Consider the following 203,365-nt stretch of genomic DNA (forward strand, 5'->3'; position numbering starts at 1 on the left):
AAATGATACAATACAGATGAATCTGAGGATATCACACTAAGTGAAATAATCCAGTCATAAAAAAATAAATACTGGGCACCTGGGTGGCTCAATGGGTGAAAGCCTCTGCCTTCAGCTCAGGTCATGGTCTCAAGGTCCTGGGATCGAGTCCCGCATGAGGCTCTCTGCCCGGCAGGGAGCCTACTCCCCCCTCTCCCTCTGCCTGCCTCTCTGCCTACTTGTGATCTCTGTCTGTCAAATAAATAAATAAAATCTTCAAAATAAATAATAATAAATAAATAAATACTATATGATCCCACTTATTCCCACTTATATAAGTTATCCAGAGTAGTCAAATTCATAAAAACAAAAAGTAGAATGTGGTTGTCAGAGGTTAGGGGGATGGGAGACGGGGAGTTGTTTAATGGGCACAATTTTGCAAGATTAAAGTTTTGGAGATTATTTACACAATGTGAATACACTTAACACCAATGAACTGTACCCTTAAAAGTTAATAAAGTGGTAAATCCTGTGTTATGCATATTTTACAACAAAAATTATTTAGAAAAATTCAAAAAAGCAGACAAAAAAGAGATTAAATACAAAGCAAAAGCAATGAAAAAATGCAGCTGACTTCTTATTAGAACAAGTAGAGGGCAGAAAACAAAGCAAGGGCTACTTTACTTTTTAACTGAAGTATAGTTGACACACAAGGTTATATTAGCTTCAAATATACGTGGTGATTTGACAACTCTAGACATGATGTTGTGCTCACCACAAATGCAGCTCCCATCTGTCACCATCCAATGCTGTTACAACACTATCAATTTTATTCACTATGTCGTGATTTTTATCCCCGTGACTTACTCATTCCATAAATGGAAGCTTGTGCCATCTACTACCCTTCACCTATCTTGTACATTCCCCTGCCTCCTTCCCCTTTGGCAACCACTAGTCCTATGTATTTGTGGGTTTATTTCTGCTTTTTTTGTTTGTTTGACTTTGTTTTTTAGATTCCCCATATGCGTGAAATCATTTGGTATTTGTCTTGATCTGTCTGCTATTTTTTCATTCAGCATAACATCCTTTCAGTTCACCTACATTATCACCAATGGCAAGATCCCATTCTTTGTTACGGCTGCGTGATATTCCATTGTACCTCTGTGCCACAACTTTTTTGTCCATTGACTGATCAATGGACACTTAAAGTTGTTGCCATCCTTGGCTATTGTAAATCACACTGCAATAAACACAGGGGTGCATATATGTTTAAAAAAATCGGGGTGCCTGGATGGCTCAGTGGGTTGACCCTCTGACTTCGGCTCGGGTCAAGCCCCATGTAGGGCTCTCTGCTCAGCAGGGAGCCTGCTTCCCCCTCTCTCTCTGCCTGCCTCTCTGCCTGCTTGTGATCTCTCTCTGTGTTCAGTAAGTAAATAAAATATTTTTAAAATAATAATAAAGTAAAATAAAAATTTAAAAAAAAAACAAAGCAAGAGCATCTTTCAAGCCAAAACAAAATTAAAACTATCAACTATCAACCTAAAATTCTACATTGAGTGAAAATATCCTTCAAAAATGAATGCAAAATAGAGACATGGTCACATAAATGAAAATTTAAATAATTTGTTGCCTACAAATCTATGCTACAAGACATACAAAAGAAAATTCTTTAGGTTGCAGGAAAATGATACCATGACAAATGGCAATTCAGTTTCATAAGAAGGGGGGGAAGGAAGCACTAGAAATGCTAAAGATATTGGTAAAAATAAAAGCGATTTTTAGTTTCTTACATTTTTAAAAGGTCAAATATTTAAAGAAAAATAATTTAAACAGAACAGTCTGTGAAGGATGCCTGGGTGGCTCAGTTGGTTGGACGACTGCCTTCGGCTCAGGTCGTGATCCCGCAGTCCTGGGATCGAGTCCCGCATCGGGCTCCCAGCTCCATGGGGAGTCTGCTTCTCCCTCTGACCTTATCCTTGCTCATGTTCTCTCTCACTGTCTCTCTCTCAAATAAATAAATAAAATCTTTAAAAAAAAAAAAAAAGAACAATCTGTGAGAGAGAATCATATTATTAATTAATAAGAATTAACAATATATTATACCATTTATAACATACACAGAGGTAATATATGTGACAATAACAGTAAAAGGGTAGGAGACAGGGTAAGTGGATTTGCTGTTTTGTTTTTCTTCAAGAACTGGTATGACAGAAAAAAACGCAATGAAATGTTGGAAGCATTATTAGAACAGACTTGCAGGCAGCAGGAGCAAAACGAAGGGCAACAGTAAGTTCTTCACACCACATAGTAAAAGGCTGAGTGCTGCTATTCCATATTCTTTTTTTACCCTCTAGTCTCCAAAGGGCTGAAACCTAGAGACCGAGAGCCAAGTTCCATCTAGGTTCTTCTCAGGTTCATCCAATGGGAAGTACCATGGGATCTTGGAGGACAAAAAGAAAGAGAAGTAAAGTATTTCTTGTCCACTCTCTTCCTGTATCAGCACAAGAGTTTTGGCAGTGGCTCTATCCCCCTGTAACAGCAGTTTCTTGCTAAGATTCCCTTCCTCCACGACCCCAGCATTTAACCTTCAGATAAAAAAAGCTCTAATCCTGCTGTCACTCATTCCTGGTCACTCAATATCCCCTGTTGGTTCTCTTAACTGTGTGCACACTGCTGTAAATGGCTCCTTCATCACATACACAGAAGGAAATGGAACACTGGGGAAAAAATTTACACCATGGCATCGGGCTTACTCAAATTATGGTGTCTTGGGCATGGGACGGAGTACAGTGAGGAGAAAAGACTTGGAAAGTCACTGGATTGCTGTGGCAATGATAGATGGGTTGGCAGCTCTGAAAAAGAGAAGCTCGGGGTCTTAAACTCCCAACTCAAGGCACGGGTTGAAGTGAGACGGCCTCCACGGAGTCTGTTATCCCCATGCGGCAGGGCAGCAATGACGGAGGACAGGGCACCTATTCTGTAAGAGTCATGCCATTATCCCTCATGGTCTCCAGGCACAGAGAAAGAGTTAAACTCCAAAATGGCAGAGTATTTACATGACCTCGAAGTGACTCTCTACAGTTTGCTCATTGTTGCAAGGAGGAAAAATAATAACAATGGAGAAGTCAGACAACACCTTGAATGAGTGATCACAATAAACATCCCCAGCGAGGGGCGCATGGTCATCATATGCTTCCAGATGGGATCCTTGAGAGGATATACCATGTACGTAGTATTCGTTCCACCTGGGGATCTAAAGAAGGATCCAGGGAAGAATCAGACACAGCCAGAATGAGGAGCTTTCTATTTAAAAGAAAATGGATGGCAGCTATAATTCTTCAAAAATGTCATAAAAGACATGACATAAGAGACAAAGAAAGACTATGGAAATATTCTAGATTGAAGAACACTAAGTGAAAAAAGTAAATGCAATATCTGATCCAAGACTGGATTCTTCACTCAAGGGGGGAAATGCTACAAAAGAAAACATTAAACATTGGCGTAGAGATGGTAGCTTGGATAAAACAATTTTATTAAGCTTAAACCTGCTGAACTTGATAACTATACTATGGTTAATGGGAGAGAATATCCACAGTCTCAGAAAATACATACTGAAATATTTAGGAGTAAAGGGTCATGACATGCAATGTAGTCTCAAGTTGTTTGGTAAAAGCATATATTACGTATACATACATATATATGCATATATATGTGGGGTGTGTGTGTGTGTGTGTGTCTTTGTGTGTGTGTATAGGCGGGGGGGGGAGGAAATCTATGCATATGACCTAGCAAATGAAGTTAACAGTAAGTGAAATTGGGTAAAGGGTACATATTAATTTGCTAGAACTGCTGTAAGCAAAGTGCTACAGACTAGGTAGTAGTAGTATCGCTGACTTAAACGACAGAATGCACTGTCTCCCGGTTTGGAGGCTAGAAGTCCTAGACCAAGGTGTCAGCAGGGGTTGGTTCCTTCTAAGCGCTGTGACAAAGAATCTGCTCCAGGTCTGTCTCCTGGCTTCTGAAAGTTTGCTCAAAGTCTCTGGCATTCCTTGGCTTGTAGTTACAGCACCCTGATCTCTGCCTTCATGGTCACGTGGCATTCTCCCCATGTACCCATATGTCTCTGTGTCCCTTTTCCCCCTTTTGTATAAGGCACCAGTCCTCTTGGATCAGGGCCTAAGCTCATGCAATAACCTCCAGTTTAAAGCTTGATTACCTCTATAAAGACCTTTTTTCCAAGAAACTTACCTTCTACAGTACAAGGGGTTAGGACTTCCACAGATCCATTTTTGGTGGACACAATTCAACCAATAACAGATATACAAATAATTTCCATAGTATTTTTTTTAAGATTTTATTTATTTATCTGATGGAGAGACAGTGAGAGAGAGCATGAGAGGGGAGAAGGTCAGAGGGAGAAGCAGACTCCTGAGGAGCTGGGATCCTGATGCAGGACTTGATCCTGGGACTCAGGGATCATGACCTGAGACAAAGGCAGTCACTCAACCAACTGAGCCACCCAGGTGCCCTTTCTATAGTATTTTTATTCTTGTAACTTTTCTCTTTAGTTTGAAATTATTTCCACGTAAAACATTTTTCTAAAAGGAAAAGAAATTCCTGAGGCGCCTGGGCGGCTCAGTCAGTTAAACAGCTGCCTTCGGCTCAGGTCACGATTTTGGAGTTCAGGGATCGAGCCTTGTGTCAGGCTCCCTGCTCAATGGGGAGTTTGTTTCTCCTTCTCCCTCTGTTTCTCCCCCACTTGTGCTCTCTAATAAATAAGTAAAATTTAAAAAAAAGAAAAATTCCTGTACAACCCAGAGAGTTACAAAACCTATTCCAGGAATAGACAAAGGAATATATCTCAAAGGAATCATAAGATTCTACCAATTCACATCCTCAAGAACCTTGGAATGGAAAATAAAGGCATTGATCAGAAAGGACAAATTATAAAATTAGGTAGGACCAAATTTATCAACATGAGTGCACTTACCAAGAATTCTAGATTCAGCTTCTTCTCCAAGAGAACACCAAATGGCAGATGACATGGGTGCTACAGGAGCGCCATGAGGGCCTGGGAGCCCTGGAAAGGGAGGCAGGGTGGTTACCATGGAGGCTCAGGGAGTGGCAGTAGCTTCGGGGCCCCACTGGAGGGAGGCCACCGAGCTCAGAGAGCGAAGGCCGACAACGAGGAGTGGATTCCCATCCCCAAGCTGGGCTGCCTGGTCACAGACACAAAGTCCCTAGAGGAGATCTATCTCTTCTCCCTGCCCATCAAGGAATCTGAGATCATGGACTTCTTCCTGGGGGTATCCCTTAAGGATGAGGATTTGAAGATTATGCCTGTACAAAAGCAGACCCATGTTGGCCAGTGGACCAAGGGTCAAGGCATTTGTTGCCATCAGAGATTACAATGGACACTTGGGTCTGGGTGTCAGTGGATAGCCACTGCCATCCATGGGGCCATTATCCTGGCCAAGCCTTCCATCCTCCCTATGCAGTGAAGCTACTGGGGGGAACAAGATCGGCAAGCCCCACACTGTCCCATGCAAGGTAACTGGCCGCTGTGGCTCTGTGCTGCCCCCAGAGGCACTGATGTTGTCTCAGCCCTGTGCCCAAAAAGCTCCTGACGACGGCCAGTATTGAGGACCTCAGCCAGGGACACTGCCACCCTGGGCAACTTTGCCAAGGCTACTTTGGATGCCATCTCCAAGACCAACACCCTTGACCTCTGGAAAGAGTATGAGGAATTCACTGACCATCTTGTAAAGATCCACACCAGAGTCCCCATGCAGAGGACTCAGGCCCCAGCTGTGACCACTACATAGTTTTATACAGGAAAAATGAAGTGAAATAAAGCTTGTTAAAAAGAAAGGAGGTGGAGGAGATGGAGAAAAAGAAGGAGGAAGAGGAGAATTATTCTAGATGAGGAGGAGGAGGAGGGGAAGGGGATGGAGAAGAAGGAAAAGGAGAAGGAGAAGAACAAGAAGAAGAAGAAGAATTAGAATTCTAGATTCAATATGTCCAGCAGCAAAAATCTAGGAACTATTCAAATATGCATGTTTTTGTTCCAACAGGCCTTGCTAGAGGTTCCATACATCATTACTATCTATCATATTTGAATTCTACTGGATCTGTAGATAGTTTCAGATATGTCTTCCTTCCACTTTGGTCCTTAAGTAGCTGTGAGAGCACCAAATGGCTCTAAGAGATTGTTTGCACAGCCTGATTCAGAGATGACCTAGACTGAGATGCTAAATTTTCCTAGCATACTTTGGAGAATGGGTATGATATCTTAACGAGATGGGAATGTTAGAGTTGATTTATTATGTGCAGCCTGCTTAGCCAACCCTTACCCTACAAACCAGGATGGCTCAGAAATGCATTAGTGGAGGGAGTGCCAGAAGCCAGAAAAATCTCTAGATTAACTGTTCTCTGTAGGCCAGAGATACTGATGGGAGATGCTGCCATAGAATTGGGTTCCCTGAACAGCAAAGGAAATTACCAACAAAATGAAAGGGCAGCCTACTGAATGGGAGAAAATATTTGCAATCACATGTCTGACAAAGGGTTAATATCCAGGGGCACCTGGGTGGCTCAGTGGGTTAAGCCTCTGCCTTCGGCTCAGGTCATGATCCCGGGGTGCTGGGATCGAGCCCCGCATCAGACTCTCTGCTCAGTGGGGAGCCTGCTTCCTCCTCTCTCTCTGACTGCCTCTCTGCCTCCTTGTGATCTCTCTCTGTCCAATAACAAATAAAATATTTTTTTAAAAAAAGGGTTAATATCCAAAATATACAAAGAACACTTATAACTTAACAGCAAACAAACAAATAATCTGACTTAAAAAGGAACAGAGTATCTGAATAGATATTTTTCCAAAGAAGAGATATGGAAGACCAACAGGCACATGAGAAAGATACTTAACATCACTAATCATCAGAGAAATACAAATCAAAACCACAATGAGATATCACCTTATCCCTGTTAAAATGGCTAACATCAAAAAGTTAAGAAATAATAAGTGTTGGTGAGTATGTGGGGAAAAGGGCACTGTTGATGGGAATATATATTGGTACAGCAACTATAAGAAACGGTGTGGAGGTTCCTCAAAAAATCCTATGTAGAACTACCGTGTGCTCCAGCAATTCCACTCCTGGGTTTTTATCTGAAGAAAATGAAAACACTAATTCTAAAATTATATCTGTACCCCCATGTTCATTGCAGCATTATTTATAATAGCCAAGATATGGAAACAACCTAATCCTTGATAGATGAATGGATAAAAATGTGGTTTGTTTATACACACACACACACACACACACACACACACAGGAATACTATTCAGCCATAAAAAAAATTTTGCCATTTGTGACAACACAGATGGACCTTGAGAAAATTATGCTAAATGAACTAAGTCAAAGAGAATTATGGACATTGGGGAGGGTATGTGCTATGGTGAGTGCTGTGAGGTGTGTAAACCTGGTGATTCACAGACCTGTACCCCTGGGGATAAAAATATATTATATGTTTATAAAAAATAAAAAATTAAAAAATAAAATAAAATAAAAGAGAAATACCACATGATCTCACTTATATATGGAATCTAAAAACCAAACCAAACAAACACACTAACTAAAATCACAAAAACCAAGCTCATAGATACATAGAACAGACTAGTGGTTGCCGGAGGGGAGCACGCTGAGGGGCTTGCCAAATGGGAAAGGGGGTGAAAAGTTCCAAAATTTCCGTTATAAGATGAATAAGTCATAGGGGTGGAATGCAGAGAATGGTGACTATAGTTAATAAAACTGTTTTGCATGTGTGAAAGTTGCCGAAACAGTAATTTTAAAAGGCTTCCTCACAAGAAAAAAAGTTTCTTTGTAACAGTCAATGGTAACTATATATATGAGTGGAGGGATGTTAACCAGACTTATTGTGGTGATCATTTCACAATACATACAAATGTTGAAACACTATGTTGTATACCTAAAACTAACATAAGGTTATATGTCAGTTATACCTCAAAAATAAATAAATAAATAAAAGCATCAGGCTTCCTGATTTCAAGAGAGCTAACAGGATCCCTGTATCCTAGAGGTCAACTTGACCATTAGAGGCAAAGTGGAGACAATGACCATAATAAGCCTCGGGCACAGAGTGGCAATCAGAGCACTTTGGCCCCCAGGCATCTGTGGCAGTGGTAAATCCATCACGTGGTTCCCAGGAATAAGGTAGATGGAGAGCCTACTCACTCATAAAATCACAGAAAGTCTAAGCCAAGTGAGCAGAAATCTGACTTTAGTGACTGTAAGTGGAAAGTAGCCAATTCCCAGACTTTAGTCAGTTCACAGATCCAGGGTCCCATAACTGAGGTAGAGGCTACATCCCTTTGAAAAAGGACTTTTCAAGGGGTACCTGGGCGGTACAGTCAATTAAGCATCCAACTCTTGATTTTTGGCTCAGATGGTGATCTCCGGGTCGTGGTCTCAGGGTCAGGGGATTGAGCCCAAAGTCAGGCTCCAAGCTCAGCATGGAGTCTGCTTAGGACTCTCTCTCCCTCTGCCCCTCCCCCACCACGTGTGCATGTGCATGCATGCTCGCTCTCTCTCTCTCTCTCTCTCTCAAATAAATAAATCTTTAAAACACACACACACACACACACACACACACACACACACACACACAGAGAAAAAGGACTTTGCCACTTAGCCACAGTTTCATATCTCCCTTAAAAGGCTTCCACAGAGGACATGCAGTCATTTATCAGGATGATAGACACTGGGAAAGAGAAAACCTAGTTTCCTCAGGGTTGTTAGATAATGAATTAAGGTTGAATTAACTAATTCTGAGTTAGTTCATGACCCCTGAATAACATTAACTGCTGAAGGCCCAGAGCACCACAGCGGCCTACCAGTCAAGTCGTAAGTGGTGTCTTGGTCCAAGGCTATCTCAAAGCATGTCCAACAAACCTCACAGGAAATGATCCTGTAATTATTTCCCCACCGATGTGCTTAGAAACTAACAGAAAGAACCTTCTAATTCGTTTCCTCATGGAGTAAGAGCCATTTTGTAGGAAAGGCAGAGTGAAAGTCTCTATTACTGAAAGATGCATGGTAGGTGATTCCCGTTACATCACATTTAATTCAACTGATGGTTCATCTTTGAAAAAGCAAGATGGATCTTGGAGAATGACTATGAGATGCCATGAACTTAATCAGATATTAGTGTTAACTTCAGCTACTGTTCCAGATATATCTTTATTCTGTAGTAAAAATAAATTAGCACAGATTCTGATACTTGGTAAACAAATACCAAGTCAAGTGGGGCCCAAAGGAGCAGAGATTCTAATAGAATTCTATGCTGTGACATAGAGATATTGTGTGGAGCCTCTGACATGGGCTAACGGAAGAATCACAGTCTGAGCTCAAAGTAGTCTCATTTGAAAAGCAGTTCCTAGGGGCTCCTGGGTGGCTCAGTGGGTTAAAGCCTCGGCCTTCAGTTCAGGTCATGATCCCAGGGTCCTAGGATCAAGACCCGCATCAGGCTCTCTGCTCAGCAGGGAGCCTGCTTCCTCCTCTTCTCTCTCTGCCTGCCTCTCTGCCTACTTGTCATCTCTGTCTGTCAAATAAATTAAAAAATAATAAAATCTTTAAAAAAAAAAAAGCAGTTCCTAGGGGCACTTGAGTGGTGCCTTCAGCTCAAGTTATGATCCCAGGGTCCTGGGATTGAGCCCCACATTGGGCTCAGCAGGGATCCTGCTTCTCCCTCTCCTCCCTGCCACTCCCCCTGCTTGTTCTCTCTCTCTCTCTCTCTCAAATAAGTAAAATAAAATCTTCAGAAAAAAAAAAGAATGTCTAGAGTGCTATGGGAGCCTGGTGGACATTGACCTCTGACCTGTGGGATATCCACTGACCTGTGATCTGAGGTGCCCATCATGAACTTTCTATTATTTAGAACATCATTCATGATCCCATCATAAAATTAGGAGTGTAAAGAATCATTCTTCTATTTAGTGGAAATGCAATAGATAAGAGAGAGCCTGAGCAGGTCTGAAAAGCACAAGAAATTTTCATGAGCATGGCTCAGAGTCCCATGTAGATATGTCTACTGCCCTACCACCTCTCTCTGAGCTCACATCTGTGGCCTCATGAGAATACCTGGTGACACAAAGGTGTGTACAGTATGCTGGCATCTGGCAGTGGGTGACCACCAAAAGACAGCTACACTCAGGGTTAGCCCTAAAACATAATAAAAGGAAATATCTCCAGCAGGTAGAACTTTGGGCAGTTCTTCCAGTGGTCCACTCTGGACCTGAGGTAGGAATCTCTGCTGACATGGGAAGTCAATGACAGATTATCTGACAGATCAGGGGCTTGGAAAGAGCATTATTGGAAGATTAGTGACAAACAGATCTGGGAAAGTAGGAATGTGGACTCTCAGAATGGGTACAAAATGTAAAGGCAGTTGTATTTTGCATAAGTGCTTCCCAGAGGACATCCACGGAAAAGAAGAATCTCACTAAATCAGTGGAAACAAGAAGGCTCAGCCTATGGATGTTGGTCAATCTCTTTCCCCAGCCACTCAGCATTTGCTCAGTGAATCCTGGAAAAAGTGGTCATGGAAGCAGGGATGTGATGTGTGAGCTCAACAGGAACTTACCCTCACCAAGGATGATATGACTGGAGTTACCACTAAGTGCCCAAATGGCCAATGGCAGAAGCCAAAACAAGACCCCCAGTACAGCGCCATTTCCCTGGGGGTGGAGGCTGAGGGGAGCAGTCAGCTACCTAAGCTGATTACTTAACACTGAACCCACTCTTCATGGAGAAGGGAGTGATTTGTCCTCATGGGAATTCACATTATTCGGATTTGCCCCCATAACATTCTGCCCGTTCCACCATTCACGCACTTACAGAACACCTTATTCATCACCACGGTATGCCATACAATATCATTTCAGGCCCAATAACTCATTCAACGGCAAAAGAAATGTGGCAGAGTGCATTCACTGGTCTTACTCTGTTCCCATCACCCAGAAGTAGGTGGCCTGACAGAATGGTGGAATATGGACTCCTGGAGGTTTAATGAGGGTGTCAACTAAACCACATCCTATGAGGTTGGGAAGTGTGCTATTGACATAAGATATGCTCTAAACCAAGAAAGGGTGGGACAAGAGAAAGGCACCTCAAAATATACCCAATAATCCACTGGTGGAATTTTTTCAAACAGTTCCCCTCAAATCTTGTGCCCTGAGAACTTGGAAGTCCTATTCCAAAGAGAGGAGGGTAACCACCAGGGAACACAGTCAGGGCTCCACTGAATCAGAAATAAGACCATTTGGTGCTCCTTGCCCCACTGAACCAACAGGCACAAAGGAAAGGGACTACTGTATTAGATACTGATCCTAATTCCCAAGGGAAAATGGTTGCTGCTGCACAAATGATGCAAAGGGACTACATCTAGAACCCAGAGGATTTATCAGGTACCTCATAGTGCTCCCATGTCCAGTAGTAATTATTGCCTGACCTGGGTTACCTAGAAATGCCTGAGACAGGGATTTGGGAATGCTCTATTTATTGAAGGAGTGTCCTTCAAGAAAAGCCCCTAAGGAAAGGAAACAGGATAGGGAAGAAGAAAGAGCTGAACATAGATGTGGCCTCAGACAAACTTGCCCTGAACATAAACTATGCGATAGATTTCCTCTCTTTGAGTCAAGGGCACTACCTTGCATACCTTGTATCACTCCTTGGGAATGGCCAACTTTTGAAGGAAGCTGAAGGCATCCTCTACAGAAGGGCAGAGCTGTGGGCAGTTAGCAGCCCTTTACAGCAGTAGGGGACAGGTGTGCAGACTGAGAGAGGGGAACAGTGCAGGGCGTACAGCATCTACTAGGAACAAGGGGAAGCTGCAGCAGCAGCCCCCACCCAAAACCTGTGCTCTGCTGGTAGGAATCCATAGAAACAGATGTACACTATAGATGTGAGAATAACTGATTAGGCAGATTTGTCTGAGGAAGCCAAGCCTATAGGATTTGGAGCACAGGTGAAGATTTTGGCCTTGAACAAAAGGGACCCTCTATCCTCTGAAACCAGAGAGAATGAAATCTCAGGTTTAGGCAAACTGATAAGCAAAGGGTGAAAAAAATTCAAAACTCACCTAAATTTTATTAAAAGTCTACTATTAATAAATGTCTGGCATATCTTAGGGGCCAAGACAGTGATAGCATGAGACTGGCCTCTGATCTAATGGAGCATCATATGTGGTAAACCATTAGTTATAAAAGAGTGTAAAGGCAATGACCAAGGAGGGGTGGGTCAGGGAAGTGTTATCTGAGACACAAAGAATTAATTCCCACCATGATAGCAGTAGGGAGTATTCTGAGTAGAGCAAAAATGACAGCCTACGAGAATGCCTGGAGATGAGGGAGAACACAACACAGGGAAGATCTGAAAGAAGTTTTGGTGGCGGAGAGGGGGGTGGTGGCAGAACCACCATAAGATAAGGCAGAGCCATGCCTACCATTCAGGTATCAGCACCGTTGGAAACCATCAAAGGGTTTTAAAAATATGTACCTTGTGATCTGTTTGGTCTTGAACCACAAATAGGGCCATGGTTCCAAAACTGAAGGAGGTTGAGTAAGGCCTGGTGGCCTCAATCTACTCCGTTAAAGGCAAAATCAATCTGCTCAAGGTGAAGAGTATGAGTGTTTGAGAAAAATGACAAAGCCTTCAAACAGCTGGTGAAAGAATGGGAAGTAGGAGTAGTTGAGGGCCCAAACTGATACTAAGCCCTGGAATTTGGTGCAGCATCAATCTGCGCCTGTGTGTGCAAGTCACCGGCAGAACTCGGCATCCTCTCCATTCGCCAAACATACATTAATTGCACCTATTTCAAGCCAGCTGTATCATCTAGGAAGATGCACGTGGGCTGGATCCAGGGTCGGTAACTTGAACAGTGGATACACGTGTGATAAGGATGCACAGACCTTGAACGTGCTGCATATCAGAGCACAGGCTCTAACAGCAGGAGAAGGAGGAGGTCCAGGAGGAGTCAAATATACTAGAAGAATGTAGGTGTCAAGGAAATAGGAATTTGTGGAGCTAAAGTCCAGAAGAGAAATGAGGAAATTGCTGAAAAGAACCAAGTGCAGGCAAATTACCAGGTTGCATTTGTGAGTCTCAAGTTTTCGAGATGGAAATTTAAAAAGCAACATAGAGTTTAATACAAGTCACTGACCTGAGTATAGGGAGCTTCAGGCTGGATGCTGGGCATTTTGCATGGTTAGTAGTTGTGGCAGAGCGGGGAGCCTGGGTGGCTCAGTGGGTTAAGCGTCTGCCATCGGCTGAGGTCATGATCCCAGGATCCTGGGATCGAGTCCCATGTCAGGCTCTCTGTTCGGCAGGAGTCTGCTTCTCCCTCTCATTCTCCTGTGCTCGTTCTCTAAAAAAAAAAAAAAAGAAAGAAAGAAAAGAAAAGAAGAAGAAGTTGTGGCGGAGAACATGGGTCAGGAGCTCAGATTCTTAGGCTTTAGGATCACAGTAAAGAGGCCAGAAGATGGTAATTCCCTTTGTATGGTACCACCTCCTTTCTGTACTTCCAGAAAGGAAGCATGACAGCCAGCATGACATCCTAGGAGAAATGTTTAGCTGAACACCTTTCAAAATTAAGAAGCTGGCAAGAAAATAGCTACAAATCTTACATGGTATTCTAGCAAAAAGCAAGAAGCAATTTCAACTGGTTGGCACCTAACCAGAGTTCCTTTATTTAGCCCCTAGATTGAAAATATTAATTTACAACTGTTACCTAAAAGAACACTAGAGAACTAAATACTTAGGGACAAGTGTACAATTTCGCTTTGGATTTTGTTTTGGTAATTCCAGACCCAAAACATAAAGTTTAAAAACCAAATCAGTCACCCAAAAACCCTTACATAACACTTTATTAAAATTAAATAATGAAAAAAATTTAAGCCAGCTATCTGTTTTTATGACCTATATAAAATAAAAATTATCCTAAGCTGTTAAAGTTCAATTTCCTTCTACAAAGCCAAAAGAATTCTGTCACTGGGCAATACTGGCCTACAAAGTGATGGCACGATTAGGCTATTGCTGTGCATAATCAATCAGGAGACATTAAACAGCCTCTTTGAAACAAGAATGTTTCCTTAAGTACACAACAGATAGATCGCAGAATGACTGATACTAATACAGTGAATCTAGCTAAATATCTTCTGGGTGACTAATGAAACAAAATCAAATTTTTTAAAAATTTTTGAGTAGGAGCGCCTGGGTGGCTCAGTGGGTTAAGCCACTGCCTTCGGCTCAGGTCATGATCTCAGGGTCCCGGGATCCAGCCCCGCATCGGGCTCTCTGCTCAGCAGGGAGCCTGCTTCCTTCTCTCTCTCTGCCTGCCTCTCTGCCTGCTTGTCATCTCTCTCTGTCAAATAAATAAATAAAATCTTTAAAAAAAAAATAAAAAAAATAAAAATAAAAATTTTTGAGTAAAAGGGGTGCCTGGGTGACTCAGACAGTTAAGCATCTTCCTTTGGCCCAGGTCATGATTGCCCAGAGTCCCAGGACAGAGCCCCACATCCGGCTCCTTGCTTAGCTGGGGGTCTGCTTCTCCCTCTGATCCTCCCCCATATCATGCTTGCTTGCTCTCTTTCTCTCTCTCTCTCACTTTCTCCCAAATAAATAAATAAAACCCTTAAAATTTTTGAGTAAAGGGGAAGATAATTAAAAGTGCTATCTTTAGAATGGTATCATAAACTAAACAGCAAAATAAAAGAGCTTGGATTTGATAGCAGTGGTGCTTTATACTGCTTCTTTGTGCCTGCCCTTCTTGGCTCTTAATGTCTAAAGTTAGCATACTAATTCACCATTAACTTGAAGATCATGTATTTATAAATTATCACGATTAGTAAGAATATATTAAACCTTACATATACCCATGAATAGTAATGTATATATTCATACTTATTTAACATACAGTTTTTCGCATATGTAAGTACCTAGTAATTTCTATTTTTAAAACATACCAGCTTTGAATCCTTAATCTCTTGGCTTTAAATCAAATAAATCGAAAATACCCGTGGTAAACAGAACTTGCTAAAACTTTCTGTATATAGAACTTGGCTTGAAAACTAATGAATCCACATTTTGGTACGTTCTTCTTAGTAGGCAGGTATCCCCTCACCAAAGCAGGGGGGACTCTTTTGTTCTCCTTCTCTCAAATGGAAAACAAATCTGGAGTGTCGGTGAAAATGACACTGATTGATGGGATTGTTGGTAAGAGATCCTGCAGGCCACATGTCCATATCATTGTAAAACCCCTGCTGGGACAGGAACAACCTTTGTCGCTCCCACTGCAAGCAGCGAAGCACTTTGCACGTGCTAATTACTGCAAGAGCTCAATGTCTGTTGCAGAAATCAGCAAATAAAGAAACAACAAGATAATATGGACATACTTAGAAAAGATGAAATGCACCAGAACGAACGGTAGGCATCTACCATGGCCCTCTGAGCCTTGGCCCCTAATCTGGACTCAAGACTTTTTCCCACAAACCCAATCCTGGGCAACGACCCAGGGACAGGTTCCTCAACTCCGGCGGGCCGAGGGAGCTCTGCCTGCTCCTTCCCACAGCCTCCGAAGCCGCCCTCTTCTTTTTCCTCTCAAACTTCTTCCCAGCCTAGTCCGGGGTACCAGACCTCGAGGTCACCCACGGACCGTAAACCCGCACATCTCCAGGAGGATGGAAACACCCGCCGAGGCAGCGCGGAGAGTACCGGCACCGCGCATGCTCCCTGACTGGACGACGCTCACGCTGAAGCCCGCAAGAGTGGGAATCCACTTCTCCACATTTTGGAGGTAACCTGGAAAAGTCCTTACCGAAACACTACGTCCTCCAAGGAGGAAGGGGCCGGACGGTTACAGGGGGAGGACTGGAGGAGGCTGCTCGCAAAACACGGAACACTTTCCCGGATCGGCCAACCTCGACATGCGCAGAAGCCTCCCCCGCGGCAGCGGCGGCGGCGTCTCCAGAGCCGGAAGGTAAACGACCTCGGCTGCCCGCGGCCGGACGCCTCCCGGGTCATGTCGGCCCAGGGTGACTGCGAGTTCCTGGTGCAGCGAGCCCGGGAGCTGGTGCAGCAGGACCTGTGGGCAGCCAAGGCTTGGCTGATCACAGCCCGCAGCCTCTACCCCACCGACTTTAACATCCAGGTGAGGTCCGGCCCGCGCGCGCGGCTGCCTCCGTGGAGGTGTGAGCGCTTCGCCGCCCCGGGGCCGCCCTGGCCGCCAGCCCTTCCCGCCTTGGGGGCGGCCGCCTCCAGTTCGGCCCACCCCGACCCCTGCCTTCCCACGTCTCCCCACCTCCCGCGCCCCGCTCTCCGCCACCCCTCGCACGCCTTCTCCCCCGCGGGGCGGGCACCGGAGCCCCAGCGGACCTCGCCTGAGGTCCGGGCGGCTGGAGACCGGGGTGTCTGCTGCTCGGTGGCCGGGCGGCGCCGCGTCGCCCCGCGGAAAGGCCGTTCTCCGCTCGTTCGTCAGCGTGGCAGCCATTCGTTGAGTGCCTGCTGCTGCGGAGACGTTATTCGCCCCGTCTTGGGGACCGAAGGATCGTCAGTGAGCCCGAGGGTCGCACTCCTGAGTCCCGCGGCTCTGGGCCGCCGGGTGACGCTAGGCTGTCCCGCCCTCCCGGGTTAGGGGCGCTGGGCCGAGGCCGGCTGGCGTGGCGGGCGGTGAGCTAGGCTGCGCCCTGGGCGGGGGTCGTGACCCTCGCGGCCATGTGTGTTGCAGTACGAGATGTACACGATCGAGCGGAACGCCGAGAGGACCGCCACCGCGGGGAGACTGCTGTACGACATGTGAGTGCGGCCCCGGGCCCTGGGTCTCGCGCGACGCTCTGTCTGTGCGTGCAAGCGGGGCGGGGAGGACCTCCCCGTGCATCTGCGGCTCGGGTACCCGCGGCTCACTTTGTTGCTATTGCGTCCGGGCCCTCCGTTAACGGCTGGCTGCCTTGTGCAGAGAAGGCTCCCGGTGTTTGATGCCTGCCGAAACTTTTCTTTCCGATCATTTATTTTACTTTAGAAACAGTCGGTACCCTTGCAGTTCAGGCAGTACTGACGCATAGAGAATAACAAGTCCGAGTCCCTCCGACTCTACCGCCGTTGAGTTTCGTGCGTCCGTGTGTGCATGTGTGCAGAGTACAATACGTATAAGTGGGGAAGGGTACAAAAGTGAAGTCATACTACATACGTCACACTGCAGCTTGCTTGCTTCGCCCTCTGTCATGGAGCGATGCCTTTGTTTTTCAGTATGTGGAGCTCTTCTTTTTCATATTTGCGTAGCATTTCGTAATACTGGCGGACATTGAGGTAATTCCAATTATTTGAGATTATATTCAGAGTATCAGTAAGCAAATGTGTACCCGTATTTTAGTATTTTTCTGTAGAGTAGATTCTTAAACATTGATTTTCACAGTCAAGGATATTATACAATACACTATCAAATTACTCTAAAAAATAACTGTTCCAATTTACATGTTCACTTGTAATAAAGAAAAGTGTGTATTTCTCCATATGCTAATGCTCTTTTCTTTGTGTAATACTATATAGAATCTGACATTTTAATTTATTGCATTCATTTTAAAATAGGTTTGTGAATTTCCCAGATCAGCCGGTGGTGTGGAGAGAAATCAGCATTATTACTTCAGCATTAAGGAACGACTCACAGGATAAACAAACCCAATTTTTAAGAAGTAAGAATAGAATGATAAAGGTGTATAAATTACCGTTTCTGGAACACTAATTTATGTATAGCCGTTTCATAGAAACTCAACATCTGTGGTATTGGTACCCAAAGTCTGTACAAATGGTGTCACTTGGTCCCTTGAGCATTTGCTTAGAAACCTCTAAGCTCCCTTAAAGAGTGTAGATTTATCAGTTAGCCCAGGGAATCTAATATATTTTTAACAGATTTTATAGTTATCAGACGAGATCGGGCGCGTTCAGGGTGGTATGGCCGTAGACTAGATTTTATAGTTATCAGAAAGCATCTGTAGATTAAGCAGATCTCCACAAAACAGGAGAGGAACTTTTAGTGATTTATGACCTTTTCCATTAACCTTCAGTCTGTGTTGGTTGTGATAGCCAAAGATTTCAAATTCTGGATGAAAGAGTGGGTGATTTAGGTCATTTCAACTTAAACAAATGCATCCTCTTTATCTCAGCCAACAGCAAGCACTGTTATGACCCTTCACCTACGCCATTCTTACCTTCTGAACCCAAATAAGGCCTCCAAATGATCCTGAAAGGATCATTCAGCAAACATCTGTGTCCAGTACCATCTGAGCCAAAAGCCTCTTCTAGGTTGTAGGTAAAACTCAAACAGTGATTCTAAATGTAGACTTACTGTTCTATATATGAAAATGTCTTATTTCCACTGTAGCTTCAGGATTTTCTTTCCAAAAGAAATTTTTTTAAATAAAATGTGTTATGTACAGGTTTGTTTGAAACTCTCCCTGGTCGGGTCCAGTGCGAAATGTTACTAAAGGTTACGGAACAATGCTTCAACACATTGGAACGATCGGAAATGTTGCTTCTACTTTTGAGACGCTTCCCTGAGACAGTGGTACAGCATGGGGTATGACTTGACCCTTTCCTTTTTCTCAAGAGAAAATAAAATCGATTGACACATTCATCAGTTCGGTTAGAAGCTCTAGTGTGTATTATTCTAAAGCAGAAATTCTCAATTTCTAAATATTAAGAATATCTAAATATTCTAAAGCTGAAGAACGCTAGGTAAGATTGAACTTGAATAAGGAATCTTCATCAGTAAAGCTAAAAGGATTTCACTATCATCAGACTTCATAAATTTCCAGAAGTTGTCCCGTCAGTGTAAGGAAACAGTGACCGAGTTTGAGCGTGCTATTTATTTGCAATCTGTAAAGTACAGTAGGGTTTTTTTTAAAATCCTATTTCAGAAGTGGCTGGGTGGCACAGTCAGTTGAGCGTTCAACTCTTGGTTTTGGCTTAGGTTGTGACCTCAGGATGGTGAGATGGAGCCCCACATCAGGCTGGCAGCTCAGCATGGAGTCCTCTTGAGATTCTTTGTTTCTCCCTCCTCTGTCTGCGCCCACCCCCATCCCCCGTGCATGCTTTCTTCTCAAATAAATAAATCTTTTTTTAAAATCCTCTTACATTATGGTCAGCAATGTTTGAATTTAACTGAGCGCCATAGTCTGTAGTGTTCACAGGCATGCTTTTCATGTGCTTTTCCCCCATTCCTTCTATCTGTAATAACTATTGAGTGCTATTGGCAGGCATTGGCAGGTATCTTCTTCCATACTCCCTGGACCCCTTGAGGTAGACAGTATTCCACTTCATAGGTGAGGAAACTGAGTCTTAAATATGTTTCATTAACTCTGTTAATTCAAACTCTACTGTTTATTCTTATCCATACTATCTTTCAAGCTTCTGTCCCTAGTTGACATGTTCTGTACCTCCCTCGATTAGTTTCATAGTGGTTCCTGTAAAAAAGTACCAGAAAACTGAGTGGCTTAAAACAACCAAAATTTATTCCCTCACAGTTCTGGAAGCTGAAATTCCAAAAGCAAGGTGTGCGTAGAGCCATGCTCCCTCTAAAGGCTCTAGGGGAAAATCCTTCCTACCTCTCCCTGGCTGCTGGTGGTCACCAGCAATCTTTGTCATTCTTCAGCTTAACAGCTACGTCATTCCAGTTTCCTCCTCTGCTGTGACATGGCTTTCTTCCCTGGGTGTCTGTGTTCCTGTGTCTTTACATGATCGTGTAAGGATTGTTGTAGTCACTGGATTTAGGGTTTGCCCTAACCCATTGTGCCCTCTTTTTAACTCATTGCATCTAAAAAGACCTTACTTTTTTTTAATAAGATAAAATATATGTAGAGTCACATTCTGAGACTCTTGAGTGGACATGAATTTTGGGAGGATGCTCTTCAACCCAATATAAGCAACCCAATACAAGCAACCCAACCCAATACATTCCTTGATCGTTACTCAACTCTTCGCTTTTTGTGTTATATCATCTTTTCCATTGTTTTACCCCTGCCCTGTGCATGGCCAAGTGATCCCAAGGAAGATAATGCGGATGTCTGGGTGGATTTTGATAAGCCTACTTTCTACTCTGCTAGGGAATCCATGGTAGAAAGGAAGGAAAGGTGGCCTTAAAAGTCACAGTTGTGTCCAGCCTAGCCTAGGCTGAATGACTGGCTAGTGAAAGTGGTAAGGTTTGTCAACATAGTACATCTCGATGTAGAGAGTACAGTTAGTTTCAACATTTTGTAGAAAATCTGTACATCTCCTTTTTCATTCTAATTCCAGTGGTTCCTTTAAGTTTCTATAGACATTTTGATAGCATTTTAATTTTGCTAGTTCAGAGGAGAATAACCAAGACAAAGTAGTCAGTGGTCAGGTTAAATTGGGGTTTTCTTCTGGGCTGTGTTGCTGATGTATTTTGTTTTCTAGTCCTTAAAATGAGAATATTTGTTTCTTGGGGAAGTTTGCATATACAAAGTGGTAAATACAAAAAGCCATTGTTAATGTAATTCTGACATCTTAAACTGTAACACATTTAAATGATTTACTCTATTTTGAAACAGGTTGGCCTTGGGGAAGCATTATTAGAGGCTGAAACTATTGAAGAGCAAGAATCTCCAGTTAACTGCTTTAGAAAATTATTTGGTAAGAAAAATTGTATTTTGTATTAATTCCTTATGTAGGAATATGCTGAGTAAGTATCATTTCAGGGATAAGGTCATTTGTGGAAAGCAAAGGAATTTTTCATATTATGAAATTTAAATCCTTCTTTATTTTTTTAGTCCAAAAAGCATTTAAACAACTTCTAGGGATGCCTGGGTGACTCAGTCAGTTAAGCGTTTACCTTTGGCTCAGGTCATGATCCCAGATTCCTGGGATCAAGTCCCACATCAGGCTCCTTGCTCAGCAGGAAGACTGCCACCTCTGCACCTCCCTGGTGCTTGTGGGCTCTCTCTCTCGCTCTCTGGCAAATAAATAACATTTGATACCTCTGAAAGAATATATTCAAGTATGAGGCATAATAATAAACATCTGAATTGTCACCCAGTGTAAGAACTAGACCCTCAACCATAATGTAAAATCTGCTTGTGTCGTTCCTTACTCACTCCATCCACTAGTGTCCCTGTGCACTGCAATTTTTCAATAAATGTGCCATAAATGTGTTTTTTTCCCCTATATATTTTAGATACTACATTAAATGAACTCTAAAATAAATTTCATTTCTATCAGAATTGTAAGGTAGCCAACAACTGAATTGGTTTTTTTTATTTTTCCTCTTCGACAGTTTGCGATGTCCTTCCTCTAATAATTAACAACCATGATGTCCGATTGCCTGCCAATTTATTATATAAGTACTTGAACAAAGCAGCTGAATTTTATATCAATTATGTCACTAGATCTACTCAAATAGAGAGTCAGCATCAAGGTGAGTGAGAAGATCCTGCAGTTTTATTTACACAGATTTTAGGAAGTCGCAAACTCAAAAATCCCTCATCGTTGTGATTATTCTCTGGATGCGTACCAGTGTGATAGTGTTCTAAAAGATGGTTCCTGGAAAAAAATACCACAGGTAAGAAATGAGACTTTTCTGAACTCAGTTTTGCGCTTTGACCGGAACAGTCAACTTGCTGAATCGTAATGTTAATGAACTGAGCTTCGTACACGTTCCAAAGCTCAAAGGGCATTTTTTGCTGTTCCGGTGGCCAGCTGTGGGTCCTTCAACAAAACACACGATGTGTTGGGATTCTGTGCTCTTGCCTCTTGAATAGGGATTCGGACTTTGTCTTTCTCTCTTAAGTACTACATACATAATAAATAGTAAGATTAATTGTAGGCCTCTTTTTTCTCATTTCCCAGGTGCCCAAGAAGCAGCCGATTTAATGTCACCCAGCAAACGGAGCTCTCAGAAGTACATAATAGAAGGGCTGACTGAAAAATCATCCCAGATTGTGGACCCTTGGGAGAGGTTGTTTAAGATTTTAAATGTTGTTGGAATGAGATGTGAATGGCAGATGGATAAAGGAAGACGGTAAAAAATTGTTCATTTCTAGAATTACTTAGCAAGTCTTCTGATACCGTAATCTTAGGGTTTTTAAAAACAAAAACACTTTCTTAAAAAGCATATAGTGTATAGATACATTCTTTTCTTTGGGCAACTCTTGTAACCTTGGTATCTATGCAAAAGAGGGTGGTTTTCACTTTATTTAAGGATTCCCAACAGAAGTATAGCTTATAAGATGCTGTTGAGCTTGAAGCATTCTTTGGCATTCAGAGAAAAGAGTAGCTACTTTGTCATGTCTGTGTCCTGAGTGAGTATTCTGATCACTGCTCTAATTCATGCCTCTAGCTACATTTGGTAAATGTCACGCTTCTGTTGCAGCTTTTCTCTAGACCTTTTGCTGACAAGCCCAGAGTAATTAAATAATTTTTATCATCCTTCATCTTTCAGAAGCTATGGTGATATTTTGCACAGAATGAAAGATCTCTGCAGATACATGAACAACTTTGATAATGAAGCTCATGCAAAATATAAAAACCAAGTGGTTTATTCCACTATGCTGGTCTTCTTCAAGAATGCGTTCCAGTATGTCAACAGCATACAACCGTCTCTATTCCAAGGTTGGTTGAAGAATTCTAGAGTCTCCCAAAACTGGCTTCAGTTGGGGTGATGAAGATGATGAAAATGTTTACTTTAACATTGTTCTTGGATCAAAATCATTGTGGGGTGACACGAGTGCTTTTTTTTAAGTTGTTGGTACTTTTTATGTAAGTACATTTTACTTTAAAATTTCTATATCGGGGCACCTGGGTAACTCCATCGGTCAAGTGTCTGACTCTTGATCTCCACTTAGGTCTTAATCTCACATTTGTGAGACTGAGCCCCGTGTTTGGGCTCCACACTGGACATGGAGCCCATTTGATTAATCAATTAAATTTCTACATTAAAGGGTATAGTGGTACTGTGAAACTAAATACGGATATTTAGTGCCTCTATTTTGAAAAAGGAGATGTAGCAAAGTACTGAAGTAGATTTCACAAAGGCTTTGCTATAGACAGATTTTTTTTTTTTTTTTTTTATAAACATAAAATGTATTTTTATCCCCAGGGGTACAGGTCTGTGAATCACCAGGTTTACACTCTTCACAGCACTCATAGCACATATCCTCCCCAATGTAGACAGAGATATTTTAAATAACATTTTTGCATTTTGCATATAAATTCTAAAAAAAATGAAAAATAGAAAGGTAAGAGAATGAAATCACCTGCCCATCCAATAGAATACAGCTCTCATTTTTGTGTATTACCTTATAGTCTCATATTTAGATTTTGTTTGGAATTTGTAGCTATCAGGTATTACACATATAACTTCATATTCTTGAGTTTTTGGCTGATTTTATAATTCATGATTACTATGAAAAATTTGTAGATACATAAGAAGCACTTGTAATCTGTTATTGAGAGAGAACCTTTATTAATAATCTGTTGTATATCTGTATAGTCTTTTTTCCTATTCATGTATACTTGTTTGTCTACCTAACTGGGATCACTCCAAACATACTTTTTACACCTGTATTTTCAAACAGCAGCTGAGTAAACTTCCACCTGATACTAAGTTTTCTTTTCCTTGCTGCATTTCTAAGTGTTGGTGTTTTCCCCCCATCCATAGGTCCTAATGCCCCAAGCCAAGTTCCACTGGTTCTTCTTGAGGATGTATCAAATGTGTATGGTGATGTAGAAATTGATCGTAACAAACATATACATAAAAAGAGGAAACTAGCTGAGGGAAGAGAAAAAACCATGGTAATCCTTTCAGATATGATTATTAACAGATGATATGTTTGTGGTTTGCTGGAAATGAATGTAAAATACAGCTTTGGAGCTAAATTGATAAAGCTTAGGTCTTTTAATTCAATTACTGTGTAAATCAGCGGTTCTCAACTGGAGGTGATTTTTGCCCCCTCACCCCTCAACCCAGGGACATGTGGCAATGTCTGAGGACACTTTTTGATTTCCATGGCTTGGTGGGGAGGAGTTGCTGTGAGCACCTCCCCTGTAGAGGTGGGGAGGCTGCGAATAGTGCTACAAGGCACAGGACAGCCCCACCACAAACTGCTGCCTGGCTCAAAAGGCCAATGTTGAGAAGCCCTGGTATAAATTAGTCCTACCTGTTGTGACTGAATGGCATCAATTAAAGGTAAAAAGCAAAGCCAGATGAACTACACTGAACATCTAGACCCAGTGCTGTGCTGAGTCCTGGCCCCAGAATGGAAAGGGTGAGGTGGTCCGGCTGGGAAGTTGTTAACCAGCCAAGGGGAGACGTTGCAGAGGTTTCATGAAGGACATCAGCATTTGAAATCAGCTTTGAAGTATCTCGATAGAGGAGAGGGTTTTGTCATTTGGTGTTGGAGGGTGGATTTTGTGAAGAGAAGACCATGTGCACAATGATGTGTGAGGCCAGAGAATGTAAAGACCCATTGGTCTTCTGAAGGGGCCAGGCAGCGGGTCTGGGCAGAACAGTGATTTCTAAACTTATTTTAAAGCAGAACCTTTCAGTGAATGCTTTCATGGAGGCCCGGTGTGTAACAGTATGACAGCGGAGGTGCTCTAGGTCAGGAATCAGCAAACTTTTTCTGTGAAGGGCCAGGAAATAAACAGTGTAGGCTCTACAGGCCCAACAGTCTGTTGCAGCTACTCAGCTCTGCTGTTACAATACAAAACAAACAAACCAACAAACCATAGACAATAGTAAACAAATGAGGTGGCCATGTTCCAATAAAACTTTATTTATGAAAACAGGATCTGGTCTGCCGATGGTAGTTTGCTAACCTGTGCTGCAGGTGAAATAGTGCGGGGGTGTCTAGAGTCTCGCCCTCCTTCTTTTTTTTTTTTTTTTTTTTTTTTTTTTTAAGATTTTATTTATTGGGGCGCCTGGGTAGCTCAGTGGGTTAAGCCGCTGCCTTCAGCTCAGGTCATGATCCCAGGGTCCTGGGATCGAGCCCCGCATCGGGCTCTCTGCTCAGCAGGGAGCCTGCTTCCTCCTCTCTCTCTGCCTGCCTCTCTGCCTGCTTGTCATCTCTCTCTGTCAAATAAATAAATAAAATCTTTAAAAAAAAAAAAAAAGATTTTATTAGAGAGAGAGAGAGGGAAGCAGGCTTCCTGTGGAGCAGAGAGCCCGATGCGGGGCTCGATCCCAGGACCCTGAGATCATGACCCGAGCCAAAGGCAGCAGCCCAAACCACTGAGCCACCCAGGCGCCCCTCTCACCCTCCTTCTGTCCCTTCTCCTCTCCTACCACTTCTTCAGACCCTGAGTTAACACTCACTAGCCCCAGGCATGAGGAGAGATGTGCCCTAAAATCAGTTTAATCTGTTGCCTCTGTAAACTGGACTATATGATAAAGAATGGAGCAGGGACGACTGCCTTTCTGAAGGCTTTTAAGGTTATTAAACCTTCTGATAAACTCATTTGTTTCCTCCCAAAGAAAAACCCACACATGCACGATTTCAGAAATTATTTCAAGGTTGAAAGATGCTTTGAAATCCAGCCATGATTCCTAGGTTCAGAACTCTGCTAACCAGGCTTTCCCAGATGCCCTCTGATGCATTTTTTAAAAAGATCACGAAGGCTGCTAGGTAGCTACTCTCTCCTTCTCTCCTGACTGTCCTGGTGGGGTCACTCATTAGCTCTCCCTTCTGGTTTCTGGGAGTGTGTGGTTTAACTGGGCACTTCACACTAAGACCACAGTCATCCTTCCTGCTATGTGGATAATGAGTCCTCTGATACTAGTTTTAACTAAAAACAGTGCCATGTCCCATGTAAGTCAGTATAAATAACATGGCTTCCTCGGTCTGTTTCTCTCCGTCCCCGCCACCTGCTCCCTGGTCCAAGCCACGCCAGTCTTGCATATGTCATCGGGGGTGTCCTCTTGTCCCCCTTCTTGCACTCTTGCTCCCTACCGTCTCTTCTCTACCCAGCAGCTATAGTGATGTTTTTAAGACCTGAGTCAGACTCACTCCGCTGCTTTACCACCTCTAGTGGCTTTCCATCATGCTCAGAATGAAATCCAAGCTCTTCACCATGGCTTCAAACCTGTTACTGAGCAAACCTTTGTGCGCCGCAGACGTGCTGGCCTCTCTCTGCACCTCCAGTGCTCTGAGGCCCTTTCTGCCCCTGGATCTCTACCCCCAAGCTGTGCCCTAAGGTTGGAGTATATCTCTCTGCCAGGCTGTGTCCTTGTCACGGCTCTCAGCCCGGCATTTCTCCCTCTGAGGCCTCCTCGAAATACCCATCCAGTTTTCTTTTCTCTTCCTGTTACTCTAATTCTGCATCGCCCTTATTGTTGTCTGTTTTCTTGTTTCTTCGTTGGCTGGTTTACTGTCTGTGTCTCCTGATGAGCTCTGTACAAGCTCTGTGGGGCCAAGGACACTGTCCGTCTTGTACCCTGGACAGTGCCTGAGCTGCAGCTGGTGAATGAGTGAATTCCCACTCTTCCCTCTCAGCCTCGGCAACCAGGCCATGGCATAGCTGTTTAAACCCTCTGGCTCCCCAGTTCCTCCCGTGTCTCATCTCTCATGGGTCATCTAGCAGGCCCTGTTCTCAAACTCTGGCCCAACATGGGTTTCCATCCATTTTAGTTTTTACTCTATTAACAGATTTTTTCCTGGTTTTCATTCTGTCCCACAGTCTGCCCCCAAACCTGCTGCAAGTCCCACCCTGTCTGAGCCATCGCAGCAGAGAACATAAAGCTCCGCTTAGAGATACATCTTGTTTTACCCATGGTGTTCTGCTGCTTTTAATAACTGAACATCTGGAGATTGGGAGATTTCTCATAACAGTTGAGATGTCTGACTTCCTTAATAATTGGAATATTTGATACACTGGCCCCGATGCTGGCTCACAGCTGGGGCCAGGTGGAGGCTGCCCACTTCAGACGGGCATACGTTCTCCACCCAGCCTCATTGTCTGGCTCACGTGACGTGCCAGGTGGCTGGAGCTGGGGGACTGTCCTTTCCTGTGGGCCATGCATTTTCCACCCGCCCAAACTTGGTGTATGTTCCCTGTAGTCAGGGTTCTCACTTACAGCATCCGCCCAGAACTCCAGAGTGTACTTCTGCTTTTCAAAATCAATTTCTCTAAATTTTAGAAACTCTTTGGAAACGAGTCTCACATCTGAGGTTCCTTCTGTAAACTCCAACCTTGTTTTGAGGCAGGAATGTTTTCTATAAAATTGGAACAGAGAATACCCCATTCATATCAGTATATCCTATTAGATTGGCAACATGTGGCAAGGAACTGGACCCTGATGAAGTAGGACACCTAATAGGTTTTGATGGTGAAAGGGATCTGGGTATCTGTCATTACTGTGGGAGGGTAAGAATAGGGTAGCTAAGTAGAGTGGGTCCCCAGGCATCAAGGACTAGCAGGAGAATACCAGGCTCTGAAAGTGGGGGGAGAAATTCTGGTGGGTGGGGGGAGGGAGGTGCTTATTTTTTCTGAGGTCAGCTTGAGGAATGGAGCTTTTAGCTGAAATATTTGTACATATTTTCAAATGAGCGTAGTTGGGTGAAAATCTTCAGGGAGAATTTAATTGGGGTCATTAAGTTAGTCAAATAGCCTAGGTAGAATGAAAGGGTCAAGAAATTCTCAGCAAAGTAAAATTAAATGGAGCTGTTTTACCTTGACTGTTTTTTGGCAAAACGTCTGACTGTGCTCACTGGCACTTACATTGTTGCAGTTCTCTGAGACCTCTCTTTGGCTTTATATTTCTTGAGATGAAGAGCAAGAAAAGTAGGGCTCTTTATCGTAAATACAGAAGGCATTGCTAGGTAAATGCAGGCAAACGTAGTTCCTGGCCACCACCGTGCAGTGGGGAGCGCAGCTAGAGAGGTGGCCGTGGGAGGAGGGATGTATAGGGAACAAAAGATTAGTAAGAGTCATTTCTCCGATTCTTAGGGCATTTGGGCTTTAATTTTATTCCTCTACATGATAAACTTATTTGGAAGCAAATTAAATTATTTCACACATTGAAAAAAAGAACTATAAAACATATGCCACGTAAGCTGTATCTCTGAATGTAAAACTCTAACTTGGAGTTTTTAATAACACTTATATTTTTTAAACTGTTGGAAGTTTTAACTCCATAGCTTTCCTTAGAAACCAACATAAGCTTAGAATTTATCATCAGAAAAACATAAGCTTAGTTTTTAAGGTAAAATTGAATGTGTGAGAGTGAAAAGATAGAAAATTTATGCATTAATTTTTAAAGCCAAATTGTTAAGTTTAAGAAATTATCCTTATGATAGTATCCTTTCATATAAAGTCCATACAATAATCAGAATTGGTGATAATAAACATAATTTCCGAGTAGTTTATCCTTGAACAACATGGGGGTAGGGTGCCAACCCCCATCCTGCACAGTCATAAATCTCTGTATAACTTTGATTCCCCTAAAACTTAACTACTAGTAGCCTCCTTTTGACCAAAAGCCTTACCAAAAACGTTAGTAGTTGATGAGCCTATATTTGGTATGTTCTGTGTATTATATGCTGTATTCTTATAACACAGTAAGGTGGAGAAAAGAAAATGTTATTAAGAAAATCTTAAGGAAGAGAAATACATTTACAGTGCTGGACTGTAAAAAATCCATGTGTCAACAGATCTGTGTAGTTCTAACCTGTGTTGTTGAAGTGTCACTTGTATATGACTTTAAGTTAATCACCTTGTTCACCTTCTCTAAGCAGAGTTCAGACGATGAAGATTGTTCTGCAAAAGGGAGAAATCGTCACATCGTAGTCAATAAAGCGGAGCTTGCTAACTCTATTGAAGTGCTCGAGAGCTTTAAGCTAGCCAGGGAGAGCTGGGAGTTGCTCTACTCCCTAGAATTCCTTGACAAGGGTAAGAACATGCTTTCACATTAGTGCTATTTCATGTGTTATATAAAATGATTGTGCTTAAGAAAGCATTGTTCTTGAAACATCAAGACACTGAAAGCTAAATTGCTTATAGTAGTTCACACAGTTAACAGAAATCTTTCTTGAGTAGACTTTTTTGACTTTTTTAAAAAAATGAGTAAAACTCTTGGCATTATTAATATTAAAATGATAAAAAAAAATATTCAAATGATCATTTACGTCTTAGCTTCTACCCTTGAGTGTTTATTATAATTAGACTTGGGGTGAGTTTGAGGGAGAGATTTTTGGTCTTTTAACATTCGTACTGCTGGCCTCCTTTCTTTTTCTTGCTGGGTTTGTTTTGTGCTGTTAGTTGTTCTGTCCTGCCTTGTATCTTTCTTAGGTCCTGTGTAGCTGATCTTACAAAAGGTAATGCTATTTTTATCTACACCAACTCCATTGCCTGAAAAACTCACCCTACCCAAAGCCTGTTTTCCTTTTAGAATACAACTATTAAGTATTTCTTCATTACTTAGAAATCACTAGTACATTGCTAAGGTATGGATTTTTACTCTACTTTGAATCAACAGTGTATTTTTACTGTACTTCTGGCCAGTGGGCCTTGATCCCTTGGCCTGCCATCACGTACCTATGCAGCACCCTCGGTCTGGTGTGTCATGTCATTTTTTCTATGTAGAGAGCATCACTCCCTCTGTCCTGGTCACATCTAGAATTATAAACATGTATGTGACCTTTCGGGGTGAGGAGTAGTTTTCTTTTAGTTATAATTTGGCTTTTTAAAAAAACGATTAAAACTCTTAGCTTTTTATCTTTGTTTTCTGAGCTGGCTGAAAATAAAACTATCTTTTTCTGAGGAGAGTAAAGTAATTTACAAGGAGGTAATATGTGAAAAATATTTTGAACAGCTCTCGGGATACGATATGTGCTTCGTAAATGTTGAGGCCTAATAAAAATGCTACTTGTGGGTTACTGAAAAGTATTATATTCTAATTTTACTATCTAATTGAAATTCTAGATCATTATTTTAGAAATCAAGGTCGATAATTACTGTCCATTTTTTGGAAGTTTCTCTCCGTTGTTTTGCTGGGTTGGTTTTTTTCCTGCCTCTGTTAACATGTAAATTTACTTTTGAATTCTCAGAATTTACAAGAATTTGTTTGGCATGGAAGACAGATACTTGGCTTTGGTTAAGAATCTTCCTCACTGACATGATCATCTATCAGGTAGGGTAATGTATATTTTAAGTTCCTGTGTCTGTATAGGATGATGATTTTCATGAACCGACCATAGCGTGCAAGATGTGTATGTTCCTTCTGTAGACTAGTCATACCATGAAGACGTGTTCTGTCTTCAGTGGCAGAGGGATGATGGTCCCCTTTCATCTCAAAAAAAGAAAGAAAATGACAAGGCCGCATCTTCTTGTTACTTTCACTATGTCCAGCCATACCCCTCTGTAAAAGTAAGATTTTTACTTTCCAATAAGAGATGTATACATCTCACCCGTCGTTCTGTCCACTCTGGTGAAGTCCTTCTGCTCTGCTCTCCTGTTCTCGAGCCACTTAGGCCTGGGAGGAATGGAGAGAGCTAATAATTCCCTAAGAAATTGGAGAGCTTCTAACCTCTGTAGTCGGAACAGATAGGTTGCTGCTTCCATCCTACATAAAGGAGAAAGGGTATTATTAGTAAAATATCTGTAAGAAATGGTATATCCAAAATGTATTTTATCCAAAAGCTTGTTATTTTATTTAATCTTAGGACTTAAGACCCAGGGTGTCTGGCTATCCCTGTCGGTAGAAGGGTCACTCTTCATCTCAGGGTCATGAGTTCAAGCCCCATATTGGGTGTAGAGATGACTAAAAAATAAATAAACTTAAAAAAAAAAAAGAATTAAGACCAGAAAGAAAAATCTTTGTACATATAAAGTACCTGTATAGAGAACACTCTACCTAGCTTTAAATAAGTGGGTTTGATTATTGCTAAGTCTCCTTTTTCCTCCTGAGAACATCAAGCAGAGCTACCTTATCTGTATGCTTCATTAACTCTGGTGATTTTTATTTATTTACTAATTTGAGAGAGAGCGGTGGAAAGGGGGAGAGGGAGAGAGAGTCTTAAGCAGACTCTGTGCTGAACACAGTCCCAGTGCAGAGCTTGACCTCACAACCCGGAGATCAGGACCTGAGCTGAAACCAAGACTGTGGCACCCCAACTCTGGAGACACTTTTTTTTGTAAAGATTTTAATTACTTATTTGATAGAGCACGAAAGAGGGAATATAAGCAGGGGGAGTGGGAGAGGGTAAGGCAAGCTTCCCACTGAGCAGGGAGCCTGATCTGGGGCTCAATCCCAGGACCCCAGGATCATGACCTGAGCTGAAGGCAGACACTTAATGACTGAGCCACCCAGGCACCCCCTGGAAACTTTTTTTTAACGGCAATGTTTTTCACTTCCTTGCTGTTACGTCTTTCTTAGGGTCAGTATAAAAAAGCAATAGCGAGCCTGCACCATCTCGCAGCTCTCCAGGGATCGCTTCCGCAGCCGCAGATCACGGGACAGGGGACCCTGGAACATCAGAGGGCGCTCATCCAGCTCGCAACCTGCCACTTTGCTCTGGGGGAGTACAGAGTGAGTAGTGTGCACAGGGCTTCCTCTTTTCCTAGAGTGGCCTTTTAATTTGGTGCATGTCTATTTGAGATAGGATTTTTTTCTGCCTAGATTTTGTCACCTAATCTGCTAGTAAAAATCTTGATAATTTTATTTTACTTGGTTTTCTCTTTAGTTACAGCTTCCTTGAAGTTAGGCTGTGCTACTTTTCAGATTTCCTGTTCCTTTTTCCATTTTGTTGGAGGATGGCTTCTATTTTTCTTCACTTTCTTACCTGGAATCCCTTCAGAGCAGAATCAGTGCTATTGTACTTGGACAGAAGAGGCATTTATTAAGTGGGAAATGGAGGAGTGCCATTAGCTTCTCTGAGCATCAGATGCCCTGAGTCTCCAGAGTTGGCGTGTCAGTTAAGTGTCTGACTCTTGGTTTCAGCTCAGGTCGTGATCTCCGGGTTGTGAGGTCAAGCTCTGCACCGGGATTGTGTTCAGCACGGAGTCTGGGTAAGACCCTCTCTCCCTCTGTGCCTTCCCGCTGCTCTCGAAGCATACAGAGACATATGACTCTGCAGTCCACCTCATGGTGCTGCAGAGCAGCTACGAACTCAAGTCTGTTTCCCTGTGATTGTGAGCCCCTCCTACGACAAGGCGCAGACCATGTGCTTTACCTTTGACTCTCTCATAGCACTGACCATAGAAGTCGGCACAGCTTTGAATTCAGTTATTAATAATTGTTTGAATTCAATTAAAATATAAGCACATTCTTTATTCTTTTTACTGTATAAGTTCAAGGCCACAACTGAACACACAGACTCTGATTTCTTTCTCATCATTCTATGTGTTAAGTGGATTACTTTGTGATTAGTAACCCTGAGTAAAGTTTTTAAACTTGAACTTTGAAATATGATTTATAATTTGCCATGATGATAATTAGGAAGAAACAGAGAGCATGTTAAGTATGTGCACTGAAAATTGAAAATATTTTTCTTCCATCATTATGTAATTATCAAGTACTAATTCTAAGTTACAGTGAATTCCCTGAGAACTTGAAAGAGAGCACATATTTACCCACTCAGATGTCCATATATCATGTAGAATTAGACAGTTACACAAGGCACTGCTGTTCAGCATCACACTAGGGAATATAAAATAAACAGATTTAATTAAGCGGGGCAAACGCATTCTTTTTGAGGGCTTCAGACAAAGCTGATCACCGTTAGGCCTTTATCCTTGGTTTCTAACTTAACCTGCCTCCTGGATCTCAGCTGCCTTCAGCTGTCTGTCTTCAGCTCAGACCCAGCGAGTCCAGATGTGCGTTTCCTTCGTTCTCTTGTCATTAGGTATGAAACTCTCAGGTCATGGTTGGCTCTTAACTCTGCCTAATCATTTTGATTCTTCTAGCATAAAGCTAATATCTTTGGTGTAGTACCTTTTGTTTCCTTGGCCACCACTCTAATCCATTGCTCTGAATGGAGTTTTTTGCCCCAGTTCTTCTTCCATCTTTGAGTTAAGGTCATTGCTTTTAAGAGATTGCTGTCATTGTTCCCCTTAACAGAAGTACTGACTTCCTCAGTGTCCAGAGTTGAACTGTGTGCTGGGGGTGGACATATAAGCAGGGTATGGGAAATGGGGGGATCCCTGATTCAGGACATACAATTTGAGTTACAGAGAAAAGTGCAAGTATCTATTGAAGACAGTGAAAAATCAAATACTAAGTGGTATGCCCTGACATATGCACAGTAGGCATTCAGGAAAGGGTGTTTTCACTGGGGTCCATGTAGTCAAGAAAGGATTTACAGTAGATATTGGCTGGAGGTGGACATATGACTCTGCAGCCCACATCATGGCCCCACCACCTCTTAGCTCTATGACCTCACCAAAGGTCAAGTTACCTCACCAAACTGTTTAACTCCAGCATTCAAGTTCTGAACTACCAAGCTGTTGAGCTCTTCAAGCTGGAGATTCACAACCCTGTGGCCCTGGATGTGCCAAGATACCAACCCTCTCAGTTAGCAGCCAGAGCCCCCAGTTAATTCTGCCAGCTCTGAGCAGCCTTACAAATATTTCTGGATCCGTCAAGACATGGAAAAGGGTGGGAAGCATGGGTTTAACACTCTACTTCCTCATCGGTAAAATGGGGATAATAAGAAGGTTGTGCTAAATGCATAGAACATGTTCCCCACTTGGAATCCAGCTGTTATTAGAATTTGAACAGGTAGACCATAGATGATGGCTCACTCACTATAGATCGAGAGCAATCCCCCTCCCCCCAACACCAGTGTGGCACTTGAGGCCTCCCTCAGCCACCAGCACTACATCAGGCTGGTTCTGTCTGTGTTACTGCCTAAAGCCCGCCCTCCTTCCCTCACCTAATCACCTAAACCATACTCAGCCCTTCCCCACAGCTTTCTCTCCTCCACTAAAACCCTTTTTTCTCTTTTTCACATTCTAAATTCTTCCGTCCCTTTAAGGCTGAGATAAGGAAAATCTTCCTACCTTGTTTCTCCTTCATTTTACATTATGCTCTATATCATACCGTGTGTTTCAGTACTCTGTGTCCCATTTTGATTTTTCTATTCAGTGAGTTAGTGAATGCCTTTAAGATGGGCCTACTTCTTTTGGATGCCGCTGTGCTGTTAAACGCATTGGGGGTTTAGTTAATACTTGACTGATTTTTCATTTTTGTTTTTTCGTTTTAACAGCAAAGAAGGAGTTATTATTCCCCCAAAAGTCTAGTACCTCGATTCAATCTCAGTTACCTTTTCTACATTTTTGCTGTTGAGCAAACGGTAATGGTCTCACAGAGTCTTGAGATAGTGCTACAGACCTCCATGTGCATACGTTGCCCAGTCGTCCGCTACACATATATTAGTATTCTGTTGATTTGCTTTCAATGAGAAAATTTCAGATTGGTACCTTTTCATCTGATCTTCTTTAGATGACATGTGAAAAAGTCCTTGATTTGATGTGCTACATGGTACTCCCCATTCAAGATGGAGGCAAATCACAGGAAGAACCCTCAAAAATAAAGCCCAAATTTAGAAAAGGTACAGTGCAAGTTTTATTCTTATTTTGTAATATGGCTCTAGGACCCAAGGCTGGGAAATTCTTTACAATTCCTGATGAAATAATACTATGTGATCTGAGGGATTTGACAAACTATATAAAAAGTTAATCTCTTGCCAAGCTTGTCCTTGGCACCGATTTCATAAGCAGCTATAAATCTTTCTTTCAAAGTTCTCTTCATTTCCTAAGTTTGTTATCTCTGAGGAATATCCTGAACTCCTTTTCTTATCTCTACCAATTCTCAGAAAACTTGGGAATGATTAGTTAAGAAGTATCTCCTGTCAATTCCCTCTCAGGCTATTTTGAGCTTCACCTCAAGGAACACATTGCTTGAAAACCTACATAAATTTAGTTGCAATGCTTATATAAGAAAGGAAAAGAGATTCACTGTCAGGGTTCTAAGTTTCTACATTAGAAGTTAGAAAAAGGTAAGCAAATGAAACCTAAAGAACGTAGAAGACAGGAAATAATAAGTGCAGAAATCAATGCAATAGAAAATAAAATCAAGGAAATTAATAAAGCTAAAAGTTGTTTTTTTGAAAGGAAAAAAAAAAGATAAATTCCTAACAAGATTAATCGGGAAGAAAGTGAGCACAAGTTACCAATAGCAGGAATGAAAGAAGAATTGTCACTGCAGATCCTACTGCAATCAAAAGGACGCTAAGAGAATAAATTACTAATAACTCTATACCAATAAATTCAACAATTTAGAGGAAATGGAAAAATTCCTTGAGAAACACAACTTGCCAAAACTGAAACAGAATGAAATAGAATATATGAATGTTCTATATCTATCAAAGAAATTAAATTATTATCAGAAACTTTCCCACAGAACTCCAGATTGAAATGGCTTCATTGGGGAATTCTCTATAGCACTTAGGAAGAAATAACACCTATCCTACACATACTCTTGGAGAAAATAGAGAAAGAGGGAATGCTTCCCAATTCAGTTTTTAAGGCAAACATAACCCTAAGAGCAAAACCAAATAAGAGCATTGCCAGAAAAGGACATTAAAGGCCAATATCCATCGGGGCGCCTGGGTGGCTCAGTGGGTTAAGCCGCTGCCTTCGGCTCGGGTCATGATCTCAGGGTCCTGGGATCGAGTCCCACATCGGGCTCTCTGCTCGGCGGGGAGCCTGCTTCCCTCTCTCTCTCTCCCTCTCTGCCTGCCTCTCCGTCTACTTGTGATTTCTCTCTGTCAAATAAATAAATAAAAAATCTTTAAAAAAGAAAAAAAAAGGCCAATATCCATCATAAACATAGATTCCCAAAGTCCTCAAAAAATGTTAGCAAATTAAATACAGCAGCATATAGGAAGGATAACACATATGATCAGGTAGAGTGGGAATGCAAAGTTGGTTTAACGTAGAAAATCAGTCCCTGTAATATCACCACTTTAGCACAGTAAAGGCGAAAAATCGTCATTCTCTTAATAGATGCAGATAGGTTCCATTATGTTTGCATTTATCATTCACGGTTTTAAAAAAAAAAATCTTAGCAAGCTAGAAATAGTTGTTCTCAGCTATGAAATAGCAAATACTATGAAATAGTATGAAATAACTATGAAATAGCAAATACTTTCCCCAAAATCAGCAACGATACAAGAGTGTTTGCTTTTACCACTTGAATTCAGCATGCTGGACCTTGTAGCTAGCACAAGGAAGGAAGGGAAGAAAAAGGAGGCATAAAGGTTGAAGACTGCTGTCTTCGTTCACAGGTATGACTGTAGCTACATATGTGGCTATATTAGAAAAGCCTACAGAATCTCCAAATAGAATAACCTAAAAAACCATGAAATCCTTTGGGAAAAAATTTATTGAAAAGTGTGCAATATCATGTTCATAGTTTGGAAGACTGATATTAGGATACTCATGTTAGGGTTCCAGTTCTCCCCAAAAGTACCTATAGACTCAGTGCAATCCCAGTCAAAATCCCAGCAGACTTTTTTTTTTTTGTAGAAATTGACAAATTCGATTCTAAAATCTATAGGGAAGTGCAATCTAGTTAAAACGGTTTTGAAAAAGATAACAGAACTGGACAACTTACCCACCTGATAGCAAGACTTCTAATAGAAAGCCACAGTTATCCAGACAGTATTGGTATAAGAGTGGAAAATCCAGAAAGAGACCCGTACAGATATGGTCAAATGATTTTCAGTGAAGGCACCAGACCAATTCTTTGGAGAAAGGAAGGCCTTTTCAGCCAATTGGTGCTGGAACAAAGGACCTCTGGTGTAGAAAGAAAAAGGATCCTCAAGCTTTGTGTCACATTATTCACTAAAACCAATTTGAAATGGAGCTGAGACTAAATGGAAAGCTAAAATGATAACATTTTTTAGGAAAAAAAAGTATTGCTGCCCATGTGGGGTACGCAGCAGGCTTAGCGCAACTTTCCTCCCTCCCCTGGGAAAATTGATGGGTATGCAAGCCACAGGAGCCTGCAGAGTTTGGTACACACAAAAATGTAGACTGCTCTTACCTTAGGGTTTCCTTAAAGGGAGAGGGACCGCAGTCTTTCAGCTCCAGTGCTGGAGATCGACCCATTTTTATTCTCATCTAGCGTGGCACAGAAAGCCTTTTGGGAACAAAAACCACATAAAGCAACCGGAAACCACTTACTCAGAGCCCACACCCTAGCAAGGGGCAGTGCTACTCTCCCCAGGCAAAGACACCTGAGAATCAGGGTGGCAGGCCCTTCCCCCGAAAGATCAACTGGAACATCAGGCAGATGCCAAGTTTACAGAGCACACAGAACTGCCAAACTCCAGGGATAGGGAAAATAGTATATAGAATTCAAGGGTTTCTTTCCTCATGATTCGTTTATTTTTCAGTTTAAATTTTCCTTTTCTTTTTTTTTTTTTTCCTTCTCAACTAGTTTCTTATTGGAGCAACTCTTGAAGTCTTTTCTTTTTTTTTAATTTTTATAATTATATTTTATAAATATAGTCTTCCTTTTTGGCTTCCTTTTCCTGTATTAATTTTTATTTTTGTATATATATGTTTTGTGTTCTTTACAATTTTGGGATTTAGTGTCTTCTAACAAACAGACCAAAATACACCCAGGACCAAGTGGATTGCTCTGTTTTGTCCACCTGGGAGATTATATTCTCTCCTTTTTCTCTTTTTTTCTCTTTTTTTCCTTTTTCTTTTCTTTTTTGGTTTCTGACCTTTTCAGACTTTTCTAGTGTGTATTTGTCTTGGGTTGTGGTTGATATTTTTGATTTTGTTCTCTCACTCATTAATTCTTCTCTGGGCAAAATGACTAGAAGGAGGAATAAACAACAAAAGAAAGAACCAGAGGTAATACTCTGCTACAGATCTAAGCAGTATTGATACAAGTAAGATATCAGAGGTGAAATTCAGGATATCAATTACAGAGTTAATAGCTAGGCTTGAAAAAAGCATAAAAAGCTCTAGAGAATCTCTTAGTGCAGAACTGAAATCTAATCAGGTTGAAATTAAAAACACTTTAACTGAGGGGCACCTGGGTGACTCAGTCGTTAAGCATCTACCCTCAGCTCAGGTCGTGATCCCAGCATCCTGGGATCAAGCCCCACCTCAGGCTACCTGCTCAGCAGGAAGCCTGCTTCTCCCTCTCCTGCTTCCCCTGCTTGTATCCCCTCTCTCACTGTCTCTCTTTCTGTCAAATAAATAAATAAAATCTTTTTTTAAAAATGCTTTAACTGAGATGCAGTATAAAAATGGATGCTCTAACAGTTTGGGTAGATGAGGCAGAAGAGAGAGTTAGTGATATAGAAAACAAGATGATGGAAAGGAAGGAAGCTGAGCAGAAGAGAAAAACAACTAGGGACCATGAGGGGAGGCTTTGAGAAATCAGCAAAACCATAAAGCAAAACAATATTTGGATTATTGTGGTCCCAGAGGAAGAATAGAGAGGGACAGAAAGTATATTTGAGTAAATTGTAGCTGAGAACTTAGCTAATATGGGGAAGGAAACCCCTCCAAAATCAATAAAAGTAGATCGTCATCCCAACATGCATTAGTGAAGCTTGCAAACTTCAGCGATAAAGAGAAAATCTTGAAAGCAGCTCCAGACAAGAGGTTCTTAACCTACAGGAGTAGGAATATTAAACTGGCAGCAGACCTATCCACAGAGACCTGGCAGGCCAGAAGGGGTTGGCATGATACATTGAGGGTACTAAATGAGAAAAACATGCAGCCAGGAATACTTTATCCAGCAAGGTTGTCATTCAGAATGGAAGGAGAGATAAAGAGCTTCTAGGACAAACAAACTAAAAGAATTTGTGATTACTAAAGCAGCCCTGCAAGAAATATTAAAAGGGATTCTGTAAGCAAAGAGAGAGCCCAAAAGTAACATGAACCAGAAAGAAACAGAGACAATCTACAGAAACAGGGACTTTGTAGGTAATACAATGGCACTAAATTCATTATCTTTTGATAGTTACTAAATGTAATTGGGCTAAATGCTGTGAACAGAAGACACATTGTGTCAGATTGAATTTTAAAAAGCAAGAGCCATCCATATGCTATCTACAAGAGACTCATTTTAGACCTAAAGACACCTCCCAATTGATAGTGAGAGGATGGAGAACCATTTATCATACTAATGGACATTGAAAGAAAGCTGGGGTAGCAGTCCTCATATCAGACAAATTAGATTTTAAACCAAAGAGATGAAGAAGGACTCTAAATCACACTTAAACTGTCTATCCAACAAGAAGATATAACAATCATAAATATTCTCCTACCTTGGGAGCAGACAATTATATAAACCAATTAATAACCAAATTAAACACATTGATAATACAGTAATAGTAGGGGAGTTCAACTCCCCACTCATAGCAGTGGACAGATCATCTAAGCAGAATATCAAGAAGAAAACAAGGGCTTTGAATGACACATTGGACCAGATGGACTTCACAGATATATACAGAGCATTTCTTCCTAAAGCAAGAGAATGCACATTCTTCTCAAGTACACATGGAGCATACTCCAGAATGGTTCACATACTGGGTCACAAATCAGGTCTCAACTGGTAGCAGAAGATTGGGATTATTCCCTACAAATTTTCAGACCACAGTTCTTTGAAAATTGAACTCCGTCACAACAGGAAATTTGGAAATAATTCAAACACTTGGAGGTTAAAGAACATCCTACTAAAGAATGGATGGGTCAACCAAAAAATACAAGAAGAATTTTTAAAACTCATGGAAGCAAATGAAAATGAAAACACAACTGTTGAAAACCTTTGGGATACAGCAAAGGTGGTCCCAAGAGGGAAATACATAACAATACAAACCTTTCTCAGAAAATTGGGAAATTTTCTGGGGCGCGTGGGTGACTCTGGGTTAAAGCCTCTGCCTTCAGCTCACGTCATGATCCCAGGGTCCTGGGGTCAAGCCCCGCATTGGGCTCTCTGCTCAGTGGGGTGCCTGCTTCTACCCTCTCTCTCTGCCTGCCTCTCTGCCTACTTGTGATCTCTGTCAAATAAATAAATAAAATCTTTTAAAAAAAGAAAACTAGGAAAGTCTCAAATAAACACACTAACCTTACACTGAAAAGACCTGGAGGAAGAACAACAAATAAAGTCTAAACTGAGTAGAAGAGAAATAATAAAGATTAGAGCAGAAATCAGTGAGATAGAAACCAAAAAATTGTAGAATAGATCAATGAAATTAAAAGCTAGTTTTTGGAAGAATTAAAAAGATCTAAATTTAAAAATGACTTTTAAAAAAATGTCTGAAAAAAAATCTTTAAGACTTACCCCCCAGAAAAGAGAAAGGACTCAAATTAATCATGAATGAGAGAGGAGAGATCACAACCAACACCAAGGAAATAAAAATAATTTTAAGAACATATTATGAGCGGGCACCTGGGTGGTTCATTGGGTTAAAGCCTCTGCCTTCAGTTCAGGTCATGATCCCAGGTCCTGGGATAGAACCCTGCATCAGACTATCTGCTCGACAGGGAGCCTACTTCCCCTCCCCCGCCCCCACCTGCCTCTTCTGCCTACTTGTGATCTCTGTCAAATAAATAAAATCTTTAACCAAAAAAAGAAAGAAAAAAGAGCATATTATGAGCAACTATATGCCAGCAGTTTAGGCAATCTGGAAGAAATGGATGCATTCCTGGAAACTTATAAACTATCAAGACAGGAAGAAATAGGAAACCTGAACAGACCCATAGCCAACAAGGAAATTGAAGCAGTAATCAAAAATCTCCCAAAAACAAGAGTCAAGGGCTGGATGGCTTCCCAGGGGAATTCTACTAGACATTAAAGGAAGAACTAATACCTATTCTTCTGAAGCTGTTTAAAAAAAAAAAAAAAAAGTAAGGAAAACTTCCAAACTCTTTCTATGGGAGGCCAGCATTGCCTTGATCCCAAAGCCAGACAAAGACCCCATCAAAAAGGAGAATTACAGAACAATTTCCCTGATGAACATGGATGCCAAAATTCTCACCAAGATCCTAGCCAGTAAGATCCAGCAGTACATTAAAAGGATTATTCACCATGACCAAGTGGGATTTATTCCTAGGCTGCAAGCCTGGTTCAACATTTGCAATCAACAGCATGATACATCACATTCATAAAAGAAAGGACAAGAACTGTATGATCCTTTCAATTGATGCAGAAACAGCATTTGACAAAATACAGCATACTTTCTTGATTAAAATTCTCCACAGTGTAGGGATAAAGGGAACATACCTCAATATCATAAAAGCCATTTACAAAAAGGCCATAGTGAACATCATTCTCAATGGAGAGAAACTGAGAGCTTTTCCTCTAAAGTCAGGAATATGACAGGGATGCCCATTCTCTTCACTGCTGTTTAACATAGTACTAGAGGTCCCAGCCTCCGCAGTCAGACAAGAAGAAGAAATAAAAGGCATTCAGATTTTCAAAGAAGTCAAATTCTCTCTTTTTGCAGATGACATGATAGTTCATGTGAAAAACCCAAAAGACTTCATCCCAATATTGCTAGAACTCATACAGGAATTCAGCAACATGGCAGGATATAAAATCAATGCACAGAAGTCAGTTGCATTTCTGTACACTAACAAGAGAGAATTTAAGGAATTGACCCCATTTACCATTGTGCCAAAAACCATAAGATACCTAGGGATAAACTTAACCAAAGAGGTAAAGGATGTGTATTCTAAAAACTACAGGACATTTATGAAAGAAATTGAGGAAGACACAAAGATACGGAAAAACATTCTAGCCTCATGGACTGGAAGAATAAATACCGTTAAAATGTCTATGCTACCCAGAGCAATCTATACATTCAGTGCAGTCCCTGTCAAAATACATTAACATTTTTCACAAAGCTGGAACAAACAATCCTAAAATTCGTATGGAAGCAGAAAAGACCCCAAATAGCCAGAGGAATATTGCAAAAGAAAACTAAAGCTGATGGCTTCACAATTTCAGACTTCCAAGATCTATTACAAAGCTGTCATCATCAAGACAGTATGGTACTGGCACAAAAACAGACACATGGGTCAATGAACCAGAATAGAGAACCCAGAAATTGACCCTCAACTCTCTGGTCAACTAATCTTTGACAAAGCAGGAAAGAATATCCAATGGAAAAAGGACAGTCTCTTCAACAAATGGTGTTGGGAATATTGGACAGCCACATGCAGAAGAATGAAACTGCACCATATTCTTACACCACACAAAAAAATATTAGACTCAAAATGGATGAAAGACCTCAGTGTGAGACAGGAATCCATCAAAATCCTAGAGGAGAACGTAGGCAGTAACCTCTTTGACACTGGCCACAGCAACTTCTTGCTTGACATGTCTTCAAAAGCAAGTGAAACAAAAGCAAAAATGAACTATTGGGACTTCATCGAAATTAAAAATCTTCTGCACAGCAAAGGAAACAGGAAAATCAAAAGACAGCTACAGAATGGGAGAAGATACTTGCAAATGACATATCAGATAAAGGGCCAGTATCCAAGATCTATAAAGAACTTACCAAGCTCAACACCCAAAAAACAATCCAGTTAAGATATGGGCAGAAGATGTGAACAGACATTTCTCCAAAGAAGACATACAAACGGGCGACAGACATGAAAAAATGCTCCACATCCCTGGGCATCAGGGAAATACAAATCAAAACCACAAGGAGATACCACTTTACACCAGTCAGGATGGCTAAAATTAACAACTCAGGAAACAACAGGTATTGGCGAGGATGCGGAGAAAGGGGAACCCTCCTATACTGTTGGTTGGAACGCAAGCTGATGTAGCCACTCTGGAAAAAGGTACAGAGGTTCCTTAAGTTAAAAATAGAGCTACTCTATGACCAGCAATTGCAGTACTGGGTATTTAACCCAAAGATACAAACATAGTGATCAAAGGGGCTCCTGTACCTCAGTGTTTATAGCAGCAATGTCCACAATAGCCAAACTACGGAAAGAGCCATGATGTCCATCAGCAGATGAACAGATAAAGAAAACAGTATGTATATATATAATCATATATAGATATGATTATATATGTGATGAATTATTACTCAGCCATCAGAAAGGATGAATACTTACCATTTACATAGACCTGGAACTGGAGGGTATTATACTAGGCAAAAGAAAAGAAAGACAATTAACATATGGTTTCACTCTTAAGTGGAATATAAGAAACAGTACAGAGGATCATGGGGGAAGGGAGGGAAAACTGAATGGGAATTCATCAGAGAGGAAGAAAAACCATGAGACCATGAGAAACTCTTAAGTATAGGAAACACATTGAGGGTTGCTGGAGTGGAGGTGAGTGGGGGGATGGGGTAATTGGGTGATGGGCATTAAGGAGGGCACGTGATGTGATGAGCCCTGGGTATGCAACTGATGAATTATTGAACACTACATCTGAAACTAATGTACATGTTGGCTAGTTGAACTTAAGTAATATGTAACAGAAAAGCAAACAGTATGGTATAATAGATAATTTTAAGTAAACATTTATTTTCATTTTTGAAAAAAGAAGAAAAGGTCTTTGTGACTGGTAGGTAGATTTATTAGGACACTAAAATTTTCCTAAAAGACAAAAGCACCCCACCCAGTTCGCCATAATTAAAAACTTGGGCTACCTTTTTTCTGTTTTTACAATAAGGGCTCCATGTCCCCTCCCCATGCCCCCACCCAGTTCGCCATAACTAAAAGACAAAAGCATGACAGTCTTGATTATTACTGAAAGTGTTTAAGGTACATGGAGGACTTTTAAAAAAGAAGAAGAAGAAGAAGATACAGCCCAGACCCCTTCAGAAATAGTGTCTCTGAAACAGAAGCAGATCAGGTAGCTTAAGACCGGACCTAGCTGACTTCAAGACTTATTTTAATAGAGGTAGTATAGTATTGGCATAGAGACTGACTAATGGAACGCAACAGAGAACTAAGAAACAGGTGGTATTGTAATTCAGTGGGCCAAGAATGAGTTTATCCAATAAGTGGTAGTAAGGCAATTGATCCAAGTATAAAAATAATAAAAATGTGATCTTGCCTTCCCACTACACAAAAATTATTTAAATTTTAAGATTTAAAAATGAAAAGTAAAACTTTCAAGCTTTTAGAAGAAAGGATTCTTTGGGCCTTCCAGGTAGAGAATGATTAGGCTACAAAAACCACACAACAGAAAGGAAAAGGTAAGTAAATTTAGTCCCATTAAATTAAAATAGCAACAGTGGGGTGCCTGGGTGGCTCAGAGGGTTAAGCCTCTGCCTTCAGCTCAGGTCATCATCTCAGGGTCCTGGGATGGAGCCCTGCGTCAGGTGCTCTGCTCAGCGGGGAGCCTGTTTCTCCCTCTCTCTCTGCCTGCCTGCCTGCTTGTGATTTCTCTCTGTGTGTCAAATAAATAAATAAGATCTTTTAAAAAAAAATGATAAAATATCAACAACTGTGACAGATACTGTGACAAAGTGACAGGATAAGCCATAGCCTGCAAGAAATTTACACAGCATGGAGAATCAACAAGAACTTTGTATCCAGGATTTTGAAAGAGCTCCTTCAAACCAGTAAGAAACAACCAACCAACCAGACAACCTGTCATAGAAAAACAGGCAAAGAATACAAACAACAGATTCATACAAGGAGAAATCCAAATGACCAGAAACCATTGGAAGGGACACATTAACAATGTGAGAAATTCGGGTTAAAAAGCAGTAAGCTACCATATCAGACAGGTCAGAATGCAGGGTGGCAGTACTGACTATCGGATGTGAAGACACAAATTGTCCATCTCTTTCTGGAAGGTATATAAACTCATACCATCACTATGGAGACAAATTTAATCATTCCAGGTCAAACATCTCATTACCTAGTTACATAGGTCTTCTAGTTAAATCCCTTAGATCAGTGCTTTTCAAAGTTGGGTCCTCACCTCCCAGGTCATGAATTTCAACCATTCTCTTTTTTTAATGAGATAGAATATAATATTAAAATGAGATCTCCTGTGAAAGGGGCAAATTGTATTTCTTGAACCTTCTGTTTTAGACACATGAACGTGTAATTATGCGTGTACAGGATCTCCATGATTTCTTGCTACTTTGATCCTTAGGGTAGAGAAGGATTTAGGATCTAAAGAACACATGCCAGAAAGGAAAAGATTAAGGTCTCGGTTTGAAAACTGTTGCCTAAGGGTTTTTTTTTTTCCCCCACAAGTGCACAAGAAAATATATATAAGAATGTTTATTTTAACATTGTTTGTAATAGTGAAAAAATGGAAATCCCCCTGTCTACCATAAAAGAATGGGTAAATGTATTGCGTCATGTAAATAGAATACTGTATAAACATTGAAAATCAATGAACTGGAGCTATTGGTATTCATATCAAAAACGGTTTGCAGAAGGATGCATACAGTATGACACCATTTATATAGTAGACTAAAAACTTGCACAACTTTCCTCTGTTGCTGAGGAATGAAAAACAGTGCAGTCAGAATAATACTTCAGGGAGAAGGGAAGAGGATGGCTGAAAAGGTACACAAGAGGCTTCAACTAAATTTGTGATACTTTATGTTAATGTTAATGGGGCGCCTGGGTGGGCTTAGTTGTTAAGCATCTGCCTTTGGCTCAGGTTATGATCCTGGGATCCTGGGATCTGCTCCCACTGCTCAGCAGGAAGCCTGCTTCTCCCTTTCCCACTCCCCCTGCTTTTGTTTGTTATCCCTCTCACTGTGTCTCTCTGTCAAATAAATAAATAAAACCTTTTAAATTTTTTTTTAAAATAAAGGAAAACATTAACATTTTATAAGCTGAGTGTTGAGCACAGTATTACAAACACCTGTGTTTGTTTCTCTACATTTGAAATGTTTTATAATAAAAAGTATTTAAGCAAGATTAAGAAAGAAGATTGATAAATCCGGAGATCATTCAAAAACCATGAAAAACGTGACAGTTTCACTGTCACGAAATACAGTCATGGTTTAACTATATTTGAAATCCTATGACTGTTGCTTATTATTTTTTTCTGGGAAACGTCTTAAGTATATACTTTCCAAAGCCCTTTTCTTCACTAATAACAGACCTGTTGTGCCCTTTTGTGCACAGGCTCCGATCTGAAGTTGCTGCCTTGTACCAGCAAGGCCCTCATGCCCTACTGCCTGCATCTGATGCTGGCTTGCTTTAAGGTAAGCTGGAGACTGATTAGCATCAGCAAAATTTAATTTGGAACACTTCTGATGATCTGGAGTGACTTGGTGGCATCAAGAGAGCGCAGGAGCTAGCAATGAATAAATAGTAACTGTAGGAGGCATTAGGCACAGATGAGTAGGAAATGATCCCCATCCTAGAGCAGTTTTCAAATAGGCTTGGGACAGTTACCCGAATAACCTGCCTCTAGTGATGATCAGTAAATATTTTATGAATTTATGTATGTCAGAATATATGAGCTAGAAGAAAAATTGCAAATACCATTGGGTTCATAGAGGGATGGCAAGTTTGTTATCCTAAAGACGTAGCAGGTGGAAGCGTTTCAGGCCTTAGGATGAACCCCACAGAGCCAGGAAGGTTTCCAGGCTGTCGGAAGAACCCCAGGCCCTTGGCTGCAGGTAGAGCCGAGCCTTAGTGTGCATTTCACCAAGGTGTGTGAGCAAGAGAACAGCAGCATCCGGTCTCTGCTTTAGGGCTGTAATTCTCAGACTTCACTCATGGTCAGAATCCCTTGGGGCAACAGAAACTATTAGATTAAAGTGTGATTTGGGGCTTAGCTGCTCGCTGAGTCCTTGGGCCGGTTCTGCATTTCACTGCCACTCCCTTCCCTATTGCTCACTGCTTTCTGCTCCCCAGTCCGTGTTCTCCCAAACCTTTCTCTCTCCCCAGCCTTCTGGCCCACCCTTGACCCGCCCTCCCCCTTCAAAGAAATCCCCAGATTCTTGTCTTTGCCACACACAGCCACTCAGCTTCTATCGCCCTTTTCCCAAAGCCGGAGCTTCAGGCCTGCCTGTCACGGCCAGCTCCCGTCAGGATGCTCAGTGAACACACTGCTAGTGACCTTGTTCCCAGCAGGGGAACCCAGGCTTCTGGGTTAGGACTCACCGCCCTTCAGAAGCCCTTATGTTGTTTGCACGGCGGGTATGTGTTCTCCTCTGTTCCCTAGATCACATATTTCCACATAGCAGCATTTTTTCAGGAAGTGATATTTGGTATATTTACGATCACCCATGATTTCCTTTCCGTTCCGTGTCTGCACAAATCCTTGTCTTGCAGCTCCGGGCTTTCACGGACAGCAGGGACGACATGGCGCTAGGCCACGTGATCGTCTTGCTTCAGCAAGAGTGGCCGCGGGGAGAGAATCTTTTCTTGAAAGCTGTCAATAAGATTTGCCAACAAGGAAACTTCCAATACGAGAACTTTTTCAACTATGTTACAAGTATCCTTTTTCCTGTGTAAGCATAAGAAATTCTTACTTTTTTTTTTTTTTTTTTTTTTTAAGAATAAATGCATGTTACAGAAGTGAATGAATCATTCCAGGTAGAAATACTGATTTTCACTCTACTTTGGGGGAAGAGAGAGAGAATGACGAGTAAAAATGGGCCTGTGGCAGTCGGTTTCTCATGAGAGTCCTGAAAGGCTTCACAGAGGTGGTGCGCCGAATCAGGAACATGAGTAGCTCAGTCACACTTTCCACCTCAGGTGACTTCTAGGCAGGTACCCAGGATGCCTACATGAAGGGCCTTCCAGTTCCTGAGAGGCCCAGAGTGGCTGGTGAGGGCACAGACTAGAATGTTCATTGGCCTTCATCTGTCAGCACAGGGCCTCCTGGGGCCTCTCCCAAGTCACAGGCGTCATAGCTGCCACTGAGAACTCGCCACACGGGCTCCCAGCCCAGCAGCGGCTTCCGGCCGTAGGGAGTGTTGGGTTTCATACTGTTGGTACGGAAAGACCACCTTCGAGTTGTGAGGAATGTGCTGTCTTGTCCAAGGGCCTAGGAAGATACGTAACTGTTTCTGGGGATTCAACACCCCCACTGCCCCTTTCATTTTTTATAAAGAAAACAAAAGAGTTTTCTGTTAGGGCCGTACAGAATCTGTTCAGTTAGCATCTGTAGGAGGAACCTATTTATTGTTAAGAGGTAGTCTGGTTGGTACAAGAATTGTTCGTTTGGGAATCAGATCGCCCTGGGTTCCAGTACTAACTCTGGTTGGCTGGGTGGCTGTGGGCAATTTACTTGGTCACTGCCCGCCCGGTCCTCCTCTGAGAGATAGGGCACCTTGTTTCTGAACGTGGTTAACCTGAACCTGGCCTGCAGATATCGATATGCTGGAGGAATTCGCCTACTTAAGAACTCAGGAAGGTGGGAAAATTCATCTGGAATTACTGCCTAATCAAGGGATGCTGATCAAGTAAGCATGCTGTCTCGCTCTTCCGCGCTACATGCTCACCTTTCGTGTGCTTGTAGGAAATATTTGTAAGTTTCTATAGCTTTGGGAAATCTCAAAAAAAAAAAGGAATCCAAACCTGGTCTCCATTTTTGAGAGAGTAGATTTGATTCTGGGTACCTTTTGCAATTTGGTGTTTCCTTAACTACATTTCTGATAAAACATTGTTTAAACGGATATTTCTGTCACTTTGGAAACCTTCCCTCTAAACGAAAGCCTCATTCCTGTTATCTTTTCCTTTCCAAAATGTACAGGCTAATCCTATAAATTTCTGGTTAGATAGAGAACGCTTTTAATTAAGAAAGAGCCATGCTTAATTAAAGTTGTAGTGGGTTAGGAAAAGCTACAGACTTTATCTAGAAATTGGATTTCAGTATTTATCTGAAGCCTTCCCAAGCAGTTGTCTTTGCTTGCATAGCGCAAGGGAAACTAGCAGAGACTAGTGTCTCTAAGAACACAGCTGCCCGAGAAATAGTGGTGAGGTGCCTGGTCTCAAGCATGCCCTCCCACATCTAGGTGAAGTTGTGACCATTTATGATTTTTAAATAGCTCATAAACCTTGCTTCTATCCTTCAGTACTCATGTAGTTTGGATAATAGATCCTCTGTGCTGTAAATGCCACGTATAGCTTTATTTTCCTACTTCCTCCTTTGCGTCCTGCAGACTCAGCATGGCCAGGAGTCCAAGTCCGAGTCACTGCAAGAGACTGAGTCCCGAGTGAGAAGGGAGCATTGCTAAGGCTGAAAAGCTTGTCCTTTTTCTCTCAGTTGCAAAATGAATGAGTTTTCAGTTGTTGAGAGCAAAAATCCACATCTTTTTCTATCTTTGTAGAGCCTTAGAAATGCTGAGGGGGAAGCTCGAAATGTGCATTGGGGATATGTATGACCGCAAATACTACTCCTATTGAGAAGAGGGTCTTACGGAATCCGTTCTGAAGAATGGGAAGATTAAATGGGGTTTTTGTCCTTCACCTTGTAAATACGATTAATAGATATTTTAAACATCTAAAATAAAAGAACAAACGCTCTTTTTTGAAAACACGAGACCTTTCTGCATGAGGTTGCTTAGGCAAGATGCGCTGGACATGCTCATCTTCCCATCTCCATTCCCTTCCCTAAGACTGCAAATAAGAACTAGGGGGGAAATAATTGCATGGTAAAAATATTCTTAACAGTGTTCGAGAACAAAGATGACTTGTTGCTATGGGAGCTTAGGTAGCCCCTTCTGTGGGCTTAAAAATGAAAGATTTCTAGGTTTTGAGGCTGGATATATAAAACATGCCTGATATTAATAGCCTTTTAGTTAACCCACATTAACACTCACGGTACAAATTATCATGATATAGGAACAGCCTTCAAATCACCTGCATTTACTAAGGGTTAAATGTATAGATGATCTCTCACTTCAGATAGTGCTTAACTGTGGAAGTGTGAGTGAATAGACTTTTACTAAATCAGCAGTTGGATCTCCTACTGAACCCTTTCTTCTGTAGCCAGTTTGTATCAAGCTGAACAGTGTCATGGTTCTGTGCAGACAACCCCTAGGACAAGGAATGGAAGCAGGCGCTCTTGGACACCCAGATAATATTACTGTAAAGAGTCATTTAGGGCAAGGCAGGGAGACACAGCCTGCATTTCCAGGCTTTGAGAGAGAACTGCAGGCTCCCCCACCTTGGTCAATATAAACTTTAATGCCTTCTAACACCCTGGAGAAGACCACTAAGCCTCTTAGGAATCCTGTTGTTCTGTTTGGAAGCAAGAATAGGGATTGTTACTTAGTGAGCTGACATTCTAGAAACTTGCTTAGTCTTCACTGTGCGAGTCTCAAAGTTCATCGGAAGCCTGCATTTCAGATTACGTCTGCCAAACCAGCGGGAAAAGCAAGCTGCATAAAGCCAGAGAGCTCTTACTAAGAAGGGAAGAATTAGAATCTTGAGCAAAACTATCTATATTCCTTCCCCTTTGGGTTCCAAACAAATTCTCTGAAACCACTGCAGACCTTTGGGTGGCACCCCCAGCTGAGGGGCAGAGGTGTTGTGAGAAGTGTACAGCACCCCCTCCCTTGGGTAAGGTTGTGAGTCTGTCCCGCTCTGCTCGGACGCTAGCGGGTACAGTACCAATGCTGAGCGCACCCGGAGCCTGACCAACAGAACAAAGACACTTTGTCCTTAACATATTTTCAAATAGAGAACATTTCTTTGCCAATATTTGCAGTATCTTAGTTGTATTAGATTGGGTGAAAATGGAAAAAACCGTGTCCTGTGCACTAATTCTTTGTTTCGAATTCAGCAAGGCCATGGGTCCCAGACATTTTATTCCCCGTGTCTGTTCCTTTACTCGATACTTTTTGAAATTAAGGCTCAGCCTTTCTTGGTCAAAAACATGGCCAGGCCCTCTAGTCATCCCAGAAGGGCCTCTTCAGTCTGGGGCTTCAAACCTGGCAAAGATGGTTACCAGAAGCCCCCCAGTCCATCTCTGGTGGGGGCTTGAGCAGAGTGGAGAGTGAAGGAGGCTGGATTCAAAAACGTGTCTTCTCCAGTGTGACCCCTCTCCGCACCGCCGTTCCATTGCGTCTCGTCATCCTCTTTCTCGGTGGCTGCTTTTACACCAGACCTCGAGTGGGCTGAGCTCGGGGCCCAGGCACAAGATGCTCTGGACATGCCCCAGCAGCAGGTGCAGGGAGAGGACTGCTAGTTTCTCCCGTCCTCCCGAAAGACACCACTGTGTCCCGGGGGGGCCGTGGAGGTTCAAGGGTTTCCGCATAGTCTGTTCCAGTCTTGTGCATTTTCTCTGGCGTGTTGTTTTTGCAGTGCAGGGCGAGTCGGTGTGGGTGTTTGAATGCTGCTGTTTGCTGTTTTTTAAAGGCCTTCTAGTCCTCCCATGGGGTTACTGCAGCAGGAATTCTTACCTGTGCTTCAGCCCAGCATACAGACTGCTGACAGGTACCACGTGGAAAACACTGCTCATAGTGTGCCGTCTGTCAACATGTTGTACTGCCCATGGTTTCCAGCTCTCTGTTCCTCAGTGCTCTTTTTCATGCTTTATTTATTTTTTTAATTTGTTCTGCATTCCTTGGCAAACCATCTGGTTGTAATATTGTAACATTTCTTATTTTTTTTCCATAAGTTGCCAATGTTTTTGTGTTCGATTTAAAAATCATTATGGATCTGGAGGAAGAAAAAAAAAAACAAAAGTTATATAAAACTGTGTTAGATTAAGCACACGTTAGGTTAGGAGGCATTAGGTTGTGATTGATTCTCTTTTGATAAAACATAAGGCATTCAGTCATAAATATTTAAGGATGCCAAAGCTCATTTTAAGAAAATTTTTATTCATGGATTTCCATATTAGTGACCAGTGTCGATGTTCTGGTGTAACCGGGCCTTAGCACAGCATTCACTGATTTTCCAGACCTTCCCTTTCTAAACTGAAAATCCTTGGTATGCTGCATTTATTAGCTGATTTCTCCTGTCCTTAAACCACAAAAGCTGACTAATTCTCTTCTTCAGCCACACTCACCAGAGGGATAGAGACTGATAGAAATAGAATGGAGTTGGATTGCTTTATCTGTAGAAACAGTATCATTGAACCATGATTAGCAGGACACAACATTTTATTGTATTTTTACTAGCATGAAGGGAAGAGTTTGCTTTGAGCTTTCAAAGCGCTTTAGCTTGTTGTCTGCAAATACCAGTATCTCTCGGTCGCTCAAGGGTTGGCTCCCATCAGGGGTTGCAGTCTGAGACCCAGAAGAACAGTATCTCAGGACAGCCTACATGGGTCTACGCCCATTCTCAGTGGACCTCACAGCCTCAGCCTCACTGACACCATGTCCTAGTTACGGAATTAACCAACAGACTTCACTAGAAACGTCCACAAAGAACTGTGTTTTCTCCCTGGCACTGCTGCTGTTGGCATAGTTCTCTCAAATGCCCGTGGGCATTGCAGACTGTCCTGTAGTAGCTTTACTAGTTGGCAGAGCCTAGTTTTGTTTTTCCTCCTGTTGCATGGCAACTTTTTGACTTCTGTTGTACTTATTTTATACAACAGTACAAAGTTTAAAAAAAAAAAAAAAAAAAAACAGGAACATTTTAAAGTGGTTTCAACAATTTTGTTTTGGCCCATACATAAAAATCTCATTTGAAATCCCTGTCATTGTGTCTGAGGGAAGTTAGGCAGTCGAGGTGGGGAATGGAGGTGCCTTCTAATGGTCTAAACCTACTGAAGTACTGACCCTGTAGTTAAAACTCCTTTCAACAACACAGCAAATTTTGCTAGATTTTTCCTTTCTTCAATTTGACATCTTAAGTTTTCTGGGATTTCCTTTGTGAGCTCCTTCTCCACAGCACAGCTTCTGGGTATAGCTAGAACTTTTCTTGTGCTCCCACTGACCCTTCTCCTGAGCACGGGGACCAGCTCTGGGCCCAGCAGGCTTTTGCAGGACACTGGCTATTCTTCAGTGAGTCTGCTTCTCTCTCCCCACCTCTGCCAGACTTGTCTTGGGACCTGCAACTCCTCCAGCTTCTCAAACAGATGTGAGTCTGGATGAGCTCAGCAGAGTTGTCCTGTTCTGGCATCACCGGGAGAGAGACGCACTTGGAAGGAACCCCAGTGGCTGAGCACAAGCCCCGGGCCTTTCTGAGCCTTCCCGCAGAGCCCCAGGCCCCACCTCGGTGTGGTGACGGGCTCGTTCTGGCTTCCCTCCTCCCTGCTGCTGCCTCTGTGCTCACGCTCGGCTGGCTTGTCCAGACATGAACTGTGTGGCCATGTGGACTGGGCCCAGTTGGCCCAAAGGGACAGAGCCGTGCACAAGTCAGCACAGGGATGCATAGTGTCAGAGCTGCAAGAGTTCAGTAGCAAAGCAAGTGGCATTTGACCAGACGTTTAGATGCTTAAAATAGCCTTTTATTGAGTGGGAAACACGTCTCTCTAGTTTTATGTCTTTCTGAGATGGAATGGGCAGGGGGATTGTTTGGTTAGGGTCTTTCTTCCTTTCTGAATTTTTTTACTCATACTTAGATTTCAGTCAGGTTTTACACCTGCCCCAGAAACACTGACCGGGGATGCCGGCACTAACTGTGGTGTCCCCTCTGTTTCCCTGTCGCTGCCCTCAGGCACCACACAGTCACTCGGGGCATCACCAAGGGTGTGAAGGAGGACTTCCGCCTGGCCATGGAGCGCCAGGTGTCACGCTGTGGCGAGAACTTGATGGTCGTGCTGCACAGGTTCTGCATCAACGAGAAGATCTTGCTCCTCCAGACTCTAGCCTGACCGGGGAACCCTTTCCGCCAGAGGAAGGGCAGCTCAGAGCCGTGGGATTTTTTGTGAAGACATAAAGCATTCGTGAATGTTGCCGTTACAACTCTTAGAAAGAAGAAAACCTGAGTTCAACTCCTTGGTTGCTTAAAAATAGTTCCCAAGAGTCTGAAAAGCTATCTCTATTTTTCAGAGTCATTTTTTGTAATTTTTGTAAAACAAAAGAACCTGTTTTGTAAATAAAAATCATCCTAAATTTGGGGCTTTTAAGAATGTATTTCAATTCTTACAAGTTTCTGAACAAGACTTCGCTTTATGTAAATGAATATTTTTCATAATCTCAAGGTCTTATTTTCCATAGTTAGGCTTCGGTAGGTATTACGTATCAACATACTTTCACACCTTTCCATGCAGGAAGTTTTAATACCGAAAACCTTCATGCCAGAATGAACTTGAGTGAACTTCCATGAGGGAGCTGTGGGTGTGGGGTGGGGGGGGGGGTCTGTGCACCAGCCCAGGGAAGGCGCCTCCTCCCTCCCGCCAAGCCCCAGGTGCCTGGTGGCCTGCCTCCCGGGCCTGGCTCTGCCCAGCATCCTACTGTCCTGTGGGGGAACAGGTTAACTCCTTGTGCCTCAGGCTCAGCCTTGAAACCCAAGAGATGATGGTACTTCCCTCACAGGCTGTGAAGACTGAGTGCCCTCACATGACATCTGTGGAAGATTGCCTCGTGTGTCCAACTAGGCCAATGTTAGCTCTCAGGTTTGTTTTCTTCTTTTCCTGTCCTGAAATATATCAGATAAACGTCAAATAAATACTTGTTTCTAGGGGCTACTTGAAAAAGAGAGGGCTAAGACGTTAGTTACTTTGCATTAAAAGTTTTAGATCTTGGGGTGCCTGGGTGACTCAGTGGGTTAAAGCCTCTGCCTTCGGCTCAGGTCATGATCCCAGGGTCTTTGGATCAAGCCCCACATCGGGCTCTCTGCTCAGCGAGGAGCCTGCTTCCTCCTCTCTCTCTGCCTGCCTCTGCCTACTTGTGGTCTCCGTCTGTCAAATTTAAAAAAATAATAAAACTTTTAAAATTTTTAAATAAAAGTTTTAGATCTACAGTTGAACCTTGAACAGTGTGGGGGGCTTTTGAGGGCGCCAGCATGCCCCCCACCACTGCATGGTTGAAAATCCACCTATAATGATTCCCCAAAAATGTGTTTACTAATAGCCTACTGTTGACTGGAAACCTTACTGATAAACTGTTGATTGGCATGTATTTTGTATATTATATGATTTATATACTGTATTCTTAAAGTAAGATAGAAAAAATGTTAAAATCATAAGAAAAATACATTTATAGTACTGTACTATAAAAAAATCTATGTATAAATGGACCCATTCTTTTCAAACCTGTGTTGTCCAAGGGCCAACTGTATTAAAATCAGTAGTTTAAGTAGTAGACAGCTGATCTCAGGAAATATTCCACCTAGCTCATTTTAAAATTATCAACTTAATATGAGTTGATTACAATATATAAACCATTCCATTATTTTGATCGAGGAGTGTGTTGGCCCCGTAACAGCTTTCAAACTAAACACATTTTTGGTTTTATGCCTTTCTCAGATCAGTATTTGGGGGCAGCATACATCAAAACAGGACTTTCTGACACTAAAATGTGTAGGCACCAGATAAAAAAGAACCAATCACTTTTTTTTTTTTTTTTTTAATTCAGTAGTGCCACTCCTGTGTGAAGAATTGCAGGGGCAATGCCATAGAGTAAAATCGGAAGTCAGACAAAGTTTGCAGACAAGGCAGGGGCAGGGCGGGACTGCTGATCACTGGCCCCTGAGGACCCATCCATGCCCTTTGCACTGAAACGTGACCCAACTCAGCGCAGCTTCTGGCAGCGTCAGGCCAGGTACCCAGGATGACCCTAGACCCCCTTAAAGTGCCTGCCTGAGAAAGCTGCATGCTCACAGAATTCTGATCCGGCCAAAGCATGGCAATGAGCAGATAGGTCCCTGAACCCCCTCTTAGAGCAGTTACTTTTAGAAAGCCAGCAATCATAAATCCTTCCGCTGCCCTTTGAGATATGAAACTACTGCCAGAAAATATTGGAGCAACCCAAGCTGTCTCTGAAGAGCCTCGTTCAGGTGGGCACCTTGCCTCAATGTACCCCACCACCTGCCACCATAAAGATGGGGGAGAAGTGCCAACTCACAAATCCAATGGCCAAGCCCATCACATCCCTCCCTGCCTTTCCCTTAGCGCACCCAGCCTTTTTTAAAAGTCTGCAGCCTTTTTTTTCCAGGAAACTGGCTCAGTTCACACCAGACCCCAGTGCAGTCAAGTCTGCCCTCACCCCTTCATCAAAATGGCTGTTTCTCTTTGACACGGGGACAGGCATCACCTGACACAAACGGTCTCCTGGGCAAAGCTGTGCTACAGGCAGGATTTGGCCAGATGGAGGTACCAGTCTACAAGCGAAACGACCTTTGGAGTTTAGTATCAGCAGAAAAACTATTCTGTGTTGAAGTAAATGTGCATGACTACAAACCATCAAAGACAAGAATGAACTGTCATAAAAGGTGGGACAAGCAAAGACCTGATTTTTTAAGATTTTATTTATTTATTTGACACAGAAGCAGGAAGAGAGAGAGGAGGAAGCAGGCTCCCCGCTGAGCAGAGAGCCTGATGCGGGGCTCTATCCCAGGACCCGGGGACCACGACCTGAGCTGAAGGCAGAGGCTTTAACGAGCCACCCAGGCGCCCCAAGACCTCATTTTCTGTCCAGCTCCAGGAGTCCAGACAATTCCACCAGAACCCAAAATGGTAATGGACACTGTGGGAAGCCCCGCGCTCCACACTGCAGGGAGCAAGGCCGGCTGTCTGCTAGGCTAGCACTTGGGATGGAATTCTACAGAGGAAAGCCAGTGAAATAATGGCATCTTTTGTCAGTGGCAGCGTTCTGACATACAAAATTAGGTAAGGGGTTTATGAGGTCTGAGGCAAGTTATGACATAGGGCAAACTAGGACTTCCATCCACTTTAGATTTGGAGATGCATTTAGCCTAAAAACAAACAAACAAACAAAAAAAACCACCGTGTTTTTAAACTAATGCCCAACAGATACTGATCACCAAGAGAAAAATGTTGGCTCACTACACTCTGATGAAAACAGATGACACAGATATGCAACTAAAGACGAACACTAGCAATGTGTTCTCCCACCTCATTTCAAAGTTCAAACAAAAGGAGTGTTAAAAATCTCAAAAGCTGAAACTATACCAAAAGATGCACTATTAATAGGGTCATGGATCCCACTGTGTACTGTTTAGTGTTTTCAAAAGCCTACCCCGAATTTTTTACAATTGATAGAGATCTCTACCCAAAAAGGAGTTTGATATGTGGAGGAACTTTCTCAAAAGTCCATTTGTCTCCCCCATTTATTAGGAAAACAATTACATTAAAAGGACAAATAAAAACTATTATGCTGGAATTTCATTTAAGCTGACGCCCTTTAATACATCCTGGATTACTGCACATTTATAAAAGATGCCCTTTATTGACTAGAGTGAAAAGACAAGAAGTGTAAGGACAACAATTTATTCACTTGATTATGAATAGGAATGAGTAATGGAGTACCAAAAAATGAATAAACAACATTCAGTTACTACATCCCTACTCTAGAACAGTGTTTTGGCCTTAATCACTTTAAGAACCCAACTCCTAACTTCCATGTCAGACACTCTCCCAACTGTGCCACTTGGACACACTCGTTCCCTCCCAAAGCAGGTCATCAATGTAGCCATGCCATGGGCTCGTCAGTCCATGGTCCCTTGTCACTGCTGGGTCTCATAAGTCAGACAGGAGACTTGTAGCCAGTGAGACACAAGGGGAGGACTGCTGAGAGGCTTCTGGGGAGGGTTTTCTAACAATGTCATGAGATGCACAGATGGGAAGCCCTCTCCTTTGGGTGGGTGTCGCAGTCAAATGTCTGTAGCTGTCCGAGTGCGCTGGCCTCACAGGCAAGTGAGCTGGAGCCAGCCCACCTCGGGCCTTCCTATGTGAGCCAAGTTTTCCTTAAAACCCAGCTGAATCAGGATTTCCTGGTGCCTACAGCTCAAAACACCCTGTTATATTACTCCCTAATTCAAGAAATGCTTCTGGATAACTCATCTGGAGAGGCCCACGTCAGGCTGACTTGCCAGGACTTGGGATCAATGTGACCATCCACGATGACTTGCTGCAAGAGAAGCACAGCAGCAGGTTTCCTCACCGACTGTCCCCTTACACATTAGCAAAAGCAACATTTTCATGGGGCACTCCGGGCATAGTAATTTTATCAACACTTAAATATTAAAAACAAAAACCACCATTGCTTTGCTTTGTTACATGTTTATTTAGCGCCTGCTAAGTACCAGGCACTGTGTGTGCACCATGAGGAATATATAGATGAACAAGACATAATTCTTGCCCTTAACAAGCTCAGGGACTGGTGCGGGAAATGAGACATGTACACAAGTAACTACATCATACCAGGCAGAAAGCAGTAAATGCCATGAGACTGATCCCAGGAGGTATTAGGAGGGAAAAAATATCACCTTCGTCTGAGAATACAAGATTAGAGAAGGTGTTTCAGAAGTAGAGGGTCTAGAGAAAATTAAGGGGAAAATTAAAGCAGGAAAACCCATTAAAGACAGAAGCAGGAAGGGCTAAGAGCTGCGGAAGGACGAGCCCAGCTGGCTGGCAAACGCGGGGCGGGCGGGGCCCAGGCCTCTTGGGCAGGGCCCGAGCAGGGGGCGGGGCTCGGGCGGATGGGCGGGGCAAGCAACTGGGAGAAGCGGCGGGCTCCGCAACACCACACACGCCAGACAAAGCGGTTCCAACTTTGAGGGGAGCTTCTGAAGAGCGATCTTCCCTGAACCGAGCTCTGCTGCATAAAGCTTCACGTGGAGGCATCGGATAGTGACTTCACAGAGAAAGGACTGAGGGAAGCCCGGGCCGGAGTGACGCGGCGCGCGCAGCGAGAAAGCGGGTGTCGGGCGGAAGACAGGAATGACGAAGTACGGCCAAGCGGGCATGGAGGAGGTAAGGTGACAGGTGACGGAGTGTCGCAGCTGGAGACAGAGAAGGAGCCATTCAGGGAGCTGGGAATATCCCGAGGGAAAGTCTGGATTTGGGGAGAGAAGCGGGAAGATGGGGTGCCGGCGTGCTGGCGGGTGTCCAGGGCGGAGCGACCCGCGGGCAGTGACGAGGGGGGCTACGGGTTCGGGGTGGAGGTCCGCGGCGGAACGCAGGCCGGGGTCGTCCTACTGTGGTAACGGCGGAGAGACGTGGAGGTGGTCCGTCGCACCGCGGAAGAGCGGGCCCAAGCACAACCTGTTCCACCTTTTCCTCCATACGGAATTCTCCCAGAAAAGTCGTTAAGCATGATGATGCATCATAGAAAAGTGCTGTTTTCAAAATGTCTCCTGTCTTCACTCCTGAAACACTATTTCTTCAGTTTCGTGATTCCACACAGGAAAGTGCCTCCACTGTGGAGGGTCGTTCTGAAAAGATTTACTCCAATGAGAGTCTTGTTTTGTTTAACTTTTCATTATCACTTATTTTGAAGAGTTCTCTGTAATAAAATTATTTTCCTAAGGATTTCAGAAAAGCTACTGATGTATCCCACCTCAGTGAGCCTAAGAGCTGGAAGGAGCCAGAGAGGTCATCCCTGTCTCCCTCATTTCACAGATGAGGGAACACGCGCCCAGAGAGGCCATGGGACTTGCTGGCATCTCACACGGCAAGGATGGCAAAGCTGGCGCCACAAGCAAGGCAGTGTGCTTTTCTCTGCCACACTAGACCCTGGGTGCCAGCCACCATCTAGACGCACAGTGAGAGACAGACAAATAGGCAGACAGACAGCCAAATAGGTATGTAAGTATTAAAACTATAAGCAAGAGTGGCTGGAATAACACATCTATATTTTAACATCCTTTTCCAAGTAGGGAAAAGGAGAGAATCCCTTAAGACAGAAAGGCATTTTTTGGACCCACCAATGCCTTGCAAATCTGAAAAGGAAATTACTGACTTTCTTAAAATACTAAACTGCACTTAACCACAAAAAATATCGGGCCACATCACTACCCATCCCATTCGATAAGACTTCTAGTCAGCCACAGTAGAAATGAAGGCATTCTTGGCTGGCATGTGTGTACCTGGAAAGGCAGTCTACAGGAACACAAGATAATAAAAATTAGACTTTCGATTGTTTTATCTGTCACAGACACAAAATGCCCATGGCAATTTCCTTTTGAAGAGTTAAATGACAAATCCTTAAAATGAAATTCTAAATTCATCCATTTACATAGAAGATGGAGAAAAAAGACAATTATATTCCAAACATATAAGTCTCAAATATACAGAGTTCTGATAAACAGCCGCATCATAGTAAACCAGCCAGAGCACATGAGCACCTTTCCCAATCACTGGGAAATACACATCCTACTGATTCTATAATTCATGGTTCCCTTTAATAAAGGCTGCTTCAACACTCCCGCAGGCCCACTAGAGTCTGCTAGCAATGCATTTCAGCTGGAGCTGTCAGATTTTCCAAAAAACCTTCTTTTTATAAAGAATGTAGGCAATGAGCACCCAAAGTGCAGTGGCGACTATGTTCTGAGTTAGGTGCTCTCTGTGTGACTGATTATCCTGTAGCTTCCACTGAAAGGGGAAGTAGTTCTCAAACACCTCATGGCCAACGTACACCAGAATAGAGTTCATTCCTGGAGAAGAAATACAGAAAATAATATTTTCCTGAGTCACATCTGATCATCTGTTTAATTCCTGAAATTTGACTTTAGTGAAAAAAACAAAATGCACACACTTAATAAATAATGTACTTCTTAAATACTTAAGTATAAGCTAAATCAAATATTAGAAAATATTTATAATGATATAATTCCTGAATACTAAATCTATAAGGAGAGCCAAAATCATTAACTTATCTTTTCTAGGACGGAAACTTGAGGTCAGAAAAATCTGTCAGTGAGTCACTGAAAATGAGTGGGTCTAGGGCACCTAGGTGGCTCAGTCAGTTAAGCATCTGACTCTTGGTTTCAGGTCATGATCACAGGGTCCTGGGATCAGGCCCCAACGTGGGATCTGCACTCATGGCAGAGACTGCTGGAGATTTTCTCTCTCTCTCTCTCCTTCTGCCGCTCTCCACCCTGCATGCATATGCTCTCTCTCTCAAATAAATAATCTTTAAAAAAAGTGATTGCGTCTCTCAGTCTTCAGGCAGATTTGCATCAAAACCATTCCATTTATCTCTTGATACCATTTATCTCCAGTATCTCTTGATATTTCTTATGCATCATCTATAAGGCAGAACATTTATATTCGGAAAGAAGGCATGGTCTCATTGCTGAAGCATTAGAAACTGAATGATATCCCCTGGATTGTTTTTGATGCTCCACAACTCAGTACTGCCTGAAGAAACAAGTGGTACTTGGTTGTGACCCTACAATCTTAACCGATAAAATGGGTGGACTCCTTTGGAACAGGCCAGGCATGTCCTGCATGTGGCCCCAGCGGCTTTCTCCCTCAGTCTGCATCTTGGAAACCTGCCATGAGGGGCCATGGCCTCAGGTCACAGCACTGGGCATGCTCAGCTGTCTCTGGGCCTGCCCACTAGGTCACCATCATCAACTCTGAATTAGAGGTTTACCTGGGTAGAAGAACGGGGTTCCCGTCCACAGTCCTTTCACATCCACAATGGGGTACAGGATAAGCAGGATGAAGAAGGCAAAGGAGCTCAGTGTGGTGACATACGAAACGGACCTACAAGGTGAATGAGGTGTTTCAGGGCTCCTGAGGAGCACATCCAGTATCGGCAAGATCAACCCAACATTATTTTCTATACCTACCACAGATTTTTGTTTATTGGAATAAAGCCTTCATTTTCAGAAAATTTCGTCAAAGCAACAGAAATAAGCCCCTATAAAAGGGGGAGAAGGATGTTAGTTTTTTAAAATATTATCTCAAAAAACAATTATGCTTCCAAACTGGAAAATATGTTATTTAATTACTTAGGGAGGCCTGAAAATTGTGTCTAACATTTTATTCTTTTAACTGGAAAACTATTTTCAAGATGCATAATTAAAAATATTCTCCAAAACAAAAAATCTCCAAAGCATTCTCCTGAGTCAAAGGTAAACAAATAAATAAATTAGAGAGGAAATGTGAAGGATAAAATGAACAGCCCAACTTTCAACTCTCCGTCACTGGGAGATCTGGAAGCAGACCTCTGATAGCTATTACCCTGCTCTTCCTGGTGTGGGTTCCAATGGGGAGCCAGGAAGAGCAGGGTAATAGCTCCCCACTGGAACCCACACCATTTCTTCACGACTCCAGCTGGCCTGTTTGACAGCAAACACTCTTAATTATAAAGACATTTGCCTAAGAAAATAAACCTGAGAGTTCAGGTGTAAAGACATGTTCCTCTCAGCTGTTCTGGTGAAGAATGTAACGCTATGCTGTCCAGTGCTGCTCAACATTCTCTTTCTTCGAAACATGTATAGATAGGATTTTAGTGAGGAATGCCAGTTACTTACTAGAAAACATGACCAGGCAGTAAATCTGATCAGAATGTCTTTGGTCTGATCCTTGTAATACAAGAGTATTTTTCCTGCCTGGAGAAGAAAACACAGATGACCAAGAGAACTGCTTAAGGTATATTTGTGTTTTGTGTTCATCTACATCCTAATCACTCAACAGATAGACTCGTGCTGCTAGATGCGGGGATTACCGAGAGGAATGGAACGTCACCCCTGCCCTTGACGACTGGCCATAGAGGCACGGGGTACTCCTCGGGAAGATGGGAGGAGATGCCAGGGAGGAAGTGCCGTCCGGTTGAGGCTACGAGTGCAAAGCAGGAAGGGCATCTGGGCAGAATGGAACAGCATGCACAGAAACAGGTCAGATGGCTGAAAGAGCACGTGTCCCTGAGCTGCAGGTCACTGAGAAAGGCTAGAGGGTTGGGAAGGTGGGGGGAAGGTGGGTTTGTGGGTCTCATTGGTGAGGCACAGGCTTTCTCCCATGCATAAGAGGGAGCTGAGGAAAGTCACTTCTCCCCCACCCCCCCAAAAAAACAGTAACACGGGACCAGCTCAGACTGGCCTGCTAGACAGCCCAGTTTAGTGGCAGTAAAGAAGAGGCTGGTACTAGAGGCAGAAACAGAAGCAGTACAATCTGGACTTTGCCTCAAATCCCCTGAAATTAGGAATTAATTTCTGAAAAACATCAAAGGATAAGAAAATGTTCGTAATAACTTGTGACTAAAACTAAAATTTATGAATGTTTTCTATGTGCCAGTTCTTAGAATTTCACAGGAATTACTCAGTCCTCTCCACCCATTCCTGAAGTAGATGCTATCAAAGCACAGAGGGATGAACATGCCCGAGGCTACCCAGTTAGAAAGTGGCAGAGCAGAGGCGCCTGGGTGGCTCGGTGGGTTGAGCCGCTGCCTTCGGCTCGGGTCATGATCTCAGGGTCCTGGGATCGAGTCCCACCTCGGGCTCTCTGCTCAGCAGGGAGCCTGCTTCCTCCTCTTTCTCTCTGCTTGCCTCTTTGCCTACTTGTGATCTCTCTCTCTGTCAAATAAATAAATAAATAAAATCTTAAAAAAAAAAAAAAAAAAAGAAAGTGGTAGAGCAGGTTCAAGCCCAGACAGTGTGGCCCCAGGTCTCACTCCTAACCCTACCCCAGGCTGCTCTCGGTGGCCTGGATTCATCCCTGCAGATCTGCAGATACCGGAATGAAATGAATATATGTGAAAGTACCCACTGTGAACCGTAGTGTGCTACAGAGGTGAGTATAGAGCAGTATTTCTAAATATGAATCACCAAAATGTATACGTTTTAGATCCACACTATCCAATATGGTAGCTACTAGCCATATTGGAGACTATCTGAAGTTAAATTTAAATTAATTGAAAAGAAATTTAAAATTTTGTTCCTTGGTCATACTAGCCACATTTCAAGTACTCAAAAGCCACATGGACATGAATATTTTCATCAGAGCCTTCCATCTGCTGCTTTACAGACTTTTCCCTCCCCTGAGATAGCTCTGCTCAAAAAAGAGTTTCAAACACCAATAAGGAGAACTTTAGGGGGGGAAAAAATGTAGACTGCTCAGAATTTTTAAAAAATCGCATGTCAGATAAACCAAGAACAACCTGTATTTGACTCTGGTATACAATATGCATAACCTAAAAGCATACAGAGTGGGTACAAAAGAAAGAAATGTGACAGGAGGGAACACAGGGACTTCCCAACACCACCAGCACCCAAACATTTTGCACCCTCCAACAGGGAGACCTTTTACCCAGAAACTGCTATGCCTTCATTCCTAAGATAAGCCATATAAACAATGAGAATTTGGGGGTGAGGTAATATAGGAATTATACCTAATTATTTCCATGTGCTGAATTTTAGCAACTTCTGATTTTGACAATCTGTCACATATAACAGAATTTATTAGACCATAGAAGGTATGCTTCCAATTACTTGTTTTAATTAAACAGTTTTTGAATTAGTGATGAATAATCATGAACTGTCAGAAAAATGTACACCCTAATGAAATGAACAAATACCTGAACGCCTAAAAATGCCATCACAATGGAGTTGATGCTCCCTAAAATTCCCTCTGGATCGTAGGCCACCTGGGTATGATAAAGCACCTTAACAAAACAGAAAAAGAAGGCAGGACTCAGACCACAAAATGCACGCAAACAATTCAGAGATCAAATACAAACTTAAAAACACTCCAGAATTCAATGGTTTTCATTTTTGCTGCAGAAATTCATGGCCAGCTTGTGGGGATTATAGGCAGAATACTTCTGATCATTAAAGTGTGGGGTGTGTGATACCAGAAGGGACCGTAGAGCCCAGGGATGAGCCATGACCCAGAACAGCCACTTCAACTTCAGGGGCCAGTGATCTGATGCATCCCTAACTGGTTCCAAAACTGTCCATAATACCTTCGTCACTGTCAGGTTTATTCCCTTTAGTCAACCCTACTGTAACATCAAAAAGCTGTTTCTGAGACACCTGGAACTGGCTCAGTTGGTTCAGTGGCTGCCTTCGGCTCAGGTCGTAATCTGAGGGTCCTGGGATCAAGCCCTATGTCAGGCTTCCTGCTCAGTGGGGAGCCTGCTTCTCCCTCTCCCTCTGCCCCACCCCACCCCACTCCCTTTGTGCTCTCTCTCAAATAAATAAAATCTTTAAAAAAAAAAAAAAAAAGTCTGTTCCTTCCTAACTTCCTTTATGGCAAATAACATTTTCTGGGGGCACCTGGGTGGTTCAGTCGGTTAAGCATCTGCCTTTGCCTCAGGGTCCTTGGATCGTGACCCCCATCCAGCTCCCTGCTCAGCAGAGCCTGCTTCTCCCTCTCCCTCTGCCTGCTGCTCTGCCTACTTGTGCTCTCTTTCTCTCAAGTAAATAAATAAAATCTTTTTTAAAAAAATTTTAAAATATATATCTGTATTATTTTATTATAAAACAAGCATCCATGTAGAAACTGCAGAAATTTGGAAACAGTGCAATGGATGGCACAGTGCATCCCTCAGATATCCCCCTGCCCATGCCTCTTAGGACTGAAGTATTCATTCCCTAAGCTGGTAGAAATATCACTGGTCAAAAGCTCTCAGCCAAGTCCCTTTTCTGGATCTGTCCTTGACTGAAGAGAGCTGTCTCTCCAAGAGCCAAACTCCCTTGCTGAGGGTGGTCCATATCCAATGGCCCGATCCCTGACTCCCAATTCAGAACCACTCTAAAGCACCAGTCTAGGCCCCCAGGAGATTAGCTAAGGTTTTGTGTAACTACCAGCCAGTCCAACGTCCCCTTCTGCCCGTTCCTGCTTCCTCTGATCCTGAGCAGGGGCTGATTCCAAAAGGATGACCTGAAAGCTTCCTACACACCAATCTGGGCCTCAGAGTCTGCTGCCAGGAAGTCTGAGCTGAGCCACCACATGCCTGATCCACTGCATCTGCACTTTCTTTTTTTTTTTTGAAGATTTTAGTTATTTATTTGACAGAAATCACAAGGAGGCAGAGAAGCAGGCAGAGAGAGAGAGGAGAAAGCAGGCTCCCTGCTGAGCAGAGAGCCTGATGTGGGGCTTGATCGCAGGACCCTGGCATGATGACCTGAGCCGAAGGCAGAGGCTTAACCCACTGAGCCACCCAGGCACCCCACATCTGCACTTTCAAATCCAAAGTTACTGAGATACACAGCCCCATAATAAACATTCCATTTCCTAAATCAGTGAACTTTTCAAATAAAAATTAGTTCTCATGATAGTTTGTTAAATGGACAGAGTCTCCAGTTGGCCAGCCCTTTCTGTTTTCCTTCACTTCAGAGCTCCCAAGGGTCTCGCTAAAAGTGCAAGGTCGTCTCACTCACGGCGGAAGAAGGATGCTGGTAAATGTGGTCATCTCCCAAAAGCAGGCGGTCAATGTAGCCAGCAGCTCCTCCAGTGCAATTTGGATACTTCCCCAAATCTCCAATACCACCAGGACCGAGATAACCACTGGGAAAGTGAAAACATGTACTTAATGAACAAGACTTCAGTGGGAATTAAGGCTTATCCTGGCAACAGTCAGAGCCCAACAAGAAGCTTCAAACACAGAGACCTCTTGGCACCACGCACTCCTCACAGATGCTCTTCTGACTTGACTACTCCCCACAAGCTAAGGCGGGCAGCCCAACTTCCCTTCAAACAGACCCCAAAAAAGCCTCATGGAGACAGTCCTCTGGACATACACCAAACTCCTCTCCCAATACACATGATGCCTCAAAAAAGAAGAAAGAGAGAAAGCAAGTTCCTCTTCCTCCGGAAATCTGCAAGTTCTCACCCCAGAAGCTCTGACTTGGCAGAAAAGGACATGCAAAAAGGGATTACCTACATGGGCTCACTTACGTAGGACATCCAGGAACAGGCAAGAAGAATGTCAAAGCCAGCCAAATGCTTTCCAGCATTAGAATGAAGAGCCACTGGGGCCAGCTGAAGATGATGTCTCGAAGGGAAAAGCAGCTTCTCTCCTGAGTGAGGAGTTATTAAAAAAACAAAAATGAACTACATGTAAGTAGAAGAGGAAAAAATAAGCAGTAAACATATTTGGGAAATTCCTGGTGATTCTTCTGTTGGCCTGTATGGTAGTAATACAAAAACAGATGCATGTTTATTTCATATACGTTATGTGGTCTACCTGCCCCTCTCCATGAATATAGTAAAACATTAGTTAAGAAGAAATCACTGGATGGGACACCAGGATGGCTCAGTCAGTTAAGTGCCCAACTCTTGATTTCGGCTCAGGTAAGATCAAGCCCTGCATCCAGCTCTGCACTCAGCATGGAGTCTGTTTGGGATTCGCTTTCTCCCTCTCCCTCCACCCCTCCCCTACTCATGCTCACTCTCTAAATAAATAAATAAAATCTTAAAAAAAAATTAACTGGACAATTCTACTCTTACATCCAAGAGAACTGAAAACAGATGTTCACACAAAAACTTATATACAAATATACATAGAATCTTTATTCATACTTGCCAAAGAATGGAAATAAGTCAAATGCCTATCAATTGATGAATGTATCAAGAAAGTAGTACATTCATAAAATGAAGTATTATTCAGTAATAAAAAGGAATAAAGCACCAATACACAGTCCTTGAAAAATATGGTAAGTGAAAGAAACCAAACCACAAGGCACATGGTATATAATTCCATTTCTATGAAATGTCCAAAACAGGTAAATCTACAGAGACAGAAAGTGGAGGAGGGGTTGCCTGGGGCTGGGAGAGTCACGAGGAACAGCGAGTGGCTGGTAGTGAGTACAGGGTTTCTTGTGAGGTAAAGAAAACGTTCTAGAATTGGGTAATGGTGATTACTGCACAACTCTGTGAATATACTAAGTATCACTGAATTATACACTTCAAACTGGTGAGTTTTATGGTATGTGAAATATATCTCAATAAAGCTGCCATTTAAAAATCTATTTTAAAAACCACATTTTAAGAAAGGAAAATGAAATTTAAACTTTTGGAGCTGTCCTGACTGAAGGAAAGAGTACAGCCTACCTATCCCTGGTATCTCACCCAAACCCTCGCTCCATTGTCGGGGTGGCAGATGAACCTCCACAGACCTTGGGTCCCACATGACTAACCAAGCCCACATTCATGTCTCATCTCACTTCGTCTCAAGAAAATCCACAGCAGAGGGTACACAAACAATGACCTAGCAGGGAGAGCAGGTAAATGAATAATGATCCAATACACTCCAAGGATATATGACCAAGCAATCATTACAGGAAGAGCCAAGAAAATCAGTTTAGTAATGAATTTGCTAGTCACATATACAGAAAGGAGCCAGAAAACACATACGGCTTTATTAATTTATTAAGAAGGACCCCAAGTAGAAGAATTTAAGCATTTCTTCCTGAATATTTGTCTCTACTATGGGAAAAAAGCTCCACCTACGGTATCTCAACAGAGTAATTTATAGTAAGATAGAAAGCAATCGTGAAAGAAGTGAGGCTCTCATACTTCCCACAAAAAAGAAATATGAAGTAGTCAAGACTGCCAAGGATAATACTGTCATTCTCCTCTATCCTACTCTGGCATTTTTCCTCTAAGATGAATCTTCACAGCATCCATATAGACACTGAAATGTTTTGTGAGTTTTCTAAATATCCTGTACTACGACGAAATGGAAAAACTGGCAGTAATGCCCCCAAAGACTGAACTAGTAAACTAGCTGATGGTGATATTATTTAATGCCATCAAAATGCATTTGATTACTGGGAACTTAAAAATGTATTAAGAGGGTAGATCTCATGGTATGTGTTTTTTTTTCCCCACAACAGAGAAAAAGGATTGATGTAAAGACTAAAGGAAAATAACTAATTGAAGAAAAAAAGATGCACTTGACTAATAGAGTTAAGGAGTCTACTGAGATACATTACTCTGCCCAGAACTAAAGAAGATTCTGAAAATCATACAGTGATTCCCACCATCCCCCCCGACCCTATGTTTAAAAGTAGGATTTCTTACCGAGGCACAACTTTCAGGCACAGGTTTAGCAAAGATGAGCTCTAACACAGCAACTACAAAGTAGGTCACCCCAAGCCTCTGGAGCACACCAGGAATTCGTACCTTATCCCAAGACACTGCAAAAGGCACAAATTTGGTGAACTGTTAGCCAGCATTCCTCTTCCTGCCCTAGACAACATTACTGTTCTCTAGAGGGGGAAGCATATCTCTATTGCACTTAAGTTGTTGTCTAGGCCTTTGGAGATAGGAATGCATAGGGGACTTGGCTCAAACTCATAGCAGGAAGTGGCCAGCTGAGACACAGGGAAAAGAACACGAGTTCAGGTGCCTAGGTGGCTGAGTTGGTTGGGCAACTGCCTTCGGCTCAGGTCATGATCCAGGAGTCCCCGGATCGAGTCCCACATAGGGCTCCCAGCTCCATGGGGAGTCTGCTTCTCCCTCTGACCTTCTCCCCTCTCATGCTCTCTCTCACTCTCTCTCTCAAATAAATAAATAAAATCTTAAAAAAAAAACAAAAACAAAAAACACATGTTCATTCAGTATGAGATAAAGCAAGGACTACCTGAAGTTCCTCTCCTGGCCCTTTATCATTCTGGGTATGGATTCAGTCGACTCCCACATCCACCAGCAACTTGCAGAGCCAGCACAGGCCACCAACAGACTCTCCCTGTCTTATAGGCTACATGGCTATATCACTGGAAGAATGGGACCATGTAATGAATCCTACAATATATTCTCCTGGGAGCAGTGGCTCATTTTTTTGAGATGCATCAAGTCAACTATTCAATGATACCTTCCCTTCTGACCCCAACTGGAAGTGACCTCTATCTCCCCCTAATGGCTACTCTTAGTGCTTCTTGTCCATGGGGACAATCTGGCTACTGTCCAGATAACTGTGTCCCGTTTTGGTAATGCCACTGTACGCCCCTTGGGCACAGCTAACTATTGCCTTCCCTGACCCTGATGCACGTCCCAAGCACGGGGTATGCGTCCTTCCCTCGGCCTTCCCATCTCACTCACTGCTAAAGCAATAACAGAGATATTCCTTTCCAGCAACCCAGCGGGCATACATGTGATGACAAAGGTGGATTCTTGAACTACCAATCTCCTTATTATGGAAGTCGATGAATCCAAAGTGGCAGGAAGGCAGGGTCCAGAACAAGGTGACCTGATCTGGCCCTACTACTCTGTTCCTGCCTCAGAAGACCCACAGAAAGCACTTCAATCTCTCTAGGACTCAGAGTCTTCCTTTGTACAGCAGAAGGGTCTGAGTGGTCTTAGAAGCTCTTCCCAGGTCTGAAGTCCAAAGACAGTAACAATAATGCCCGAAGTTATACAAGCAGGTATATACTTTTCCAACAACTGTTCTTTTTGCGGGAATCTGAGATGGAAGAACTATATTTCTTTTAAATTATGACATGTAGCTTCCACATTTCAACCACAATATATACTAACAAGAGGTGAAAAAATACTTACATGGACCAAGGCAATAATTGGGGTTCACAATGACCACTCCTATACAGATTAACAGGAAACTCCTCCATGCAATTTTCCCTAGCAATCTGAATTTTGAACATCCTCGCTGCAGTATCGAAGTCATTGATAGAAAAACTGAAGATCCCATAATAAATACAAACCTAGAAAAAAAGACAGCTATAAAGAGGTGATCATTTCTAGGGTGGCTTTTTTTTTTGGTCTATATATCATTAATATTTTGTAATCTACTACATAAAAGAAGTGATAGATTATTTTTCTAAAGTAGCCAATTACGAAAGTAACACTGGAGGAAGAATCAGAACAAAACCATTTTGGACTATAAGGTTTGTGCACCATCAAGTCATATCCTATAAGGAAAATTCTTCAGGGCTGAGTACAATCCAAGGACAAAGTCTCCCATTTATTATTAAAGAGAAACAATAAGAGACTCTTAATCTCACAAAACAAACTGAGGGTTGCAGGGCGGGGGTGCAGAGAGAGGGTGGCTGGGGAGGGTATGTGCTATGGTGAATGCTGTGAAGTGTATAAACCTGGCGATTCACAGATCTTTACCCCTGGGGCTAATAACACATTATATGTTAATTAAAAATTTTTTAAATTAAATTAAATTTTAAAAAGAGAGAGAGAAACAATGATGAAGATGCTAGAATTGAAACAACTAGACATTCACGACCACACCCTCAAAGTCCCTGAGAAACAAACAACATACATCCATCATTCCTATATTCACTCTTTCTCCTGAAAGAAAAATGAAAGCTATTTCTTTTTCTAATTTTGTCTGAGCCACATACCTCTTTTCTTGCCTTTTACTAAATTAATTCTTTTTAAAAAAAAAAAGTCAGAATAGCAATCTTTCCAATGATTGAGCATGAGGGCTAACAGAGGTGAGAATTTGCCCTTGCCACATTTCTTGATATCCCCTGGCTTCCCTTCTTGGGGTCACCTAATTGGATAAAAAGTGTCGAGTAACAGAAATAAGAACGCATTTCCTACAGGGAATCTCATAAAGAATGTACATAAATGGGGTGCCTGGGTGGCTCAGTGGGTTAAGCCATTGCCTTCGGCTCAGGTCATGATCTCAGGGTCCTGGGATCAAGTCCCACATCAGGCTCTCTGCTCGGCAGGGGGCCTGCTTCCTTCCCTCCCTCTCTCTCTCTCTCTGCCTGCCTCTCTGTCTACTTGTGATCTCTCTCTGTCAAATAAATAAATAAAATCTTTAAAAAAAAAAAAAAAAGAATGTACATAAATGGGAACTCTGGGTGGTTCAGTCCATTAAGCATCTGCCTTCAGCTCAATTCATGATCCCAGTTTCCTGGGATCAAACCAAGCATTGGGCTCCCTGTTCAGCAGGAGTCTGTGTCTCCCTCTGCCTTTGCACCTTGTTCATGTACGCGCTCTCTAATAAATAAAATCTTTAAAAAAAAAAAGTACATAAATAATTACCAAGTCTTCAGGCATGTAAAACTTCCTCAAACCCAAAACCACCTCAAGCAAGAATCGCAGCTCCTCCTCAAGAAACCCTGAATTCATATTGTGATGAAACACATGGGACCAAAAACATAAACCAATAGCTAGTACTACTTCCTACAAATGGGACAAAGTCACTCAAAGCGTCAGAGGCAATGACACAAATCCCACACTATACAGGAAGTCAGGGTCCCTTAACAAGGTGAACAAGTCACAGATGATCAGAGACAGAGTGGGTCATTCCTGTATTACTTTAAATTTTAATTTAATACTATCATTGCCCTGTTACATACTTATCAGAATTTCCTGATGCCAATATACTATAATTTCTTTTAGGAAATATGATTTTTATACTTATTTTCAGGATTAGTGGGATTTAACCACATATTCAGAATTTATGATTTCCTATAAGATCCCAAGATGTATATACCATATCTATAAGAACAAAATGTTCCCTGTGAAATCATTCATCTTTTATATGCAGGTTTTAGATACACCCTCTTACCAAGCATATGAACTATCCAGTAACATAACTTTTGGAAGGACCTGTGAGTAACACAGGCCTGTGGCCCAAAACTCAAGGATGGTCTCAGAGAAAGGCTCCAGCATGAGCTGGACACTTGGATGACCTAGGGAAGACCTGGTGGTAGACTGCAACTCACCATGGGAATACGAGGTCAGCCACCGTCAGTCCTAGAGAATAACACAAGCACAAGAGTAAGGAAAAAGACTCTAGAATGTAATACTTCCTAAAACGAATGGCTCCATTATATACTGATATATATGGAAAGTAAACTCACACTGAGAGTTTACAGGAAAACACTGTGAAGTAACATACAGACACTCCTTGGGGACCCGGACCCAGTCACCAGGCCTGGTACATTTCCTAAGAACATGACTGAGCAGGGGAAAACCAGAGTAGAAGTCTGTGGACAAGTCTGTTATCTTTAAGCTGTGTTATTCAAAATCCATTCTTAAACCAACTACTGAGCCAGATTCACAACCATTACTCAACACCACTCAGACCAATCTGAGTTCAATGGCACCCTGAGGAGGACCATGAGTCTTAGAAGGTAGAACTCCCGTGTGGCTGTAATAAAAAGTGTATCTAGATGACAAGAATCATTTACAACTAAATTCTTAACAGCTTCTGCAGAGTCCCATAGCCCTGCAGCAGAGTCTTGGCCATCCACTGTTATCACAGTGAAGCATTACAAAGCCACAGCACACAAAAGCAAGAACAAAACAAAAGGGTTAACAGCATCATCTAAAGGTTTGGGGGCAGGAAATCAGCATTCAGAGGAGGCTGGTGGGGCCTTGCCTCTGAGCTCCTGAGGGGATATGAGAGGTTCTCTTGTCCACACTTCTCTGAAGGGGTCCTACACAAACAATACCACTTTTAGGAAATATCTTACCATTCCAACTTGAGTGTTTGAAGTACCAGTATTTTCCTCCTCCATAATTGACGAAGACCATGAGGATGAGAGCTATCCTGTAAAGCAGCAAAGAGCACAGTTTCGGGGCTTGCCCATGTGACAGGGAATGGCCCAACTGCAAGAGACACACTTACACTCACAGGGGCAGTCACAACACAGATACACTTAAAGAGCAGGAAACTATTATTTCTAATTACTACAATTTGGGCCCTACACAAAGCCCTTCTGTTGCCAACATTTCCAACCTGATTTTTTTTTTTTAACTAGGCTCCATGTGGGGCTCGAACTCATGACCCTGATCAAGACCTGAGCTGAGATCAAGAGTCAGACACTCAAGTGATTAAGCCACGGAGACACCCCTCCAACATGATTTCTTAAGAGAAAATTACACTGACACTGAACTGTGTAACTTGAAAACAAAGCAGAACATTTCCCATCACTCCGCTCTGTGCTAATTACTTAGATGTTGCAGGTTTAAAGAACTGTAGTAGAAGGCATAGTCATTAGAGCTGAAGGCTCGAATCATGGGCCCTCAACTCTTATTAGGGCAAAACTCTCATCAGTTACCTCAGTGTGCTCCTCTGTAAGACAGGGAACATACCCACAGGGACCCCTGGAACCACCGAGGAAAATGATGTGTATCATGGCGCCTAACCAGCGCTTGGCACATTTTAGGCACTTAACAAATGTTAGTTCCTATCTACCAGCTAACATCTCATCTCCAAAAGTGGCAATGAGAATCGAAAAAAAGAGGAATAGGGGCTCTTGGTTGGCTGTTGGTTAAGCTTCTGACTCTTGCAGAGAGTCATGATCTCAGGGTTTGAGATCGAACCCCACATTGGGCTTCATGGAGGGCGTGGAATCTGTTTAAGATTCTCTCTCTCCCTCTACCCCTCTCCCTGCCTTTCTCCTAAAAAAAAAAGAGAGAGGAATATGATAAAACAGACTCTAAATATGCTACTGTTTAATGCTGATTCTGTAAGATACTGAAGAATGAAGACTTGAGTGTGTCACTGAGGTTATCCGTGGGCACTCTGGAGCCAAACTCCTGGAGTCGGATCCCAGCCATCCCACATCATCCCAAGTGACCTCAGACATGTTACTTAACTCTGTGGCCCAGTCTCTTCACCTGTACGTGTTCACATTTTAAAAGGACATGCCTCACGGGATTGTGAAGAGATTGAATAAACTACATGACAAGTAAGAACAGTACCTGGCAGAGGGTGAGAATTCAAGAATCCTTTGCAGTGGTTTTAATTCTTTTACTGCCTGGCTTCCAACATGCACCCCAGAGCACTCAGTGTCTGAGGAGGCTGGGACAGAATTGTAATTATCACCAGAGTTTCAAAGCCCTCCATAAGGGGCACATGGTGGCTCAGTCAGTTAAGTGTCTGCCTTTGGCTCAAGTCATGATCCCAGGGTCCTGGAATCAAGCCCCACAGGGTCTGTTTCCTCAATCAGTGAGGAGTCTGCTTCTCCTACTCTTTCTCCTCTATCTCCTACTCTCTCTCTATCAAATAAATAATCTTAATAAAAAAAAAAAAGAAAAGAAAAGAAAGCCCTCCATGGGTAGAAATGGAAGACCTAACACCTACATGTTTATTTTCAGCTATATGGTTTTAAACTTTATTTCCAGAGTTGGGTCCTGGCCCTCACACTTCTACCCAAACTCTAAAATAACAAGTTGCTGCAGGGCGCTGGATTTGCCTCCCAGAAGGCTTGATATTCAAGCTGTTTTGCTAGCAGTGGGGAAGGGCCGGGGCTGGCGCACGCTGGTGTTTCATTTGTCTGATGGGACAGGGGGGTGCAGATGGACATGCCACGGCCTGCCCACATGACCTTAACTCAGCAGAATCTCCATACTAGCGCAAACTCGCTCTGGCCTCATCCCTTGATTCTTCTCCAGCAACTTTATACTTGCTACCATGACAGTTTTTGAGTAAAGAGAGGCCACTGATTTTATTCTCACAGCAAGAAGTCCTGCCTATCCTACGAAGTAAAAGATATGTAAAATAGTTAAAAGCGTGTTTATGTGTAAACATGTAATTCTAGACTGCCTGTGCCCACCATGCCCCATGGAAGCCCCACATACCCCCTGAATGTGTCTACACAGCGGAGGCGTGGTGTTGCGGCGGGCGGACGCCATGCTTCCGGTTGAGCATCGCCACCGATGGAGGCTGCCCTGCTTGGAGACCCCAGCTCCTTCAGAAAAACGGGGAGAGAAACATGCCAGTTGATAATACTAGTGAGTTAATTTCAGTTTTCTGGTTTTTTAGGAAAGAAATTAACAGATGGGAGAGCTAAAAACCATTGTCTGGAACAATCCTTTAATTTGCTTTTGTAAAGGTCCCACCCAGAGGTTTAGTTTTTCACAGTTGATTTCTGTGCTGTCTGCCGAGCCATGCTGATGAACCACCACAAAGACCAGGTCCATAAGTGCATTTGGTACAAGAGGACAAGCAAATATGCCCATTTATGGACATATCTATGTCCATAATGAATTTATTAAAATAAGTAATATATTTAATTACCACAGGAAGCCATCTATTTTTAATTTCATATTGATGGCTCTATTGTTTTTATCTTAATATTCTCTATTTAACTGGATCGATTCAACAGTGCAGCCTGCAGAGAGAAAAATGTCTCCACATCATGCACATAATGCAACCCAAAGTTCCAGCTTCACTAGGAAAGAAAAGGGGATGGTGCTCTTCACCAGAGCTGCAGATAAGGCTGCCTGCTCTTTATGAAGGCTACAGAACACATGACCGACCTGGCCTTCCACAATATAAATAAGATTAATTAAGCCAGATAATAAAGATTATTAAATAGGGAATTATAAATTCCAAATTGAGAAAACCACCACACGTGTTGCATTCTAATAACTCACAGAATTGATGAGGCGATCAGTTTCCCGGGAATTTATTGCTTTAGAAATCCAATTATGAAAGTCGTCTAAACTGTAAATAAATAAAAAGTTCAGTTAATTTATTTTATTTGGCAGAATTTTCAAAATGATTAGGTACTGTACTGAAAAAAATTCATTAAGTTCATACTCTATACAAGTCAAAGAATTAAACATTTTAAGGTGTCTTTAAGTGTGGTGGGTCTTACTTCATCCACACTGCCACCCCTCACCCCCTTGCCTGCCTTAGATGGACTATTTTAAAGAATCCCAAACATGGTATCACTTAATCCATAAATACTGCAGTTTGTAGATCTAAAAAATAAACAACCCCTCTTTTTTTTTAAGAGAACTGCAATTCCATTATTCAGTCTTAAAATATTATCAATAATTCCTTAGTTTTATTATCAATAATTTTATTATCAGTAATTCTTATCACAAAAGAGCCCGTTCAATTTCAGTCTCATAAGTTTTTTTCTCCAGCTTAATTATTCAAATCAGCCTCTAAATATGACCCACTTATCTAAGGCATATATTCTTATTTTTTCTCTTTATTCCCCACAACTCACTCCTATTTCTACTTTATTCAGCACTGGTAACATCACCATCACATGAAAACTATTAAAATCAAGACATAAGAAGGGCGAAAGGAGAAGGTAAGATATTTAAAAATTAAGGGCGCCTGGGTGGCTCAGTGGGTTAAGCCGCTGCCTTCGGCTCAGGTCATGATCTCAGGATCCTAGGATCGAGTCCCGCATAGGACTCTCTGCTCAGCAGGGAGCCTGCTTCCTCCTCTCTCTCTCTGCCTGCCTCTCTGCCTACTTGTAATCTCTCTCTGTCAAATAAATAAATAAATCTTTAAAAAATAATAAATAAAAAAAATTAAAATTAAAATTTTAGAAACGCGCTTGATTTCCTTTTCCATGCTTGTCCTCCCAATGAAAGGAGAGAGAGAACCGGTATTCTTACTACCAACTCAGATTTTGCTCTGTTTCCTCTGACACACCCGAACATTCCTGGACTTCCAGGGGCCCGCTGGAAAGTGCTGGGGCAAGGAACAAGAGACTCCTGCTTTGCCATCAGGAGACTGATGGCTGAAGAGGTGAACCACAAGCTACGAGGAGTTTCAATTCCACAGTGGAATGAGGTGGGGTTTGTTCCCTTTCCAAGAGCTCAAGATCAGCTACCAATTACTTTAAAAAGTGATGCCAAAGATCCATTCATATTAAAGGGACCAAATGAAAACATTAATAAACTGGAGGAGTATCTGCATCTTACCAAAAGATTGACAAGATAATATCTTAATTCAAACAAACAATTCTGCCCCTAAAAAGCAGTCAGGTTAAAAATCTGCTTCTGAGCAAGAAGTAGTCCTTTTACCCTTACAGACCCTTGTATTTCTAGGATGCACAAAGGAAGAGAGTCAAGAGTATCTGAACTACCCCAAGCTGCTAGCTTTCCTCAAGGCAGCAGATTTGAAATACTAGGTTTTCTCTCTTCCAGTCTGAATATGGTCTGAACACCCATACAGTCAGAATACAGTCTGAACACCCATAAATAAAATCTTGTGATCCTTCCTGACCCTAACAGGCTGAGCATGTGAAAATTCCATCAATCTTACTTCTTTAAAAATATGAAAAAACTTTCCTTTCAAAGGTGACCTGCCAGCCTGTATCTATGTGACTTTCCTTTTCTTTCCCAGTCTATGCACTCACTTTCACTCTCTTATCTCGTGTGGACTCGCTGTTAGCCAGGCAGACAGAGAAGGAACCCCTCGCCAAGCTGCCAGTCTCAAGCAGGGAAAAGCGAGTCCACGCCAAGGTCTGGAGATCCAGCACCCCTGCCTCCATCTCTGCGGCCTGATGCCCGGAGGGCAGGAGCTGGAAAGCTGGACCACAGGGGTGGCCTCAGGGCTCAGGGTAGGACAGGAGAAGTGTAAGGCAGCATCTGCCTCCTGAGATCAGCCCAGGCCACCTCCCACTCACTACCAAAGCAGGCTGTGAGATCCTTTGGGGAATAATGACTCGAGCATTTTCTTCTCTCTTTTCAGACATCTGGGAGGACTGAAGGCAAAGATCCATTCGAACTAGGTTATCATGACCCTGAAGTCAGGGACCACCTCTTATTCTACATTGATCCCTCATACCCCAGGCTGGACTGTGCATGGTGGACCCAGTTAAGTATTCATTTAATCAAAGGTCACTGAAAGGACCAAACTAGCCTTCCTGAATTTATTTTTTTCTATATTCTACCTCCCCCAACTGTGCCCTCCCCTAACATTTGCTCACCTCAACAAAAACCTCAGAAAGGATACTGCAATGATGAGTGCCACACCAATAAGGAACGCGATACACACAGCTATAAAAAAAATCAAAGAAAACACCATATCACCAAAGTGTCATCCTAAGCATGGAAGCTGTCAGGTCATTAAGTTTAATCTACAAATTAAAAAATACAAACAAAACAAGGGAAAAGCCTATATTCTTCTGCTAACTTTCCTAAAAACAATTGAGAACATTCATCATTAGAGGAGCGCTCATTTTCATTATGAAAAATATCAAACATAAACAAAAGAACATATTATTGAGACAAAAGAACTTATTATTATTGCATAATAAACCCACAAACACCCATTACCCAGATTCTAGAATTATCAAGATACTGTCACTCTTGCTTCATCTGTTGCTACTTTGCCTCTGGTTTTTTGCTGGAAGTATTTTTAAGCAAATCACAGACATGACATCATTTCCTCCGTCCACCTTCAGTACGTAGCTCTAAAGCACAGGCCTCACAGAAGGCGTGTTGGCATCATGCAACCCCTGACGTGGCCCACTGAGGAGGCTTCTGGAGACATCTATGGAAAATGCATGCCTTCTACCTAGCTGAGAGAAAACAGCACGCAAGTGCAAATAACAAAATTACTTTGGCCAGTCCTCTTTATATGGCCAGTCCTCTTCCAAAGTGTCAAGGTCAAAAAAGACAAAGAAAGGCTGCAGAAACCTAACAACTAAAAGGACTGTGGGATCCTGGACTGCATTCTGGACCAAAAAATGGGCCTTGAAGGAACAGCGGGAGAAATCTGAAAAGTCTTCATCAGTTAACAGCACTATATTAATGTTAGTGTCTGATTTCAAGCATTATATATGGGTAACTATACTATGTACTGTACTATGATTATATAGTTTAGGGCTTTAGGGTTACAGTTAGGGTTAGGGTTAGGGCTGGGAAAAGGGTTTATGGGAATGCTTTTTTCCCATGTTTCTTGTAAGTCTAAAATCATTTCAAAATTAAAAGATTCTTATGGCACCTGGGTGGCTCAGTCGTTAAGCATCTGCCTTCGGCTCAAGTCATGGTCCCAAGGTCCTGGGATCAAGCCCCACATCAGGCTCCCTGCTCAACAGGAGAGTCTGCTTCTCCCTCTCCCATTCCCCCTGCTTGTGTTCCCTCTCTCACTATGTCTCTCTCTGTCAAATAAATAAATGAAATCTTAAAAAAAAAAAATTTAAAGATTCTTAAAAATGGAACTTTTGTTATATATGTATTTACATCCACCATATCATTAACAACTCCTCTCTAACAGAGTCCATATTTCAATTTTTCTAATTATTTCAAAAATGCTATTTGTGGGGCACCTGGGTGGCTCAGTGGGTTAAAGGCTCTGCCTTCGGCTCAGGTCATGATCCCAGGGTCCTGGGATCGAGCCCTGCGTCGGGCTCTCTGCTCAGCAGGGAGCCTGCTTCCTCCTCTCTCTGCCTGCCTCTCTGCCTACTTGTGTTCTCTGCCTGTCAAATAAATAAATAAAATCTTTTTTAAAAAATGCTATTTGTAGTTAGTGTGTTCAGGTCAGGATACAAACAAGGTTCACATTTTCTATTTGCTCATTATGTCTCTTTAGTTGTGTTTAGACAAAAGCAGACATTGACTTGCTCGAAACAAGTTATCTATGAGGATGTCTCATGTTCTAGATCTGTCGGTCTTCCTCATGGTGTCACTGAACTTGTTCCATCCTAATCCAATGTTCTGCATATGGGCAATTAGCTGTAGAGGCTTGACTAACAAAGTTCAACTTTTTGGGGGAAGAATGCTTCACAGATGGTGCTGTGTCTTTCCCACTCCCCACATCAGGCGCACCTGGGGTGGTTGACCACATGCCCAATACCCATGTTCAGATGGGGAAAGCCTGGCCCTCCTTTCCCAGTTCCTCTTTCAAACAATGGTTTCATCCACTCACAATTTTCGTCTACATCAATTCCTTCATTAAGGGTTACAAAATAGTGTGCCATTCTGCCACATGTAGTAGCTAGAATTATTCCTTGAAGAATTCACCCTCAACATCTCAGACTACTTAGCTATCCTAAAATACAATTAAAATAGGAAACGCAGGGACGCCTGGGTGGCTCAGTTGGTTAAGCAGCTGCCTTCGGCTCAGGTCATGATCCCCGCGTCCTGGGATCGAGTCCCGAATCAGGCTTCTTGCTCGGCAGGGAGCCTGCTTCTCCCTCTGCCTCTGCCTGCCATTCTGTCTGCCTGTGCTCACTCTCTTCCCCTCTCTCTCTCTGATAAATAAATAAAATCTTAAAAAAAAAAAAAAAAAAAAAAGAGGAAACGCAGGATAAATGCTTAGATCCTCCCTTTCAATTAATGATTTTAAGTCACTCTGGTTATCCGGTGTCCTTGTTACCTCCAAAGCCACTTGCCTTTGTTTAGGCAAGTGGCTCTGCTCTTTTAAGTTTCAGAAGGGACTCACTGGTTTTTGTAGATTCAATGTGTTTCCATCCATTACATTCATTAGTCTTTCAAATGCTTGAGCTGGCTCATATTGGCCCTTTCATGTTGGTTCTTCCATTCTTTTGACATGACCCTATGGTCTTCAAAAGCTTCGCTGTGCACAGTATTTATTAATGCCACAGGGATTGTCTAATGGGGGACTCAGATCAACAGATCTTCTTTTTCTTTTTTAAGATTTTACTTATCTATTTGAAAGCAAGAGGAAGCACAAGCAGCAAGGGACGGGTAGAGGGAGAAGGAGAAGCAGATGCCCCACTGACCAGGAAGCCTGATGTGGGGCTTGATTCCAGGACACCAGGATCATGACCTGAGCTGAAAAACTGACAGATTTTCTTCTGTGGAGTTATGAGAGAATAAATAGTCCCTCCTTAATCTCAGGGACTTCTGAACTGTCCCTATGAGACCCATACAGGAAATACTGTGCCCTCTATCCTAAAATGAGGAAAGATACTTGACAGTCATTTGCCCTATTTCTAGTTTCTTTCTATTGCACTAACTTTTTTTGGCTTATTTATGCTTCATCATTACACTAGAGAACATCTATGAGAAGATGTTGATCATATAATTTTCTTATATATCACATAATTTTTTTGGTATACACCCATGACAAAATCAATACATTTAAATATACCACAACTAAATAAGATAGATAACCTTTAATCCAAATTTTAAAGTACACAGAGTGTTGCAAAAAGTATTCAAAAACTAAAACCTGTAAAACACAAATTAAAAAAAAAAAATCAACAAAGAGCCTATACGTACGAAGGTTACTGTCGACTGGCTTCTTGGTGACAACTATGTCACAAGCAATTTCACCAACTCCATTATGGGCATGCTTTACCACGAGTGAATAATTTCCAAATTCTCCAAATTTATATTCCAGCCTATGAAGTTGTGGTAAAATTAAGAAAAATGGTTAGAGCAGGACATAAGGAGTTGGATTATGGTAATGTCATGAAGGCAGAGTGACAGGCATTCCTGAGTGCAGACTGGGAAAGATATAAAAAAATATTTCAATGGAAGTAAAAGCTAAAATCCAAATAGGGGACAAAAACTAGACAGAAACTGCAGGCATCATGTCAGTAGGGTCAAATCAAAGCAGGTACAAACCTACAAACTTCTTTCTCTTCCAAGGTGTCATTGATCTGCAGGAGAGATCCGTGCTGGGTGCTCACCGCCACCGCGGCAATGCTAGGCTTCCCGGGTTTCCCACTCCAGGAAACATTGACCAGAACCTGAAACAAGCACTGTACAACAGAAACACAACCTGTTAGAGGTATCTGAAAGGCCACCGGTTGTTGGCACACATGAGTATCTACCTGAAGTCCTTATAAATTCCAATAACTTAAGATAAAATTAGTCTGTATCACTATGTGTAAATTCTTCACCTAATTAACAAATACATCATATACTGTCTTGTATTCCACTGTTTTACATATTACATACACGTAAATTTCCATGGTTCTGCCTAATTTGCATATTCAAACTTTTTATGGTTGCATTATAATCCATTAAATGCTAAAATTTTGAGTGTTTAGGCTGCTTTCAAAGCTTTTGTTTTATCTTTTTGTGTAACATTTATATAAATTATGTTTTTAAAGATATACCATACATATTATAATTTATATTAAATATAATTTATATAAATTAGCTTGTTTTCAAAGATCTAAACATGCTTTGTTTGTTTGTTTGAAGGTTTCATTTATTTGACAGAGAGACAGCAGGAGCAGGAATACAAGCAGGGGGAGTGGGAGAAGAAGAAGCAGGTTTCCCACCAAGCAGAGAGCCAGATGCAAGGCTCGATCCCACAACCCTAGGATCATGACCTGAGTCAAAGGCAGACACTTAATGACTGAGCCACCCAGGCACCCCAATAATGTTTTATTCTTTTAAATTCTTGCCCGGAAATAAATTTCCAAAAATGAGGTTATTGAATAAAAAATAATTGTTTTGGGGCACCTGGGTAATGCAGTCAGTTAAGTGCCTCTTGTTTTCAGCTCAGGTCATGATCTCAGGATACTGGGATTGAGACCATTGGGTTTCTCTCTCCCTCTCCCTCAGTCTCTCCCCTCCAAATAAATAAATATATCTTTAAGAAAAATCATTTAGGGTGCCTGTGTGGCTGATTTGGTTCAGCTCAGGTCATGATCCCAGAGTCCTGGGATCAAGTCCCACATCAGGCTCCCAGTGCCATGGGGAGTCTGCTTCTCTCTCTGACCTTTACCCTTCTTATGCTCTCTCTCTCTCAAATAAATAAATAAAATCTTTAAAAAAAAAATCATTTTAATGGTTCTTGTTTTATGTGGCCAAACAGTCCTCAAATAAGAAAAATTACAGTATATTTGTTTCTCATTAGCCTTAAAAGGATTTAAAGATCATCTTTTTTGTTCATGTACTAAATACTTATGATATCACAGCATTTAAGATTACATTTTAAATTATCAGTAAATTAAGTAATTCGATATTCTTTTGTTATTTTATATTTCTTATGGTATGAACCATTCTTAGACACAAATCCCCTTGAACATAATCTTAGAAATATATCTTCATACTGCAACACTAAACTTTTTTTTTTAAAGATATTTTATTTATTTGACAGACAAAGATCACAAGTAGGCAGAGAAGCATGCAGATAGAGAGGAAGGGAAGCAGGACCCTGCTGAGCAGAGAGCCTGATGTGGGACTCAATCCCAGGACCGCGAGATCATGACCAGAGCCGAAGGCAGCAGCTCAACACCACTGAGCCACCAAGGCGCCCGCAACATTAAACTTTTAACTGTCTCAAATATTTCCCCATTCTACTGCTTTCCTTTTCATCCTGGTATATTTTCTTATTTTTAATCATGTTTTTAATATTTTATACAGTCATACTAATCTGGCTTGCTGTTTCTTCTTTCATTAGTTTAAAAATGTATTTTGGGGCGCCTGGGTGGCTCAGTGGGTTAAGCCGCTGCCTTCGGCTCGGGTCATGATCTCAGGGTCCTGGGATCGAGTCCCACATCGGGCTCTCTGCTCAGCAGGGGGCCTGCTTCCCTTCCTCTCTCTCTCTGCCTGCCTCTCTGCTTACTTGTGATCTCTCTCTGTCAAATAAATAAATAAAATCTTTAAATAAATAAATAAATAAATAAAATAAAAATGTATTTTGTCTCTTTCAGTTATTTTTTACATTTATGGAGATTATTTTAACTTGAATCCACTTGGAGTATTTGACAGATGGTGGTATATAATAATTCTAGATACCTTCCCCATGGTTTCAGTTTTAACATGTTATGTTAAATTCTCAGAGTAAATTAGATTCCACTTCTTGTATTTACGTTGGTCCACTGGTCTTCCTTTCTCTTTTGTGGCTACATAAGTGGTTGTGACTTGGTAATCCATCTTATCTGGTATAGCAAGTCTCCACACTGCCTGTTCTTTTGGGCCATCTTTTGATCCTCTTGCTCATTTACTTTTTCCTATCCATGTGGGAATGACTTACATAGACTCTATAAAGTAGCCATTGCTATGTTAACGGCAACAGTGTTAAAGGTATGAATTACCACCATTTTTTCTATGCTTAGTCTTCATATCATATTGGCTATCTCTCCATTTAACCTATATTTTTGCCCTAAAATTTCCTTATAATCTTTATGTATGAACTCTGTGCATGAACTTTATCCTCAGGGATAAAAATATAAGTCATCATGGGGCACCTGGGCGGTTCAGTGGGTTAAGCCTCTGCCTTCGGCTCGGGTCATGATCTTAGGGTCCTGGGATCGAGCCCCACATAAGGCTCTCTGCTCAGCCGAGAGCCTGCTTCCCCCTCTTTGCCTGCCTCTCTGCCTACTTGTGATCTCTCTCTCTCTCTCTGTCAAATAAATAAATAAAATCTTAAAAAAAAAATAAGTCATCATAAATAAATCTTTCAATATGCTAACTTATTCTACTTGACAGAATTTTATTTAAGACTGTTGTACCCACACTGATTAAAATGTCTAACCTGCATTTCTTTTCCTGTCTTTGCCAGACTTTTAACATCCTATCTATACTGCAGAATAAATCAGATATTGAGCCATCATTACAAGGGGGAGGGAGCTTATATTTAGGTTGGTTTATATAAAAACTGATAATTCTTTATTATTTGAAAATGTAGAAAAAATACTGTATTTCTAGGTGAAGAAATTCATTATAACTTTCCAGATTTCTTTTTTTTTTAAAGATTTTATTTATTTGACAGAGAGAGATCACAAGTAGACAGAGAGGCAGGCAGAGAGAGAGAGGGAAGCAGGCTCCCCGTTGAGCAGAGAGCCCGACACGGGACTCGATCCCAGGACCTTGAGATCATAACCTGAGCCGAAGGCAGTGGCTTAACCCACTGAGCCACCCAGGCGCCCCTAACTTTCCAGATTTCTTAATCAGTGACTGATCTACTTATGTTCTCAATTTCTTGAGCCAATCTTCATCATATTTTTGAAGGAAATCAATTCTTGAATTTCGAATGTATCAGCTTATAAACTGTTCATTTGACCATAATTATTTTAATTATAGTGCTTATCTATATCCTAATTTCTAATTTTATTAATTTCTATTTACCAATAATTTGCCAATTATACAACTTTTATTTTTAAAAAATCATCTCTTGGGGTGCCTGAGTGGCTCAGTCAGTTAAGCATCAGACTTTTGATTTGGCTCAGGTCATGATCTCAGGGTTGGGAGACTGAGCTCCCACACTGGGCTCTGTGATGGTGTGGAGCCTGCTAAAGATTTTCCCTCTTCCTCCGTCCCTCTACCCCCTACTCCACTCACACTCTCTCCCACCCTCAAAAGAAAAGTTGGGGGGGGGACATCTGAGTTGCTTATTTTAGTTAAGCATCTGCTTAACCCCAAGGGTCCTGGGATTGAGTCCTGCATCAGGCTCCCTGGGAGCCTGCTTCTCCCTCTTCCTCTGTCCCCGGCTCCCCCTGCTTGTGTGCGTGCGCGCACACTCTCTCTCTCTCTCTGATAAATAAATAAATACATACATACATCTTTTAAAAAAATCTCTTGGGGCCCCTGGCCTCAGTTGTTTACATATCTGACTCTTAATCTCAGCTCAGGTCTTGAGCTCAGGGTTGTGAGTTCAAGCCCCACACTGGGCTCCACACTGGCCATGGAGCCTACTTAAAACAAAACAAAACAAAATCATCTCTTGACTCATGTTAATTTTTCTCTCATTTTCACAGGCAGGAAGCACCAGAGGCAGGATTCAAACCAGGCACTCTGGCTGGCAGAATCCATGCTCTAAACCACTCCATTCTATCACTTTCTGGTCTGGTTCCATTCACCAGTTTAATCCCTAAACCCCACTGAGTCTGATAATAGTGAATACTTATTTCTCACCACAGTTTTGTTCTGTAGTTTCTACCATCACTTTTTTTTAAAGATTTATTTATTTTAAAGATTGATTGATTGATTTTTGAGACAGAATGAGTACAGGGAGAGACAGAGGGAGAGGAGTGAGAGAATCCACAAGCAAACTCCCAGCTGAGCAGGGAGCCTGATATGGGACTCAATCCCAGGATCCTGAGATCATGATCTGAGCCAAAATCAAGAGTCAGCCACTTAACCAAATGAGCATCCAGACACTCTACTTATTTAGAGAGAGAGAGAGAGAGCATGAGCAGGAGGGACAGAGGAAGAGACCGAGAGAATCTCAAGCAGACTCCACACTGAGTGCAAAGCACAATGTAGGGCTTGATCTCAACCACCCTGAGATCCTGACCTCAAGAGTCAGATGCTTAACTGACTGAGCCACCCAGGCGCCCCCTACCATGACTTTCCATGTGTTGCAGGGGCCCATCTCAATTCCGAGCCTTTTCATTTGGTGTGCTTCTATTTTAATATTAACATTTCATTTATCATTTATGCAAATACTAAAGCCTGACCGGCCCACTTTATTCCCACATCTACCTCATGAAAGTAACGATGCATATGTCTTTTGTTCTTAATGTTTCTTTTTAGGCATAATATGTTATGTACAATATGTTATATTTTAAGTACAATATGTCTTTAATGTTATTAGTCAATGTATTTATGTATAACTTTCCTTTTTCCAAAAGGAATTTGAAATTACTCCCAATATTTTAATACAAATGAATCTTATTTTTATGCAAGTTAATCCAACTGTATTTGTTGAAATTAGCCTAGACTGCTCACTCTGAATTCCTTCCTCTACTTTTATTGTCTTCTTTTGTCATTTATATATTTCCCATATTGCATATTCTTTTCTGATAATATTTTAAAGATGTAGTAACATTAACTATTATATTATCATACTTACATGTCTACTTATATTACATACATACATGTCTACTTTAAAAAATGAAATGGCCTTGTTTATTCTAATTTATGTTTGAAAATAATTAACAGTCAAAATTAACAGATCACCTTCACTACAGTGAAAGTCCAGATTTCTGTCTCCCACTCACTGCTTCTTTATGCCACCTCCAGATCCCCCAAGGAATACTGTTTAGGATGCTAAAAAGCAATTTTCTTTTTCTTTTCTTTTTTTCTCATTTACATCTTGGATTTATTTAGGCAGTTATAGTGATTACTCATACTTAACATTACAATACAAACCTTCCTCCAATTTTGGTTCTCTTTTGAAAAGCACTTGCTGACACATTCAGGTACCTTTAGCTTCTTGAAGCTATGAAATCTACACATTTTTTTCAATATGTTTATGTGTTTTTCAACGTGTTTGTATCTTAAGTGTTTCTACTTTAAGAGAAGAGAGATAAAGAAGAAAGAAAATTCTCAATTTAACCAGATAGCTGATTTCCTTCACCTGTAAGTCCATAGTTCCCAAATATTTATTATTTGGTTTACAAAATACAAATTATTATCATTTGCATTCCTTTGAATGCAAAGGAGTTTATATTTGCTTAAAGATTTGTAAATTATCATTAATGTTCATAGTTTTTTTTAAAGATTTTATTTATTTATTTGAGAGAGAGACAGTGAGAGAGAGCATGAGCGAGGAGAAGGTCAGAGAGAGAAGCAGACTCCCCATGGAGCTGGGAGCCCAATGCGGGACTCGATCCCGTGACTCCGGGATCATGACCTGAGCCGAAGGCAGTCGTCCAACCAACTGAGCCACCCAGGCGTCCCAATGTTCATAATCTTTAAAAGGTTATGTCTCAATAGCATTTTCTGGTTGTTCAACCTTTACAGGCTCATAAGTGTCTTTCCATATGTCCTTTATCAACAACCAAGCAGCGAGGGAAAAAGCAAAAAAGGAGAGAGAAGCAAAAACCAGGAAACAGACTCTTAACTAGAGAGAACAAACCGATGGTTACCAGAGGGCAGATGAGTGAGGGGACAGGGCCCTGAGTAATGTACAGAACAGCTGAACCACCACATTGTAAACCTGAAACCAACAGTAACACTGCAGGTTAATTGTACTGGAATTAAAATTAAAAACTTAATATGGGGCGCCTGGGTGGCTCAGTGGTTAAAGCCTCTGCCTTTGGCTCAGGTCATGATCCCAGGGTCTTGGGATCGAGCCTCGCATCGGGCTCTCTGCTCCGCAGGGAGCCTGCTTCCTCCTCTCTCTCTGCCTGCCTCTCTGCCTACTTGTGGTCTGTCTGTCAAATAAATAAAAATCTTTAAAAAAAAAATTTAAAACTTAATAAAAACAAATAAAGCCTTTATCATCAGGAGGGCAGATCCCTGGAATAAGTGTCATTCTTCAACCTAAGCCTCCCAGTTATCGTCACTACCTCTGCCCTTGGAGAATACCAAGGTTCTCACTTCTTCCTTCTCTGGTTCAGCAACAGAGTTATGCATCAGGCAGAGGAAAAAAGTAAAACATGGTCTGTCTATCACTTTCACTCATCACCAAGAACTGAGTTTTTAAAAGATGGGGAGGGGGAAAGGTAAGAGACTGACATTGTTCACTGCTAGGCATTCCCCCTGATTATCTGTCTCCTGATTCTATTTGTGCCCTTACCTATAAAACCGAAGGAACACGTAAAGGGCTTCAGGCAGGAGAGCCCTGGGGATCATTTCAAACAGCCCCAAAGCAAACAACACTGTGAGCATGAACATAATACCTACGTGGTAACAGCGTTCGGAATTCCAGAACACAGTCAGGTTTGTTCCGCGCAGTTCATTGTGGATGAGCAGCAAAGCCTGATCCATCTTCAGCTCTACATGCTTTTTTTTATCTAAGTCTGGTAAGAATTAGGAAAAGAAAGTTTAGGAAAAAAAATGAAAAAGCATCTGAAAGACACATTAGAGACAAAGTGCACCTGTGTGAACAGTGTGGGTTCATAGACGTGCTTCTCAAAGGCTTGCACTTGGGAGCTTTGGGGTCTCTAGTCCCTTACTTTGTGGACACACAACTGAATGACTCTGCACATGGGCACGTATGCACACACACACACACACACACTTTTGCACACATGCCACCACTAAAGACGAGGATTCGGTTAACACCATTCACATCCTGTGTGTAAACGGACCATGTGGGACCAAGTTCATCAAGTGCTAAATTGTGAGGGGCACTGAATTTACTAGTTTCACAGATCTTCTATCTGACAATATGCCAATCTCATAAGCTGGTATTTTCTCCATTTTGCAGATGAAGAAATTAAGATTTGATCATTGCATATGGCCAGAGTTCTGCAAAATCACTGTGTAGTTCCAGAGCCCAGATTTTCCTGGACCTTGTTACTCCACTCTGAATGCAGCTCAGGAGACGTCAGGATGCCCAGTCAACAGGGCTCTACAGGGATGTGCATAAACTTTAAAGTTGCGAAACTCTGGGGCGCCTGGGTGGCTCAGTGGGTTAAGCCGCTGCCTTCGGCTCGGGTCATGATCTCAGGGTCCTAGCATCGACCCCTGCATCAGGCTCTCTGCTCAGCAGGGAGCCTGCTTCCTCCTCTCTCTCTGCCTGCCTCTCTGCCTGCTTGTCATCTCTGTCAAATAAATAAATAAAATCTTTAAAAAAAAAAAAAGTTGCGAAACTCTGCCTTATATCACTTGGGTTTGACTTCTGAATCTCTTTCCGGTTTCCACAGCAGATTTGAAGTAAGAACAGAGGATGAGTCTCAGTCTGAAGGAAGAAAGACCCACTGCTCTGTATTCCTTATGCTTAGAGCTCAGCAATCTACTAGATGCTCGTAGGATGACCTAAAGACCACCATCATGAACAGTCTAAATTTCACCTGCCAACTTGGTAGGCAAAGGAAGAAAACTACTATAGGCTAAAGTGAAAGCAAAATGTTTCATTTAGACCTACCCATTTATACTATTATATGAAAGAGAAATTAACTTGACCTCTAGCTTCTAGGCCAAAAAACTATTTAATAACACAATGAGAAAGGTAAAATCTAGGCTCTTAAAAAAAAAAAAAAAAAGCCTAGATTTTACCTAAGATTTTATTTATTTACTTGTGAGAGAGAGCACAGGTGGGGTAGGAAGAGGAACAAGCAGACGCTCCCTGACCAAGGAGTCCAATGTGGAGCTCGGTCCCAGGACCCTGGGATCATGACCTGAGCCGAAGACAGACATTCAACCAACTGAGCCACCCAGGTGCCCCCTAGCCTCTTTTTTTTTTTTTTTTTTTTTTTTTTAAGAGGGAGAAGCAGATTTACCACTGAACAGAGAACCTGATGCAGCAGGGCTCAATTCCAGAACCCTGGGATCATGACCTGAGTTGAAGATGCTTAACTGACTGAGCCACCGAGGTGCTCCTAATCTAGCCTCTTTTATTTTGCAATATGGGATCTTCCTTCAGGGCTCCCCGGAAACTCATGTGAACAGTTAATTGGTTAATTCAGGAAATTTTTCTAAATTGCTCTTTTTAAAGTTTACCTGAATTTACCCTTATTTAGCTCTCCGTAAAGACAAAACCCACAATATATCATTTTCTTTTTTCTTTTTTTTATTTATCTGAGAGAAAGAGAGCATAAGCAGAAGGGGCAGAGGGAAAGAGAATCTCAAGCAGACCCCACACTAAGCACAGGGAGCCAGACGTGGGGCTCAAACCCAGGACTCTGCAATCATGACCTGAGCCAAAACCAAGAGTTGGACACTTAACCAACTGTACCACCCAAGCACCCCAACAATATATAACTCTTAATAATCTATTGAAAATCTTTTCCCTCTCTAAACTAAATAAAGTTATACCATCACTTTCTTTCCTTTGTTAACCTTCTGAAGAGCTTCTTCTAGTAGGAGCAGTGGTTAGGACCAGGGATAAAACATGGTGACATGGTGGGTTAAGTGTCTGGACTCCAAGTTACACCAACATGAATTTGAATCCCACCCTGTCTCAGCTTCCTCACCAATAAATTAAGAGTCTAGAGGTTCTGCACTCGATTTCTATTGTGGGGCGAAGCTTCCCACACCACAAGCAATTCTCAGACACCAACTGGGCGTCCTACAATTCAACTCAACTTTGACACTCTTTACCTGGAGACAGTGTCAGGTCCCATAGACAGGGGCTCAGTCCCACAAGACCCGCCAGCACCTTTGGACATGGGTGGTGCAGGTTACCACCCATGCCTCTGACCATTGAGTGAGAGACACCTCAGTTTTGATTAATTTGCTAGAGTGCCTCACGGAACTCAGGGAAACATTATACTAGTACATTACTGGTATATTATAAAACTACATCATAGGACTGCTGAGAAGGCTACGAATGACAAGATAGGTAATGTGGTCGGTGCAGAATCTGAAACAAAGTAACTGGTCAACACAGGATAACGGTAACATCCAGGCCACAGCCAACCAATGCAGAATCAGCGTTAGGAATATATGGTTAAATATTCTCCACAGCTGTTTCTGCTCTTTCCATGTAACTTCATTTCCAACTCCTTCCCATTTCCTCTTTCTTCCTAATGTAAGAAATGATGTCATAGACAGCTGAAAATTAACATGGGCTCCTGTTGACATAGTTCCTTAACTTCCAGGAGGGAAATTTTATAGCCTTTTAAATAGTGTTTGCTATGCCACTGCCAAACCCCCCTCTAATTTAGCTGCAATTTATGACAATTGTGTCACTTGCACTCCCAGGTGATACAAATTACACACCCAAATGTGCACCGGGCCCCAACAGCCCTATGAAATAGCTACTGATGTCTCCATTTTCCGGATGAGGGATGTGAAGCCTGGAGAGGTCAAACAACTTGCCTCAAGTCACCCACCAGCCATAAGGACTTAGGCTGTGGGCAGTATGACCAGCACCTGACCTCTGTGACCTGAGTCTCCTGAGTCAGGTAAACAGATCTGTTGCCTAGAAGCTGTGCCAGTGATTTTTAGCCTTTTAATTTTTTCCTCATTTTTGAGCCTGATGTATAGAAAATATAATTTCCTTATTGTTTTAGTTTTGAAATAATGCTTGACAAGTTTGAAAATGTTTTCTAAATGTTTCCCATCAATATTTTCCTTTCATGGGAATTGTTGGAATGTTCTTTTATTTAACTACTTAACTCCCATTAAAAAGGAGCCTGCAGGCCCAGAATGGAGTCACATATGCTAACCCCCACCCAGATTTAAGACCTACCCCAACTGCAGCTTCAGCTTCTGCCAGAAATGGGGCCTTCAACCAGGCAATCTGGAACTTCCTGGTCAGCATCAGGAGGTAATCTATAGGAAGACCTTTTTCTGTTCCCCCCCAGAAAGGTCACCTTGCCCAAAACAATGCAAATTTTTGTGAATAATTTCCTTTTTCCTCTCCCTCTCTGCCTTTAAAAACCTTTCCTTTTCCGCAGCTCAATGAAGTTCCTTTCTGCAGTACTTGCTAGATGGGATGCTGCCCGATTCATGAGTTGTTAAATAAAGCCAATTTGATCTTTAAATTTACTCAGCTGTCTGTTATTTAACACATTTGGTGGCAGTGGTGGGATTGAAGGAGCCTTCCGACGACTCTGGGGAAAATGGGAAACACAGGCATGGTACCCCACAATCACTCTGAGCTCATGGTCTTACTCATCATGTCCGAGTGCCACGGTAAGTTCTCTCTTGTTTCAGTGCTCCACTCTCTGCATCAAGCCCTCAAAGTAACTGCCTCTGCAGTCCACAATCCCAGGCTTTTTGAGTGAAAAACCCCATCCCTTAATCCTGTCCCAAGTTCTGTGTGGGAACTATTGGTGGGGGTATGTAGTTCCCCACCATGGGGAGCCTCCAGGCTGCAGTTCCCATCTGCTGGGCTCTGCTGGTTCAACCCTTTCCCCGGGACAAGGCTCCACAGGGACTGCTGTTGGTGCACACAGGGCCTTCTACTGGCCACTCCACAGAAACTGCCAAACCCAGGATTTCAGTTAGTTCTCAGATTCCACTCCAGCAAGTGCTGACATTTCAGTCTGCTGTTCTCTGTTGGGAATCCTTCTCCAGATTCCATGCCTGTCGGGAGCAGCTGCAGTTCCCATTTGTTTGGAATCAGTCTATAGGCCCCATTCTTTGAGGTTTGCTGGTTCAACACTTTCCCCAGCCCCCAGTTCTTTGGTTACAGCTCAGGTCCAGTTTCAGTTCCTCAGATACTACTACTGGTTTCTGTAAATGTGCACATGATGGAAAGGTTAACTGCTCATGGGAATTGGGGAAGCCAAAAAAGCCACAGAAATTGGTAAGCAGGAGTCAAGCATTTAAGAATTGTTGGAGTGCCCACCACTTAGACCAAAGACACCTGTGTTAGGACTAGCGGGTCACAGAACCAGATGGGTTGACACTAGATCACTTGTCAACCTCAAGAAAAATTCTGTGCAATGAGGTACACCGTGAAACACCACACAACCCCAACCCCACAGCACATCCCTCTGAGGTATTAATCTGGCTCTGAGCAACTCAAAGGCTAAGCTAAAAATTAATAATAAATAACAATAAAGATAAACATAGGATCCTTAATTTCTAAAGAGTGAAGTGTGCCACCATCTGGCATACTTATTTCATGTCTAAGAACTGTGGTCCCAAAAGCTATAAATATCTACAAAAATGGCAAAATCTCACTAACGACAATCTAGAATTACAGTGGCCATTTTGAGTAATGTTCCAATTAGATCAGCTCATTTAAGAAGTGTCCTTAAAAGCAATGATTCACAGAAGCACCTGGGCGGCACAGTGAGTTAAGCCTCTACCTTTGGCTCAGGTCATGATCTCAGGGTCCTGGAATAAAGCCCTGCACTGGGCTCTCTTCTGTGCTGGGAGCTTGCTTCCTCGTCTCTCTCTGGCTGCCTCTCTGCCTCCTTGTGATATCTTTCTCTCTCTCTGTCAGCCAAATAAATAAATAAATAAATATTAAAAAAAAAAAAAAAAAGGATTCCCAAATTAAACAAAGAGAATGTGATACACAATTTTAACTGGTATACAGAGGCCTCCAAAAGGTTCCAAATGGCAAAAGAGCTCCACTGAAATATTTATTGTAAAATACTGAAAATTATTTAAAAAGAGGTACCTGAAGCAAAAGGCTACAGTACTGATGTAATCCCTGCTGCTCCACCAGCCTCCTTTATCTGAGTGCTCATTCCTCAGTATCCTCTCTCTGAAGTAACTTTACTTGACCGTGAACAAAGTCACCCAAATCAAGGACCTTACAGGCATCCCCGTATCTACCTTCAAAATAGGGATCCCCTTATGAGTTCCTCTCAGAGTTGACAAGACTCAGGAACTTCCTGATAAACTGCTACATTATTCCCTTAAAAAGTCAAGGGAAAACTAAAATTGAGAAACAAAACAAGAGGGGCACCTGGGTGGCTCAGCTGGTTGAGCATCTGCTTTCAGCTCAGGTCATGATCCCCAAGTCCTGGGACTGAGCCCCACATCGGGCATGGAGGCTGCTTAAGATTTTCTCCCTTCTTCTCCCACTGCTTCATCCCCTTGTGTGCACTCTCTCTCTCTCTCTCTCAAAAAAAAAAAAAAAAAAAAAAAAAAAGAAGAAGGGGGAAAAAAAAAGATAAGACAAAAGAAAAAACAGAAAAGCTCCCAAATTCTAGTAAATTTCAGAGCTAGGAACTCTTTGCTTTAAACCCCATTCACAGCCTACAGATGGGATCCTGGAAAAACAGATGGAAGCTGGCTAAGTCCTTCTCGAAGCTAAACGTGGGAAAGAGAAACATTCCCGCATAGGTGGATGGATAGGTCAGTCCTTTCACATCCAGACTATAACCTGAATCTCTGAGGAATTAAAAGCAATTCTCCTGATCTTAAAAATCTTTACAAAACTAGAAATGTACATGGAGAGGCAATTCAAAGTTAACCTGTTTATTTCATTGATCTCCAAGCTTCCCCGTTTATCTCAGAAGACATAAATTATTGTCATTAGAAAACCAGAGTCCTTATTGGAGGGACTTACATTCTCTTCCTGTGATTTTGAGTTGAAAATACCAAAAGTACAAACCTCAGTGAGATAATTCTTAACAGAAGTAGAATGGAAGGAGTAAAAGTCATCCGAAATTTGGATAAACGAAAAATCATGTATCTTCTCCACAAATATTAATAGAAAAAACTTTAGTCCATCTGCCAGAATAAGTTAGGAACCAACTATTCTTTTGTAAACTAGTGAGTTCTGCATTATCCTATCTGTCTTATGGTAAAAATTTTAAAATAGTAACTCCCAGGTTTCTGCTTATATGTTAATGTCTGTCTGTCTGTCTACCTATCTATGTGTAGGTGTAGATGGGTGGCATTTTCTACCTCTGAAAAATGCTAAATTGCTAAAATTAATTTGTAAAGAGGTCTATAATTGGCTTATAAATTAAGTATTTCTAAATTTCAGAAATAGAATAGAAACTAACTCAAGTGCTTTTTCAGGTTCATACAATCTGGGAAGACATTCATTATTAAACATGGTTTATGTTTGTTGGTTTAATGAAAACAGATATGCCTTTACAGAGTTTTCAACATTAAATAGGACACGTTTATCATAGCAAGTTTTACTCATCAAGTATGTTCATATTATCTGTTACTAAATTTGTCAACAAGAAACAGTGGCTATCTAATATCATATCTGAGTTGTGCTGTTTTGTGGGTATTCTAACCATTGTTAAGAACAAGTAAACTGAGGGGCACCTGGGTGGCTCAGTGGGTTAAGCCTCTGCCTTCAGCTCAGGTCATGATCCCAGGGTCCTGGGATCGAGCCCTAGCTCTCTGCTCGGCAGGGAGCCTGCTTCCTCCTCTCTCTCTGCCTGCCTCTCTGCCTACTTGTGATCTCTCTCCCTCTGTCAAATAAATAAATAAAATATTTAAAAAAAAAAAAAAAGAATAGGTAGGTAAAAAGTTTTTATGTGAACTTTTTAAGTAGATTTCCCAAATCTTTTTGGTAACACTGAAACCTTAAAGTTTTGCTAAATCAAGTTTAATTCACTGGGTATCCAGATCATTTCCAACTAAGATAAAATACTGGAACATTAAGTACTGAATATAGGCTTGACCACTTTTTGCTTCCTTTTACAGAGGAACTGAAGATCTTTGAGTCTATTAGTAAACATGCCTCATGCCACCCCGAGAAATTTTCTATGAAAAAAGCACCTGTTTCTAGAAGTCATAACATTTATAAGTCTGCCTGAAAGAGGATTCAGCTGCCTCCATTTTGACCTCAGACTTTCTTTCCAGCTTGTCTCTTGGGTCAGGGGGAAGACCCTGAGGGCAAAGCATCCTCTGCAACATCCCCCTCAAGCAATAACGACTGCCCAGAGCCAGCAACATACCACCTTTGATTGACTCTAAGACAGTGGTGGACAAAATCTGATGGTAAAAAAGAAAGATGTAGAAGACTTGTGAAAAAGGAATCTCTGAAAGAAGTTTAATGAGTGGTCAGGCTGGCTACAATTAAAATGAATCTATTTAAAAGTAAGCAGTTTTTTTTTAATTCAATTAGCTAACATACAGTACATCATTAGTATCAGATGTAGTGAGGTTTTTTGTTTTTTTAACATAATCTCTATGCCAACACGGGGATCCAACTCAGGACCCCAAGATCAAAAGTCATATGCTCCACCGACTACACCAGTCATGAGTCCCTAAAAATGTCAGGAGTACCCTAGTGCAAAGTTAGAATTTGGTTTTTCTCTCCATTAAAAGGACAAAGTTGTTTTAGGTTATTGGTCTGCTCTTAATAAATTATAAGCAAAATTTCTTCTTCATCTTTAATGTAATCTGCCTAGAAAGACAAAAATTCTGTTTTGTCTTTATCAGGTCTTTAATTAGTTAGGGAAAAAAGCAGGGTCTTTTCAATATTAAAATAGCCACAGCTATAAATAAATAAATAAATAAATAAATAAATAAATAAAATAAATAAAATAAAATAGCCACAGCTTTGTACAACTATTTGACTCTCTGTATTTGCCTGTGAAGTCTTTGTAACTTGGTGAAATGGAAACTAAATATTGTTTCACAGTGACCTATGATCCCAAACCTTACCTTAACAAAGGTCCCCAAAATCAAACTCTAAATGAAGTCTTCTTGACCTTTAACTAGCTTTGGGTTTTCCAGACAGTCCCTTGGAATATCTCAAAGGATCTGTTCTCTTTATAAAAGAGAAGATGTTAACAGGCATATCTGGTATGTTACATTACATGGGAAGCACTGTCAAGCAAATGATGCTAAACCTTCTTGGATTATATCTGCCTGATATATGTTATTAATATAAGTGTTTCAGAAACTGTATGAAATTCCTGAAGACAGAATAGGCACTGATATGTTAACACTTGTAATTACAGTTACTGTCTGAACATGCAATCACAAAAATAACCAAATTTCCTTGTTAATTCTATTGTAATGAACTTTTCAGATCTGTAATGGGCATTTTTAAGTCTTTTGTCATATACAGAGAGTTGTTTTACTCAGATGCTTTTACAAAAGCTTCCTGCAAATGTGTTTTATCTTAGAGGAAATTCATGGAAAGAGTCTGACAAGTACTCTAGAATACAGGTTTCTGATCACTTTCAGATCATGCAACTGAACTGGGTAAAAATTTCCAGAACTATGAACCTGGGTGGCTCAGTTAAGCATCAGACTTAGTGTCAGCTCACTTCAGGTCATGACCTCATTGGTCATGGGACTGAGCCCCTCACTGGGCTCTGTGAGTCTGCTTGAGAAGACTCCCTTCCCCCAACTCACAAGCACATGCATGCACTCTTCTCTAAAACAAATAAATCTTTTAAACAAAAGGGGGGGCACCTGGGGCGCCCAGCTGGTTGAGTTCCAACTCTTAGTTTTGGCTCAAGTCATGATCTCAGGGTCATGAGACTAAGCCCACATCAGGCTCTGTGCTTGGTGGGGAGTCTGCTTGGAACTCTCTCCCTTTCCCTGCCCCTCCCCCTACTCACACACTCTCTAATAATAAAAAAATCTTAAAAAAAAAAAATTCCAGAACTAGTGGGAAAACAGTATTCAAGTAGGACAAAACTTAATAACATGGGATTGAATGAACCAAGCAGGAGGACTATAAAATTTTTGTGACTTCTTGTTTAAAATGCTGCTAATGGGTGCCTGGGTGGCCCAGTTGGTTAAGCAACTACCTTCAGCTTATGTCATGGCCCGGGAGTCCCCACATGGAGTCCTGCTCGGGCTCCTAGCTCCATGGGGAGTCTGCTTCTCCCTCTCACCTCCTCCCCTCTCATATTCTCGCTCACACTCTCTCTCTCAAATATATAAATAAAATCTTAAAACACACATACACGCGCGCGCACACCCATGGTTCTCTAATATTTTGCTTTTCCAGATTTTAAGAAACCACCTTCTCTTTTCTCTAAAGGTATCAACAAATTGATAAGGTATGCCTTTGGGAACAAAGATGAAACATTTACTTTTTCTCCCTAATTCCTCCAGAATTGGAAACCTCTTGGGTATACCTTTCATGGCCATATTTACAGATTCAATGAGTCTGACTGTTGTAACCAGACACCACTGGAAACCTTGGCTAGACTACTAAAGCTTTGACCAGCACATCATATGTGAGAGAGATATGCCTACACTCAGATATGACCAAACAGCTTTAAAGAACTAAGATTGATGTGAACTGCTGCGATCTGAGAGCAGTCAAGATAGAATTCTTGAAACATCTTTGGTGCAAAAAGAATGGTTTTATTCAAGCATGGGGACAGGACACACAGAAAGAGCTACACTGGGGTTGTGGGGAGTAACTAATTATATCCTTTCAAGTTGGGAGTTGGTTAGGGATAGCCTAAGTTTACTGTCTAGTAAAACCTTAGTCATGAGACCCTTCAGATGGTATCAGTGGGCCATATGTTTAGAGGATGATTGTTAACACATAACTTGGGAGGGTGGGTGGAGCTAAAGTAAGCTTCTAAAGGGATTTACATATGTTAAAGATTTATAGGATCTCATGAGGTTGTCTAATGTCAAGCTAAGGTTGTCTTTTGCTTCTAGCAAAGTATTAACATTTAGGCAGTTGAGTTCCTGGAGGAAAGTCACTCTGCCTGTCCCAAGTATTTATCTATGGACTCTAAGTTATAAGAAAGTTTAATTTTCCTCCCCTATATTTCTTTTGATTTTGTTCTCTACATCAAGGTTGACTTTGTGGAGCCAATAAAAAGCCTCTTTGCAAACACCTTGCTTACAAGATTCCAGCAAAGTAATATTAAAAAGAGCTTATATTGGGGCACCTGAGTGGTTCAGTCAGTTAAGCATGGGACTCTTGAACTCAGCCCAGGTCTTGATCTCAGGGTTATGAGTTCAAGCCCTGCATTGGGCTCCACACTGGGGGCGAAGCCTACTTAAAATAAAAAATAATTTTATTTTTTTTTTAAAAAGAGTTTATATAATCCAAAAACTATATATATATATGTATATACATACATATACATTTATTTTTTATTTATTTATTTTTTTAAAGGGAGGGGATGCCTGGGTAGTGCAGTCAGTTCAGCATCTGATTCCTGATTCTAGCTTGGGTTGCGATCTTGGGGTCATGGGATTAGGCCCCATACTGGCCTCCACACTCAGTGCAGCATCTACTTGGGACTCTCTCTGCCTCTCCTCCCCCCCATAAATAAATAAATATTTTTTAAAAATTAAAAAATAAAAGAGGGGAGGATACCTGGCTGGCTCAGTTGGTAGAATGTATGGACTGTTGATCTTGGGGTCATGAGCTCAAGCCCAATACTGGGCACAGAGCTTGTTTAAAAATAAATTTTAAAAAAAGAGAGAAAAAATCTATAACCAATTTCTAAAAGAAAGAGCTTATATGGTCAATCACTATTGTTGGCAAAGCTTAAAGCAAAGAAATTAGTTTTACTCTTCAAAATGAGGGTATAACTGTAGAGGGAAGAAATGTTTACCCTTTTGTCTGTTTTGATTCTAATCCTCTTAACTGTCTTTGAGGTTCTGCTCTAAGTTGGACTGGCTCCTGAATTATTCTAGTTTCTTCAAAAATTTGGCTCCGACTCTCCAAACTAATGTTTCCACTTTTCTCCCAGCCTTCTGATTTGGAATCACCAAGAACAAAGACTGACCTTGGATCTCCTTGGGAGGCACTCCAGGTCCTTGTCACCACCCAGATGGCAGCCAGACTTCAGGGACTTAAAGCCTGGAAATGCATCTCACTGCTGAAGAAGGCTCTACCTGACATGGGGTCCTTTACAAGCCCTGGAGACCTCCAGATTCAACTGAACAGGACAGGAAGGAGCTGACAGCAAAGCAGAGTGCTTCCTCCCAAGATGCCACGTCAACACTTCATACTTCAAAAGTGAAACTCTTTCTTCCTCCTTTTCTGTCCTTTACTCTGGCACTGGCCTGGAAAGATAACGCCATCATCTGTATCACCCAGGCCACTGCTAAAATGGGTAACTTCTGGAATTTACAACAACTTTTTATGTTAGGCTAAGAGGAAACCTAGCTGACCCTTTGGCTTGAACGGGAAAATACAAACAATCCCTGTGAATGAATCCATTCATCACGCCCATGTAGCAGGAAGTGCCTTGTGCCCCCAAAAGAGTTTATCTTTATCTGTGGTGGTTATCACTATGAATGCTGCTTAGTCTAACTGTGGGCCTAAGAACTAAGGTCAAATGAACTAAGACAGCTCACCGATTCACCCTCCAGGACTGACACTGTCCAGTTAGAAAGGAATTACCAGAAGGCATTCACGTCTCCAATTCACGTCCTTTGGCAGGACCACACCTCATTGGTTAGGAGTACATGTCAACGAGAATATGTTCAGAAACCTCTCCTAAACTCTTAAGGATAGTGCAAAATCCAGTGCTAATGACAACAGCTGCCCAATAAAGATCCTATAGAAAGTTGTTCTTAATAACGGGATAGCCCTTGGTTATATTTTAGCCAAAAAAAAGAGATGTCTGAACTATGGCTAAAACCACCGGCTGCATCTGCATTCATGCATTCACACTTCTGGAGAAGTTGAAAAGTGGACATATGATCATGGAGCAAGCCACCTGGCTTACAGTGGTGACTCCTTCACCAGGGTCTGTCTTTGACTCAACTGACCTTGATTTTGATTAGTTTGGGACTTGGGGACCCATATGGCTCTGAAATGCACTCCAGACACTGGGAATTATCCTGCTTGTAATAATCACAGAAGTTCTAGCCTCTCAAAAGCTCTCAATACATGTTTACAGCCACTAACCACCACGCAAATGATCTGCTTAATACACGAACATCAGAAAGAAACGAAGAAAAAGACCAACTTAAAAGACCGTAAACCTTGAAATTGTGGCCTATGAATCTCACAAAGCTTAAAACAAGGGCGCCTGGGTGACTCAGCTGGTTAGGTGTCTGCCGGGTCATAATACTGGGGTCCTGGGATGGAACCCTGCATCATCCGCTCCCTGCTCAGTGGTGAGCCTTCTCCCTCTCCTTCTGCCACTCCCCGGCTTGCTCTCTCTGCCAAGTAAATAAATTTTTAAAAATCTAAAAAACAAAACAAAACAAAAAACAACATGACCTATGCATACCACACAAAGGATCGACAAAATTTCAGATTTTGTTCAGATTTGGAGCTGAGAGTGCCATTAGAGCCTTATACTTAAATCACACCTCTCGGTTATGCCGAGAATCTGATCGAAAGGTGGAAATTGTTGGGCGTCTGGGTGGCTCAGTGGGTTAAGCCTCTGCCTTTGGCTTGGGTCATGATCTCAGGGTCCTGGGATGGAGCCCCGAATCAGGCTCTCTGCTGAGCAGGGAGCCTGCTTCCTCCTCTCTCTCTGCCTGCCTCTCTGCCTCCTTGTGATTTCTCTGTCAAATAAATAAACAAAATCTTTAAAAAAAAAAAAAAGAAAAGAAAAGAAAGGTGGAAATTGTTAACAAGGAGACAGCAGGCCCCAAATGCAGTCACTTATGGTACACCCCACCAAGACTTAATACCTAACTGCACCTTCACCTCTCAGAAAAGTGACCTTTAGGCAGCCAACCTGAAACTTCCTGGTCAGCACTGGACCCCTTTCATTACCCTTAGAAGAACATCCTGGCCTAAAATGCATTCTTTGCTAATGATTTCCTTTTTTCCTTTCCCTCTCTGCCTCTTAAAACATTTCCTTCTCTGCTGCTTGAGGGAGCTTCCTTCCGTTTGCTAGATGGGATACTGGCCAATTCATGAATTACTGAATAAAGCCAATTCGATCTTTACATTTACCCAGCTGAGTTTTGTTATTTAACACCCCTTCCGTCTTCAGGCTCTGGGGATTGATCATTTCTTTACATAGCACAGATGTCAAATCTTTTGTCAAACCTGTCAAAGACATGTGTCATACCATGTTTTCAAATAGTTATTTTTAGTTTCCTTGCTCAGTTTTGATAGTTTTCATTTTCAAATTTATAGTCACTATCCATTTTTCATAGTTGGAATAACTAATCCTTTTATCCATATTCTTGATTCTTTGGTAGTAGGTGGAGTAAGTTGCTTGATTTATGCTTCATTTTCCATAGGAATTTCAGACTTTAACAGTTTTTTTTTTTTAAGATTTTATTTATTAATTTGACACAGAGAGAGAGAGACAGCACGAGAGGGAACACAAGCAAGGGGAGTGGGAGAGGGAGAAACAGGCTTCCTGCAGAGCAGAGAGCCCAATGTGGGGCTCAATCCTAGAGCCCTGGGATCATAACCCAAGCTGAAGGCAGATGCTTAACAACTGAGCCACACAGGTATCCCTAGACTATAAAAGGTCTTAGTAGTCATCATAAGGATGCAACTCCCAAGCCATCCACTATGACATCTAAATTGAACTTGATGCTCAGTTTCAAGAAAAAGCTGCCAACTTCTGATACTGATGACCTTAGAAATACCAGGGTAACACTCAATGACTATTATATCCAAAACAATTCTTTCCTCCTCTCCTGTCTACAGTGTCCTGTGCCTGAGTAACCGTGCCATTGATATATTAGAATTTTGTTTCCAAATATTTAATTTCTGGTTCTAGCTCTCTGCTCATGAGTTTCTTTGAGGAACAAATTTTTAAAGACATTGTCTATTTACTATTATTTTTTTCTTTCTACATAACTGGAGTCCTCAAATCAAGCAGAGACTGAGTTCTTAGGAGGAAGTTGTCCAGCCCTAACCTGAACTCCAGGTGGCACTAAAAGCTTAGCTGTCCTCTCAACACAGCTTCATGAAGGTTCTGGAGTGGATCACTTAAAAATATTAATATGTTCTCCCTCACTCCACTGAATTACTATATACAAACCACCTTTTTCCTAAAATAATTCCTGCTATTAACTGGTGCTAAAGTATAAAGAAAAAGAATTGCCCCCTGACAACTTAGGACTGGCGTGATTACATAACCTCTTAGGGTCCATTTCCTCCAATATAAAGGGGGGGTAGAGGAGACAGAGTCAGGGGTGGGGGAGGCAGTTAATACAAAATGTTATCCGCTAAGATGGTTTCCCAAAACTCACTTTGTCTTTGCCCTACAAGATTCTGTTTGGGGAGGTGGGGCCGTCTGAAGTACACGCACCGACGCCAAACCCCCCCATTCTGATACAGAAAGGGGGATGGGAGGAGGGGGCAGGGGACAGGCAGACCTTTCCCCAAACCCTGACCAAGTAGGGTTTGCTGCATTTGACGGATCCCACAATCGCTGAACAAAGCATCCCCCGGGGAGGAACTGGGGGCTATCATCGGGGCCATCAGGTCCCAACGGAGCCCTGGGATGCCCGTTTCGGGGGCTCTAGGGGAGTACTTTTCACCATCCCCTCCCCCGAGAAAGGGGAGACCAGGCAGATCATGAAAACACGAGCGGAGCTGAGTGCGGACACTCCCAGCCGCGCAGGAGACTCACCCCCCGGCAAAACACCCCGCGCGGCCCCTCCCAGGCCAAGAACCTCGTTCCGTGGCTTCCCAGCGAACCCAGGCCGCGACTGTCCCTCGCATCACCTCAGAGGGAAAATGTGGCTGCGGGCGCTCGCTACGGGCGTTCGAGTTTCGCCAGCGCCTGGGACCGACGCCCCCCCTGCGCCGCCGGCGGAGTTTTTAACTCCAGGTCGGACGTGCGCTCTGGTGCCCGCGCGGGGAGTTTGGTGCCCGCGCGGCGGAGGCTCTTCCCCGCCCAGGGCAGGCCCGGGCTGCCGCGCGGCGTGCCCCGTTGGCGGCCCCGGACGGCGGCTCCCGGCTCCAGCCGCCCGCCGCGCTGCTGCCACGCGCCACGTCCTCTGTCCCTTCGCGGAGCGGACTTGGCCGGCGCAGCGGCCCCGCACACAGAAGCTGGCGGAGGGCGGGCCGTCGCGCACACCCCTTTCCGGGCCGGTCCGCCTCTCACTTAGCCGTACGTTTGGGGAGTAACAGGTCTCCCCATCAGATGCTAAGACAAAAGTCGCCTGGAGACCTGGGTGCCCGGCAGCCTCAGGGCGCGCGCGCGGGCGAAGGGGCGCGGGGTTGCACCGCTCCGCGGCTCTCCCGGCTCCCCGCGGCCCTCCCGCGTGTTTCCCGGCCGGGTGGCGCTCTGGGGACGCTGCGGTCGGGCCCCTCCGCGGGACCAGCCCCCGAGCCCGCGAGGCTGACCCGCGCCGTATCTGCGACAGCGGCCAAATGTGCCGAGACCCCCGGCCCGGGGGACGCGTACTACGGCGCACAGCGAACAGAAACTAGTTCCGGAGACCGGCTTTCTCCAGAGCGCTCGGCCGCGGCGCTGCCCAGCCGGGAGGGCGCGGCGCGTAGTCCCGGAGGAGGGGACAGTCGCGCGGACCCAGCGGAACAGGCGGCGGAAGGGGGCGCAGCGGCTCGGGGTCCGCTGAGCAGCCCGGGCGGGAGCCGCGGCGCGCACTCACCTCGCGGTGGGGCGGCCTCGGCATCGCGCTCCGGGGAGCCACCGGGGGCCAGCACTGCGGCGCTCAACACCGACGCGGCCAGCAGCAGCGCGGCCAGCGCCGGGCCCGCGCCCCGCGCCCCGCTCATGCCGCCCGCCGCCGCCTCGGACACCGCTCCGCCGCCGCCGCCGCCGCCGCGCTCCCGGGTCCTGCGCTTCTCCACGGCGCACGGCCGCGCGCCCGTCATCGCCTCCCTCCCGGCCGCCGTCACCGCCGCCGCCGGACTCACCCTCGGGGGCGGGGCGAAGCGGGAGCCGGGGGCGGGGCGAAGCGGGAGCCGGGGGCGGGGCGCGCGGGTCGCTCCGGCGTCCAGGCCCGGCGTCGGAAGGATCCGCGAGCGCAGTGAGTAGCCGAGAGTCTCTCCCAGCGCGTCGGGCACTTTGTCCCGCGGACACAGGCCGCCTGCAGGCCACGAGCCTCGGCTCTCCAGTCTCTGGCCACTCCCCTGAGCAACTTTCTGCCCCAGCGCCGGGTACAAACGGGCGTTAGTGTCCTCTGCCCCCGGTTCTGGAAATGCCTTGGTAAGCAAGACAGCCAGAGCCCCAGCTCCCAGGGAGTTCACCCTCCAGAGGCAGAGATGCGCCTCCAAAGCCACCGTGAGGTGCCCCCACCCTGAAGCTCTGTGTCGGTCTCCGGTGCAGTTAGAGGCGCGCGGGCACGCTGACGCCGCAGGTGCGCTCCTGTGCACCCGCGAAACTGTCACACGTTTGAGACACGTCCGGTAATGCTTGTAGCACAGTGCGTGGGAATTTCAGAAACCTGCGAACACTCTAAACGTCTGTCAGTGGAGAAAACGGGTAAACTGCGGTATAATATATACAGCTGTAGAAATGATCTCGAGTTATGGCTCTCAACATGGATGAGGCACAAAAATAAAGCTGAGGGCAAAATGCAAGTTGCACAAATATCTTTGGAATAACTTATATGTAAAGTGTAGAGCCAAGAAAAACAATACTATATGTTGTTTAGATATATATGCACATGTAATAAAAGTACAGAGACCTGTGGAAAGATAAACACTCAATTCAAGGAATGGTTGGGAGTAGGGAGGGAGCAAAATGTCATTACCCTGGGCTTGGTCTGGCAATGTTTCGTAGCTTAACTACGGTGATAGGCATATGAGGGATCCCTATATTACTTTATTTTAAAGATTTTGTTTGTCAGAGATCACAGGCAGGGGGAGCAGGAGGGAGAGGGAGCAAGGAGCCCCATGCGGTGATTCATCCCACGACCCTGGGATCATGACCTGAGCCAAAGGCAGACGCTTAACTGACTGAGGCACCCAGGTGCTTCCCCCGTATTATTTTTCATACTTCTCTGTATGTTTGAATTACCTGACGATTTTTTAAAGCGATAGCACAGTATGATGAGTGCTGAGTTGGTAGAAGAACAAGATGCTAAGACAGTATTTGACAGAAGCACGCAAGCTAGTCTGGGAAGACTCCCAGAAAGACTGACATTTAAACCAAGTTTGAGGGATCTTGGCCAGGGCAAAGGAGGAAGTGTTCCTAACAGAAAGAACAGCCCTTGCACAGGCTCCGAAAGCAGGAACCCAGTGTCAACTGAAGCAGAATTCTGCGACAGAGCTAGTCAACAGAATGAGGTTTGTGCAGGTGCTTGGGTGGATTAGTGGGTTAAGCACCTGCTTTTGGCTCAGGTTGTGATCCCAGAATCTGGGGATTGAGTCCCACATCAGGCTCCGTGCTCAGCAGGAAGCCCGCTTTTCCCTCTGCCCCTGCCCCTTTTCCTTCCCCAGTTGTTCCATCTCTTTCCGTCTCTCTCTTGCAAAAATAAATAAAATTTTTTTAAAAGTAACTGAGTTTGGGCTTCTTCCTAAGGGCCATAGCAAGCTGTTGATGAGTTGTAAGGTGAAGAATAACTTTCAGGAAAATGATGGTCATGGATTGTCTCACAGTGGTGGTCACATTATTTTTCTCAGAGAAAACAAGCCTCTATGCCTGAATGTCAGAAAAAGTTCAGTTACTCCCTCTTTCTTCTTTGCCCCACGGTTCAGAATCTTAAGACTCAAGGAACAATGGTGTCTAGGCCATCTGGCAAGTCCACTGCCACCACGTTGTCTACTGTCCAGCAGCTGCTTCTGGTCCCCACAAAACCAGAATGGGCTACAGGGACCATTGGGTAGATGTATCCCTTTCCCTTCTCTCCTTGAGGACAGCTCTTTTAGCTTTGTTCCCATGGCCAGGAGAGCCTGGAGTTCCTGTTTTAGAGCAGTGCTTGACTGTCCACCTAGAGTGCCCTTCCAACAGATACCTGCTGGCTCTCTCCCTCACTTCACCCAGGTCTCAGCTCAACTATTAGCTTTTCAAGGAGGCTATCCCCATTACCCTTATCTAAAGCTAAAACATCCTCCACCCCTGTGCCTCACTGTATCTGCTTTGCTTTCTTCCTTGTATTCATCTCCACCTGACATTATAGTATGTATTTGTTTATTGTTTCTCTGGCACTAGAGTGTAAGCTCCATGAAGGCAAATAGTTTGTCCTGAGGACAAGAACCTCCTCTGTTAGGCTATGCTGCACTAATGAGCAACCTCCAAATCTCTTAGCTTATCTCAACAGTTTACTTCTTACTCACACTTATACCCAAAGCTTCATTGCAACAGGAGCTTCTACCACTCTTGCAGCAGTGGGGAGATAATGTAGCAAACCCCACACTGGCTTTTAAAGCTCCTTCCCTAAAGAGATGCCTGTGACTTGAATTCACATATTAGCATCCAAATCAAGTCACATGGCTGCATGCAATGAACATGTGCGGGGTGGGGTGGGGACCACTGAAGGAAATTCAATACCCATTCAACCCTCAGCTAATAGAAGGGAATAGAATAGAAGGGAATTTCTTCAATGTGATAAAGAGCATTTACCTTAGTGCTAACATGACATTTGGAGGACTGAATGCTTTCCTCCTAGGACCAGGAACAAGGCAAGATTATCTGCCCTCACCATTTCTACTAAACATTGTTCTGGAGGTCCTGGTCAGTGCAAAAAGGCAAGAAAAAGAAATTAAAAGCTTACACATTGTATTTATTCAGAGATGGTATGATTGAATATGTAGAAAATCTCAAGGAATCTACCCAAAAAAAGCTACTAGAAATCCAAAGTGAATTTAGCAAGGTCACAGAACTCAAAGTCAATATATAGAACTCTACTTTTATATTATAGACGTAAACAACTGGAACTTGACATTTTTAAATAGCATTTACAAAAGAGTTTTTAGAATGAATATATAGCAGCAAATTTAATAAAACTTAAGATTTGAACATAGAAAACTATAAAACATTGATGAGGAAAGTTAAAGAAGATCTAACTAGTTGGAGAGAAATACCATCTTCATACATTAAAAGAATCATTGCTGTTAAGATGCCAATTGCTTCCAAATCAATCAATCCCAATCAAAATTCCAGCAGGTTATTTTGGTTTGTTTTTTGGGGTTTTTTTTGCACATGTGAAGAAATTGAGAAATGATTCCAAGATGTATATGGAAATGCTAAGGGCCTAGAATAGCCAAAATCATTCTGAAAAAGAAAAGTTACAAGAATTGCATTATCTGGTTTCAAGATTAATTATAAAGCTATAGTAATCAAGATAGTGTTTTGGGGACACCTGGGTGGCTCAGCTGGTTAAGCATCTGCCTTCAGCTCAGGTCATGATCCCAAGGTCCTGGGATCAAGCCCCACATTAGGCTCCTTGCTCAGCTGGAGGCCTGCTTCTCCCTCTCCCTCTGTCATGCCCCTGCTTGTGACAAATAAATAAAATCTTAAAAAAAAAAAAAAGATATTGTGTCTTTGGTGTAAAGATAATACAGATCAGTGGAATAGCATAGAAAGCCTAGATATAAACACACACTACTGGGTTTTCACCACATTTCCAAAAGAATTCAATAGGGGAAAGGATATTCTTTTCAACAAATGATGCCACAATTAAATGATTCACTGTGACCCTTACCTCATACCACACACCAAAACAAAACAAAACAAGAAAACAACCCACAAACCAAACAAATTAAAAAATAGCTTAAAGACCTAAAAGCTTAAACTATAAAATTTCTGGAAGAAAATATAGGAGAAAATACTTATGACCGGGTGCTTGGGTGGCTCAGTGGGTTGGGCCTCTGCCTTTGGATCAGGTCATGATCTCAGGGTCCCGAAATCGAGTCCCGCATCGGGCTCTCTGCTTGGCAGGGAGCCTGCTTCCTCCTCTCTCTCTCTCTGCCTGCCTCTCTGCCTACTTATGATCTCACTCTGTCAAATAAATAAATAAAATCTTTAAAAAAAATTTATGACCATGGATTAGGCAAAGATTTCTTTTTTCCTTTCTTTTTTTCCTCCTCTGTATAGCATTTATTAAAAGAAGAACCAGTTAGGTACTGGGTGAAAGATTTCTTAAATAGTATATAAACCTTTTTTCTTTTTAAATTAAATACCCTAAAAAATAAAAAGCTAAAGACACTGTTAAGAAAAAGAAAAGAAGGAGCACCTGGGTGGTTCAGTTGGTTAAGCCTCTGCCTTCAGCTCAGGTCATGATCCCAGGGTCCTGGGATTGAGTCCTGCATCTGGCTCCCTGCTCAGCAAGGAGTCTGCATCTCCTTCTCCCTCAGCTCCTCAACCCCTCCCCACTTGTGCACATGCTCTCTCTCTCTTTCTCTCTCTCTCTGTCTCAAATAAATAAATAAAATCTTTTTAAAAAAGGAAAGGAGGGGCTCCTGGGTGGCTCAGTGGATTAAAGCTTCCGCCTTCGGCTCAGGTCATGATCCCAGTGTCCTGGGATCGAGCCCCACATCGGCTCTCCACTTCGCAGGGAGCCTCTTTCCTCCTCTCTCTGCCTGCCTCTCTGCCTACTTGTGATCTCTGTCTGTCAAATAAATAAATAAATATTGGGGGGGGGGGGAAGAAAAGGAAACCCACTGACTGTGTGAGAAAAGATTTGGAAAACATATTTAATAAGAGGATCTTAATTCCAGAATATGAAATGAACATTTACAATTCAGTAATAAGCAAATGACTCTTTAAAAATGCACAAAGGGGCACCTGAGTAGTTTCATCAATTTAGCGTCTGCTTTCGGCTCAGGTCATGATCTTAGGGTCCAGGGATCCAGTCCCACATCAGGCCTCAGGTCCAGCTCCCTGCTCAGTAGGAGCCCGCTTCTCCCTCTGTACCCCTTTCCCAACTCCTGCTTTCTCTCTCTCAAGTAAATAAATAAAATTTTGAAAGAAAAATCCTTAAAAAAGAAAGATATATACTATATTGCCTGTTTCCATTTATATGAAGCTCTGGAAAAGAAATTCTAATCTTTCTAGGAAGAAAGCAGGGTTCTATCCTGGAGCCAGCAGTGGGGAAGGACTGAACATGATGGGACACATAGGAAATTCCAAGAGACAGAAATGTTTTGTGTTTCATCTATAGGGGACGTGACATGAGTACATAAATATATCCAAACTCATTAAGGGACGTTTGGGTGGCTCAGTCAGGGTTATTACTCTGCCTTTGGCTCAGGTCATGTTCCCAGAATCCTGGGATTGAGTCCTGAGTTGGGAGCCCTGCTCAGTAGGGTGTCTGCTTCTCCCAGTAGATGGTTTCACATTTCTGGGTTCCAAAACTACAAAGCTGTGTAATCAGGGGCATCTGGGTGGCTCAGTAGGTTAAAGCCTCTGCCTTCAGCTCAGGTCCTGATCCCAGGGTCCTGGGATGGAGGAGGGAGCCTGCTTCCTCCTCTCTCTCTGCCTGCTTTTCTGCCTACTCGTGATCTCGGTCTGTCAAATAAATAAATAAAATCTTAAAAAAAAAAAAAAAAAGGCTGTGTAATCAAAACAGCGTGGTATTGGCATAAAGACAGAGATATAGACCAATCCAAAGGAATAGAAAGCCCAGAATCAACTTACATATATACTCAAATAATTTTCAACATGGGAAAAAACAATGTTATCAGCAAATGATGTTGGGGAAATTGGATATCTACATTAAAAAAAAAACAAAAAACAAAAAACCAGAAGTTGGACCCTTTCTTTTTTTTTTTTTAAGATTTTATTTATTTATTTGACAGACAGAGATTACAAGTAGACAGAGAAGCAGGCAGAGAGAGAGGAAGGGAAGCAGGCCCCCGGCTGAGCAGAGAGCCTGATGTGGGACTTGATCCCAGGACCTTGAGATCATGACCTGAGCCAAAGGCAGCGGCTTAACCCACTGAGCCACCCAGGCGCCCCAAAGTTGGACCCTTTCTTACACTGTGTACAAAAGTTAACTCAAAATGGATCCAAGACCTAAACATAAGAGCTAAAACTATAAAATTCTTAGAAGAAAGTATATGGGAATAGCTTTATGACACTACGTTTAGCAGTCAGTTCCAAGGTATGACACCAAGAACAAAGGCAACAAAAGAAAAGATAAATTGGACTTCATCAAAATTAAAAACCTTTTTGCATCAAGGGACATGATCAGTAGTGAAAAGGCAACCACAGAACGGGAGAAAATATTTGCACATCATATGTCTGATAAGGGATTGATGTCCAGTATATATAAAGAACTCCTACAACTCAACAGCAACAAAACAAGCAATCAATTTTAAAATGGGCTAAAAACTTGAATAGGCATTTCTCCAAAGAAGATATACAAATGGCCAATAAGTACATGAAAAGATGTTCACCATCACTAATCATGAGGGAAATGCAAATGCAAACCAGGAGATACCACTTCACACGCATTACGGTAGCTAACTAAACAAACAACGAAAGGCCCATGAGGGGTGCCTGGGTGGCTCAGTGGCTAAGCCTCTGCCTTTGGCTTGGGTCATGATCTCAGGGTCCTAGGATCGAGCCCCACATCTGGTTCTATGCTCTGTGGGGAACCTGCTTTCGCCTCTCTCTCTGCCTACTGCTCTGCCTACTTGTGATCTCTCTCTGTCAAATAAATAAATAAAATTGTTAAAAGAAAAAAGGGGGGGCAGGAAATAACAAGTATCGATGTAGATGTGGAGAAATTGAAATCCTTGTGCATATTGCTGGTGGGAATATAAGATGGAATCACTCTATGGAATATGTTCCTAAACATAGAATTACCATATGACCCAGAATTCCACTTTTGGGTAAATAACCCTCCAAAATTAAAGCAGGGAATCAAAACAAATATCTGTACACTTGTGTTTTTAATAACGTTATGTTGGTGCAGGGACTCAAGGGGGTGGAGAGGGGGTTGATGAGTTGATGTTTGTCGAGTACAGAGTTTCAGTTGAGGAAGATGAAATCAGGTTCTGAAGATGGATGGTGGTGATGCCTGAACAACAGTGTGAGTATATTTAATGCTACAAAACTATACATTTACAATGGTTAAAATGATACATTTTTTGTACATTTTACTACAAAAAGGAAGGGGTGAACCATCCTGGAAGAAAACTATTTCTATTTTACATTTAAGAAATGATGGGACGCCTGGGTGGCTCAGTTGGTTAAGCAGCTGCCTTTGTTCTGGTCATGATCCCAGCGTCTTGGGATCGAGTCCCACATCTGGCTCCTTGCCTCACAAAGAGCCTGCTTCTCCCTCTGACTCTGCCTGCCACTCTGCCTGTGCTCGCTCTCACTCGCTCTCTCTCTGACAAATAAATAAATAAAATCTTTTTTAAAAAAAATGAAGATCTGAAGCAGCTGGGTGGATCAATGGGTTACAGCCTCTGCCTTCGGCTCAGGTCATAATCCCTGAGTCCTGGGATGGAGGCCCGCATCAGGCTCTCTGCTCCGCGGGGAGCCTGCTTCCTCCTCTCTCTGCCTGCCTCTCTGCCTACTTGTGATCTCTGTCTGTCAAATAAATAAATAAAATCTTAAAAAAAAAAAAGAAAGAAAGAAAGAAAGAAAGAAAGAAAGAAAGAAAGAAAGAAAGAAAGAAAGAAAAGAAATGAGGATCTGGAGACACGTGTGTGGTTCAGTCAGTGAAGCGTCTGCCTCCTGCTCAGGTCATGATCCTGGGGTCCTGGGACCAAGTGCGCATCTGGCTCCCTGTTCAACAGGGAGTCTAATTTTTCCTCTCCCCCCCACATGTGCTTGCGTTCACGCACTCTCTCTTTCTCTCTTCCCCTCTCTGAAGTAAATAAATAAACTCTTAAAAAAGAAAAAAGTGAAGAAAGAACTGAGAGGATCCGTGAGACAATTTCCACAGTTAAGGACATTCAAATTGCAAGTTTCAGAAACCAAATCTAAAAATATATTAAATAAAGCCCAAATATAAAAAATATATTAAATTTATATTAAATAAATTAAATATATTAAAAATATATTTAAACATATATTACATAAAAATACATTAAATAATAAAAATATATTAAATATATTAAATAAATATAAATAAATAAAAATATATTTAAAATAATATATTAAATAAATTGTATTAAATAATTTAATTAAATAAATTAAATTTTAAAAATATATTAAATAAAACTCCAAAAAGACTGCAGTAAGATGCCCACACCATACCCATTAGGTTGGCTATAATAAAAAAGTCAGCTAATGTAGAGAAATCTGAACTTCCACATGTTGCTGAAGGGAATGTAAAATGGTATAGCTTCTTTGGAAAATGGTCTGTTTAATGGCAGTTCCTCAGATGATTAAACGTAGAATTATCATATGACCTAGTAATTCCACTCCTGGGCGTATAGCAAGAGAAATAAAAAGGGGGCACCTGGATGACTCAGTTGGTTAAGTGGCTGCCTTTGGCTCAGTTCATGATTCCAGGGTCTTGGAATTGAGCCCCATGTCGGGCTCCCTGCTCAGAAAGCCTGCTTCTCCCTCTCCCTCTGCCTGGCTCTCTGCTTACTTGTGCTCTATCTATCGAATAAATAAACAAAATATTTTTTAAAAAAAGAAATAAAAACAAGATTTGAACACAAATGCTTTACCACCATTATTTATAATAGCCCAAAGTGGAAACAACCCAAATGTCTATCAGTGGATTAAGGATAAACAAAATGGGTTCTATCCATGCAATACACTATCACTTGACCATAGAAAAGAATGAAATAATGATACATACAACAACTTGGATAAACCTTGAAAACGCTGAGTGAAAAAAAAAACCATGCTGAGTAAAACAAGCCAGACACACAAATCCACATAGTATATGATTCCAGTTGTATAAAGTCCAGAATAAAGAAACTCATAGACATGGAAAATCAATTAGTGGTCGCTAAAGGGTAGAGGTTGGGAGGAATGGGAGGATAGGGGACTACAGGTAATGAGTGCGAGGCTTCTTTTTGAGGTGATGAAAATGTTCCTATTCTTTTTCAGCTTTGAGGGAAACTGACAAATAATTGAAAATAAAAGTGTATATGTTTGAATTGCACAACATGATGACTGGACATAAGTATACTTTGTGAAGTGATATAAACAGGTTAATTAATACATTCATCACCTTACATATGTACCCTTTATTCCCCCTTCGTAGTGCCAACATTTAAGGTCTACTCCCTTATAAAGCTTCAAATATGGGGTGCCTGGGTGGCTCAGTCAGTTAAGTGTCTGACTTAGGCTCAGGTCGCGATCCCAGGGTTCTGGGATCGAGTCCCACATTGGGCTCCCTGCTCAGTGGGGAGCCTGCTTCTCCCTCTACCCCTCCCCACTGCTCGTGCTCTCTCTCTCACTTTCAAATAAATAAACAAATTTTTTTAAAAGCTTCAAGTACACCACGTAGTATTAATTATAGTCATCATGCCATATACCCCATCCCCATGGCTTACTCATCTTGGACCTGAAGTCTTGTACCCTTTCACTAACATCTTCCATCTCCTCCCACGTCAACCCCAACCACATACAAATGAGATCATGCAGTATTCGTTGTTGTCTGCTGGCTGATTTCACTTGGCATAATGTCCTCTAGTTTCATCCCTGTTGTTGCTGATGGTAGGATTTCCTTCTTCGCACAGGTTGAATAATGTTACATTAAATATAATATACATATATTACATATAATTTGTTACAGTTATACTTATATATAGTCCTGTATGGTCATACATATGTAAATATACACACATACACATATCTTTTTTTTTTTTAAGATTTTTTAATTTGTTTATTTGACAGAGAGAAATCACAAGTAGATGGAGAGGCAGGCAGAGAGAGAGAGAGGGAAGCAGGCTCTCCGCCGAGCAGAGAGCCCGATGCGGGACTCGATCCCAGGACTCCGAGATCATGACCTGAGCGGAAGGCAGCGGCTTAACCCACTGAGCCACCCAGGCGCCCCTCATACACATATCTTTTTAACCATTAATCTGTCCATAGATGGGCAGCTAGATTGTTTCCATATCTTGGCTATTGTGAGTAACATTGCAGTAAAGATGGGAGTACAGGTATCTCTTTGAGATACTGTTTTTGTTTCCTTCAGCTATAAACCCAGAAGTGGGATCCCTGGGTCATACAGTAGTTCTGTTTTGCTTTTATGTATTTATTTGTTTGTTTGTTTAATTGAGAGAGAGAGAGTGCAGGGGTGGGGAGGGGCAGAAGGAAAGAATCTTTAGCAGGCTCTATGCTCAGGGCAGGAACAAACACGGGGCTCGATCCCATGACCCTGAGCTCCGCACCTGAGCAGAAATCAAGAGTCTGACACTTAACTGAGCCACCCAGGCGCCCCTCTATTTTTAATTTTCTGAAGAATCCATGTACTGTTTTCCATAGTGGCTGCACCAATTTACATTCCCACCAACAGATTCCACATCCTCGCCAACACATTTTATTTATTTCTACTGTCTCTTTTATAAAAAACCATCCTAACAGTATAAAGTGATAATCTCATTGTGGTCTTGATTTGCATTTTCCTGATGATAAGTGAATGTTAAGCACCTTTTTATGTAGCTCTTGGTTGTTTTTTAAGTCTTCTTTGGAGAAATGTCTATTCAAGTCCTATGCCCATTTAAAAATCTGATTATTTAATTTTTTTGTTCATATATTTTGGATATTAACCCTTTATTAAATATATGGTTTGAAAATATTTTTGCCCATTCTGTAGGTTGCCTTTACATCTTGTTTCCTTTGCTGCACAGAAACTTTTCAGTCTGATGTAGTTCCACTCATTTTTGTTTTTCTTGCCTGTGCTTTTGACATAATATTTAAAAAATCACTGCCAAGACCAATGTCAAGGAGCTTTGCCCCTGTCTTCCCCTCAGAGTCTTATGATTTCAAGTCTTACATTTAAATCTTAAATTCGCTTTGAGCTCATTTTCAAGAGTGATGTAAGACAGGGGGCAATTTCCATTCTTTAGCATGTGCCTGTCCAGTTTTCCCAACACTATTTATTGAAGAGACTATTTATTGAAGAGACTCTCCTTTCCCCACTGTGTATTCTTGGTGCCCTTGTCAAAGATTAGTTGACCATATATGCTTTGGTTTCTACCTGGGCTTTCTATTTTGCTCCATTGATCTACATGTCTATTTTTATGCCAGTACCGTACTGTTTTAAACAAGTTTTACAACAAAGTTTGAAATCAGGAGTTGTGATGCCTCCTCCTTTATTTCTCAAGATTGCTTTAGCTATTTGGGGTCCTTTGTGATTGCATATGAGTTTTAGAATTTTTTTTTTCTATTTCTGTGAAGACTGCCATTGGACTTTTTATAAGAATTGCACTGAATCTCTGGATTACTTTGGACATTTTAACAATCTTCATTCTTTCACTCCATGAACACAGGGTATCTTTCAGTTGTGTTTTCCTCAATTTCTTTCATCAGCCTTATTATTTTCACCTCCTGGGTTAAATTTGTTTCTAAGTATCTCTTTGGTTTTGATGCTATCGTAAAAGGGATTATTTTCTTAATTTTCCCTTCTGAATTTGTTAGTGTGTAGAAGTGCAACTGAGAGTGACAGAAGCATCAACTCTGTGAAGGACAGTTGCTGGCATCTTGGTCTTCCCTGCATGTTTCTTGCCCTCCCATGAGGTTACTGCGGTTTCTGTGATGAGCTCCCATGAAAGAGCATAGTCTGTTTCAGGCCTCAGGTCCCAGGGTAATTTTAGCTTCAAAAATGATAAGTTGGATAGGAGTGTCCAGACCAAGAAAATTAAGGCGAACCTTCATAATGGAGTATGTCAGCACTGTAAATAAGTTCTTGAATGATGTGCAAAACACAGCAAATACAAGCCATTTTTAAGCCTTAAAAATGTGTTAAATATTTACAAAAGACAGTGAAGTACTGTTATAACATGTAGACCATGTGCCTGTGAACGTGAAGGTTGTGTAAAGGGTGTAAAAAAGAAGACACTGTTATTCTGTTTCATAAAGAAACAGAAAGGGGGCACCTGGCTGGCTCAGTTGGCAGAGCATGGGACTCGATCTCAGGTTCATGAGTTCAAGGCCAATGTGGAGTGTAGAGCTTACAGAAAAGGAAGAAAGGAGAAAGAAAAGAAGGGAGGGAGGGAGGGAGGCAGGCAGACAAAACGTGTTGAAAATAATGTACATTCCAACCACAGAAGAAACTGCCGAAGAAACGAAAATGACTTACATTTTGATATGGGTTTATACAACACAGATGACAATAAACTGATTAGTATATTAAAATCAGTTTGAAAAATGGAATTCTGACCAAATTTTGACTTTAAGCCTTTTACAAAAAACAAAAACAAAACAAATAGGGCGCCTGGGTGGCTCAGTGGGTTAAGCTGCTGCCTTCGGCTCAGGTCATGATCCCAGGGTCCTGGGATCGAGGCCCACATCGGGCTCTCTGCTCAGCAGGGAGCCTGCTTCCTCCTCTCTCTCCGCCTGCCTCTCTGCCTGCTTGTCATCTCTCTCTGTCAAATAAATAAATAAAATCTTTAAAAAACAAACAAACAAACAAACAAAACAAATAAAACCCAACTCAACACTGCTAAATCCTAATGATGAACTTGGAATAGCCTATAGAAAATATGCAAAATTTATACAGGGACAGTATAAATTGTGTATGATATTTGAATGACTATAAAACTTTCATCCAGGATTTACTTATAATAAAGTTCAAAGTAGCATATGTTTAAATAAATGAACCTTGAATGCCTAAATGAACATGAAGCCTCATATTGCAGTTAGTGGGAATTATTTAGAATAGACTACCTAATAGCAAACTGAGCCAGAAAAGCTCATGGAAAATGTGGGTGTGCTTGCAAGAAGGTGTGCTGTTGACTCGTGGAGTTTTGGGTGCAAAGCCAGAAATTTCAGTGGGAGGTAAGCCTCTTCTTTGGGGTATAGTTTCCCTAGAAAGAAATCTTCCAGTCTCCTGACTGGTGTCACAGTAATAGGCCTGGCTGTGAGCATGGCAGGGGAGGACTTTGTGGGGTGGAGTGGAAAATGCGGGTTGAGGCCTCTTACCATTCTTTCTGTAGAATCTCAGGTAATCCCTCCATTTTCATGATTGAATCTTGCCCCCAACATATGTTACATCTGGGGTTCCCATTTAGCTCTTTAGTTCCTTCTACAAATTGTCTTTTTTTCCTGTGGAACATAGAGAGGTAGTATCCTGACTATACATCAGTTTTGTGAAGGCAATCGGGAGTCTAACTCTTTCGTATAGGAACTTTCAACAAAACCTTGTGGCTTTCAGCCCACTCCTTACTCTCACCTTCCAAGGAGCTTGGCCTCTCCAATTTTAGAGCTTTCCAGAATTCTGAGTAACAAATGGTCTTGCTTCATGTTTGGCTTTATGCAGTTTATACCTTTTTATTTCTTTACTGCCATTCTAACTTGGTTTCAGAAGGAAGCAGAGATAAATGTGTGCAATCCATCGATGGTTAAACACATGATAAACATGATAAAAACCAATGGTCTACTTTGGTGTTTTTTGTTTTGTTTTGTTTTTTAAATTTTAAGTAATCTCTACACCCAATGTGGGGCTTAACCTCACAGCCCCAAGATCAAGAGTTGCATACTCTAACAACTGAGCCAGCCAGGCACCCACAACGGTCTTTATTTTTTTTTTTAAGATTTTATTTATTTAGGGGCCCCTCGGTGGCTCAGTGAGTTAAGCCTCTGCCTTCGGGTCAGGTCACAGTCTCAGGGTCCTGGGATCAAGCCCTGCATCGGGCTCTCTGCTCAGCAGAAGCCTGCTTCCCCCCCCTCTCTCTGCCTACTTGTGATCTCTGTCTCTCTCTGTCAAATAAAAAAAAAAGATTTCATTTATTTGAGGAGGGGGGAGAAAACAAGCAGGGCGGGGTGGGAGCAGAGGCACAAGCAGACTCCCGGCTGAGCATGGAGCCCAATGTGGGGCTTAATCTCATGACCCTGAGATCATGACCTGAACCCAAATCAAGAACCACCTAGATGTCAGAACAGAGCTGTGCCCCACCTGGAAGTTTTTTTTTAATGATAATCTGCAAGGAAAAAGTCAATTTATTTGCTTTTATGGGAATATACCACACACATACTATATGCCTATGTTTTATGATCCATATATATGGTCCCTTTACATAATTGAACTGTATTAACCAAGTAGTGATGGAGTGAATCCTGACATAATTCTGCAAATACTAGTCCTTAAATAATCCAAATAGTCCTGGAAAAAAAAATTATGAAATCCCTATTGGAGGGACCTGATGAAAGCCTGATAAAAGCCTATTTTGACAACAAAATCAGTAAAAATTAAGCCTCAAAAATTTACTCATAAGAAAATTCTAGCACCTGAAACAGTTGGAATTGATTTTTGGCAATTTATGATGACTTTCTTCAGTCTCTAAGAACCCATTTAAAAGGTTAATAACAATTGTCAGACTAAAGGGGAAAAAAAAGGAAAGAACACAGTCTAGCATAGGCTACAGTTTACATATTACACATATGGTTTTTACGCTTTAAGGGAAAAAAAATAAACCCAAGGTAACGGGTTTATTGTTGAGCTTCACAGTTGAGGTCCAGAGTTCCTGTTCTCTTCAGCTGCCTATTTCCAAATTTCTGAATCCAACCTTGGCAATGACCCTGCAGGTATACAAACTTCTGGTCGCTGGCACTGCCTTGAAGAATCTCGAGGGTCAGAGATGATCTTGGAGCCCAAGAACACTCTCAGGGGATCTCCACAGTCACAGGCTAGTCCTGTCCACTCATGATAGAAGAGAACAGCAACAACAACAAACTGAAAACACAGTGCTGTGCTCATAGGCACAAAGTCACTTTCAGAAGTGAGTACTGTGCCTTACCCATGTGAGATACTCCGTAATCGATCACATGGACTTGGGAGTGAATGAATCAAATTTTCTCTGCAGAGGAGTTAATTCCAGGTAGTAAAACTCTGACTCATGCTTAAGGTATAAATAAAAACACTGCACTTGGAGGTGTCTGGGTGGCTCTGTTGGTTAAGCAACTGCCTTTGGCTCAGGTCATGATCCTGGAGTCCTGGGATCGAGTCCCACATCCAGCCCCCAGATCCAAGAGGCGTCTGCTTCTCCCTCAGACCTTCTCCCCTCTCATGCTCTCTCTCACTGTCTCTCTTTCAAGTAAATAAATAAAATCTTAAAAAAACAAAACACTACACTTGGACGCAGTGCTCTTGCTGACGTCCTCAGAGTTCTGATTCCAAACTACGTTGTCGTGCTCAAAAAATCTGTTATTCCCTTCATTTTGTTGACCCTTCCAGAAGATTGCAAAGGGGTAGGAAAGCATGGTTTCACATTTTAAATTACCCTTAAATGACCAAAACTCAGGCGAGAACAGTGATTACTGAAATTGAGTGATGTTTATTTTTAAAATAAAGGTGGAGTGGAGACCACCAGGACCTTTCTGCAGAGAGCTGCAGAGCTCTCCACCTCGCTCCCAAACAAACAGCCCCGTGTTCTGTCTCCGCATTGCTGCATTGCCACCAGACGTTTGGAGTGTTCCTAGCATCACCTGACATGAGAAAGCCCATTATGAACCATAGGGTGGCAATGATTTTTTTTAACATTTGGAACAGGTAAGCAGGGAGAGAGCACTGAATCCTTGGCTGTGCTTTGAGAATGGCTCACTTCAGCAACCTCCTCTCCTGGTCACACACTTCTGTGGAGCGCCAGGCAGCAAGTTGACTGGGCCAGGAACTCCCATCCAGGCTTTAGCTAGGCTTGCTTTTAGGATTTTGCAGTTCTTTGAGTACTGAATTATGTCTGAGCACAAGCTAATGACTGAACCCGGACAGACCAGGTTCTGGTTGGCATCTGGCATGATGAAGCATCCGAGAGAATTTAAGAGAAGCACGGTGGAGGAAATGGCGCCCACCGACTCTCATTTTAGAGATCAGGTAGTCTGAGGGCAGGACTGGGATTAGAACCCTGGTCTTCTGGCCCTAACACTGTCCCTTCCCCACACTGTGCTGTTTATTTTAGCTCTACCATCAATATTTCAAAACAAATTTCTTTAAACCGATGGTTTTGCTACAATTCAAAGTCCTAAAGCTAAGAAAAACCCTCAAATAAGAATTACATCCTGAAGAGGGTAATACAACGAGTAACTACACAATAACCACCTACATCAAGTGAAGAGTAATAAGGGATTCACAGCCTTGGCACAGACATGGGTTTTTTCCCCTCGGCTTTATTGAGATATAAATTCACATACCATAAAATTTGTCCTTTTATACAATTCGATTACTTAATATATTCAGAGTTCTACAACCATCACTATATAATTTCAAAACATTTTCATCGCCCCCCAGAAGAAACTCTGTACTCATTAGCAAGTACTCCCCATTCGTCCCCCCTGACCACCTGCCAGCCCCTGGCAACCACTAATCTACTTTCTATTTGTATGCATTTGTTTGTTCTGGACATTTCCTAGAAATGGAAGCATACAACATGTGGTCCTCTGTGACTGGCTTCCTTCAATTAGAATGTTCCCAAACTTCATCCATGTGGGAGCAAGCATGTATCAGTACCTCATTCTGCTTTACGGCTGAGTAATACCTTATTGTATGGATATACCACATTTTCTTTATGCATTCACTGGATGATGAACATTTGGGTTATTTCCATCTTTTGTCTATTATGAATGTTGCTACAAATGTTCATGTACAAGATTTTTTATAGACATGTTTTCAGCTGTCTTGGGTGGATACTTGGGAGTGAATTCCTGGGGTCATGGCAATTCTATTTTTAACTTTTATTTTTTAATTTTTATTTATTTTTTAAATTTCTTTTCAGTGTTCCAGAATTCATTATTTATGCACCATACCCAGTGCTCCATGCAATACATGCCCTCCATAATATCCACCACCAGGCTATATTTTTTAACTTTTGGAGAAAGTGCCAGACTGTTTCCTGAAGCAACTGCACCAGAAGACATTTCTACCAGAGTATTCCAATTCTCCACATCCTCGACAACCCTCATTATTGTCCATCCTCTTTTATTTTTTTTTTTAGATTTTATTTATTTATTTGACAGAGAGAGATCACAAGTAGGCAGAGAGGCAGGCAGAGAGAGAGGAAGGGAAGCAGGCTCTCTGCTGAGCAGAGAGCCCGATGCGGGACTCGATCCCAGGACCCTGGGATCATGACCTGAGCCGAAGGCAGCGGCTTAACCCACTGAGCCACCCAGGCGCCCATTGTCCATCCTCTTGATTCCAGCATCCTGACTGCTGTGGGAGAGTTTTTAATAGCAAAAACTAACAGTTAAAATACTCTAGGGAATTATATTCTCTGCTCAGCCATATGACCCAATCAGCCCCAAAAGTGGTAGACTAGGACATAATACTAATTTGGCTGCCCTATCCTACTGCTCGTGGTACCCTCCCTAACAGTTAAGGAGAGTGGCTCTCAAAATGTAGTCCCAAGACCAGCAGCACCAGTCAGAAATGCAAAGTCTCAGATTCTGTCCCAGACCTACTGAGTCAGAGCCTCTGGGGTGGGACCCAGCTCCTGCTTCTGGTGATTCCGACACCTGCTCAAGTTCAAGGGAAGGCAGCATCTATTGCTGGGCATCTCTGCCCCTCAATGTCAGCTTTAACCACCTTATTGGTGGTAATTAATACACACCAAATCCATCATCCTCTGCAAATAAGGATGATAGTGACCAAGAAAGAACGTTCTAAAGGATTCTGTCATGCAACTTAAGTGGAAGGGTTTGACACTTTCCAATAATGAGTGATATTTTTGATATAAATTGTTCCAATAATTAAGTTTGGACACAGAAAACTGAGCTGGAAGGTAAACAGGAATTTCATAAGCACCATTCAAGGCAGGAACACGGATATAATTTCCCTTGTACTTGCTTTCCTAAATATTCCTTGTCCATTCAAAACTTCAAGGAGCCTGCTATCACAGTTCTCCTTTAGGTTTTTGGAAAGAGGATGGCATAAGAATTTCACATTCATTAAAATAAACATTTAAACAATCCTTTAAAATACTAAAAACGCTGGGGCACCTGGGTGGCTCAGCAGGTCAAAGCCTCTGCCTTTGGCTCAGGTCATGATCCCAGGGTCCTGGGATTGAGCCCCACATCGGGCTCTCTGCTCAGCAGGAAGCCTGCTTCCTCCTCTCTCTCTGCCTGCCTCTCTGCCTACTTGTGATCTCTCTCTGTCAAATAAATAAATAAAATCTTAAAAAAAAAATACTAAAGACGGCCTCATCAACACGTGAAACATTACAAATACTCCTGTGACTCTGAATTTGGGAACTGAATTATGTCTGGTCATGTCGACCATCACCTAAAAACACGAAGAAAACAATTCTTTGGAAAACCACTGCATGTTTCTTTCATATCTTTCCATTTAAAAACCTTTTCTATATACATTTCTTACACTCCTCCAGATTCAGTAATTAGGGCAAGGGAAGCCTCTTTGTGGCTAATTTGTTACTTTCTTCTGCTGTGGCTAGACTCCTGCTTCTCTCGTCTTCCACTGGGAGTGATCAGCATGAGAGAGGGAGGCCGGACTTCAGTCAAACCCAGTGTGCCTGCAGCAACTTCTGCCCTGGTCCCCGGGGGGTGAACGCCACTCACGGGTGCACATGGATGCAGAGGAAGGACCACACAGCTGAACAGCAAAACCCTCACCATCAGAGCAAGATTTGCTGCATCTCTTCCATTTGTTCCCATCCTTCACTGACAGGACGGGTTTCTAGAGCATTTCTCTTGTCTGGGACACCATGGTATCTCTGAGTAAATTCAAAACCTTCTTGTAAGTGTCTAGAATATCCTGAGCTGTCGGTCGTTCTGCAGGCGTCTGGCTCTTACAGGCTTTATGAATATCAAACAAATGAAACCGGACCATATCGCTCCCTTCAACATGCCCCAAAAGGAAGCTAGAGACATCTGGAATCTTCCAGATGTCGATCTTCTCGTCATAGGAGGGCATGAGGTCATCGTCAAAAGGCGTGTCTTCCCCATAGGGCCACAGCTGTTCTGGAGCCACGAAGTCCCCATGCAGCTCCCGGTGGCCACACTTCACCAACGTCCCGGAGCTGTGGTTCACCAGGGGCAAGGCGTCCAGGTCATTCACCACGAGGCTGAAGTTACTGGTCAGCAGATACTGTGACAGCGTCTTGGGCAGGTCATTGGAGTCGCACATGACGCGTGTGCCCAGGGGGCTGTGGTGCAAGTAGTTGATGATGCTGACGTAGTCCACAGCCAGTTGTAGCCTGCGCTGCCACGTGTTCACGTTCTGGTACTTGGAAAGGTTCAGCGTTGCTTCCAGATTGCTCAAGGAGCCCAAGGGGTGATATTCAGTAAGGATAGTGTTGTCGTCCTCACAGAAGCCGAGCAGGGTGACCACGTGTTTACTCTGTAGACCTTTCAGCATCTCCAGCCCGTGCAGGAAATCCTCTTTCATCTCCAGCTGGGAGAGCCGTGAGAGCGCCACTTTGCGCTCCTTCCACTCAGACAGGAAGACCTGAAACAAAGTCACAGAGATCATCAACCCCGAAAACCGTCACCTGTGTCAGAGAGCCGGAAACCCCCCACGGAGCGCCAGAGGTGGTACAGAGAATGCAGAAACGAGGAGGGACAGACCCAGTCCCGGAGAAGAGCTCAGTCCGGTTACAAAGGCTCCCTGACGAGCAAACACGGGCCCCCAGTGCAGAAGGCAGGGTAGACCCGGGATGGAAATGGGTGGGGGTGCCGGAGGCTCCTGGGAGTTGGTCTAGAGGATAACCGGGGCTGGCCTGGCGAATGTGGAGAATGGGAAGTGCATCCCTAGGAAAGGGGCCTGTCGGATAAAGGCATGGAGTGGAAAACTGACCGGAAGCTCCAAACACCTGCAGCACAAATGGATGGGGGGGGAGGGGAGACCACTAGAAAAGGAGTGAGTCGAGCCCAGCCAGACCATCACACATCACACCACCACCTGCTTAGCTTCAGGGTAGCACAGTAAATCACAAACAGGAATCGTTCTCGGTCAGGACAACAGTTTTTGTTTTTGTTTATTTTAAGATTTTATTTATTTGGGGCGCCTGGGTGGCTCAGTGGGTTAAAGCCTCTGCCTTCGGCTCAGGACATGATCCCAGGGTCCTGGGATCAAGCCCCACATAGGACTCTCTGCTCAGCAGAGAGTCTGCTTACTCCTCTCTCTCTGCCTGCCTCTCTGCCTACTTGTGATCTCCATCTGTCAAATAAATAAATAAAAACCTTAAAAAAAAAAAGATTTTATTTATTTATTTGACAGAAAGCACAAGTAAGCAGAGCAGCAGGCAGAGGGAGAGAGAGAAGCAGGCTCTCTGCTGAGCAAGGAGCCCCATGCAGGGCTCGATCCCATAACCCTGGAATCATGACCTGAGCCGAAGGCAGCCGCGCTTAAGGTACTGAGCTGCCAAGGCGCCCCAGGACACAGTTTTAAGTTGGGTGTGGTTCTGTATTCCTTCAGCTGTAAGAGCAGAAGCAAAAGTGCCCTGCAGACTCTAGACCAGACCCACCCCCCCCGCCCCGCACCAAGTGCCTGAACAGGCCTCCTTAGACTCCCCATTTCTACTAGCTAGGAAAGGCCTGCAGGAAGGATTGTAATGAAGAACTTTTGACCTCCTGCTTAAATCTCCCAGAAGAGAAGACAGGCTCAGAAGTGAGGGTAGGGAGGTCTGGCTGCCCCCAGGCTGCGTCTGCTGCTTGTGGGCTGTTTCTCTGTGTTGCTACTTACTCACTGCTACAACACAGCTTAGGGTTTTTGAAACCAATGTGGAGTATTTATCAAGTGCCTGTAACATCAAATCCAAGATCTATTAAGGCAATAATCTGAAAGAGATAAAAAGCTCCAGGAATAAAAATCTGGCGCTACTTACAAAAGCAGGAACTGGAACTTTCCCACCCATCAGAAAATGGAGGGCAAGAACGGCAAGATCACTCAGAAGAGTGCGACGTGGTCAGCAAAAGTGCATGTATTGACAGAGTTCTCACAGTCTTCACAGAGAACAGTAATGTCACAAATGAATAAGTATATAAAATTTCCTTTATGTTATTGTTCTAACTGATAAAACAAGACAAAATTACATGGAAAGCAAAGGAAACAGGCTAATGTTTCTTCTCTTCATATATTCTCTTCATATGGTAAGATTCTAGGTGATTTTTTTCTTTATGCCTTTCAGTATTTCCCAACTTTTCCAGAATGAATATATATGATTTTACATTTAAAAACACTTTTTAGGGACTCCTGGGTGGCTCAGTTGGTTAAGCGTTTGCCTTCGGCTCAGGTCATGATCCCAGCGTCCTGGGATCTAGTCCCACATCGGGCGCCTTGCTCAGCAGGAAGCCTGCTTCTGCCTCCGCCAGCCACTCTGCCTGCCTGTGCTCACTCTCTCTGACAAAAGAAAAAAAAAAAAAAAACTTAATAGGGGGGCCTGGGTGGCTCAGTCGTTAAGCGTCTGTTTTTGGCTCAGGTCATGACCCCAGCGTCCTAGGATCCAGCCCTGCGTCCGGGCTCGATCCCATCAATTCTGCACCAACTGATTTGCATCAATTCCCTGCTCTGCAAGAAGGCTGCTTCTTCCTCTCTCACTCTCCCTGCTTCTGTTTCCTCTCTCGCTGGGTCTCTGTCAAAAAAATAAATAAAATCTTAAAAAAAAAAATTTAAAACTTAATAAACCTTGAAGACAGGCATTGTGATGCCTCCAGCTTTGGTTTTCTTTTTCAACATTCCCCTGGCAATGTGGGGTCTTATCTGGTTCCATACAAATTTTAGGATTGTTTGTTCCAGCTCCGTGAAAAATACCAATAGCATTTATTTATTTATTTATTTATTTATTTATTTATTTATTTATTTGACAGAGAGAGAGAGATCACAAGTAGGCAGAGAGGCAGGCGGGGAGAGAGAGAGAGAGAGAGGGAGAGAGAAGGAAGCAGGCTCCCTGCTGAGCAGAGAGCCCGACGCGGGACTCGATCCCAGGACCCTGAGATCATGACCTGAGCCGAAGGCAGCGGCTTAACCCACTGAGCCACCCAGGCGCCCCAATAGCATTTTCTTTTTTAAATTCATTTGACAGAGATCACAAGTAGGCAGGGAGAGAGGAAAGGAAGCAGGCTCCCTGCTGAGCAGGGACCTGATGCTGAGCAGAGAGCCTGATGCGGGGCTCAATCCCAGGACCCTGAGATCATGACCTGAGCCAAAGGCAGAGGCTTTAACCCACTGAGCCACCCAGGTGCCCGCCAATAGTATTTTGACAGGGACTGCACTGAAAGTGTAAATTGCTCTGGGCAGCACAGACATTTTAATGATGTTTATTCTTCCAATCCATGAGCATGGAATATTTTTCCACCTCTTTGTGTCTTTCTCAGTATCTCTCCTAAGTGTTCAACAGTTTCTAGAGTACAGATCCTTTATCTCTTTCATTACGTTTATTCCTAGGTATCTTATAGATTTTGGAGCTATTGTAAATGGAATAGACTCCTTAATTTCTCTTTCTTCAGTTACATGGTTAGTGTATAGAAATGCATCTTACTTCTCTGCATTGATTTTGTATCTTGTCATGTTGCTGAGTTGCTGTATGAGTTCTAATAACTCAGGGGTAGAGTCTTTTGGGTTTTCCACATAAAGCATCATGTCATCTGTGAAGAAAGAGTTTGACTTCTTCTTTGCCAATCTGAATGCCTTTTATTTATTTTTGTTGTCTGAATGCTGAGGCTAGGACTTCTAGTACTATGTTGAGCAGTGATGGTGAGAGTGTGCCTCCTTGTGTTCCTGACCTTAAGGGAAAAGCCCTCAGTTTTTCCCCATCGAGAATGATACTCGCTGTGTGCTTTTCATAGATGGCTTTTATGATATTGAGGTATGGTCCCTCTATCTTTGTACTTTGAAGAGTTTTAATCAAGAGAGAATGCTGTATTTTGTCAAATGTTTTCTCTGCATCAACTGAGAGAATCATATGTTTTTGTTTTTTCTTTTACTAATGTGCCCTATCACCTTGATTGATTTATGAATGTTCAAGCTATATTACAAAGCCAGAGTCATCAAGACAATATGGTATTGGCACAAAAACAGACACATAAATCAGTGAAACAGAGCAGAGACCCCAGAATAGACCCTCAGCTCTATGGTCAACGAATCTTCAGCAAAGCAGGAAAGAACATCCAATGGAAAAAAGACAGTCTTTACAATAAACGGTGCTGGGAAAACTCGACAGCCACATGCAGAAGAATGAAACTAGACCATTCTCTTATAGCATACACAAAGATAAACTCAAAATGGATGAAAGACCGCAATGTGAGACAGGAATCCGTCAAAATCCTAGCGGAGAACATAGGCAGTAACCTCTTTAACATCAGCCACAGAAACTTCTTTCAAAACACGTCTCTAAAGGCAGGGGAAACAAAAGCAAAAATGAACTTTTGGGACTTCATCAAGACAAAAAGCTTCTGCACAGCAAAGGAAGCAGCCAACAAAACTAAGAGGCAACCTATTGAATGGGAGAAGATATTTGCAAATGACATTTTGGATAAAGAGCTGATATCCAACATCTGTAAAGAACTTCTCAAACTCAACACTCAAAAACCAAATAACCCAGTCAAGAAATGGGCAGAAGACATGGACAGACACTTCTCCAAAGAAGACATACAAATGGCTAATAGACACATGAAAAAATGTTCATCATCATTAGCCATCAGGGAGATTCAAATCAAAACCACATTGAGATACCACCTTACACCAGTTAGAATGGCCAGAATTAATAAGACAGGAAACAACAAGTGATGGAAAGGTGGTGGAGAAAGGGGAACCCTCTTACACTGTCAGTGGGAATGCAAGCTGGTACAGCATTTCTGGAAAATGGTATGGAGGTTCCTTAAGAAGTTTAAAATAGAGCCACCCTAATGACCCAGCAATTGCACTACTAGGCATTTACCCCAAAAATACAGATGTAGGAAAAAGAAGGGGCACATGCACCCCAATGTTCATAGCAGCAATGTCCACAATACCCAAACTGTGGAAGGAGTCGAGACACCCTTCAACAGATGGACAAAGAAGATGTGGTTCATATATACAATGAAATATTACTCATTGTGCATTGATATGAATGGAACTGGAAGGAATTATGCTAAGTGAAAAAAGTCAAGCAGAGAAAAACAATTATCATATGGCTTCACTCATATGTGGAGCATAAGAAATAGTGCAGAGGACCACAGAGGAAGGGAGGGAAAACCGAATGGGAAGAAATCAGAGAGGGAGACAAACCATGAGAGACTCTGGACTCCTGGAAACAAACTGAGTGTTACAGAAGGGAGGGCAGTGGGGGGATGAGGTAACTGGGTGATGGGTATTAGGAGAGCACGTGTTAGGATGAGCACTGAGTATTATAGGCAACTAATGAATCACTGAACACTACAACAAAAACTTATAATGTACTATATGCTGGCTAACTGAACATAATTTTTTAATACTTTATTATTTTTATTAATATACAACGTATTGTTTGCCCCAGGGGTACAGGTCTGTGACTCGTCAGCTTACACATTTCACAGCACTCACCATAGCATATACCCTCCCCAATGTCCATAATGAACATAATTTTTTTTAAAAAGTAACTGATAAAAAATATTTTGACAATCAAAAATAAATAAATAAATAAAACTTAATAAAAAGATACACACGACATGGACATTGGGGAGGGTATGTGCTATGGTGAATGCCGTGAGATGTGTAAGTCTGACAATTCACATACCTGTACCCCTGGGGCAAATAATACATTATATGTTAATTTTAAAAATGTAAAAAAAAAAATACACATGAGTAAAATTCACTGGAAAAAAAATTCTAAAAGGGATAAATCTCCCACTGTTATCCTCAGAGAATAAGATCAGAGATGGGGAGGACAAGAGGTAGAAGGGAACAGTTTACTCTGTACTTCACCTCCTTCGGTAAATTTTGTTTTGTTTTTGTTTTTGTTTTTTTAAAGATTTTATTTATTTATCAGAGAGAGAGAGCGAGCACAGGCAGACAGAGGCAGAGGGAGAAGCAGGCTCCCTGCCGAGCAAGGAGCCCGATGCGGGACTCGATCCCAGGATGCTGGGATCATGACCTGAGCTGAAGGCAGCTGCTTAACCAACTGAGCCACCCAGGTGTCCCTCGGTAAATTTTGAATGTACTGCTTTTACAATTAAAGAAAATTAAAGAAAAAAAAAAAGAAAAAGAATGGGTCAATCTGCCTTTCAGTCAAACTGGGATTGCTCCAGGCAATCACAAACATAAACCATAAATAGAGTCTGGGGAAAGAAGGCATTGGCCACAGGCTCCCCGTAGGAGCAAAATCACTTCTGGTGGAGAACTGCTGACTTAGGGGCAAGATAGGGGACAGAAGGCAGCAAGAGGGATAATTAGGAATGGCCTGTGAGGGAGTAGGAAAAGTATAAAGAGGCGACGGCACAGAGAGCCAGAGTCACAAGGACAGAGGAGCCAACTGTATCAAAGGCTGCAGAAAAGATCAAGTGAGAGGAAGACAGAGAAATGACCAACCTAGGGTTTGCAGGTCTCTGGATAAGGGCAGTTTCTCTGCAGGAGGGTGTTTGGAAGCCATCCTGGCAGAAGACAAGAAGTGAATGGGAGGAGAGAAGTAGGGACAGAGCTCTGGCAATTTCATTACAGAGGAAAGAGAACGAGCACAGAGCTTCCGAGGAAGAGGGAATCGGGAAAAGGGATTTCTGTGTGAAAGGGTGTGTGTCTGCGTGCCAGTCAGAATGACCCTCGGAGTGGGGAAGACTGAGGGTGCAGGAGAGAGTGGACAGCTTCCAGGAGAGACATCATGAGAAGTCATGACACCTGAGCTGGAGGGCTTACAGGTCAGGTGACTGAAGATGAAGAAATTTTGTTTGGGAAGCTCCTGTTTCCATAACAACTTATGCAACAAGACCATGAACTAAGGCAAGGGGGAAGGAAAAGTCGCAGAAGGAACAGGATAAGACCGCTGGGCTGTGGTGAGAGCAGAGCTGAGGTTTGTGGTCACGCATGAAACCACAGGGCTGTGGGACCTCTCTACCTCCAAGGCAACTGCTCGAATGCAGATGCACAGCTGGGGTCAACCAGGTTCGGGGCTCCCCAGTCAGGCACGATGTGTTTGCGCAAGACTGACTTTGAGGCTAACAGTCACGGAGTCCCTGCTGCTGGGTCAGTGTAGGACCCAATGCAACCACCATGGGATCAACACACAGGTCCCGATAACTCAGGAATTACTAAAGCAAGGGCGCTGGGAGAGGAGGTGGTCAGAGAGCAGGATGCCAAGAACTCTGGTTACAGAAATTCCTACTGAGGAAGCTTATGCCTTCCAGCTTAGGATGCGGAGTGTTGCCCGCGTGGAGGAGCTGGTCCCAGTGATGGGAATCACGTTACATGCAGCGAGTTGTTCCAATAAGTGACTATGCAAAGGAATAAGAGGCTGCCCTGTGCTGGGACCCCCATGTGTCCCAGGCCCCAGGGCTCAAGGTGGGGGGACGGACGAGACTCATCACTGATGGTGCAAATATCCTGTGCACAAAATACTGTTGCCCTGAGGGCAAATTTCAACCAAAGACAAAAGAAAATCAATGTAATGGCCTTACAGTCCTATTTCATTTTAATAAACAAAACTACGTTACTCAGTTATTATCCACATTTTTAAACCTCATATTTGCATGGACATGATTTGTAGGGCATCCCCCAAATCCAATCTGTCCTCAAACAACAATTCGCCACCATCAAAGCTACCTACTGAAGGGGTGCCTGGATAGAGCAGTAGGTTAACTCAGATCATGATCTCAGAGTCATGGGACTGAGCCCTGTTTTGGGCTCCACACTCAATACGGAGTCTGCTTAAAAGACTCTCTCTCTCTCCCCCTCTCTGCTCCTTCCCCTGCTATTCCTCTCTCAAGTAAATAAGCAGTTTTAAAAAAACAAAACAAAACAAACTACCCACCCAAAAATATATCCTTCAAGGTAAAGAGCAATTCTGAAAAAGAAGTCCAAAAATGACCTGAGCAGTAACCTGGAACCAAGTGGGCAACCAGCCCCTCCAGGTCATGAAGACAGAAATCAACGGGGCCTAAGTCCTCTTCTCTACCCATTTCCCCCCTGTGTGTTCTTCACATCCTAAAGCTTTCAGCATCATCCCAGGTATCTATTCCCACTCACTGCCCCAGATCCGAATGCTAGGCCTGTATGTCCAACTTCACATTCACTCACAGCCTTAACATGTTCACCGCATGCACACAAAATTGTTCTTCATTCTTCCCCACTCAGGCAACGACAGCACTACTCTTGTTGTTGCCTGGACCTAGAACTTTGTGATCACCCTCTCCCTTGCTTACACCCCAGAAATGATCTATTAGGAAAACCTACTGGGGGCACCTGGGTGGCTCAGTGGGTTAAGCCTCTGCCTCTGGCTCAGGTCATGATCGTAGCGTCCTGGGATCGAGCCCCGCATCGGGCTCTCTGTTCAGTGGGGAGCCTGCTTCCCGCCCCACTGCCTGCTGCTCTGCCTACTTGTGATCTGTCAAATAAATAAAATCTTAAAAAAAAAAAGGAAATCCTACTGGCTCTGCCTTTAAGACATGACCAGAATCTACTGATTTCTTACTAGGTTCACTGCTAACACCCTTGTCCAGCTGTGACTATCTCTCCCCTGCAAGGCCCAGCCAGTCAGTCTTCCACCCCCCACCAACACTTCAGCCTCCTTTCAACACATACAACACATTCTACCTCTACTCAAATTGCTCCAATGGCTCTCCTGGTCCCACCAAGCCTCATGTGCCCTGGCCACCACTTGGCTTTCCTCTGACTTTATGTGCTACCTCCCTTCTCATCCTGCCCTCTGGTGTCACTGGCTCATTCCAGGTCCCTGAACAACCAGGCATGTTCCATCTTTGGACTCTGCTGGTACCCATCTTTCTTATTAGAACATATTTTCTCCAGATATCCACAGGGCTCACTCTCAGATCATTCTGACCACCTAGAGTAGTGAGCCGTGGCTCTTTCCTCACCCTGCTGTCTTCCCAGCACACGTCATTAACATATTTTATTGAGCATCTATTTCTTATTCATTGACTCATCCCCCAACTAGAAAGCTTCAAGAGGCTCTGTTTTATTCATTGCCACAGCTCCAGCACCTACAATGAATGGATAAATCTTTTTTTTTTTTAAATAAATATTTTTTAAAAAGTTACCTTGTTCTATGGTTTTACTTTGCATAAATTCCATTCCCTTTTCCCTGACTTCTTCCTTCAAGATGTCTCCTTTCTGGGGCGCCAGGGAGGCTCAGTTGCTTAAGGGTCTACCCATGATCCCAGGGCCTGGGATGGAGCCCAGCCCTTCATTGGGCTCTCGGCTCAGTGGGGAGCCTGCTTCTCCCTCTCCTCCCGACTTGTGATCTCTCTTGCTGTCACTATTCTCTCAGGTTAAGTAAATAAAATCTTAAAAAAAAAAAGTCTCCTTTCCACATTCATGGTGCACTGGTCTCCCCAAACAAAAGCCAGCTGTCCATGTGGATGCATTTTCTGTTCCCTCTCTCCCTCCTGCCAGTCACTCAATACATCCTCACAAAGGAACTCTGTGCAACAATCCTTCTCTGGCCTCTAGAGGCATCAGCGGGCCTTAGCTCCCACAGAACCAATAAGTCCGGGACCAGGTGCAGCCAGCACACACTGGTTGCCTACAGACAACAGCTTTTGAGGCATCTGAATGCACCCCTTTGGTTTCTCTTTTTAAAATAAAAAACTTTTTTTTTTAAATAAAAAAACTTTTAAAATGTCAAAATAATCCCATGCCAGGGCTTGAAAAATAAGAATTAAAAAAATTGCCCATAATCTTTTTACCATAGCATAGTTTCTATCATTTCTGTATTTTTCTACGAAAGCACATTAATTTTGCAGTTGAAAATCATGTATTATGCAGTTTTGCATTTTGCTTTTTTCATTTATCCTCATAAGATTTTTTTTTTCCTGCTGCTACACAGAGTTCCTAAACACACTAAATGGCTGCAGAATATTCTATCAAGTGGCTAGCCCATAATGAACTATATCCAATAGTTTTTATTACTGGTTTTCTATTGCTATAAATAACAAAGCAAAATACTCCTTGATGCATTTAGTTTTTCCTTCCATTGGATTAGGATAAAGTCCCAGATGTTAGATCACTGGGCTCAAAGGCAGAAATATTTTGAGGACCCTTCACACATAATGCCAATTTGCCATCCTGAAAGGCCACCCCATTAACACTCAGAGGTAACCCAGCACTCACTCTCTTCACGGCTCCTTCCCCAACACGCTTCAGCTGCCTCACTTCTGTCCTCAGCTCCTCGCAGGACAGCCACGGTGAACAGTTTTTCATCTGTCCCATTCTGAAATGTCCGTGGGGACAGTGGGTGGAGCCCGGAGTGGAGTGGGGAGGGGCGATGAAAAACCAGTCAAGGCAGAGGTAGAGGAGAGCATTCATGAGAGCCATAGAGAGCAGCAGCCCCGCGGCTGGGGGCACTGCTCTGCGGGGAAGGCTTCTGCTGCTGTCCTGGGCTTTCCCGTCCATGCTGCTATCCTCTGCAGGTTCCTGCGATGTGACACCAAACAAGAAGTAATCATGAAGGTGTCTGGGTGACAAGGGGTTAAAAGAAGGCACAGCCTCTCAGTCCTCTTATGCCTAAGGATCCTGCATACCTTCGGGTCCTTGGGAGGATTAAAGAAGGTATCGAGTACTAGGTTCATTCTAAATGCTCAGTGTCAGCTGTTCGCACAATCCGTGTCTTGTTATCGCTTGTCTGGATTCCACCAGAAGGAAGGTGTTTGTGTGTGTCTGACTTTGTGTCCCTCCCACAGGATTGAGCAAAATGAAAGCAAGCCGCACTTGTTAGTCCAGTGGGGCCAGGATAGATGGACAGAAGAGAGCAGCCAAGATCAGATATGGTGGGGGTGAGGGCAAGAATGCTGACAGCCTCCTGAACCAGCTAAGGAATTGGGATAATCCCTGGAAGGTACCAGAAAGCTCCCTAACATTTTTAAGAAGCAAGGCTCCTCTTCAGCAGGTGTGACAGATGTGTCGGGGTGGAAGAGATGGTGGTGGGGAGACTGGGTCAAGGGCTCCATCAGTCGTGTGGGGTTTGAGCTGAGAAGCACGCGGGCTGGAGTAACAGTCGTGAGAACAGAGAGAGGGTGACACGCAGGTGACCCTCGCACCAGGCACCGCCGAGAAGGCTGGACACTCAGCGGCTCAGCTCTAGTGCTGGCGCCGGCGGGAGGCTCACGGTGGAGGTGGGCATTCCTGCCGAGTTGTTGGAGAGGGCTGGAAGGACCCTGGAGGTCAGGTACTTGACGCTCAGGGTGCCTGAGGCAGAAGCTACGTGTGCACGAGAGTGGAAGCGTGTCGATATTTTGACTAGAATGATGGGCGTAACGGTGTGTTCTCTTAGTGTCAGTACTGGGATGTGTTGGGGACACTAGTGACAGAACTGACCCTGTGCTTCCGGTGTCTGAAACGACTGTGACATGAAGGGTTACCTTCCAGGAGCGCCTTCGTTCTCCCTGCTCAGGCCTCCACCCAGACACCTGGGTCACTCAGTGTCCTGGTTGGTCCCAGGCATGGGTTTGAAAACATTCTGCCACGAAGTACCAAAAAGGAGGTTTGCTGAAGGAAAACTGCAACTCTGCACAGAGACAAACGGCAACAGTTCAGATGGTCTTCCCCAGGGGCCCTCCTAGGGTCTGGGCGTCCCCCTCCAGCCCCAGGATGGAGCAGCAGCTGCAGGAAGTCCTCCGACAGCCTGGTGGCCATCGTGGCACCCTGCCAGCTGGTCTGAGTTCAGAGTCCGCATCTCCCCTGACGCTCCCTTAACCTCCATCGCCAAACGCTACGTTCATGAAGCCCTTTCCCCATGCTCAACCCCACCTAGGCCTTGGGGATCTGGGAGTAAATACACAGATATGGTTCCTGTCCTCTTGGACCTTAGGGAGAAACCAGTGGAGGAGAGAGACAATAAATAAGAAACAAAAAATCTTCTCCTTGTATATTGTGATGAGCTTTTAAGGATAGAGACTAACAGAGAGGAAATCCCTGGATGAAGCAGTCCTAGAACACCTCTCCAAGGACCAGAGGCCCGAGAGGTGACAGCCGTGAAGAAAATCTGAAGACATGGGGTACCTGGGTGGCTCAGTGGGTTAAAGCCTCTGCCTTCGGCTCGGGTCATGATCCCAGGGTCCTGGGATCTAGCCCCATGTCAGGCTCTCTGCTCAGCGGGGAGCCTGCTTCCCCCCTCCCTCTCTGCCTGCCTCTCTGCCTACTTGTGATCTCTGTCTGCCATATAAATAAAAACTTAAAAAAAAAAAAAGAAAAAGAAAAAAGAAAATCTGAAGACAGTTCTTTCATACCTTCTCCTGGAGATAGTCAGCCCACCCACCATTCACAGCGCTGGGACAGCCAGGTGTAAAGTTCACAGAAAAACAGCATTTCTCCTAAGTTCACCCTGCAGCTATAAAGACTTTAAAGCTTTAAGGACTATCTATACTTTCTATCTCCAATACTCCCCCTCTTCCTCTAGAACCCGAGGCTACTCCACCCACAGTGACCAAATCGCCAGGACCTCACTATTGCTGAATACAGGAGTCAGTTCAGTCACAGGCTTGACCACTAGGTGGCATCTGGCATGGCTGATCCCTCCCTTCTCCCTGAAAGGCCTTTGTTACCTGGTTCCCAGGAAGGTGTACTCTGGTGGCTCTTCTTGCCTTTGTCTGTAGACTGCTGGAGTGTCGGAGCAAATCCATTGCTCAGTATATGCCCAAGGGAACTGACAACGTACATTCACATGAACCCTAGTCACTAGTACATGAATGTTCACAGCAGCACTTCTCCTAACAGCCAAATAGTAGAAATAACCCGAAGTCCATACATGGACAAATAAAATTTGCTATAAGACATGGAATATTAATCACCCACAAAAAGAAATAAAGCACTAATACATGCTGTAACATGGATGAAACTCGAAAACTTGATGCTAAGTGAGATAAGGCAGACACAAGAGGTCCTGTATCGTAGGACTGTATTATATGAAATGTCCATACAGGCACATCCATACAGACAGAAAGCAGGTTAGTGACTGCTAGGGGCTGAGTGAAAGGGGAAACGGGGAGTGGTTGCTAATAGGCACAGGATTTCTTTTTGGATGAAAATGTTCTGGAATTAGTGGAGATGATTGCACAACCTTGTGAATATACTAGAAATCAATGAACGGTACACTTTAAAGAGCAAACTTAATGGTACGTGAATTATATCTCAATGTGAACAGATAACAAAAATGCTTCCCAAACACAATGTCTGCCCCCTCCCTACAAATCTGCTGTTTTCAGCGTTCAGACCCTCAGCGCTCAACAGCTCTGTTCTTCCAGTGACCCAACCTCAGTGACCCCCCAAGGGTCAGCAGAGCAACACTGCTTTCTCTGAGCAAGACATTTTAGAAGTAATGGATTCTTCCACAATCCCATGTAGTTCTTCCTAATTAATTTTTTAAAAATGCTGCCGTGCAAATTGCCACTGTGATTATGAGGTGTCCAGCAAACCCTGGCTCTACCGCACTGTTCCAGCCTCACTTGAGTCTCCGCCTTTCCTTGACATAATGCCACCTGCTCATCTGCCCCTCAGTCTTCCCCGCTGTGCCTGCTGGGATTGCGCTGGCTGTTTGCTCACCTTTTCCACAAAGACTCCGGGCCCGTGTCTTTCTCTCTGGCCCATTCCCTCCTGTCTTTAGGGACTTTGACTAAAACTATGATGAATTTTCCCATTCAGCCCTCACGGTCTCCTCTCTTGGTACCTGATTCTTAGAAGGTGCTCTTATAGAAATGAATAAAACAACCGCCATCTCTCTTCTACAACATTCGAAATGACCAAGTGTGTCTCAACTCAGACCTCAGGTCAAGAAACAGCACTTTTTTCTATAAAGGGCCAGATGGTAAATATTAGGTTTAGGGGCAAAAGGTGAAATTCAGTGACAACTGCATCACGTGACTTGTGGGGCACCAAGAGGCAGTGTAAAGCCATGACAGGCCACAAACTCTCTGTCACTGTCATTCAGCTCTGTTCCTGGGTGTGAAAGCAGCCCCCTACATTACAGAAACAATGAGCGTGGCTGTGTTTGAATAAAACTTTTCATACGGAAAATGAAATTTAAATTTCATAAAGTTTTCATGTGTCACATAAGATTATTTCTCTTCTGACGTCCCCCCCAGAGTTTCAAAAGGTACAAAGCATTCTTAGCTCACAGTCATACAAACGCAGGTGGCAGGCAGAGGCTGGCTGAGTCCCGCACTGGGTGGTGCTATTCTTTTTTTTTTTTTTTTTTAAGATTTTTTATTTATTTATTTGAAAGAGAGAGTGAGAGAGAGCATGAGAGGGGAGAAGGTCAGAGGGAGAAGCAGACTCCCCATGGAGCTGGGAGCCCGATGTGGGACTCGATCCCAGGACTCCGGGATCATGACCTGAGCCGAAGGCAGTCGCTGCAGATCAGCCTTCCATCCTGAGGCTTCCCTCTGTGTAATCTCGCTCACGCGCATGGCGATGGCACTGGTCTCCAAGTCTCTACGGTGGCCTGGGTATTTCTCCTACACTTCACTCAGCTGGTTTGTCAAGGCCTGGGATGTCCAGAACTTAACTCTGTCCTGTCTCCAGCATGCCCCTCCTCCAGGGTTCCCTCACTGTCACAAGCATACAATGCCCACTTGCTCAAGTCACAAAACAGGCGACTTGGTTCCACCCTCCCCCAACCTCCAAACCGACCAATCACCACGCACGGTCAATTCTTTCACCCAAACCTCTCCCAGCTCTGCTCACTTTTCCCCTCCCCACTGCCACCCCTGGTCTAAGTCTCCAGCATCTCTTACCTGGGCTTCTGCAACAGCTTCCTGCACGAACTCCCACTTCCTTCTCTTTTCCAGTCCATTCTCCACACAGCAAATAGAAAATTTATTCTTTCCTGAAATGTTTCAAGCACAGAAACAACTAAAAAGTAAGATCATGAACACCCGTCCAGCTTCATCAAGTAACGGTGCATCACAAAGATCTTTTTTAAAGAAATAAAATAAATAAAGAAATAAAATATTATATATATAGTTGAAGCCCCTTTGGACTCCTCCAGGTCCTATTCTGCTCCCTCCCAAGAAGGAACCACCATCCACAAGCTGATGTTCCAGGACCTGCAGCAGCAGCAGCATCTAAGAACTTGTGGGAAATCTGAGTTCTGGAATCCTCTCTCCAAAACTCCTGAACCAGAAACTCTCAGGTGAGGCCCAGAAATCTCTGTTTTAACAAGTCTTCCAGTGGATTCGGATGCACGCTCAAGCCCAAGAACCACTGGTGTATAGAATTTCCACACATACTTTTTATTTTCACCACCAGTATGTGCCTATAAATAACAACGCATAACACATCGATGTTTACACACCGTATATAAGTAGCTGTACTGTATCCATCCTTTGTAACTTGCTTTTTTAAAAGCCTAACATTAGGGGTGCCTGGGTGGCTCAGTGGGTTAAAGCCTCTGCCTTCGGCTCAGGTCATGATCCCAGGGTCCTGGGATCGAGTCCCACATGGGGCTCTTTGCTCGGCAGGGAGCCTGCTTCCTCCTCTCTCTCTGCCTGCCTCTCTGCCTACTTGTGACCTCTGTCCGTCAAATAAATAAATAAAATCTAAAAAAAAAAAAGCCCAACATTAGGTTTACGAGGTTTATCCATGCAGGTACATCCAACTCGAGTTTGCCATTTTCACTTGTTTAACTATACCATCAGCAAAGCGAGTTTTGTACACACCTCCTTCAGCACGTGTGGGAAGTTTCTCGCTGGCGTACACAGGGTGATCTTTCTAAAGCATAAATCCAATCACTCCTTGCTTAAAATCAACTAACCGTCCTTCTCTGTCCTCAGGGCAATGCCCAAACTCCTATAAGGCCCCCTGAGCTCCAGCCTCTGTCCACCTCTCCAGACGCCTCCTTGCACCCCGCACTCTAGGCCCTGAGCTTCCCTCTGTTCTTGAAGTCACCCGCGTTGAGACGCCCAGGCTCTGGCATGTGCATCCTTTCTTCCTCAACTGTGAGCAACCAGGGTACTGCCTGCCTGCTTGGTGCACCCCTGGGTCCTCAGCAGCTGGTGTGCAACAGGCACTCAGTAAAAATGCACTGCCCGCCGGATCACTCAGGACTCCTCTCTGCCACCTTCACAATCCCACCAAATTTGTTCTTTCTCTGTTCACGTGCCTGTCCTCTGATGCTCCCTTCCAGCACCTCCTCCAGTCTGAGTTCACCATCTTTTTACTTCTCCAACCCCCTTGCTGTGACCTTCCTCGATCCTATCTTGCCACAGGTAGGATAGTCAGTTGGTTGTATAGTGCCTAAAACCTATCGTTTTTGTTTTTTTTCTTTTGGAGGGATACTACTTCCTTCATTTCCACACAAAGGCTGCCAGCATCAGGTAGGAAATTCTGCAGAACTCTAGAAATTCATTTTTTCTAATCTACATTAGATCAGTACCCAATTACTTTTTTTTTTTTTTTTTTTTAAGATTTTATTTGACAGGACGCCTGGGTGGCTCAGTGGGTTAAGCCGCTGCCTTCGGCTCAGGTCATGATCTCAGGGTCCTGGGATCGAGTTCCGCATCGGGCTCTCTGCTCAGCAGGGAGCCTGCTTCCTTCTCTCTCTGCCTGCCTCTCAGTGTACTTGTAATTTCTCTCTCTGTCAAATAAATAAATAAAATCTTTAAAAAAAAAAAAGATTTTATTTGACAGAGAGAGACCACAGGCAGGGGGAGAGAGGACAGGCTCCCCACTGAGCAGGGAGCCCAACACGGGGCTCGATCCCAGGACCCCGGAATCAAGACCTGAGCCAAAGGCAGGTGCTTAACCAACTGAGGCACCCACGCACCCCACACAGTACCCATTTAATGCATTTCTTGTGGACCCGGAAGTTATATGCCTCAATAATCTTTCAATTATCCCACTTCTGAATCCTCAGAAAAAAACTCACCCAAAAATTCAACTAACTTTCACACAGTGTCAACCTCACACCAATTCTGTGAGACACATATAATTATTATTCCCATTTAACAGAGAACTGAGGAGAAGCGACGTAGCCAAGGTCACTAAACTGTAGTTGGAGGCCTCCAAGTTTTCTGGCCTTAAACTCACCTTATTTCTCTAAATCCTGCAACGGGGGAGGGGGCTGGGTGGGGCGTGCCTGGGTGGCTCAGTCGGTTAAGCGGCTGCCTTCCACTCAGGTCACGATGCCAGAGTCCCGGGATCAAGTCCCACATCGGGCTCCCAGCTCAGTGGAAAGCCTGCTTCTCCCTCTCCCATTGTCCTGCTTGTGTTTCCTCTCTGTCAAATAAATAAATAAGATCTTCTTATGAATAACTAAATAACTAAATAAATCCTGCAGCACGTTCACTGTGTGGGGGTGGGGGGTAGCCGTGAGGCTGCCCACTCTGGCCCACCCCAACACCTGACGGGCCTCTCTCCCTTAAAGGCGTATTTCTGGAGCAGCCCGTGTGGCTGAAGGAACTCTGGTACAAAAAGAAGCAAAATGGCAATGACCGTTGCTGGTTCACAAGGAATGAAGACTGTGGGGCCAGGTGGGTCAGGAGAAATGCAGGCACTGTTGAGACAAAGAACTTCTGACGTTGGTAGCTACAAGCTGGCAGTGGAAAAAACTGGCAACCACTGCTCTACACTCACAGCTCGTTTACAAGAAAGAAAAGGAATAGCACAAAACCAGTTTTTACCGATTTACGGAGTATTCGATTCAAGCAGAGAAGGAACGGACGGGTGCCACCCAGTGCAATTTAGAACAGAATCCCATCTTGCCACCAGGACACACGGCGCTTCACAGTAATTGTTTCAAACAACTCGGACGCTTACTTAGCCTTAAGCTGCTACGGCCACAGCAAAAAGGACGGAGACAAGGCCGCTCCGCCCCGCTGAGCCGTCACGAACCGAGGCCCAGGACGACCCGCACCACGGAGGCCCGCGCCGGGAGGCGGCGCGCGGCTGCGGCACTACAGGGCCGAGCGCAGCGGCCGCCGGAGGGACGGAGCCGCCGAGCGCAGCGGCCGCCGGAGGGACGGAGCCGCCGAGCGCAGCGGCCGCCGGAGGGACGGAGCCGCCGAGCGCAGCGGCCGCCGGAGGGACGGAGCCGCCGAGCGCAGCGGCCGCCGGAGGGACGGAGCCGCCGAGCGCAGCGGCCGCCGGAGGGACGGAGCCGAAGCCCGGGGCGGGCCCGCCGCGCCAAGGTACAGCCGGGCCGGGAGGCGCGACGCGGAGGGGCCGAGGCGGCCTCCGGACAAGGACAGACCCCGCAGGAAGCCCAGGCACCCTCCGCAGCCGCCCTCGGCCCCCGCCCGCCGCTACCCCGCGCTCCCTCGCGCGGAGCCTGGCCGCCACACCTCCACGCCAGCCGCGCCTACCTGCGGCCCGGGTCGGATCCGCGGCCTCCTGCGCAGGCGCGGCCGGAAACCAGCCCTGGCAGGGCGAGCGCGATGCCGCCCCCTGGCGTCCGCCTCCGGCCACGCACCTGGGGGCCGGCGCAGGCGGGATTCTAGCCCAGGTGCGTCCACCGCTCTCCTATTCTGGCTTCTCTCCGAACCAGTGAGGACAATGAGATGTTGACCTAGTGTTAGGTACCCCCAAAATGGGTCCCCCAATAATGGGTTCGAGATTATAGGAGCGAGATGGCTACAAAGTGAAGGTCAAGCAAAGCTTTATTTCGCGCCAAGCATCAAGAATCAGACCCACCGTCAGACAGACCAGTTGGGGTCGCCCCTTACAGAGGATGACCCCTCCCTGCTTTCCAGACTAACTTTTATAGAGCAAAGGCCGTGTGGTTGGGCCTGGCCACACACAGGTGGCTAATTGAATTACAATTCACCCCACAGTAGCCATGGAAACCAGCCTGGTAGCTAGGAGACAGTCTGTGCCTGGCCTGACCCACCCTTGTATTTGAGCTTTGTAACCTGAGTCTGGTTTCCAGGACTTGTTTTTAAGTCCTCTGGAGGAAGGGGAGCAGGGACTGTTTAAGGGTTAAACAACAAAGTTGTTGTTTGACCTCAATGGAAGCCTCTGGCTAAAATAAAAATATAAAATAGGTCCTTGCAACCAGTTTTGTTTTAGTCCGGAGTCCCAGCCTGCTGCTCGCTATGGTGGAGGGGAGATGGAACATCTAGATCTTTCATAAAGCTTCCGGTCACTGCAAAGCGGGGGGGTCGCCGAAGGGAGCCTTCAGAGCATATGCGGATGCTTCAGATCTCCAGGGAAACTGTTAGAAGGGCAAATCCTCGGCTCCATCCCACACCTGGAGGCAGGTAGGGTCCAGCAACTTGCGCTTTAACCAGGTCTCTGGGTGATGCCAAAGGCCCCAAGGCCCTGGTTTTTATTCATGACTTTGCATAGCAGAGTGATACTGCTATGCGTCCTGCTCTAGTAGCACTGACGGTACAAGGGCTTTAGGTGGGTTTTGGATGGAGGAAAGCATCATTAACAGAAAAGGTAGCATAAGGAGAAGACATTTTGAATTTGTAAAGGAATGGGAGTCCAACCTAATATCCAGTAGGACCTATCATCTTTGGGGGGGGAATAATAAAGATTCCCCCCATTTATAGGAATTACCTGCCTCAGAGGATCCTGTGATGCTTTAGAAAGGGATGATCTCTCCAAGACAGAGAACATACTGAGGAAAGAAGAGAGCCAAATCTGAGCTCATGGAAACTTAGATTTCAGGATTAGAGAAAGTGTAAAGCACAAAGAAGCTATGAAAGCCAGTAAGAAGAGATTTCAAGGCTGATTCCTGGTACGATGGAGAAAACACATGAAAACTTTTCTCTCCCACCAAACACCACTGTAAAACCTGAACAGAACTCATGGCACAGCTATTTGGGGTCTCTGAAAAGCAACTATCTCCAGCTGGATCAAAGAAGAATGCCAGAATTGGAAGTACCACTGATTGGTACTTCCAAAGACAATGTTATTGTCTTTCTTCTGGTATCCTCAAACCTGGCTCAGTACAGCCCCAATTCTGGAAGTGAGCACTGATGGGCAGAGACAGACCCTGGAGAAACCGTCTGGTCTGGCTCATAAAGCAGAAAAAGAAACTTCAAAACCTCAGAGACAGTGGAGAAAGTCCTGGGTTTTTTTCCTTCTCTTTTTACTTAATTTCCTTGCACCCCAGCCTCCAGTCAGTCAATTCTGTGTCAGGAGCAATGGCAGAATCAAAAATGACAGGCAGCAGAAAACTGCAGGAGCCAAAACTCTGGAGCAGAGTAATCTTCCTCTCGATTCAGTGAAGCTGCAACCCCAAGAGGGAAGAGAGAAACTGCGTTGCTTTTTGTTTTTCTGCTGCTGTGGCACAATTGTGAGAGTGGGCAGTTGCTTATCAGAAGCGGAACATTTCTGGTCAGAGGACCAAAATGAGAAGTCCCAGGGAAGTGAAAAGTAAGGGAAAACAGTGCAAAAGGAGAAATTCAGGAAAGCAATCCCATTAAAACTGTTTCTGAACTCTAGAGCTCACCCGTGACCTGCACACCATAGATCCCATTCTTTTTTTTTTTTTTTTAAGATTTTATTTATTTATTTGACAGAGAGAGATCACAAGTAGGCAGAGAGGCAGGCAGAGAGAGAGGAGGAAGCAGGCTTCCCACTGAGCAGAGAGCCCCATGCGGGGCTCGATTCCAGGACCCTGAGATCATGACCTGAGCCTGAAGGCAGAGGCTTTAACCCAGGGGCCACCCTGGTGCCCCCATAGATCCAATTCTAACTGGCATATAAAGACTTTGAGAACTATGCTAACGGATAGCTTTCTGCCCAGGTTCCACTGTGTGATGCACTCATGAGACAGATCCAAATAGCACTACAAAATATTTGAAAACTGAACTGCCTTTGGAACATAGCCACAGAAGAAGTGTTGGAACATAGGACCCATACCTAACTATAACAAGTGTTTGTTAAAATGAAAATATCGACATTCTCCTTAGGATTTAAACAAGAATCAGAGGATCATGACACTCAAAATGCCCAGAAATAGAAAATTACAAGGCATATGAAGGATCCAAAAATCTCAACTTGCATGGGAAAAGACCACTGACAGTCACCAATGAAGAGATGATTCAGATGTTGGGATTATTTGACCAAGACATTAAAACAGTTATACAAAAAAAAAAAAAAAAAAGTTATACAAATGCTCAATCATGAACACTCTAGAAACAAAGTTAAAATAGAAGGTATTCGTAAAGAAATAGAACTCAAGAAGAATTAAACATTTTAGAATTGAAAAATACATAACTAAACAGACTTTACTGATCCAAGGGCAGAATGGACATGACAGAGGAGAGTCATTAAACTTGAAGAGAGATAAGAGAAATCATTTAATGTGGCCAACAGAGAGAAAAAGAAGGAAAAATATGAGCAAACCCTCAGGTGCCTGGGGGCCAAAAATAAAAGGTCTAATATTCTTGTCATCTGAGCCCCATAGGAAAATAGAAAATACTAAAAAACTACTTGAAGAAATCGTGGCTGAAAATGTACCAAGTTTGGTGAAAAAGTCAAGATTCAAGAAGCTGAGCAAGAAAGATAAATTCAAGACACACATACCCAAACACATCAAAATCAAATTGCTGAAAACTAAAGACAAATTAAAAATTCTGAAAGCAGCTAGAAAGAGAGAAACCCGTAAGCAAACAACCATCCTAATGACATATTTCTCACCTGAAGTCACACAGGCCAGAAGTAGTAGCACATTTTTTAAGTGCTGTAAGAATTATACATCTGGGGGCGGATGTATAATTCAAAGCCTGCTTTGCCCTCTCTCTCTTGCTGCCTGCCTCTCTACTTGAGTTCTTCTTGAGTTCCTTTTTTCCTTTTTTTTTTTTTTTTTTTCTTAAGATTTATTATTTGAGGGGCATCTGGGTGGCTCAGATGGTTGGGTGTCTCGCTCTTGATTTTGGCTCAGGTCATGGTCTTGGGGTGGTGAGATTGAGTCCCATGTAGGGCTCCCAGCTGGGGAATGGGGTAGGGGATAGTCTGCTGGAAGATTCTCTCTCTCCCTCTGCCTCCGCCCCTCCCCCGTTTGCTGTCTCTGAGAGCACACACTTGCTCACAGAGGGGAGGGGTTAGAGGAGAGAATATTCAAGCAGATTCCCCACTGAATGCAGAGCCCCATGGGGACTGATACAGGGCTTGATCTCACTGCCCATAAGATCATGATCTGAGCTGAAAACAAGTCAGATGCTTAACTGACTGAGCCACTAATTTTTTTTTTTGAGCTCCTAAAATATGTTTGACATTTGAGTGCAAAAAAGTATAAAATTGTCTGATGGGGTTTTTGATGTAAAAGGGTGTAACATAAGACAACTACAGCATAAATGGTAGAGGGTAAGGAAACCTATATGGTTATAAGGTTTCTAGAGTAACCACTAAAAACAAAATAAAACCAAACAAATCACAACAGAGGATAACAGGAAAATCTCCTAGTACTTGGCAATTAAACATACTTCTGAATATTCCATGGGTCAAAGATGCTGTCAAGAAGGGAAATCAGAAAACAATTAAGCTGAATGAAAATGTAAAATGTCAAAATTTCTGACAACAGTAAAAGCAGTTGCTTGAGGAAAATGTATAGCAATTGGTATGAGTGAAAAGACAGAGTTGACATGTTCATTGGAAATGGTAGACGAAAACACTGCGTATCATACATTCTTATAAGAAAAGAAAAAGAAAATGCATGTATGTCCCTTGCTGAAGTGTATGATATTCTGCAAGATTAAAATCTACTGCCAAGGGGCACCTGGGTGGTTCTGTGGGTTAAAGTCTCTGCCTTCGGCTCAGGCCATGATCCCAGGGTCCTAGGATCAAGTCCTGCATCAGGCTCTCTGCTCAGCAGGAAGCCTGCTTCCCCCACTCTCTCTGCCTGCCTCTCTGCCTACTTGTGATCTCTCTCTCTGTCAAATAAATAAATAAAATCTTAAAAAAACAAAACAAAACAAAACAAAAAAAACTACTGCCAAGTCTTTACCTCTGCAAAGTAAGGGAGTGGGTTGTGAATGAATGCAGGGAGACTTGTTGTGTGTCTTTCTTTAGTGTTTGTCTTTTTAATTTTTTTTAATTTTTTTTTAACTTTTTAAACATTTTATTTATTTATTTGACAGAGAGTCACAGTGAGAGAGAGGGAACACAAGCAGGGGGAATGGGAGAGGGAGAAGCAGACTCCCCACTGAGCCAGAAGCCTGATGCAGGACTTGTCCCAGAACCCTGGAATGGTGACCTGAGCAGAAGGCAGGCTCTTAATGACTGAGCCACCCGCCCCAGTGTTTGTCTTTTTTTAAAACATGCATATGTTCCTTTTATAGTTAAAAAATACTAACATGGGGGCCACTGGGTGGCTCAGTCAGTCGAGCGGCTGCCTTTGGTTCATAGCACTGGGAAAAATATTAGAATAAACCAAATCAAGTAGGAAGAAAGAAAGAATGAGAGAACTCAGTGAAATTATTTTCTACATTTTTTTTTTTTAATGAAAAGCTGTTCAGACCCACTAATTTGATATAATTGCCTATTAATGGGTTACAACCCAGGTTGAAAAACATTGATTTTTAAAACTTCCAGGGGGAAATAAATGTTCTAGACTTTCTTAATTTATAAGTTAGTGTTTAAAATATAACCAATCATAAAACTGAGTGTAAAGTCTTTTTAAAGGATGTAACTAGCCAAATTTGTATCCCTTTGTGATCCTTTCCTGACATCACCAGGCAGATAATCCCTTCCGCTTCTTTGTTCCCAAAATAATATTTCTTCAATAGTCAATAAACATTTTCAAAGTACCAAAGCACATAGCATGCTGTTGGCCTCTCTCAAAATTGAGGTCCCTGAGGACAGATATGGTGGTGTCTTACTCTTTTCTAAATCCAACTTTTATTAATGAGAGTAGTATCTATTGGCATTTACCATATTAGAAATTTTAAAATTTTATTAATAAAATAAACCTATTACATGTTGCAAAGAATAACATGTTTTATAAAACCTACATTTTACAAATTAAACAGAAAAATGGCAGTTCACATTTTTCCAAGTCTCTGTAGACTAACTTAATAGAAGACATCTAGATCTTCACATTTACTTCTACAATCTGTTGCAATACGGTGTGTTGAAGTATATGAAGAAAATTCAGGCTCATACACACAAATATATAGTTGGAAAGGGAATATTTTCATAGCCTTTTCATAAGTTGTGATACTTATAATACTCTGATACTACACCCAAACATGACAGTGTAGTTTCTCAAAGGTTAGTTGGGATGTAGAATCTGCAAACTTATCTATGAATCTGCAAACTTTTTGTACTGGTAGGTCTTATCTGAATGGATTATAAATGCATGGTAACATCACAGACTGGTCAAATATTTTCTTTCAGTTATGCAGCTCTCCCAACTGTTGACACATTTAAACAGTACCCCTAAAAAAAAAATTATTCACTTTAATACCATGTTGATTTCATTAGAAAGGTCGGTGGTAGGTATTAGGAAGCTGCCAGGCTTACCATGTAGATTAAAATTTTTCATATGACAGCTCAAATTCTATCACTGGCAACAAACTTGCAGTTATTTCCTATGACAAACTGAAGTGACAAACTCTCGTTTGTTTTTGAGAAAACATATGCCAGCCATTCAAGTATGAATAACCAGTTTAGCAATTTTTCCTTCAAGTAAAAGTGGTGTTCTGTGGAAAGTGACCTGTTTGGCCCTCTTCACAATCGCACAAATGCTTTTCTTCAAAACAACCAAAAAGATACGCTATATGCACAAACCCATTCAAACAAAGTATTGAAAAGACAGAGTACTGTGAATAAATTATATAATTACTGACTCATCAAAGACATCCTTCCGTGACTTATACGGCAGTGAAGAACACAGCGGCTACTAAATACCACTGCCTTGTTTCTGGGGTAAGGCACCAGCAGTTGTACCCACCATTGTTTTGCACCAACAGTGCCAATAGCAACACAGTGACAGTGTTATCAGGCAAGTAGTTTGGAACTAGCAGACCCCTCCACGGACATGTTAATTAACATGCATTGTGAGGCAAGGGAAGTGGATGTGCTTTCATGTCTAGTGAAAGGAGTGTGCTGCCAGGTGTATGCGTCCGGTTGCCCATTAGGAGATGTCCTCACCAGGATTAGCAGAGCCTACAGTCTTCATACATTGAAGTCCTAGAGCCTCCTCACCTGATTCCATACCCACTAAGCAATCTTTTGATAAACAAATTGCCACTTGAGGCAGAAAATGCCACGTGAGTAACTGTTTGGTCTGCTTCAGTTACATTTCTCAATATAAATTATGATTTTTATTTAAAAAAAAAAGTATCATATGATACTTCATATGACAATTCTAAAGAGAAAATCAGATTTTTTGAGTCTAAAACCAGCAAAAACATGTAAAATGTTAAAAGTATTACTTCCTAAATTCTTTTTTTTTTTTTTAAGATTTTATTTATTTATTTGACAGACAGAGATCACAAGCAGGCAGAGAGAGAGGGGAGGAAGCAGGCTCTCCGCGGAGCAGAGAGCCCTATGTGGGGCTCGATCCCAGGACCCTGGGATCATGATCTGAGCCGAAGGCAGAGGCTTTAACCCACTGAGCCACCCAGGCGCCCCAACTTCCTAAATTCTTTATTTTATTTTATTTTAAAGATTTTATTTATTTATTTGACAGAGAGAAATCACAAGTAGGCAGAGAGGCAGGCAGAGAGAGAGAGAGAGAGGGAAGCAGGCTCCCTACTGAGCAGAGAGCCCGATGCGGGACTCGATCTCAGGACCCCGAGATCATGACCTGAGCCGAAGGCAGCGGCTTAACCCACTGAGCCACCCAGGCGCCCCCCTAAATTCTTTAGAAGCCTATGCTACTCTATATAAATTTCTTTAGTTGGAGTTTGATGCTTTCACAACAAAAATTCTTTGTTGATTAAGTGAGATTATGTGCAGGTACAGAGAACTAACTTGTTCAATACTTCAACTCCATTCTAGCTTATCTTCCTGAACTGTGGAGGCCAGAAAGCTATCAACTACATTTTCTAGATTCCTCTGCAGTTAAGAGTTTTAGATGACATTTAGGTTCCTTCCAATCTGATGTACTAAAGTGAGTGAGGCTTTAATTTGGAACAGGATTTAAATTTCCCTTCTGTGGGAAGGGAAGCAGATGTGCTCACAAGGAATGTGGCAGAGGTTGACAGTCCTAGAGACCTAGAGTCCTAAAGTCCTAGGGGAACAGCCTCATTCAAAAGTTTTCTGATCCCAGAATCTGATGGCCCAGTTCTACAGCGTGGTTTGGGGATATATTTCTGGAAGATCAGGTGATTATTCTTTGAGCTATCTATATGCCTTAATAAACCCTGCAGGTCTAAACTATCTTGAGCAGATTTTGTTGAAGACAAGAACTGACCAATTCACATTCCAGTAACATTTCCTTTCACGTGATCATGTTTCTGTTTTATATAGTTTTATGCCAATATTTTCTTTCTCAGTGGCTTTTCCAAGCTGAGACAACATCCCATGTACATAATTAAATGCTATTAAAAAAAAAAACAAACTACCATGTCAAGTTTTAGGATACATCTATAATTTTATTACAAAATCATTCTTTTGGCATTAGTTGGTTACAGTGATAGCAAGATACTGTGAGTGTGACATAGCAGCTCTAATGTAACATTGCATTCCCTGCTTCCTGAACCCAAATTTAAGTTATCTTATATCCATTACATACAAGTTACCTGCGTTCATTAATGCTGCAAATCCTGATGCATAGTTCCTTTAGGGAGGAGCTGATGCTAAGGGATTAGAGTAAATGTTGGTAAGTCTACAAAAGTTCCTTCATCAGACTTTGTTTCTTCTCCCTCCCCCCAAATTACTTTGCTTTAGAATCAAATTACTAGTCTGAATAGCAGCAGCACCCAAGGAACATCACACTTAGTTCTTGTTAAAAAGCAATTACCTGTGCAATTGCACGTTTTACACCACAGGCAAAGGGAATGACTGCTTTAGTTTTAAACTCCTGCATTAGAGTCTCTTAAAAAAATAAAAGCATTCCACTGAGTTCTTCCAGATGGTGTTATTGCTGTACATTTGTTGGTGGGTCACTCTCTGTGCTGTGTTTACTTTGAAGGGATCTTCCAATATATCTCCAATATTCCTTTCTTATAGTGTCCTTTTCTTTAGCTAGAATTTCACACAACTGAAAATGAAGAACAAAAATTCTCTAAAGATAATAGGCAAATCCTTTTCAGCCAACACAGTTAAACTCAGATCATGTTCAAACGAGATCCATCATTAAAATCATACATTGTGTTCACTAGTGATGTGGGTTTTGCCCTCAACAGTGGAAATCGTCCTGCCCTGAATTCTTGAGTGAACACGCTGAAAAGGGCATGAATATAGTGGCATTGCACGGACCAAATTCTGAGACACCAAGAACAGTGTCTGGGTGTCTTGACTTACCTCTAATGCTTTATTAAGAATGTCCTCCTTGTTGTCACATTGGTTTTCTAGCATGTCTTCATAGATATCCACGAGAAAGGCAATTAGGTAAGGGGAACTGTGACTTGGTTGTAAATCAAGTAACTGATTTAACAGATTCGGATATTTGGAAAGACCACGATCCTGTAAAATCCTAAAAAAAAATTATTCTCAATTTTGAGAAGAACAAAAATAATAGAAAGATCGTAAGAAAATGACCTCTGTAACGTGACCAAGAGAGGAGACTTATTTTGAATGAATGAAGTTGAAACTAAATGAAATTTTTAAATTATGTGTGAGTTTTATTATGGATGATTATGACCCAAGTATAATTAAAAAGAATAATGAAACTCAAAAGAGATCATTTGTAACTGAAACTACAACACACACAATTAAATCAGAAAATAAACCATCTTCTTAAAATGAAAAAGTGAAGGAAAAGAACAAGAGAGATGTTTCTGTTTATTCTAGAGATGGTTCCTTATTCTTTTAGCTCTCCAGATATTATAGGCCCGAACCCTGGATACATCTCCAAATGTGACTGGGCTCCATACTTTAGGTTCTTCGGGCCTCCAGGGAGATCTCCAAGCTCAAAAAGAAGCCTGGTTTTATCAGTGGCCAGCCAAGTGAAACCTTCTCAATTTAAGGAATGAGAGAGAAATGAAAACAGAAAGGTTGGCTATGCATCCATGCAATCTGCTTGTAAGTATGCTTTGTCTTTACTATGTTCCTGAGCTAAATAGAAACTAAGTGTGTATATCCCATTCTTTGACATAAGACTATAGGATTCATAAATATATTATAGTTGCATTGTTGTTTAGTCATGGACTAGTCCAAAAACACTGCTGGTATGTGCTTGAGGGTTAAAAGGCACTATTTTTGTATGCCACAATCTAACACTGCTATAACTTCTTTTAGATCCAGAAAAATGGAAAATTCTTTAGTATCCTTTGGAATCTGATTAACGGAATATATTCAATGATACATCGTATTAGCAGGTGGTTTTTATATAAAACAATCTAAAACAACCTCTTACCCTTTCAAATAGTTCCATGCACTTTCATTATGTGGTACTAGTTTGATCATTTCCAGAGTGTACCTGTAAGAAAGAGACCACGAAGAAATATGTGTATAATTTTAAGAGCAGTGCAATAATTAGAAACAGTTTTAATAAGATGGTAACAAGGCTTGGATATGCACTTTCATTTATCTTAGTGGGCTATGACTAGGTCTGAGTCATAGCTAAATTAGAAGCCTTCAAGTCGGTTTTACATAGATCCTCCCTCTTGTAAATTTGTAACCAATTCTAGCCAAGGACAGCTAACTAATATGAAGGCTAAATTCACAATAGGAAAATAAACTGATGTGAAGTATTTCCTTTAATTAAGGCTTTCCCTTTGAAGAAAATGTCAGCTAAAACAGGTATCCCTTTTATTGGTAAAGCAATCTTGAGAAAAAGTCCAAGATCTACTTATGCCCAATAAATTGAAATCATTCAAAAAGGAGAACTATGTATCTTAGGAGTCGTAATAAAAAACAGCACAGAAACTTTATAGACAAAGAATAAAAATGAGAAATCAACACAAATGTATATTTTTTATATTCTAAAACAAGACTACTAGTTAACTATGATGTGATCACCAGTCAAAATGGACACTCCCCTTTCTTTTCCCTTTAACCAGATTATTAAATACAATTTAGATCCAAATACAACAAATTCCAAGGGAGTGGCAGAATTTACCTTCACTACATACTTGCTCAAATGAGTAAGTCACTCACTGACTAAAATTTAGTAATCTTGGTTTTATTGCTGTTTTATTTATTGTCTTATTCCTGTTACAATAGCATTCCGCCCCCACCCCCCAGAGTACAGCAGTCCTCCTTTCTCTACAGGATAGGTTCCCAAACACTCGGTATATGCCTGAAACTACAGAGTATCAAATCTTATATATACCATGTTTTTTCCTATACATCCATACCTCCAATAAAGCCTAATTTACAGGCACACTAAGAGATTAACCATAAATAGAACAATCATGATATACTCATTGTAATAAAAATTATTTGAACGTAGTCTCTCTCAAAGTACCTTATTAGACTGTATTCACCCTTCTTGTGATGATTTAAGATAATACAATGCCTACATGATAAGATGAAGTAGTGAATGACAGGCATTGTGAGGTAGTGTTAGGCTATACTACCTAATGTCCCCCCACACATATGTCCCCAGGAGGATCATATGCTTCTGGACTAAAGCTGATCATGAGTAACTGAAACCGCGGAAGGTAAAACTGCAGGGAAGGGAGGAATATACTGTAACAATAAACTCATCCAGCACTACTGAAAGGTTTTTTCCAACTAATTTTGCATGGCCTAATATTTTCAGTTATTTTTCAAACCATGTACCTGCACGTCTTCACTAGTCACTGCAGAATATTCTTAAATTTCATTTTGGCAATATATGAAGAATGTTATTCATATACATATGAACTAAAGATGATCTATTTTAATGGTTAAAATATGCACTTTGAGGTCAGAGTTCCTAGCTTATTATTATTATTATTATTTTTTTTTTAAGTAATCTCTATACCCAACATAGGGCTTGAACTCACAACTCCTCGATTCACAACTCCAAGATCCAGAGTTGCATGCTCTACCAACTGAACTGGCTGGCTGTCCCAGACTGCCCAGATGCTAATCCTAACCCCATCAATTATTACCTGTGTGCTCTTAGCCACATCACAGATCTACTCTGAACCTCAAGTTCTTCATTAAGTATCTCACAGTGTTGTTATGAAAATTAAGTAAGAGGGGCACCTGGGTGGCTCAGTGGGTTAAAGCCTCTGCCTTCAGCTCAGCTCATGATCCCGGGGTCCTGGGATCAAGCCCCGCATCTGGCTCTCTGCTCCACGGAGAGCCTGCTTCCTCCTCTCTCTCTGCCTGCCTCTCTGCCTACTTGTGATCTCTGTCTGTCAGATAAATAAATAAAATCTTAAAAAAAAAAAAAAATTAAGTAAGAATTCCTGGCATGTAGTAAGTGCTTAATAAATGCTAATTGTTGGGACGCCTGGGTGGCTCAGTTGGTTAAGCAGCTGCCTTCGGCTCAGGTCATGATCCCAGCGTCCTGGGATCGAGTCCCACATCGGGCTCCTTGCTCCGCAGGGAGCCTGCTTCTCCCTCTGACTCTGCCTTCCACTCTGTCTGCCTGTGCTCGCTTTCTCTCTCTCTCTCTCTGACAAATAAATAAATAAAATCTTTAAAAAAAAAAAAAAATGCTAATTGTTGGGGGCCCTGGGTGGCTCAATCAATTGAGCACCTGACTCTTAATTTTGGCCTGGGTCATGAGTTCAGTGTTGTGGGACTGAACCCTGTGTTGGGCTCCATTCTCAGTGCAGAGTCAGCAGGAAAGTCTCTCTCCCACTAAACAAAATAAAATCGTTAAAAAATAGATGTGTTGGGGGCGCCTGGGTGGCTCAGTGGGTTAAAGCCTCTGCCTTCGGCTCGGGTCATGATCCCAGGGTCCTGGGATCGAGCTCCACATCCAGCTCTCTGCTCAGCAGGGAGCCTGCTTTCTCCTCTCTCTGCCTGCCTCTCTGCCTACTTGTGATCGTGGTCAAATAAATAAATAAAATCTTTAAAAAATATATATATAAGTGTTAACTATTATTTTTTAAAGGTTTTATTTACTTTTTTTTTTAAAGATTTTATTTATTTATTTGACAGGGAGAGATCACAAGTAGGCAGAGAGGCAGGCAGAGAGAGAGAGAGAGAGGGAAGCAGGCTTCCTGTGGAGCAGAGAGCCCGATGCGGGACTCGATCTCAGGACCCTGAGATCATGACCTGAGCCGAAGGCAGCGGCTCAACCCACTGAGCCACCAAGGTGCCCGTAAAGGTTTTATTTACTTAACAGAAAGAGAAAGTGAACACACAAGCAGGGGAATCAGAGGGAGAAGCAGGCTTCCCCTGAGCAGGAAGTCCGATGTGGGAGTTAATCGCAAGACCCCGAGATCATGACCTGAGCTGAAGGCAGTGGTTTAACTGAGCCACCCAGGTGCCCCCAAATGGTAACTATTATTAACAGTACTAGTAGTAATCATGAAAATATGGCCATGATATATTAAGTGAAAAAAACAATGTGTATAATACCATTGCGTACGTTGCTGTGTGTACATGTTTGCAAATACACTTAATAAGGCTTAAAGAATCCACACTAATTGTAGCTCACTCTTAAGAATGGGGTATAAGGGGACGTCCAGATGGCTCAGTCAGTTAAGTGGCTGCCTTTGGCTCAGATCATGACCCCAGAGTCCTGGGATCAAGCCCCACATAGGGCTCCTTGCTCAGTGGGGAGCCTGCTTCTCCTTCTCCCTCTTCCTCAGCCCCTGCTCATATGTACTCTCTCTCTCTCCCCCTAAATAAATTAAAAAAATAAATTAAAAAAAGGGGGGTATAGGAAGAGAGAGACTAAGAGATTTTGATGTTTTACTTTACATAACTCAGAAGTTTCCTCCTACAACCAGACTGCATTACTTTTATAATAAAAGGGAAAAAAGTAATCAGATAAATCTATATTCTTTAGAGTGCGCCTGGGTGGTTCAGCGGGTTAAGCTGCTGCCTTCGGCTCAGGTCATGAACTCAGAGTCCTGGGATCGAGCCCCGCATTGGGCTCTCTGCTCAGCAGGGAGCCTGCTTCCTCCTCTCTCTGCCTGTCTCTCTGCCTGCTTGTGATCTCTCTCAATAAATCTCTCTCAAAAAATTTAGTTAACAAACTAAATTCTAGATAACTAAAGCTACTCTTAGCATTTTAAATATTTCTTTTACCTCTCTTAATGGTATAAGCCTTAAATATGAAAAACTCTCAGATTTTCTTTTTAAATGATTTTTTAAAAGATGTTTGTTTTTAAGTAATCTCTCTACCCAATATAGGGTTCAAACTCACAATCCTGAGATCAAGAGTCGCATGATCAACCAACTGAGCCAGCCAGGTATCCCTGGAAAACTCTTAAGATTCTTGACTAACTATTTCTATTTGTTAACAGAAAACCAGCAATGTGCCTTTGAAGACTAGGAGAAGTTTCCATTTTTCACTCTTCATGCTCAACTTTTAAGTATCTTATTACACTTTACCTATGAAGCATGCTATAGTAAATAAGGAATATGTAGTATCTGAAGTCCATAATTATTAACTGGGTTAATTCAAGGAAGAATAACCTGAGGCGTTCTACCTTTACACAAAAAAGCTACTGAACTCTCTAAAGGATGACATTTTATTGTCTTTTGTCCTAATCTTCACAAAAGAATACCAACTCTAAAAAAAAAAGTAATATATAAAGGGCTGGACGATGAGTCTGGATGATGAGTAATTTTCTCTACTCAAGCCCCAGTATTGAGGTTTAAGAGTGATAATTTCAGTAAGTTTCACTGCTACCCCTCAAATCAATACTATTCAACAGAACTTGCTATGATGATGAAGATGTTTTTTATCGGTTCTGCCCAATTAGTAGTCATTAGCCACATGTGGGTACTGAACCCCTGAGAAGTGATTCATACAACTGAGGAATGGATTTATATGATTTTCATTAAACTGAACTTAAGTAGCCATATGTGGCTAGTGACTACCATATTAGTGCAGCTTTGAAGAGTCGAGCAATAAAATGAAAGAATGAGATGTGCTTGAGGGGCTACGTGGCTGCTTCAGAAAGAAGCCTGGAGCATTGACATACCTCTTTTCTTTTTAATTTAAATCACCAGAACCCTATACAGAAAAGAGAAAAGAAAAGCTAGCTGGCCCAAACAGAAGTAAGAAAAAGGAAATGAAGACAGATGGTCATAAACATCAGCTCTTCCCAGGAGCTGTTAAAACAACTTTCTGTTTTTTATTTTTAATTTTTTTAAAGTAAGCTCTAGGCCCCACATAGGGCTTAAAACTCAGATCAAGAGTCACAAGCTCTACTGACTGAGCCAGCCAGGTACCCCTAAAACAACTTTTAAAATTATGAGTATGTTCTCATCAGGCTATAAAAACAAAAAATATGTTCAAATTTAAAACAGACACCGAGACAAAATAGTCAGAAAAGAGGTGGCTATTAATGTTTATGGATATTAATATTCATTCCAATTCAAAAAATTCTAGTGCTTAGAACTGCTTTTTGTACCCTAAAGCAGTAGTTTTCAACTAGGGATGGTTTTACCCCACAGGTGACATTTGGCAATGTCTGGGGACATTTTTGTTTGTTACAACTTGGGGGAGGGGGTTACTACTGATATATAGGGTGTAAAGCGTAGGAATACTGCTCAACACCCTACAAGGTACAGGAGAGCCTCTTACAACAAAGACATCCTACTCCATCCTGCTCAGTAGAGTAACACGGCTTCTGAGGACTATTATCTAAAGGGCACCAGAATTTAATGAGATAGTTTTAAAATAAAGCTTCTTAGACACTATGAAATCAGAGGATTTCTTCTCAATCTGTGGTAGCAACAATATTTTAAGAAACTTATATGACACTACAATGTAGAGCTATCTATATAGCTATAAATTCGTCCTTCTAGATTTCATCTAAGTATTCTGTCCTATTAGTTCAACGGGGGCAGGATCAGGGGCAGTCTTGATCTTGAATGGTCACAAAGAATGGTCACTGGATTCCCAATGCCTGAGACATATATGAGAGGCACACAAATACTCTTTTAACAAATGAACAAGTAAAGAAGATTACTAACTGGACTTCTCTCTCCAATATAGCACGATCATTATAGCCAGTGGTGTTAGAAATTACGAAGTATCTTTGGTTCCAGACAGAATTATTTCTCACATCCTCTTTAAGAAGTTGGTCTACATACTGCAGCTCATTATCCCAAAGTTTAAATTCCTAAGAGAAAATAAAAAATATCCAATTAGAAATGTCTCTTTTTTTTTTTTTTAGAACAACCCCAAGATCAAGAGTCACATGCTCCACGGACTGAACTAGCCAGGCACCCCTAAGCAATGTCCCATTATTGATAAAAAATAAAAACAGGGATGCCTGGCTGGCTCAGTTGGTTAGGTGTCTGCCTTTGGATCAGGTCCTGATCCCAGAGCCCTGGGATCGAGCTCCGCATCAGGTTGCCTGCTCAGTGGGGAGCCTGCTTCTCCCTCTCCCTCTCCTGCTCCCCCTGCTTGTGCGCTCTCACTGTCAAATAAACAAAATCTTAAAATAAATAAGTAAAATTTCAGTAAAGCTAGGTAGAAGATGTGGGACTCATCACATATTTGGAGGAAAATGATAGTTGCAGGTCAAGGAAATGGAAGGGGGAAAGAAAAGTCATCAAAGACAAGGGAATGGTCACAAAGAAAGAAAAAAATTAGGAAGAGAGAGCAAAGTGCCCTGTGATTTGTTACTATCTTCTTGAGAATAATTTATACACTAAGAGGCATGTTTATACTATTTAAACAGATCCAAGAAGTATTCTCTAAGGTATTAAATAATAGGCAAAAAGGTATAGGTAGGGCGCCTGGGTGGCTCAGTGGGTTAAGCCGCTGCCTTCGGCTCAGGTCATGATCTCGGGGTCCTGGGATCGAGCCCCGCATCGGGCTCTCTGCTCAGCAGGGAGCTTGTTTCTCTCTCTCTCTTTCTCTCTGCCTGCCTCTCTGTCTACTTGTGATCTCTCTGTCAAATAAATAAATAAATAAATCTTTAAAAAAAAAAAAAAAAAAGGTATAGGTAACTAAATGCTTATGCATTAAGATGAAAATTTAGAGGGAAGAAACTAAACTCAAGAGGATTATAGTATATTAATTTGATGGATTTGATACAAATACATAATATTAAGTAAAAGAAAGTATTAAAATGCACATATATGATAAAATCACATTAAAATACATGTGGAGAGGGACGCCTGGATGACTCAGCAGGTTAAGCAACTGCCTTTGGCTCAGGTCATGATGCCAGGGTCCTGATCAAGTCCCAGACTGGCTCTCTGCTAAGCAGAGAACCCATTTCTCCCTCTGCCTGCCACTCCCCCTACTTGTGTTCTGTCTCTTCCTCTGACAAACAAATAAAATCTTAAATAAATTAAAAAATAAGTTAAACACGTGTACAAATATACACAGCTGTATTTAGACAAACAAATAAAATCTTAAATTAAAAAATAAGTAAAACACGTGGACAAATAAACACAGCTGTATTTAGCTGTAATGTAAATTTTTACATTATAAAACTTTTATTAAAAAAATATTAGGGGGAGGAGAAAACCAATAAAGACAATTTAAAAAAGGAATAAAAAGGTCAAAACTTACAAATGCTGCAAAAGTTGGGGATTATGAAAAAGCTAATGAAGTTATATATTTCTTATTTGATAATGGCAAAAGGATAGAATTTCATATAAAAAATAAAAATACCAATCTTTAGAAAATGCAACCCTTTAATCAAATTTAGAAAAGTTTAAATTTTTAAGTAAAAAAATTTTTTTCGGAATTGATCTTGGTATAATGAATAGTGCACAAAATAGCAATCACTGGAAAAAATTCACAATAAACAACATTAGAATTGTTCGGTGGAATAAATAAATGTCTAGAGTGGGAGTTGTAACTGTACGCTTCTATTCAGGGTTTAGCATAAAATTCTAACAAGTGGGCAGAAATAAAATACTATTTATTACTGTAAAATGGTATTCCAAAGTTTATGTATGTAAAACCCCAGTAGGTACCATGCCTTTGTTAATTAAAATAACAAAGGTGTATTAGAAAATTACAACTACCTTTTCTATTCAATTTACTAGCAAATATAAAATGTGATGCAAATTCAATCTAAAAAATACAAAAATTACTATTAATTCTTCCTTAATATGAAGGTACTCACCAACGTATCTTGAGAGAGTATAAGACTAATCAGCATGAAGAATATCAGGTTTTAATTAAACATCTTAATAATTCTCAGTCATTACATTTTGTGCGTAATGGTCTATATGTGTGTTTTAATTCAGGAGTATACTAACAATCTAAGAGTAATTTTAATTATTTAATTCAGTTAAAACAATCTAAAAAACATTTTAACAAGAAAAGCAATACCTGAATAACCCACTGTCGATGTTGCCAGGCATGATAATTCTTTGCATCCTGATTAAGAATATCAGCAATAAACTCAAGCTCCTGAGATGGATCTTTTAGCCATTCCACTAAAACTCGCCTATGGTGCCTAAAGCAGGAAGAAGAACAAAGTTTTGTGTTAATGTATCCAAGAACTCAAGAATCAACTGCATGTGTTGTATTATGCGATGTGGAGGGACACTCAAAAAACAGAATTTCACCTCTAATTCTCCAAATTATACTGGAAAGAAAAGGTAACAGGAAAGAAAACTCTTACTAGTCTTCTAGAAGACTAAGTAAGAGTTGAGAAACATAAAACAGTGATTTGTGTGTAAAATGAAATCAGATACTTAGGGTTTAAAGAAGATTTATTTCAAGCTAAATCTGGAAGTAATCTCTGACAACCACAAAATCCTGTCAAAGAATTTGGAAACATTCCCAGATGGCATAATCAGACTATAGGAAATGTGATACTATTTAATCAAGTATAGAAGCTCCTCTGGTTATAAATAGGCTTTCAATTTTTAAGTCCATAGCATCGCATACAAGCAACTGCTCATTCCACCAATTCGTGGGCAGAATTAAGTCTGCTTCTCCTCTGGTAAATAGCTATGACAAATTGTAAATTTGTCAAGAGTTGTTTCTGTACTAGGAAAATGCCTCTAAAAGTTTTCTGTTGGGTTCTTTTTTATAATTTTTAAGTTGAAATATTTATAAAAATCTATTAGTGAAAATGTTCTGAAAGTCATTATAGTGAGGGTTTACATATTGGTAAATATACTAAAACTACTGAACTACATACTTTAAATGGGTAAATGGACTAATGATGTATAATATGTTGGCTAACTGAATTTAAATTTTAAAAAATAAGTAAATTGTAGGGGTGACTCTTGATGTTGGGGTCATGAGTTCAAGCTCCACACTGGGTGCAGAACTCACTTTATAAATAAATAAATAAATAAATAGGTAAATGGTATAATATGTGAGTTATATCTCAAAAAAGCTTTTTTAAAAAAAATTCATTAATATTCAATATACTATAAGTGAGTAGGAAAGATGGGAAAAGTGGAAAGATTTGATGCTGAATGAATGAACATTCTACATGCATCTTACAGAATATTTAAAATTCACCTTACAGAATATTAAGAAGGCAAGATACTACCAAGAGGAAGATCCTAGAGGGAAAGGCTTCCAAATTTATTTCAAAAATCTCCCAAGTTAGTGAACACTAGTAATAATTTCTTTTTCTAGGTTCCTAGTAAATTCTGTAATTTAGGAAAAACTTAAAAATTAGGTTGTTCAGTATGTCAAGTTGACCCACACCATGACCACTACCAGTACCTCCTCCTCCATCTCCAAAATAATAGCAACCTCAGCAGCTTCCATTCAAGAGCTGCCCACTATATGCTGGATACTGTTCAAACTCCATTTCTTTTCCATTCTCTGTCCTCCTGCTCCATAATGCCTCCTTTTTTTCTCAACTGTTTTCTGTTCCCCTCACCCATAATAATCCCTATAGTTTTGTCTATGCTAACTTAGGGCTTAGTTTCCAGAGCAAAGATACTCTGTAAAATACTCTATACTACTGTGGTTTTCACACTGCACTGTAAGGTAATTGGCTTTATTATGTACTTTCCCCTGTTAGACTGTGTGGTTCATCTTTGTACCCCCGCATCAATAAAATAATTCTGAAAAAACAAATGAACGGAAAATCAAATACCAGAAAGTCATTGTATAACACACTGGACAGAAAACATTTTTTCAGATTCTTTATTCAAAAATTTTCTAGCAGTATTATATGCTAATGTCAAATTTTAAAATTATAATAGCAGTACACATATGTGAGTGTTAACTCGAAGATAGGCACCACTTTAAGCACTAAACACAAAATTATCTTATTTAGGAGCACCTAGTTGCTCAGCTGGTTAAACATCCAACTCTTGGTTTCGACCCTAGGGTTGTGAAATAGAGGGGCTTCTTGCTGGGTGTGGAGACTGCTTAAGATTCTTTCTCTCCCTCTCTCTGCCCCCTTCCCTTAAAAAAAATTCTCATTTAATCCTCCTAACAACCCTATGAGACAGATAACATTTTAGCTCCAATGTAAAGTACTAAAATTAAAAAGAAACAATTCCCCGTAATCTCATCACCCAGTGGGTACGTAATATTGACATAATGACACAGTTCCTTCCTACTTTCATCTTACCAAACTTGATAGTTTTTGGGCTGTTCCTCAATTATTGCAGTGATGTAGTTCATTTCCTCATGTAGATCCTTTTGAAGTGACTTTAAGAGAACTCTCCGAAAATGCCTATAGCAAACATCAAGCATTGTCTCATTACTCTACACAAACTGCCTAACCACAGTATCATGTTAGATAAAGGTAAAACAACACAGTTAGACACACTTTTTTGGGTAGGCATTTTATATAACCAATAACAGCAACGTAACTGTTTGGTTGTCCAAACTCATACGATTATCTGGTGACTAGAAGAATCAAGCCTTTTGAAGTAAAAATAGTAAAAGGCAACAAACACTGAGAGAGAAGAAAAAGACAACCAACTAATGATTATTTTCAGGTAACACTCTGGTTATGAGTGTTCTATTACAGGTGAATCAAAGACATCTCTTTCCTTATAATATTTCCTTATATGGTACAGCTTGTTTGTTTAGATAGATCATTCATATAATAAATTAATTCCATTATAAACATTATCAAATATTTGCTTTTAGAACCACCACAAATATGCTACTCATATATGAAACAAGTTTCTCTTAATTTCTTTATAGGTAGAATTAAATCATTAAAAAAACTCTTTTCTCAGGGCCCTTGGGTGGCTCAGTCATTAAGCATCTGCCTTAGGCTCAGGTCATGATCCCAGGGTCCTGGGATCCAGCCCTGTATCAGGCTCCCTGTTCAGTGGGAAGCCTGCTCCTTCTCCCTCTCCCACTCCCACTTCCCCTGCTTCTGTTCCGTATCTTGCTGTGTCTCTCTCTGTCAAATAAATAAATAAAATCTTTAAAAAAGAAAAAAAACTTTTCTCTCGCATCGGGCTCTCTGCTTGGTGGGGAGCCTGCTTCCTCCTCTCTCTCTGCCTGCCTCTCTGCCTACTTGTGATCTCTGTCAAATAAATAAATAAATAAATAAATAAATAAATAAAATCTTTAAAAATATCATTATTAGTTGTGGTCTATTTTTACTTCAAAATTTCCAACTCAGTGTATAATAAAAGACAAACAGCTACTTTAAAAGTATCTTTTGAAATAAAATGCTAAATATGACAGATAACAGTATTTCTCTATTTTGTAAGTTTAAGGAAAATTAGGCTTCATAAAGCATGGCCATTAAGAAGCAGCTTGGTTTACCTGAGTAATGTTATCCAGTATACTGCCTTTTAAAAAAACAACAATTAAACTTAGGAAATTTCAAAATGCATTCTAAGTTACTTTGTGTTATGCATGGTCAAGAATTTCTTAAAAGATAAGAAAGAACCTATTAGAGATATAAAATGATGGAATATTATACTAAAAATTCCAATGAAACGGGAGATTAAATGAATAGATTTATCCTGACATGCTAATAAAAATCCACAAAAATGATAGTAAGGGAATGAAAAACAGTATAAATGCACAAGAACAAAGAGAATCAGGGACAAGGGGGTATCACAGCAATTGGAAGAGGTCAACAACATTATGGAATATGGTAAGGTGACGGACAAGTTTTAACTGACTTTGAAAAACAAAGTGCTAAAAACCTGTCAACAGAGGAAGAAAAGTTCAGAAATGAGGTGTCAGGTATCCTCGATATTGGGAATCAAGCATGGGGTTAAAAACAGTATAAAATCTAGAAAGAGTCCTTAATAGCCAACCTTAAGCAGAGAGGTGATAGCATCACTGGCCTGTTGAGAGATAACAGAAAAAATATATATAGGTCTCTGCCCCTGGTTCCTGGCACACAACTCCTGGAACACTTAGAAATTCCTAAGAGATTAGAACACTAGAAGTGGGTGCCTGGGTGGCTCAGTGGGTTAAGCATCTGCCTTCAGCTCAGGTCATGATCTCAGGGTCCTGGGATGGAGCCCCACATCAGGCTCTCTGCTCAGCGCGGAGTCTGCCTCTCTCTCTCCTTCTGCCCCTCACCTCACTCATGTGCTTCCTCTTTCTTTCAAATGTATAAATAAAATCTTTAAAAAAAAAAAAAAAAGCACTAGAAGCATTCTATTGAGGCAACTCTAGGTGGGTTCCTTAGGTGGCTCCTTGTCACCAGAAAGACCAAACCTTGATCAGAAGCTTGGAATTATCAGTTCCACCTCCAGTTGTCTAGGCAGAAGAGAGAGGCTAGAAACAGAGTTAATAATTGATCATGCCTACATAAGGGATCCTCCATCGCATCCCAGTACTAGGGGTTTGCAGTTTCTAGGTGGGTAAACCTATCCATATTCTGGGAGAGGACATACCCTCTAATGAGGGCAAAAGACCCTGAGCTTGGGACCCTCCCAGACCTTGCCCTATATATTTCTTTATCCGGCTGTTCATTTTTATCCTTTTATCACATCCTTTAATAGACTGGTAAACGTAAGTAACAGTTTTCCTGAGTTCTGTGAGCCACTCTAGCAAATTTGCAGAACTCGAGGAAGGGGTCCTGGGAACCTCTGAGCTATAAGTTAGAGGCTAGGTGACAAATGGATTTGCAATTAGCATCTGATATAGGGGGCAGTCTTGTAGGACTGAGCCCTTAACCAGTGGGATCTGATGTTAACTCAATGTCAGGTAGTTAGACAATGTCAGGCACACAGTGTCAGAACTGAGTTCAATTGTAGAACACCCAGCTAGTATCAGAGAGAACTGCTTGGTAGGGGAAAAACCCACAGCCGTGTCGTGACCAGAAATGTCAGAAGTGAAGTGTTCTGTGTGAAAGTAAAGGACAGGAAGATAACTGTGGTTCTTTATAAAAACATGGCAAGACACAAGTGGCTTTATTCTCTGGAAAAATCTGAAGTAGAAAGGAATACCAGACACAAGAGGAATACAAGGTGAGGAAAAGGACCAGAAACTGGGAAATTAAAAACACTGATATACTAAACTGCTGAGAATCCCCACCACAACCAATCTTTCCCTGTCTGACCCCAAGAATTGTGGCAGCCAAACACATACTCCTCGGGCAATAATCAGGTGACCCTTCTTTGGAGCAACAAACTAACCACAAGAAAATATCTAGAATTGTTGGGGCGCCTGGGTGGCTCAGTGGGTTAAAAAGCCTCTGCCTTCGGCTCGGGTCATGGTCCCAGGGTCCTGGGATGGAGCCCCACATCGGGCTCTCTGCTCAACGGGGAGCCTGCTTCCTTCTCTCTCTCTGCCTGCCTCTCTGCCTACTTGTAATCTGTCAAATAAATTAAAAAAAAAAAAGTTTAAAAAGATCTAGAATTGCTGACGCGAAGATTTCACACAAAATAGCCACATCTCCACTCACTAACCTCACAGTGAAGCCTGCCCGTTGACAAGTCCTGCCACATACAGAGCTTCCAATCTGGAATTTTCCTGCTCTATCTTAAGTTTGAAAGGAGAATCAAGGATTTGAAAAAAATATTTACATGAAAGAAAGAGACCAAACAAACACAAAGAGAAATGAAAATATATCACACACCTATGAAATAAAAGACAAGATGCTATTTTAAAAATATTCAGAAAACAGAAAAGAGCTTTGGAAAGTAGAAATTATTCAGTGCAAATAGAAATCAGAAGATAAAGCTGAAGAAATATCTCAAACATAAATGAAAGAACAAAGAAATGAAAATAAGAAAAAGCAATTAAAAAGGTACCACATATGACTTTAAAAAAAAAAGCATTCCAGAAAGAGAAAAAAAACGGGGAAAGAGAAAAGGAATTATCAAGGACATAAAAAAGTTCCTTGGACTTACTAAAGATTTGAACAAAATAACAGGAATGTTCTCAATAGCAGCTAAAGGAAATGGGAAGGCAGTTTTAAATTTCTGAAGCAAAATGATTTCTAATATAGAATTAATTCTACTAATAAAGTTGAGAAGAGACTAACAATGCTTTTCAATATACCAAATCTCACAAATGATTTCCCACCCAACCTTTTACGAGTTCTCTTCTACTGAAGGATGTGGTCGATAAAATGAGAGAGTAAATCAAGAAAGAGAAAGAGGTCAGGTAAGGAGACAGGGGATCAAACGCATGAAAGAGCTGGAGACTAGATGTGCAGTGCCCACACTGGTGAAGAAGGAAAAAAGAAGCTGAAGGATTACCTGTTGTGTTCAGCAGTAACGACACATTTTACACATATCAGAGAGCCTGGGAGACAAATTACTTACTGGCACAAAGAAAACGAAACTAAACAAAAAAAAAAAGGCAATCTGTTAAAAGGAATGTACTCTGAAATACTATAAAATGTAGGTTAGCATATTTAGAATATATAGGTTATCTTGGGGAAAAAGTAGTTAAGAGTTCTTACCTCTGGGGAGGGGACCCTGGTAGTGATAAGGAATGGGACAGAGGATGGCATTTTTCATTCAGTCTCTGACTTTTAAACTCGCAGTGTGAATTATTATTATGATGACAAAGTTTAGTTAAGAAAAAGAGCCATCTGAACTAAAACATTAGACATTTAAACAGGGAATATTAATGGTAAGTAGTACTTACCAAACTGTATAATTGGCTGCATTTAACTCAATAGCATCTCTGGTGAGTTTAAAAGCTCGTTCACTTCTTTCATCACGCTGCAGAACAGCCCGGAAATAATCATAAACATCTCTAACTGGGGACAGAGCATACACCTGTATTAGGACTATCTTTCTTGTTTAAACTTAGCACTATAATACAAAATGCTGTTATGTCTTACGAGGAAGGATATTGAATTTATATCATTTATAACAATAAGCAAAGGAAAGTCAAATGACTGTGTGAATGCCACCCTGAGAATGCTTTAGTGTCACAGCCACAATATATGGGTAACTGTGCTTCTTGCTTATATATGTACAGGGGCTCATGCCAGACTCCAAATCTCTGAAAGACATTATGCATTAAAGTTAAATTAAGAGTGCATATATTCAAATATATTCACTTACCTGGTTTTCCCATATTGTATTTTGATCAGTTTTATAACTGAAAAAGCAATGTACGCAACGGTAGAAAACTCAAACCCTACAAAAGGTTTACACTAAATTTCCATCTAACTAAATTCACAGTCCTTCTCCAAAGAAGCAACCACTGTTAATTGATTCTACTGTTACCCTTCCAAATATATGTTCTAAACATAACCTCTAATATTTTTACGCAAATGAGAGAACATCGGGGGGGCCTGGCTGACTCAGTCAGTAGAGCATGCAACTCTTGATCTTGGGGTTGTACGTTCAACCTCACGATGGATGTAGAGATTACTTAAAAACAAAATCTGCACAAAGATAAAAAAAAAAGAGATCACATCACACTCTATGTTCTGGGCCTTGCTTTTTTCACTCACACATTATTAAAGTTAGTGCAAAACTTACATACTCATTAACTCAATGATTACAGCTGCAGGAAGTTTTCTTACAGATATACTTCCATATGTACCCAAAACATCCAAAGAAATTTACTGGATTGGTTACATAAACAAAATTTAAAAGGTTGGTCTGATGGTAATGGGTTAATCAGAACTTACTAACGTCAATGTCACTGAAGTTGGTATACACCCCACCCCTTGATAAATTTAACTGGCTTAAAAAAAAGGAAATGAAAATTGGAAACAAATGATAAAGAATGAGCTAAGTCCATTATGGTACACCCATGCAATGACACACTACCCAGTTCTTAGTATTGAGGCTGCTCTGGTATGCACATATATGGAGTAACTGCTAAGACTGTTAAGTGAAAAAAAGTAAGGTGCAGAGCAACATGCTATTCATGTAGTTAAAAATATATCCTTCTTGGGTGCCTGGGTGGCTCAGTTGGTTAAGCAACTGCCTTCAGCTCAAGTCATGATCCTGGGGCTCCAGGGTCGAGTCCCAGATTGGGCTCCCACCTTCACAGGGAGTCTGCTTCTCCCTCTGATCTCCCCTCTCATGCTCTCTTACTGTCTCTCTCTCAAATAAATAAATAAAAATATTTTTTTAAAAAAATATGCTTATTTACAAATATACTGAGGAACAGGGATGACAAGACATAATTTTCAACTGCATTCCATTACAAAGTTTTGCCATATTTCTCCAATAGCTACAGAGCATTTCACTATATAGTACTCAAATTTTATCTAGCTCATCTCCTATAAATGAATGTTTCATTCTTTTGCCATCCTGAATATAAACTGTATGTCGTCCTGAGTATCACTGTGTGCACATGTACAAATTCAACGTATCTACAGGATAAATTCCTACAAACAAAATTACTGCATCAAGGTGATGTGCACTGTTGATGCTGACAGGTTTTGCCAAATTAAAGATCTGATCAATATACATATATTCCCTCCAAGAAAGTCTGAATAACCTATTTTTCCACATCCTGACAATATTAAAATTTTTCATCTTTGCCAATCTCTTAACTGAAGAAACTTAGACTGTGGCAAATAGTAACCTGTTGTATTCCCATTTTCCACAAGACAAACTGAGGCTGGGAGAGATCAACAAGTTCACACTGGGTCAGTGTTCCTTGCAAAGAGAAGTTAAACTCAAATCTAGGGGTGCATGGTTGGCTTAGTTAATAGAGCATTTGATTCCTGATGTTGGGGTTTTGAGTTTGAGCCCCTTGTTGAGTACAGAGATTGCTTAAAATGAAATAAAATAAGTTAAACCCAAATCTAGTCTGACATCAAAGACAATGCCACTAATCACAATGAACTAGTAGATACTGCAGCTGAAATGCCCTCATAACACAGTACAAGATTCAGGCAGAGAACAGATTATGGCCCAAGGCAGACTATGAAAAATGACATGTGCTAAACATTCCTCAATACTTCTTTTTTCCACAACTAAAAATGTATGTAAACATGCTATTTTTCTTAGAGTATACAATTTTCCAAATACTGACAGTTTAAAAACTTTTAATAGGTATGTATGGAAACCATGTCAAAATATCCTAATTTACCTAACCATTCTGTTACTATTGGCAATGTGGATTGTTTCCAATTTTGCTATATAAAAATCACTGCTTTAAGCTTCCAACGACTTTGTATTAAAAATTTTCTTAATTACTATATAATGCATATTTATGTATTTACATGTACATTAGAAATTTAAAATTTTCATAATTACATATATAATGCATATATATATGTATTTACATGTACACATATTGTTTCCTTAGAAACAGTTCAGTTTTAACTGTTTTCTGAAACAATACAAAAAACATGAACAATTACAGCTCTTTACAATTCCGAGACATAAAATGGTTACCTACTTCTAAACATTATCTTTTAAAATCTGAATTTAAATCATATCAGAATAAAATTAAGAAGAACGTAAGTAGCAAATGAACTATGAAACATTATGCAGTCATTAAGAACCAAGCTCCCAAATAATTTTCAAGTTACAACAAAATGCTTAGAACACATATACAATGTATGTTTATATATATACGTATCTACACATATAAACCATATACACATCCACATATAGGTAGCATAAAACCAACTTTATGGAAACATCATCACAGACGAGTGGAAGGCTATATACCAAATATTAACAGTGGTTATTTCACTCTCTTTTTTAATAAAGATTTTATTTGTTTATTTCACATATAGAGATCACCAATAGACAGAGACAAAGGGGGAAGCAGGCTCCTTGATGAGCAGAGCCCAATGAGGGGCTTGATCCCAGGACCCTGAGATCATGACCTAAGCCAAAGGCAGAGGCTTAACCCACTGAGCCACCCAGGCGCCCCTCACTCTCTCTTTTTAAAAATTGGTGACTTTTACTGCATCATCAAGAATATTCTTTTTTCTGGGACAGCACCTGGGTGGCTCAGTCGTTAGGCATCTGCCTTAGGCTTGGATCATGATCCCAAGGTCCTGGGCTCAAGCCCCACATTGGCTCCTTGCTCAGCGGGAAGCCTGCATCTCCCTCTCCCCCACCCCTGCTTCCGTTCCCTCTCTCGCTCTCTGTCAAATAAATAAAATCTTTAAAAATATATATATATTCTTTTTCTAAAGTTTTTATTTGTTAACATATAGTTTAATATTAGTTTCAGGTGTACAACACAGTGAGTCATCACTCATTCATCATCTGGGGCTCATCACAATCACACTTATTAATCCCCATCACCCATTTCACCACCCCCACCTCCTCTCTGGTAACCATCAATTTGTTCTCTATAGTTAATAGCTTCTTGGTTTGTCTCTTTTTTCCCTTTGCTCATTTGTTTTGTTTCTTAAATTCCACATGAGTGAAATCATATGGTGTTTGTCTTTTTCTGACTTATTTCACTTAGCATTACACTCGCTAGCTCCAAGTTGTTGCAAATGGCAAATTTCATTTCTTTTTATGGCTCAATAATATTCCATTTTATATATACCTCATCTTCTTTCTACTCATCAGTGGATGAGCACTTGAACTGCTTCCATAACTTGCCTATTATAGATAATGCTGCTATAAGCATCGGGGTGCACATATCCCTTTGATTAGTATTTTTGTATTCTCTGGATAAATACCTACTAGTGCAAGTGCTGGATCGTAGGGTAGTACTTTTTTTTTTTTTTTTTTTGAGGAAGCTCTCTGCTGTTTTCCAGAGTGGCTGTACCAGTTTGCATTCCCACCAATTGTGCCAGAGGGCTCCCCTTTCTCTACATCCTCGCCAACACTTGGTATTTCTTGTGTTGCTGATTTCAGCCATTCTGACAGGTGAAGTACTATCTCATTGTAGTTTTTATGATTTTTGTTTTTATGTGCACAAGCAGGAGCGGGGGTGGGGGAGCAGAGGGAGAAGCAGACTCCACACTGAGCAGGGAGCCCAATGCAGGACTCCATATCCCGACCCTGGTATCCTGACCTGACTTAACTGACTGAGCCTCCCACATGCCCTATCTCATGGCAGTTTTAATTTGCATTTCCCTGATAAGTGATGGTGAGCATCTGCTCTGTTGGTCATCTGTCTTCTTTGGAAAAATGTATATTCATGTCTTCTGTCCATTTTTTAATTCGATTATGTGTTTTCTTGGTTCTTTATATATATATATGTTTTAAGATTCTATTTATTTATTTGACAGAGAGACACAGCAAGAGAGGGAACACAAGAAGGGGGAGTGGGAAAAGGAGAGGGAGAAGCAGGCTTCCCACGGGGCAGGGAGCCTGACGCAGGGCTCTATCCCAGGACTCTGGGACTATGACCTGAGCTGAAGGCAATCACTTAACTAACTGAGCCACCCAGGTGCCCCAAGTTCTTGATATATTTTGGATACTAATCCTTTATTAGGTAGGTCATTTGCAAATATTTTCTCCCATTCCATAGGCTGGCTGCCTTTTAATTTTATTGACTGTTTCCTTCACTGTGCAGAAGCTTTTTATTTTGATGAAGACCCAATAATTTATTTCTGCATTTGTTTCCCTTGTCTCTGGGGATGTATCTAGAAAGAACTTGCTATGGCCAAAGTTACTGCCTATGTTCTATTCTGGATTTTTATGATTCCAGGTCTCACATTTAGGTCTTTAATCCACTTTGAATTTATTTTTGTGAAGGGTGTAAGAAGGTAATCCATTTTTTCCAACACCCTTTGTTGAAGAGACTTCTTCTTCCCATTGCATAGTCTTTCCTGCTTTGTTGAAGATTAGCTGACCATATAATTGCTGGTTCATTTCGGGGTTTTGTATTTTATTCCACTGCTATGTGTCTATTTTTGTACCAGTACCATACTATTTTGACCAATCTTTTTTGTTGTTTGTTGTTCCTTTTCCCTCTTTTTAGAGTATGTGCATGCATGCCAGAGCAAGGGTGGGGAGGTTAAAGGGAGAGGGAGAGAATATGTGCCTGCATGGTCTGCCAGGGGTGGGGAGGGTATAGAGAGAGGGAATGAATTTTTAAGCAGGCTCCACATCCAGCCCGGAACTTGATGAGGGGCTCCATCTCACGACGCTGAGATCATTACCTGAGCCCGAAATCAAGAGTCAGACACTTAACTGACTGAGCCACCCAGGTGCCCCAGTACCATACTATTTGGTTACTACAGCTTTGTAATATAACTTGAAGTCTGGAATTGTGATGCCTCCAAGCTTTGTTTTTCTTTTTCAAGATTGCTTTGGCTATATGGGGTCTTCTGTGGCTTCATACAAATTTTAGGATTGTTTTAGCTCTGTGAAAAATGCTGTTGGTATTCTGACAAGGAATGCATTAAATGTGTAGATTGCCTTGGGTAGTACAGACATTTTAACAATATTTGTTCTTCCAATTCATGAGCGTGGAATGTCTTTCCATTTCTTTGTCATCATCAACTTCTTTCATCAGTGGGTTTTGTTGTTGTTGTTTTTGAGAGAGTGGGGGTAGGGGGTGGGGGGAGAGGCTTCATGCCCAGTGGAGAGCCTAACACAAGGCTCAATCTCACAACCCTGAGATCACAACCAGAACTGAAATCAAGAGTTACACACTTAACTGACTGAGTCACCCAGGCACCCCTCATCAGTGTTTATAGTTTCCAGAGTACAGGTCTTTCACCTCTTTGGTTAGAGGTATTCCTAGGTATCTTCTTGTTTTTGGCACAATTGTAAATGGGACTGATTCCTTGTTTCTCTTTCTGCTGCTTCATCACTGGTGTATAAGAATACAACAGATTTCCGTACATTGATTTTGTATCCAGCAACTCTACTGAACCTACTAGTTTCAGCAGTTTTTTTGGTGGTGTTTCGGGTTTTCTATATATAATATATCATTTACAAATAATGAAAATTTTACTTTTTCCATGCTGATTTGGATGCTTTTTATTTCTTTTTCCTGTCTGATTGCTGTGGCTAGGGCTTCTGAACCATGATAAATAATGGTGGTGAGAGCAGACATCCCTGCATGTTCTTAACTGTAGAAGAAAAGCTCTCAAGAGGTTTTTCCCCAACAAGGGTGATATTAGCTATGGATTTTTCATATACGGGCTTTATTATACCGAGGTACGTTCTCTCTAAACCTACTTTGTTGAGTTTAACAGTGGCTATTTCTTGATGATAAGAGTCTTCTTTTAATTTTAACATCCTCAAAATTTTCTTTTCTTTTTTTTTTTTTTTTAAAGATTTTATTTACTCATTTGACAGACAGAGATCACAAGCAGGCAGAGAGGCAGGCAGAGAGAGGAGGAAGCAGGTTCCCTGCAGGACAAAGAGCCCGATGCAGGGCTCAATCCCACGACCCTGAGATTATGACCTGAGCGAAAGGCAAAGGCTTAACCCACTGAGCCACCCAGATGCCCCCATCCTCAAAATTTTCTAAGATGAGCATGTATTACTTCAAAAAAAAAATATATATATATATATATATTTTTTTTTTTAAGATTTTATTTATTATTTAATTTGACAGAGAGAGATCACAAGTAGGCAGAGAGGCAGGCAGAGAGAGAGGAGGAAGCAGGCTCCCTGCTGAGCAGAGAGCCCGATGCGGGACTCGATCCCAAGACCCTGAGATCATGACCTGAGCCGAAGGCAGCGGCCTAACCCACTGAGCCACCCAGGCGCCCAAAAATATATATATATTTTTAAAGATTTTATTTATTTATTTGACAGACAGAGATCACAAGTAGGCAGAGAGGCAGGCAGAGAGAGAGGAGGAAGCAGGCTCCCTGCTGAGCAGAGAGCCCGATGCGGGGCTCAATCCCAGGACCCTGAGATCGTGACCCGAGCCGAAGGCAGCAGCCCAAACCACTGAGCCACCCAGGCGCCCCTCAAAAAATATTTTTAATTAAAAAGAATATATATTCCACACAAACATCATAAACAATACAAAAGTACATGAACTTTCTTCCCTCACCTCAATGCCACTCCTCAATGCACTAGATTTCTATCAAGGGCAATGGTTATTACCAGATATTTTTCTAAGTGTATATATACATATATATTACATAAATATATAGCTTTGTGGTTTATTTTTAATTTTTTTATTTCTTTTTTATTAAGTAATCTTTATGCCCAACATGGGTCACTCACGATTCCGAGGTCAAGTGATGCATGCTCTGCTAACTGAGCCAGCCAGGCACCCATTGTTCATTTTTAATGAAACTGGTGTAACAGTTTTTTTTGTTTTTTTTTTTAAGATTTTATTTATTTATTTGACAGACAGAGATCACAAGTAGGCAGAGAGGCAGGCAGAGAGAGAGAGGGAAGCAGGCTCCCCGCCGAGCAGAGAGCCCGATGCGGGACTCGATCCCAGGACCCTGAGATCATGACCCGAGCCGAAGGCAGCGGCTTAACCCACTGAGCCACCCAGGCACCCACTGGTGTAACAATTTTTATACTGCTTTCCTTTTCGGCATTTTCCTCCTCAATGGTATGTTCTTCCATGCTAACATAAACACATTTACGTCACTCTTTTTCCACTATTCCATATAAAGAACACAGCATAATTTACATGTAAATGCTATTTTTTTCCCAGAATTCTACAAGTGGGAACAGAATATTCAGCCTTACAGTTATATATGTCAGGCTGACAGGCTCATAAATTAATCTGGGGTTATATAAATAGAATTTTATATTCATTAGATTTTTTTCTGTAGTTTTCAATATTAAAATATTCTTATAATTAAAAATTACACATTTGATATACTGTCATACTCAAAGTTTCTAAAACTTATATGGCTTTTTAAACTCAGCATTGTTTCTGAGATCTCTCCATGCTATAAAAGATCTAGATCCTCTTAATGGTTACCTAGTATTCAACTGTATGATAATGATACATTGTATTCATCGTCCAAAACAGATATATACTTGGCTTCCAACATTTTGCTTTTTCAAAAAATACTGCAAATTATAAGAGTTAACATATATAGTCCTTACTCTGAGCCAGACACTGTTCTATTATTTTATATATATAATTTATTCTCTCTCAAAAGTACTGGCCCTTGAATTACATGGGTTTGAACTGTACAGGTCCACCTCTATGCAGATTTTTTGACAGTATAGTACCATATTTTTCTTATGAAAATTTTAAGAGCTTTTTTTTTTTTTTTAAATTTTTATTTCTTTGACAGAGAGAGGGAGGCTGATGTGGGGCTTGATCTCAGGACCCTGGGATCATGACCTGAGCTGAAGGTAGATGCTTAACCGACTGAGGCACCCAGGTACCCTGATTTTTAAACTAAATTCTACCATCATAAGGGACTTGAACTCATGACCCCTAGTTCAAGAGTCATATGCTCTGGACGCCTGGGTGGCTCAGTCAGTTAAGCCATTACCTTCAACTCAGGTCATGATCCCAAAGTCCTGGGATCAAGTCCCACACTGGGGGGGGGTCCTTGCTCAGCAGGGAGCCTGCTTCTCTCTCCACCTCTGCCTACCACTCTGCCTGCTTGTGCATGCTCTCTCTCTGACAAATAAATAAATTTAAAAAATAATAATAAAAAAAAAAGTCATATGCTCTACTGACTGAACCAGTCAGGTGCCCTTCCTTATGATTTTCTTAGTAACATTTTCTTCTTCTCTCACATAGTTTAAGAATACAGTGTATAAAACATTTAACATACAAAATATGTGTTAACTGACTATGTTATAAATAGTAAGACTTCCAGCAACAGTAGGCGATTAGTAATTAAACTTTTGAGGAATCAAAAGTTACACATGGGGGCGCCTGGGTGGTTCAGTCATTAAGTGTCTGCCTTCGGCTCAGGTCATGATTTCAGGGTCCTGGGATCAAGCCCCGCATCGAGCTCCCTGCTCAGCAGGAAGCCTGCTTCTCCCTCTCCCACTCCCCCTGCTTCTGTTCCCTCTCTCGCTGTGTCTCTCTCTGTCAAAAAAATAAATAAAATTAAAAAAAAAAAAAGTTACACATGGATTTTCAACTAAGCAGGAAGGAGGGAGATCAGTACCCCTAATCCTCATGTTATTCAAGAGTCAACTATAGTTACTATTATTATCCTCATTTTACATAGGGGGAAATAAAGGTATAGAGAGGTTAAATAATTTGTCCAAGATTATAGCGCCAGTAAAGTTAGAATTTAAACCAGTTGGTCTGTCTCTAAAGTGTGTATTCTTAACCTCCTAGTATGTCTTCTGACATTATATGCCAGAGTGTACCCAGAATGTATCAATGGATGCAGTATTTCAAGGTTGTATGATAAGAGTATTTTCCAATTTTACTAGATTAAACCAAACCCCAAAATGGCTAAACATAAAAATTACTATCTGAAATATATGGATCTGTTCATATACCCAAGTACCTGATATCATAAGAATAGTTTTGATTTTTACCCTTTAATGCATGGTTGGGAAATAACATTCCTATCTTATTTGTATATCTTTCATTCCTAATGATAATAGAAACCTCCCCCTCTAAAAGCCAATTGAATTTTCTCTACTGTAAACCACTAGTTCATGTACCCTTTTGTCTATTTTTTTGTTTGCCCATTTCCTTAACCTCCCTTAGGAATTTCTTATAAAGTTCTGAACATCAATCCCATTTCATATGGTGCATCTTTTCCCATATTACTGCTTCCCTTTTAACTTGTTCATGGGTGTCTTCTGTTGTACAAATTTTAAATTTTGATATATTCAATCTATGGTTTTTGGTTGATAGGTTATATTTCTCTATCTTTTCCTTATGGTTTCTAATCTATAGCTAAGAATTTTATATGTTAATCTTTTCACCCTGCAAAAAAAAAAAAAAAAAAAAAAAGCTTTTATTAAATTATTTAACCCCAAGAGAAATGTGTGATTTTATCAGTTTCTCCAACATCTTTGTTATAGGTACCTAAAGAATCTGAAAGTGGTTTTCATCTCTCTGATCACTAGTGAGGTTAAATATCTCTTCAGGTATTTCCTTCTTTCCTTTTTTTTAGATTTACTTATTGATTTATTTATTTTTGCGAGAGAGAGAGAGATAGAGAGAGAGCTTGAGTGTGGAGAGGGACAGAGGGAGAAACAGACTCCCTGCTGAGCAGGAAGCCTGATGTGGGGCTGGATCCCAGGACCTCATGTCCCAAGCTGAAGCCAGACACTCAACCGACTGAGCCACCAAGGCATCCAGACATTTCTATTTCTAGTGAATTATCTCTCCCATATCATATCTCTTCATAGTGTAAAAGTTCTGCATTTTAATGCAGTTATATCTTCTGATCTTTTCCTTAATTCTGAATTTTAAATCTTGTTTAATTATACCTTCTTCATCAAAAGAAAGATTATTCTCTTGTTCCTTGTATGTTTACAGTTGTGTTGTGTTTTAGAGCTTTAATTCAGGGGTGCCTTGGTGGCTCAGTTAGTTAAGCATCTGCCTTTGGCTCAGGTCATGATCCCAGGGTTCTGGGATGGAGTCCTGCAACAGGCTCCCTACTGGGCGGGAAGCCTGCTTCTCCTTCTCCCACTCCCCCAGTTTGTATTCCCTCTCTCACTGTCTCTCTCTCTCTGTCAAATAAATAAAAGCTTAAAAAAAAAACAACAGAACTTTAATTCATCTGTAATTTATTTTCATGTAAGACAGGAGATAAAGATATAATTTTGCTTATATCCAACTGCTGCAAAACCAATTTGATTAATCCATCTTTTCATACAAGTATAAGATGTTCTTTTTATCACATATTACGTTCCTATCTATACTAATCTATTTTTAGATTTGTTAATCTATTTATTTCTGTACCAGTTTCACATTTATTTTTAGTAGTACATTTTTATACTCAGTAAGTCATTATACTCAGTAAGTCATCATTCTTCCTTTTCAAACATTTCTTGGCATTACTTCATAACCAAAACAATAAACTCTTTTTGTTAAAAAAAAAAAAAAAAGGAATGATCTTGGATATCTTGGATAACAAAGCTTTAACTGAAATGTGTACATACCACACACAAACACACCCCACAGAGGAGGTTTGAGGATTATGGGGCCACCACAAGCAACAGAAATCAGAATATATATACACACACAAAAAACGCAAAGCTAGCATTCCATTTTACTCATGTACCCTTTCTTAGAAGAACAACAAACAATGAAGATTTGCAATGACCTTCAATTTACAAAGCATTTTCATTCACATTCATTATGAAAGAATGATACTTTGTCAAAGAAAATAATCCACTCATTTTAATATCAGTAATTGTATTCTGACTGAGCCTAACATTTCATTGCTGAAAGATATTTCAAAATGCACAAGTTTCAGCAACCAGTTTATTCTACATCAACCAGTAACCCATTTATGTTGTATCTTTTGTACAGATTAAACAATAAATGAAAAGTACAATCACAAGTACCTATTACATATTATAATGTAGCATTCATTACTTATACTTAGAATATGTCCATTCTTTGGACAAAATAAAAGCTTTAACCATGAAAAGGAATGATTAAAAAACAAGTATTAGCTTATCTTAAGTCATTTAGATTTTTATTAGGCAAAAATCTGTCATCTACCTAACCATATAACTGTCAATTTCAACTCTATTAAGTTTAACTTATAGACCTTTTCCTAATAAAAAATAAACTTACATTTTTCACTGTAAATGATCTGGACCACTGGATTGGGGCCATCATTCTGCGGTACTGGATCTATATCAGCCCATTCTGCTCTGTCCCTGAAATATATATATTTTTTCAGTGACTGTATTCAAATACATAAGAAGAAAAAGAACTCCAATGTTTTTAAAATTACCAACAACTACACTTCTATTAAATCAGTAACTTATAAATATTTTAATATAATCATGGTTGGGGGACGCCTGGGTGGTTCAGTTGGTTAAGCGGCTGCCTTCAGCTCAGGTCATGATCCTGGCGTCCTGGGATCCAGTCCCACATCAGGCTCCTTGCTCGGTGGGGAGCCTGCTTCTCCCTCTGCCTCTGCCTGCCATTCTGTCTGCCTGTGCTTGCTCTCTCCCCGTCTCTCTCTCTGATAAATAAATAAAATCTTTAAAAAAAAAAAAATATATATATATATATATATATATATATAATCATGGTTGGATTCTTCATGATCAAGTTTTGCCATTTTGCCTTACATCTTAAACTTTTAAAGTATCATAAAAATAAACTGAATATCTGCCCATTAAAATAAGTTAATAAATCAATAGTTCTCAAATTTAAAGTTTTTATGTAAGTAGAGAAACTTGTTTTGCAGTAAGTACAGAATAGTTTTAAATTAGAAATCTATTTAATTAATTGGTCTAGTAAGACTTTTTGGAGTTAGCATTTAAAAAAAATTGACTAACAAGTTACTAGGAACTGACATTTTAAAATCAAAGTAAGCACTATTATTAGTTCACTATACTGAGAGGTGGTCCAGGTGGTCTTTCGAGAGCAGGCTCTTGAATCTAATAACTGTGTGGGTTAGAATGTAGGCTCTACCACTTATCACCTGTGTGACCTTGAGAAAGTTACTTAATCTCTATGGGCCTCAGTTTCTTCATTTATAAAATGGAGATGATATTACTAACCAACCTTAGAAGGCTGTTTTGAGGATTAAATAGATAATGTTAAGCATTTAAATGTGTATAATAAGCACATACATAGTAAATTTAATATATATACGAATATATTAGTATATAGTATATAATCAATATACGAAACACAATATTACTATACACCTAAATATTTATACCATATGTTATAAATATAGCATATAATAAAAGCATATAGGGGCACCTAGGTGGCTCAATGGGTTAAAGCCTCTTCCTTTGGCTCAGGTCATGATCCCAGGGTCCTGGGATCGAGCCCCGCATCCAGCTCTCTGCTTGGTGGGGAGCCCGCTTCCTCCTCTCTTTTTGCCTGTCTCTCTGCCTACTAGTGATGTCTGTCAAATAAATACATGAAAAAAAAAACTTTAAATAAATAAATAAATAAATAAATGCATATAGTAAGCATTCAATGAATACTCTTCTCATTATCATTGCTAAAATAACATAGTGGCACCAATAGGTGCCTAAAGACATTTCTGTGCAAAATGCCTAATATGACTAAATTTGTTTTAACCACTCTTTTATTTATACTATTTTCCTTTCACCCATCTTTTAGTTCTCTATACCGATCAGCTATTGACAGCAACGATTCTGTGGAATCCAGACAATCCTTAAGTTGTGTCCACTGTATCAGAAGAAATACAAGGGAAACAATTACCTGAGGTGTGAGACCTAGAGCCTGGGGCAGTAGCATGAAAAAGGTAAGGCTGTCATATAGTCACTGAAAAACCAGACCTAGCCAACTAAAGCAGCTGAATATTTTACAATTCAGAGAGGAGGTGTGAGGATTATGGGGCTACCACAGCCAAATTAAATGTGTAAAACAACTCCAGTAACAAAATCTGGATGGTGACTTTCACTCATTCATAAAATCAAGGAAGGCAAATAAGCTATCTAATGGGTTTACTTAGAACTACATAAGAAAAAATAAGACAAAAGAAAAATAAGATACAAGCATTTCTCAACTGTTTTTGCAAGTCCAACTGGAGATAAGAACTAGGAGTGAAAGTCGGGAGAAAAAGCAAGAAAGTTACAAAGTACCCAACTCTGTTTATACCACTTTTATTATACACGAAGTGATGTAACGACGGATTACAGAGTTTAACAAATACCTTTTCGGTTTTACAGCTTAAATCCGGTGCATGCCTGATGGTAGGCGCTAAAATATTTAAAGAAAATGCTGAATGTAAAAGTCCCAGCCCTTAAAGAGCTTATACTAGCTCCGTCCCCTTTAACAGAACAAACCAGGGGAAGCCCTTACACCTTGTTTTTAAAGCGAGCAAATCTGGACCTTATTTATATTTAACTCTTACTTCCTGCCCGGCTATTAAAGAGCCCCCAAACCCTTCGGGACTCTGCGATCAACGAGCTTAGCGCCGTGGGAGCAGGAAAGCGAGCGGGAGATTCCCTAAATTCCTGAATCACACCTGAACAGCCTCAGGGAGAGCGCTGTCCGGTGTGCTGCAGTTTCTACGCCGTCTGGCGTCTGGCCTCCTCCATCTCTCGGCGACAGGCTGGCCCCGGGAACCAGCAACCCCGGAAAGAGCGCGAGGGCGCCCAGCGGGCCTCGACCCCGCCGAGCGCGCCCCCTCCGCCCCGGCCAGCCGGACGAGGAAGCCGCGGAAACTTCGGCCGCACACGCCGAGGTCAGGGGAGCCGACCCGGAACCGCCGGCCGGGGGGAGCACCCGCCTTCGGGAGGAAGGGCCTCGGGCGCGGCGGCCCTGCCGTGGGCGTTACCTGTACAGGACATAGGTGGGCGAGTCCAGGCTCAGGAACCCGTCGTCCATAGGGGACGCCACTGCTTCTCCGGGCTCAGCCGCCATAGCTTCTTCCTGCTGCTGCTGGGGCGGCGGAGGGTGCGGCTGGGGCGGTGGCGGCTCCGGCTGACCGGACTCGCTGCCCTGCGCAGCCTCCCCAACCCCCTCCGTGGCGGCCATCTCGCCTCGGTCCGCAGCGGAGGTGGCGGCGGTAGCCCCGCCCCCCCACGGCCCCGCCCCTCGCTCCCTCCCACACCCCCGCGGCGGCCCACTTCCGGTTTTTCCTCCCTTCCTACCATAGAGATGCAGACTAGAGAGACCCGGGCGGGGCCCCTGCCCTGGAGCGCTGAGATGGGTACCAGGCCTCTTTGGAGGGAACGACGCTGTCCCTGAGGACTCCAGATTTCCCGCGCGTCATCCCGTGTGTGGACCTTTCCGAATGCTTGTAGTTGATACTTCGGAACGGATTGTTTTTGTTAGATCCCCTCGCTATGGAGATGGTTCTCTCTTCTCTTGGACAGTGCCTTAGACGCAGTGGATAAGGGCAGGTGACCCACAGCTGAAGACCCAGCTCCTCCCCCTCAGCCCTGTCTGGGAAACTGGCTTCCAGGGCTCCATATTAACCCTAAAGGCCTTTATGTTTCTTGGGCACATTTTTCTTTTGCATGGTGAGCTTAGGCCAGAGAATTTAATACAGGGCTTTTGTCTTTCTAAATTGAGATCTGGGAGCGCCTGGATGGCTCAGTTGGTTAAGCAACTGCCTTCTGCTCAGGTCATGATCCTGGAGTCGTGGGACTGAGTCATGCCTCGGGGTCCCAGCTCCATGGGGAGTCGGCTTCTCCCTCTGACCTTCTCTCTCATGCTCTCCCTCACTCTCTAATTAATTAATATCTTAATTATACAAATACTATGTGTGTATGATACAGAAAGGGCAAACATTTAACAACTGTTTACTACCTATTACGTAGCTTGCTCACAGGAGTGTAAAATAAAGTCTCTGTAGTCACGAAGTTTACATTGTAATGAAGGGCAACAGAAAATGTCACCCTAAAATATATCGGTATTCAGGACATGTCACTCCAAAATATACTGCTTTGGTATACTGATTATTTCTGAGCCGTAAGCACTTGTAAAACAGCCTATGAAGGGAGAAGCTTTATCTGAGCTCCCTTTATCTGCCTAAAGACAGATTCTCTAAAAGAAACTGAATTGTCCTAAACCCCACAGTAGAAGTGGAGACCACACCCAGACAAATTTTGTCAAACTGTCCTATCTCGGGGTACCTGGGTGGCTCAGTCATTTAAGCCACTGCCTTAGGCTAAGGTCATGATCCCAGGGTTCTGGGATTGAACCCCACATCAGGACCCTGCTCAGCGGGCAACTTGTTTCTCCCCTGCCTGCCCTTACCCCTTCTTGTGCATGCTCTCCGTCTCTCTCTCTCTCTCACTCGCTGTGTCAAATCAAATCTTAAAAAAAACTAAACCTGTCCTATCTACTGTCTGTTCTTTTAAGGGCCCATTCTTCTTTCCTAAAAATTATTTATTCTCTGGAGAGGCCTACATTGCCACTTCCCTTTCCCTATTAAAATGGTATTTAAGACTGAATTCTAAGCAACCCCAGGGTATTGCTAATTTTTTCCTAAGTATCTTCCATGTATATGTGAGGCATACATGTTAATAAATCTGTTTTTCTCTTATTAATCTTTTATTGCAAGGGTCACAAGCCAAGAACTCAGAAGGGTAGAGGAAGAATTAATTTTCACCCTCTATAATGGGAAGGCTTATCTGGGGGCTATTTGTTATTGTTCTTGTTGTTATTATTACTATTATAACAGAGAGCGTGTGAGTGCAGGGGTGGAAGGAGAGGGCAACAGAGACAGAGAGAAAGAGTGAGAGATAATTGGGTTTGATGAGGGAACAGGAGGCTGGCTGAGGACGGAGCAGAGGCTGGCGCCTTGTACCCCCTCTCCACCCACTCCCCTTGGTAATATGTGTGACATTCCACAGGCACCCCTGACTGCCCTAAAAGAAGAACAAATGGTTATCTTGCAGAGATCACAGTCCTGCAAGGCAGAAGTCTCTCTTGGTTTACAAATGTCCTTGAGATTTACAACAAAGAAGTTACCTTATTAATAGCCCAATTTCCAAAGACACATAACTCAGTTCCTCAAGCCCTAACATCACCCTCCCCTCCATAAAAAACCAAAAGAGGCGGAGGTAGAAAGAAAAGTAAATAAAGTTAAATTTCTTCTAAACCTAAATCTCACTAACAAGGACGTTTGATAGCAGGAATGTAACATTCCACCAGGAGACTCCCAATTGTCTTTATGTTAGTGCCTCTTTAGAGGGAAAGTAGCCTTGGCTTGATAGTAACCAGGCCTTCCATATCCTGACAGTCTTCTTTACCCCAATAGCCCTTCTGAACAACCCTTTGTCCTCACCTACCCAACTCCTGTGTATATAACCAGCCACTCCTCACAACCCGGGGCAGCAGCATCTCCGTCTGCCCACGGGTCCTGTCCCCGTGCTCTAATAAACCACCTTTTTGCACCAAAGACGTCTAAAGAATTCTTTCTTAGCCGTCAGCTCCGAACCTCACCCTATTGAACCTCACCTAGGTTCAAGAACTTCATCAGGTTTAACCCTTTCTCGTATGTTGTTCACCTGATATAATTAGTCTCATTCATGCCATTTTGTTCTGTGTTTTCTGTGTTATGGTTTCTTGTTCTATCTTTCTGTGTTCCTTTTCAGCCCTGACCGAATTTGTGTGTTCCTTCTTCTCTACTGGTTTGAAAGTTAGGCACCCATTTCTATAAATTTATTAATGAACATATTCAAACTTTTTTAAAGAAAGGGAGTGGGGGTGAGGGACAGAGGGAGAGAGAGAGAACCTTAAACAGGCTCCAAGCCCAGCTCAGAGTCCCATGTGGGGCTCCATCTCACAGCCCTGAGATCATGACCTGAGTCAAAATCAAGAGCAGGGCGCTAAACCGACTGAGCCACCCAGGTGCCTTGCTGGGGGCTGTTTGAGCAAAGACATGATAGTGGAAAATGCGTGCCATGTAGCGTAGATAGGGAGTGCATACTCACTCTGTTCTTGTTTCAGAAAAGATGCCAGTATCACTGAAGTCCTGAGAGTGAGGGGAAAGAATTGGTAGGTGATAAGGTTAAAGAAAAAGCCAGGGGCCATGGTAAGAATTTGAGATCTTGAGGGGGGAGGGTAATACAGTCATAACATAAAATTTATCCTTTTAATAATTTTTTAAATAATTTTTTCTTAAAGATTTGATTTATTTATTTGACAAATGGAGATACAAGTAGACAGAGAGGCAGGCAGAGAGAGAGGGGGAAGCAGGCTCCCTACTAAGCAGAGAACCCCATGTGGGGCTCGATCCCAGGACCCTGGGATCATGACCTGAGCCTAAGGCAGAGGCTTTAACCCACCGAGCCACCCAGGCGGCCCCTTTTTAATAATTTTTAAGTGGGGGTGCCTGGGTGGCTCGGTGGGTTAAAGTCTCTGCCTTCGGCTTGGTCATGATCTCAGGGTCCTGGGATCGAGCCCCACATCGGGCTCTCTGCTCAGTGGGGAGCCTGCTTCCCCCTCTCTCTCTGCCTGCCTTTCTGCCTACTGTGATCTCTGTCAAATAAATAAATAAAATCTTAAAAAATATATAAAATTTTAAAAAAAATAATGTTTAAGTGTACTGTTCAGTGGCATTAAGTATGTTTCCATCTTTGTGAAACAATCACCACCATCCATCTCCAGAATTTTGCATTATCCCAAACTGAAACTCTGTACTTACTAAATAACTCCCCGTTCCCTCTGTTAAGAAGAAAACCACATGAGTGCCTGGGTGGTTCAGTGGGTACAGCATGTGATTCTTGATCTCACGGTTGTAAGTTTGAGCCCCATGTTGGATGTAGAGATTACTTGAAAATAATTTTTTTTTTTAAAAAGGAAAAGAAAACCACAGGCCCCAAATGGAACCACTTATGTGAAGAGCCCCACATCAGCAAGCCAAGACTTAATACCTAACCTAACTGAAGTTTTAGCCTCTCTGCGCAACCCCTCCCCCACCAGGAACTTAACCTCTGACTAGTCAACATGGAATTTACTGGTCAGCACTAGGAAATTCACTGACAGATCCCCTCTGTTCCCCTCACGAGGGCGACCATGTCTAAAACAATGGATTCTTTGCTAATTTCCTTTTTTAATGCCCCTTCTCCACCTTTAAAAACCTTTCCTTTTCCACAGCTTGACTGAGCTCCCCCTACTTGGTAGATGGGATGCTGCCCAATTCATGACTCAGTTAATAAAGTCAGATATTTAAATTTTACTTGGTTGGATATTTGTCATTGAACCTTTTCCCTTTAGGCGCTAGTAACCAGATTCTGCTTTATCTCTATGAAGTTGACTACTTTAAGTACTTCATGGAAGTGCAATCATACAGTATTTGTCCTTTTGTAATTGGCTTATGTTGCTTCACATAATGTCCTCCAGGTTCCTTAGATGTTAGAATAGCCTTTTTAAAGGCTGAATAATATTTCACTGGTATATATATGCCACAAATTTGTTATCTATCTGTTAATGAACACTTGGGTTGTTTCTACCTTTTGGTTGTGAATGATGAAATATCTGTTAGAACTCCTGTTTTCACTTCTTCTGGATATAGACCTGGAAATGGGACAAGTGCTTGATCTTTTGGTCATTCTAATTATAATTTTTGGAGGAACTTTTCTCCTACCACCAGAGAACCTAATTTCACTGGTTTAGAGTGAGGTCTTGGCAATGGTATATTTTATGAGCTCCCCATGTAACTCTAACATGCAGCACAGGTTGAGGGTTTCTGCTGTAGTCAGTCTATGGTGTAGCCTGCTGCTTTGCCATTAGGTCTCCTAAAGATACTAAGGTGTCTCAACTGCTGGGGAGACAGGCCTAGGCAGGGTTGGTTAGCAACCAGTATGGTCATGTTAAATATGTAAATCAAGCAATCAAAAAAATTTTTTTAATATATTACCTTTAAAAATAGAAATAAACCACAATATGTGTGTAAATAAAACTACTTACCAAGTGATGTAAGTTGTAGTGCAAATTGTTCTTCAATTTTTAACAGCTTTAATGATAAATATTTTAAATATCATAAAATTTACCTCTTTCATGAGTATAATTCTTCATCAATAAATTTTTTATTTTTAGGAATTACTGATATGAGTTTTTCATTGATATAGCTGATATTAACAACATGATGCTACTAATTTGATTGCACTCTTCCAGAGATTTCCCCAGAAGTTTGATAGTTATTAGGTGCCTAGGGATTGTGTTAAATGCCTGAGATTTCAACTCCCTCCAGTGCTCCTTAGGCTACATCATTTCCCTCTCAGCTACAAGCAGAAAGGAGGATACCTTCAGGATATTGATTGCACTTCCAGAGCTAGTACCTGGAAACTGTGAGCTAGAGAGAGGGGGAGAAAAGGGGAGCAGGGATAGGAGGGGTAAAGAAGATGACAACTAATTAATCTCAGTTGCCAGAACTTGGAGCATGTCTTTGTCTTTTGGCTGCTTTGCCCCACCACCAAGAAAGGACCATTTGCGGCTGCACCCAGCCTAGTCAAGAGATAGTCATACAAGACAGAAAGGAAATGATTGAGTGGGGGGTCCAGTTGTTAAGTGAGCCACAGACACAAGTCCGTGGAATGATATCCTGAAAGTGGTGAAAGAAAACATCTGCTAACATAGAATTCTACATCTAGTAAAAATAGTCTTCAAGAAAGCAAAAGAACATTTTCAAATAAATGAACACTAAATGGTTTGATGCTAGCACACCCTCAAAAGAAGGATCGTCTAAAGCATGTACTTGAGACAGAAGGAAAATATCCTCAGACGGGAAAATCAGAGATGCAGGAAAGAAAGAAGATCAAAGAAAATGGTTAAGTATGTGGATAATCTAAATAATAATGGATGATATAAAAATCACACTGTTAACGGCTTGTGCAGTTTACAAATGTATGGAATTAAAATGCATGCAACCAGTAACATAAAAGTTGGTTAAGGGGTCAACAGACTCTCTCAAAGTCCTTATGTTTCCCCTGGGAAGGATAAATGTATTTACTTCCTGCATCTCTGACTTTTCCATTTGACAATTTGTCAATTTGTCAAACCAGAAAGCAAACAAAAGGGGCACCTACGTGACTCAGTCGACTAAGCCTCTGACTCTTGGTTTCAGCTCAAGTTGTTATCTCTTGGGTCATGGGATGGAGCCCGGTGTTGGACATCCCACTCAGTGGGGAGCCTGTTTCAGATTCTCTTCCTCTGCTCCCACACCCCCACCACAGACGTTCTGGAACTCTCTCTCTCAAATGTAAAAAAAAATTTTTTTTTAAAGACCAAATAAGCAAACCACCATCTCATTGACAGGTTGATTGGGATTGTAATACATCTATAGATCTATAGATCAATTTTGGGTAATAGCAACTGTATTAAATCTCCAATATTTGTATACAATATATCTTGGTTTAGTTAGGTTTTTAGATGTCTTATGAAGTTTTATTGCTTTTTTGAAAGTGTTATTGTTTTTCCGTACTTTGTTGGATATAGAGTTGTCTTTCTTGTTTCTGGTATACAGAAGTAAAACTGACTTTTATATCCAGTCACTTTGCTAACTTCCATTAATTTTAATACTTTAGCTGAAGCAATCAAGAATGTGATACTGGTACAGAAATAGACAAAGTAATGAATACAACAGGGAACTCACAAAGAGATCTGTGAATATATATGGATACTTGAGATTTGACAAAGCCTCCATTGCAAGGAATGAAAAAAGGAGATTGTTCTGAATCATGGTGCTGAGACAATTAGGCATCTATATAGGAAAAAAACAAAACAAAACAAACCTGTATCCCTACCCCACACTATATAGACTTCAGTGTGAGAGGCAAGAGATAAAGGTCTTAGATGACAAATAGGATGAAATCTTCAGGCTTTAGGGTCAGGAAAAAATTCTTAAACAATACATTATATCATAATAATATAAGAAAAAAGAATAAATCTGATTATGTTAAAATTAAGAACTTCCTCTTCATCAAAATATACCATTAAGAGAATAAAAGAAATCACAAAGGGCTTAAATCCAAAATAGGTATTAGATTCCCACAAATAAAAATACAGATAACTTTAAATAGAAAATTGATTTGAACAGATTCTGCACGGAACAGGAAATCCAAATGGCAAATAAATATAAAATAAGGTGATCAATTTTATTAATAATCAGGAAAATGCCAATTTAAAACATTTTTATATACCACTATCCACCCACTAGACTGGCAAGATGAAAAATTTCAATTCCAAATGACTATTCTAATTTGGGAAATAGTTTGGCATTATATAGGAAAGTTGAAGATACATATTTTTATCATCCAGCAATTCTACTCTTGGGTACATACCCCAGAAAAATGTGTACTCCTGTGCATCAGAACACATGAGCAATGTTAGCAAAAAAATTGTGTATAATAGCCACAAACTGGAAACAACAAAAATGCTCAGCAAGAATACAATGTGTATTGTCATAACTATGTCTTTCTAGAAAATTACATAAAAACTATGCTGCATTAAAAACAATTTTCTGGGGGCACCTGGGTGGCTCAGTGGGTTAAAGTCTCTGCCTTCGGCTCAGGTCATGATCTCAGGGTCCTGGGACTGAACCCTGTATCGGGCTCTCTGCTCAGTGGGGAGCCTTCTTCCCTTCCCTCTCTCTGCCTGCCTCTCTGCCTGCTTGTGATCTGTCAAATAAATAAATAAAATCTTTTAAAAAATAAAAAATAAAAATTTTCTGGAGGCACCTGTCTGGCTCAGTCAATAGAGCATGAGACTGTTGGTCTAGGGGTCATGAATTCAAGTCCCACATTGAGTATAAAGCTTACATAAAAGAATCAAAATAAAAAACCAATTTTCTGTGACTGAAGAAAGCTTAACTCATCTTTCTATAAGGGCTTTGTGAAATTTTGAGAGAAGAAAGACAACTTCAGTTTTCCCAAGGCAGCTTGCTTCTATCTGGCATTCTGGAAGGAACTGTTAAAATATATTGCCAAATATAATTTGTAGGCCAGTTTCCTCCATAAAAAGGGAGAGTTTTTAATGACTGCCTGATATTCCTTTTAGATACTGTGTGTAATACTCAATCATTTATCTAATGTTGGATATTTAACATAATTTTTCACTGCTGTATTTCATTCAGTAACTATCTTCATATTAATAAACATGATCTAATAAGCATTCATTTTGTGACCCCTATGGGCCAGTTACTATTCTCAACAAAAATGAAAAGAAAAAAAAACTTAAAAAGACCCTTCTGTTCTTATGGTACAAAGAAGATAAACATGTAATATTAATTGAAGATTGATAGTGACAAATACTAATGAAACTAGGCAAGACAGAGAGATGTAGAAAGTGTCCACAGTAGTGGGTTACTACTGATGTTGACAGGGAAGCCCTCATTTTGTAAGTGATATTTAAATACAGATTTGAGGGTGGATAAAAGAGTGTATCAAGGTAAATGTCTGTAGACACTGAGGACAGTATTCATGATCTCAGAGGTCAGTGGAGTGGAGTGGAGTGATTCAAGGGTAGGGTTCTAGGTGAGGAAGTCAGAGAGTTAAGGGAAGTGGAAGGAAATTACTTTAAACAGAATTTTGGAAAAAAAATTAAAAAAAACAAAACAGAATTTTGGGTCTACACAAAAGATAGGACACCACAAATTTTAACTGTATTGGAAAATATATCCTTTTTTCTTATACAATTCTCTTTAAAAGATAATTTGCTGCTTAAGGCAAAAACAACAATGTATGGTGGACTTATAACAAATGTAGAATTAAAATATAGTAGCATAACAGCTGGGAAGGATGAAATGGAAGTATACTGATGAAGTTTCTTATGCTATACTTGAAGGAGTACAATATCACTTGAAATTAAACTATGTTAAGAAGTATACCATAGGGGCACCTGGGTGGCTCAGTGGGTTAAGCCGCTGCCTTCGGCTCAGGTCATGATCTCAGGGTCCTGGGATCGAGTCCCACATCGGGCTCTCTGCTCACCGGGGAGCCTGCTTCCTCCTCTCTCTCTCTGCCTGCCTCTCTGCCTACTTGTGATCTCTCTCTGTCAAATAAATAAATAAAATCTTAAAAAAACAAAAAGAAGTATACCATAAACCCTAAAGCAGCCACTAACATAACACAATAAAGTTACAACAATTAAATCATCAAAGGCAACAAAATGGAATAAAAAGTACTCAATTATTCCAAAAGAAGGCAGAAAAAGAAATGGAACAAAGAACAGACAATTCAAATAGAAGACAAACAGCAAGAAGCTAGATTTCAACCTAGCCATATAAATAATCATATTAAATGTAAATGGCTAAAACACACAATTAGAAAGCAGAGTATGTCAGGCTGGATATAAAAGCAAGGCTTTTATAGAGGTGTCTGCATGGCTCAGTTGGTTGAGCATCTGATTCTTGATTTTGATTCAAGTCATGATCTCAGGGTAGTGAGATCTAGCCCTGCATCAGGTTCTGCACTCAGCAGGAGTCTGCTTGGGATCTCTCCGTCCTCCCCTTCCCTTGCTTGCAGTCCTCTCTCTAAAATAAAGAAATAAAGCTTAAAAAAAAAAAAAAAAAAAAGGAAGACCCAACTATATGCTTTCTATAAGGAACTAAGTTATAAGTCACAAGTAAGTTAAAAGTAGAAAGGTAGTAGAAAGGTGTTAAAAGGTACAAAAATTAAAAAGATATATGGGAGCTCTTGGCTGGCTCAGTTGCTAAAACATGTGACTTGATGTCAGGGTTTTGAGGTCAAGCCCCATGCTGGGCATAGAGCTTATTTTAAAATATTTTATGCAGGGGAGCCTGAGTGGCTCAGTTGTTAAGTGTCTGCCTTTGTCTCAGGTCATGATCCCAGGGTCCTGGGATAAAGTGTCGCATTGGGCTCCCTGTTCAGCAGTAAGCCAGATTCTCTCTCTCCCACTCCCCCTGCTTGTATTCCCTCTCTCTGTGTGTCTCCCTCTGTCAAATAAGCAAATAAAATCTTTTAAAAATATTATATATATATAAAATAATATAAATATATAATATAAAAGTATATGATATAAATTATATATTTATATATAATATAATATAAAATAATATAACAATATATGATACATAATTTTATGTTTATACTATTTACATAAATAAATATTTATATTATATATAAATATCTACAATAGTTTATATAATTTATAATATTTATAATATAATATATAATAATATAATATTTATACTGTTTATAATAATTATAATATTTATAAATAATTTATATATAATATATAATTTATATATAATTCATATATAAATTATATATTATAGATATATTATACAAACTATATAATAATATAAAACTATTTTTATTAAATATACATTAACATATAATGTATTATTTGTTTCAGGGGTACAGGTCTGTGATTCATTAGTCTTACACAATTCACAGCACTCACCATAACACATACAGTGTCTATCACCCTGCCACCCCATCCTTCCCAACCCCCCCACTCCAGCAACCCACAGTTTGTTTCCTGAGATTAAGAGTCTCTTATGGGGGGCGCCTGGGTGGCTCAGTGGGTTAAAGCCTCTGCCTTTGGCTCAGGTCATGATCCCAGGATCCTGGGATCGAGCCCTGAATCGGGCTCTCTGCTCAGTGGGAAGCTTGCTTCCCCCCTCTCTGCCTGCCTCTCTGCCTACTTGTGATCTCTGTCATAAACAAATAAAATCTTTAAAAAAAACCCATATTTCCCTTAGCATAATACCCTCTAGTTCCAACCATGTCATTGCAAATGGGAGATTTCATTTTGTTTAAAAATATTTTATTTATTTATTTATTTGAGAGAGAGACAGAGAGAGCATGAGTGAGGAGAAGGTCAGAGGGAGAAGCAGACTCCCCATGGAGTTGGGAGCCCGATGTGGGACTGGATCCCAGGACTCCAGGATCATGACCTGAGCTGAAGCCAGTTGCTTAACCAACTGAGCCACCCACGCTCCCAAGGTTTCATTTTTTGATAGCTGCATAATATGCCATTTTTTAAAATACACACACACATACACACACACACACACACACACACACACACACCCTGCATCTTCTTTTCCATTCATTTGTTGATGGACATCTAGGCTCTTTCCATAGTTGGCTATTGTGGACATTGCTGTTATAAACATTGGGGTGCACATGCACCTTCGGGTCACTACACTTGTATCTTTAGGGTAAATACCCAGTAGTGTGATTGCTGGGTAGGTCATAAGGTAGCTCTATTTTCAACCCTTTAAGGAACCTCCATACTGTTTTCCAGAGTGGCTGCATCAGCTTGCATTCTTACCAGCAGGGTAAGAGGGTTTCCTTTTTTCCTCATCCTCTCTAACACCTGTCCTTTCCTGACATGTTAATTTTAGCCATTCTGACTGGTGTGTGGTGATATCTCACTGTGGCTTTGGTTTGTATTTCCCTGATGCTGAGTGATACTGAGCACTTTTTCCATGTGTCTATTGGCCTATTGGATGTCTTCTTTGGAGAAATGTCTGTTCCTGTCTTCTGCCTATTTCTTGATTGGATTATTTGTTCTTTGGGTGTTGAGTTTGATAAGTTCTTTATAGATTTTGGCTACTAGTCCTTAATCTGGTATGTCATTTGCAATAACTTCTCCCATCCTGTTGGTTGTCTTTTGGTTTTATTGACTGTTTCCTTTGCTGTGCAAAAGCTTTTTATCTTGATGAAGTCCCATAGTTGTTTTTGCCCTTGCTTCCCTTGCCTTTGGTGACGTTTCTAGGAAGAAGTTGCTGTGGCTGAGGTCAAAAAGGTTGCTGCCCATGTTCTATTCAAGGATTTTGATGGATTTCTGTCTCGCATTGAGGTCTTTCATCCATTTGGAATCTATTTTTGTGTGTGGTGTAAGGAAATGGTCTAGATTCATTCTTCTGCATGTGGCCATCCAACTTTCCCAGCACCATTTGTTGAAGAGGCTGTCTTTTTTCCATTGGACATTCTTTCCTGCTTTGTCAAAGATTAGTTGACATTTTTTGAGTGTCCATTTCTGGGCTCTCTATTCTGTTCCATTGATCTATGTGTCTGTTTTTGTGCCAGTACCATACTGTCTTGATGATTACAGCTTTGTAATAGAACTTCAAGTCTGGAATTGTGATGCTACCAGCTTTGGTTTTCTTTTTCAACATTCCTCTGGCTATTCAGGGTCTTTTCTGGTCCCATAAAACTTTTAGGATTATTTATTCCATTTCTTAGAAAAAAGTTGATGGTATTTTGGTAGGGATTGTATTAAATGTGTTCATTGCTATAGGTAGCATAGACATTTTCACAATATTTGCTCTTCCAATCCATGAGCATGGAACGTTTTTCCATTTCATTGTGTCTTCCTCAATTTCTTTCATGAGTACTTTATAGTTTCCTGAGTACAGATTCTTTGCCTCTTTGGTTAGATTTATTCCTAGCTATCTCAACATTTTGGGTGAAATTGTAAATGGGATCGATTCCTTAATTTCTCTTTCTTCTGTCTCATTGTTACTGTATAGAAATGCAACTGATTTCTGTGCATAGATTTTATATCCTGACACTTTACTGAATTCCTGTATGAGTTCTAGCAGTTTTGGAGTGGAGTCTTTTGGGTTTTCCACATAAAGTATCATATCATCTGCAAAGAGTGAGAGTTTGACTTCTTCTTTGCTGATTCAGATGCCTTTTATCACTTTTTGTTGTCTGATTGGTGAGGCTAGGAAGTATTATGTTGAATAGCAGTGGTGATAGTGGACATCCCTGCCATGTTCCTGACCTTAGTGGAAAAGCTCTGTTTCACCCCATTGAGAATGATATTTGCTGTGGGCTTTTCATAGATGGTTTTCATGTGATTGCATTCTAGTTTCAGAGCTTTGTAGTTTGAAAATATGCAGGGAATGATCTCAATCTTTTAGTACCAGCGGCGATCCTGACTTGTGATACACGATGTGACCTATTCTGGAGAATGTTCTATGTGCACTAGAGAAGAAAGTGTATTTCTGTTGCTTTGGAATGGGATGTTCTAAATATATCTGTGATGTCCATATAGTCCAGTGTGTCATTTAAAGCCCTTATTTCCTTGTTGATCTTTTGGTTAGATGATTTATCCATTTCAGTGAGGGGTGTGTTAAAATCCCCTATTATTATTGTATTATTGTCCATGTGCTTCTTTGATTTTTTTTTTAAGATTTTATTTATTTCTTTGGCAGAGACCGATCACAAGTAGGCAGAGAGGCAGGCAGAGAGAGAAGAGGAAGCAGGCTCCCTGACGAGCAGAAAGCCTGATGCAGGGCTCGATCCCAGGACCCTGAGATCATGACCTGAGCCGAAGGCAGAGGCTTTAACCCACTGAGCCCCCAAGGTGCCCCTTGATTTTGTTATTAATTGAATTATATAATTGACTTCTTCCTTGTTAAGGGCATAGATATTTAAATTTGTTAGATATTCTTGATGGACAGACCCTTTAAATATGATATAGTGTCCTTCTTAAACTCTTATTATAGTCTTTGGTTGAAAATCTAATTTGTCTGATATAAGGATTGCCACCCCAGCTTTCTTCTGATGTCCATTAACAGGGTAAATGGTTTTCCACTCCTTCACTTCAAATCTGGAGATGTCTTTGAGTCTAAAATGAGTATCTTGCAGACAGCATATAGATGGTTTTTGTTTTTTCTCTCCATTCTGATACCCTGTCTTTTTTTTTTTTTTTTAACCCTGTGTCTTTTGATTGGGGCATTTAGCCCATTTACTTTCAGGTTAACTATTGAAAGATATGAATTTAGTGCCATTGTATTGCCTGTAAGGTGACTGTTACTGTATATTGTCTCTGTTTCTTTTATTTTTTTATTATTTTTAATTTTTTATTTTTTATAAACATATATTTTTATCCTCAGGGGTACAGGCCTGTGAATCACCAGGTTTACACACTTCACAGCACTCACCAAAGCACATACCCTCCCCAATGTCCATAATCCCACCCCCTTCTCCCAACCCCCCTCCCCCCAGCAACCCTCAGTTTGTTTTGTGAGATTAAGAGTCACTTATGGTTTGTCTCCCTCCCAATTCCATCTTATTTCATTGATTCTTCTTCTACCCACTTAAGCCCCCATGTTGCATCACCACTTCCTCATATCAGGGAGATCATATGATAGTTGTCTTTCTCTGCTTGACTTATTTCGCTAAGCATGATACGCTCTAGTTCCATCCATGTTGTCGCAAATGGCAAGATTTCATTTCTTTTGATGGCTGCATAGTATTCCATTGTGTATATATACCACATCTTCTTGATCCATTCATCTGTTGATGGATATCTAGGTTCTTTCCATAGTTTGGCTATTGTGGACATTGCTGCTATAAGCATTCGGGTGCACGTGCCCCTTTGGATCACTATGTTTGTATCTTTAGGGTAAATACCCAGTAGTGCAATTGCTGGGTCATAGGGCAGTTCTATGGTCAACATTATGAGGAACCTCCATGCTGTTTTCCAGAGTGGCTGCACCAGCTTGCATTCCCACCAACAGTGTAGGAGAGTTCCCCTTTCTCTGCATGCTCGCCAGCATCTGTCATTTCCTGACTTGTTGATTTTAGCCATTCTGACTGGCGTGAGGTGATATCTCATTGTGGTTTTGATTTGTATTTCCTTGATGCCGAGTGATATGGAGCACTTTTTCATGTGTCTGTTTGCCATCTGGATGTCTTCTTTGCAGAAATGTCTCTTCATGTCCTCTGCCCATTTCTTGATTGGATTATTTGTTCTTTGGGTGTTGAGTTTGCTAAGTTCTTTATAGATTTTGGACACTAGTCCTTTATCTGATATGTCGTTTGCAAATATCTTCTCCCATTCTGTCAGTTGTCTTTTGATTTTGTTCACTGTTTCCTTTGCTGTACAAAAGCTTTTGATCTTGATGAAATCCCAATAGTTCATTTTTGCCCTTGCTTCCCTTGCCTTTGGCGATGTTCCTAGGAAGATGTTGCTGCGGCTGAGGTCGAAGAGGTTGCTGCCTGTGTTCTCCTCAAGGATTTTGATGGATTCCTTTCGCACATTGAGGTCCTTCATCCATTTTGAGTCTATTTTTGTGTGTGGTGTAAGGAAATGGTCCAATTTCATTTTTCTGCATGTGGCTGTCCAATTTTCCCAGCACCATTTATTGAAGAGGCTGTCTTTTTTCCATTGGACATTCCTTCCTGCTTTGTCAAAGATTAGTTGACCATAGAGTTGAGGGTCTATTTCTGGGCTCTCTATTCTGTTCCATTGATCTATGTGTCTGTTTTTGTGCCAGTACCATGCTGTCTTGATGATGACAGCTTTGTAATAGAGCTTGAAGTCCGGAATTGTGATGCCACCAACATTGGCTTTCTTTTTCAATATCCCTTTGGCTATTCGAGGTTTTTTCTGGTTCCATATAAATTTTAGAATTATTTGTGCCATTTCTTTGAAAAAGATGGATGGTACTTTGATAGGAATTGCATTAAATGTGTAGATTGCTTTAGGTAGCATAGACATTTTCACAATATTTATTCTTCCAATCCAGGAGCATGGAACATTTTTCCTTTTTTTGGTGTCTTCCTCAATTTCTTTCATGAGTACTTTATAGTTTTCTGAGTATAGATTCTGTGCCTCTTTGGTTAGGTTTATTCCTAGGTATCTTATGGATTGGGGTGCAATTGTAAATGGGATTGACTCCTTAATTTCTCTTTCTTCTGTCTTGTTGTTGGTGTAGAGAAATGCAACTGATTTCTGTGCATTGATTTTATATCCTGACACTTTACTGAATTCCTGTACAAGTTCTAGCAGTTGTGGAGTAGAGTCTTTTGGGTTTTCCACATATAGTATCATATCATCTGCGAAGAGTGATAATTTGACTTCTTTGCCGATTTGGATGCCTTTAATTTCCTCTTGTTGTCTGATTGCTGAGGCTAGGACCTCTAGTACTATGTTGAATAGCAGTGGTGATAATGGACATCCCTGCCGTGTTCCTGATCTTAGCGGGAAAGCTTTCAGTTTTTCTCCATTGAGAATGATATTTGTGGTGGGTTTTTCATAGATGGCTTTGATGATATTGAAGTATGTGTCCTCTATCCCTACACTTTGAAGAGTTTTGATCAGGAAGGGGTGCTGTACTTTGTCAAATGCTTTTTCAGCATCTATTGAGAGTATCATATGGTTCTTGTTCTTTCTTTTATTGATGTGTTGTATCACATTGACTGACTTGCGGATGTTGAACCAACCTTGCAGCCCTGGAATAAATCCTACTTGGTCGTGGTGAATAATCCTTTTAATGTACTGTTGAATCCTATTGGCTAGTATTTTGGCGAGAATTTTCGCATCTGTGTTCATCAAGGATATTGGTCTATAGCTCTCTTTTTTGATGGGATCCTTGTCTGGTTTTGAGATCAAGGTGATGCTGGCCTCATAAAATGAGTTTGGAAGTTTTCCTTCCATTTCTATTTTTTTGGAACAGTTTAAGGAGAAAAGAAATAGTTCTTCTTTAAATGTTTGGTAGAATTCCCCCGGGAAGCCGTCTGGCCCTGGCTTTTGTTTGTTTGGAGATTTTTAATGACTGTTTCAATCTCCTTACTGGTTATGGGTCTGTTCAGGCTTTCTATTTCTGCCTGGTTCAGTTGTGGTAGTTTATATGTTTCTAGGAATGCATCCATTTCTTCCAGATTTTCAAATTTGTTGGCGTAGAGTTGCTCATAGTATGTTCTTATAATAGTTTGTATTTCTTTGGTGTTAGTTGTGATCTCTCCTCTTTCATTCATGATTTTATTTATTTGGGTCCTTTCTCTTTTCTTTTTGATAAGTCGGGCCAGGGGTTTATCAATTTTATTAATTCTTTCAAAAAACTAGCTCCTACTTTCGTTGATTTGTTCTATTGTTTTTTTTTGGTTTCTATTTCATTGATTTCTGCTCTGATCTTTATGATTTCTCTTCTCCTGCTGGACTTAGGGTTTCTTTCTTGTTCTTTCTCCAGCTCCTTTAGGTGTAGGGTTAGGTTGTGTACCTGAGACCTTTCTTGTTTCTTGTGAAAGGCTAGTACCGCTATATATTTTCCTCTCGGGACTGCCTTTGTTGTGTCCCACAGATTTTGAACAATTGTATTTTCATTATCATTTGCTTCCATGATTTTTTCAATTTCTCTTTAATTTCCCAGTTGACGCATTCATTCTTTAGAAGGATGCTGTTTAGTCTCCATGTATTTGGGTTCTTTCCAAACTTCCTTTTGTGGTTGAGTTCTAGCTTTAGAGCATTGTGGTCTGAAAATATGCAGGGAATGATCCCAATCTTCTGATACCGGTTGAGTCCTGATTTAGGACCGAGGATGTGATCCATTCTGGAGAATGTTAAATGTGCACTAGAGAAGAATGTGTATTATGTTGCTTTGGGATGAAATTTTCTGAATATATCTGTGATGTCCATCTGGTCCAGTGTGTCGTTTAAGGCCTTTATTTCCTTGCTGATCTTTTGCTTGGATGATCTGTCCATTTCAGTGAGGGGAGTGTTAAAGTCCCCTACTATTATTGTATTATTATTGATGTGTTTCTTTGATTTTGTTATTAATTGGTTTATATAGTTGGCTGCTCCCATGTTGCGGACATAGATATTTAAAATGTTAGATCTTCTTGTTGAACAGACCCTTTGAATATGATATAGTGTCCTTCCTCATCTCTTATTATAGTCTTTGGCTTAAAATCTAATTGATCTGATATAAGGATTGCCACTCCTGCTTTCTTCTGATGTCCATTAGCATGGTAAATTCTTTTCCACCCCCTCACTTTAAATCTGGAGGTGTCTTCAGGCTTAAAATGAGTTTCTTGGAGGCAACATATAGATGGGTTTCGTTTTTTTATCCATTCTGATACCCTGTGTCTTTTGACAGGGGCATTTAGCCCATTAACATTCAGGGTAACTATTGAGAGATATGAATTTAGTGCCATTGTATTGCCTGTAAGGTGACTGTTACTGTATATGGTCTCTGTTCCTTTCTGATCTACCACTTGTAGGCTCTCTTTGCTTAGAGGACCCCTTTCAAGATTTCCTGTAGGTCTGGTTTGGTGTTTGCAAATTCTTTCAGTTTTTGTTTGTCCTGGAAGCTTTTAATCTCTCCTTCTATTTTCAATGATAGCCTAGCTGGATATAGTATTCTTGGCTGCATATTTTTCTCGTTTAGTGTTCTGAAAATATCATGCCAGCTCGTTCTGGCCTGCCAGGTCTCTGTGGATAAGTCAGCTGCCAATCTAATATTTTTACCATTGTATGTTACAGACTTCTTTTCCCGGGCTGCTTTCAGGATTTTCTCTTTGTCACTGAGACTTGTAAGTTTTACTAATAGTTGATGGGGTGTGGGCCTATTCTTATTGATTTTGGGGGCGTTCTCTGAACCTCCTGAATTTTGATGCTTGTTCCCTTTGCCATATTGGGGAAATTCTCCCCAATAATTCTCTCCAGTATACCTTCTGCTCCTCTCTCTCTTTCTTCTTCTTCTGGAATCCCAATTATTCTAATGTTGTTTCATCTTATGGTGTCACTTATCTCTCGAATTCTCCCCTCGTGGTCCAGTAGCTGTTTGTCCCTCTTTTGCTCAGCTTCTTTATTCTCTGTCATTTGGTCTTCTATATCAATGATTCTTTCTTCTGCCTCATTTATCCTAGCAGGGAGAGCCTCCATTTTTGATTGCACCTCATTAATAGCTTTTTTTATTTCAACTTGGTTAGATTTTAGTTCTTTTATTTCTCCAGAAAGGGCTTTTATATCTCCCGAGAGGGTTTCTCTAATATCTTCCATGCCTTTTTTGAGCCCGGCTAGAACCTTGAGAATTGTCATTCTGAACTCTAGATCTGACATATTACCAATGTCTGTATTGATTAGGTCCCTAGCCTTCGGTACTGCCTCTTGTTCTTTTTGTTGTGGTGAATTTTTCCGTCTTGTCATTTTGTCCAGAGAAGAGTATATGAAGGAGCAAGTAAAATACTAAAAGGGTGGCAACAACCCCAGGAAAATATGCTTTAACCAAATCAGAAGAGATCCTACATCGTGAGGGGGGATAAAGGGGATAAAAAGAGGTTCAAAAAGGACGAAAGAAAAAAAAAAAGAAAAAAGAATTAAAAAAAAGAAAACGAATAAAAAAATATAAAAAAGAAAAAATATATATATTAGATAAACTAGTTAAAAAACGTTAAAAAAGAAAAGGGTAAAAGTTAAAAAAAAAAATTTACCAGAAGGCGAGATTAAAAAAAACAAAAAATGAAAAAGAAAAAAAATTAAATTCACTGTAAGACTAAAAAAACTCACAGCGAGAAAGCCGTGAGTTCCGTGCTTTGCTTTCTCCTCCTCTGGAATTCTGCTGCTCTCCTTGGTATTGAAACCGTATTTCTTGGTAGGTGAACTTGGTCTCAGCTGGATTTCTTGATCTTCTGGGGTAGGGGCCTGGTGTGGTGATTCTCAAGTGTCTTTTCCCCAGGCGGAATTGCACCACCCTTACCAGGGGCTGGGCTGTGTAATCCGCTCGGGTTCGCTTTCAGGAGCTTTTGTTCCCTGAGTGCTTTCCGTAGAGTTACGGAGGACGGGAATACAAATGGCGGCCTCCTGGTCTCCGGCCTGGAGGACTAAGATCCTGGGGCCCCACTTCTCAGTGCGCCCTCAGAGAACAGCGCCCAGTTACTCCCGTCTGCCTGACCTCTGGCCGCGCTCCTAGCTCACCGAGCCTGTGGCTGGTTCAAGGTAACACCGAGCTGTGAGCTTACTGTCGGCCTTGTCTCTGTAGCCAGCTTTCTCATTCTAATACCAGCAAGCTCTGTGACACTCAGACACCCCCGATCCTTCTGTGACCCTGCGGGACCTGAGGCCACACTGACCCCGCGTGGGCTTCGCCCCGGTTTAGCCTCTGGCGCGATGTCACTCAGTGGAACAGACTTTTAAAAGTCCTGATTTTGTGCTCCATTGCTCCACCGCTTGCCGGGAGCCAGCCCCTCCCCCCGGGGGTCTATCTTCCCGTCGCTTTGGATTCACGTCTCCACCAGTCCTACCTTTCAGAAAGTGGTTGTTTTTCTGTTTCCAGAATTGCTGTTCTTCTTCTCTTCGATCTGCCAATGGAAATGCAGGTGTTTGCAATCTTTACATGAGCTATCCAGCTGATCTCCTGCTAGCTGAAGTAGTCTCAGCCTGCTACTTCTCCGCCATCTTGACTCCTCCCCTGTCTCTGTTTCTTTTAAAAGGTCTATGTCACTTTTAGGTTCTCTCTTTGCTTAGAGGACTCCTTTCAATATTTCCTGTAGAGTTGGTTTCATGTTTGCAGATTTTTAGGTTTTGTTTGTTTGCTTTATATTTCTCCTTCTATTTTCAATGACAGCATAGCTGGATATAGTATTCTTGGCTGCATATTTTTCTCATTTAGTGCTCTGAATATATCATTCCAGTCCTTTCTGGCCTGCCAGGTCTCTGTGGATAGGTCTGCTGCCAATATAATATTTCTACCATTGTAGGTTACAGACAACTTGTCTCGAGCTGCTTTCAGGATTTTCTGTCTCTGGGACTTGTAAGTTTTATTATTAGATGATGGAGTGTTGACCTATTTTTATTGATTTTGAGGGGGGTGTTCTCTGTGTCACCTGGATGTTGATGCTTGCTTCCTTCCCCAAATTAAGGAAGTTCTCTGCTATAATTTGCTCCAATATACCTTCTGCACCCCTCTCTCTTTCTTCTTCTTCTTCTTCTGGGGTCCCAATTATTCTAATATTGTTTTGTCTTATATTGCTTTTGTCTCAAATTATTCCTCTTGATCTAGCGGTTGTTTATCTTTTTCTCATCTTCTTTATTATCCATTATTTGGTCTTCTATATCACTAATTCTCTCTTCTGCCTCATTTATCTAGCAGTAAGAGCGTCCATTTTTTATTTCACCTTAGTCCTTTTGATTTCAACTTGGTTA

At 41.8% G+C, this 203,365-nt stretch overlaps 4 protein-coding genes and 1 long non-coding RNA gene across 16 annotated transcripts; 1 reads left to right on the forward strand and 4 right to left on the reverse strand.

Moving 5' to 3' along the window:
* Positions 1-1,735: 1,735 nt before the first annotated feature.
* On the reverse strand, positions 1,736-15,767 carry LOC309855177. Its single transcript, XR_014306645.1, has 4 exons — positions 15,443-15,767; positions 13,213-13,416; positions 4,970-5,059; positions 1,736-2,004 (listed from the first exon to the last, which is right to left on the reverse strand). It is a non-coding gene; the product is annotated as an uncharacterized lncRNA (long non-coding RNA).
* A 19-nt stretch (positions 15,768-15,786) lies between these two features.
* Positions 15,787-54,009, forward strand: INTS10 (integrator complex subunit 10). Of its 6 annotated transcripts, none has more exons than XM_082715156.1 (18): positions 15,966-16,197; positions 16,774-16,841; positions 17,631-17,734; positions 18,479-18,618; positions 20,612-20,693; positions 21,334-21,474; positions 21,906-22,077; positions 22,498-22,667; positions 23,716-23,849; positions 28,787-28,943; positions 30,101-30,183; positions 31,429-31,581; positions 34,495-34,603; positions 46,155-46,234; positions 47,313-47,475; positions 48,355-48,448; positions 51,348-51,425; positions 53,598-54,009. In XM_082715156.1, exons 1-18 carry the CDS (start codon positions 16,069-16,071, stop codon positions 53,752-53,754), a joined length of 2,214 nt encoding a protein of 737 aa, XP_082571282.1. In that variant the 5' UTR covers positions 15,966-16,068; the 3' UTR covers positions 53,755-54,009. The 6 variants fall into 6 exon arrangements, with proteins under 6 accessions (XP_082571285.1, XP_082571282.1, XP_082571283.1 ...); XM_082715157.1 differs by having other exon boundaries at positions 28,790-28,943; XM_082715159.1 differs by lacking the exon at positions 51,348-51,425 and having other exon boundaries at positions 15,787-16,197; positions 28,790-28,943.
* A 4,100-nt stretch (positions 54,010-58,109) lies between these two features.
* Positions 58,110-105,360, reverse strand: HGSNAT (heparan-alpha-glucosaminide N-acetyltransferase). The gene is made up of 18 exons (XM_082715164.1): positions 105,112-105,360; positions 88,990-89,105; positions 82,024-82,160; positions 81,676-81,797; positions 78,414-78,483; positions 76,111-76,180; positions 75,313-75,422; positions 73,200-73,276; positions 72,447-72,477; positions 70,297-70,457; positions 68,821-68,936; positions 66,694-66,815; positions 66,177-66,303; positions 64,370-64,456; positions 62,331-62,408; positions 61,644-61,714; positions 61,445-61,557; positions 58,110-60,500 (listed from the first exon to the last, which is right to left on the reverse strand). The coding sequence occupies exons 1-18, from the start codon at positions 105,335-105,337 to the stop codon at positions 60,319-60,321; spliced, it is 2,016 nt and encodes a 671-aa protein (XP_082571290.1). The 5' UTR covers positions 105,338-105,360; the 3' UTR covers positions 58,110-60,318.
* A 16,272-nt stretch (positions 105,361-121,632) lies between these two features.
* Positions 121,633-142,930, reverse strand: POMK (protein O-mannose kinase). Of its 7 annotated transcripts, none has more exons than XM_082715203.1 (5): positions 142,911-142,929; positions 139,344-139,435; positions 135,975-136,120; positions 134,728-135,030; positions 121,633-124,941 (listed from the first exon to the last, which is right to left on the reverse strand). In XM_082715203.1, exons 4-5 carry the CDS (start codon positions 135,007-135,009, stop codon positions 124,171-124,173), a joined length of 1,053 nt encoding a protein of 350 aa, XP_082571329.1. In that variant the 5' UTR covers positions 135,010-135,030; positions 135,975-136,120; positions 139,344-139,435; positions 142,911-142,929; the 3' UTR covers positions 121,633-124,170. The 7 variants fall into 7 exon arrangements, with proteins under 7 accessions (XP_082571329.1, XP_082571327.1, XP_082571330.1 ...); XM_082715201.1 differs by lacking the exon at positions 142,911-142,929 and adding an exon at positions 142,366-142,471; XM_082715204.1 differs by lacking the exon at positions 142,911-142,929 and adding an exon at positions 142,230-142,350 and having other exon boundaries at positions 135,975-136,072.
* An 8,144-nt stretch (positions 142,931-151,074) lies between these two features.
* On the reverse strand, positions 151,075-182,573 carry FNTA (farnesyltransferase, CAAX box, subunit alpha). Its single transcript, XM_082715233.1, has 9 exons — positions 182,337-182,573; positions 179,636-179,721; positions 167,714-167,828; positions 163,257-163,361; positions 161,036-161,162; positions 158,710-158,858; positions 153,026-153,088; positions 151,972-152,143; positions 151,075-151,708 (listed from the first exon to the last, which is right to left on the reverse strand). Exons 1-9 carry the CDS (start codon positions 182,534-182,536, stop codon positions 151,586-151,588), a joined length of 1,140 nt encoding a protein of 379 aa, XP_082571359.1. The 5' UTR covers positions 182,537-182,573; the 3' UTR covers positions 151,075-151,585.
* Positions 182,574-203,365: the final 20,792 nt, after the last annotated feature.

The sequence above is a fragment of the Mustela nivalis genome, assembly GCF_964662115.1.
Source record: "Mustela nivalis genome assembly, chromosome: 20".
Lineage (NCBI taxonomy): Eukaryota > Metazoa > Chordata > Mammalia > Carnivora > Mustelidae > Mustela > Mustela nivalis.

Coding starts and splice junctions, on each gene's coding strand:
- HGSNAT (XM_082715164.1), bottom strand. CDS start 105,337: ATGACGGGCGCGCGGCCGTGCGCCGTGGAGAAGCGCAGGACCCGGGAG. Junction 70,458..72,446: donor GCTGACCTCGTATTCCCATG/GTGAGTTGCAGT, acceptor CTTTTTTTCTAG/GTTTGTATTTATTATGGGAT. Junction 61,558..61,643: donor CCAATAAACAAAAATCTGTG/GTAGGTATAGAA, acceptor TTCACCTTGTAG/GTCCGTTTCGTATGTCACCA.
- FNTA (XM_082715233.1), bottom strand. CDS start 182,536: ATGGCCGCCACGGAGGGGGTTGGGGAGGCTGCGCAGGGCAGCGAGTCC. Junction 163,362..167,713: donor GCAGCCAATTATACAGTTTG/GTAAGTACTACT, acceptor TGTTTGCTATAG/GCATTTTCGGAGAGTTCTCT. Junction 161,163..163,256: donor CCCAAAAACTATCAAGTTTG/GTAAGATGAAAG, acceptor TTCCTGCTTTAG/GCACCATAGGCGAGTTTTAG.
- INTS10 (XM_082715156.1), top strand. CDS start 16,069: ATGTCGGCCCAGGGTGACTGCGAGTTCCTGGTGCAGCGAGCCCGGGAG. Junction 16,198..16,773: donor CCACCGACTTTAACATCCAG/GTGAGGTCCGGC, acceptor TGTGTGTTGCAG/TACGAGATGTACACGATCGA. Junction 47,476..48,354: donor CTTTTTCAACTATGTTACAA/GTATCCTTTTTC, acceptor CCTGGCCTGCAG/ATATCGATATGCTGGAGGAA.
- POMK (XM_082715206.1), bottom strand. CDS start 135,009: ATGGACGGGAAAGCCCAGGACAGCAGCAGAAGCCTTCCCCGCAGAGCA. Junction 124,942..134,727: donor GGGAAGGAGCCGTGAAGAGA/GTGAGTGCTGGG, acceptor ACTTTGTTTCAG/GTCTTCCTGTCTGAGTGGAA.